Source organism: Dipodomys merriami, unplaced genomic scaffold (genome assembly GCF_024711535.1).
Source record: "Dipodomys merriami isolate MVZ:Mamm:240054 unplaced genomic scaffold, mDipMer1.0.p SCAF_456, whole genome shotgun sequence".
Lineage (NCBI taxonomy): Eukaryota > Metazoa > Chordata > Mammalia > Rodentia > Heteromyidae > Dipodomys > Dipodomys merriami.
In genome coordinates, this window is record NW_027206020.1 from 629,202 (window position 1) to 874,324 (window position 245,123).

At 55.9% G+C, this 245,123-nt stretch overlaps 8 protein-coding genes across 22 annotated transcripts; 3 read left to right on the plus strand and 5 right to left on the minus strand.

Annotated features, from left to right (window-relative positions):
• The first annotated feature begins 28,908 nt into the window (after positions 1 to 28,908).
• LOC138808573 (collagen alpha-2(VI) chain-like) lies at positions 28,909 to 59,192 on the plus strand. 2 transcript variants are annotated; one of them, XM_069994855.1, is made up of 28 exons: positions 28,909 to 29,079; positions 36,089 to 36,234; positions 36,323 to 36,924; positions 37,075 to 37,095; positions 38,387 to 38,452; positions 40,340 to 40,393; positions 41,604 to 41,648; positions 42,031 to 42,057; positions 43,403 to 43,429; positions 43,514 to 43,558; positions 43,870 to 43,923; positions 44,391 to 44,453; positions 45,031 to 45,093; positions 46,820 to 46,909; positions 47,293 to 47,355; positions 47,602 to 47,664; positions 47,861 to 47,923; positions 48,235 to 48,297; positions 50,250 to 50,300; positions 50,671 to 50,706; positions 51,207 to 51,269; positions 52,019 to 52,081; positions 52,187 to 52,222; positions 52,406 to 52,451; positions 53,072 to 53,224; positions 53,331 to 53,783; positions 53,873 to 53,911; positions 56,443 to 56,986. In XM_069994855.1, the coding sequence occupies exons 2-28, from the start codon at positions 36,117 to 36,119 to the stop codon at positions 56,736 to 56,738; spliced, it is 2,763 nt and encodes a 920-aa protein (XP_069850956.1). In that variant the 5' UTR covers positions 28,909 to 29,079; positions 36,089 to 36,116; the 3' UTR covers positions 56,739 to 56,986. The 2 variants fall into 2 exon arrangements, with proteins under 2 accessions (XP_069850956.1, XP_069850955.1); XM_069994854.1 differs by lacking the exon at positions 56,443 to 56,986 and adding an exon at positions 58,267 to 59,192 and having other exon boundaries at positions 28,917 to 29,079.
• Positions 59,193 to 61,849: 2,657 nt separating this feature from the next.
• On the minus strand, positions 61,850 to 81,886 carry LOC138808574 (formimidoyltransferase-cyclodeaminase-like). 3 transcript variants are annotated; one of them, XM_069994858.1, is made up of 14 exons: positions 81,752 to 81,886; positions 77,443 to 77,605; positions 74,150 to 74,278; positions 73,048 to 73,136; positions 72,775 to 72,954; positions 71,670 to 71,807; positions 71,467 to 71,598; positions 69,014 to 69,075; positions 68,354 to 68,480; positions 67,548 to 67,709; positions 65,369 to 65,412; positions 63,965 to 64,103; positions 63,126 to 63,221; positions 61,850 to 62,109 (listed from the first exon to the last, which is right to left on the minus strand). In XM_069994858.1, exons 1-14 carry the CDS (start codon positions 81,803 to 81,805, stop codon positions 62,023 to 62,025), a joined length of 1,602 nt encoding a protein of 533 aa, XP_069850959.1. In that variant the 5' UTR covers positions 81,806 to 81,886; the 3' UTR covers positions 61,850 to 62,022. The 3 variants fall into 3 exon arrangements, with proteins under 3 accessions (XP_069850959.1, XP_069850957.1, XP_069850958.1); XM_069994856.1 differs by having other exon boundaries at positions 77,443 to 77,656; XM_069994857.1 differs by having other exon boundaries at positions 77,443 to 77,626; positions 81,752 to 81,885.
• An 11,049-nt stretch (positions 81,887 to 92,935) lies between these two features.
• On the minus strand, positions 92,936 to 98,017 carry LOC138808576 (speriolin-like protein). Of its 2 annotated transcripts, none has more exons than XM_069994862.1 (4): positions 97,700 to 98,017; positions 95,196 to 95,556; positions 94,334 to 94,485; positions 92,936 to 93,335 (listed from the first exon to the last, which is right to left on the minus strand). In XM_069994862.1, the coding sequence occupies exons 1-4, from the start codon at positions 97,899 to 97,901 to the stop codon at positions 92,941 to 92,943; spliced, it is 1,110 nt and encodes a 369-aa protein (XP_069850963.1). In that variant the 5' UTR covers positions 97,902 to 98,017; the 3' UTR covers positions 92,936 to 92,940. The 2 variants fall into 2 exon arrangements, with proteins under 2 accessions (XP_069850963.1, XP_069850964.1); XM_069994863.1 differs by having other exon boundaries at positions 95,209 to 95,556; positions 97,700 to 98,015.
• A 3,468-nt stretch (positions 98,018 to 101,485) lies between these two features.
• LOC138808575 (lanosterol synthase-like) lies at positions 101,486 to 129,321 on the minus strand. Of its 2 annotated transcripts, none has more exons than XM_069994859.1 (22): positions 129,239 to 129,321; positions 128,967 to 129,135; positions 126,962 to 127,100; positions 125,744 to 125,852; positions 124,566 to 124,687; positions 122,321 to 122,417; positions 121,096 to 121,231; positions 120,436 to 120,544; positions 119,932 to 120,050; positions 119,030 to 119,127; positions 118,452 to 118,479; positions 116,474 to 116,530; positions 115,793 to 115,864; positions 114,689 to 114,739; positions 114,278 to 114,427; positions 113,135 to 113,231; positions 108,481 to 108,586; positions 107,022 to 107,087; positions 106,510 to 106,590; positions 105,098 to 105,268; positions 102,919 to 102,997; positions 101,486 to 102,275 (listed from the first exon to the last, which is right to left on the minus strand). In XM_069994859.1, exons 1-22 carry the CDS (start codon positions 129,250 to 129,252, stop codon positions 102,144 to 102,146), a joined length of 2,202 nt encoding a protein of 733 aa, XP_069850960.1. In that variant the 5' UTR covers positions 129,253 to 129,321; the 3' UTR covers positions 101,486 to 102,143. The 2 variants fall into 2 exon arrangements, with proteins under 2 accessions (XP_069850960.1, XP_069850961.1); XM_069994860.1 differs by having other exon boundaries at positions 128,967 to 129,105; positions 129,239 to 129,284.
• A 7,167-nt stretch (positions 129,322 to 136,488) lies between these two features.
• Positions 136,489 to 186,162, minus strand: LOC138808577 (germinal-center associated nuclear protein-like). Of its 2 annotated transcripts, XM_069994864.1 has the most exons (29): positions 186,062 to 186,162; positions 183,209 to 184,508; positions 182,768 to 182,991; positions 181,260 to 181,338; positions 180,645 to 180,789; positions 178,772 to 178,962; positions 177,748 to 177,887; positions 176,827 to 177,024; positions 176,113 to 176,381; positions 173,883 to 174,045; positions 170,563 to 170,723; positions 168,236 to 168,477; positions 167,735 to 167,937; positions 167,055 to 167,155; positions 163,336 to 163,467; positions 162,954 to 163,067; positions 160,603 to 160,755; positions 157,310 to 157,507; positions 155,231 to 155,299; positions 155,022 to 155,156; positions 151,987 to 152,140; positions 148,735 to 148,993; positions 148,448 to 148,545; positions 146,459 to 146,849; positions 145,187 to 145,444; positions 144,604 to 144,733; positions 141,792 to 141,995; positions 138,652 to 138,802; positions 136,489 to 136,782 (listed from the first exon to the last, which is right to left on the minus strand). In XM_069994864.1, the coding sequence occupies exons 2-29, from the start codon at positions 184,404 to 184,406 to the stop codon at positions 136,624 to 136,626; spliced, it is 5,919 nt and encodes a 1,972-aa protein (XP_069850965.1). In that variant the 5' UTR covers positions 184,407 to 184,508; positions 186,062 to 186,162; the 3' UTR covers positions 136,489 to 136,623. The 2 variants fall into 2 exon arrangements, with proteins under 2 accessions (XP_069850965.1, XP_069850966.1); XM_069994865.1 differs by lacking the exon at positions 141,792 to 141,995.
• A 354-nt stretch (positions 186,163 to 186,516) lies between these two features.
• On the plus strand, positions 186,517 to 201,369 carry LOC138808581 (endoribonuclease YbeY-like). 4 transcript variants are annotated; one of them, XR_011366509.1, is made up of 6 exons: positions 186,517 to 186,792; positions 191,735 to 191,986; positions 193,067 to 193,195; positions 196,285 to 196,381; positions 198,327 to 198,395; positions 200,237 to 200,255. XR_011366509.1 is itself a non-coding variant. In XM_069994874.1 (5 exons), exons 2-4 carry the CDS (start codon positions 191,777 to 191,779, stop codon positions 196,345 to 196,347), a joined length of 402 nt encoding a protein of 133 aa, XP_069850975.1. In that variant the 5' UTR covers positions 186,517 to 186,792; positions 191,735 to 191,776; the 3' UTR covers positions 196,348 to 196,381; positions 198,327 to 200,005. The 4 variants fall into 4 exon arrangements, 3 of the variants coding, with proteins under 3 accessions (XP_069850975.1, XP_069850977.1, XP_069850974.1); XM_069994874.1 differs by lacking the exon at positions 200,237 to 200,255 and having other exon boundaries at positions 198,327 to 200,005; XM_069994873.1 differs by lacking the exon at positions 196,285 to 196,381 and having other exon boundaries at positions 186,519 to 186,792; positions 200,237 to 201,369.
• Positions 201,370 to 202,485: 1,116 nt separating this feature from the next.
• LOC138808579 (uncharacterized protein C21orf58-like) lies at positions 202,486 to 221,074 on the minus strand. Of its 6 annotated transcripts, XM_069994871.1 has the most exons (11): positions 220,575 to 221,074; positions 219,830 to 219,990; positions 218,547 to 219,708; positions 217,951 to 218,284; positions 216,686 to 216,746; positions 214,935 to 215,005; positions 213,484 to 213,633; positions 211,964 to 212,075; positions 205,097 to 205,206; positions 204,822 to 205,009; positions 202,486 to 204,550 (listed from the first exon to the last, which is right to left on the minus strand). In XM_069994871.1, exons 4-11 carry the CDS (start codon positions 218,008 to 218,010, stop codon positions 204,490 to 204,492), a joined length of 813 nt encoding a protein of 270 aa, XP_069850972.1. In that variant the 5' UTR covers positions 218,011 to 218,284; positions 218,547 to 219,708; positions 219,830 to 219,990; positions 220,575 to 221,074; the 3' UTR covers positions 202,486 to 204,489. The 6 variants fall into 6 exon arrangements, with proteins under 6 accessions (XP_069850972.1, XP_069850970.1, XP_069850968.1 ...); XM_069994869.1 differs by lacking the exons at positions 202,486 to 204,550; positions 204,822 to 205,009; positions 205,097 to 205,206 and adding an exon at positions 206,619 to 209,404 and having other exon boundaries at positions 219,058 to 219,708; XM_069994867.1 differs by lacking the exons at positions 202,486 to 204,550; positions 204,822 to 205,009; positions 205,097 to 205,206 and adding an exon at positions 206,619 to 209,404.
• Positions 220,791 to 243,213, plus strand: LOC138808578 (pericentrin-like). Its single transcript, XM_069994866.1, has 10 exons — positions 220,791 to 220,930; positions 222,422 to 222,634; positions 227,864 to 227,962; positions 228,452 to 228,707; positions 231,343 to 231,398; positions 234,961 to 235,135; positions 235,631 to 235,767; positions 240,416 to 240,527; positions 242,487 to 242,692; positions 243,127 to 243,213. Exons 1-10 carry the CDS (start codon positions 220,874 to 220,876, stop codon positions 243,181 to 243,183), a joined length of 1,368 nt encoding a protein of 455 aa, XP_069850967.1. The 5' UTR covers positions 220,791 to 220,873; the 3' UTR covers positions 243,184 to 243,213.
• The last annotated feature ends 1,910 nt before the right edge of the window (positions 243,214 to 245,123 follow it).

Here is a 245,123-nt window from a genome sequence, read left to right on the forward strand (position 1 = left end):
CCTGGGTCCACCAGCCCGGGACCCTCAGGGCCAGCCCTGGGCCCACCAGCCCGGGACCCTCGGGGCCAGCCCTGGACTCACCAGCCCGCGACCCTCAGCTGGCAAGGGCAGCCGAGGCCAACCCGGCTGAGGGAATCGGTGTTCCTCCAGCTGGACCCTTGCGGCTTTAGGAGTAAAATGACCCAGGCAGGGGACATTCTGCTGTGAGAAGAGACAGGAGAGGTGCAGCCCCCTCCTCACGCTGCAGACAAGGCACATGTGCAGAAGGGAGTCAGTGAGGACCTCCGAGAAACAGAAGGACAGGGACAGAGAGGGCTGGCGGCAGCTGCATGCTGGGCAGAGCCTGCGGTGCCCAGCCTGGCTGTCTTCTCGGAGGATGGACGGCCACCATGTGGGGGGGGCATTTCAGGCATTTCAGGGGAGGGAGGGAGGGGGTGCTCGCAGCCTCTTCTCGGGTGACTTGTTAGGGGTCACTAGGGTCCTGCTCCCCGACTTGCCTGTGTGGGGTGGGGCTCTGACTGCCCTGCAGGTGACCACAAGATGGCAGAGCTGGGGGCTGGGGCCACAGAGGTGGGAGGGGCCCTGCTGGCAGATCCAGTCCACCTTGGCTCTGCCCCAGGCCCTCAGCAGGCATGAGCATGGGGCTCCAGTGATGCACCCCAGGCCTGCGGCCGGCCTGGAAGGCCTGCAGCCTCCCCCTCCACCCCGCCCCGGGCCTCAGCTCCCTCACCGCCCCCACTTCCCCACCAGGGCGACTCTGAGGACAGGAGGACCCAAGGAAGCCAGCCAGAGCCCTGGGATCCCCGCGCGAGGCTGTGGGCAGGCTGACATCTTCCCACATGCACAAAAGACCCCTGGAGACAGCCCAGCGCGGCCCAGCCGCCGCTGAGTCACAGGGCCACATCTGCAGCCACTTAGCGCCTGCCGGGCGGCTGGCACGCAGACTTCCGGCAGAGAAGCTGCTGCTGTGGCCTCCACCACCCAAGACAAGGTCCAGTTCTACTGGGCCTGGCTGGGTCCCCTGCCCAGCTGCAGACAGACCTGGGCACCCGGCTGGGCACCAGGACGGGGCACCAGGACGGGGCGCGCACACAGCACCCGGCTGGGCACCCGGCTGGGCACCAGGACGGGGCGTACGCACAGCACCCGGCGGGGCACCAGGACGGGGCGCACACGGCACCCGGCTGGGCACCAGGATGGGGCGCCAGGACGGGGCACACACACGCACCCGGCTGGGCACCAGGACGGGGCACCAGGACGGGGTGCACACACATGGCACCCGGCTGGGCACCCGGCGGGGCACCAGGACAGGGCGCACACACAGCACCCGGCTGGGCACCCGGCGGGGCACCAGGACGGGGCGCACACACGGCACCCGGCTGGGCACCAGGACGGGGCACGCACATGGCACCCGGCTGGGCACCCGGCGGGGCACCAGGACAGGGCGCACACACAGCACCCGGCTGGGCACCAGGACGGGGCGCACACACATGGCACCCAGCCGGGCACCAGGACAGGGCGCACACACGGCACCCGGCCGGGCACCAGGACGGCACATGGCGCCCACTGGGCAGGAGCACAGCCCGACACTGTCTGGGGGCTTCACAAAGGGGCCAGGGTGAGCAAGTGAGGCTCAGAGCACAGGGACCAGGAGCGGAAACAACCCGACCCTGTCCAGGCAGCAGGGACCCTGGTCCTCTGAGCAGGACGGGGAAAGGCGGGTGCCCTGCAATCTCCTCGGGCGGGCAGCGCGGGCACGCACGTGTGCGCTCACACACGCGCCCTGCCCACCTTCCTACTCTCCAGTCTGCATCCTGGGACTCAACCACGACGGAGCTCAGCCACGGGGACCGCCCCTGCCCCACCAGACGCCCACCATCTTGACGTTGCAGGGCTGGGGCCCAACCCCATTTTCTACCATACTGACACCTGATTTGTCCTTTCAGCCCTCTCAAATGTATGGAGTACGGAAGCCCATTGCTCTGAGTGCAGATCCTGCCTTGCAGCAAACCATCTGGAAATGAGCTCTCAGAGACAGGGGCATAGCGAGTGAGGCCTTGAGTTCAAACCCCAGTACCACTGAGAGAGGGGGGAGGGGGAGGGGGAGAGGGGGAGGGAGAGAGAAAAGGAGGGAGGGAGAGGACAGGGAGAGAGAAGGAGAGAGAGGGGAGAGGGAGAGAGAGGGGAGAAAGAGAGGGAGAGGGGGAGGAGAGGGAAGGAAGGAAGGAAGGAAGGAAGGAAGGAAGGAAGGAAGGAAGGAAGGAAGGAAGGAAGGAAGGAAGGAAGGAAGGAAGGAGAAGAGGAGGGAGGGAGAGGGGTGGGTCAGGGAAGAAGTGGCCTCATCGTGATTTGTTGTTAAGTCAGAATGTAAACCACACCTGGTGCTGGTGGCTCACACCTGTGATCCCCGCCACTCAGGAGGCTGAGATCTGAGAATCTGAGATCTCTGGGATCTCTGGGATCTGAACCAGCCTGGGAAGGAAGTCTGAGATGCTCTTATCTCCAGTTACCCATGAAAAAGCTGGAAGTGTAGCTTTAACCCAAGTGGTAGAGCACCGGCCTTGAACAGAATGCTAAGGGACATCATCCAGGCTTTGGGTTCAAGCCCCAGTACCAGAACACACACATGTGTGCGCACACACAACACACACAGAATACCACAGTGTCTGAGACCCCACACCCAAGAGCTTTTCTGTGCAACAACACTCTGTATGAGGCCAGAGTTCACCCACAACATGGGCGCCGGCGGCCCTGAGCCCAGAAGCTCCCGACAGCATGCAGAGCAATGCCATTCTTCTCACGAGTCTTTGGGTTTGGGAAAACACAACTTAAAGTTTTTATTAAAAACATATTCTGCTCATGGGTAATAGGCCTATCATGCTAACTTGGAATCATTAGGTATTTTTAGATTTGCTTTAATTTTGGATTCAATAAGTATTGGCAACTGGAAGTGGCGTGAGCAGAGCTCGGAGCCAGCCGTCCCGCACGCCCTGAGAGCCAGAAGGGGTCCAGCCAGGACAGCGAGGCCCGACCCCAGCTGCCCAGTCCACCCGGGGTCGCCCTGGGGCGCGGCGGCCCAGGGCCCGGCAATAGGATCCTCAGAATGTGGATGCTGGAGAAGCTTCCAGACCCTTGTCATTATTTTCCAAGGAAAATGCCTCTCGCTCCCGCCAGAGAGCCGGGACCACCCAGGCACTCTCCTGGCCTGCTGCCCTGACTCCCCAACCCGCAGCCCCCCTGCCTTGCTCCCCTCCTGCCCCCCGCCCCCTGCAGCCACATGGCCCTTATGGAAAACAGGAATCTACCCCAGACTGCAGGGCTGTGACACCCACCCTCACCCAGCGACCGGGGGCGGGGGGGGACCCGACCATGTCCCCAGACTCAGACTGTGGGGCTGTGACACCCACCCCCACCCAGCGACGGGGGCCGGGGGACCCGACCGTGTCCCCAGACTGCAGGGCTGTGACACCCACACTCGCCCAGTGACCGGGGGCGGGGGGGGGACCCGACCATGTCCCCAGACTGCAGGGCTGTGACACCCACCCCCGCCCAGCGACGGGGGGGGGGCAGGGGACCCGACCGTGTCCCCAGGACTGCAGCTGTGGCCAGCCCCGCCTGACTGTTTCCACAAGGCACTTTTAGAGTGGTCTCACCTGTCAACACTAGAGCTTTAAGACAGAGAGGGGACTGGAGGGAGGACTCCAGTGGTATAGGGCCTGCCTCACTCACCCAAGGCTAAGTTCAAACACCAGCACCACGAGGAGGAGGAGGAGGAGGAGGAGGAGGAGGAGGAGGAGGAGGAGGAGGAGAGGAGGAGGAGGGAGAGGGGAAGGGGGTGGGGGAGGAGGAGGAGGAGGAGGGAGAGGGGAAGGGGGTGGGGGAGGAGATGGAGAAGACAAGGAAGAGGAAGAAGACAGGAAAAGGAAGGAGAGGGAGGAGGAGGAAGAGCATGAGGAGAAGTAGGAAAAAAGGAGGAGGAAGTAGAGGAAGGAGGAGAAGGAAGAGAGAGAGGAGGAGGAGGAGGAAGAGGAAGAAGTAGAAAGAAGGAGGAGGAGAAAGGAAAAGAGGGAGAAAGTAAATATTCTCAGAATGAGGTTTGATGAGTGTACAAATGTACATTGTGTGAACACAGCCCCCAGCCCCTGAGATACAGACCTGTCCCTGCACCTAGAGCTCCAACGCTCAGACCTGCCCCTGCCCCGAGTTCCCCTGCTCAGACCTGCCCCTGCCCCGAGTTCCCCTGCTCAGACCTGCCCCTGCCCCGAGTTCCCCTGCTCAGACCTGCCCCTGCCCCTGAGCTCCAATGTGCATCAGAGTCTGCCGGCCCCAGCCCAGTGCCCTGTGGCAGAGGCCCCCAGACCTGGAGTCTTGCTGAATGCACTCCTCCCTCATTGGAGCTCCCATGGAGCAGGACGCCCGCCCCACCCTCTCACTGTCCACCCATGGAGCAGGACGCCCACCCCACCCTCTCACTGTCCACCCATGGAGCAGGACGCCCGCCCCACCCTCTCACTGTTCACCCATGGAGCAGGACCCCCACCCCACCCTCTCACTGTCCACCCATGGAGCAGGACCCCCACCCCACCCTCTCACTGTCCACCCATGGAGCAGGACCCCCACCCCGCCCTCTCACTGTCCACCCAGCTGGTGCGTGGATTGGGCCTTCTCCGTTTCCTAGTTCTAACAAGGCTATACCGTCTTGGTGTGGACATCTCAGTTGCTCTGGATGGGCTGTGGGGACACTGGGAGGGGCGGTCAGGGCGGAGCAGCTTTACCTTCTCAAGTCCCCAGCTCTGCCCGGCTGCACCGGTGAACGCTCCCTGCCGGCAAGTTGGGGCTCTCAGCTCTCTGCGAGACCACCTGTGGTGATGGAGCCCATCTCATGTCCACACTCCCGCCCTTCTCTGCAAGGCTCGACTCCCCAAGACATCTTAGTGGCCCAGGCACATCACCCAGCCCAGCTTCAGGGCGGCCGTGGTCCCTGCCCAGTGCCCGGAGGCCTGCAGACCCATCCATGCCCCAGGGCACCAGCGGACACACCACCACTGCTTCTAAACACCAAAAACTCTCCCAGGTTTAGGAGCCAGGGATTGCATAAACTGTACAGAAATGGAAACCACAACAAAGAAAGGAAGGAAGGAAGGAAAGAAGGAAGGGAGGGAGGGAGGGAGGGAAGGGAAAGAAAAGAGAAAGTGCTGTTTTAAGCTAAGAGCTCTCTTCACGTGAGCAGACACCAGCTTTGTCCCTCATCCCCTGGGCCCCGGGCATGGGCGGGCGGTGTGCTCACACCTGAGTCGGGAGGGAAGGGCTCTCTGCTCATTGCCAGCCCCAAAAGAAAGCCATTGTCGTTAACTGTCCACAGCTCAAAGAGCTCAAAAGAGTTTTCCTTTTACCAATCGGTATCACTAGCTGGCCTTTGCGGGAGACGGCACTCACCCCACAGGGCGAGAGGGGACGCCATGGACAGTGGAGGGGGGGAGGGTGCCGTGGACAGTGGAGGGGAGGGGGGACGCCATGGACAGTGGAGGGGAGGGGGGACGCCGTGGACAGTGGAGGGGAGGGGGGACGCTGTGGACAGTGGAGGGGAGGTGGGCACTGTGGACAGTGGAGGGGAGGGGGGACGCCGTGGACAGTGGAGGGAGGGGGACGCCGTGGACAGTGGAGGGGAGGGGGACGCCGTGGACAGTGGAGGAGAGGGGGGACGCCATGGACAGTGGAGGGGAGGGGGGATGCTGTGGACAGTGGAGGGGAGGGGGACACTGTGGACAGTGGAGGGGGGGAGGGTGCCATGGACAGTGGAGGGGAGGGGGGACGCCGTGGACAGTGGAGGGGAGGGGGGACGCCGTGGACAGTGGAGGGGAGGGGGGACACTGTGGACAGTGGAGGGGAGGGGGGACACTGTGGACAGTGGAGGGGAGGGGGGACGCTGTGGACAGTGGAGGGGAGGGGGGACGCTGTGGGTAGTGGAGAGGAGGGGGAACGCAGTGGACAGTGGAGGGGAGGGGGGACGCCGTGGACAGTGGAGGGGAGGTGGGCACTGTGGACAGTGGAGGGGAGGGGGGACACTGTGGACAGTGGAGGGGAGGTGGGCACTGTGGACAGTTGAGGGGAGGGGGACACTGTGGACAGTGGAGGGGAGGGGGACACTGTGGACAGTGGAGGGGAGGGGGGACACTGTGGACAGTGGAGGGGAGGGGACACTGTGGACAGTGGAGGGGGGGAGGGTGCCATGGACAGTGGAGGGGAGGGGGGACGCCGTGGACAGTGGAGGGGAGGGGGGACGCCGTGGACAGTGGAGGGGAGGTGGGCACTGTGGACAGTGGAGGGGAGGTGGGCACTGTGGACAGTGGAGGGGAGGGGGACACTGTGGACAGTGGAGGGGAGGTGGGCACTGTGGACAGTGGAGGGGAGGGGGGACACTATGGACAGTGGAGGGGAGGGGGGACACTGTGGACAGTGGAGGGGAGGGGGGACACTGGGGACAGTGGAGGGGAGGGGGACACCGTGGACCGTGATGGGAGGGAGGACATGGTGGACAGTGGAGGGGAGGGGACACTGTGGACAGTGGAGGGCAGGGGGACACTGTGGACAGTGGAGGGGAGGGGGGACACTGTGGACAGTGGAGGGGAGGGGGGATACTGTGGACAGTGGAGGGGAGGGGGGACGCCATGGACAGTGGAGGGGAGGGGGGACACTGTGGACAGTGGAGGGGAGGGGGGACACTGGGGACAGTGGAGGGGAGGGGGACACCGTGGACCGTGATGGGAGGGAGGACATGGTGGACAGTGGAGGGGAGGGGACACTGTGGACAGTGGAGGGGAGGGGACACTGTGGACAGTGGAGGGGAGGGGGGACACTGTGGACAGTGGAGGGGAGGGGGGATACTGTGGACAGTGGAGGGGAGGGGGGACGCCATGGACAGTGGAGGGGAGGGGGGACACTGTGGACAGTGGAGGGGAGGGGGGACACTGGGGACAGTGGAGGGGAGGGGGACACCGTGGACCGTGATGGGAGGGAGGACATGGTGGACAGTGGAGGGGAGGGGACACTGTGGACAGTGGAGGGCAGGGGGGACACTGTGGACAGTGGAGGGGAGGGGGACACTGTGGACAGTGGAGGGGAGGGGGACACCGTGGACCGTGACGGGAGGGAGGACATGGTGGACAGTGGAGGGTCAGGGAGCCCCCTGGGGGCCGCCTGCTGGTCTGTCCTCCTGAGCTTCTGACTGGCTGGGCTGGGCTGCCGTCCTGGGCCTCCAGCCCCCTCTGGCCTCTCCGGCACTTGGCTGTGGCTGCAGCCCCTTCAGCGAGTTTCCATTTACGGTCACATTCTGTCTCCCTGTCAGACCCACAGATGGGAGCACTTCACTTAGACCGCATTGGCGCTTCTCAAGCGGAGCCAAAGTCAGAGCAGGGCCAAGCCGCACCGCTCAGCGGCAGCTGAGAGGGAACCAGAGACATCCCGTGTCCTGTGTCCCTGGGACCCACGCGGGGTCGGAACGGAGCCCAGCCTGAGGGAGGGGAGGAGGGAAGGGAGGGAGAAGAAGCATTATGACTGCTTTCCAGCAGGACTCCCCAACTGTGCGAGAGGGTGAGCAAGGGTTCCCCTTGGGCGGGATTCTGCCATGGCCGTGCCCGGCAGGGTCTCGGAGCGCCCCGGGCTGGTCTCTGCTTCCAGGTTCCTGGGCTGTGGGAGCCCGGATGCAGACTTGCCTTTTATGTGGGTGACCACAGAGGCCACACATCACCCACGTCTCAGATCAAAGCAACATTTTCACAAAGTTAGAGCCTGCCTCTTTCCAACTACAAGAAGGGCATGTGGCAACGTTTCTCTTCCCCCTTCAGGAGGAAGCCAGCACGAGGAGGGGTGGACATGGGCCGTGGGAAAGCGTGCCAGCGGCCGCAGGGCTGAGCGGGAGTCAGCATCACCCGTCCCACAGCAGCAAAGCCCAGGCTCGGCTGGCCGGGTCTGCACAGAGGATGTCCGCAGGCCCGCAGGAAGCCTCTGAGCCCCGAAGTGCCTGTGTGCACAGCCCCCCAGGACCCTTGGGTGAGCCTGGAAACATTCCTGCAGAACCATCTGGACTTTTCTGTCTCATATCCAAGTATGAGGTGACGAAGGTGGGTTGAAGGACACAGCTGTGCGCTCCCCAGAGCCTCGGCGCTCTCTGCGGACGGCAGTGTGTTTGTGCATCTCCCACAGTTGTACAATTTCACCCAGCAGAGTCGCTAACCTTCAACTTTGAAGAACTCACAGAGTGTTTTCTATTCCTAACTAGAGGAAATGTGTAGGGGGGCACCAGCGACTCGGGTCTGTCACGAGGCTGAGATCAGACGGTCATGATTCAAAGCCAGCCTGGGTAGACAAATCCAAGAGACTCAGCTCTAATCAGCCAACAAAAAGACAGAAGTGGAGATGTAGCCCAAGTGGTAGAGCGCCAGCCTTGAGCAAAAATGCTCAGTAACAGGTCCCAGGCCCCGAGCTTAAGCCCCAGGATTAAAAGAAAAAAAAGTACTTGTCAAAAAACTGTGTGCATCACTTTTAAGGACAATTTGCTTTCAAACGACCCCATGATAGGAAAGCTCTGAAGGAGCTGGGGCCGGCCACCACGCTGGTCCTGGACCCAGGTCCTCTACCCTGCCCCCGCCCCGCTGTGGCTCTAGGGTAGGGCAGCTGAGGGAGCAGCGTAGGGAGCCGAGGCGTGGACCGGCCTTCAGCCCGGGCACGCCCATCGGGGCCGCTTCCTCACAGGAGGACCCGTCCTGGGAACTGCTGAGCCAAAACTCACAGCAGAAAGTGGGTCACAGGGTGACCACACTGAGTCATGCCACGGGGAGCGGCCAGCCCTACGGCCCAGTCCTGCGGGAATGTCCTTCCCGTGGAAAGTCGAGTCTGACTCAGAGAGCGGGCAGACAGCCCGGACACAGCCCAGCTACATGGAGTGGCCGTTACCAGCCTTTATGAGTCATCGCTGGGCCCCTCGGGGCAGCTCACAGTGGGGAGCAGGCCGCAGAAAGGCGGACAGGCCCCAGGCTCCAGCAGGACCCGCTCCAGGCCCCACGCTGCGGGTGGGAGGGGCAGGCAGGAATTTCACTTGGGATGGAGCAGGAGAGGGAGCTGAAAGCTGGCCCAAGCAGGCAGAAAACCATCAGCTCAGTGGTGTCTTATCCCCAGGGAGGACTGCTGTGTGATCAGGTAACAGCCCCACACCTGCAGGGAACACCGGATCCACACACAACAGCCCCACACCTGCAGGGAACACCAGATCCACACACAACAGCCCCACACCTGCAGGGAACACCAGATCCTCACACAACAGCCCCACACCTGCAGGGAACACCAGATCCACACACAACAGCCCCACACCTGCAGGGAACACCAGATCCTCACACAACAGCCCCACACCTGCAGGGAACACCAGATCCACACAACAGCCCCACACCTGCAGTGGACACCAGATCCACACAACAGCCCCACACCTGCAGGGAACACCAGATCCTCACACAACAGCCCCACACCTGCAGTGGACACCAGATCCTCACACAACAGCCCCACACCTGCAGGGAACACTGGATCCACACACAACAGCCCCACACCTGCAGGGAACACCGGATCCACACACAACAGCCCCACACCTGCAGGGAACACCAGATCCACACAACAGCCCCACACCTGCAGTGGACACCAGATCCTCACACAACAGCCCCACACCTGCAGGGAACACCAGATCCACACACAACAGCCCCACACCTGCAGGGAACACCAGATCCACACAACAGCCCCACACCTGCAGGGAACACCAGATCCTCACACAACAGCCCCACACCTGCAGGGAACACCAGATCCACACACAACAGCCCCACACCTGCAGGGAACACCAGATCCTCACAACAGCCCCACACCTGCAGGGAACACCAGATCCACACACAACAGCCCCACACCTGCAGGGAACACCAGATCCACACAACAGCCCCACACCTGCAGGGAACACTGGATCCACACACAACAGCCCCACACCTTCAGGGAACACCGGATCCTCACACAACAGCCCCACACCTGCAGGGAACACCAGATCCTCACAATCGCAGACATTACACACACCCTGACCATGTGCACCCCTTGGAACAACCCTGCGTGCACTGCATCCTCGCACACAGTACTGTGGGCCCCTCACACCAGCCCCGCGTGTACTTGCAACACTGGCACTGTGTATCCTCACACCAGCCCCGCATGTGCTGTGTCCGTGCACACACAGTACTGCGGGCCCCTCACACCAGCCCCGCGTGCGCTGCATACGTGCACACACCGGCACTGCACGTGCCCCTCACACCAGCCCCGTGTACGCTGTGTGCTCGCACACAGCTGTACTGTGTGTGCCCCTCACGCTTACTCGAGGGTCACTGCTTCACGTACATCCACATCCACACCTATGCCTGCACGCCTTCCCTGGCCTGGCTTTCAGTTCCCTACCATAGCCCAGGTCTCACCCTCCCCTCTTCCCCCCGCTGTCCAGCCCCTCTCCCAGCCCTGCACAATGCCCTTCCACTGCTAGGAGCCCATCTTACACTTCATCAATGGAAATTCTCTAAGTCCTGGCTATGCAATGCCCTTCACGAGCGTGGGTCTGGCAGTCCAGTGGGTGCTTTATCTGAGCAAAGGGCACAGCCTGGCGGGGAGGGCTGGGACGTGTCCGCGGGGGTGGGGGTGAGGGGAGATGGAGAGTCTGGGCTGATGGCTCCGTGCTGAGTGTCCTATCGTCCGGCCAGAGCGTGTCCAGGGCCAGTGCCTGGATCAGACATGGCAGCCCACCGTCGCATCTGCTTGCTTCCCTCATGATCACGTCCAGCGGCTCTCACAGGCTGGCTGGGACCGCGCTACTCACAGGCCCAACACCCTGGCTGCTGCCCGTGGAGAGGTGGGTGAAGAACATGCCACCCATGAACGCCACTACTCAGCCACAGAAGCGCACAAAGCAGCAGCATGTGCTGCTGCAAAAAAGAACCTGGAAAGCTATGCTCCGTGGAAGATTCCAGACACAGAAAGTGACTGTGGGTCTGACTCATCCGGGCAGACCCAGGAGCACTGAGGCTGAGCAGGGGGCTGGCTTCGGGATCTTCACAGATTCAGGGCTCCCGAGGGGAGACACAGGCCCGGGCACAGGTGAAGGTGGCCGAGTGTAACGCCGCAAGTGCACCAAGTGTGTGGAATTGTGCGGTTTCCCCAGGGCAGCCGTGTGGAGGGACCTGGCCACCGGAGGCATAGCGGCAGAGATGGACAGTTGGGCCCGAGTGTCCTCCAGGCTCCTGTGCCCAGCAGCGGTCCCCGTGGGGCCTGTGGGGCGTGGCTCCCAGGCTGGGGGACATTGGGGTGGGGCCTGGGGCGTGGCTCCCAGGCTGGGGACATTGGGGTGGGGCCTGGGGTGTGGCTCCCAGGCTGGGGACATTGGGGTGGGGCCTGGGGCGTGGCTCCCAGGCTGGGGGGCATTGGGGTGGGGCCTGGGCGTGGCTGCCAGGCTGGGGATGTTGGGGTGGGGCCTGGGGTGTGGCTCCCAGGCTGGGGGGCGTTGGGGTGGGGCCTGGGGCGTGGCTGCCAGGCTGGGGGCGTTGGGGTGGGGCCTGGGGCGTGGCTGCCAGGCTGGGGGGCATTGGGGTGGGGCCTGGGGCGTGGCTGCCAGGCTGGGGGGCATTGGGGTGGGGCCTGGGGCGTGGCTCCCAGGCTGGGGGGCGTTGGGGTGGGGCCTGGGCGTGGCTGCCAGGCTGGGGATGTTGGGGTGGGGCCTGGGCGTGGCTCCCAGGCTGGGGGGCGTTGGGGTGGGGCCTGGGGCGTGGCTCCCAGGCTGGGGGACGTTGGGTGGGGCCTGGGGCGGGGCTGCCAGGCTGGGGGGCGTTGGGGTGGGGCCTGGGGCGTGGCTGCCAGGCTGGGGGGCATTGGGGTGGGGCCTGGGGCGTGGCTCCCAGGCTGGGGGGCGTTGGGGTGGGGCCTGGGCGTGGCTGCCAGGCTGGGGATGTTGGGGTGGGGCCTGGGCGTGGCTCCCAGGCTGGGGGGCGTTGGGGTGGGGCCTGTGGGGCGGGGCTGCCAGGCTGGGGGACGTTGGGGTGGGGCCTGTGGGGCGGGGCTGCCAGGCTGGGGATGTTGGGGTGGGGCCTGGGCGTGGCTCCCAGGCTGGGGGGCATTGGGGTGGGGCCTGGGGCGTGGCTCCCAGGCTGGGGGGCATTGGGGTGGGGCCTGGGCGGGGCTCCCAGGCTGGGGGGCATTGGGGTGGGGCCTGGGGCGTGGCTGCCAGGCTGGGGGGCATTGGGGTGGGGCCTGGGGCGTGGCTCCCAGGCTGGGGACGTTGGGGTGGGGCCTGGGCGGGGCTCCCAGGCTGGGGACATTGGGGTGGGGCCTGCAGGGCGGGGCTGCCAGGCTGGGGGCGTTGGGGTGGGGCCTGGGGCGTGGCTCCCAGGCTGGGGACGTTGGGGTGGGGCCTGGGGCGTGGCTCCCAGGCTGGGGACGTTGGGGTGGGGCCTGGGGCGTGGCTCCCAGGCTGGGGACGTTGGGGTGGGGCCTGGGCGGGGCTCCCAGGCTGGGGATGTTGGGGTGGGGCCTGGGCGGGGCTCCCAGGCTGGGGATGTTGGGTGGGGCCTGGGCGTGGCATCTGCAGGTCTGTGAGTTAGGGGCCTGCCCTGCACTGCTGGTGGCGGGCGCCCCCTCCTCCCGAGGACCCGCCAGCTTCGCTCCTCAGCTCCACGCCTCGCGCTCTGCTCTGCCCTGGCAGAGGTGGCAGCCATGGAGCTGAGGCACCAGCGACTGGAACCAAGACCCAAAACAAGCCCAGTTTAAGTTGATTCTCTCGGGTGTTCTGTCGCAGCAACAGAAAGCTGACTAACAGTGGTCAAGAGCCGCAGCGGTGCCTTCCCCGCGGCCGCGCCAGCCCCTCCCTGCCCTGCCCGCAGAAAGGCCGAGCCGGCCTGGCACCGCGGCGCCTGCTCTGCGCCCGGTCTTTACGCGGCGTGTCCAGCCCCGCTTCCTGGGTTGAACGAGCTAACATCACCCCTCCCTCCTATTCATCACCAAGTGGGGCCGCCCGTGGCTCTCTGCTTTTATTGAATCCATTCCTGATCTGATGCTAACAATCACCCAGTGTGCCCCAGCCCCGCGGGGCCGTTCCGGGGTGGAGCAGCCGACCTCCCGCCCGCCCTGGCGTCTGGGTGTGTGTGTGGGGGCTGGGGGACAGGGCGCCCCGGGGGCGTGGGGGGCTGGGGGACAGGGCGCCCCGGGAGCGTGGGGGCGTGGGGGCTGGGGGACAGGGCGCCCCGGGAGCGTGGGGGCGTGGGGGCTGGGGGACAGGGCGCCCCGGGGGCGTGGGGGCTGGGGGACAGGGCGCCCCGGGGGCGTGGGGGCTGGGGGACAGGGCGCCCCGGGGGCGTGGGGGCTGGGGGACAGGGCGCCCCGGGGGCGGGGGGGGGACAGGGCACCCCGGGGGCGTGGGGGCTGGGGGACAGGGCGCCCCGGGGGCGGGGGGGCTGGGGGACAGGGCGCCCCGGGGGCGGGGGACAGGGCGCCCCGGGGGCGTGGGGGCTGGGGGACAGGGCGCCCCGGGGGCGGGGGGGGCTGGGGAACAGGGCGCCCCGGGGGCGGGGGGGGGGGGACAGGGCGCCCCGGGGGCGGGGGCGTGGGGGCTGGGGGACAGGGCGCCCCGGGGGCGTGGGGGCTGGGGGACAGGGCGCCCCGGGGGCGGGGGCGTGGGGGCTGGGGGACAGGGCGCCCCGGGGGCGGGGGCGTGGGGGCTGGGGGACAGGGCGCCCCGGGGGCGTGGGGGCTGGGGGACAGGGCGCCCCGGGGGCGGGGGGGGGGGGGACAGGGCGCCCCGGGGGCGGGGGGGGGGACAGGGCGCCCCGGGGGCGGGGGGGGGACAGGGCGCCCCGGGGGCGTGGGGGCTGGGGGACAGGGCGCCCCGGGGGCGGGGGGGGGGGGGGACAGGGCGCCCCGGGGGCGGGGGGGCTGGGGGACAGGGCGCCCCGGGGGCGTGGGGGCTGGGGAACAGGGCGCCCCGTCTTGGGGCCGGCTAGGGTTCCTTCTCACTCCCAGGCACACAGACACTTTTGAAGTCCGTTTGGATGTTGGTGGAAACTTCATTTTTTATTTTTCCTTCTTGTTTCTCTGGAAACACCAAAAACAAACACAAACCACCGTGTCACCTGGCTCCCAGCTGTTTTCCCAGCAGGAAATACACGGATGCCAGAAATCCAAGTAGACGCTCCATAGCTCCTTCCCGCCCCGCCCCCAGACCTGAGGCTGGGGGGGAGAAACAGACAGAGGAAAAGCACCTCATGTCTTGTCCCTGGAAATTACAGAATGCTGTTCCTGAGAAACAGTGTGCCTGTCATCCAGCCTGCTTCACACCGAAAGATTAGGAAACACAAGGGAAGAGAAAGCCACACAGTGAATTAGTGGCCAAACCAGGAAGAGAGGCTTTGACCCTGCGTCCCCAACCCCCCACACACTCGAGGTCTCCGGGGTGAAGATACCCAGCCCCAGACACACTCAAGGTCCCCGGGGTGAAGGCACCAGCCTCTTACACACGTGTTGCCCTCTGGAAAGCTGGCCCCATCGCACGCCCCAGGACCGGCCGCTTTACCAATGCTGTTTCTGTCGCTTGTTCTGTTTGTTCTAAACAAAGAATGTCCTGTTCTACCCAGCTTCAGATGGCAAATATGTATCCTCATCACACTGGCCGACCCAGACACCGTGCATGGGTGTTCCAATGGTCCGGCCAGCGCTCCGGTGGGCACGGCCCCGTGTGGCCCTGGGGTCCCGGAGCCGGGAGACGGGGCAGCACGTGCTGTGCCGTGGGCGGGTGGGGTCCTTCGCTCCCCTCCACACCTTTCCCCAGTGAGGACGCGTGCTGTTTGGCCTGCCAGACAGGGTTTTGCGGGCAGGCTCACTCAGGCCCACCACAGGGAGCAAAACATGAAGCTCATGGAGACCTGCGTCCTCCGGGGCCCTGGTCCTGCGGCCAGGGTTCCTGGCGCCCAGTGGGGCCTTGCCAGCTGCTTTGTCCCTGCACTTTGGCCTCTGATGGACAAAGAGAGCAAAACACTAGAATTGTCTTAGTTTTCTACATAATCTTTTCCCAGTGAGTGCTACTGTATATGTAATGAGATCATACAAAATTAACTGGCACTGTTTTGCAGGGTTCAGTAACATTTGGGGAAAGAATTTCAGGAAAATAATCATTTGAAAAGCAGTTTCTAATGCTTCCATCCCAAAACCCTTTCAGAAGTCATCTGGGCTAGAAATTCCCCACCCTCTCTAAAAATGTGCATGGGCCAAGAGCCAGAGAGCTGGGCCCGGCCCTGGAGCCGCACAGCCTTTGTGTGAGCAACAGGCCAAGCGCAGGCAGCCGAGGGCCATCTGGCCCCTCCAGGCTACTGCTTCTGCTCACGGCTGATGGCATCTGGGACACCACAGCCTGGAGATCCCAACACTTCTGGACCGGTGGCCCGCAGAGCCCCCACGCTGCCCTGTGCTGCGCTCAGCCCTGAGGCTGAGCACTTCAGCTCAGGCTGCGTCTTCCTCCTTCACCCAGCTGTGAAGGAGTGTGCACAGGAGCACCCCGAGGTCCACACAGGACCCACTTCAATTCCAGCCCGGCGCAGGCAACAAGCCACTTGGACAGAGATCACCTTCAAAACGCTGCATAAGGAAAATTGCTGCAATGAATTTTCTTAAATGCTACTGCTCCACAAAAACAAATGGGGTGGCCGGGCACCGGTGGCTCATGCCTGTAATCCTAGCTACTCAGGAGGCTGAGATCTGAGGATCTCGGTTCAAAGCCAGCCCGGGCAGGAACATCCATGAGACTCTTATCTTAATGAACCACCAGAAAACCAGAAGTGGTGCTGAGGCTCAATTGGTAGAGTGCTCACCTTGAGCTGAAGCGCTCACAGACAGCACCCAGGCCCAGAGTTCAAGAGACAGGGCATTAAATCCGTCCTCCAGGGACAGAAGCCAAGATGGGATAAGCTGTTCAGGAGATGCTTTGAGAAGTGAGAGAGGGAGGAGTGGACGGAGGGAGAGAGAACAGGGGCTCTGGACCGAGCACGTGTGGGGAAAGGCTTGGACAGACTCACAGCGGTGCCTGGGCCCTGTCACGCCCCACGGGCCCGCACACCAGAGTGGGCCTGGCTCAGTCCTGAAAGGCCTGGCCTGCCAGGGGCTTGCGTGCCATTGCTGGGCTGGGGTCTGCACCAGCTCTGGTCCAGCGCGGGTCCAGGGGACAACCCCTCCATGACCCCGGGGAGCCTGGGGTCCTGCAGGGAACAGTGGGTGGGGCTCTGGGGGTACAGAGTTGACGGGGTTCTGGGAGCACAGTGGACAGGGTTTGGGAACACAGCGGACAGGGTTTGGGACACAGTGGACAGGGTTTGGGGACACAGTGGACAGGGTTTGGGAACACAGTGGACAGAGTTTGGGGCACAGTGGACAGGGTTTGGGGCACAGTGGACAGGGTTTGGGAACACAGCGGACAGGGTTTGGGGCACAGCGGACAGGGTTTGGGGCACAGTGGACAGGGTTTGGGGACACAGTGGACAGGGTTTGGGAACACAGTGGACAGAGTTTGGGGACACAGTTGACAGGGTTCTGGGACACAGTGGACAGGGTTTGGGGACACAGCGGACAGGGTTCTGGGACACAGTGGACAGGGTTTGGGGCACAGTGGACAGGGTTTGGGGCACAGTGGACAGAGTTTGGGGACACAGTTGACAGGGTTCTGGGACACAGTGGACAGGGTTTGGGGCACAGTGGACAGGGTTTGGGGACATAGTGAACAGAGTTTGGGGACACAGTGGACAGGGTTTGGGGACACAGTGGACAGGGTTGGGGACACAGTGGACAGAGTTTGGGTACATAGTGAACAGAGTTTGGGAACACAGTGGACAGGGTTTGGGGCACAGTTGACAGGGTTTGGGGCACAGTGGACAGGGTTTGGGGCACAGTTGACAGGGTTGGGGACACAGTGGACAGGGTTTGGGGACACAGTAATGGACAGGGTTTGGGGCACACTGGACAGGGTTTGAGGACACAGTGGACAGGGTTTGGGGACAGAGTGGACAGGGTTTGGGGACAGAGTGGACAAGATTTGAGAACACAGTGAAAGGGTTTGGGAACACAGTGGACAGGGTTTGGGGCACAGTGGACAGGGTTTGGGGCACAGTGGACAGGGTTTGGGGACACAGTGGACAGGGTTTGGGGACACAGTGGACTAGATTTGAGAACACAGTGAAAGAGTTTGGGAACACAGTGGACAGGGTTTGGGGACACAGTGGACAGAGTTTGGGGACACAGTCGTGGACAGGGTTTGGGAACACAGTAGTGGACAGGGTTTGGGGACACGGTAGTGGACAGAGTTTGGGGACACAGTGGACAGAGTTTGGGAGCACAGTGGACAGGGTTTGGGGACACAGTGGACGGGTTGGGGACACAGTCGTACACAGTGGACAGGGTTGGGGACACAGTCATGGACAGAGTTTTGGAACACAGTAGTGGACAGGGTTTGGGGACACAGTGGACAGAGTTTGGGCACACAGTGGACAGAGTTTGGGGACACTGGTGGACAGGGTTTGGGAACACCGTAGTAGACAGGGTTTGGCGACACAGTGGACAGAGTTTGGGCACACAGTGGACAGAGTTTGGGCACACAGTGGACAGAGTTTGGGGACACTGGTGGACAGGGTTTGGGAACACTGTAGTAGACAGGGTTTGGGGACACAGTGGACAGAGTTTGGGGACACAGTAGTGGACAGAGTTTGGGGACACAGTAGTGGACAGGGTTTGGGAACACAGTAGTGGACAGGGTTGGGGACACAGTCATACACAGTGGACAGGGTTGGGGACACAGTCGTGGACAGGGTTTGGGAGCACAGTAGTGGACAGGGTTTGGGAACACAGTAGTGGACAGGGTTTGGGGACACAGTGGACAGAGTTTGGGGACACTGGTGAACAGGGTTTGGGAACACCGTAGTGGACAGGGTTTGGGGACACAGTGGACAGAGTTTGGGGACACAGTAGTGGACAGGGTTTGGGGACACAGTAGTGGACAGGGTTGGGGACACAGAGGACAGGATTTGGGGACACAGTGGACAGGACTTGGGGCACAGTAGTGGACAGGGTTTGGGGACACAGAGGACAGGACTTGGGGACACAGTGGGCAGGGTTTGGGGACACAGTGGACAGGACTTGGGGCACAGTGGACAGGGTTTGGGGACACAGTGGGCAGGACTTGGGGCACAGTGGACAGGGTTTGGGGACACAGTGGACAGGACTTGGGGCACAGTGGACAGGACTTGGGGCACAGTGGACAGGGTTTGGGGACACAGTGGACAGGACTTGGGGCACAGTGGACAGGGTTTGGGGACACAGTGGACAGGACTTGGGGACACAGTGGACAGGACTTGGGGCACAGTGGACAGGACTTGGGGACACAGTGGACAGGGTTTGGGGACACAGTGGACAGGACTTGGGGCACAGTGGACAGGGTTTGGGGACACAGTGGGCAGGACTTGGGGCACAGTGGACAGGGTTTGGTGACACAGTGGACAGGACTTGGGGCACAGTGGACAGGGTTTGGGGACACAGTGGACAGGACTTGGGGCACAGTGGACAGGGTTTGGGGACACAGTGGGCAGGACTTGGGGACACAGTGGACAGGACTTGGGGACACAGTGGGCAGGGTTTGGGGACACAGTGGACAGGACTTGGGGCACAGTGGACAGGACTTGGGGCACAGTGGACAGGACTTGGGGCACAGTGGACAGGGTTTGGGGACACAGTGGGCAGGACTTGGGGCACAGTGGACAGGACTTGGGGCACAGTAGTGGACAGGGTTTGGGGACACAGTGGACAGGACTTGGGGACACAGTGGACAGGACTTGGGGACACAGTGGACAGGACTTGGGGCACAGTGGACAGGGTTTGGGGACACAGTGGACAGGACTTGGGGCACAGTGGACAGGACTTGGGGCACAGTGGACAGGGTTTGGGGACACAGTGGGCAGGACTTGAGGACACAGTGGACAGGACTTGGGGCACACCCACTCAGGCCTGTCCAATCGTCATCAGTCAGGCTCCTGGCTCCAAGCTGATCCTGGCGCCAAGCCTGTGACTCAGAAGAAGCTGTGTGCTGCCACCCACGCGCTCAGGCACGTCCTGCTCCCTCCTTGGGGCTTCTAAGAAGGGGGGCTAGCTTCCTGTGCACCCTGGCTTGGCCTGGCTTACATGTGTCAGCTGATCTCATCTGCTGGAGTGTTCTAGAAAGCTCTGTTCCCACACACATCAAGGCAAACTCTAGGATGCTCAGCCCAGCTAACAGCACTTGACTACATACTTATAGATACACACATGTAAGTTTCGTGCCTGCACACCATGAAAATACAAACACATGAAGGCAGGCATGTACACAAATGCATTCAACATATGCATGTATGTGCTGTACCCTTATACCATGCACATATAAACACATGCAGGCAGGCACATACATGAATGTGTGCATATACATGCATGTGTGAATGCAAATATATACATGTGCTGCATATGTGTACATGTACACACATGGGTGAGTGACTGCATTCATACATCTATCTATATGTACATTTGCCTGCGTGTAATTGCACACCTGTATGCAGTGTACATGTGGACACCAATATATGCAACTACATGTGTGCATTTGTGTGCAGATGAGTGTTCAATACATTCGTGCATGGGTACACATGCACAGACATCCCGGCCTCTCAGATAAAGTGCTGACCTGGGACAACAGAGACTACAATCCACTTTTACATACCACACACATGCACACTTACAGGGCTATTCCTTATGGCTGCCTAGGATAGCTGTGAACTAGAACACAGGACCCCAGGGCTGTGAGGTAACCCCCAGGACTCCCAACATCCTGTCTGTAGCCTTCCTGCAGTCTACCATGAGGAAGCACAGCAGATAACGACAGTGTGCAGGGTGCTCTCCCCTGCTGGAGCAGTCTCTGGTCAGAGGAGGGCGGGGATGCAGGGAAAACACACGCTGCATTCACCTCCAAGGAGACACACACCTCTCCCAGCTGTCCAGCGGCACTCCCCTCACCCCTTCCCCATGCCCCCTGCTCCAGCTGTCCAGTAGCACGCCCCTCGCCCCTTCCGCATCTCCCCTGACGGATCTTTCAGACACAGCCTCTTCCCAACTGAGGAAACACAGCAGTTTCTTTTGGAACCAGGAAGCCAGCAGTGACTGTCAAGAAAATGTCAGCTGCCAAGTCTCAGGTGAGCATATAAGCTCAGGGCACTAAACCCACAGAGCAGAGGCGGTGAGAAGCCTGTGAGGAGAAACAGCCTCAAGACCTGGAGGAGGCTCTTTGGGGCACGCTGGAGGACCTTTGGGCACACTGAAGGACCTTTGGTCATCCTGGAGGACCTTTGGTCATGCTGGAGGACCTTTGGGCACACTGGAGGACCTTTGGGCACACTGGAAGACCTTTCTGCACACTGGAGGACCTTTGGGGCACACTGGAGACCCTTCGGAACACTGCAGGACCCTTCGGCACACTGGAGGACCCTTCAGCACACTGGAGGACCCTTCGGCACACTGGAGACTCTTACGGCACACTGGAGACCCTTTGGGCACACTGGAGACTCTTACGGCACACTGGTACCCTTGGAGGCAGCCTGGCCCTCTAATTGTAGCAGCAGTAGCTCCAGCTGTCAGCTGGGCCCAGAGCTATGCTGACTGGGGCTGGCCCATGCTCAGAGGCTTCTGTGAGCTCACCTGGCTGATGTCCATGTCAGCCTATTCCACCTGTACATCTGTGTCTTCTGGCCAATCGCGGGCCAGCTCTGTCCACATGGTCTCCTGTCTCAGTAGCAGAAGACCCAAGCCTCCACTTCATTGGGTCCTCCTAATGCTTGATGCTTCCAACTCCTTAGCTAAGGGAACCACATGGGAACCCACATTGTTCATGCCAGGCCTACCCCAGGACTTCCTCCTCTCCAACCTCAATCACATCTGAGCCATGCAAATGGCAAGGAGGGAGTTGGACTTGGTGGTGTTGGATGCCCAGGACAGTCAGGTTCCCTGGAGAGTGAGGCTGGTGAGAACCAGCAGAGACCATGGGGCATCCCGGCCTCTCAGATAAAGTGCTGACCTGGGACAACAGATAGGTCATGTGCCAAGTTCCTTAGTTTCATCGTGGTCCAAAATCTGCACCCCCTGAGTTTGGTCAGAGAAGTCCTGCTGAGCAGAAAATGTGGGTGTCTGACCCCTGCCACAGTCACTCATCAGAAACCCCAACTCCTTCCTGAATCATGTTCTGTGACTCACACACTGGGACTAGCCACCTTGGGACATGCTCTCTGAGTGACAAACAGGACTCACCAGCCCAAGCTCTGGAAATGGAGCTGAGCTGCAGCTTCCCAGAGCAGGGCAAAGGACAGACTGTGAAGCTTCTGCAGCCCTGCAGAGACCTGTCTTCAGTCCAGGGGCAGGGATGGGCACTGAGGAAGGAGGAGGAGGGAAGCCCTGCCCTGCTGTGCCCCTCCCACCCCCTCACTGTGGGGACCTCCTGTGTCTGCAGCTGACTCCTGCCATTCTGCCTGTCTGGGGTTTGCTGGGCTGTGACACTGTTCAGCACCCTAGAACTCAAGGAGGCCCAAAGCAAAAAGCTGCACAAATGCCCTGACACCCAGGCAAAATAGGGCATCAGGTTAGAGACTGGACAGTCTGATAATCCCACATTCAAATGAAGGACTGTGTCTGCACCAATCACAGACCTTCTGCTGTGCCACCAGGGGATGGCTCCCCTTTGACCTGGGTGGAAATGGCTGCAAGGTCATCTCAACATCACCCAGGCTTGTGATGGCAAAAATCCTGGTACAAGCTGTTTGCTGGGATGGTACCATCACAAGCCTGGGTTCTGTGTTGGCAACAAGGAGCTACGGTTGTCCTACAGCTTCAAGGTGTCCGTGAGGCATGGCAGCCCCTGCTACAGACATCAGGACAGTTGGGCTGGCAGCTTGACTGTGGTCCTTTGCACAGGGCACCAGGGAAGAGTCTAAGGACAGTCAATTAGGGAATTCAATCATCCCTACCCCCAATATCTTAGCTTATTTAAAGGAAGAATTAACACTAATGAGATGCTTACAATAGAGGGTTAATATTAAGAGAATTTAACCATGCTCTGAAAATAACTCCTCCAGTTCTCTAGAAAGAAGTGGGTCCCCTAATCTTCTCATCATAATTGGGAGGACATGGCCACTCAGTGCTGGCCTTGTGCTCAGCAGGGTCCACAATGGGCCTGTGCCCACAGCAAAGAGCACTTGTAGGGCCAGAGTGAGGCCTGTCTTCAGGGCCCTCCGAAAGCACAGACAGCAGCAGCCCTGGGGGCCCCTGACCCTAAGGAATAGTGGAGAACATTCTTGGCAGTCCAGTCAAACCACCCCAGAGAATCCCACAGTGTGAGGCCGGCCTTGAAGTCACTCCAGCTCACAAATCCTTTCCAGCCACCACCCACCACAGTGTTCACCCTCTAAATACAGGCCTGGCACAACCGCAGCTCTGCTCATCCATCCTGGGTCTCAAGGCTGGTAGACCTCAGACAAGCTGGTTCTATTTAGGACTCCGTTTGTCAGACCATTTAACATTTTCCTCCTGCCAGGAAACAGTCCCCTCAAAGGGAAATGGCCCTTCCCTGGGGCGGATGCTGCCAGAAGACTTCCAGAATCTCAGCCCACGGGGAAGGGGGGTCTAGAAGGCCATGTGGGTGCCACCAGGTGCTGCACAACTGTGAGAAAGCCCCAGAGAACTGGGGTGACATGACATGACATGCTGCTTTTCCTGATTTTAGGGAGTGTCCTGGGACGGTGGGCAGAGAAGGAGCTTTGGTGCTCATGTGGTTCTGGTGAGATGCCCATCATCCCAGTTGGACCTGGGCTCTCTTCCAGACAGTGTTCCTATGGTCCGGGGAGTATCTGGTCTGCATGACATGCCATCCTAGCCATAGGCCAGACGCAGGACGGCTCCCTTCTCTCCATGCAACATACACAGTGTTGCTCCTAGAGTCACACAGTCATCCAGCACACGTCATACCGGCTACATACATGTGTTGGATGCAAACTATGTTGGCCGCACATGTGTGCACACAGTAGTACTGACACTGAGGCCAATCGAAAGTCAAAGCCTGTCTGAGAGTTCCACCGTTTGCACCCAATGCCTAGGGCAGTGTCACCTGCCTGGGAGCTGTGAACCGCCCCTCTGACCACAGGAACTGCAATATCAACAGGACAGAATAGACGCCATCCTTCTAATAGCAGTCACAATGGTGATGCTCGTGGTGATAAAAACATGGTGTGAGCCAGGCGGCAGTGGCTCACTCCTGTAATCCTAGCTACTCAGCAGGCTGAGACCTGAGGATCACGGTTCAAAGCCAGCCCGGGCAGGAAAGTCCGTAAGACTCTTATCTCCAATAAATCACTAGAAAACCAGAAGTGGTGCTGTGGCTCAAGTGGTAGAGTGCTAGCTTTGAGCTGAAGAGCTGAGGAAAAGTGCCCAGGCCCAGAATTCAAGCAACAACAACAACAAAAAAAGATGTGTGAGGATGAGGAAAACCATGACAGAGTAGAGGTAGTACTAATAGGGTAATTGGGCACAGGGTATGGAGGTGGAGGTGGTGGTTATGGGTGATGGTGCACTGACTGTGGAGGTGGAGGTGGTAGTTATGGGTGATGGTGCACTGACTGTGCAGGTGGAGGTGGTGGTTATGGGTAATAGTGCACTGACTGTGCAGGTGGAGGTGGTGGTTATGGGTAATAGTGCACTGACTGTGCAGGTGGAGGTGGTGGTTATGGGTGATGGTGTACTGACTGTGGAGGTTGATGTCGTGGTTATGGGTGAGGGTGCACTGACTGTGGAGGTGGAGGTGGTGGTTATGGGTGAGGGTGCACTGACTGTGGAGGTGGAGGTGGTTGTTATGGGTGATGGTGCACTGACTGTGGAGGTGGAGGTGGTGGTTATGGGTGAGGGTGCACTGACTGTGCAGGTGGAGGTGGTGGTTATGGGTGATGGTGCACTGACTGTGCAGGTGGAGGTGGTGGTTATGGGTGATGGTGCACTGACTGTGCAGGTGGAGGTGGTTGTTATGGGTGAGGGTGCACTGACTGTGCAGGTGGAGGTGGTGGTTATGGGTAATAGTGCACTGACTGTGCAGGTGGAGGTGGTGGTTATGGGTGATGGTGTACTGACTGTGGAGGTTGATGTCGTGGTTATGGGTGAGGGTGCACTGACTGTGCAGGTGGAGGTGGTGGTTATGGGTAATAGTGCACTGACTGTGCAGGTGGAGGTGGTGGTTATGGGTGATGGTGCACTGACTGTGGAGGTGGAGGTGGTGGTTATGGGTGATGGTGCACTGACTGTGCAGGTGGAGGTGGTGGTTATGGGTGATGGTGCACTGACTGTGCAGGTGGAGGTGGTTGTTATGGGTGATGGTGCACTGACTGTGCAGGTGGAGGTGGTGGTTATGGGTGATGGTGCACTGACTGTGGAGGTGGAGGTGGTGGTTATGGGTGATGGTGCACTGACTGTGGAGGTTGATGTCGTGGTTATGGGTGATGGTGCACTGACTGTGCAGGTGGAGGTGGTGGTTATGGGTAATAGTGCACTGACTGTGCAGGTGGAGGTGGTGGTTATGGGTGATGGTGTACTGACTGTGGAGGTTGATGTCGTGGTTATGGGTGAGGGTGCACTGACTGTGCAGGTGGAGGTGGTGGTTATGGGTAATAGTGCACTGACTGTGCAGGTGGAGGTGGTGGTTATGGGTGATGGTGCACTGACTGTGGAGGTGGAGGTGGTGGTTATGGGTGATGGTGCACTGACTGTGCAGGTGGAGGTGGTGGTTATGGGTGATGGTGCACTGACTGTGCAGGTGGAGGTGGTTGTTATGGGTGATGGTGCACTGACTGTGCAGGTGGAGGTGGTGGTTATGGGTGATGGTGCACTGACTGTGGAGGTTGATGTCGTGGTTATGGGTGATGGTGCACTGACTGTGCAGGTGGAGGTGGTGGTTATGGGTAATAGTGCACTGACTGTGGATGTGGAGGTGATGGTTATGGGTGATGGTGCACTGATTGTGGAGGTGGAGGTGGTGGTTATGGGTGATGGTGCACTGACTGTGCAGGTGGAGGTGGTGGTTATGGGTGATGGTGCACTGACTGTGGAGGTGGAGGTGGTGGTTATGGGTGATGGTGCACTGACTGTGCAGGTGGAGGTGGTGGTTATGGGTGATGGTGCACTGACTGTGCAGGTGGAGGTGGTGGTTATGGGTGATGGTGCACTGACTGTGGATGTGGAGGTGGTGGTTATGGGTGATGGTGCACTGATTGTGGAGGTGGAGGTGGTGGTTATGGGTGATGGTGCACTGACTGTGCAGGTGGAGGTGGTGGTTATGGGTGATGGTGCACTGACTGTGCAGGTGGAGGTGGTGGTTATGGGTGATGGTGCACTGACTGTGGATGTGGAGGTGGTGGTTATGGGTGATGGTGCACTGACTGTGCAGGTGGAGGTGGTGGTTATGGGTGATGGTGCACTGATTGTGGAGGTGGAGGTGGTGGTTATGGGTGAGGGTGCACTGACTGTGGAGGTAGAGGTGTTGGTTATAGGTGATGGTGCACTGACTGTGCAGGTGGAGGTGGTAGTTATGGGTGATGGTGCACTGACTGTGCAGGTGGAGGTGGTGGTTATAGGTGATGGTGCACTGACTGTGGAGGTGGAGGTGGTGGTTATAGGTGATGGTGCACTGACTGTGGAGGTGGAGGTGGTGGTTATGGGTGAGGGTGCACTGACTGTGCAGGTGGAGGTGGTGGTTATGGGTGATGGTGCACTGACTGTGCAGGTGGAGGTGGTGGTTATGGGTGAGGGTGCACTGACTGTGCAGGTGGAGGTGATGGTTATGGGTGATGGTGCACTGACTGTGGAGGTGGAGGTGGTTGTTATGGGTGATGGTGCACTGACTGTGCAGGTGGAGGTGGTGGTTATGGGTGATGGTGCACTGACTGTGCAGGTGGAGGTGGTGGTTATGGGTGATGGTGCACTGACTGTGGAGGTGGAGGTGGTGGTTATGGGTGAGGGTGCACTGACTGTGGAGGTGGAGGTGGTGGTTATGGGTGATGGTGCACTGACTGTGCAGGTGGAGGTGGTGGTTATGGGTAATAGTGCACTGACTGTGCAGGTGGAGGTGGTGGTTATGGGTGATGGTGGTAGCTAAGGGGTGGAGGTGGTAGTTTTGGGGTGGTTGTGTGCTCACTGTGGAGGTGGTAGTTATGGGGTGATGGTGGTGTTATGGGTGATGGTGGTAGTTTTGGGGTGATCCTGCACTCACTGTGGAGATGGAAGTGGGGTAGAGGTGGTAGTTAAGGGATGGAGGTGGTAGTTTGGGGGTGATCGTGTGCTCACTGTGGAGGTGGTAGATATGGGGTGATAGTGGTAGTGAGGGGTGGAGGTGCTAGTTTTGGGGTGACCGTCACTCACTGTAGAGTGACGGAGGGCAGAGGCCAGAGCCCTTTGCTCACGGCCACTTCATGGTGTCAGGCACAGGCAGGCACACCCAAGGGCTCTCTCAATGTCACACGCACCCCGCACGCTCACAGACTCACAGTATGGGGCACGTACGCATACACACATTCACATAAGCAGATGCGCACACATGCACACCCAGAGGGACAAACCACACTCCTGAACATTCACACATGCTCCTATCTGACCTGCAAACCCCTTTGCATGCAGCCCCCTCTGGCTGTAGGCCCCTCACTCAGGGGCAGCAGGGCTGGTGCTGCTCATGGGGGGAGGGATCGGTGACGCCAGGCACCCCTGTCCTGTCATGAGATTCACACCAGAGAAGGTGGCCAGGCCGGGGCAGGAGGAGGTCCTGAAGCTGCTGGCGTCCTTGGGGAGACACTCGAAGGTCAAACAGAGATTGCTGAGCTGCCTGTACATGGGAGCTGGGCCTCCCACCGAGCCACCCTGCCCTCCCCAGCCCTGTCTGTGCCCCCGGGGCCCCACCGCCCGGCAGGAGAGGCCTGCGCCGGCCACCGAGCCACGGCAGCACCCCGGGGCCCCACCGCCCCGCAGGAGAGGCCTGCGCAGGCCACTGAGCCACGGCAGCACCCCGGGGCCCCACCACCCCGCAGGAGAGGCCTGAGCCGGCCACTGAGCCACGGCAGCACCCCGGGGCCCCACCACCCCGCAGGAGAGGCCTGAGCCGGCCACTGAGCCACGGCAGCACCCCGGGGCCCCACCACCCCGCAGGAGAGGCCTGAGCCAGCCACCGAGCCACGGCAGCACCCCGGGGCCCCACCGCCCGACAGGAGAGGCCTGCGCAGGCCACCGAGCCACGGCAGCACCCCGGGGCCCCACCACCCAACAGGAGAGGCCTGAGCCGGCCACCGAGCCACGGCAGCAACCCGGGGCCCCACCACCCCGCAGGAGAGGCCTGCGCAGGCCACCGAGCCACGGCAGCACCCCGGGGCCCCACCGCCCGACAGGAGAGGCCTGCACAGGCCACCGAGCCACGGCAGCACCCCGGGGCCCCACCACCCTGCAGGAGAGGCCTGCGCAGGCCACTGAGCCACGGCAGCACCCCGGGGCCCCACCACCCCGCAGGAGAGGCCTGAGCCAGCCACCAAGCCACAGCAGCACCCCGGGGCCCCACCACCCCGCAGGAGAGGCCTGAGCCAGCCACCGAGCCACGGCAGCACCCCGGGGCCCCACCACCCCGCAGGAGAGGCCTGAGCCAGCCACTGAGCCACGGCAGCACCCTGGGGCCCCACCACCCCACAGGAGAGGCCTGCGCAGGCCACTGAGCCACGGCAGCACCCCGGGGCCCCACCGCCCCGCAGGAGAGGCCTGAGCCAGCCACTGAGCCACAGCAGCACCCCAGGGCCCCACCACCCCGCAGGAGAGGCCTGCGCAGGCCACGGAGCCACGGCAGCACCCCGGGGCCCCACCACCCCGCAGGAGAGGCCTGAGCCAGCCACCGAGCCACGGCAGCACCCCGGGGCCCCACCACCCCGCAGGAGAGGCCTGAGCCAGCCACTGAGCCACGGCAGCACCCCGGGGTCCCACCACCCCGCAGGAGAGGCCTGAGCCAGCCACCGAGCCACGGCAGCACCCCAGGGCCCCACCACCCCGCAGGAGAGGCCTGCGCAGGCCACCGAGCAACGTCAGCACCCCGGGGCCCCACCACCCCGCAGGAGAGGCCTGCGCAGGCCACCGAGCCACGGCAGCACCCCCTGGGAAGGTGATTCATGCGTCCTCCAGCCTCTGCACCGGGCACTCCGACCAGTGATGTGAGACCCCAGCTTCTTCCCAGCTGGTCTTCAGCTCCACTGCCCCTCCCAGCCCTGGGACGGGCAGGGGCCCCAGGACCCCCGCTGCCCCCACCAAGGGGCTCTTGTGCTGAGTCCCATCAAGAGGAAGTGTGGCTGGGGGGGTGGTCACAGAGGGGAGAAGACTGGGAGAAGGGGAGCGGAGGGGAGGGCAGGGTGGGGGGGCAGAAGGGAGTGGAGGAGGGCAGGGCACAGGGGGAGGGGAGCAGAGGGGAGGGGAGGAGGGCAGGATGCCCTGGGGGGGGCAGAGGAGGAGGGCAGGCGCCTTCCCAGGTTGGACCCATCCTCCACACACGTGGACATCTGGTGAAGGGCTTGGCAGAGCTTGGGGAAACTTGGGAGGGACTGAGCAGGGAGAGGGGAGGGGAGGAGGACTGTCTGGAGAGGGGGCCGGCACTCTGGTCTCCCTCCCTCCTGCCCCTCCCTCCCCCACCGCCTGCTGGGTCTGGGCTGCCGCAGGCCAGCAGCGCCTCCCAGTGGCCTGAGCTCCCTGGCGGCCGAGGAACAATGGGCGGTGGCTCCACTCCCTCCCTGTCGCCTCCCAGGTCCCAGGCTCCTGCCCATTAGCGCCCTGGGCCTCGGGCCGTCAAGACTGGGCTCCAGGCTTCTGCCCGTTAGGCGCCCCCGGCCTCGGGCGGTCAGGACCAGGCTCTGGACAGACGGACAGACATCTGCACCAGTGAGTGTAGGCCAGCCGTGCCATGGGGGGGGGGGGGGGGGAGAGGAGGGGGGAGGGGGAAGCTGGACACCATGGGGCAGATCTGGGGTACGGGCTTCCCTGGGGCAGATCTGGGGTGCGGATTCTCCTGGTGAAGATCTGGGGTGCGGGCTTCCCCGGGGCAGATCTGGGGTGCGGGCTCTCCTCTGGGATCAGCTTCTCAGGGGTCAGGGCCCCTCCTAGCCGGCACGTCTCGGCCATGTGCAGTCCTGCAGTTTTCCTTGTCCATCTCTCTGGGAGTCATAGCCACCTCCCCACCTCAGCCTGTGCACAGAGATCCTTGGCGCCTTTTCGGGGTGCTCTTTGAGCAGGGCATCAGGGGAGGGTCCCGGGCCAGGCCAGGTCACAGAGGGCTGCCCCTGTGAGAGGCGGAGAGCCCCGGAAGGAGAGGGGACCCACCGCGCCCTCACCTGCTGCCCCCACCCCTGGGACCCCAGGCCCCTGCCTCCACCAGGAGCAGCACAGAAACAGTCCCTGGTGGGGTGGGAAGGGGGGCTCCTCAGAGGGCCCGGCACCCAGGTTTCCCTGCTCTATTTCCATCACACCAGTGCTGGACTGGAGGCCAGCTCACTGTGGGGTGGGGGTGGGCCTAGGCCTGGGGCCGTGGGCATGGGCGACACAGGGGCGGGGGGGCAGTGTCAGTGGGTCCTCGTGGTGCATGGACCTTGTGGACAGACGGCAGCCTGTGACTCTCAGAGTGCCTGCTGAGGCTCATGGGGGTGAGCCACTGCAGGCCTGGGGAGCAGGAAGGCTGGGGGGGGGGGTGAGCCACTGCAGGCCTGGGGAGCAGGAAGGTTGGGGGGGGTGAGCCACTGCAGGCCTGGGGAGCAGGAAGGCTGGGGGGGGGGGTGAGCCACTGCAGGCCTGGGGAGCAGGAAGGCTCATGGGGGTGAGCCACTGCAGGCCTGGGGAGCAGGAAGGCTGGGGGGGGTGAGCCACTGCAGGCCTGGGGAGCAGGAAGGCTCATGGGGGTGAGCCACTGCAGGCCTGGGGAGCAGGAAGGCTCATGGGGGTGAGCCACTGCAGGCCTGGGGAGCAGGAAGGCTCATGGGGGTGAGCCACTGCAGGCCTGGGGAGCAGGAAGGCTGGGGGGGTGAGCCACTGCAGGCCTGGGGATCAGGAAGGCTCATGGGGGTGAGCCACTGCAGGCCTGGGGAGCAGGAAGGCTGGGGGGGGGGGTGAGCCACTGCAGGCCTGGGGATCAGGAAGGCTCATGGGGGTGAGCCACTGCAGGCCTGGGGAGCAGGAAGGCTGGGAGGGTGAGCCACTGCAGGCCTGGAGAGCAGGAAGGCTGGGGGGGGTGAGCCACTGCAGGCCTGGAGAGCAAGAAGGCTGGGAGGGTGAGCCACTGCAGGCCTGGGGAGCAAGAAGGCTGGGGGGGGGGGGGTGAGCCACTGCAGGCCTGGGGAGCAGGAAGGCTGGGGGGGGGGTGAGCCACTGCAGGCCTGGGGAGCAGGAAGGCTCATGGGGGTGAGCCACTGCAGGCCTGGGGAGCAGGAAGGCTCATGGGGGTGAGCCACTGCAGGCCTGGGGAGCAGGAAGGCTGGGGGGGGGTGAGCCACTGCAGGCCTGGGGAGCAGGAAGGCTCATGGGGGTGAGCCACTGCAGGCCTGGGGAGCAGGAAGCTGCGGCCACTTGGCCAGCTGTCTGACGGAGCACACTGTGTGTCTATGTGCCAGGACAGAGCCACCAGAAAATTCAAGCAGTTCTGATGTGAGGGGCCATGCACATCAGCCTTCCGCCCAGACACTCAGAGCCCAGAACACAACAGGAGCCAGGGTCTCCCCGGGCCGCCAACCACCCTCCGCCCAGGGCCGCCATTTCCTCTCTTAGAAGAAGGGGCAAGACCGAAAGTCTCCATGATCCTGAGGATCACACAGGCTCAGTGCCTATGTGCATCTGAGCCTATAAACTAATACTCAAGAAACGAACTCCAGAAAATGGGAATGAGAGGGGTCTCCCTCGACAGGAACACTGTGCCCTGGGTGTTTGCCCAGCAGGGATGTGGCGTCCACACACTGCATTCAGTGCAGTTTAAAGACTCAGGAACCAGAAAAACAGATGCTTAGTCTTTCCTACACGTTGCCTGCCTTGATGAGTCCTAGACCCTCAAGGGCCTCTTGATTTTAGGCAGAGACAGGCACACCCACAAATTACCAGGGTCTGGGGTTCTGTTCCTCCAATAGACCTGCGCCCTGTCCTCAGTGCACACACCAGACCCCAGCCTGGGCCCTGTCCTCAGTGCACACACCAGACCCCAGCCTGGGCCCTGTCAGTAAACACACCAGACCCCAGCCTGGGCCCTGTCCTCAGTGCACACACCAGACCCCAGCCTGGGCCCTGTCCTCAGTGCACACACCAGACCCCAGCCTGGACCCTGTCAGTGCACACACCAGACCCCAGCCTGGGCCCTGTCAGTGCACACACCAGACCCCAGCCTGGACCCTGTCCTCAGTGCACACACCAGACCCCAGCCTGGGCCCTGTCAGTGCACACACCAGACCCCAGCCTGGACCCTGTCAGTGCACACACCAGACCCCAGCCTGGGCCCTGTCAGTAAACACACCAGACCCCAACCTGGGCCCTGTCAGTGCACACACCAGACCCCAGCCTGGGCCCTGTCCTCAGTGCACACACCAGACCCCAGCCTGGACCCTGTCAGTGCACACACCAGACCCCAGCCTGGGCCCTGTCAGTAAACACACCAGACCCCAGCCTGGGCCCTGTCAATAAACACACCAGACCCCAGCCTGGGCCCTGTCCTCAGTGTACACACCAGACCCCAGCCTGGGCCCTGTCAGTGCACACACCAGACCCCAGCCTGGACCCTGTCAGTACACACACCAGACCCCAGCCTGGGCCCTGTCCTCAGTGCACACACCAGACCCCAGCCTGGGCCCTGTCAGTGCACACACCAGACCCCAGCCTGGGCCCTGTCCTCGGGACGTAATACTGGGCCAGGTTATGAGCAGAATTCTTCGTGGTTCTTCATGACCTACCTTCAGACCCCACTGGGAGATCCAAAGCCCATCCAACCAGCCCTGCACAGCCTCCTAGTGCTTGAAATGGGGGTGGTCCGGTGGGATTCCTGCACTGAGGGACCCCACTTCTAGACACGTCGTGGATCCAAGCGGGAATGATCTGCACTTTTCCTTTTGATTTTCCATAGATGAGGAATACTTGCATGGGTTTGCTCTATGAATCTTAGGCTTTTACGTTATTTGATTACTGATCGCTTGCAGTTTTATTGCAGTTTGCCTGGCTGTGACTTTTTATCGTGAAAAACATGTGCATAGCACTGTTAGGTGTGCGGCTCAGGGTTGATGTTTGTACTGCCCCAGAACTTTGCAGAACTGAATTCCACCAAACAGGGGTCTGTGCTTCTCCACTCATCCCCTCCACTCTGTCTCCTTGATACTTGTAAGTTTGTTTCTGGCTGATTCGCTTTTCATAATGGTGGCAGGCTCATCCAAACAATCTTCTAAGTAATCTAAAAGCAGACCACCTTCCGGCACGGCACACTCCCTGCTTTGTTTTCCATCTGCTCCTGGACACTTGGGTTGCTCCTGAGTTTTAGCCGTTGTGAGCAGGCGTCCAGTCCTGGGGTCTGCGCTGGGCCTCCAGGACGGGTCACACTCCTCGCCTGGCTCCCGTTTGTGATTTTAATCATGTAGGTCGTCTCTTTTTTTCAGTCGATTTAGCTAAGTTTGGGTTTTGTTGGATTTTTTTCAAAGAATCAGCTTGTAGGTTTGTCGGTCTAATCCATTATATTCCATTTTCTATTTGTTTATCCCTACTCTGGTCTGTATTTTCAGCTAGCTTTCAGTTTAATTTGTTCTTCATTTCCTAGTTAGTTCTTGAAGTGGTCAAGTTAGGTTGGTGACTTGAGATTGCTCTTAGATTGTCTTTCCTTTTGTTGGTTTGCTTTTGGGATGTTCCAGGGGCTTGTACTCAGGGCCTGGGCGCTGTCCCTGAGCCTTTGTGCTCAAGGCTAGCGCTCTATCACTTGAGCCACAGTGCCGCCGCTTCCAGCTCTTTCTAAGTGGATAACTGGGCTGACTTTGAGCCTCACGCCTCAGATTTCAGCCTCCTGAGTAGCTAGGCTGACAGGCGTGAGCACCAGCACCTCTCTCTCTTGGGTTTTGTTTTTGGAGTGCCCAGCTGGGACTGGGCTGGACTGCTCTCCGCCTCCCTGATCATGGTTGGCACTCTACCCCTTGGCCACAGCCACAGACCCACTTTTTGCTGATTGATTGCAGACAGAATCTCACGGAATCTCCCACCTAGGCCGGCTTTGGTTTGCACCAGTCTTCCAGGTCTTAAAGCCTCTTGAGCTAGACTACAGGAGTGAGCCACAGGCCTGGCCCTGTGCGGAGCTGCCTTGGCCTTGGCTCCAGGCGATTTGGTGTTCCCTATGCGCTTCCCTGCCCCTCCTCCCTCCCCTGGCCCTCCCCCCTCCCCTGACCCTCCCCCCTCCCCTGGCCCTCCCCCCTCCCCTGACCCTCCCCCCTCCCCTGGCCCTCCCCCCTCCCCTGTCCCTCCCCCCTCCCCTGACCCTCCCCCCTCCCCTGACCCTCCCCCCTCCCCTGACCCTCCTCCCTCCCCTGGCCCTCCTCCCTCCCCTGGCCCTCCTCCCTCCCCTGACCCTCCCCCCTCCCCTGACCCTCCCCCCTCCCCTGTCCCTCCCCCCTCCCCTGACCCTCCCCCCTCCCCTGGCCCTCCCCCCTCCCCTGGCCCTCCCCCCTCCCCTGACCCTCCCCCCTCCCCTGACCCTCCCCCCTCCCCTGCCCCTCCTCCCTCCCCTGGCCCTCCCCCCTCCCCTGACCCTCCCCCCTCCCCTGGCCCTCCCCCCTCCCCTGACCCTCCCCCCTCCCCTGGCCCTCCCCCCTCCCCTGTCCCTCCCCCCTCCCCTGACCCTCCCCCCTCCCCTGACCCTCCCCCCTCCCCTGACCCTCCTCCCTCCCCTGGCCCTCCTCCCTCCCCTGGCCCTCCTCCCTCCCCTGACCCTCCCCCCTCCCCTGTCCCTCCCCCCTCCCCTGACCCTCCCCCCTCCCCTGGCCCTCCCCCCTCCCCTGGCCCTCCCCCCTCCCCTGACCCTCCCCCCTCCCCTGACCCTCCTCCCTCCCCTGACCCTCCCCCCTCCCCTGTCCCTCCCCCCTCCCCTGGCCCCCCTCCCTCCCCTGGCCCCCCTCCCTCCCCTGACCCTCCCCCCTCCCCTGTCCCTCCCTCCTCCCCTGGCCCTCCCCCCTCCCCTGGCTCTCCTCCCTCCCCTGTCCCTCCTCCCTCCCCTGGCCCCCCTCCCTCCCCTGGCCTTCCTCCCTCCCCTGTCCCTCCTCCCTCCCCTGTCCCTCCTCCCTCCCCTGGCCCTCCTCCCTCCCCTGGCCCCCCTCCCTCCCCTGGCCCTCCTCCCTCCTCTGGCCCTCCTCCCTCCCCTGTCCCTCCTCCCTCCCCTGTCCTTCTTCCCTCCCCTGTCCCTCCTCCCTCCCCTATCCCTCTTTCCTCCCCTGTCCCTCCTCCCTCCCCTGTCCCTCCTCCCTCCCCTGTCCCTCCTCCCTCCCCTATCCCTCTTTCCTCCCCTGTCCCTCCTCCCTCCCCTGTCCCTTCTCCCTCCTCTGGCCCTCCTCCCTCCCCTGTCCCTCCTCCCTTCCCTGTCCTTCTTCCCTCCCCTGTCCCTTCTCCCTCCTCTGGCCCTCCTCCCTCCCCTGGCCCTCCTCCCTCCCCTGTCCTTCTTCCCTCCCCTGTCCCTCCTCCCTCCCCTATCCCTCTTTCCTCCCCTGTCCCTCCTCCCTCCCCTGTCCCTCCTCCCTCCCCTGTCCCTCCTCCCTTCCCTGTCCCTCCTCCCTTCCCTGTCCCTCCTCCCTCCCCTGTCCCTCCTCCCTCCCCTGTCCCTCTTTCCTCCCCTGGCCCTCCTCCCTCCCCTGGCCCTCCTCCCTTCCCTGGCCCTCCTCCCTCCCCTGTCCCTCCTCCCTCCCCTGGCCCTCCTCCCTTCTCTGGCCCTCCTCCCTCCCCTGTCCCTCCTCCCTTCCCTGTCCCTCCTCCCTCCCCTGGCCCTCCTCCCTCCCCTGTCCCTCCTCCCTTCCCTGTCCCTCCTCCCTTCCCTGTCCCTCCTCCCTCCCCTGACCCTCCTCCCTTCCCTGGCCCTCCTCCCTCCCCTGGCCCTCCTCCCTCCCCTGGCCTTCCTCCCTCCCCTGGCCCTCCTCCCTCCCCTGGCCTTCCTCCCTTCCCTGGCCCTCCTCCCTCCCCTGGCCCTCCTCCCTTCTCTGGCCCTATCACAGTCCCTCTCTCCTGAGCTGTAGGATGACCCCTTATTTGCTGCCTTACTCCAACAGTCCCTGATTTTCAGTGTAAACGTTGTTCCCTGACTGCTCTCTTTTTTACCTGAAATCATTTAAAAGCCTGAAATGTGAGCGACACTTTTCTTGCTGCAGTGGCTTTCCAGAGATTCAGGCTGGGGTGAATTCTCCAGGGCCACGGCCGGCCCGCTGGACGTGTCCCTCACCGGCCAGCACTGTCTCTTCTCCATGTCGCCCACCTGGGGGGGGCGCCCTCAGCCCCTGGGGCTGAGCTCAGGGACGCCTGGCTGGCTGGCACTGGCCTCGGTCAGCTCTGGCAGTGCCCGTTGGGGGTGGACCAGGGGGAGCATGGAGGGTCCTGGTCACGTTCAGGGGCCAGGGCTGCTCTTAGGGAGGTGAGTGTCTCCGCCACCTCATGCAGACGCTTCCCTTGTTCCCACCCCTCTGGAATGGGTCGGTATGTCTGGGCTACAGGGCTGAAGGTTCCACTCTGATCCAGAACCCCGCTGCCCAGATGACCAGCAGGGGTGGCAGGGACTCAGGCTCCGGCTGTGCCAGAAGGACGGTGGACAGTGGTCCCCTTCTGTGGACGTCCCCTTCCTTCTGCGGACCGGCCGTGTGGCCGGCCGTGCAGGGGACGCAGAGGGAGCCCCCACAGCACCCCTCTTCTCTTGTAGCACGTCAGGGCACGTGACGGCAGCCACGATGTGCTGGGGCCCCCTCTCCCTGCTCCTGCTCTGGGGGCTCCTGGGGACGCTCCACGGCCAGCAGCAGGAGGTCATCTCACCCGACACCACCGTCGAGAGGAACAACAACTGCCCAGGTACTCAGTGGGACCCCAGGGCTCCGGGGGGCACTGGGCAGCCACGGGCCGGCCGGCCGGGCCTTGACAGGCCCCATGTCCCCCCCAGAGAAGGCCGACTGCCCCGTCAATGTGTACTTCGTGCTGGACACATCGGAGAGTGTGACCATGCAGTTGCCCACCGACAGCCTGCTCCACCACATGCAGCAGTTCGTGCCCCAGTTCATCAGCCAGCTGCAGGATGAGTTCTACCTGGACCAGGTGGCCCTGAGCTGGCGCTACGGCGGCCTGCACTTCTCCGACCAGGTGGAGGTGTTCAGCCCCCCGGGCAGCGACCGGGCCTCCTTCACCAAGAGCCTGCAGGGCATCCGCTCCTTCCGCAGGGGCACCTTCACCGACTGCGCGCTGGCCAACATGACGCAGGAGGTCCGGAGGCACGGCGGGGCCCGCGGCGCGGTCAACTTCGCCGTGGTGGTCACCGACGGCCACGTCACCGGCAGCCCCTGCGGGGGCATCAAGCTGCAGGCCGAGCGTGCCCGCGAGGAGGGCATCCGGCTCTTCGCCGTGGCCCCCAACCGGAACCTGAACGAACAGGGCCTGAGAGACATCGCCAGCGCCCCGCACGAGCTCTACCGCAGCAACTACGCCACCATGCGGTCCGACTCCCCCGAAATCGACCAGGACACCATCAACCGCATCATCAAGGTCATGGTGAGCAGCCACGGGGCCACGCCCCTCCCTGGCTGCCGTCGGGCCCGTGCGGGCGGGGACCCCTGTCTGTGACCTCTGGCCCTGGCCCAGGGTGGCGCACGGGTCCCAAGGCTCTTCTAACCGGAGTCTCTGTCTGTTTGTCTTTTACAGAAGCACGAGGCCTATGGGGAGGTGAGCGGCACTTCCACTCCAGAGGGCTCTGCTGCCCTCTGGCCCCCGCACCCACCGACCGCTCAGGGGCTCAGGCCGCAGCCCGGGCCTGAAGGCTGGGGCAGAGCAGAGGGCGAGCCCTCCACCTGCTCCACGTCGCCCCCGAGGCCGGATGGGGTCTCCCGGCCACAGCCCCGCTGACCCGTCCCTAGGGGTCTGCATTAGGTCATGGGGCACAGTGGAAGGGCTGAGGGTCAGTCCCAGGTAGGCGGTCCGCGAGTGACCTGCGCCAGCCAGCTCAGGAAGAAGCAGGTGGCTGTGCGCAGCTCAAGCCATGGTGACACCTGTGTCTGTGTGAGGAAGGGAGCAGGCGGTGACACGCCACACACCGCACACCGCAGCCTCCCTGTACACGGGCGGTGCCACGCCACACGCCACACACCACACACCACAGCCCCCCTGTACACAGGCGGTGCCACGCCACACACCACAGCCCCCCTGTACACGGGCGGTGCCACGCCACACACCACAGCCCCCCTGTACACGGGCGGTGCCACGCCACACACCACAGCCCCCCTGTACACGGGCGGTGCCACGCCACACGCCACACACCACAGCCCCCCTGTACACGGGCGGTGCCACGCCACACGCCACAGGCCACACACCACAGCCCCCCTGTACATGGGCGGTGCCACGCCACACGCCACACACCACACACCACAGCCCCCTGTACATGGGCGGTGCCACGCCACACGCCACACGCCACACACCACAGCCCCCCTGTACATGGGCGGTGCCACGCCACACGCCACACACCACACACCACAGCCCCCTGTACACGGGCGGTGCCACGCCACACGCCACAGGCCACACACCACAGCCCCCTGTACACGGGCGGTGCCACGCCACACACCACAGCCCCCTGTACACGGGCGGTGCCACGCCACACGCCACACACCACAGCCCCCTGTACACGGGCGGTGCCACGCCACACGCCACACACCACACACCACAGCCCCCTGTACATGGGCGGTGCCACGCCACACACCACAGCCCCCTGTACACGGGCGGTGCCACGCCATGCCATGGCTCTTTGATGCTTATTGTGACCTGTCATCGCCCTAGCACTCCCCCTCCACCTCACCCCCTCAAAACTGGACTAAAGGCTGAGCGCGGGTGTCTCTTCCCCTGGCTCTGCTCCTCTGGGTAGGCATTTTAAGGGGCCCCCTGAGGTCCTCCGTGTGGGCTTCCTGGGCCTGCTCCCCTGAGGCCTTGTCCCCAGCTCACCAGCCTTCTCTGCTCTCCCTTCCAGTGCTACAAGGAGAGTTGCTTGGAGATCCCTGGCCCTGCAGGCCCCAAGGGCTACCGTGGGCAGAAGGTAAGCTGCCAGAGGACACGGGCTGCACTTCCCAGAAGCCCCCGCCCGAGCCCCCGCCTTCCCAGAAGCCCCTGCCCGAGCCTCCGCCTTCCCAGAAGCCCCTGCCTGAGCCCCCGCCTTCCCAGAAGCCCCTGCCCGAGCCCCCGCCTTCCCAGAAGCCCCTGCCCGAGCCCCCGCCTTCCCAGAAGCCCCCGCCCGAGCCCCCGCCTTCCCAGAAGCCCCTGCCCGAGCCCGTCTCCGGCTAGCTGTGCGTTGGCTGATCTCAGCGCTTCCAACCCTGGAGAATCCAAAATTCAGACTTTACATACTTCTTCTCAAATGGCATTTTGAGAATAGTAAGGACTTGTTTTAAATTATTAGGCTGGGGCTGGGAAGGTGGCTCAGTGGTAGAGCGCTCGCCTTGAGCTGAAGAGCTGAGGGACAGCGCCCAGGCCCAGAGTTCAGGCCCCACGACCGACAAAAAAAAATTATTAGGCTACACCACTGAAAGAGTGTGGAAAGCAGAGGTGCCCCAGTGTGTCCATAAAACACATTTCTACCAGCAATGCAGGCGCTACATAATGTAAGGCGCCACTTGGGAGCTAACTACATTGGGGTTTTAGAGAATCTGCATCCTCTAAACTTTGCTACCAGACTGTGTGAAGCTGTCAAAAACTACAAAGAAAGGTAGAGAAGGGGGAAGAGACCAGGCTGTAAAGGAACTGACAGGAAGTTACTACAAAGTAGCCTCTTGCTTCTTTTCTCCAAAGAGTGCTCAGTCCGCTCGGTGCTCACACGCGCCATCTCCAGCCACCTGCCTCTCCCCACCGCCGCCCCCGCTTCTCCTAGCTCTGGCTGCAGGCAGGGTCTACCCTACACAGCTGGGAATGAATCTGCCTCTTGGGGCGGCCTTGGCCAGCCACGGTAAAGCAGGTGTTGGAGGGAAGATGCCCAGGGACCCAGAGCAGGGCACAGCCCTGAGACCTGGGGCTCCTCGCTCTGTCCCTCCATTCTCCTCTGACCTCTTCATTCTTTCCCTCTCCTTTGTCCCTCCTTTATTTAGTACAATACTGTATTACACAGGTTGAAACTGTGTTCCCAAGTCTAATCTCTCTGAAGTGTCTTCTGTGGTCCCCTTCTCTCTGAGGAGAGCTGATGTTGCGGTCACTAGCAGGTGGTCTTGGTGGAGCACCGAGGCTGCAGTTCCCCTGTGGACAGCTGCTGGCTCAGGCCCAGCAGGACACCTCTGCCTGGAGCCTGGTGCCCTGGGGCTGGGCGGCGTGTGGAAAACTGCCCACTAGGGCCCAGAGAACCGAGAAGAAGTGAGACCAGGTCTCACTAGAGCTGGGCCTGCCGGGCGGCTCAGCCAGCTCCAGGGTGTCCCCATCCGGGAGGGTCCCCGCGCCCTGCCAGGCTGCCCTGCGCCCTGCCCCACAGCCGTGCCAGGCTGCCCTGCGCCCTGCCCCGCGCCCTGCCAGGCTGCCCTGCGCCCTGCCCCGCGCCCTGCCAGGCTGCCCTGCGCCCTGCCCCACAGCCGTGCCAGGCTGCCCTGCGCCCTGCCCCGCGCCCTGCCAGGCTGCCCTGCGCCCTGCCCCGCGCCCTGCCCCGCGCCCTGCCCCACAGCCATGCCCCGCACCCTGCCCCACAGCCATGCCAGGCTGCCCTGCCCCACAGCCATGCCCCGCGCCCTGCCCCGCGCCCTGCCCCACAGCCATGCCCCGCGCCCTGCCCCACAGCCATGCCCCGCGCCCTGCCCCACAGCCATGCCCCGCGCCCTGCCCCACAGCCATGCCCCGCGCCCTGCCAGGCTGCCCCGCGGCCTCTCTCTCAGAAGAGCTGTCTGGCAGTACCCTAGTCAGCCACCCTTCCACTCTGCCTCAGCCCCTTGTGACTGTCCTCTGCTTTTAGGGTGCCAAGGGCAACATGGGTGAGCCAGGAGAGCCTGGACAGAAGGGGCGACAGGTAAGGCTCCCACCCCAGCCTCACCTCCCCCTCCCATCGCAGCCTCCCCCTGCCCTGCCCACTCCCACCCGGCCTCACTCCCCCCCCACCCCGGCCTCCCCCCGCCCAGCTCCCACCTCGGCCTCCCCCTGCCCCGCCCAGCTCCCACCTCGGCCTCCCCCTGCCCCGCCCAGCTCCCACCTCGGCCTCCCCCTGCCCCGCCCAGCTCCCACCTCGGCCTCCCCCCGCCCAGCTCCCACCTCGGCCTCCCCCTGCCCCGCCCAGCTCCCACCTCGGCCTCCCCCTGCCCCGCCCAGCTCCCACCTCGGCCTCCCCCTGCCCCGCCCAGCTCCCACCTCGGCCTCCCCCCGCCCAGCTCCCACCCCGGCCTCCCCCTGCCCCGCCCAGCTCCCACCCCGGCCTCACCTCCCCCTCCCACCTCGGCCTCCCCCCCCCCCACCGCCCAGCTCCCACCTCAGGCCTCCCCCCGCCCCGCCCAGCTCCCACCCCGGCCTCACCTCCCCCTCCCACCTCGGCCTCCCCCCCCCCCACCGCCCAGCTCCCACCTCAGGCCTCCCCCCGCCCCGCCCAGCTCCCACCCGGGCCTCACCCCCCCTCCCACCTCGGCCTCCCCCCCCCCGCCCCGCCCAGCTCCCACCCCGGCCTCCCCCCCCCCCCCGCCCTGCCCAGTCCCACCTCAGCCTCCCCCCGCCCCGCCCAGCTCCCACCCCGGCCTCCCCCTGCCCCGCCCAGCTCCCACCTCGGCCTCCCCCCGCCCCGCCCAGCTCCCACCCCGGCCTCCCCCTGCCCCGCCCAGCTCCCACCTCGGCCTCCCCCCGCCCAGCTCCCACCTCGGCCTCCCCCTGCCCTGCCCACTCCCACCCGGCCTCACTCCCCCCCACTCCAGCCTCCCCCGCCCCGCCCAGCTCCCACCCCGGCCTCACCTCCCCCTCCCACCTCGGCCTCCCCCCCCCCCACCGCCCAGCTCCCACCTCAGGCCTCCCCCCGCCCCGCCCAGCTCCCACCCCGGCCTCCCCCCCGCCCTGCCCAGTCCCACCTCGGGCCTCCCCCCGCCCCGCCCAGCTCCCACCTCGGCCTCCCCCCCGCCCTGCCCAGTCCCACCTCGGGCCTCCCCCCGCCCCGCCCAGCTCCCACCCCGGCCTCACTCCCCCTGCCCCTCTCTGCCTGCCCCCACACTGGGATGAACTGCAGCTCCTTTCCTCCTCCCTAGGGAGATCCAGGCATCGAAGGCCCCATTGGATTCCCAGGGCCCAAGGCAAGTTCCTGTGGGCTCTGCCCAGGGCTGGGCTGGCGGGGCTGGACTGACGGGCCAGCACGGTCAGGCCAGTCTCCTGCGTCCGCGCGGACATCCGCAGGGAGGCCTACCTGTGCTGCCCGTGATGATAGTGGACACCTCTAGAGTGTGATGTTGCCCAGCGGTGCCCAGACCACCCCCCCCCCGGCCCCCACACAGCCACACCCAGCCTCCAGGAGCCTCCAGGCAAAACGCAGCTCCCTACGGTGCCCGTCCAGCGGCTGCGTCTGACAGCCCTCCTCGGCCGCTTCTCCAGGGCCCAGTGCCACCCAAGCTGCCCCTATGACGCCCTGTCCTCTCTCCCCGGCCCCTATGACGCCCTGTCCTCTCTCCCCCTGCTCAGGGTGTTCCCGGCTTCAAAGGAGAGAAGGTGAGCCCCAGTTCTGAGCAAGACCTTGAGCAGATGCTGTGGACCCATCTGACTGGGCTCACAGGCAGCCTGTCATCCTCCCGGGGACCTGCCTGGGGACACAGCGGGGCCTCCCGGGGACCTGCCTGGGGACACACTGGGGCCTCCTGGGGACCTGCCTGGGGACACAGCGGGGCCTCCCGGGACCTGCCTAGGGACACAGCGGGGCCTCCCGGGGACCTGCCTGGGGACACAGCGGGGCCTCCCCGGGACCTGCCTGGGGACACACCGGGGCCTCCCAGGGACCTGCCTGGGGACACACCGGGGCCTCCCCGGGACCTGCCTGGGGACACAGCGGGGCCTCCCCGGGACCTGCCTGAGGACACACCGGGGCCTCCCGGGGACCTGCCTGGGGACACAGCGGGGCCTCCCGGGGACCTGCCTGGGGACACACTGGGGCCTCCTGGGGACCTGCCTGGGGACACAGCGGGGCCTCCCCGGGACCTGCCTGGGGACACACCGGGGCCTCCCGGGGACCTGCCTGGGGACACACTGGGGCCTCCTGGGGACCTGCCTGGGGACACAGTGGGGCCTCCCGGGGACCTGCCTGGGGACACACTGGGGCCTCCCCGGGACCTGCCTGGGGACACACCGGGGCCTCCCCGGGGACCTGCTTGGGGACACACCGGGGCCTCCCCAGGGACCTGCCTGGGGACACACCGGGGCCTCCCCGGGACCTGCCTGGGGACACAGCGGGGCCTCCCGGGGACCTGCCTGGGGACACAGCGGGGCCTCCCAGGGACCTGCCTGGGGACACAGCGGGGCCTCCCCGGGACCTGCCTGGGGACACACCGGGGTCTCCCCGGGACCTGCCTGGGGACACAGCGGGGCCTCCCCGGGACCTGCCTGGGGACACAGCGGGGCCTCCCCGGGGACCTGCTTGGGGACACACCGGGGCCTCCCGGGGACCTGCCTGGGGACACACTGGGGCCTCCTGGGGACCTGCCTGGGGACACAGCGGGGCCTCCCCAGGGACCTGCCTGGGGACACACCGGGGCCTCTCTGGGACCTGCCTGGGGACACACCGGGGCCTCCCGGGGACCTGCCTGGGGACACACCGGGGCCTCCCTGGGACCTGCCTGGGGACACAGCGGGGCCTCCCCGGGGACCTGCTTGGGGACACACCGGGGCCTCCCCGGGACCTGCCTAGGGACACAGCGGGGCCTTCCGGGGACCTGCGTAGGCCACTGTAGGGGCTGTGGTTCGGGGTTCTCCATTTGGCCCAAGGACTTCCACGTGCATCCAGAGACAACAGTGTCTGTGGTGCTGGGAGACCCCTCTAAAGCCTTGCTTTCCTTCTGCACAGGGGGAATTCGGAGCGGATGGTAGGAAGGTAAGCTGGGTGGGATGGGAGCCCACTTCCCACCACTCAGAGGGGACAGGACCGGGGGTAACGTGTCCCTTCTCCCCTTTCCAGGGGACTCCTGGCCTGGCTGGCAAGAATGGGACCGATGGACAGAAGGTAGAGCGAGCCTCCAGCCATCTCTGCCCCAGCCCGGCACATATCTACATACACACTGTCCTGCACACAGACATGCTTGTGCACATGAGTGCGTGCACACACGTGAGCACACACACACACACCCGTGTACGGTGTCCTCCGCCCTGTGCCCTGACCCAGCCTGGGCCTGCCTCCACCTGTGGACACCCGTCACCCTCAGAGAGTCACCTGAGGTGTGCCTTTACACCTCAGTCCCACCATGGCGGCCTCAGTGCCCCAGAGTGGTTCCCACGCACTCCCGAACCCCCTCTGGCATTTCACTTTCTCTTCAGGGCAAACTGGGCCGCATCGGACCCCCTGGCTGCAAGGGAGACACAGGAACCCGAGTGAGCACTGTCTTCCATCTGTTGCTCTAGGTTGGAGGGTGGGAAGGACTGAAGGACACCGGGCAGGTCGCCGAGACATTGTCTCCCATCTAGCCACTCCCTGCTGAATCTGGACCCCCAAGCCGGGGTTACCTGGGGTCAGGGTCCTGGGTCCGGGAACACGCACCAGAAGTCAAAGTCCTGGGTCTGGGGACACCCATCAGGCGTCAGTGCAGGATCCGGGAATCCCCACCAGGGTCATGGGCTATGGGGAGCTGTGGAGTCACTGGCTGGGCCAGGTGGAACCCACAGCCCGGAAGCAGGAGGTTCTGGGGTTTTGTGCTGGTGAGCGCTCGCTGCTGGCTGAGGTGGGACCTCACAGGGAGAGGACGGTCCTGCTCCCCGGTCCCACAGCTGTGGTCCTGGATGAGGGGGAGGAGCAGAGGCCCCAGGGCAGAGCCCGTCCCCAGCCCTGCTCACCTTCTCAGGGCCCCGACGGGTACCCCGGAGAGGCTGGAAGCCCAGGAGAGCGAGGAGACCAAGGCGCCAAGGTAAGACCTGACAAGGCCTGAGCTCAGGTGGGCTGATTCCACCCTCAGGGACCCGCCTCCTCTCAAGCCCATGGGACACCGCGTCCTCGGTACCCATGGGACACCGCGTCCTCGGTACCCGTGGGACACCGCGTCCTCGGTACCCGTGGGACACCGCGTCCTCGGTACCCGTGGGACACCGCGTCCTCGGTACCCGTGGGACACCGCGTCCTCGGTACCCGTGGGACACTGCCTTCCGGGACTCTGGAGGCCCTCTGCCTCCGGTACCACGACTCCAGCACGAGGCAAGCGCCCTGGGTCTGGGAGCCTGCACCCGATGCGCCTTCCACCCTCTCCCTCTGACCACAGCCCTGCTGTGCAACGGTCATGGGTGGACTCCTGCCCCAGGGTCCGGGCCTGGCCAGGTCCAGGGCCCCTCACACTGGGCTCGGAGTTGGCACTCAGCCCCCACCCCTGGCCCCCAGGTGCCCCACGGATGTGGGGCGGGCACAGAGTGGGGGCCCAAGTCCTCCGTGCTGGGCTACTCTGCTTTTGCCTTCGGAGGAGCAGAGGCTGACCCCACCTCCAACACTTGCAGGGAGACTCCGGCCGCCCCGGGCACAGGGGGCCCCCAGGAGACCCCGGGGACAAAGGGAGCAAGGTGAGTTCCCTGCTGTCCTCAGGAGGGACGGGCGCACCAGCGCTCCCGGTGGCAGGGCCCACCCTGCAGCTGGCACGGGCGTGGAAGGGGACGGGTGCCCTGAGGCCCTCATGCTGGCAAACGCGAGGCTGGGTGACGGCCGGGCTGCCCTCCACGCACCGGCGGCACAGCCAGCAGGCCAGCAGGCCAGGCAAGGCCAGGCAAGGCCAGCAGGCCAGCAGGCCAGGCAAGGCCAGGCAAGGCCAGGCAAGGCCAGCAGGCCAGGCAAGGCCAGGCAAGGCCAGCAGGCCAGGCAAGGCCAGGCAAGGCCAGCAGGCCAGCAGGCCAGGCAAGGCCAGGCAAGGCCAGCAGGCCAGGCAAGGCCAGGCAAGGCCAGCAGGCCAGGCAAGGCCAGGCAGGCCAGGCAAGGCCAGCAGGCCAGGCAAGGCCAGGCAAGGCCAGGCAAGGCCAGGCAAGGCCAGGCAAGGCCAGCAGGCCAGGCAAGGCCAGGCAAGGCCAGGCAAGGCCAGGCAAGGCCAGGCAAGGCCAGCAGGCCAGGCAAGGCCAGGCAAGGCCAGGCAAGGCCAGGCAAGGCCAGCAGGCCAGGCAAGGCCAGGCACGGCCAGGCAAGGCCAGCAGGCCAGGCAAGGCCAGGCAAGGCCAGGCAAGGCCAGCAGGCCAGGCAAGGCCAGGCAAGGCCAGGCAAGGCCAGCAGGCCAGCAGGCCAGGCAAGGCCAGCAGGCCAGGCAAGGCCAGGCAGGCCAGCAGGCCAGGCAAGGCCAGGCAAGGCCAGCAGGCCAGGCAAGGCCAGGCAAGGCCAGGCAAGGCCAGCAGGCCAGGCAAGGCCAGGCAGGCCAGGCAAGGCCAGCAGGCCAGGCAAGGCCAGGCAAGGCCAGGCAAGGCCAGGCAAGGCCAGGCAAGGCCAGCAGGCCAGGCAAGGCCAGGCAAGGCCAGCAGGCCAGGCAAGGCCAGGCAAGGCCAGGCAAGGCCAGGCAAGGCCAGCAGGCCAGGCAAGGCCAGGCAGGCCAGGCAAGGCCAGCAGGCCAGGCAAGGCCAGGCAAGGCCAGGCAAGGCCAGGCAAGGCCAGCAGGCCAGGCAAGGCCAGGCAAGGCCAGCAGGCCAGGCAAGGCCAGGCAAGGCCAGGCAAGGCCAGCAGGCCAGGCAAGGCGAGGCAAGGCCAGGCAAGGCCAGCAGGCCAGCAGGCCAGGCAAGGCCAGCAGGCCAGGCAAGGCCAGGCAGGCCAGCAGGCCAGGCAAGGCCAGCAGGCCAGGCAAGGCCAGGCAAGGCCAGCAGGCCAGGCAAGGCCAGGCAAGGCCAGGCAAGGCCAGGCAAGGCCAGCAGGCCAGGCAAGGCCAGGCAAGGCCAGCAGGCCAGGCAAGGCCAGGCAAGGCCAGCAGGCCAGGCAAGGCCAGGCAAGGCCAGCAGGCCAGGCAAGGCCAGGCAAGGCCAGGCAAGGCCAGGCAAGGCCAGGCAAGGCCAGCAGGCCAGGCAAGGCCAGCAGGCCAGGCAAGGCCAGCAGGCCAGGCAAGGCCAGGCAAGGCCAGGCAAGGCCAGGCAAGGCCAGCAGGCCAGGCAAGGCCAGGCAAGGCCAGGCAAGGCCAGGCAAGGCCAAGCAAGGCCAGGCAAGGCCAGGCAGGCCAGGCAAGGCCAGGCACGGCCAGGCAAGGCCAGGCAGGCCAGCAGGCCAGGCAAGGCCAGGCAAGGCCGCTGCGGCGGCCGTGGTGGAATTGTCCTCTCCATGCCACAGGGCTACCAAGGCAACCACGGAGCCCCGGGAGGCCCCGGCGTGAAGGGGGCCAAGGGCGGGCCTGGGCCCCGCGGACCCAAAGGGGAGCCGGTGAGTTCACGGCCCCAGGCCTGAGCGGTGACCCTCGGGGCTGGGTGGACCTGCGCAGGGCTGGGGAGGGAGCAGCCCAGCCCCCGGCTGGCCACAGAGAGGAGAGTCCATGGGCTAGGCAGGACGCTCGGTCCCAGGCGCCCCCTCCCTCTCCCTCCCTCCCCCCCTCCCTCTTCCCCCCCCCACTCGCTTCCACGGCTGACGATAGGGCCAGAGCCTGTGGGTCCAGATGGAGGCCCGGAGGTCGCCTCAGACCTGGGGACCGCAGAGCTGGGGTCCTGGGCAGCGCAGTGAGGGCCCCGGGGAGCAGCGCGGCCCCGCCAGCTGGAGGCCCGGCCTGTGGCACACTGTGAGCTCCCACACAATGCACCTGCTCTCTGTAGGGGCGCAGGGGAGACCCCGGAACCAAGGGCAGCCCGGGCAGTGACGGGCCCAAGGGCGAGAAGGTGAGTCCCCGACGGGGAGCCTCAGGGCCCTGGCCCTGCCTGCATCTGAACCTGGGACGGGGGCCCCACCCTGCGTGCCCCGTGGGGGTCCGGGCATGGCCCGCTGAAGGCCGGGAGCCTCCTCAGCACTGCCTGAGGCTGGGGCTTCCTCTGGGGCGTGGTCTGGCCCCACTCCCTACGACCCTGGTCTCGCTGCCTCTCGGAAGGCCAATCCACAGCGGGAGTCTGACGCCCTTCTCCTCACAGGGAGACCCAGGCCCCGAGGGGCCCCGGGGTCTGGCCGGAGAAGTGGGCAACAAAGGAGCCAAGGTATGTGAGGCAGGGAACCCCAGAAGCCTAGCCCAGGGAAGGGGTCTGTTCCGGGCCAGACTGGCCCTCCCTGTGCCCAGCAGGCCCTCCTGGTGGGCCCCAGGACCAGCGTGACCTGACCCTCCTCCCTCCCCTGGCACCCGGACGTCCCAGGTCAATGTGGGGTGCCTGACATGCATGCCTCTCTTGTTTGCAGGGAGACAGAGGATTACCTGGGCCCAGAGGCCCCCAGGGGGCTCTGGGGGAGCCTGGGAAGCAGGTCAGTAGCAGGACTCCGGGGCGCTGAGGCCCTTTGACCTCCGTCCCCTTCCACCCTAGGCCTCCATCTGTGGTGGGACAGGCTGCCCGCCGGCTCCCATCCACAGGGCAAGCCAGGCAGCGGGACCAGGGCCTCCTGGTGCCTGGGCCTCCTCCCGCCGGGCAGGTGGGGACGGGACCCACAGGAGGAGGGCCCTGGCCTCGGGCCCTAGAGCGCTCAGGGAGCCGGGGACAGTGTGGCCAGGGAAAGCGTCCTGGTAGAGATCAACCCCGTCCTGCACACGTGCTGACCCTGCTCTCTCCTCTCCTCAGGGCTCTCGGGGAGACCCCGGTGACGCTGGGCCCCGGGGGGACTCAGGACAGCCCGGCCCCAAGGTGCGTGCCCCACGGGGAGCAGCCCTACGCGGGGGGCAGCTCGGGCACCACGGCCCCCACTCCTGGATGAGAGCAGCCGGAGCCGCTGTGCCAGAGCCCAGCCTGAGGCACGGGGAGCTGGGCACCCACCTTCTGCGCACGCTGTGGGGAAGGGCCCTCCTCCCGAGGCCGGCCCCAGGCCAAGGGCCCACTGCACAGCTGTCACCTGCAGGGTGGCTGCAGTCCCTGGAGCTGACCCCACAGCCCCGACTCCCAGCTGACCCCACCTCTCCCTCCCAGCTGACCCCACCTCCCCCTCCCAGCTGACCCCACAGCCCCGCCTCCCCCTCCCAGCTGACCCCACAGCCCCACCTCCCAGCTGACCCCACAGCCCCACCTCCCAGCTGACCCCACAGCCCCACCTCCCAGCTGACCCCACAGCCCCACCTCCCCCTCCCAGCTGACTCCACAGCCCCGCCTCCCCCTCCCAGCTGACCCCACAGCCCCACCTCCCCCTCCCAGCTGACCCCACAGCCCCACCTCCCAGCTGACCCCACAGCCCCACCTCCCAGCTGACCCCACAGCCCCACCTCCCAGCTGACCCCACAGCCCCACCTCCCAGCTGACCCCACAGCCCCACCTCCCAGCTGACCCCACAGCCCCGCCTCCCAGCTGACCCCACAGCCCCACCTCCCCCTCCCAGCTGACTCCACAGCCCCGCCTCCCCCTCCCAGCTGACCCCACAGCCCCACCTCCCCCTCCCAGCTGACCCCACAGCCCCACCTCCCCCTCCCAGCTGACCCCACAGCCCCGCCTCCCCCTCCCAGCTGACCCCACAGCCCCACCTCCCCCTCCCAGCTGACCCCACAGCCCCACCTCCCCCTCCCAGCTGACCCCACAGCCCCGCCTCCCCCTCCCAGCTGACCCCACAGCCCCGCCTCCCCCTCCCAGCTGACCCCACAGCCCCACCTCCCCCTCCCAGCTGACCCCACAGCCCCACCTCCCAGCTGACCCCACAGCCCCACCTCCCCCTCCCAGCTGACCCCACAGCCCCGCCTCCCAGCTGACCCCACAGCCCCACCTCCCCCTCCCAGCTGACCCCACAGCCCCGCCTCCCCCTCCCAGCTGACCCCACAGCCCCGCCTCCCAGCTGACCCCACAGCCCCGCCTCCCCCTCCCAGCTGACCCCACAGCCCCGCCTCCCCCTCCCAGCTGACCCCACAGCCCCGCCTCCCCCTCCCAGCTGACCCCACAGCCCCACCTCCCCCTCCCAGCTGACCCCACAGCCCCACCTCCCCCTCCCAGCTGACCCCACAGCCCCACCTCCCAGCTGACCCCACAGCCCCGCCTCCCCCTCCCAGCTGACCCCACAGCCCCGCCTCCCCCTCCCAGCTGACCCCACAGCCCCACCTCCCCCTCCCAGCTGAACCCACAGCCCCGCCTCCCCCTCCCAGCTGACCCCACAGCCCCACCTCCCAGCTGACCCCACAGCCCCACCTCCCAGCTGACCCCACAGCCCCGCCTCCCCCTCCCAGCTGACCCCACAGCCCCACCTCCCCCTCCCAGCTGACCCCACAGCCCCACCTCCCCCTCCCAGCTGACCCCACAGCCCCACCTCCCAGCTGAACCCACAGCCCCGCCTCCCAGCTGACCCCACAGCCCCACCTCCCAGCTGACCCCACAGCCCCACCTCCCCCTCCCAGCTGACCCCACAGCCCCGCCTTCCAGCTGACCCCACAGCCCCACCTCCCCCTCCCAGCTGACCCCACAGCCCCGCCTCCCAGCTGACCCCACAGCCCCACCTCCCAGCTGACCCCACAGCCCCGCCTCCCAGCTGACCCACAGCCCCATCTCCCAGCTGACCCCACAGCCCTGCCTTGGCCAGCGCCACCTGCCCCTGCCCCAGTCCACATGGGGCATCACCCCCACCTCCAACTTCCTTTCTCCCCAACTGACTCAGCTGTCTCTTCCAGGGAGACCCAGGCAGGCCTGGATTCAGCTACCCAGGACCCCGGGGGACACCTGTGAGTTGAATGGCGGTGTGAGATGGGGTCTTGCTTGGGGGAAGATGGGGCTGGGGGTCCCTGAGCCTTGGCGGTCTCCCAGGCCGCCTTTATGGAGCTTGGAGGGCAATGCAAAGCCAGGTCCAGCTCATGCCAGAAGGCCAGAGGGGCAGCCAGTCACGGGCTCCTCCCTGCCCTGGGGACGGGAGGCGGCTCAGGAGGGGGACACGGGCTCCTCCCTGCCTGGGGACGGGGGGCTCGGGAGGGGGGACACGTGGCCCTGGTCGGCGTTGGCCTGAGCTCCTGCGCAGATCCACTCTGGGATGATCGGAGCTGGGGCAGATGTCACAGTCTGTGGCAGGCAACTCACAGGACTTTGCCCACTTCGCAGGGAGAGAAAGGAGAAGCCGGCCCCCAAGGCCCCGAGGTACGCGGCCCCCCCTTGGGTAGAGGGTCTCCCACGCGGCCCACGGTGGTCAGGACAGCATGTGCCATCTTAGGAGCCACATCCCTGCCCCTGGCCGCCCCACAGGCCCTGCTGGGCACTGAAAGGGGGCTGCAGACACATCTGTGCCCCTGGCCGCCCCACAGGCCCTGCTGGGTGCTGAGAGGGGGCTGCAGACACATCTGTGCCCCTGGCCGCCCCACAGGCCCTGCTGGGCGCTGAGAGGGGGCTGCAGACACATCTGTGCCCCTGGCCGCCCCACAGGCCCTGCTGGGCGCTGAGAGGGGGCTGCAGACACATCTGTGCCCCTTTGTAAACACAAGTGGGGATTCCGGGAAAATCCAAGTTTGTGCTGCTCTTGGCTGCTCCTCAGCAGGACGCATGCCGGATGCTGCTGGACCTCTGGGGGCCGTGCAGGGTGGACTGGGAATGGGCAGACGCCTCTGCATGGCCCAGGGCTAACGGGGTGCCCCGTGTCACAGGGAGGCCGAGGAGACTTTGGCCTGAAAGGAGCACCTGGACGGAAAGGAGAGAAGGGAGAGCCCGTAAGTGTGCTCATCGCCCGGCCACCCAGGGCCACTGGCAGAACAGCCGGGGAGGGCCTGTGGCTGAGGCGGCTGGCTGGCCATCTGAGATCCCGCTGGAGGACATCAGCCCCCCTGTGTGGCCAGGTTCAGGGCTCCTCTCCTCCCTCATCCCTGGGCTATGCCACGCTGTAACCAGCATCCGCCAACAGGCGCTCAGCGGCATGGCTAGGCTCATGTCTGTGTCCTAGCATGGACCAGATGTCTAACAGGTAACTGAGCAAGTGTGAGACAGAGCGCGGAGGGACAGACAGGGCGGATGGGTGGACAGGTAGGGTGAGCACAGACGGAGAATACGGGTGAGCAAGTGGTGGCAATTGGATAGGTGTGGAAATAGAGAAGGGAGGGAGGGGAAAGGGGGGAAGGGGAAGCAGAGAGTGCGAAGCGGATGGATGGGTGTCTGGACAGGTGGCAGGCAGATGGACAGATGGGTGTGGGCGAGGTGTGGGGGGTGGGCGATGGCTATGGACAGCCATGGGTCTGCAGGAGCCATCTCAGCGGCCATCTCTGCGGCCACTGTGGCCGCCGTGGACCTTGCTGTCCAGCAGGCCAGGCTCTGACCGTGCAGCAGCTCAGGACACGCAGACTAGATGTTGGGGGGCTCAGTCAGGCGTCACCCGCCCTCCCTGCCCCCAGGGGAGGCGGGGCCGGGCCCTCGGGGCGGGGCCTTGCCCAGGCCCTCCTCCGAGCCCCGGGCCTGTCCTTCCTAGGCGGACCCCGGGCCCCCTGGTGAGCCGGGACCCCGCGGACCACAGGGCGTGCCAGGACCTGAGGTAGGCCGTCTCCATGCCTTCACCCCTCACTTGGCCCTGCGGTCCCGTGTTCGCGGGTGTGTGCACCGGCCTGCGGCCTCACCGCTCACGTGTCCCCTCCTCTAGGGTGAGCCCGGACCCCCCGGAGACCCCGGCCTCACGGTAGGTACCACGTGGCGCAGGGGCGGTGCCGTCAGAAGCCACCTCTTCCTCCCACACCCACGGCGGTGAAAGGGGGCATCTGGCAGGGGTGAGGCTGAGAGGCCAGGGGGACCGCGGTGCCTCCACCTGCGGCTCCGCTAGACACGGGTGCTGAGCCCTGAGACGCACCTGGCACTGTTGCAGGAGTGTGACGTCATGACCTACGTGCGGGAGACGTGCGGGTGCTGTGGTGAGTCACCCAGCGTCTCTGCGGGAGCCCCGCGGCCCCTGACCCTGCCCCTCCCGCCCAGACTGCAAGACACTGGGGCCCACGGCCTGCCCCAGCGCCCACTGCCCCCTGACCCTGCCCCTCCCGCCCAGACTGCGAGACGCTGGGGCCCACGGCCTGCCCCAGCGCCCACTGCCCCCTGACCCTGCCCCTCCCGCCCAGACTGCGAGAAGCTGGGGCCCACGGCCTGCCCCAGCGCCTGCTGCCCCTGACCCTGCCCCTCCCGCCCCAGACTGCGAGAAGCTGGGGCCCACGGCCTGCCCCAGCGCCCGCTGCCCCCTGACCCTGACCCTCCCGCCCAGACTGCAGGACGCTGGGGCCCACGGCCTGCCCCAGTGCCTGCTGCCCCCTGACTCTGCCCCTCCCGCCCAGACTGCGAGAAGCTGGGGCCCACGGCCTGCCCCAGCGCCCGCTGCCCCCTGACCCTGCCCCTCCCGCCCAGACTGCGAGAAGCTGGGGCCCACGGCCTGCCCCAGCGCCCGCTGCCCCTGCCCCTGCCCCTCCCGCCCAGACTGCGAGAAGCTGGGGCCCACGGCCTGCCCCAGTGCCCGCTGCCCCCTGACTCTGCCCCTCCCTCCCAGACTGCGAGAAGCGCTGTGGAGCCCTGGACGTGGTCTTCGTCATCGACAGCTCGGAGAGCATCGGCTACACCAACTTCACCCTGGAGAAGAACTTTGTCATCAATGTGGTCAACAGGCTGGGCGCCATCGCCAAGGACCCCAAGTCAGAGACAGGTCAGCGGGGGGCGGCCACGGCCCATCCGGAGACGTGGGGGCTTGGGAGGATGGCCGCGGTGGGCGCCGGGCGCCGGGCCGCGCCCTCACGCCGGGCCCACCACAGGGACGCGTGTGGGCGTGGTGCAGTACAGCCACGAGGGCACCTTCGAGGCCATCCAGCTGGACGACGAGCGCATCGACTCCCTGTCCAGCTTCAAGGAGGCCGTGAAGAACCTGGAGTGGATCGCCGGCGGGACCTGGACGCCGTCCGCCCTCAAGTTCGCCTACAACCAGCTCATCAAGGAAAGCCGGCGCAAGAAGACCCGCGTGTTCGCGGTGGTCATCACGGACGGCCGCCACGACCCGCGGGATGATGAGCTCAGCCTGAGGGCCCTGTGCGACCGCGACGTGACGGTGACGGCCATCGGCATCGGGGACATGTTCCACGAGAGGCACGAGAGCGAGAGCTTGCACTCCATCGCCTGCGACAGGCCGCAGCAGGTGCGGAACATGACGCTCTTCTCCGACCTCGTGGCCGAGAAGTTCATTGACGACATGGAGGATGTGCTCTGCCCGGGTGAGTGCCGGGGGCCGGACAGGGCGCCCACCCCCGGCGGGTCTGCCCGGAGGACAGGGAAGAAGCTCACCGTCTTTCCTGTCTTCCAGATCCTCAGATCGTGTGTCCAGAGCTTCCCTGCCAAACAGGTAACGCGGGTGTCCCGGAGGCCCGCCTCGGCCTCGCAGGGCAGCAGCCTCCCTCTCCAGGCTGCAGGCCGGGGCTCAGGCAGTGCGGGGCCGAGGGCATGCCTGGGAGAGGCATCTCCTGAGCGAGACTTGCCGTGGGGCCCAGGAGCGGGCAGGAGCGGGCAGGGCAGAGAGGCTCCGGGGCGCCGGGTAACTGCCGAGCCTGCGCCTAGCCCTGTCGAAGGAGGTGCTTGGCTCTCCGCTGATGACCTCAAAGGCGATTCAGCCCCAAAGGAGCCCTGTCCACAGGCCTCGAGGTCGCCCCCACAGGCCAGGGCACAGACCGCGCCAGGGCCAGACAGCTCCCGCCGTCCCTGCCAGCTCCTGGTCTCTGGGGAGGAAATCCTGCTGGAATGGTTAATGTAAAACGTGTCCCCAAACCCATCAGCTCCCGTCCCTGGCTCCTAGCCTGCCAGCAGCATTTGTGGCCCACAGGCTGGGAGGGTGGCACAGAGCGGCCGGGCCAAGGGAGCTCAGGTCTGCAGCCGTCCGGCAGTGTCGCTGGGGCCTGGCAGGCTGGGGCAGCCGTCCGGCAGTGTCGCTGGGGCCTGGCAGGCTGGGGCAGCCGTCCGGCAGTGTCGCTGGGGCCTGGCAGGCTCGGGCAGCCGTCCTCAGCCCTGCTCCCCGCAGCCCCTCCCACCAGGCCGGCGTCCAGCCCCTCCTCCCACCAGGCCGGCGTCCAGCCCCTCCTCCCACCAGGCCGGCGTCCAGCCCCTCAGCCCCTCCTGCCACGTGGGTACCGGGAATGTGCACAGGCCTGAGCCCCCGAGGGAAGGCCCCAAGTGACCCTGGAGTGCAGATCCTCACATTGTTCAGCCAGAACATTCCAGGGAAGTGTCTGTTGTAGTTGTGCCTGGCCGGGGCTGCCAGCCCTCAACTCCACCAAAGGGGAGGGGACACCACGGCCACCGACGGCCGCCAGCCAGGCCCCAGGGGAGCAGGGCCTTCGGTGGATGAAGGCCTCTGTACAACATACTGTACCCTCCCTCAGAGCCACGGGCCCGCGCTCACACAGGCCGGGCCCACAGGCGTGTCTGGGGCTCACACAGGCCCACGGGCGTGTCTGGGGCTCACACGGGCTGGGCCCACAGGCGTGTCTGGGGCTCACACGGGCCCACAGGCGTGTCTGGGGCTCACACGGGCCCACAGGCGTGTCTGGGGCTGTCTCCACACGGGCCGGGCCCACAGGCGTGTTGGGGCTCACACAGGCCCACAGGCGTGTCTGGGGCTCACACGGGCCCACAGGCGTGTCTGGGGCTGTCTCCACACCGGCCGGGCCCACAGGTGTGTCTGGGGCTCACACGGGCCCACAGGCGTTTTCTCCTGGGGACTGGGAGCTCCGTGGTGGGGTGCTGGGCCTTGGCGCGTACGTCTCCACCTGTTCTGTAGCCGACGTGCGAGTGGTCGAGACGGAGGGTGCAGAGTGGGCTGGCGTCCCGGGCCGGGTGGCAGGGGCTCGCTGAGGAGCTGGCTGTGTTCAGAGGGCTGTTGGTTGCAGCTGCTGAGGTCTGTGTCTGGCTTGTCCCGGGCAGTGCTGCTGTCCAGGTGAAGTGTCCTCCAGGACTGGGCTGGGCAGTCCTACCAGAGCAGGGGGAGGACCCCAGGCTGCCTCTGCTGACCCTGCCCTCCGCCTCCCGCCTCGCCCCTTTCCGCTGAGCCTAGCCACGCGCACCCTCCTCCGTGGCCAAGAGACGTCTCAAGGAAGGTTAGCATGGCAGCCAGGCGCCAGCCGCGACGCGAGGTTAGAAGGTGCCGGTACCGTGTCCTGGGTGGCCATCCTTGTCAACGTTTCCGGTTCAAACGTGGTCCCACGAGCCTTCAAAGGGCTCTAGGTTTGCTAATTACTTCTTCGTGACCAGAGACAATAGAGCAAGTCTGACCAAGACGCTTTTGGAGTCAGGCCTTCCCCAGCCGCCTGGGACCAGACAGAGAAGGGGGCAGAGACGTGGAGATAAAAAAGATGAGATGTAGTGAGAGAAAGGCAAAGACCATGACAAAGAGGAACAGAGACTTGGGAAAAGGGAGAGGACACACGGAAAGGGGGAGAGGGTGTTCCCCGAGTGTTTGCTTCTGGGACACCCTCCGGCCGGCTGGAGAGGCAGCAGATCACATCTCTGAAGGTTGAAAACAATGGTTCTGTGGGCTTCCCCTGGGGGCTTTCATTTGCCGGCTTTTCCTGGGAATGTGGCCCTGAACTGGCAGAGTGTTTGTGTCTGCTCCCTCCTCTGTGGGGCTTGGGTGGAGCCGCTCTGTGCCGGTCCCCTGCAGGTCAGGGCTCTCTCCTCGGTAGCGCTGCTTCCTGAGGCTTTTCCACTTCTGCCCACCTCCTGTCTGGGCCAGGTGCCCCATCTCCTCCGCCCACCTGCCTCCTAGGGGCTACTCACCACCCCTCACCGCCGTCCTAACTCTGCTCCCCGCAGAAAGGCCCGAGGAGGGCTGAGGCCCCTTGCACACCAAGGCCCTCAAAGCCTTCTCTGGGCCCTCCCTTGCAGATGGACCGAGGCCTGGGAGCGAGCCCTGGGTCACCTTCCTCCGAACGGAAGAGGGTCCAGAACGCACCTTCCCCAGGACCATCCCCCTGATCCGGCAGTTGCTCAATGCCACGGAGTTCACGCAGCACCCGGCCACCTACTCCCATCTGGTGGCTGTGATGGTTTACACGGCGGAGCGGGCCAAGTTTGCCACGGGGGTGGCGCGGCAGGACTGGACACAGCTGTTCATTGACACCTTTAAGCTGGTGCACAGAGACATCACGGGTGACCCTGAGGCAGCACCGGCGCTCTGCTGAGCCCCGGCCGTCCGGCAGTCAGCTGACCCCTCCCCTGCAGTCTGCTTCTTAGGCCCAGGACAACAGGCATCCACTCCCCGTCTGGGGCCAGAAGCGTGTTTAGGGCGGTGCTGTCTTCCCTGGGTGCAGGGCTCCTCCGGCTTCTGTCTGGAAGTGCAGCTGTCCTGGGGTGGGGCAGCATTCCACTCCTTCTCATGGCCTCTCTTGTGTCTCACCCTCCCTCTCATTCAAGCAAGCGTTGAGCTTAAGGCCGGGGTGCTCACATCGCAAGCTCCTTCTTTGGCCCCTACCACCGCCTCCGCGGGGGTCTGTGGGGAGGGCATGGCCATCATGAGCTGACCGCGTCCCCCGGCCAGGACGCCCATGTGGGGAAGGACTGCGCGCTCAGTCGGGGAGGCCTCCCCTGCCACTTCAAGGGGAGCCTCAGAGAGGCTGGTGGGCGCTGACCCATGTGCGGGGTCACCAGGCACTGTGGGAAAGTAACAGGCTATGGTAGCCTTCCTGGGACCCAGCGCGCTGACACACACCGCATCTGAGCCTGCGTCATTCCTGTTAGGCCCAGTCACCAACACTGCGGGCCGGTGGCCCCTCACCGGGCATCTGTGAGCCCACTGCCCAGCCTCCCCTTACCCACGAGCACCACAGGGCAGAACTTGGGCTGCCTGAGCCGAGCTGTCAGGACACCCTGGGCCAGGTCCCGGGGCAAAGCTGCTGCCTCCCAGCAAGCTCAGCTGCAGGAGGACGGCTGAGGCCCCGGCGGCCTGCGCCAGGGCAGGTCCATATTCCTAGGAGGCCAAACCCCCACCACCTCAGGGCAGCAGAGCCAGACTTCCTACGGGAGGAAATGCAGGGAGAAGGGCCCCTCCCAAGCAGGGGACACAGAGCCCAGAGTGCCCCGCGCCTCTGCTGCTGCCCTTCCTCTGGTCTTCCACAGCTGCTAGGAAACTCCCCAGGGCCAGCCACCCCCCTGCACGTCCGTCTCGGTGTCTGTGGTGACAGCCATGAGCATGTCTGTCCGTCCAGGGGGGGACGTCCAGCACTGCCTTCAGCAAGCTCTCGGGGGTGTTCTGCACCAAAATAAGCTGTGGTGAGGTAGACTCCATCTGCCCGCAGACCCTCACTGCCTGGTCCGAGGTGTTAAACGCGTGTATGAGAGCTGACATCCACAAGGGGGGCCTGGCCACCGGCGGGTGGGGAGCTGGCCTGGCAAGCGTGCTGGGCACCAGCAGGCAGGCCTGCATCGGGGCCTCTGGTGGTGTGTGTCTGTCTGTGACGGACGCCCCCAGGGCTCCCGTCCATGGGTTTTACAGCACAGAGGTGTGCGCGATGGAGTCAAGGGTTTGTGGGGATCAGCCCATTCCCAGCTCCCTCCCACCGGAGGGGCCTGAGGTGTGGGTAGGTCCTACCCTGCGGTCTCTGACACAGGCCGGTGAGGGTCCCCTGGGAGGCCCGGTGTCCACGGGGGGGTGCGCAAGGACGGCGTCTGCCCCCACCCGCCGGCCCGCACCCACGCACGTCTCCCCCGCAGAGCTGTCGGTGGCCCAGTGTGCGCAGCGGCCGGTGGACGTGGTCTTCCTGCTGGACGGCTCAGAGCGGCTGGGCGAGCGGAACTTCCACAAGGCGCTGGGCTTTGTGGAGGAGGTGGCGCGGCGCCTGCCACTGGCTCAGGGGGACGCGGACCCCCTGCGTGCCCGCCTGGCGCTGCTGCAGTTCGGGGGTCCCCGCGAGCAGCGCGTGGTTTTCCCGCTGAGCTCCGACCCCGCGGCCATCCGCGAGGCGCTGGGCAGCGCCACCTACCTCAACTCCTTCTCGCACGTGGGCGCGGGCGTGGTGGGGGCCATCAACGACGTGGCCGGGCGCGCCCGCGGCGCCCGGCGCCTGGCCGAGCTCAACTTCGTCTTCCTCACCGACGGCGTCACCGGCAACCACAGCCTGGACGAGGCCGTGCACTCCATGCGCAAGCAGAACGTGGTACCCACCGTGGTGGCCGTGGGCGGCGATGTGGACATGGACGTGCTCACCAAGATCGCCCTGGGGGACAGGGCGGCCATCTTCCGGGAGAAGGACTTCGACAGCCTGGTGCAGCCCGGCTTCTTCGACAGGTTCATCCGCTGGATCTGTTAGCGGCCGGCCCCCTCCCTGGTGCTCAGGGGCACACTGGGCCTCCAGGCGGAGGAGGACCCTGCGCCCCAGACCCTGACCCCTGTGGCTTTCTGACGTGCCCCTGCCCTCCATCTTGCCCACACCTGAGCTCGAGCCCGTGAGCTGCAGCGGCCCCCCAGGACCCGCTTTCCCCGTCCCTGTCTCTGCTACCCAGCTCCAGACCCCTCCCTCACCCCGCAGCACCTCCCACGGCCTTCCGCCAGCCCTCCCTGGGCCCTGGTACACCCTGCTCCCACCCTGAGCTCAAAGAGCCCATGTCATACACTGTGCCCAATAAAGGCTCTGAACCCATCCCCTGGTGTCCCTACCCCCCGCCTGCCTCTCACCTCTTGGGCCTCTTGGAGGACGCTCAGGCCACTGACACACCACTGGCCAGGACTGGCTGCCCAGCCTCCTCACGGACGCCTGGCTGGTCAGCCCTGAGCTAAACACACTCTTGTCTTCAGTTCTTCCGCTGTCCCCAGGGCCGGCAGGGCACCCTCCACCTCTCCGGTGGCTTGCATGGACCTCCATCCCGTGGAGGACAGAAGGTGGTGGGTGGACAGGACAGATTGTGACCAGACATTTATTCATTTATTATGCGGTCGGGGGATTTTGTTCTCTTGGGCTGCTGGGCCTTTCTCACCCTCAGGAGGCTCCCCATGGGATTATCGGCTCCTGGGGTAGGTAATCTCCTTGTCGGAGATGCACAGGTCTGTGCATAGCCTAACGTCCTGGGCTGGGCTGCAGTTCACAGCTAGAGGCTTGCCCACGAGGTCCTGCCCGGTGTCCCAACACAACTCCGGAGGCCTGGTGTCCAGGGATGGCCCAGGCATGGGCGGAGCCAGGGCCCTCTGCTGGCAGGGGCCAGCCCGGCCTTAGACCTCACGGCTCCAGGTGTCTGGCCACAGAGCTCTTCGTGGGCTTCATGGTACTCTGTGTTGGTTGGCATCCAAAGTCCTCATTCTATTGTTTTCAAGACAGTGGGTAACTTTCTGTTGAGGTTCTTAGCAGATGACATTAAGTGAAAGTTTTCCTTAACCAGTATTTTCAGCTGTTGTGAACTCTTTAGGCTCCAGGGATTTATAAGGAATCACAAGTCCCACTGGATCAGTAAAGATGTATCCATCCCTTGCAGAGGCTCGGCCCTGAGGCAGGGGCGCCTGTGCCTGGTACAGTGTCAGGCTGTGTAACCACGGTCGCTGATTCTACAACCAAAACTCTGCCATCCCATCTGTACCCGCCAGTCCCGTTAGAAGCGAGATGCGTTTGACGCCTTGACCCCAGCCTCCCTGCCTTTCCTCTCCAGACCAGATCCTCCTCCTCTCCCAGACGCACCGTTTCTTCCAGTCCTCTGATAACTTCACTCCAGGGGACAGCCGGGCTGGGTCACCCTGCAGACTCCGCTCTGCTCTTTTCCTCAACTGCCCGGGCAGGGCCGGGCCCACAGCCCCCCTCTGAGCACAGGTGCCAGCTCCTGAGACCCGGAGGCTCAGGTGCGTCACAAAGGACAGCACACGTCCCCAGGGGCCGAGGGCCTGACCCACAGCCAGCCCTGGCGGTCTCACCAGTGACCCCCCCACGACCGCACGCAGCACCCATGCCCGCACTGTGGGAGGGCCAGCCTGGGAGCCTCATCCCCCCTGACCCCCGCATGAGTGCCAGCTCACCAGAGCACAGGCACACCGACAGAGGCTCGGCTGGTGGCCCTGGAGGAGCATGGCCTTGTCCACCTGGGGCAGCTCCTCCTGCCTCATCCGCTCAGGGCAGGAGCGGAGGCCGGAGCACCAAGGCTAAGAGCTGCCCGCCGCAGCAGCGCCCCGGGAGGCACGCCAGCAGGGCAGCGGCTCGCCCTGGCTAGCAGCTCGCGGAGCCTGTGCCCTCACAGGTACAATGGACACCCTCAGGGCCGGCAGGGCAGGGCTGTCCTGGGCCTCACCGGCCAGCCCCATGCGGCTTCAGCTGCCACGCAGGCCGCTCGCGGGCCGGCTCATGGGGCGCGTTGTCCACGTGGCCGGCGTGGGGCCTTGTGTTCTGATGGACAGCCCACACCCGGCCGGCCACACACCATGGACGTGGTTCTCACCACTGCGCACAAGTGATGCTATCTCTCCAGAAACAAGGGAACTCGATTTTCTGATCAGCAAAATCTGTCCCAGAGATACTTAAGTTTTCTGCTTTGCTCAAGAATGTCGGGTTGAACGTGTGGCTCTGCTGGCAGTGAGGGTAAAGCGTCAGCGACAGATAGCGAGTTCAAGTCCCATCTCATCTCCCTCAGGGGCAAAAAAGAAGAATGCACCCCAAAATCATTTTCCCTTTTTGAGGGGGAGAGCTGGTGGTGGGGCCTGGCCTCAAGGCCACAGCTTCTCACTTGGTTTTTTTGCTCAAAGCTGGTGTTATGCTGCTTGAGTCACATCTCTACCTCTGGCTTTTATTCTCCTGGTTAATTGGAGATGAGAGTTTCAGACTTTGGCTCTGAACAGCTATCCTCAGATCTCAGCCTCCTGAGTTGCTAAGATTATAGATGTGAGCCACCGGCATCTGACTCAAATCACGTTTTTAGTGTCCTGTGTTGTCCCATCACAAATACAACCCTACCTCTGGGGTTTGCCCGCAATGGTGCATCTGCGAGTCACTGCTTGATTATTGGAACCTCTAAGCCAGAGGTGCGTCCAGCAGGGAAGCTGAGGGAATGGAGCTCCAGGAAGGACAAGGGTGGGCTGGAGCTGGGGCCCTGGGTGGCTCCATGCTGCCAGAGCAAGAGCCCTGCGCCCCAAGGTCTTCCACCCGCCGGGGCTCAGCCCTCCGTTGGTCACCCTAGGCCCTGACCAGAGCCTCCTGGGTCCCAAACACGCTGCATGGGGGACCCTGGAGGTCTGGCTGTTACCTCCACGCAAGGCCAGAGGCCTCTGTCCTCGCCCTCCTCCCAGCCCATGTTCTGAGCTCTGCCCAAACGCAAGCACAGTGCACAGGTTTGCCATGGATTTACTGGAGGCCCGGGTAACAGAAGGTGGCCGTGTACCCACAGACTTCAGACTGGCCCCCTCCCCCTCCCTTCCCCCCATTTTGGCCCCAGCCCACACTGTGCTGAGGTCTGGGGCCGTGGGCAGATGGGGGTCACATCTATGGACATCGGCCACTGTCACTCTCCACGTGCCGCCAGGCTGTCCAGCACCGACGCGGCCTGGGCCTGGGCTTCCTGCAGGAGGCTGGAGATGCGCTGGCGGATCTGACAGACACAGAGGGAGTGTCACCTGAGCCTGCCGGCAGATCTGACAGACAGGTATCACCTCTACCCTGCCATGGCCACGCCCCTGCCCGAGACACTGCCCACCCCACAGCCCGCCCTCCCCGAGACACTGCCCACCCCACAGCCCGCCCTCCCCGAGACACTGCCCACCCCACAGCCCGCCCTCCCCGAGACACTGCCCACCCCACAGCTGCCTGTGGGCCCGGCTTCCACAGCCACCTCCCTGCTGCCCGCCCCCAGGTGATGGGGTCATCAAAGCTGCTTCCGGCAGGCTTCTCATGGACGAGAGCTCCGGGGACAGCTGGGTCCGGCGACCTTGCAGACTCCGCTCTGCTCTTACTTCTTTCCTCAACTGGTCAGGGGAGGGCCGTGCCCACCACCCCGCAAGACAGTGACACACAGCCCAGAAGAGACCCACTGCCACCACCCCATTCTAGAATCAGCCACAAAATAGGTCCAGCAGAGAGATGCCACGGAACAGTGTCAGGGCTGGGGCTAGGGCTTCCTTCAGTGGAATGAGAATATTCTGGAACATGTTAGAGGTAGTGGCCACACAAGGCTGTGAGTGTGTTGAATGCCAACCAAACTGTGTGTGAGAGGTAGAAGGGGGAGTGGGGGGGGGACAGAGACCGAGGATTGAACCCAGGGCGTCAGGCCTGCTAGGAAATGCTCTAGCACTGAGCCAAGCCCCACTCAAGGCGCTGTGCTTCGGTCTGGTGGGTGTGTGTTCTAACGGTGCTGTGGAGACCACCGCTGTGGTCCCCGGCCTGACAGGGCCAGGTCCTGAACAGTGCCACAGGCACAGGTTTGGTGCAATCTGTTCGGGGTCTTTCTACCCGCTGCTCCTCAGGCCCAGTGCACAGACTTCCCCGGGGCAGGGGCTGGGCAGCTCCCAGAGAGCACTGACCCAAAGCCTTGTCCACCTCCAGCTGGCCTGCCCACGAGGGGGGACGCAGGCCTCTGAACCCTGCCTGTCCCAGGCCCAGTCTGCCCACCTGGCCCTTAAACGCATCATCTGTCACGTCCTTCAGGTTGATAAGCACGTTGAAGTATGCACCAAAGACACCCATCTCCAAGGCTTTGGCTGCCACCTGGGGAAACACCAGGGAATGGAGCTGACTCCTGGACTCAGGACTGCCCAGCCCAGCCCAGAGACTTCGCCCCTCAGAAACCCACTGAGCAAGCAGCCTCAGCCAGGGCTCCACTAAGGGCCAGGTCAGGCCCCGACGGATGCCTTACCCTCACACCTGGGGGCCCTGCCCCTGCCCCACACAGAGACCCAGCCCGACTTCTGAGCTGCGAGTAGAAACCTCTTAGCAGAGCAGACGTGGGCCCTGGGGCCTGTGCGCTGACAAACTGGAAGCAAGGCCACAGCCCAGAAGCAAAGCTGCACCCTCTGCAGCGTACACCTGTCCCCAAGGACGTCCTCTGGGGACCGAGGGCCACTTCTCTGGGTCTGGGATGCACTACTGAAAGCTGTCGTTCTTCCTGCAAAGACCTGTGGGCATGGGGTCCAGGGTGGCTGCAGAAACAGAGCCGTGGTTCATCCTGGCCTGTCTACACAGGAGACACAGGGTGAATCCAGATGACTGCTGGGACAGGGACAGGAAGAGGGAGGGGCGGCTGCCTGAAGCATTGTGCAGCCAGGGGCTCTGGAGACTCCGGGCCACCGGGCAGCTTGCAACAAGCCTCGGAGCAGCTGGCACCCAGCCCACGGAAGACAGAGGCTCCACACAGCAAGCTGGGCTCAAAACACAAACCAAAGGAGCCAGCCCAGCTGCAGAAGAAGGCCGAGGCCTCTACCAGAGGCCACCCGCGCCCCATGCACGTGTACCTGCAGATCTGACAGACAGGCCAGGTTCCCACACAGGGCCAGCTCCTGAAGCACCGGCCACAGCGAAGACACGGTCTCAGCCAGGGCCAGTGGCACAGATACTGCCTGCCTCAGCCCCTCCTGCAGGGCAGCCACGTGTCTGGAGGGAAAGAGTACTGGTGTGAGCTGGGCTCCGGGAGGTCACGTGTGTGGAGGAGGAGGGTGCTGGTGTGAGCTGGGCTCTGGGAGGCCGCGTGTGTGGAGGAGGAGGGTGCTGGTGTGAGCTGGGCTCTGGGAGGTCACGTGTGTGGAGGAGGAGGGTGCTGGTGTGAGCTGGGCTCTATCAGGCCGTGTGTCTGGAGGAGGAGGGTGCTGGTGTGAGCTGGGCTCTATCAGGCCGTGTGTCTGGAGGAGGAGGGTGCTGGTGTGAGCTGGGCTCTGGGAGGCCGCGTGTCTGGAGGAGGAGGGTGCTGGTGTGAGCTGGGCTCTGGGAGGTCACGTGTGTGGGGGAGGAGGGTGCTGGTGTGAGCTGGGCTCTGGGAGGCCGTGTGTGTGGAGGAGGAGGGTGCTGGTGTGAGCTGGGCTCTGGGAGGCCGTGTGTCTGGAGGAGGGTGCTGGTGTGAGCTGGGCTCTGGGAGGCCGCGTGTCTGGAGGAGGGTGCTGGTGTGAGCTGGGCTCTGGGAGGCCGCGTGTCTGGAGGAGGGTGCTGGTGTGAGCTGGGCTCTGGGAGGTCGCGTGTGTGGAGGAGGAGGGTGCTGGTGTGAGCTGGGCTCTGGGAGGCCGCGTGTCTGGAGGAGGGTGCTGGTGTGAGCTGGGCTCTGGGAGGCCGCGTGTGTGGAGGAGGAGGGTGCTGGTGTGAGCTGGGCTCTGGGAGGCCGCGTGTCTGGAGGAGGGTGCTGGTGTGAGCTGGGCTCTGGGAGGCCGCGTGTCTGGAGGAGGGTGCTGGTGTGAGCTGGGCTCTGGGAGGCCGCGTGTGTGGAGGAGGAGGGTGCTGGTGTGAGCTGGGCTCTGGGAGGCCGCGTGTCTGGAGGAGGGTGCTGGTGTGAGCTGGGCTCTATCAGGCCGTGTGTCTGGAGGAGGAGGGTGCTGGTGTGAGCTGGGCTCTGGGAGGCCGCGTGTGTGGAGGAGGAGGGTGCTGGTGTGAGCTGGGCTCTGGGAGGCCGCGTGTCTGGAGGAGGGTGCTGGTGTGAGCTGGGCTCTATCAGGCCGTGTGTCTGGAGGAGGAGGGTGCTGGTGTGAGCTGGGCTCTGGGAGGCCGCGTGTCTGGAGGAGGGTGCTGGTGTGAGCTGGGTGCAGGGCCCTCTGCCCCTGACTCCTCCCTGCAGGCTGAGCAATCAGAACCTCAGCAGGATCGGGCACAGGTCCCTCAGTGCCTCTGTTGGGGCTGGGCCAGGGCATCAGCTCTCCTCCACCCGGGTCGCTCACCTGCTCCTCTCCTCAGGAGTGCTCCTGGGCAGCTTCATGGCCTCCTGACAGTACAAAGAACAAATAACGCCTCACAGTGATCAGGGCTGTTCCCTGGGACACATGTCAGCAGCAGTGATGGCCACGGGGCAGACCACAGGGTAGGCCACAGGAAAGGCTACAGGGCAGACACATTCTCTGGGGGAAGAGCTTCTGAGATCTGTGCTGTACAGTTCTTGGCATCACCCCTCAGGGGAGGGCCACACTGCGAAGTCAGAGACCCACAGGTGCCTGGGAGGACAGGCACTGGGTCCTGAGAGGAAGACTGAAGTCCAGGAGGTCTTCTCAATTCTGCCCAGGATCCCTCCTACAGATGCCACACCCTCCAGCACCCACAGCCATTTCAAACAACACGTAAGCAGCTGCACGATGCCAAGAAGCCCAATGGCCTTCCCTCTGCCCACCCTGTCCCCTCCTGTCCCCACTGCCCACCCTGTCCCCTCCTGTCCCCATTGCCCTCCCTCCGTCCCCTCCTGTCACCCACTGCCCACCCTCCGTCCCATCCTGTCCCCACTGCCCACCCTCCGTCCCCTCCTGTCACCCACTGCCCACCCTCCGTCCCCTCCTGTCCCCACTGCCCACCCTCCATCCCCTCCTGTCTCCACTACCCACCCTCCGTCCCCTCCTGTCACCCACTGCCCACCCTGTCCCCTCCTGTCCCCACTGCCCACCCTCCGTCCCCTCCTGTCCCCACTACCCACCCTCCATCCCCTCCTGTCACCCACCGCCCACCCTGTCCCCTCCTGTCCCCACTACCCACCCTCCATCCCCTCCTGTCCCCACTGCCCACCCTCCGTCCCCACTGCCCACCCTCCGTCCCCTCCTGTCCCCACTGCCCACCCTCCGTCCCCTCCTGTCCCCACTGCCCACCCTCCATCCCCTCCTGTCTCCACTGCCCACCCTCTGTCCCCTCCTGTCCCCACTGCCCACCCTCCGTCCCCTCCTGTCCCCACTGCCCACCCTCCATCCCCTCCTGTCTCCACTGCCCTCCCTCCGTCCCCTCCTGTCCCCACTGCCCACCCTCCATCCCCTCCTGTCCCCACTGCCCACCCTCCATCCCCACTGCCCACCCTCCGTCCCCTCCTGTCCCCACTGCCCACCCTCCGTCCCCTCCTGTCCCCACTGCCCACCCTCCATCCCCTCCTGTCTCCACTGCCCACCCTCTGTCCCCTCCTGTCCCCACTGCCCACCCTCCGTCCCCTCCTGTCCCCACTGCCCACCCTCCATCCCCTCCTGTCTCCACTGCCCTCCCTCCGTCCCCTCCTGTCCCCACTTCCCACCCTCCGTCCCGTCCTGGTCCATCTGGAAATCTCTCATGTACTTGATAGGGTACTTCTCTCATTGGGAACTCCAGCATGCACAGCAACGTGAACCAATTCCGGGCTCACATGTGGGTGTGGTTTGCGTGGCGGCCCCTCTGGGGCTCTTGCCACACTATTTTGTGCTTTTCAGACACCTTTGGTGTTTATTTTCACCTTCTTCCCTGTCTTTTAATTTTTCATTTATCTACTTACTGTTCCCTCTACCTGTTTCCTAAACATTATGTCTTCAAATTAGTAACTAAGATTGTCCCTCAATTTATAGTTTAGCTCAAGGTGGATACTTTGCTCAGTTCTTTCTGCCCGTCGGTGTCTCCCGTCCTCGGCTGCCCCCAGTGGAGCGGGTGGCCCTTCCCTTGGCCCTCCTGCAGCTCCTCTCCAGCGCACTGTCTCCGCGGGCTGTTCATCTCCAGCTCTCCTTGACTTCCCTTGTGCAGCCAGAGCTCGTTTGGGGTCTCTCCTTCCTCCCTCTCTGGGTGGGGTGGCCTCTGGGTTCGGCACATCTCTGGGGAGGCTGGGGGCCCGGCTCTTCTCCCCCCAGCCCCCTAGCCTGGTCTCAGCCTCCCCGTCCTGGCCTCCCCGTCCCCGGCCTCCCCGCGGGCCTCCCCGTCCCCGGCCTCCCCGTCCCCGGCCTCCCCGTCCCCGGCCTCCCCGCGGGCCTCCCCGTCCCCGGCCTCCCCGCGGGCCTCCCCGTCCCCGGCCTCCCCGTCCCCGGCCTCCCCGTCCCCGGGGACTCCCCGTCCCCGGCCTCCCCGTCCCCGGCCTCCCCGCGGGCCTCCCCGCGGGCTCCCGCCCCAGCTCGCGTGGCCCCGCGCACTCACCAGGCAGCCGGCGAAGGCCCGCGCGTCCTCGTCCACCAGCGCGGCCAGGCGCGCGGAGGCCGCGTGGAAGGCGGGGATCAGGCGCCGCATGGCCGGGTCCAGATGCTCGAACCGGCGCCGCCCGTAGGTCATCTGGGCCACCATGGAGCCCAGCGCCGCGCCCTGCGAGGCCGGGCTGTGGGCCACCTGCCGGGGCCCGCACTCGGACCCCCTCCCCGGACCCCTCCCCGGAACCCCTCCCCGGACCCCTCCCCGGACCCCCTCCCCGGGCCCCCTCCCCGGACCCCTCCCCGGACCCCCTCCCCGGACCCCCTCCCCAGGTTCCCTCCCCGGACCCCTCCCCCGACCCCTCCCCGGACTCCTCCCCAGGTTCCCTCCCCGGACCCCCTCCCCGGACCCCTCCCCGGACCCCTCCCCGGACCCCTCCCCGGACCCCTCCCCAGGTTCCGTCCCCGGACCCCCTCCCCGGACCCCCTCCCCGGACCCCTCCCCGGATCCCCTCCCCGGACCCCCTCCCCGGGCCCCCTCCCCAGGTTCCCTCCCCGGATCCCCTCCCCGGACCCCCTCCCCGGGCCCCCTCCCCGGGCCCCCTCCCCGGGCCCCTCCCCGGACCCCCTCCCCAGGTTCCCTCCCCGGACCCCTCCCCGGACCCCTCCCCGGACCCCCTCCCCAGGTTCCCTCCCCGGACCCCTCCCCGGACCCCTCCCCGGACCCCTCCCCGGACCCCTCCCCGGACCCCTCCCCGGGCCCCCTCCCCAGGTTCCCTCCCCGGGTCCCGCACGCGGGTCCCCCCCTCCCGCACTCACCATGGCCGCCACAGTCGCCGCCACCGAGCCGCCCCCTGGGGCCGCAGAGCGCGCGCCCACCTCGCGGATGAAGGCGCTCAGGGACCCGTCCAGCAGGCTCCGCCCGGCGTCCTCCGGCACCAGGTACCTGCGGGCAGGCGGGGCTCTGGGCGGGGCCGGGCCGGGGCTCTGGGCGGGGCCGGGGCGGGGCTCTGGGCGGGGCCGGGGCGGGGCTCTGGGCGGGGCCGGGCCGGGGCTCTGGGCGGGGCCGGGGCGGGGCTCTGGGCGGGGCCGGGGCCCTGGGCGGGGCCGGGGCGGGGCTCTGGGCGGGGCCGGGGCGGGGCTCTGGGCGGGGCCGGGGTGGGGCTCTGGGCGGGGCTCTGGGCGGGGCCGGGGTGGGGCTCTGGGCGGGGCCGGGGCGGGGCTCTGGGCGGGGCCGGGGCGGGGCTCGGGGCGGGGCCGGGGCAGGGCTCTGGGCGGGGCCGGGGCGGGGCTCTGGGCCTGGGCGGGGCGTGGGCGTGGCTCGGGGCGGGGCGGGGCTCTGGGCCTGGGCGGGGCAGGGGCGTGGCTCTGGGCGGGGCGGGGCGGGGCTCTGGGCCTGGGCGGGGCAGGGGCGTGGCTCTGGGCCGGGCGGGGCTCTGGGCCTGGGAGGGGGGGCGGGAGGGGCGGGAGGGGCCTCACTCGATGATTCTCTCCTTGGGGTTGAAGGGCGCCAGCGAATCCAGGCCCAGCCTGTGGATCACCTGGAGGAGAGGGTCCCCCTCAGCCCTGCCTGTGGCCCAGAGCCGGATTTGCCTCTTGGGAGGCTGCCACACCCCCTCCAGGTGCCCCCAAATGGCTCCTGAAAGACTGCACCCACAGGAAACAGGCCAGAGAGGGGCACGGCTGCCCAGCACAGGGTCTGGGAACCAGGCCCCGGCCGAGCGGCCCGGGCCCCGTCTGGGGACGAGGTTCTGACTGTCAGTGTCTAAGAAGGCTGGGGTGACGGTGAGAAAGGTGAGTGTCACCCACATTCGGGGTGAAATGCTAACACTCGTGTGACGGTGGCGCTGTTCCTTCCGAGACACACCCCAAGAGTGGACACTCTGGGCCAGAGACCACAGAATGACCAGCAAGGGGCCCAGGGCCTCCCAGCACCGAAGAAAAGACCTCAGAGAGTTCCTCAGCCGTTGTCAACGCTGGCTGAGCCGGATAGGCTGTCGGAGGCCACTAATCCTGACTCTGGCTCTGTCCTAAGAGAGTGGCCCTCCTGGCAGTCCTGCGGTGCACCAGACCACAGACACAGGGGTGGCATGGCCATGGACCGTGTGGTGCACCAGACCGCAGACACAGGGGTGGCATGACCATGGACCGTGCAGCGCACCAGACCACAGACACGGGTGGCATGGCCATGGACCGTGTGGCGTGCCGGACCGCAGACACAGGGGTGGCATGGCCATGGACCGTGTGGCGTGCCGGACCGCAGACACAGGGGTGGCATGCTATGGATGAATTACACTGGCCGGAAGAAGGATCTTGGCAACTTCCTTGCCGCTGGGCTTCCTCAACCCCTTGACTGGCACAGCTCCCTACCCAGTGTTTCCAGGGCTGCAAGCACAAGGCTCAGCTTAAAGTACCCTCTGGGAGGGATAGAGCCCCCAAGCACACAGCTGGAGCATAAGTCCCCTTCGGAGGAGAAATAAACCCAGGATGACAAGAACTGCTGCAGATACACTTCCAAAGAGCATGTGCTCAGAAATTGTGAAGCCAGGATTCCGAGTCCCAAGTGATAGGGTGCCAGCTGTGAGCAAAAGAAGCTGTGTTCAAGCCCTGTACCAGCGCATGTACACACACACACACACACACACACACACACAAAGAGAATATTCTTGGAACTAAGGAAGGATAGTATCTACAAATCTACTAATCTAGAAAACACTTAGCTTAGTCAAAACCAAGACACATCTAGCAGGAATAAGAAGACAGGCCCTGGAGTGGAAATGTGTCTGGACTGAGCTGGCTGTGCTGCCCTCTCACCTCCCCAAGAGACCTTTGCTTCTTTTTTGTTCTTTCTTTTTTTGCCAGTCCTGGAGCTGGGCACTGACTTCAGGGCCTGGGCACTGTCCCTGAGCTTCTTTTGTTCAATGCTAGCACTCTACCACTGGAGCCACAGCACCACTGCTAGGTTTTTCTGTCTATGTGGTACTGAGGAATTAAACCCAGGGCTTCATGCATGCTAGGTAAGCACTCTACCACTGAGCCACCTTCCCAGCCCAGACCTTTGCTTCTGGAAGATGGAGAAGATGTGTCTGCATGCCCCCAGAGGAAAACAGGAGATTTGGAATCCAGTGATGCAGCCATTGTACCAGAAGGTATAGAAAGACATCCCCAAACGTCCGAGCTACAGAGCAAAGCCCTGGGGCCCTCCACAGAGGCCTGTGGGCACAAGACACGCTTGGGGCAGACTCAACAGGAAGGCTGTGGGATCACACACAAGCCTGCACAGTGTGACTCTGTTTAGGGATGTGATTAGACGAAGGATAGGTCACATGTTCAAAGAGAGTAGGAAGGTGAGAGTAACAACACTGCTCAACTCTGGAGCAGACTTCTGCTCACGCCAAGGTGTCGAATTCTTCCCAAAAGTCAATGACATTGTCTAGCATTGACAGCAGGTGCTGAAGGTTTTTGTTGTTGTTGTTGTTGTTGTTTTGTCCAGTTGTGGGGCCTGAACTCTGGGCCTGGCACTGTCCCTCAGCAATTCAGCTCAAGGCTAGCGCTCTGCCACTTGAGCCACAACGCCACTTCTGGCTTTTTCTGTTTATGTGGTGCTGAGGAATCGAACCCAGGGCCTCAGGCATGCAAGGCAAACGCTCTACCACTGAGCCATCTTCCCAGCCCTCAAAAATATTTTTTAAAATCAGGAGACAAAGGAAAAAAGAGAAGAGTAAAATCTTCTCGTTTTCATAGCAGGTGATGAAAATGAAAATCGTGATTCCTACACTCAAGCCAGGGAAACGGGAGCTGGAGCTGGGGATGGGGAAGCGGGCCTCTCAGGGTTGAGCCCGGGCCTCTGAGGCCTGCTCCCAGAGCCCACAGCCCCAGAGATGGTGCCCGGAGCCTTCCGGAGCCTGCCCCACCCCCTGGGCCAGACTCACCAGCCTGATGCGCTGCTCCTCCTCCAGCACGAACAGGTTCTCCTTGTGGCAGTAGAAGGCTGCAGTGTCCAGCAAGGCCTTCAGGGGCACCAGGCCCACTAGCTGGGAGCCCACCACCGGCAGGCTCAGCTCCTGCCAAGGCAGGTGTGGTGTCAGCCCGGGGGTGGGGGCGCAGGCTGGGAGTGGGCACCCGCGCTGCCCACCTGAGCCTCTCTGCAGGTCTCCTCATAGACTGTGTGCAGGCCGGTGACCTCGAAGTCCAGGAGGTTTGTGGACACCTGAGCCAAGTTCTTCTCATCCAGGTACCAGCCGATGCCCTGGACCTTTTTCAAGCGTCCTGGCTGCAAAGGAATCACGTTTCCCGGGTTGGAGAGGGAGGCCCGCCCCCGGGCCCTGCCCAAGCCTTCCAGGCGCTGGGTATCGAGCGCCCCTCACCATGCCTGGGCTCCCCAGTGCAGGGCAAGGGGGACAGCCTGACAGCGAGGCCCTTCTCTGGCCGGGGTCCGCTAGGGGACGGCACCGTGAGTGCCCACCCACCTGGGCCCTGGAGGAGCTGCTGGGCCAGCAGGGTGCCAATTCCCCTTCTCCCAAGCCCCTTCCTCTCTGGCCCTCGCTAAGCCATGTGAGGGGCCCTGGACAGAGCCCCTGAGTGGGGAAGGACAAAGACTTGAGGGTCCCCTGCTCTGAGTGGCACACGTGCAGCGTGTGTATCGCCGAGAAGCGGGGCTCCCGGGCTCCGAGGGTTAGGGACCGGAACCTGGGCACCCGCCACCTGGGGCTGGAGACAGCTGCTCTGTCCTCAGGATGAATGCTGCTTTGGGCTGTTTTGGGTTTTGCTGGTACTCGGGCTCGAACCCTGTGCCTCTCATTCTCACTCTGCTTTTCCCTCACGTCTAGCATGCTACTACTTGGGCCACACCCCCGGTTCTAGCTCTGGTTCTTTGGGGACAGGAGTCTCCAAGATTTGTCTGCCCAGGCCGGCTTCAGACCTCAGCCTCCCGAGTGGCTTGGATTGTAGGCATGAACCACTGACCTAGCAGTGCTGCACGTGTTTAGTAGCAGGCTCTGGGCCTGCCTCTGTGGAAATGTCTGCCACAGCAAGTGCTCCTCACACCCTGACCTTGCTGGTGGGAGCCGGTCCTTAGTCAGAGGCCAAGCCGCCTGATGGCCATGCTATGGAGACAGCTGACCCCTCCATACTGATTGGCTCCTCCCCGGTCTCAGCCCTACCCCCCCCCACGAGCTGCTGTGGCTCCCAGAATAGGGGGTGGGGTGGGAATGAGAAAAAAGAAGCCCACGGCCACTTGCCTGGTCCTTCCCTCGGCCCTGCTCCCTCAGGTTGAGGGCGATGCGGTGGGCCTGCTCCTTGGTACTGAGCAGGTTGATGTTGAAGGCGATGAGGAATTTCCGAGCACCCGTGACCGTGGCTCCCCAGCTGGGGACGAAGGAGCTGGGGCCGAAGTCAGGGGCCCATTCTGCCTGCTTGAGCTGTGGGGCATTCCACAGGGTAAGGAGGACCTGGGCACCAGGACTGGGGGGAGGGCAGCCACCCACCCAGGCCCGGCCTTCTGAGCACAGCACCTTCTCAGGCAGACCCTCGTACTCCCCCGCCCGGATGGCTGGCAGGGTTCGACGACCAGCTGTCCGCGCTGCCTGGCCGTACAGGTACACTGCAAGGGAGCCAGCTGGTCAGGTCCCCGGTGAGGGAGAGCTGGTGTCCAGGGCACCGGGCCCCAGGTAGGCAGCTCCTCCAGCCTCAGCCAGGGGCAGACCGCCCACCCTGCCCTCAGGATGATATCAAGATTGCCATGGGCACGGCATGCGGCTCACACCCACCTGGCCGTGGTCAGGAGAACCGAGGTGTGGATGACCCTAACCGCAGCAGCCGGAACAAGACAAATACAGAGAAAACCCCTGCGAGCCCCACTGCAGTGCCTGCAGCATCAGAGGTCACCTTTGCGACGGAAGCATCCAGGCCTGGCTGCCCGCCACCCTTGCTGTCCATACCTGCTTGACAAAGTTTATCTCCCAGAGTGCAACCGACCAATCTCACTGGACAGCTCACTGGACAGCTAACTGCCCTGCCCAGAAGCAGAGCCTGGAGTGGGCATGGCTGTGTCCCGTGGTCAGTGGGCGTGTCTGTGTCCCATGGTCAGTGGGCGTGTCTGTGTCCCGTGGTCAGTGGGCGTGGATGTGTCCCGTGGTCAGTGGGCATGGATGTGTCCCATGGTCGATGGGTGTGGCTGTGTCCTGTGGTGGTTGTGGATGTGTCCTATGGTGAGTGGGTGTGGCAGTGTTCTGTGGTCTGTGGGCGTGGCTGTGTCCTGTGGTGAGTGGGTGGGGCTGTGTTCTGTGCTCAGTGGGCATGGCTGTGTCCTGTGGTCAGTGGGTGGGGCTGTGTCCTGTGGTCAGTGGGTGGGGCTGTGTCCTGTGGTCAGTAGGCGTGGCTGTGTCCTGTGGTCAGTGGGCGTGGCTGTGTCCTGTGGTCAGTGGGTGGGGCTGTGTCCTGTGGTCAGTAGGCCTGGCTGTGTCCTGTGGTCAGTGGGTGGGGCTGTGTCTGAGAGATGGGATTACAGGCACGTCCACCTCACGTGCCAGACCTGAGCTTCTGAGAGATGTCAAGGGCAGAGAACAGGAAGGTGCTTCATGTCCCTGGAACCCCAGGGCTTCTCAGGGCACTCACCGGGCACATGCAGCTCCTCCGCCAGCCTCCGGCCGAAGGCCTGGGCACAGAGCACACACTCGTCCATGCTGACACCCCTCACTGGGATGAAGGGGCAGACATCCAGAGCCCCCATGCGAGGGTGCTCCCCTGTGGATACAGGGGAGGGACATGGAGGGTGCTCCCCTGTGGGCACACGGGAGGGACATGGAGGGTGCTCCCCTGAAGGCACACGGGAGGGACATGGAGGGTGCTCCCCTGCAGAGCACAGGGGAGGGACATGGAGGGTGCTCCCCTGCAGAGCACAGGGGAGGGACATGGAGGGTGCTCCCCTGTGGGCACACAGGAGGGACATGGAGGGTGCTCCCCTGCGGGCACACAGGAGGGACATGGAGGGCGCTCCCCTGGGGGCACACAGGAAGGACATGGAGGGTGCTCCCCTGGGGGCACACAGGAAGGACATGGAGGGTGCTCCCCTGTGGGCACACAGGAGGGACATGGAGGGTGCTCCCCTGTGGGCACATGGGAGGGACATGGAGGGTGCTCCCCTGCAGAGCAGAGGGGAGGGACATGGAGGGTGCTCCCCTGCAGAGCAGAGGGGAGGGACATGGAGGGTGCTCCCCTGCAGACACACAGGAGGGACATGGAGGGTGCTCCCCTGTGGGCACACGGGAGGGACATGGAGGGTGCTCCCCTGAAGGCACACGGGAGGGACATGGAGGGTGCTCCCCTGCAGAGCACAGGGGAGGGACATGGAGGGTGCTCCCCTGGGGGCACACAGGAGGGACATGGAGGGTGCTCCCCTGCAGGCACACGGGAGGGACATAGAGGGTGCTCCCCTGTGGGCACACGGGAGGGACATGGAGGGTGCTCCCCTGTGGGCACACGGGAGGGACATGGAGGGTGCTCCCCTGCAGAGCAGAGGGGAGGGACATGGAGGGTGCTCCCCTCCGGGCACACGGGAGGGACATGGAGGGTGCTCCCCTGCAGGCACACAGGAGGGACATGGAGGGTGCTCCCCTGCAGACACACCGGAGGGACTTGGAGGGTGCTCCCCTGCAGGCACACAGGAGGGACTTGGAGGGTGCTCCCCTGGGGGCACTCGGGAGGGACATGGAGAGTGCTCCCCTGCAGGCACACAGGAGGGACTTGGAGGGTGCTCCCCTGCAGGCACACAGGAGGGACTTGGAGGGTGCTCCCCTGGGGGCACACAGGAGGGACTTGGAGGGTGCTCCCCTGGGGCCACACAGGAGGGACATGGAGGGTGCTCCCCTGGGGGCACACAGGAGGGACATGGAGGGTGCTCCCCTGGGGGCACACGGGAGGGAGATGGAGGGTGCTCCCCTGCAGGCACACAGAAGGGACTTGGAGGGTGCTCCCCTGCAGACACACGGGAGGGACATGGAGAGTGCTCCCCTGGGGGCACACAGGAGGGACATGGAGGGTGCTCCCCCGTGGGGCACACGAGAGGGACATGGAGGGTGCTCCCCTCCGGGCACACGGGAGGGACATGGAGGGTGCTCCCCTGCGGGCACACGGGAGGGACATGGAGGGTGCTCCCCTGTGGGCACACAGGAAGGATATGGAGGGTGCTCCCCTCCGGGCACACGGGAGGGACATGGAGGGTGCTCCCCTGTGGGCACATGGGAGGGACATGGAGGGTGCTCCCCTGTGGGCACACGGGAGGGACATGGAGGGTGCTCCCCTGTGGGCACACGGGAAGGACATGGAGGGTGCTCCCCTGGGGGCACACAGGAGGGACATGGAGGGTGCTCCCCTGTGGGCACACGGGAGGGACATGGAGGGTGCTCCCCTCCGGGCACACAGGAGGGACATGGAGGGTGCTCCCCTGTGGGCACACGGGAAGGACATGGAGGGTGCTCCCCTGGGGGCACACAGGAGGGAGATGGAGGGTGCTCCCCTGTGGGCACACAGGAGGGAGATGGAAGGTGCTCCCCTGCGGGCACACAGAAGGGACTTGGAGGGTGCTCCCCTGTGGGCACACGGGAGGGACATGGAGAGTGCTCCCCTGGGGGCACACAGGAGGGACATGGAGGTGCTCCCCCGTGGGGCACACGAGAGGGACATGGAGGGTGCTCCCCCGTGGGGCACACGAGAGGGACATGGAGGGTGCTCCCCTGCGGGCACACGGGAGGGACATGGAGGGTGCTCCCTTGCGGGCACACGGGAGGGACATGGAGGGTGCTCCCCGTGGGGCACACGGGAGGGACATGGAGGGTGCTCCCCTGTGGGCACACGGGAGGGACATGGAGGGTGCTCCCCTGTGGGCACACGGGAGGGACATGGAGGGTGCTCCCCTGTGGGCACACGGGAGGGACATGGAGGGTGCTCCCCTGTGGGCACATGGAGTGGAAGCTCGTGCATGCCCCCTTTCAGTCCCCAGTCTGTTCTCCATCATCCACACAGCTGGCCGCTCTGAGCACAGGGAAATATCCAGTCACTAGGGGCAGCAGCAACTTTCCCCACAAACCTGCGGGATGCCAGAGATCCCAGGAAACAACCGAGCTGTCCCCATGGCCAGGAAGAGAGGCCCTAAGACCCTGGAGAGGCCACCAGGCCTGAGCAAACTGGTGCCTCCGGGATGAACCTCTCTCTTTCCTCCAAGGACCAGAAACAGCCTGGCCCTCCCTGGCTCCCACCAGTTTTCTCAGCCTTCGCAGTGCGTCCCCGCCAGCCTGTCCGGCTCTGGGTCCCCCAGACTGGCCAGGCTGGAGGGGGATGGGGGTGTCTGCCCTGGGGGAGTCTGTCCCGGGAGGGTTCTGTCCTGGGGGGGGGCGTTCTGCCACAGGGGAGGGCTTCTCTCTGGCAGCAAATCCTTGCCACCACATTGCTCTGCTGTGGTGGAGAAGCCAGTCTCTCGGCCCACAAACCCAGCTCTTCCTCCCCTTGGCAAAACTCTCATCTGCTTTCTGCTTTGACCCCGTGATCCCCCTCCCCGCCCCCCTACCCTCAGGGCACTGTGTCCACTGACCTTTGCCTCTGCCCTCCCCATCCCCAGTGTTTGGTTTGGAGGAGCCAGACAGGCTGGTGTCCTGGGATAAGCAAGCCCCTGCAGGTCAGGACAGTGGGTGCCCGGCCCCTCCCAGGCAGCCAGGCTCACAGACCCAGCAGAGAGCTGCAGGAAGACCAGGCCACACCCAGGGCGGCCCTAACCTGGACCCCAGCCCGACAGCCCCAACCCCAGGGCTGGAGGAGACGCCCCGGGGCAGCCTAGCTGGAGCCATTTCCTCTCAAGACACAGGGACAGGACTCTGAGCCAGGGCAATGCCCGCCTCTCCCCAGGCCGGCCTTACCCTTGTGTCTGCTCATGTCGATGAGCCGCCAGGCTGCGCGGGCTGCGCCGAGCGCCCCCTCCACCACGCACTCGGGCGGCCCCACGAAGGTGTAGACCGTGCGGTTGGTAGAAGGCCCCGCGTCCACGTCCAGGAGCACACAGCCCGGCGTCTGGGCGATGGCCTGGGAGATGGCATCGATCACCTGGACAGGACCAGGCCCGCGCTCAGTCCCCTGGGGAGGGGAAGAGCTCAGGCCTGGCTGCAGGATCCAGGCTGGGGAGGGGTCCCAGGGAGCCGACCCTCACACCATCACCTCCAGAGTCCTTCCCCCACACCATCACCTCCAGAGTCCCTCCCCACATACCATCACCTCCACAGTCCCTACCCCCACACCATCACCTCCAGAGTCCCTCCCCTCACACCAAGCTCCCCTGGGAGCCAGAAGACAGGGCTGCATTGAGGGACCAGAAGGGACAAGTCCTGCTGCACCCCACAAGCTCCTTTGTCCGTATCCTGATACGCCACACTCTCACTTCCTCTACATTCTCACCTCCTCCATGCTCTCACCTCCTCCTCCACGCTCTCACCTCCTCCTCCACGCTCTCACCTCCTCCTCCACACTCTCACCTCCTCCACGCTCTCACCTCCTCCACGCTCTCACCTCCTCCTCCACGCTCTCACCTCCTCCTCCACGCTCTCACCTCCTCCACGCTCTCACCTCCTCCACGCTCTCACCTCCTCCACGCTCTCACCTCCTCCTCCACGATCTCACCTCCTCCACGCTCTCACCTCCTCCTCCACGATCTCACCTCCTCCACGCTCTCACCTCCTCCACGCTCTCACCTCCTCCACGCTCACCTCCTCCTCCACTCTCTCACCTCCTCCTCCACGCTCTCACCTCCTCCTCCACGCTCTCACCTCCTCCTCCACGCTCTCACCTCCTCCTCCACGCTCTCACCTCCTCCTCCACGCTCTCACCTCCTCCTCCACGCTCTCACCTCCTCCACGCTCTCACCTCCTCCACGCTCTCACCTCCTCCTCCACGCTCTCACCTCCTCCTCCACGCTCTCACCTCCTCCTCCACGCTCTCACCTCCTCCTCCACGCTCTCACCTCCTCCTCCACGCTCTCACCTCCTCCTCCACGCTCTCACCTCCTCCTCCACGCTCTCACCTCCTCCTCCACGCTCTCACCTCCTCCTCCACGCTCTCACCTCCTCCTCCACGCTCTCACCTCCTCCACGCTCTCACCTCCTCCTCCACGCTCTCACCTCCTCCTCCACGCTCTCACCTCCTCCACGCTCTCACCTCCTCCTCCATGCTCTCACCTCCTCCACGCTCTCACCTGCTCCTCCACGCTCTCACCTCCTCCTCCACGCTCTCACCTCCTCCTCCACGCTCTCACCTCCTCCACGCTCTCACCTCCTCCACGCTCTCACCTCCTCCTCCACGCTCTCACCTCCTCCTCCACGCTCTCACCTCCTCCACGCTCTCACCTCCTCCTCCACGCTCTCACCTCCTCCTCCACGCTCTCACCTCCTCCACGCTCTCACCTCCTCCTCCACGCTCTCACCTCCTCCTCCACTCTCTCACCTCCTCCACGCTCTCACCTCCTCCCCCACGCTCTCACCTCCTCCTCCACGCTCTCACCTCCTCCTCCACGCTCTCACCTCCTCCACGCTCTCACCTCCTCCTCCACGCTCTCACCTCCTCCTCCACGCTCTCACCTCCTCCACGCTCTCACCTCCTCCTCCACGCTCTCACCTCCTCCTCCACGCTCTCACCTCCTCCACGCTCTCACCTCCTCCTCCACGCTCTCACCTCCTCCACGCTCTCACCTCCTCCTCCACGCTCTCACCTCCTCCACGCTCTCACCTCCTCCTCCACGATCTCATCTCCTCCACGCTCTCACCTCCTCCTCCACGCTCTCACCTCCTCCTCCACGCTCTCACCTCCTCCTCCACGCTCTCACCTCCTCCTCCACGCTCTCACCTCCTCCTCCACGCTCTCACCTCCTCCACGCTCTCACCTCCTCCTCCACGCTCTCACCTCCTCCACGCTCTCACCTCCTCCTCCACGCTCTCACCTCCTCCACGCTCTCACCTCCTCCTCCACTCTCTCACCTCCTCCTCCACGCTCTCACCTCCTCCTCCACGCTCTCACCTCCTCCTCCACGCTCTCACCTCCTCCTCCACGCTCTCACCTCCTCCTCCACGCTCTCACCTCCTCCTCCACGCTCTCACCTCCTCCTCCACGCTCTCACCTCCTCCACGCTCTCACCTCCTCCACGCTCTCACCTCCTCCTCCACGCTCTCACCTCCTCCTCCACGCTCTCACCTCCTCCTCCACGCTCTCACCTCCTCCTCCACGCTCTCACCTCCTCCTCCACGCTCTCACCTCCTCCTCCACGCTCTCACCTCCTCCTCCACGCTCTCACCTCCTCCTCCACGCTCTCACCTCCTCCTCCACGCTCTCACCTCCTCCTCCACGCTCTCACCTCCTCCACGCTCTCACCTCCTCCTCCACGCTCTCACCTCCTCCTCCACGCTCTCACCTCCTCCACGCTCTCACCTCCTCCTCCATGCTCTCACCTCCTCCACGCTCTCACCTGCTCCTCCACGCTCTCACCTCCTCCTCCACGCTCTCACCTCCTCCTCCACGCTCTCACCTCCTCCACGCTCTCACCTCCTCCACGCTCTCACCTCCTCCTCCACGCTCTCACCTCCTCCTCCACGCTCTCACCTCCTCCACGCTCTCACCTCCTCCTCCACGCTCTCACCTCCTCCTCCACGCTCTCACCTCCTCCACGCTCTCACCTCCTCCTCCACGCTCTCACCTCCTCCTCCACTCTCTCACCTCCTCCACGCTCTCACCTCCTCCCCCACGCTCTCACCTCCTCCTCCACGCTCTCACCTCCTCCTCCACGCTCTCACCTCCTCCACGCTCTCACCTCCTCCTCCACGCTCTCACCTCCTCCTCCACGCTCTCACCTCCTCCACGCTCTCACCTCCTCCTCCACGCTCTCACCTCCTCCTCCACGCTCTCACCTCCTCCACGCTCTCACCTCCTCCTCCACGCTCTCATCTCCTCCACGCTCACCTCCTCCCCCACGCTCTCACCTCCTCCACGCTCTCACCTGCTCCGCCACGCTCTCACCTCCTCCACGCTCTCACCTCCTCCATGCTCTCACCTCCTCCTCCACGCTCTCACCTCCTCCACGCTCTCACCTCCTCCTCCATGCTCTCACCTCCTCCACGCTCTCACCTCCTCCTTCACGCTCTCACCTCCTCCTCCACGCTCTCACCTCCTCCTCCACGCTCTCACCTCCTCCTCCACGCTCTCACCTCCTCCACGCTCTCACCTCCTCCTCCACGCTCTCACCTCCTCCTCCACGCTCTCACCTCCTCCACGCTCTCACCTCCTCCTCCATGCTCTCACCTCCTCCATGCTCTCACCTCCTCCACGCTCTCACCTCCTCCTCCACGCTCTCACCTCCTCCACGCTCTCACCTCCTCCTCCATGCTCTCACCTCCTCCACGCTCTCACCTCCTCCACGCTCTCACCTGCTCCTCCACGCTCTCACCTCCTCCTCCACGCTCTCACCTCCTCCTCCACGCTCTCACCTCCTCCTCCACGCTCTCACCTCCTCCTCCACGCTCTCACCTCCTCCACGCTCTCACCTCCTCCTCCACGCTCTCACCTCCTCCACGCTCTCACCTCCTCCACGCTCTCACCTCCTCCTCCATGCTCTCACCTCCTCCTTCACGCTCTCACCTCCTCCACGCTCTCACCTCCTCCTCCACGCTCTCACCTCCTCCTCCACGCTCTCACCTCCTCCACGCTCTCACCTCCTCCTCCATGCTCTCACCACCTCCACGCTCTCACCTGCTCCTCCACGCTCTCACCTGCTCCTCCACTCTCTCACCTCCTCCACGCTCTCACCTCCTCCACGCTCTCACCTCCTCCACGCTCTCACCTGCTCCTCCACGCTCTCACCTCCTCCTCCACGCTCTCACCTCCTCCTCCACGCTCTCACCTCCTCCACTCTCTCACCTCCTCCTCCACGCTCTCACCTCCTCCTCCACGCTCTCACCTCCTCCACGCTCTCACCTCCTCCTCCACGCTCTCACCTCCTCCACTCTCTCACCTCCTCCACGCTCTCACCTCCTCCATGCTCTCACCTCCTCCATGCTCTCACCTCCTCCACGCTCTCACCTCCTCCTCCACGCTCTCACCTCCTCCACGCTCTCACCTCCTCCTCCACGCTCTCACCTCCTCCCCCATGCTCTCACCTCCTCCACGCTCTCACCTCCTCCCCCATTCCCTCACCTCCTGGTTGTTCCCCTCTGAGAAGTTGGGGACACATTCCACCAGCTGGGTCATGGCCAGTGTCTTGCTCTGGACGTCCTCTGGAGGGACTGTGCAGGGATTCTGTGTGATCTCCAGCAGCCAAAGTCCGTGGTGCTGCCCCAGGCTGGGCTTCTTATTAACCAGCCAGTCTGGGAGGAGTGAGCTCGCTGGAGCAGGGCACAGCCCCTTGGCAAGGGCTGAGGTCCCCAGAGGGCCGTTCCAGGCCTGCGTGGCCCATGCCACCCACCCTGGAGGCTGAAGTCCAGAGGGAGGCTCCATGCAGGCTGGCCCGGGCTGCCAGGCGACCCCCTGGGTGACCCCAGCCCTCCGGTGCCCTCCACGTGGGTTTCTCGATCCCTGGGCAACCTTGGGTTTGTATTGCTTCTTCTACAGCTCTGGGCCTCAGGCCTGTGGTGAGGGAGAGGCTACAGCTGAGGTCCAGCATGGAGCCTGAGCTCAGACACACAGCGAGAACCAGAGTACAGGTGTGTGAGCACATGGGTGTCATGTGTGAGGACATGTGCTGTGTGTGAGCATGGGAAGTGTGAGTGTGGTATGGGTGAGGTGTGAGTGTACAAGAGTGGGAGTGCACACAGGGCACGTGGGCTGTTGGTGTGAATGTGCTGTGAGAGTATACAGATGGTGTGTAGATGCTGAGTGTGTGAGGGAGGACGCTGGGAGGGTGAATGCTGGGGTGTGGGAGTGGATCAGTGCTGTGCATCAGGAATTGGTGTGTGGATGAATGTCATTGGGTGCTGATGTGTGGGTGGATGCTAGTGAGGGTGTGGTGGGTGTCGGTCTTGGGGTGTGAGGTGTTAGTGTGGGTGGGTGTGAGCGTTGGTATGAAGATCCATATTGGAGGATAGGTCTGACACATGTGGATGTTGGCATGTGTTGGTGTGGATGTTGGGGTGTATGCTATGTGTGGATGTTGGCATGTTGGTGTGTGGATGTTGGGACATGTGTGTTGATATGCATGGATGTTGGGGTATGTATTGATATGTGTGGATGTTGGGGTGTGTATTGATATGTGTGGGTGTTGGCATATATTGGTGTGGGTGTATGTGGATGTTGGTATGTGTAGGTGCTGGTGTGTGTTGGTGTGTATGTTGGGGGGTGTTAATATGTGTGGACATTGGTATGTTGGTGTGTGGATGCTGGTGTGTGTTGATATGTGTGTGTGTGTTGGTGTGGATGTGGGGGCATGTTTGTTGATATGTGTGGGTGTGTGTGTGTTGATGTGGATATTGGGGCGTGTGTGTTGCTATGTGTGGATGTTGGGGCGTGTGGGTTGATATGTGTGGATGATGGGGCATGTTTGTTGATATGTATGTGTGTGTGTGTGTTGGTGTGGATGTTGGGGGTCTGTTGATATGAATGGGTGTTAGTGTGGGGTGGATGCGGTATAGGGAAGGTGATGCATGCTAGGATGGGTGGATACTGATGTGTGAGAGCTGTGTGGGTACTGGCCGGTGTGAGTGGGTTCGCTGCTGTGGATACAGTCTGCCGTGTGCAGTGTGTTCCCCAAGGCAGGCAGGTAAAGGTACCGCAGCTCTTCCCACTGGAAAGCTCCCCAGCCCCAGGTGAATTGGGAAGTCAGGCCTGGACTCTGAGCTCCTGGGCTCTGGACTCCTGGGCTCCAGGCTCCTGGTTTCCTGGGCTCCTAGGCTCTGAACTCCTGGGCTCCGGGATCCTGTGCTCCTGGGCTCTGGGCTCCAGGATCCTGGGCTCCTAGGCTCTGGGCTCCAGGGCTCCAGGCTCCTGGGCTCTGGGGTCCAGAGCTCCGGGCTCCTGGGCTCTGAGCTCCTGGATTCCAAGCTCCTGGGCTCCAGGGCTCCAGGGCTCCAAGCTTCTGGGCTCTGGGGTCCGGAGCTCCAGGCTCCTGGTTTCCTGGGCTCCTAGGCTCCTGGGCTCCTAGGCTCCGAGCTCCTAGGTTCCAATCTCCTGGGATCCTGGGCTCTGGACTCCTGGGCTCCAAGCTCTGGGGCTCCTGGGTTCCTGGGATCCAGGCTCCTGGGATCTAGGCTCCTGGCTCCTGGGCTCCAAGCTCCTGGGCTCTTGGGTTCTGGGCTTCTGGGCTCTGGGCTCCTGGGCTCTGAGCTCCTGGGCTCTGGGCTCCTGGGCTCCAAGCTCCTGGGCTCTTGGGTTCTGGGCTTCTGGGCTCTGGGCTCCTGGGCTCTGAGCTCCTGGGCTCTGGGCTCCTGGGCTCCAAGCTCCTGGGCTCCTGGGCTCTTGGGTTCTGGGCTCCTGGGCTCTGGGCTCCTGGGCTCTGGCCTCCGGGCTCCTGGGCTCCAAGCTCCTGGGCTCCTGGACACTGGGCTCTGGCCTGCTGAGCTCCTGGCTCTGGGGCTCCAGGCTCCTGGGCTCTGGGCTCCAGGCTTCTGGGCTCTGAGCTCCTGGGCTCCTAGGCTCTGGGCTCCTAGGCTCCTGGCCTACTAGGCTCTGGGCTCCAGGGCTCCGGACTCTGGGGCTCCGAGCTCCTGGGCTCTGGGGCTCCAAGTTTTTGGTCTCTGGACTCCGGGGCTCCTGAGCTCTGAGCTCCTGGTCTCTTGAGTTCCTGGGATCTGGGCTTCGGGGCTCTTGGCTTGTGGGCTCAAGGCTTGTGGGCTCCAAGCTCCTGGGCTCTGGCCTCCGGGCTCCTGGGCTCCAAGCTCCTGGGCTCCTGGGCTCCTGGGCTCTGGGCTCCTGGACACTGGGCTCTGGCCTGTTGAGCTCCTGGCTCTGGGGCTCCAGGCTCCTGGGCTCTGGGCTCCAGGCTTCTGGGCTCTGAGCTCCTGGGCTCCTGGGCTCTGAGCTCCTGGGCTCCTAGGCTCTGGGCTCCTAGGCTCCTGGCCTACTAGGCTCTGGGCTCCAGGGCTCCGGACTCTGGGGCTCCGAGCTCCTGGGCTCTGGGGCTCCAAGTTTTTGGTCTCTGGACTCCAGGGCTCCTGAGCTCTGAGCTCCTGGTCTCTTGAGTTCCTGGGATCTGGGCTTCGGGGCTCTTGGCTTGTGGGCTCAAGGCTTGTGGGCTCCAAGCTCCTGGGCTCCTGGGCTCCAGGCTCTTGGGCTCCGGGATCTGAGCTCCTGGGATACAATCTCCTGGGCTCCGAGCTCCTGGGCTCCAAGCTCTTGGGCTCTGGGCTCCAGTCTCCCAGGCTCTGGGCTCAAAGCTAATGGCTCCAAATCCAGGCTCCAGGAGCCAGGCTCATCTCTTGTCCTCATGTAGGGTTCATCTTGTTTTGTCTTGTGTTGGTCCTGGGGCTGGAATTCAGGGCATGGGCACTGTCTCTTAGCATTTTCCACTCGAGGCTGGCACTCTACCACTTGAGCTACAGCTCCACTGTCTGCTGGGTACCTGGGCATAGTCTCATGGGTTCTCCTGCTGGGCGGCTGAGTGCTCACTGCTCAGATCTCAGCCTTCTGAGTAGCTAGGGTCCGAGGCGTGAGCCACCAGCCTGGCCCTCTTATAATTTTTAGGGATTTTAGTCAGGGGTCAGCAAGGATCCCCAGACCACAGTGTCCCCGCTGCATCTCCACTCCCTCCAGCACCCAGAGTCTGCAGGACAGCAGGGGCTGAGGCCACAGCACCCACAGCAGGGTCGTGGTAGGCGTCAGGCCTGGGTGAGATGCATGTGGGCCTCTCCCTTCCTGTACTACTCAGGGAGACCAGGAGGAGGAGGAGCTATGTGGGAAGACAGAGAGAAACAGACAGGGCTGTGTGTCTGGAAGCTGGGAGGAAGGAGGGGCTCTTGTGGAAGCCTTACCCTCCCAGACTTCAAGATGTGTGCATACTCAGAGATGGACGGGGTCTCTGAAGAAGTGGTCTCATTACAATGAGGTCACTGGGGTGAGTCTGGATCCCCTACAACCACCCTGTGGGGACTCGGGAGATCTAGGAGGAGACCCTTGATCCTGACCTCTAACCTCTAGAGGCCGCGCAGCTCCCTAGCCTGGCCTCTGCCCAGGGAAACCGTGGGCGCCACAGCGTGGATGCATGTTAACTGGCGGCACCTCTGCAACCAGAGGCCAGGCCAGCGAGTGGCTGACCTCGTAACTCGGGGCTGGAGCTCGAGTATCACCCAAGGTTGGCGTTGAGGTCTCCGGGTGGACAGTGCAGAGGTGAGGCCTCCTGAGGACTCTGATCCCGTGAGAAGCATGGGGGGACCTGGTTGGAGGTAGCTGGGGAGAGGTCTGAGGTCTATCCGTCCCAGTCCCTCACACATCCCAGCTGTGCCCACCATGCACTGTCCTCCCCTCACCAGAAACAAAGGGACCAGCACCTCTGAAACCCTAACCCAAGCAAGCCTTTCCTCTTCCTAGTTCACGTTTCCCTCCGGTGTTTTGTCACAGCAATGGAAAATGGCCAATACAGGGATGCCAGGCCAAGGCCAACAGCCTACATTCTCAGAGCTTAGAGCACTGTCTTGTCCATTTAATTTATCATTTCTATTTCCTATTTTTTATGAGAAAAACCTCTTGAAGGTCATACTATCAATAACTTAGGGCTAGGTAGGGAGCTGGGAAACCTGACATCTAAAATCACTGCCTTGGAAGTTGGTGGGAAATCATACATGCTGGACTGCTGCTGACAGATGGGCTATGACACATAACTGCTTAAAAACTGTGCAAGCCGGGCGCCAGTGTCTAGCGCCTGTCATCCCAGCTACTCAGGAGGCTGAGGTCTGAGGATCGCGGTTCAAAGCCAGCCCAGGCAGGAAAGTCCATGAGACTCTTATCTCCAATAAACCACTAGAAAACCAGAAGTGGTGCTGTGGCTCCAGCGGTAGAGAGCTTGCCTTGAGCTGAAGAGCTGAGAGACAGCGCCCAGGCCCAGAGTTCAAGTCCCATGACTGACAAAAAAAAAAAAAAAAAACAAAGGGGGAAAAATCCAAGCAGCAGCAAAATTTGCATAATATTTATAGACCAAATAAACGTGAACAGGTGATTTTTATTTCACACTTCATGACAAATATAGTTCAAAAATAACATAAAATAAGAAATAATATAAGAGCTAAAAAGGTTGTAGAAACAGAAAATGGTTTTTCAGATAAAAAAGAACTTTAGGACTAAATAACATTTGCCCTGAAAACAGAGGATTGTCCTCAAATGAAAACAAGCAGGTAAGGGCTAAACCCAGGCCAGGCACCGGTGGCTCACGCCTGTAATCCTAGCTCATCAGAAGACTGAGATCTGAGGATCAAAAATTAAAACCAGCCTGGTCAGAGACTCTTATCTCCAGCTAACCACTAAAAAGCCAGAAGTACAGCTATGGTTCAAGTGGTAGAGCACCAGCCTTGAGCAAAAAGGCTAAGGGATAATACCCAGGCCCTGGGTTCCAAGCCCTGAGTTCCAGCCCCAGTAGCAACATGAAAAAAAAAAAAAAAGTCCTTTTCAAATCCCAGATTTTTTAAATCCCAGTAAATCTGAGGCACAAGGCAGTGTACCAATGGTCTCCTGTGGCAATGCATGCCCTCCGGGTAGAGTGTATTCTTCCTTCTCTTCATGAACTTTACTGATAAACCTGCCTGCAGCTCTCACTGTATTTTGCATTTTGCTTGAAATCTTCTCTCACAGGAACACAAGAAACACCACAACTAGAACTCGACTCTTCCCAGGGTAATTCCTAGAGATAGTGAGTTGGTGACAGTTGGCACTGAACATGACTTTGATGTGCAGCCAGGCCATCCAGAGCCAGATCTCCACGTCTCCTCGTTGAATTCTCCTCCAGCCCCAATCTTCTCCTTTCTAGCTCAGGTTCACAGACGGCATCCTGACCCTTCTTATTAGCTCAAGTTCATAAAGGACATTCTGACCCTTCTTCCTAGCTCCAGTTGTGTGTGTGCTGTGTGTATACTAGTCCTAGGACTTGACCTCAGGGCCTGGGCACTGTCCTTCAGCTTTTGTGCTCAAGGCTAATGCTCTACCACTTGAGCCACAGCTCTACTTCCAGCTTTTTGGTGAGTAATTGGAGATGATAGTCTCACAGACTTTCCTGCCCAGGCTGGCTTTGAACCGCAGTAACCAGCAGGGCCCTGTGGCCAGGCCCGTTGGAGGGGGTGGGGCATCGAGAGGCTGATGGGGAGCCACCAGAGGTCATACTTTTTGGAGGCCCCAGTGAGATCATCCATCAGGCCTTGGCCCCTGGGAAACCCCTCATAGGTGAGTGTCTCAGTACTCAGGGGTGACAGCCTCCCTCCAGTGTCTGTGTCCCAAGGACCAATGTGGACAGGGATCATTTGGGGCCTTCTTGAGAAGCCATCTGGGACCTCCTCTAGAGGTCATCTGGGACTTCTTCAAGAGGTCACCTGGGGGGGGGGGCTGGAAATATGGCCTAATGGTAGAGTGGTTGCCTAGCATGCATGAAGCTCTGGATTTTATTCTTCAGTACCACATATCCAGAAAAAAAGGCCAGAAATGGCCCTGTGGCTCAAGTGGTAGAGTTCTAGCCCTGAGCACAGAGAGGCTCAGGGACAGAACTCAGGCCCTGAGTTCAAGTGCCAGGACTGGCAAAAACAATAAATAAATAAAAAGGAGGTCACCTGGGACCTCCTTGGGAGGTCATCTGGGAGATGTGGGACATGTGGCTTAAGTGTCTGTGGCTACTAGTCTATATATGTGTTTGCTACTAGTTCTGTGTCCTATATACTCCTTTTTTTCCAGGATGGGAAAACAATGTCCTAAAGTTCTCATAAGTGAAAATGTAATTGAAAAATCTTCTCTCCCAGTGTTATGGGATTCCCTGGAATCCCATATGGGATTCCCACTGCTCCCTCCTATTCTGTGCCATCAGCACCTCTGATGTTAAGTCCCCCCATACCAGAAGTGTTTCCTTGTACCAGCCCGAGATGGTACAAGGTGGTACAGTCCCCTTGTTACCCTTGAGACAGGTGCACGGGGGAGGCAGTGGGCAAGTCCCCTTTCCAGTGCATGTTCCCTTGACAACTAGTCACCTGTATAACTGGAAAGAGCACAAGCCGCCCATTTTTGATACACCCCAGGGGCTCATCTCCTTCTTAGAGACAGTCTTTTTCACACACCAGCCCACATGGAATGATTGTCAGCAACTTTTTTCCGGTCTGGGCTCTTCAACTCAAGGCTAGCGCTCTACCACTTGAGCCACAGTGCCACTTCCCGCTTTTTCTGCTTATGTGGTAATGAGGAATCGAATCCAGGGCCTCATGCATGTGAGGCAAGCACTCTACCACTGAGCCACCTTCCCAGCCCAATTGTCAGCCATTTTTAGTAGGGCAAATAAGGGCACAAGACTATCTTTAGGAACAGAAACCCATGGCAACAGCCAATTGTGTCAGCCATTTTTGCAGGTGATTTTCACCTGAGAGGAAAGGGAGTGAGCCTGGCGCAGTGCCTTGAAGGTGGTCCTTGGACCAGATGCCTTATCCACTGATGACCCAGTCTTTCCCCCTGACTCACCAGGCTGGGACTACGACAGCGATAGAGGCAGGGAGGCACCCACCAATGATCGCCAAACTGTTAGCAGGGAGGTGCTCACCAATGATCGCCAGACTCTGTTAGCAGGGAGGTGCTCACCAATGATCACCAAACTCTGTTGGCAGGGAGGCACTCACCAATGATCGCCAGCTCTGCTAGCAGGGAGGTGCTCACCAATGATCGCCAGACTCTGTTAGCAGGGAGGCGCTCACCAATGATCACCAAACTCTGTTGGCAGGGAGGCGCTCACCAATGATCGCCAGCTCTGCTAGCAGGGAGGTGCTCACCAATGATCGCCAGACTCTGTTGGCAGGGAGGTGCTCACCAATGATCGCCAAACTGTTAGCAGGGAGGCGCTCACCAATGATCGCTAGCTCTGCTAGCAGGGAGGCGCTCACCAATGATCGCCAGACTCTGTTGGCAGGGATATGGGCAGCAGCTAGGAAGCCAACTCACTTATCTAACATGAGTGAGACTCTACAGCTCCCCAGGGAGTCCCCTGCTACTTTTCTAGAATGTCTCTTGGTGGTCTATAGGACCTATACGCCTGTAGATCTGAGGCCCCAGAGAATCAAAGAGCCCTAAATATGGCCTTTGTTACCCGGTCAACCCCAGATATGAGAAGAAAGCTTCAAAAGTTAGAAGGTTTTGGGCTGGGAAGGTGGCTCAGTGGTAGAGCGCTTGCCTTGCATGCCTGAGGCCCTGGGTTCAATTCCTCAGCACCACATAAGCAAAAAGAAAAAAGTCAGAAGTGGCACTATGGCTCAAGTGGTAGAGCGCTAGCCTTGAGCTGAAGAGCTGAGGGACAACGCCCAGGCCCAGAGTATAGGCCCCACGACCGGACCCAAAACAAAACAAAACAAAGTTAGAGGGAAAGGTGCTAGCATTGACCAGAGGGTATCTGCTAACAGAGATACCAAGGAAGAAAAACAGTCAAAGAAGAGGGTTCAACTTTTGGTAGTAGCACCAGGACAGGTTTAAGAAACCCTTGGTGAAGACAATATAATTCATTTGCAAATGGCAGTAGGGAACCTCTAGGACTAGACACTAGTGTGCTTATTGCAAGCAAAACAGACATTGGAAAAAGGAATGACTAAGGAGGAGAAAGATGGAAAATGATGGGTGAAGTAAGCACGTTAGCAACCTGGAAACTGTGTTCATATCTCCTGAGAAACATGGACTCTGAAATCCAACCTTGTTGAACTTAACAAAAAATGTGAAGAAAAAATTCACACACTCTTGTCTGAAAATGCTGGCTTAATAAAGACTCTGAATCTCTAGTACACGCCCATCAAACCCACAGAGAGGTTAAAAGCGCACTGAACAGCACGGTGGAAAAAAAACAAGAAAATTACTGGACATGAAGAAAAGATCTGAAGACATAAATCAGGAACTTGTAAGAGTCAAAGATAAGAATAAAATCCTCAAAACGAACCTGGAAAACACTCAGAATCAAATGGAATCCAAGTACATTAGCCTGGGTGATCATGAGGCATGCTGGGGCCACAGGCCGGAGGCTGAGGGAGGCACAGGACAGCATCGCTGTGGTCCTGGCGGACTATAGGCGAGGCCAGGAGGAGACCCTAATGCTGCACACAGACATCAAGGCCCAGAAGAAGGAGCTGGACATGAAACGCCAATGATCAGCTTTGAAGAGTGGAAATTCAAAGCAACAGAGATAGAACTGAAAGAGCAGCTAGTGGAGCAGGCACAGAAGTGCTATGTCAGAGAAGAAGAGGCCAAGAAAAGTGGGCAGGAAAACATCAGGCTGAAGAAGGAGATCATCACTCGAGAAAGAGTCAAAGGACACACATGCTTGGATGGGGAATGCCCGGGGAACAAAAAGATTCTTAGCCAGAAAAACAGAAGAGCCAAACGGTTGAAAGATCTGTCACAAAATACACTGAAGGGAAAAATGAGAAAGAGAAGCTACTAGAGGAAAAGGCCAAACAACTGCCAAGATCCTCACCATAACTGTAATGCGGAAGCACCCAATGGAACAGGTGCAGGTGAGAAAAAAAAAAAAAAACCCTCTCAATAGCACTGTTGAGAATGTAATGCAGGAGCTGAAGAGCAAGCAAAGGCGCTGTGAGGAGGAGCAGCGGTTGGACAGTTGAAGGAACTCTTCCGGGACCCTGGCAGAACACCTGCAGGTTAAGGAGGACTTTGATGAGGAGATTGGGATCATGAAAGGGAGCTTGAAAGAAAAGGAGGAGAATAAAATGGAAGAAGTCTCCAAGCTCTGGACTGAGGTTCAGAGTACTAAACAGGAGTTAAAGAAACTAGAGTCACTAGGTGCCAGTGGCTCACGCCTGTCATCCTAGCTACTCAGGAGGCTGAGATCTGAGGATCACAGTTCTAAGCCAGCCCGGGCAGGAAAGTCCATGAGACGTTCATCTCTGATGAACCACCCAAAAACCAAAAGTGGCGCTGTGGCTCAAGTGGCAGAGCGCTCACCTTGACCTGAAGAGCTGAGGGATGGCGCCCAGGCCCCACGACCAACAAACAACAACAACAACAAAGAAACTAGAGACCCCAAAGGTTCAAGGAAAAACCTGAGCTGATCAGGTAGCTTGGGAGGCCACCCTCAAACCAGTGGGGCGTCGAGAGCTACTAGTCATTAATTAAAGGAAGAAGCATAAAAAAGTGGTGGTAAGTGTGCAAATGTGGAGAGTGCACTTGTGAAAAATGGTTGCGGGCTCGAGCCTTCTGTCTGTTCAACCTGGTCATCTGTCTCCCGGCCACCGCCCACAGTGGTCTTGGAAACCAGGGGGCCTCAGCCTGACAAGCCTGTGTGGTGCGTGTGGACGGGCGGCAGCGGGACCGCCCGGGGGGCGGGACCGTGCGGAGGGGCGCGGGTGCCGGGAAGGGGCTTCACGCATGGGGATCGGTACCGTGGGCACTGGTGGCGCTCCCTAACAAACACCGAGACGGCTCAGGTAACGCGAATCCCTGGGCCGGCCTGCCCTGGGCGGTGGCGCCCGGGGCCGAGGCGGCGAGACCTGGGAGGCTGGAAGCCGAGGCCGGCGCCACCCGGCCTCCTGAGGGCGCAGAGGCCCAGGCCGGCGCCACCCGGCCTCCTGAGGGCGCAGAGGCCCAGGCCGGCGCCACCCGGCCTCCTGAGGGCGCAGAGGCCCAGGCCGGCGCCACCCGGCCTCCTGAGGGCCCGAGGCCCGGGCCCAGGCCGGCGCCACCCGGCCTCCTGAGGGCCCGAGGCCCAGGCCGGCGCCACCCGGCCTCCTGAGGGCGCAGAGGCCCGGGCCCAGGCCGGCGCCACCCGGCCTCCTGAGGGCCCGAGGCCCAGGCCGGCGCCACCCGGCCTCCTGAGGGCCCGAGGCTCAGGCCGGCGCCACCCGGCCTCCTGAGGGCCCGAGGCCCAGGCCGGCGCCACCCGGCCTCCTGAGGGCCCGAGGCTCAGGCCGGCGCCACCCGGCCTCCTGAGGGCCCGAGGCCCAGGCCGGCGCCACCCGGCCTCCTGAGGGCCCGAGGCCCAGGCCCAGGCCGGCGCCACCCGGCCTCCTGAGGGCCCGAGGCCCGGGCCGGCGCCACCCGGCCTCCTGAGGGCCCGAGGCCCAGGCCGGCGCCACCCGGCCTCCTGAGGGCCCGAGGCCCCGGCCCGGCGCCGCGTGGCGAGGACCCCGCTCCCGGGAAGGCTGCGGGACGCGCCCGCGGCCCTCGGGGAGGCGCCGGCCGAGGGCGAGGGGCTGTGGTCACGGCCCGCAGCAGAGGCACGCGGACGGTCAACGGGCTTTACTGGCGGGGCCCCGCCCCGGCCCGGCCCGCCCCGCGCGCCCGCGCGCCCGCCGCGTCACCAGGCGAAGAGCGGCTTGCTGTCCTCCTTGGAGAGCTCGCACAGGCAGTTGAGCAGCAGCAGCGAGTCGCCCAGGAACTTGGGCGGCACCACGTCGATGACCAGCTTGCGCAGCGCGGCGGGGCTGCTGTGCAGCGGGTGCGCGCGCAGGTCCGGGCGCTGCCGCAGGATGCCGTACGTGTTGATGAGGAACTCGCTGAACACGGGGTGCACCTCGCGGCTGTACCCCAGCTTCTCCAGCCGCGCCGTCAGCGTCAGGTAGCGGTGCGTCAGCTCGCGCAGCTTCTTCTCGTCCACCGACCCGTCCAGGGACTTGATGGAGGTCTGCGGGCGGGCGGGCGGGCGGCGGCCGTCGGGGCGGGGCGGGGCGGGCGTCTGCGCGGGGCGGGGCGGGGCGGGGCGGGCGTCGGCCGTCGGGGCGGGGCGGGGCGGGGCGGGGCGGGGCGGGGTGGGGCGGGCGTCTGCGCAGAGCAGGGCGGGGCGGGGCGGGGCGGGCGTCTGCGCAGAGCAGGGCGGGGCGGGGCGGGGCGGGCGTCTGCGCAGAGCAGGGCGGGGCGGGGCGGGGCGGGCGTCTGCGCAGGGCGGGGCGGGGCAAGGCGGGGCGGTAGTCTGCGTCTGCGCAGGGTGGGGCGGGCGTCTGCGCAGGGCGGGGCGGGGCAAGGCGGGGCGGTAGTCTGCGTCTGCGCAGGGTGGGGCGGGCGTCTGCGCAGGGCGGGGCGGGGCAAGGCGGGGCGGTAGTCTGCGTCTGCGCAGGGTGGGGCGGGCGTCTGCGCAGAGCAGGGCGGGGCGGGGCGGGGCGGGCGTCTGCGCAGGGCGGGGCGGGGCGGGGCGGGGCGGTAGTCTGCGTCTGCGCAGGGTGGGGCGGGCGTCTGCGCAGGGCGGGGCGGGGCGGGGCGGTAGTCTGCGTCTGCGCAGGGCGGGGCGGGGCGGTAGTCTGCGTCTGCGCAGGGCGGGGCGGGGCGGGGCGGTAGTCTGCGTCTGCGCAGGGCGGGGCGGGGCGGGGCGGGGTAAGGCGGGGCGGTAGTCTGCGTCTGCGCGGGGCGGGGCAAGGCGGGGCGGTAGTCTGCGTCTGCGCAGGGCGGGGCGGGGCGGGGCAAGGCGGGGCGGTAGTCTGCGTCTGCGCGGGGCGGGGCAAGGCGGGGCGGTAGTCTGCGTCTGCGCAGGGCGGGGTGGGGCGGGGCAAGGCGGGGCGGTAGTCTGCGTCTGCGCGGGGCGGGGCAAGGCGGGGCGGTAGTCTGCGTCTGCGCAGGGCGGGGCGGGGCGGGGCAAGGCGGGGCGGTAGTCTGCGTCTGCGCGGGGCGGGGCGGGCCCTGCGCGCGCACCTGCTTGATCTTCTCCGGGATGTTGGAGACGGTGAAGCCGTAGAGCCGCGTGACGCCCGGGAACACGTAGGCCAGGATGCGCCGGTCCAGCTGGAAGGCGATCTCGCCCACGATGCGGCCGTCCTTCTCCGCGCCCGCGAAGCAGGGGAGCTCTGCGGGGGAGGGGGACTCAGACCCCGCCTGACCCCGCGACCCCCTGACCCCTGACCCCACCTGATCTCTGACCCCACCCAACCCCGTCTGACCCCTAGACCCCTAACCCCGCCTGACCCCCCTGATCCCACCTGACCCCTGAGCGCACCAGACCCTGCCTGACCCTGCCTGGCCAGAGGTGCAGGTAGTAGAGCCCCTGCCCAGCAAGGCTCTGAGTCCGACTCAGTGAGCCAAACACAACAGCACCCACGTGCCACAAACAGCCCACCACGGCCAGCCCTCGGCCAGCCCTCCCCATCCAGCCGGCATCCAGACCAGGCCCGCCCCGGCCAGCCCTCATCCTTGGCCAGCCCCAGTCCCCAGCCAGCCCCACCCCATCCAGCCCTCGGCCAGCCCTCCCCATCCAGCCGGCATCCAGACCAGGCCCGCCCCGGCCAGCCCTCATCCTTGGCCAGCCCCACCCCAGCCAGCCCCGACCCTATCCAACCCCTGTCTAGCTTGCCCCATCCTGCCTGCACCCCCAACCAGCCCCACCGTGTCCAGCCCCCCGTCCTTGGCCAGGCCGCGCTGGCCAGCCCCCGTCCGGTCCCCGTGCAGCCTACGTCCCCGGCCAGGGCCGCCTCTTCTAGCCCCTGTCACTGGCCAGGCTTGCCCCTCCCAGCCCCCATCCACCAGGTCACCAAACCACCCCTGTCCAGCCCCAGAGCACCTGGGCGGCCCACCGTTAAGGTAGTAGCTCCTCCGGGTCCTGTCCCCCGTGGGCAGGCTACTCTCTGAGAAGCACACCTTCTTAGGCCGGGCCATCTCCCTGGGCTCCAGCAGGGTCTTGTCCACCAGGGGGTCCTGCAGGGAACTCAGAACCGGGGACAGCTTCCTGTCGGAGCCGCGGGCACACAGCTCTGGAGCGTTGAGGAAGGCCTTGAAGGACACCTGGGAGGAGGTCGCGCAGCCCGGAGAGGCCTCGTCCTCACTGGAGAGGGGTGCGTGGGAGCACAGCAGGTCCTCCAGAGAGGACGTCTGCAGCTGGGCAGGCGTGTCCGGGACGCTGGCAAACCTCCCGAAGTCTGGACCTGGGTCAGGGGGGAAAGACAGACACTCAGGCTAGAGGAGCTCAGACTTCCATCAAAGTAAGAGATCGTGATGTACGGGCCGTGCACATGCGCACATGGGGCCCTGCTGGTGTTGCTGTCCAGGCTCTGGTTCACACTCACCAAGCTGATCTTTACGAACCTTTAACAGTGGCTGTGGAGCCGGGTGCCTGAAATCCTAGCTTCCCATGAGGCTGAGATCTGAGGACTGAGGCACAGAGCCATCCAGGGCAGACAAACAGACCTGATTTAGATCCCCCCTTTACCAGCAAAAAGGCAGAAGTGGGATGCGATTCCCAGTGCATACTGATGTGAGAAGAAATAGTGAGAGATTGCACTGGGAGAGCTCTTAAGACCAACTGAAAAATGACATGGTATTCAACCAGGGACAATGGAGGTTCAGCAGCCTACACCTGTGTGGGCAGCTAGGACTCTGGGCTCTGGGTAGGGATTGTGGCTCAGGCCACAGTGTCTTCTGAGACTGGTGTTTGAGGTCTGGGCCTCCTGTGGCTGAGCGCCACAGCCTCTCAGGTAGCACGTGGCCTGTGAGCCTCTTAACAGCAACAGCTGGGATCTGGGGACAAGGCCCCCAGGGCCACCATACGTGGTGTCAGGAGCGCCAGGAGCTGGCCCTCAGGAGCACACGTGGTAACTCAGTGGTGATGCTTTCAGTAAAGTCTTGCAGTCTTTTTGCCACTTGTTAGCAGCACTGCCTGTTCCTTACCCTCCCTCCCTCTGCCTAAGGTCTCTCCTAGGAGTTTTCCATGAAGAACAGCAGGGTAGAGGCCACGAGGGGTCCCCCACACCCTGGGACCCAGAGCTGAAGTTGCAAAACACCCTTCCAGTGCTGGTGGTACTCAGAGGACGGTAGCCAGCTGGAATCCAAAGTGGACCCCAGGAGGCAGTCATACCAAGCGCAGGTCCCTGAGTCCTCCCGTGGTCAGGTGGGCAGCTGACCACCCAGGCATCACACTAGAGTCAGCCGTGGCCTGGCCAGTGCCACAGTGTGCCTAGGAAGCTCAGTCCTCATCGGGATCCTACCAGGAGGGCTGAATGCACACACATGGAGTGCAAGCCCACTGAGCTGAGAGTTTTCAGGCAATGGCGATGGGAGTTTTGCCTCTAGTCTGCCATCCCAAGCAAAGGCCAGTCACACCCATCAAGAACGCTCCAAATCATACTGTTAAAAGGGAAAATTTCATAAAAACTGTACAACAGAAACACCCACTTTTGTAGAAAGTGGTAAAAGAAAAAAAAACCTTTCTTCCTGTAAAAAGTCATAGGTGAACTGGAGTGAAGAGCTGTATTCATTTTCTTTGCTTTTCTTTCTTTCTTTTTTTTTTTTTTTTTTTTTTTTTGTCAGTTATGGGGCCTGAACTCTGGGCCTGGGCGCTGTCCCTCAGCTCTTCAACTCAAAGTGAGCGCTCTACCACTTGAGCCACAGCGCCACTTCTGGCTTTTTCTGCTTATGTGGTGCTGAGGAATGGAACCCAGGACCTCATGCATGCAAGGCAAGCGCTCTACCACTGAGCCACCTTCCCAGTCAAGAGCTGTCTGTATTCATTACCTGACGAGGTAACTGTAACCCCTCAGTACAGCACCCTTATAACAACAATAAAACATACAAATACAGGCATAGGTGGTTTAGGATCACAACCTCACAGTACTCTCCTACCCACTGGCTCCCAAGGGCCATTCTCAGGGCCTCCCTCCGGAGGGGACTCCCGGCTGGGCCATGTAAACTCCATCTATGGCAAGGGACCGGATGGGACACAGCAGAGGAATGGGGCTTCCTGGGGGCCGGGGGCGGGGGACGAGGAGAACATACCTGTGAGATGAGCACGCCATGGCCCTGTCCCAGAGGGACAGAGACTGCCCAGCAGGGGAAACTGTGGGGCTGAGCTGAGACCAGCATTGCTGCTCTAGGCCCTGTGGTGGCACTCGGAGACCTCGCTAACTGCCCACCCCGAATCGGCTGGAATGGGCAGCCCCCGCCACCCCCTCCTGTGTGTGCTCCGCCACGCCCAGGCCAGGCAAGGAGGCCGAGGGCCTGGGAGGTGCCTGGCCCATGTTGGTGGGTGACCCCTGACCCCACGGCCCTCTGCAGGCCCAGCCTGCACCTCACCTCCACTCCCCGGGGAGCAGGCCTCAGGGTAGGTGGGGGCCTTGGGGAAGAGGAGGTCCCGGCCACCACGGCCACAGCTCTCCTGGCAGCTCTCACTGAGCAGCCGCTTCAGCATCTGGTTCTCCTTCAAGAGGCGCACCTGCTTCTTCAGGTCTGCGTTCTCACTCATGAGCCTGTTCATCAGCTCGCTCCCCTCAGCCATGGTGTCCGCTCACATGCGGGCCTGCAGCCCCATGGAGGTGGAAACACAGAGCCCGCAGACCTACAGAAACGGAGTTCCATGCTTCCGCAGCCTTGTGATGTCGCCACACTTAAAGAGGCAGCGCCACGGCTTGGCGTCCTTCCACCCCAGACCGCAGCCTCCCAAGCAAGTCCAGGCCGGGCTGGCTCCCACGAGCTGGCCAGCATGCAGACAAGCGCACCAGACCATGAGAGGGACCCAGGTGCCAAGAACAGAGGACTGTGGGATGTGGGGGTGGGGGCAGACTTACAGGGGGGTCCTGAGCTCCCAAGAGGCAACCCGGGTAGTGGAGACAGCACAGGGATAAGGCCAGACTGCCAGTGCCTTCCAGAAACAGCCAGAATAACGTGGTCAGGGCAGGGATGAGCTTGTCCACCATGTGGAGGTCTGAGAACCAAGTGGCTTGCAGGGCTGCTCTTCTATGGCGTAAGCCCATTCGAGATGGCCCCTGCGCCCCGAGGACCTGTGGCCTCTGACCCCATCACTTTCCGGGACTTATTCCTGGGACCTAGCGGGAAAGGGACAACACAGTGGGAGACCAGCCAGGAGCGGCGCTCATCCCAGAGGCCCTGCCCCCCCCCAGGGCTGAGTGAGTCTATCTGCAAGCTACACCCCCGAGAAAAGACCAAAGCAGCACAACTTGGGCAGCCACCCCACACTGCCTGTGCTGTTACCACCCGTGGCAGGGAGGCCGTGGCCTGCTGGCTTCCGCTGGGAAAAGTCTCAGTCCTCGGCCAACCACCCTGAAACCCAAGTGTCTGCTTCCACTGTGGGGAAGGGTGCAGGCGCAGCTTCTGGCTTCAAGTCTTGCTGCATTGGTAGCCCAAAAGCACTGGTCTCCCCCCATGAGAAGGGACAATCAGAAAACCAGCCCAGGGCTTGTCATGCTCTCCTGCCTGCACCCCAGTGTCAAGCCCAGGCATAAACGGCCCCACATAGAATAGAACCTATTCTCCGGTGATGGCCACGGTAGTGAGATGTTGTTTCGGGGAAGGAGGGAAAGGCCTAAGCCCCAAGGACTCCTTCTGTAGCCAGCAGAGATGGGGGATGGCATCGGGGGTCCCAGGACAGAGGACAAAGGAAGAGAGCAAGCCCCATGTTCAGCTCCTGAGGGCAGCAGGGACCTCGGCCAACCACACCCAAAATGCCATCTCCGCCTCTCAAGTTCTGACAAGCTTCTGATCCCGACTCGCCATCTGTAAATTTACCACTGGACCGGTCTGCTTTTTTGTTAAGTACTTTTCACAAACTCCTCATATTTAATAGTTTTCTGAGGAAGCCTGTACGGCCTTTTTTTAATTGAGTTTTTTTGCTATTATAAAGATTGTACAGCAGGGTTAGTGTCATGATGTCAAGTACTTTTGTTTACAATGGAATTGATCTGTGCTTCCTTTTCTTGTGATGTCTTTTTTTTCATTTTTTCTTTTTTTTGGGGGGCCCGGGCACTGTCCTTGAGCTATTTTGCTCTACTACTTGAGCCACACTTCCACTTCCATTTTTGGTGGTTAGTGGTTTTTCCTGCCCAACAGGGCTTTGCACCTCAATCATCATTTGAACCTCTCTCACCTCGCCTTCCTGAGTATCTTGAATTACAGACATGTGACCATCGGGTTTAAATTTTTACTGAGCTTGGTTTTATACTTGAAATTTTCTGTACACAGTACACAAACTAGCTATGCTTTCTCATCCAGGGTGATACTCTGCAGTTTAGTTGGAGCACTTCGATCTTTAGTTAATAAAATTATTGAAATGGTTAAGTTTAATTATCATTAGCAGTTTGACACATTCCTGTTTCTTTTTTTGTCTGTTGTGGGCCTGGGTGCTGTCCCTCAGCTCTTCAGCTCAAGACAAGCACTCTACCACTTGAGCCACAGCACTTCCGGTTTTCTGGTGGTTTATTGGAGATAAGTCTCATGGATTTTCTTGCCCAGGCTGGCTTTGAACCGCAACCCTCGATCTCAGCCTCCTGAGTAGCTAGGATTATAGGCGTGAGCCACCAGTGCCTGGCTTTTCCTATCTTCTTTTGGAATACTTCACTTCCTTTCTAAGTTTATAAGGTTTATACCTCTTCATTGTTTTAAAAAGCTCACCATAGGGTTTTAGTCTTCTTTTACTTACCACTTTCAAATAATGTACTATCTTGATGTGTGACCCTTCATAAGAACCTAACATGGTAAACTTCCACCGTTGCTCAACGCCCTACTTTTCTGCATCTCTAGATCTTAAAATTACCATTTATACCACTCTCACAGCACACAGGAAGCCGAGACAGAAGACTGTGAGCTCCAGACCAACCTGAATCACATGGTGAGTATCCTCAAAACCAAAGACAGCTATGAAGAGACTCAAGAGCCTTTTCTACTTGCCAGACTGACCCGTGAGGATCTGAGTTTCTAATATACCTCTTCCCTTCAGCAGGGAACCTGAGAGAGTTCTTTCAGTATTGATCTAGAGCAGACATCTGCTTTCCCTTCCCAACATGGAAGTTGTCAGCTGAGCAGCATTTCTTTCAGAGGGAGTTGCCACCTGGCCCTCAGAGGACATGCTTGCAAGCTGGATGGCATTGGTGACTTCCAGAATTCCTTGGGGGACTCCAAGGTCCATACTGAGACCCACAGGCAGCATAGGGTCTGTCTTTGTTTGGTTTCCGTTCTTTACGGCTGTCACCAGTTGGATCATGCTGTGCCCTAAAGCCAATTTACTGGTGTTCATTCTGCTATGCCATGGTTTCTGGATCTGTGAATTTAAACATCGAGTCAAGTTTAGGAACCATGCTTCCCTCTTCTTTCTCTGGGACTCTAATTACACAGGTTAAGCCCCTGTGTTATTTCAAAGTGGTCACTGCTGCTCTAGCTGACTGCAGCAAACACACCTCACAGGAGCCCAGGGGGCCTGATGCTTTTACCCCAGGAAAGGCATCTGGCCCAGACCTCAAGCTTGCTGTGCACTGCGAGGGGAAAAAATAAATAAAAGGAAAAGGAAAAAAAGCGTCTTGAGCAAAAAAGCTCAGGGACAATGCTCAAATTCAGAGCTTAAGCCCCAAATGGGCACAAAACAAGTTCACTGTAATTGTAAAGAACTTTATTCACACATACATGTGGCTTGAACTCAGGACCTGTGCACTGTCCCTGAGCTCTTCAGTTCAAGGCTAGCCCTCTATTGAGCCCCAGTACCACTTCTGGTTTTCTGGTGGTTCACTGGAGATCAGAACCTCACAGATGTTCCTGTCTGGGCTGGCTTTGAGCCACATCCTCAGATCTCAGTCTCCTGAGTAGCTAGGATGACAGGTGTGAGCCACCGGTGCCCGGCTCAAACTCCATTCTTGACAAATAAAACTACAATTACTCAACTCTGAGGATTTTATGCTGCTGTAGGACGATGCACTGGTTGTGGTCCTGCAGAGGCATGGGCCCCCTCCAGTGCTGGAGGCCTCCTGCTCCTTGGAGACCAGGAATGCTGCATGTTCCACAACATGACTGCTCCCCGGGACAAAACACAGTGACTGTGACACACGCCACCTATGTGTCTGTTCAAGGGAACTGGTCTTGTGAGTGACTTTAAAGTTTATTATTTATTTAATTACACTTTTAATATAAAATGGATCTGCATTTCCTTTTTCACAAACCTATTTCATTACAGTGATCTGGTCGTGGCTGGGAGTTTCCAGGGAGAGTGGCTGCGGGGGGGGGGGAGGGGGGGTGAGGCACGCGCACCATGAGCCAGGGCCACGCTCCTCAGGGGTTGCTCACTAGCCAGCCATTCCATCATCATGGGATTCCTGTAACCCCCACACCCTGCCAGTAGAAGATGCAGAACAGCTGGCCTGGAGGAAGCCTGGCCCCGGCCTTCTCCACAATAGCTCCAGGCAGAAAGTGCTACTGCTGCCCCCCAAAGGACTCAATTATTGGTCAAGAAAACCCTCCAGTCTCACCCCTTTGGGAAAGACTTGTGCCTAGGCACTTCACAATATCTGTACCTCCTCTTCAGATGTCATGGTTCATCTTGTCCCCTTCCTCACCCAAGTTATTCTCAAAACCCAACCTATGCTAACAAGTGCCTAAAGCCCTGACTGTCCTTGCCTTGGACCTCAAGGCCAAGGGGACCTGAAGGGCTGGAGTCCAAGGGAGAGTCCAAGGGGGACCTAGCCGGTCAAGACCCCCCAGTCTGTCCACCAGCTGCCAGCCACCATCACAGGCAGACAGCTCAGAGGAGGCCAGCCAGGTCTCTGTCAGGGTACAGGTTAGAGAAGCGCCCCAGGGTCCAGATGGGGAAGACATTCCTGTAGCTTGTGTAGCTGATGGCGCAGGACTTGTTGAAGACCCCAGAGATGTTCTCCTGGAATGACACCGAGAAAAGAGCATAACAGCCACAAGGCAGCCGAGACGCTTGTCTCCAGGGATAGTCTGCGCAGGCAAAGTGAACAAAACTAAAGCCCAGTCGGCCTGGGCCCCACCTCAAGAGTCCTGGCTACAGCAGCCCTTCTCCCTAGGTCGCAGCCCTTGCAGCCCTGCCAGTGGCTGCCACAGGCCGGGGGCAGCTCACACCCCCCTGCAGTGACGGGCAGAGACGGCCATGTCACTTCTCACCAGCGTGGCGGGGGGTGGGGGAGGGCACAAACCATGTTCTAAACCGAATGGGAAGTGCAGGGTGGGCAGCATGTAGACCCATGTGTGTGCACGTGTGTGTGTGTGTGTGTGTGTGAGTGTGAGCACATACACCTGCCAGAGTTCAGGGGCAAGTAACATGGCAAAGCCAAGAGTCTGTCTTGCAGGGGCTTCTTGTCCAGCCTTGCCTTCATGAATAACAGCAAGATGTGTTCAGGACTGTAAGATCTGGCAACCCATCCCAGACCAGCCAGCAGCCCAAGCCCCTGACTACAGAATGTCCATATCTCAGACCCCCACAGCACCCGAGGAGGGAGATGAAGAAGAGGTAAAGGTCAGCATGCCAGCCTGAGGTCAGCACTGCCCAGACGCACCTGAGGCCAGTCACCGTTAGGGAGCTGCTTCTCAAGCAAACACCGGACTCCTCTCTCCTGAGCCACAACGTCGGGATGCCTGGGGAAGAGGAGACTGGAGTAACAGGCCCACGAGCACACACACACACACACACACACACACACACACACACACACACACACACACACACACACACACACACACACACACACACACACACACACACACACACACACACACACACACACACACACACACACACACACACACACACCCTCACCTCGCACAGCCACGCTCAAGCACACACCCTGTACCTCTGATGACAAGAGGTGTAACAGGCCCAAGCACTCACAGGCACACACACACACACACACACACACACACACACCCTCTCACCTCGCACAGCCACGCTCAAGCACACACCCTGTACCTCTGATGACAAGAGGTGTAACAGGCCCATGCACTCACAGGCGCACACACACACACACACCCTCACCTCGCACAGCCACGCTCAAGCACACACCCTGTACCTCTGATGACAAGAGGTGTAACAGGCCCGTGTGCTCACAGGCGCACACACACACACACACACACACACACACCCTCTCTCCACCTCGCACAGCCATGCTCAAGCACACACGCTGTACCTCTGATGACAAAGGTGACTGCACAGCCAGCACACTACAGGCTGTTTCTATACCTCTTCCTCCTAGGAACTCTGAGCACAACACAGAAGTAAGCATGGCTTACTTGTCCCTACAAGAGGTGGTTGACCACTGCAGCCTGGCGCAAGGTACTGACTGGCTCCCCGGGAGAAGACTAGTGTCTTCTCACTGAGGGCCACAGAAACCATGCGCACTGATGTGTCTGCTGACAAGGGTGAGACAAAGCTCTGAGGGGTCCACCCACAGAGCCAGCACCAACCGTGGGGGCTGCCCAGCAGGTTTGCACACTGACTGGGGGAGGAGGAAGACTTCCCAAGTGGTTCTACAGCAAATGGGAAGTACAGGGTGCGCAGAGTGTGCACTGGTGTGCATATACCTGTGTGCTTATACACATACACTTGTCTGGGTGAGCATGCATGTACAAAGACTTGTAAATGCATAACACTTAAGTGTGCTTCTGTGCACATATACCTGTAGGTACATATGCCTGGGCGTATATGTATACGCGTATGTGCACTGGTGCAGATACCTTGGTTTGTAGGTGTATGTATGTATATATAATTGCAAGTGCACAGGCCTGGGATATAGTATGTGTATGTACATGCAAATGCACACTACTGAGTTTGTGGTATGTGTACATGCTTTCTACCTAGCACATATATGAGTGCATATATATGCCTATAAACCTGAAAGTGCTTATATTATATATGTGTCCATATATCTACAAGGCAAGTGACTGCGAGTGTACATGTGATACACACCTGCCAATGCATGAGCCGGTGTATATGAGTGTATATAACCTCCCAGTGGATATACCCGTGTGCACACACCTGCCAGTGCATGAGCCTGCGTGTGTGTGTGTAACCTCCTCCCAGTGGATATACCCATGTGTACACACCTGCCAGTGCATGAGCCTGGGTGTATGTGAGTGTATATAACCTCCCAGTGGATATACCCGTGTGTACACACCTGCCAGTGCATGAGCCTGTGTGTATGTGAGTGTATATAACCTCCCAGTGGATATACCCGTGTGCACACACCTGACAGTGCATGAGCCTGCGTGTGTGTGTGTATAACCTCCCAGTGGATATACCCGTGTGCACACACCTGCCAGTGCACGAGCCTGGGTGAGCGTGGCACACACCAGTGATGGGATGGACACAAGAGGGCAAGGGCAGCTAAAGCAGCCTCTGGGCACCTCTGACCATGGAGGCAGCAGCATCTTGACACACTGGGAAGCGGCATCCCCACCCCTGGCCCCTGCTTCTTCTTTCTGCACCTGCCATTGCTGACCACCTACACAGGCACGACAGAGTGGTCCACATCTTAAGAGATGAGACGTTCTACAAGGCTCTGCTCAGCTGCACAGGTTGCCACCTAGCTTGGGAACAGGGCACATGGCTCCTAGAGTTGAATCCATTCCACAGAGGAACAGCAGTGAAGCTGTGGTCCCATCATCTCTTCCTTAACTGCACTCAACTTCGGCCACCTGCTCCCAGTCAAGTGTCCCTGATCACCTGGCCACTGCCCCTACCTGACAGCCATCAGGCCCATCAGGGCCCAGCATGTGTTATGGATCTGGGACTGGGTGCTCTGCACGTAATGCTGCTGCGTACACGATTCAAAGTCCTCTCCCCAGCCTCCATCGGCCATCTGTCGGGACAGGAGGAAGTTGCAGGCCCGGGAGACTTCTGCACGGACAACCCTGTAAAGACCAAATTTGAGACACCACACCAGGGGAAAGTGGGCTGCCTTGCGGCCTGCAGCAGCAGCCAACTTTGGGTGCAGCAAGCCAAGGCTGCTCCCGGTTAACAGTGTACCCTAACCCTGTCACCAATGGGTCCAAAAGTTTGCCCCAGTTAACAGTGCATTCTAACCTTCAGTCCCCACTGGGTCCAAGAGCTCTGGGTGACACACCTAAAATCAGGGCTTTGACAGAAGGCCTGCTCCCCAGAGTGTCCCAGACCCCAGCCCTCTCCACTTGGGATGGGGTCAGGAGCCAGAGCTGTGGAGAGCCATGAGGTTCAGGAGACAAGGAAGTCCAATCCAACAAAGGACTCTCATGTTCTGGAACACCAATCTTATACTATTGTCTGAAAGGTTTTTTTTGTTTGTTTTTTTTTGGTCCGGTCGTGGGGCTTGAACTCTGGGCCTGGGGCTGTCCCTCAGCTCTTCAGCTCAAGGCGAGCGCTCTACCACTAGAGCCACAGCGCCACTTCCAACATTTTTCTTTTTGCTTATGTGGTGCTGAGGAATCGAACCCAGGGCCTCAGGCATGCAAGGCAAGCGCTCTACCACTGAGCCACCTTCCCAGCCCTGAAAGTTTTTTAAATAAGAAATTAAACTTAAAAACATTCAATAAGCCTGGCACCAGTGACTCCCCTGTAATCCTAGCTACTCAGGAGGCTGAGATCTGAGGATCGTGGTTCAAAGCCAGCCCGGGCAAAAAAGTCCTTGAGACACTTATCTCCAATAAACCACCAGAAAAACCAGAAGTGGTGCTGTGGCTCAAGCAGTAGAGCGCTAGCCTTGAATTGAAAAGCTCAAGGATAGCACCCAGGCCCAGAATTCAAGACCCATGAATGACAAAAATAAATAAAAATAAAGGTGCTGGGGGCTCACACCTGTCATCCTAGCTACTCAGGAGGCTGAGATCTGAGGATTGCAGTTCAAAGCCAGCCCTGGCAGGAAAGAAAAGTCCCTGAGTCTCTATCTCTAATCAACAACCAGAAAACAGGAAGTGGAGCAATGGCTCAAAGTGGTAGAGTGCTGGCCTTGCGCAAAAGAGCTTAGGGACAGCGCCCAGGCCCTGAGTTTAAGCCCCACAACTGAAAAAAAATTAAAAAAAAACAAAATCAAACATCAGAGTAAAGATCAACATCAGAGTAAAGATCACCATGGCAGAACGTCATACCCTCGCCCACCTGCAGCAAGCCACGCACTCACCCGTCGCGGTAGGTATGCCCCATGCAGGCGAAAGCTTCCAGACCAAACCAGGTGCCATAGGTGAAGCAAACTCCCCAGGAGCTGAAGGGAAACAAAGGAGAGCCTTGGCCTTGGTCCTCCCAGTGTGATCACAGCACTCCACCCACCCTGAGACACCTCTGTGCAGCAGAGAAAGGTTATGACAGCATTCTCACTCCCTCAGTTCCCTGCCACTTGCCCTGTGAACGTAGAGAGCACTTAAGACAGTATCATCGGCCCTGCCCAGCCACGATGTAGGGACTGATGAATATGGTGGGAGGAGGGACAAAACACTTCCCACACACAGCCCAAACACTAGGTGTAAGGAAAGGCCTGGACTGGCTAAGGAGCAAGGACCTCAGGAAGCCCCAGGAACTTCAGTGCAGCAAACATCCAGCCTCTCAGGAAGGCCACAGCAAGACTAAACCCAGCCTTGTGCATGACTCCTGTCCTCTCCTCTCCTCCTCCTGTGAGTGGACTGGGAAATCACTCACCCCTCCCAGGAGCCGTCAGCCCTCTGCTTCTGCCGGCAGAACTCCAGGCCTTGCCTGAGGGTATCACTGAAATACAAGCATGGTGGGCCCAATGAACATGTCAGCAAAGCTACAATGCCCAACCCCAACCCCACCGTAGTTCAGCCTCAGGAAGGCAGGCATGGTCTCCCTTAAAAACAGGTCAAAGAGAATATTCAGCCAGGCACCAGTGGCTCATGCCAGAATTCCTAGCTGCTCAAGAGGATGAAATCTGAGGATCATGATTGGGGTAGATCATCAGATCTCAGTCTCTTGAATAGTTAGGTTATAGGTGTGAGCCCCTGGCACCTGGCTTCATCATTATCTTAATAGAAGAACATGACAAGATCAGTCAAAGAAAAGAAAATTACAAACCAACCTTCCGTAATCATAGCTGTAAAACCATAACAAAATATTCTTTACTGAACTCAACAAGTTAACATTGAAAGATAAAATAACATAATCATACAGATATAGAAGAATCTACAAAACTTTAACCTAGACAACATTAATGCAACTCCTAGGTCATTTCCACAAGAACTGAGTGTCAAAATGCCTTTGAAGACAAGCACAAGGATGTTCACAGTGTAAAATTTCATAAAAGAAGGTATTTTTTTGTTGTTTTTGTCGATTGTGGGACTTCAACTATGGGCCTGTGCACTGTCCCTCAGCTCTTCAGCTCAAGGCAAGCACTCTACCACTTAAGCCACAGTGCCACTTTTCGGTTTTCTGGTGGTGTATTGGAGATAAGAGTCTCATGGACTTTCCTGCCTGGGCTGGCTTTGAATTGTGATCCTCAGATATCAACCTCCTGAGTAGCTAGGATTACAAGTTCAATTTTATAGTGAGCACTGGTAACCAACAATTGAGGAGACAGGAAAGCAGCCCCTCTTCATAAGCCCTGGGCTGTGCAGGGGCTTGGATAGCAATTATGTTCCACTGAGAGTCCCAAAGGATTCTCTGAGCACTCTGCCTGCCTCTCAGTATCTAGAATGCGTAGCTATCATTTATTCGGAACTGATGATGGAGTTAGGTATGTTTGTCCCGTTTTTTAACATAATTAAGAAAATTTTATTGGATGCTACTGGCTCACTCCTGTAATCCCAGCTACTCAGCAGGCTGAGATCTGAGGACTGCAGTTTGAAGCCAGTCTGGGCAGGAAAGCCCATAGGACTCTTATCTTCAATTAACCACCAAAAAGCAGAAAGTGGAGTGTGGCTCAAAGTGGTAAAGTGCTAGTCTTGAGCAAAAACTTTCAGGGACGCACCCAGGCCCTGAGTTCAAGCCCCAGCACCCACACACACTCAGTTACCCAGGGGTAAGATCTGGGGTCATCTGAAACCACTTCCACGTTTACTGTTAGCAAATGAGGCAGCCGTGCTGTGGCTTGGTCTGATGGCAATGTCTGCATGGCAGAGCAAGCTGAGCCTGTCTTCCTTACCCAATCTCCACTGCCCTGTGCTCTGGGTAGTACTCCTGAAAATGCTTCAGTGCCTGCATGACTGCCGAGGTGCACTCCACATAGGTGTAGTCGATCATGATGTCCCCTGCAACAGGAGGGAGGGGCGAGGCCAATGAGCCACCCACAGAGCAGGGGCGAGGCCAATGAGCCACCCACAGAGCAGGGGCGAGGCCTGTGAATCTACCACAGAGCAGGGGTAAGGCCTGTGAGCCCCACCACAGAGCAGGGGTAAGGCCTGTGAATCCACCACAGAGCAGGGGTGAGGCCTGTGAATCCACCACAGAGCAGGGGCGAGGCCTGTGAATCTACCACAGAGCAGGGGCGAGGCCAATGAGCCACCCACAGAGCAGGGGTGAGGCCTGTGAATCCACCACAGAGCAGGGGTGAGGCCTGTGAGCCGCCCACAGAGCAGGGGTGAGGCCCGTGAGCCACCCACAGAGCAGGGGTGAGGCCTGTGAGCCCCACCACAGAGCAGGGGTGAGACCTGTGAGCCACCACAGAGCAGGGGTAAGGCCTGTGAGCCGCCCACAGAGCAGGGGTAAGGCCTGTGAGCCCCACCACAGAGCAGGGGTAAGGCCTGTGAGCCCCACCACAGAGCAGGGGTGAGGCCCGTGAGCCACCCACAGAGCAGGGGTGAGGCCTGTGAGCCCCACCACAGAGCAGGGGTGAGGCCTGTGAAGCCACCACAGAGCAGGGGTGAGGCCTGTGAGCCCCACCACAGAGCAGGGGTGAGACCTGTGAATCCACCACAGAGCAGGGGTGAGACCTGTGAATCCACCACAGAGCAGGGGTAAGGCCTGTGAATCCACCACAGAGCAGGGGTGAGACCTGTGAATCCACCACAGAGCAGGGGTAAGGCCTGTGAATCCACCACAGAGCAGGGGTGAGACCTGTGAGCCCCACCACAGAGCAGGGGTAAGGCCTGTGAATCCACCACAGAGCAGGGGCGAGGCCTGTGAGCCACCCACAGAGCAGGGGTGAGGCCTGTGAGCCCCACCACAGAGCAGGGGCGAGGCCTGTGAGCCACCCACAGAGCAGGGGTGAGGCCTGTGAATCCACCACAGAGCAGGGGAGAGACCTGTGAATCCACCACAGAGCAGGGGCGAGGCCTGTGAGCCACCCACAGAGCAGGGGCGAGGCCTGTGAATCCACCACAGAGCAGGGGTGAGGCCTGTGAGCCACCCACAGAGCAGGGGTGAGGCCTGTGAATCCACCACAGAGCAGGGGTGAGACCTGTGAAGCCACCACAGAGCAGGGGTAAGGCCTGTGAATCCACCACAGAGCAGGGGTGAGACCTGTGAATCCACCACAGAGCAGGGGTGAGACCTGTGAATCCACCACAGAGCAGGGGTGAGGCCTGTGAATCCACCACAGAGCAGGGGCGAGGCCTGTGAGCCACCCACAGAGCAGGGGCGAGGCCTGTGAATCCACCACAGAGCAGGGGCGAGGCCTGTGAATCTACCACAGAGCAGGGGTGAGGCCTGTGAATCCACCACAGAGCAGGGGTGAGGCCTGTGAGCCCACCACAGAGCAGGGGTGAGACCTGTGAGCCACCCACAGAGCAGGGGTGAGACCTGTGAATCCACCACAGAGCAGGGGTGAGACCTGTGAATCCACCACAGAGCAGGGGTGAGGCCTGTGAATCCACCACAGAGCAGGGGCGAGGCCTGTGAATCCACCACAGAGCAGGGGTAAGGCCTGTGAATCCACCACAGAGCAGGGGCGAGGCCTGTGAATCCACCACAGAGCAGGGGTGAGACCTGTGAATCCACCACAGAGCAGGGGTAAGGCCTGTGAGCCACCCACAGAGCAGGGGTAAGGCCTGTGAATCCACCACAGAGCAGGGGTGAGACCTGTGAATCCACCACAGAGCAGGGGTGAGGCCTGTGAGCCCCACCACAGAGCAGGGGTGAGGCCTGTGAATCCACCACAGAGCAGGGGTGAGGCCTGTGAGCCACCCACAGAGCAGGGGTGAGACCTATGAATCCACCACAGAGCAGGGGTGAGACCTGTGAAGCCACCACAGAGCAGGGGTAAGGCCTGTGAATCCACCACAGAGCAGGGGTGAGACCTGTGAATCCACCACAGAGCAGGGGTGAGACCTGTGAATCCACCACAGAGCAGGGGTGAGGCCTGTGAATCCACCACAGAGCAGGGGTAAGGCCTGTGAGCCCACCACAGAGCAGGGGTGAGGCCTGTGAATCCACCACAGAGCAGGGGTGAGACCTGTGAGCCACCACAGAGCAGGGGCGAGGCCTGTGAGCCCACCCCAGACCAGGGCCAGCAAGAGTCCAGCAGTGTGCGCTGCCTGCAAGTAGTTATCACCCCACAATCGCCCAGTGTACACAAAAGAGATAGACCTGCACATGTGCTGGCTATAAAGGAAGGGAGACAGGACACAGGACACAGTATACAGCTGCACCACATCCTAGACAACTGGCTTGTTTGAGATTGTTTCAAGGGAGAGTGGAATAGGAGGAGAGAGTTATAGAGGAGCAGAGACCACTAGGCATACATTGAATACATGTGTGGGAATGCCACAATGAACCCCCCCTTGCACAACTAATATATGCTAAAAAAAAAAAAAAAAGACACCATTGGCTCACGCCTATAATCCTCACTACTCAGAAGGCTGAGATCTGAGGATCATGGGTCAAAGCCAGTCTGGACAGGAAAGTCATGACTCTTTTTTTTTTTTTTTTTGGTTGTCCTGGGGCTTGAACTCTGGGCCTCAACGCTGTCCCTCAACTCTTTTTTTTTTTTTTTGGTCCAGTCGTGGGGCCTGAACTCTGGGCCTGGGCACTGTCCCTCAGCTCTTCAGCTCAAGGCTAGCGCTCTACCACTTGAGCCACAGCGCCACTTCCGGCTTTTTTCTTTTTGCTTATGTGGTGCTGAGGAATCGAACCCAGGGCCTCAGGCATGCAAGGCAAGCCCTCTACCACTGAGCCACCTTCCCAGCCCCTGTCCCTCAACTCTTCAGCTAAAGGCTAGTGCTCTACCACTTGAGCTACAGTTTTCTGGTGGTTTATTGGACATAAGAGTTTCACAGGTAGCGCTGGGAAGGTAGCTCAGTGGTAGAGCACTTGCCTTGCATGCCTGAGGCCCTGGGTTCGATTCCTCAGCATCACATAGCAAAAAGAAAAAAGCTGGAAGTGGCGCTGTGGCTCAAGTGGCAGAGCGCTAGCCTTGAGCTCTAGAGCTGAGGGACAGCGCCCAGGCCCAGAGTTCAGGCTCCACGACCGGACCAAAAAAAGGAAAAAGAGTTTCATGGACTTTCCTGCCCGGGCTGGCTTTGAACCACGATCCTCAGATCTCAGCCTCCTGAGTAGCTAGGATTACAGGCAAGAGACACCTGTGCCCGGCATGTCATGACTCTTATATCCAATTAACCACCAAAAAAAAAAAAAAAAAAAAAAAGGCTGGAAATGGAAAACCCCAAAAAACAAAACAAAAAAACTTGAAAGGTCAAGAAGCAAGAAAACTAGAGACCAGAAAGGAAGAGGGCTTACATAAAGATCAGTCAGGAAAAAAACAGCCTTCCCTGCCAGACCAAAACCTCAGCGACAGCATGCAAACACACCTCAGCAGACTGTAGCACAGGCTCCCAAGGGACCCCCACAGTTCCCCTGTGGCCCCATTCAATCTATCATCTGATGTGACATTGCCTCCAGAAACTCCTACAACTTCACAAGCGGTTTTGCAGCTCACGCATAGTAAATATAGAGACTTAAAATTTCCAGATATGTCCAACAGAAAAAATCAATGAATTAAACTAAGTTAGAAAGAGTTATCCCAGTAGTTCAGAGAGTTCTAAAAAAAAGGGACCTCTGATTATAAAAGAAAAAGAAAGATTCTCCCAACAGTTATGATTAAGTTTAGTCCAACTTACGTTATAGGGAATAGATGGTGGTTTCACACAAAATATATAAAGTTAGTAACATCATATTTCCTGAACCAACCGAAGAACCATTTCCTTATACAGGAGCTTATAAAGATGAAAATAGTTGGATAAAAATAAAAATAAAAAGAGTACAATATAAGTACAGCCCTGTCTTAGGTTTGTTAATTATTAAACATAAAAAGGCTGAATAGATGACGCATTCTATTAAACAATATGCTAGACTTGTTTCACACCACTTCGCTTAAACAGTTGGTGGGATGGTCATCAATTTTCATGTAATTTATCAATGCTTTGCCTTTAAAAAAAAATTGATTACATGCTTAAATAAACAAGGAATCTATGTCACAATCACACACTGTATAAGAATGTTAATTCTCCTCAGATGCAACTCTGTTGAGTCTGTGTCTGTTTGTCACTTCGCCGACTCCTTGCCCGCCTTTCCCGAGATCCCTGCCCCGTGGGTCCCAGTGCTCCGGACGCGCTGGTCCACAGCACAAGAGAACACTGGGGTGCACGACAGCCTCCACACAGCACAAGACGCGATGCACAAGCAAGAGCTGGCACAGGCTGGGGCCCACGAGTTGTGTGTAAATCCACCCAGATCCTCCATGGCCTCCAAGACAGAGCCACAGCCTCTCAGCCACAATCCAGTATCCCCACTAACTTGGGACTCCACTTAGCATAGACCTGCCAGCATGTTGGCTCTGGCATTCTGGTGGCCAACTCACTTACCAAAGACTTCTGAGGGGTTCAGTAGCTCCAGCAAGTATCCCCCACGTTTGGTTTCATATGTGGCAAACCCTCCATCGCTGTTCCTCATGCTCAGCAACTAAAATCAGAGGATAGGGCTGGGAAGGTGGCTCAGTGGTAGAGTGCTTGCCTTGCATACCTGAGGCCCTGGGTTCGGTTCCTCAGCACCACATAAGCAAAAAGAAAAATGTCAGAAGTGGCGCTGTGGCTCAAGTGGTAGAACTCTAGCCTTGAGCTGAGGGACAGCGCCCAGAGTTCAGGCCCCACAACCAGACCCAAAAAAAACAAAAACAAAAAACTAAAATCAGAGGATAACTTAAGAACTGAGTGTGCTTGCAGCCACAAATCACAACCGAGCTTTCTAAAAGCAGCTCAGAGCTGACCATCCACAGAGCAGGAACAGGAGATAGAAGTCAATCTTTGTGTGGAGCAAACCCTCAAGTGCCCAATGCAGCTGCTGTAGCCATAGCAATCAGGGCCTCTGTAGCCACCCAGAAAAACACCTGATGTGTTCATCTGCTTATGAGCCATGGTCAATGCCAGGGCAGTACAAAACTCCATGGTCAAACGTGTAGGAGAACCAGAGGTGCTGAAAAGATTGCAGAAATAAACAGAACTGAGCCAAATGCTTGTGTCTCATGCACACAATCCCAGCTACACGATATGCTGTGATTCTAAGGCTGAGATCTGAGGATCAAGGTTCAAACCAGAAAAATCTTCAAGACTCTTATCTCCAATTAACCAGTAAAAAGCAAGACCTAGCGGCATAGCTCTAGTGACAGACCATCAACTATGAGCAAAAAAGCTTGACCAAGGTCAAGCCCCAGTACTTACACACACACACACACACACACACACACACACACACACGAGATAGACAAAGGGAGAACAGAATTTCTCAGCTTTCCTTTGGACACCCAACAGACCACCTCACAGCCTCCCATGAGTCGCTATGGCCAGGACAGGCACCAGCCCCTAGGCACAGGACCCTGTGCACATGGCCAACGTGCACCTTGAAGGTTTAGCTCAGAGTTCAGATCCCACACGAACCCCCACAGCCTATCCTGGTTTACTGAGATAAAGCTTGGGAGCAGTGGTGAGACCACCACTGTGTGTGATGCTCACCACAGCCACAGCATCACAGAGCCGTTCTCGGGGGATGTGCTCGGTAATAGAGGGACATTTCTCCTGCAAGAGCAGCACAGACTTCAAGGCCTCGGCAGTGCAGTCAGCAACAATCCAGCCACAGTCCAGCGTACTGAAGGGAAAGCCGCCCTGGACAACACAAGTGTGACCACTGAGACTTCACCAGCAGAGCAAAGGCCCATCCGGGACCAGGGAACCCAAGGTGGGATACTCATCAGATGGACCAGTGTGTGCCAAAATGAATGAGCTACCCTGAGGCATGGCCACACGTATTCAAACTACCCAGGGGATGAGAGCGGCCCACAAAAGACAGCCTTGCACAGGAAGCAGGAAGTCCAAAGGAAAGGGCTAGCTGAGCTTTGGGACTTAGGGGAGTTGGCCCATACGTACCTTGTTCATCTGGCGGTAGTATTTCTGATAGCTGGGAGGGTTGTTTGGGACCTAGGCAGCACCAAGAGGACATGGTCACAATGGCGTGCAGAGCCTCGTGCTGCGGTCTGGGGGCTGGAGCTACTGCTAGCCACAGCTACCATTACTGCAGTATGGCACCCACAGCCGTACCACTGCTGAGAAGCAGGACCAGCAGAGAGGGCTGGACAACCTGCTCTCCCATTGCAGCCCCAAAGAACTTAAGGCAGCTCCTAAGCTGCCTTGCTCAGCTCAGCTAATGACAGAGCAAACAGGCCTGGGTGGGCAGCAGGGCCCAGGCTGCTTTGCAAGTGCACACGCTGGCCCTGCAATGAGGGAAGAGCAATGTTGACTTGACCCCCACCAGCCCTAGAGAGCCTCAGCCACATGGAGGCCCCCAAGAAGCTCACCCTAGTAAGTTCAAAGGTGAGAAAGCGCGGGGCACTGGTGGCTCACGCCAGTCATCCTAGCTACTCAGGAGGTTGAGATCTGAGGATCACAGTTCAAAACCAGCCCAGGCAGGAAAGCCTTCCAGACTCTTATCTCCAATGAACCACCAGAAAACGGGAAGCGGTGCTGTGGCTTGAGTGGTAGAGTGCTAGCCTTGAGCTGAAGAGCTGAGGGACGACAGCGTGCAGGCCCAGAGTTCAAGACCCATGACCAGAAAAAAAGGGGGTGGGGTGGGGCGAGAAAGCCAGAGACAGGTGGGTAGGTGCTCTAGGCAGGGGCAATGCCAGCTGGAACAAGGCGGAGGAGAGTGCTTTGACTGGGGCAGGGGTAGGGGCTGGCAGAGAAAAACAGAACACACGACAGAGACTACAGATGGGGTGGTAGGCAGGGGTGAGATGCTGAAAATGTTCAGATGGGCTCGGGAAGGTATGCCAACCTGGTGGGCAGCTTCTGAGGAGGCCAGCTCAGACCTTCTGAACAGAGCGGCTCCAGCACAGAGACCAGGAGCTACCAGCTGGCCACAGCCACTGCAGGCTACGGCAAGAGCTGCCCTTAGGTGACTGAGGCAGCCTAGCTGGTTAGGGCAAAGTGGAGGCAATCTGGGAAAGGAAAAGGTGAGGAAGTTTCAGACCTCACCTGTGAAAGCCGCAGGAATCTGTGTGCATTCTGCAGGCAGGACAGAAACTCGGGCCTGTGGTGTGCACCTGCCTGTAAGACAGAGGACAGTATGGCTTAGCCAATCCCTGACCATCTTGGCATCATCCTCTCCCCACCACAGCCAAGAACCAGACGGACACATATCTCTGGAGAGGTATCTGTAGGGAGTTCTAGGGTTTGTTGCTGCACAGATAAAAGTGAGCCATAAATGAAGATTGAAGTCCTCTAACACCCAAAGTGAAGAGCCTCAGCCTCACCTTAGGGAGCCCCATCTGGCTTAGGCCTTGTTTCAGAAACACCCTCAGGATTCCACCAGCACATGAATACCCTCATTCCTCTCTAGCACATGCACAAAAATGGGCACACAGTAGCTCAAGCTCTAAAAGCCCTGTGCCCTTACAGCCTTGGCAGTTAGTTCCTTGGGAGCTACCAGGCCTGCTCCCTCTGAACAGCTCCCCACAGGCTGGACTCCCAAAGACCAGACTAGTCCAGCATCCAGGCTGCCACGGAGGGCAGCACCTGAACAGGTTTCTTGGTGTTAGGCTAGTGGGAGCTTCATGGGACAGCATGTGTGTTCAGCAGTGTCACATCTCGGAGTGGACGTGTGCCCCTGGCGCAGGCAGGTAAGGTGGAGGCTACAGGGAAGCCAGAAGCACGTACCTCCAGCATAGCTTGGATGGCAAACGAGGTATCCCAGACCTGTGAGCCGTTGGTGCCCTGCATGTAAAGGATACGCAGTTACCTTAACCTATAATGTCTTCTTGTCCAAGCTCAAGAGCCCTGAGCATCCTTTCAGCCAGCCAAGCCTGGGAATGCTGTTTCCCTTAGTCCAAAGTGAATAATGAGGCCCTCCCACCCCTACCCATCTTGGCAGCAGGACACCGGCTGTCAGGACGTATCTAGGATTAATCCTGTACAGATCTCCACTCCCACTGCGCACAGAGCACCCCAGGCATGGAGCGAGCAGAAGCACTTCCCACTGAGAGAAGTGTGCCTGAGGTGGCAGGACCTACCTGAGACACTAGAGGGCACGGATGGGCTAAAGAAGGCCCAACCTCAAATTTCACCCTGGAAGCTTGGCTCCGGGACAGTCCCAGTTCACAAGTTGGGTAGTTGGGTGGCCAAATGGCACTGAGTCTTGTCCAGAGACTATTGAAGTATCTGACAGAAGCCTTCCCCCATGGCTCCTCAGGGGTCACAGACTCCAGTCAGAAACCTCTGCCCAGCCAGGCACCAGTGGCTCAGGCTCAGATCTGAGGATCATGTTCTAAGCCAGCCTGGACAGGAAAGTCTGTGAGACTCTCATCTCCAATTAACTACCAGAAAACCAAAGTGGTGCTGTGGCTCGGTGGTAGAGTGCTAGCCTTGAGCAAAAAAAGCTCAGTGACATTGCCCTGAGTTCAAGTTCTATGACCGACCAAAAAAATTTTTTTAAAAGAAAGAAACCTCTGACCAGAGCATTTGCTGGCCAGAACCCAAGAAGTATCTGGAAAGATGCTGATCACACATGATGTGCCATCTCTAGCTAAGTATTTCCTTCTATTTATAGTCGTCCACATGTGCCCTCTTCCTATGCCAGAGAGGAAGTCCTTGTGCTGCACTCAGACCTAGCTATACTCTACAGACTAGATAGACTTCTTGTACCCACATTATAAGAGAAGGACAGCCAAGGTGACCCCAGGAACCAGGAGCTGAGGGTACAGAGCTCCTAGTGACCTTCCAGAGGAACCTCCAGAAGATGGTGCAGAGGGCAGGCCACACTACCCAGAGGTCACCTTGTACCACAGCAGTAGGGGAGCGCGTATGCAGGGTCTGTTGCGGTTCAGTCCACCTGACAGTCGCTGTGGAAGCCCACAGGAGAGTGGGCAGCACCCGAGACAGAAGCACCTGGGAAGGCCTCATGGCTCCTGGAGACACCAGGCCCAGATGGCAGCCTAGTCTCGCAAGCACTGCTGGATGGGCACTGTGTTCCTTCCTCCTTTCTTTTTTTTTTTTTTAATGTATATATTTATTTATTTCTGGTTTTCTGGTGGGTTTTTTTTTTATTTTTTTTATTTTTTATTGTAACCTTCCTCCTTTCTTTAAGACAGTCTCTCTATGTTGCCCAAGCTGGCCTCAAACATGTGCTCTTCCTGCCTCCACTTCCCAAGTACTAGGATTACAGGCATGCAACATCATGGCCAGCTTTAACTTCTGAATCTTGAAGAATCCAAAAGGAGCGCTGGGAAGGTGGCTCTGTGGTAGAGTGCTTGCCTTGTAAGCCTGAGGCCCTGGGTTCAATTCCTCAGCACCACATATGCAGAAAAAGCCAGAAATGGTGCTGTGGCTCAAGTGGTAGAGCGTTGGCCTTGAGCTGAAGAGCTGAGGGACAGCACCCAGGCCCAGAGTTCAGGCCCCACCGCCAACAAAAAAATAAAAATAAAAATAAAAAAATCCAAAGGACTGCCAAATACAGGATAAGCCTGGCATGGTAAAGTATGCTTGTAAACCTACCATTGGGAAGGCAGAAGCAGAGACACATAAATTTAGGGATAGCCTGCGCTACACTGTGAGACCTGTCTAAAATGAATATAAAACATAAACAAAGGGCAGAGATGGCTGCAAAGAAGGCCAGCAGCCTGGGTCTCGCAGCCCTTACCTGCATTTTCATGCCATCAAGGCCCAGCCTGTGAGAACAAGAAAAGCCACGTAAAAGATACGGAGAAAGCCAGATGTCCAACCAGCTGCCCAGAGCCACAGCATGGGGGAGAGGGGGAGGACGTGGGGCACACGGCTTGTGCCCTATGAGCGTCCATCACCCTGAGGCCTAGTGCTGGCCTTGGTACTGCCCAGCTAGGCTCATGGGCATACAGCAAACGCGATGGCAGACCTCAGACCAGGGCTTGCCTGGCAGGGACAAGCAGAGGGTTCTGCTGTCCTCGTCCATTGCCAGGCTTCCTGAGGGAAGAGGCCTCCACAGCACAGGGGCTCCTGCCAGGGTTCTTGAGACTAGCCCCGCCTCAGGGGCAGTCCACAGGCCTTCCTCACTCTCACCTGAACCTACCTCCACCCACCCACCGTTGTCCTGGTCTGTTCATGGAGCCATCCAATGTTCCTGCCAAGGGGCAGGTATCCCATCCAAAAACAACCTCACAGGCACCACGCACCTGGCATCCCACTGTATACTCAGGTGTAGGGACCCAGCACCATGTCTGCAACTCTGCATGCCATACTCACCAGAGGTAATCTGGGATCCTGGAGACATGCTCCTGGAAGGCAGAAGAGCCCGGCCCATCCACAGCCCAGCGCACAAGCATATTGATGGTTTTAGAGATCTGTGGGAGAAGCAGACATCAGGGCTTAAGCAGCTTTGCTCCAGGATCAGCTCAGGGCACTTTCTATTCTAGTAGGAGCTTCCTAAAAGCCCCTGAAGCACAGCAGGGCCCCTACGAAATGACTCAGACAGAGACTATCAGTCAAGGTCACTGGAAGGGCCACCGAGATACTGAGCCCCCCAGCAGTGCCTGCTGGGTTCATCTAGAGGAACCATGGACTGGCTCACCACAGGGTGGTCACCACTGCCACAGCACACCCATCACCCCAGTCACCCCCTGCGCGGCCAGCCTCGCTCTGGCCATGGCCAGTGGGCACCGGGCCCCAGGCTTGTTCCTTGAATATACCTGCATATATTCTGGCTTCCCTCAGAATCGTAGCCCCGGAGGCCAAGCAGGACCAGAAGCCCTAGCACCCTCCAGCACAGGGAAAGCAGGAATGGTGCATAAGGGCCCCGATATCCCCATGGCCCCTCCCCGGGCACCTCTCAATTCTAAGAGAAAGGCAAATGCTAGATTACTGGGGTGGCACCAGGAAAGTCAGAGGAGCTGGGCAAAACTCAGGAGGTGGCTCCTAGAAGCAGGTATGCAGACACTAGTCAAGAGCAAGTGACAGGATGAGTGGCTTCTCTGCACGGAACCCAGGGCACAGGGGATACAGACAGGAGTCTTATCACCACCGTCTGGAGGTCCGGGGCTCCAGGGAGGTTCCCTCACGCCCAGCTCCACAGAGACTGGCCCCTGGGGTATCTGACAGGTACCCACTGCGTCCAGGGGTGGCACAGGCACCAGGGGTGGGGAACTGACCGGGCCGATGCTGATACTCTTGGTGAAGCGGTCATCGGCGGCAATGTGCTCGTACAGCATCCGAACAGCCTGGTGCCGCAAGGTGGTACTGTGGAAGCGCTCATACAGGTTGAGGAGCCCTGCAGGGCAGCAGAGGGGCAGCAGGGGGCCTGGGTCCAGTGTGGCCTTGGCCAACAGCGCAGCATCTAGCCCTCTTTATCTGGGTTCATTTCCCATTTATCCCACCTTCCCTGCCCCTCCTCCTTCTTAACCAGGAAGTTTTATCCTGCCCTGGTAGTGTTTATGGGCCTTTCAAGACGGAACATCAAACTTGGCTTGCCCTAGATACAGATCAGCAGACCAGGGCTACGTCTCCCACCCCAGAGCCTGGCACAGACGAGGTCGCCCACTGCCACAGACAGGATAAGAAGAGGAATAACACAGGCCAAATGAGCAACACCCCCGCTGCCTGCTGCTCAGGCCTTTCCAGGCACAGGGCGAGAGGTTCTCTAGGGAGATACCTACCATACACAACACGAAGCAGCCAGCTATGGGGCCTGTACAGGTCACCTGGGGACACATTATTCCTCTGTGCCGGCCAGTTGATGCTGGAATAGTCTTCCACATAGAGCTCCTGGAGGGTGGGGGACACCTGAGCTGCAGCTGGTAGGGAAAGCAGACATGCTTCCTGGACACAGAGGAGAGGCGGACTCCACCAGAAGTGGCCTTGAACTGCCAGTCCTCAGGACTCAGTCCTGCGCTGCCGGGGGCTGAATAACTGAATGAATGACCAGTGCATGGTGTCAGGCCTGGCCATCTCAGTTCAATCAGGGCCATGCAGAGGAGCTGCTTCAGCTCTGAGCCCCAAAGCTACTCCTTCCTCCTTCACAAGGGCACTGCACAAAATACACCCTATACTCAAACTCCACCTCAGGGTTGCTGACCAAGGACATCAATCCACACGTGGGTCTGGACTGCTCAGGGACTGAGCACACATGCAGGGTCCCCTCGGGACACAGGGCCATGGCAGCTGCCTGTCCCAAGGCACAAATCCCTCTGAGCAGAATGTTTATTATCTATTTACAAGAAAAATGGTAGAGGCTGGCAGGGTCCCTCAACGGGGACCATGCTGCTAGATCCCAGTGTGGACATGCCTTCCCCACATCCCTGGGGTCAGAGGCTCACCTGGCGGAGGCTCTGAACCAGTGGGTCCTCGGAGGCACTCAGTCTGGTGGCATAGCAGTAGCTCATGGGCAGGTAGACCTGTCGGCAGTGGCACCAGAGAGTGGAGGGGTGTGCAGGCATCCAGCTGGGAAACAGCCTGGAAAGCAACACATCTCAGTGGGTCAACAGGTCATAAGCCTGCCTGTGTGTGTCAGCCCTGGGACCTGGGCCTTCTAATCTGGGCTACCAGGTGGCTGCTGGTCACTCCCTCTGCCAGCATGAGCACCACTCCCTTTGGCTGAAGTCAGGCTGTCTAGTGCCTGGGAGGCATCTCTGGTTTGGGCATTGCCTGCCCTCCAAGGACTCTACACACCCCTCCCTATGTGGTGATATTAGTGGGCTTGTATGTCTATGATGCCTTCTGGGGAAAGTTCACAACTCTCACTACATAGTTAAAAAGCAAGCAAGCAAACAAACAAACAAACACCAGAACATGGGATTCAGATAGTAAGGAATTAACACAAGCACTACTAGGCAAATACTATCCATTCTTCCATTCTATTAAAATACACTTAAAAGACACATGCAGGGGCTGGGAAGGTGGCTCAATGGTATAGCGCTTGCCTTGCATGCATGAGGCCCTGGGTTCGATTCCTCAGTACCACATAAGCAAAAAGAAAAAAGCTGGAAGTGGAGCTGTGGCTCAAGTGATAGAGTGCTAGCCTTGAGTGAAGAGCAGAGGGACAGTGCCCAGGCCCAGATTTCAGGCCCCATGACGGGACCCCAACCCCCCAAAAAAAGACACATGCAGACGTGTTGGTGGCTTAAGTGACATCTGAGCCTAAGTAAACATACTAGATAAGGGGAAGGAGACAGAGTAACCACCTGAGAACTGAGGCTAGGGGGGACCTCCATCCTCTACTCCTATACATAATTGGGACTTTCAGAACCAGTAGATCTATACCACAACCCTACATAACCAAGTGTCTGTGCCACTCCCAAACCCCCACTACCTAGCAGATCTCTGGCCTGATTCAGTGCATTTCTCTCTCCTGCCCAGTGACTTAGGGCGTGAAGAGGCTCTAGAGGCCCCACACAACCTCATCCACCAGGAAAGGCAGCCACGCAACCCGTTGCTCCACCAGGGAAGGCAGCCACGCAGCCCCATCACTCTACCAGGGAAGGCACCCATGCAGCCCTGACGCTCTACCAGGGAAGACAGTGCAACAGCATAGGACAGGCTTACCACATCTCAGGGAACAGGGTGTTCAGGCCTTCCCAGCTGTAAACATTCAGGATAGCAAGCCAGAACTTCCCCCAAGAGGGGATACCGACTGCACCACCTGCAAAGAGAACAAGCCTGTCCGTGAAGATCAGTCACAGCTGTCACCTGAGCCCCTTCCTGCATGAACCAAGGGCAGCCTTGGAGGCTCTGCAACCCCTACACAGGAAGCAGGCTCTAGAGCTATTGGGGACACTGGATGGAACCAACACTGTTCTCGAGAACAAGTATGTCAGATTCCAGGAGAGCAGTTGGAAGCCTCTAAATCCAGGAAGGAGCCCATGAAGGCACCTACTCAAGCTGTAGGGATACTTCATGCTCAGATAGCAAGAGGCCCACTTGTGCTTACATGTCAGGAGAGGGGAGGGGAGGCTTTTCCCACTCAGATCACACCTATGCTGCCTGCTTGGCAAATAGCCCAGTGCAGGAAGAATGATGGACCAGCCTCCAGACACCAGCAACAGCTGGCCTCAAGCACAGGACATGACAGCACTGAATCTGACATGCTTTATGAGAAGGCTTGGCCAAACCCAAGTGTATGAATATCAAAAAGACCAAGGAAGCTACTGGGCAAAGCACGGCCCAAACACAATGCTCCTCAAGGCAGGCATCAGGAGAGCTTCAGAACTTACAGTACCCATGAACTCAGCATCAATGACCTTAAAGGCTGATGATTAATTACAACAATGAAAAGAATATAAGATCTCATAACAATACGTATTTAAGCCAGGCACTGGCGGCTCATGCCTGTAATCCTAGCTACTCAGGAGGCTGAGATCTAAGGATTGCAGTTCAAAGCCAGACTGGGCAGGAAAGTCCATGAAACTCTTATCTCCATTAAACCACCAGAAAACCAGAAATGGCACTGTAGCTCAAGTGGTAGCGCGCTTGCCTTGAGCTGAACAGCTGAGGGATGGTGCTCAGGCCCAGAGTTCAAGTTCCACGATCAACAAAAAAAAAATGTATTTAAGCCAGGTGCCAGTGGTTCATACCTATAATCCTAGCTACTCAGGAGGCTGAGATCTGAAGATTGTGGTTCAAAGTCAACCCAGGCAGGAAAAGTCCATGAAACTTATTTCTCTTAGGCTTAGGGACAGCAACTAAGCCTAGTTCAAGCCCTAAGACTGGTTAAAAAAAAAAAAAGATGTAAGTAAAAAATAGGAGTTTCTAAGATGGCTAAAAAAATAGGATGGGGGAGCTGGGAAGGTGGCTCAGCGGTAGAGTGCTCGCCTTGCATGCCTGAGGCCCTGGGTTCGATTCCTCAGCACCACATAAGCAAAAAGAAAAAAGCCGAAAGTGGCGCTGTGGCTCAAGTGGTAGAGCACTAGCCTTGAGCTGAAGAGCTGAGGGATAGTGCCCAGGCCCAGATTTCAGGCCCCATGACCGGACCAAAAAAAAAAAAAAAATAGGATGGGAGGATGCAGTGTATGGGAGCCCAGAAAGGGCCTTGGGGAGCGGATAGGAGGCCCTAGTGCATGGAGAAGAGAACAGGGTGGGTATGGTGGGGTATAGGTCTTTGAGAAGCAAGGTAGAGGGCATGCCAGACCCTAGCACATGCTGTGCTTCACTTCTGAAACAGCAGGAACTATAAATGCTGCCAGAGGTCAGATTTCAAAGCCCAGAGACAAGTAGAAGCAGAAAGCTGGTGCATAGAATGGCAAGTGTGGAGGACATGAGCAGAACCCAGCTCCACAGGACTGCTCACTAGGTCTGGACTGCCTCCAGAGGGCAGACTATACACTGATCCAGTAACAGTGAATAACATGTTGGTTTTAGATATCATTTTTTTTTTTTTTGGGTCCGGTTGTGGGGCTAGAACTCTGGGCCTGGGGCTGTCCCTCAGCTCTTCAGCTCAAGGCTAGCGCTCTACCACTTGAGCCAAAGCGCCACTTCCGGCTTTTTTCTTTTTGCTTATGTGGTGCTGAGGAATCGAACCCAGGGCCTCAGGCATGCAAGGCAAGTGCTCTACCACTGAGCCACCTTCCCAGCCCTGGTTTTAGATTTCTAATTCATGAAACAAAGAGAATTAGCAGGTGTTTTTAATGTGTGTTAAAAAAAATTTAGATGTGTTTCTCCCTATTCTGAATTCCCTGTCCATTTATTTTGCCATGTGTCAGCTGGAAATGTTCCTGATGTTCATTTGTAAGTGCTCACTGCTCCTGTCAACACGACACAAGTCCTTCGACTATCACATGTATGCAGGATGTACCTTTCTTATGAAGGGTGTTCCGAGCCCGTACCAGGTCAGGATCGTCGGGCCCAATACCCAGGATTCTGAGAGCCACATAGTTGAGTGCCGTTCCAAACACCGTGGACTGGTCCTCGATGTGCCTGTTGCAAGTAGAAAACTAGTGGGGAAGTGACCTGCCACTATTTCTAAAACAGAAAGCAACACTGGTAGTGAAGTTTGTCTAGAAAAGAATGCTAAAGCCAGGCGCCGGTGGCTCACACCTGTAATCCTAGCTACTCAGGAGGCTGAGATCTGAGAATCGCGGTTCAAAGCCAGCCCGGGCAGGAAAGACCGTGAGACTCTTATCTCCAATAAACCACTAGAAAACCGGAAGTGGCGCTGTGGCTCAAGTGGTAGAGCGCTCGCCTTGAGCTGAAGAGCTGAGGGACAGTGCCCAGGCCCAGAGTTCAAGCCCCATGACCGACAAAAAAAAAAAAAAAAAAAAAAAAAAAAAAAAAAGAATGCTAAAATACCTTCCACCAATATGACATGAAAACACAGGAGGCACTGTGTGTGTAGCCACTCCCAGAGAGAGTTCACTCATATCCCTTGACATCTGAGTAGCTTTACACTGAGGGGCAGGGCTGCTCCCAGAGGGTGTGCTGCACAGAAAGCAAGGCTCCATCTGCTGCCACTCGGAGGCAGAGACAGTGTTCTACCTTAGTGATTTTTTGTCAGTCATGGGGCTTGAACTCTGGGCCTGGGCGCTGTCCCTCAGCTCTTCAGCTCAAGGAGAGCACTCTACAACTTGAGCCCCAGTGCCACTCTGGTTTTCTGGTGGTTAGTTGGGGATAAGAGTCTCATGGGCTTTCCTGCCAAGGCTGGCTTTGAACCATGATCCTCAGATCTCAGCCTAGGATTACAGGTGTGAGCCATCAGAGCTCAGCTTTCTTACTGATATCTTAAAAAACAAAACAAAACAAAAACTGATGGCTTTATCTTGGTCTGTAGGTCTCAAGAGATAGATAAACCATGAAACCATTCACAACAGGCATGAAGTTAAAGCACATACCCCCCCCTCCTCTTGCCAGGCCCTCTCCCCTCTACCCCAAGCCCATGCCCACAGCTGCAATTACCCTGCCTCAACAGCTACCTGAAAACCTGAGCCCAGCCTACACAACACACACATGCACGCACACATATGTGGGCAGACTCACAAGCCCCAGCCGCCATCCGGGAGCTGCACAGATCGCAGGTACCGCACCATCTCCTCTCTGCACCCAGCTGGCAGGGGGATGTGTGCCACATGGCACGTGATCAGGAGCCCTGCGTTTCAGGAAAGATGTTCCTCACTGAGTGAAAGTCCTCCACACTGCTAAGCCCAGTACCCTTGTGTACTGAGGACCCCACCCTAGCAAGGAATTGGGTCTCCTTCCTGTGAATTCCTGCAGGGTCAATCAAAGAACGTGGGACCAGGGCTCAGGAGGGCCATGGGCAGCACTGGTGGCGCTCACAGCCCAGGACCGGCCGAGCCACACAGCCACATCTGGCCCCTGTGTTGTGTCATAGAGACTCCAAGCTCTGAACAGTGCCTTGAGGAGGTTCCCAGCCTGGTGCACTGGTCCTCTGGTGCACAGGGCTCCCGGGTTATCACTCACCACTCCCCTCACAGCAGCCTCACTAGAACCAGGTGCCCATGTTGGACAGAGTTACTACTGAAACAAGCCCATAGGGGCTTAGTAGTAGTGTTTGTAGAGAATGTATGAAGCCCTGGGTTCGATTCCTTAATACCACATAAAGTGGAAAAGGCTGTGGCTCATGTGGTAGAGCACTAGCCTTGAGCAAAAGCTCAGGGATACTGCTCAGGCCCTGAGTTCAAAGCCCATAACTGACCAAAAAAAAAAAACAAAAAACGAATTCAGGTCACTGAGATAATAGGATCACAAGTGTCTGGGGGAGAAGAGTCTTAATTGCAGGGAGGAAATCTCCCACATTATAAGGCTGAATATTTCTGTAGATAAACAATCTTGTCTAGCCAACTCAGTTTAGGGTTCAGGCATCCAACTGCAATCCTCTTAACACTCACTAGCCCGAACCTGAGGTTTCCCTGCCAGGGTCCCTCAACCACCCTTTCAGGATGAGTTCACAACAGACATGAGTGCTCATGTAGACGTCAGCTCTTCACCTGCCACCTGTTCCTGCGGAACCTTGGCACAGGGTGAGACCTTCACCTCACCTGTACCCTTCCCACCTCATACTGTGACTCAAAAGCCTCCGCTCACTCTTTGTCAGAGCACTGATCATTCTTGACAGCTCTGTGTCCATTCCCCAGCACCAGATGCAGAAGGACTGGACCCTGAATTTCCACCTGCGTCACCAATTGCCCTGGCCCTGCCTGAGTAACTTTGCCCTTGAGCTGAGGTGGCATGCTATACCTGGCAGAAGGAAGAGTGGGCCACCGTAATCACCTGCCCAGTGCCCATCTTCAGCCTGCAGCTCCACATAAAATGTTACTCCATTCAGAGCCCCCTCACGGGCTGTTTGAGCTTTGGGCAAGTCCTTAAAATATTTTCCCTGCAAATGGAGAGAAGAAGAATAAGAAAAAAAAAAAAAAAAAACCAGAAAGCTGAGATGCCTGCTGACCAGCCAGCTAAGTCCTTCTCCTCCACAGCCTGAATCAAAATTATTTTAAGCTATCAAAAACTTTGATGTCCTGGATGATAGTATCACACCTCACTGAAAAGGACCAGTCCATGTTCTTATAATTATGCTCTCAAGTGACATCTGCATATTTCTTCAAAAGTTCAAAATATCATAAATAAATTTAGGCCTTTCCAAGTATGGACTGGCACTGAAGACCTCTGGGATATGGGGCAGCTCCCTAGGGCAGGGCTAGGCTGGGGCCCAGGCCAGGGCCGAGGGCCGGTTTATACACTACCGTGTGTGGCTGAACTTCCTACAGGGACGCACACAGCCAGACACTGGGTCAGAGAACTTCCTGTTAATAAAACAAAACCAAAGAGCATGATGAAGGTGGCTCACACCTGTAACCCTAGTTACTCGGAAGGCCAGTTCCACGAGAATCTCATCTCCAGTTAACTGGCAAGGAGGGCAAACCCAGAGCAATTTAAAGCCAAGGGCCTGGGCCCAACCCTAGCACCACACCACGGAGCACTAAGGTGCGCTGCTCTGGCTCACTCTCCTACAGATCTAAAACTAGACCCATTTCTTAGGCAGGAGCAGAAGTGAGAGACAGGCCGCCATCCACACGGCCCTCCCAGCGCCCCCACCGCACCGGCCCGCATGACCGGCCAGGCAGCCGGGGGGCCAGCGGCAAGGGGCCAGCCAGGCACCATCCAGGGGCCAGTCAGGGCCCAGCCGGAGGCCAGCCGGGGGCCAGCCAGCCGGGGGCCAGCCAGCCAGGGGCCAGCCAGCCGGGGGCCAGCCGAGGGCCAGCCGGGGGCCAGCCAGCCGGGGGCCAGCCAGCCGGGGGCCAGCCAGCCAGGGGCCAGCCAGCCGGGGGCCAGCCGAGGGCCAGCTGGGGGCCAGCCAGGGGCCAGCCAGCCTGGGGCCAGCCGAGGGCCAGCCAGCCGGGGGCCAGCCGGGGGCCAGCCAGCCAGGGGCCAGCCGTGGGCCAGCCAGCCGGGGGCCAGCCAGCCGGGGGCCAGCCGGGGGCCAGCCAGCCAGGGGCCAGCCGGGGGCCAGCCGGGGGCCAGCCAGCCGGGGGCCAGCCAGCCGGGGGCCAGCCAGCCAGGGGCCAGCCGTGGGCCAGCCGTGGCCAGCCAGCCGGGGGCCAGCCGTGGGCCAGCCAGCCGGGGGCCAGCCGGGGCCAGCCGTGGGCCAGCCAGCCGGGGCCAGCCGTGGGCCAGCCGGGGCCAGCCGTGGGCCAGCCAGCCGGAGGCCAGCCAGCCGGGGGCCAGCCAGCCAGGGGCCAGCCAGCCGGGGACCAGCCAGCCGGGGGCCAGCCGTGGGCCAGCCAGCCGGGGGCCAGCCAGCCGGGGCCAGCCGGGGGCCAGCCAGCCGGGGACCAGCCAGCCGGGGGCCAGCCGGGGGCCAGCCGGGGGCCAGCCAGCCGGGGGCCAGCCAGCCGGGGACCAGCCAGCCGGGGGCCAGCCGTGGGCCAGCCAGCCGGGGGCCAGCCAGCCGGGGCCAGCCGTGGGCCAGCCAGCCGGGGGCCAGCCGTGGGCCAGCCAGCCGGGGGCCAGCCGGGGCCAGCCGTGGGCCAGCCAGCCGGGGGCCAGCCGGGGCCAGCCGTGGGCCAGCCGGGGGCCAGCCAGCCGGGGCCAGCCGAGGGCCAGCCGGGGCCAGCCGTGGGCCAGCCAGCCGAGGGCCAGCCGGGGCCAGCCGTGGGCCAGCCAGCCGGGGGCCAGCCGGGGCCAGCCGTGGGCCAGCCGAGGGCCAGCCGGGGCGCGCACGCGGGTCGCGGGCCGGGCCACTTACCGTGTCCAGGCCCAGGGAGTGGGCCTCCAGCGCGGTCTGCTCCCGGCCCGCGGCCTCCTCCCCCGGCAGGTACGTCCACGTCTGTCGGCCCAGCTCGTTGCGGAGCCGCCAGCGGCCCAGGTCCGTGGCGGGCTCGGTCCTGTAGGGTCCCCCGCGACGACGCAGACAGCTGAGGGGGGCAGGCGGGCTGAGGCGCGGCGCAGGCCGGCGGCCCCCACCCCGCAGGGCGCCCCGCAGCCCCACCCCGCCGGGCCCCGCAGCCCCGGACTCACGTGCCCTCCGTCATGTCGCCGCCTAGCTCCGCGCTCGGCCCGCCGAGGCCGCACTTCACTGAGCGGCACCCCGCCGGCCCCGCCCACCGCGCGGCGCGCGCTCCTCGGCTGACGCCGCAGCCGCATGGGCCCATGCCCTCCCAACCAATCAGAGCGCGGCGAGACGAGCACCCGCCCGTCCCAATCGCTGAAGTGGCGGAGGAAGAACCGCCCCACGCGGCGAGGGGCGGGAACAAGCCGGCGAGAGGCGTGGCTGATGGGCAAGGCCACGAAGAAAGGCTGTCTGGATGGCTGGGCGCGTATGCAAGGGGGCGTGGTCTGAGAGGCGAGTCCTGGCGCCCGGGGCGTGGCCACCCGGAGAGGCGTGTACACCAGGACGGCCGATTGCCTCGTGGAGGGGCGTGGCCCGCGGGCGCGGCCTTGTGCATGGGTGGGGTCTCCGCAGCCTCCGGTCCTGCGGGCCCAGGTGGAGGGGGGGACAAATCGAGCTCGCGAGCGGGCCCTGGGAGGGCGGGGCCGCCGTTGCCAGGGAAACCCGAAGGCGCGTGAGCCAGCCCCAAGCTGGGGTCACCAGACACTCCACGGGAGACCCAGGGCCGGGAGGCGGGGCCTGGAGGGGCGGGGCGGGGCGGACTTGGAGGAGCGGGCGAGGCGGGAGGGGCAGGGCCTGTCCTCTCCGCGGGACACGGCGCCCTCCCCCCTCCTGTCCACGGGACACGGCGCCCTCCCCCTCCCCCGCCCTCCCCTCCTCCTCTCCACGGGACACGGCGCCCTCCCCCCTCCTCCTCTCCACGGGACACGGCGCCCTCCCCCCTCCTCCTCTCCACGGGACACGGCGCCCTCCCCCCTCCTCCGCCCTCTCCCTCCTCCGCCCTCCCCCGCCCTCCCCCTCCTCCGCCCTCTCCTCCTCCTCTGCCCTCCCCTCCTCCTCTCCACGGGACACGGCGCCCTCCCCCCTCCTCCGCCCTCCCCTCCTCTCCACGGAACATGGCGCCCTCCCCCTCCTCCGCCCTCCCCCTCCTCCTGTCCACGGGACACGGCGCCCTCCCCCCACCTCCGCCCTCCCCCCACCTCCCCCTCCCCCTCCCCCACCCTCCCCCCTCCTCCGCCCTCCCCCTCCTCCGCCCTCCCCCTCCCCCTCTCCGCGGGACACGGCGCCCTCCCCCCACCTCCGCCCTCCCCTCCTCCTCTCCACGGGACACCGCGCCCTCCCCCCTCCCCCGCCCTCCCCCCTCCCCCGCCCTCCCCCCTCCTCCGCCCTCCCCTCCTCCTCTCCACGGAACATGGCGCCCTCCCCCTCCTCCGCCCTCCCCTCCTCCTCTCCACGGAACATGGCGCCCTCCCCCTCCTCCGCCCTCCCCCTCCTGTCCACGGGACACGGCGCCCTCCCCCCACCTCCGCCCTCCCCCTCCCCCACCCTCCCCTCTCCCCCACCCTCCCCCTCCGCCCTCCTCCTCCTCCGCCCTCCCCTCCTCTCCACGGAACACGGCGCCCTCCCCCCACCTCCGCCCTCCCCCTCCTCCGCCCTCCCCTCCTCTCCACGGAACACGGCGCGCTCCCCCTCCTCCGCCCTCCCCCTCCCTCCCCCCTCCTCCGCCCTCCCCCTCCCTCCCCCCTCCTCCGCCCTCTCCCTCCTCCGCCCTCCCCCTCCCTCCCCCCTCCTCCGCCCTCCCCTCCTCTCCACGGAACATGACGCCCTCCCCCTCCTCCTGTCCACGGGACACGGCGCCCTCCCCCCACCTCCGCCCTCCCCCACCCTCCCCCCTCCCCCTCCGCCCTCCCCCTCCCCCGCCCTCCCCTCCTCCTCTCCACGGGACACCGCGCCCTCCCCCTCCCCCGCCCTCCCCCTCCTCCTCTCCACGGGACACGGCGCCCTCCCCCTCCAAAATGAAGTAGGTAGATTTTAAGTGGCTGGTGGAAGATGTTCTTTTTTTCTTTTTGTCGGTCGTGGGGCCTCAACTCCGGGCCTGGGCGCTGTCCCTCAGCTCTTCAGCTCAAGGCGAGCGCTCTACCACTGAGCCACCTTCCCAGCCCAGGAAAATGTTCTTCTTGTCCTTGATAGAAACAGGTGAATACAGCAATAAATGGGGAAGACCAACGTGTCAGCTTTGCCGCAGGTAAAACGTTGGCTGAGGCAGGCGCTGGCACTCACACCTGTCACCTCAGCTCCGCAGGAGGCTGAGATCTGAGGACCGAAGTTCAAAGCCAGCCTGAGCAGGAAAGTCTGTGAGATTCTCATCTCCACTTAACCACCTGAAAACCTGAAGTGGCGCTGTGGCTCAAGTAGTAGAGCTGAAGAGCTCAGGGACAGCGCCTAGGTGGAGAGTTCAAGGCAAAAAAAAAAAAATTATAGGTGTAAAATAGCTAAGGTTTGTTGAAAATTTCAACTTAGACTGGGTACATGGTTATGACATGGATATTTATGTGGCTATGTTGAGTGGACTGGCCTTTAGGAGAGGGTAATCAGCAGAAAGAAATTTGGGGGTCATCTGTTTTCAAGTGGTATTTAAAACTGAAAGATTTAAAAAAAAAAAAGCAGAAATTCCAGGATCCCTGAGGACTGGGGTCCAAGAGCACAGTAAGACCTGATCTACACAGTGGCTCTGGAGGGATTGTAAAACAGGGGCTGAGAACTGATAATTAGATGTAGCAAAACAATTTATTGGTGACTGAGGAACTATCCCAGCAGAGACATGCAGAGAAAAGACTAATGGCAGAAGGCAACAATTCTTGATAAGAAATGTATTCATTACAATGCTCATGTAATTGTAACTCCTCTGTACCATATTTTCACAATAAAAAAACTCATTACTAAAAAAAAAAAAAAAAGCCGGGCACCAGTAACTTACGCCTGTAATCCTAGCTACTCAGGAGGCTGAGATTTGAGGATTGCGGTTCAAAGCCAGCCCAGGCGTGAAAGTCTGTGAAACTTTTACCTCTAATAAACCACTAGAAAACCGGAAGTGGCGCTGTGGCTCAAGTAGTAGAGCACTAGCCTTGAGCTGAAGAGTGCAGGGACAGCGCCTAGACCGAGAGTTCAAGGCTCACGACCGACAAAAAAACAAAAAACAACAAAAAAATATGTGTATAAATACTTAAATAATTAAATGTACTAGGGCTGGGAAGGTTGCTCAGTGGTAGAGCGCTTGCCTTGCATGCATGAGGTCCTGGATTCGATTCTTCAGCACCACATAAGAACAAAGAAAAAAGCTGGAAGTGGCGCTGTGGCTCAAGTGGTAGAGCGCTAGCCTTGAGCTGAAGAGCTGAGGGACAGCGCCCAGGCCCAGAGTTCAGACCCCACAACCGGACCGTAGATAGATAGGTAGATAGATAGATAGATAGATAGATAGATAGATAGATAGATAGATAGATAGATAATTGTACTAATTGAAAAAAAAAGACTAATGGCAGAAAACATAAGTTTCTAGTTAAACATGCCATACTGAACATAGGCATTGACCTCCAATTCCCTCACAGATCTTACAAGACAGACATAAAAATCCATAAGGCATGCAGAGAGAAATACTAGTAAGCAAGAGTATAAACAAAGTAATAAAGACTGGATAGAGGAATGAATAATAACTAAGCAAGCTTTTCTCTTGCTAAGTCATGGGTGAAGTCAACAAGAAAAAGATTATTCTTGCCAGTCAACTCTGGGTATAGAAATTGCAAGCCTTGTGTAAGAAACAGTATGGCCATAAATCCTTGCTTCTACTTGGCTGGAGGCCTCCAGTTGTTGAGTCACAACGGATAAGAGCTTGGGCCTCAGGCACGGCTGAGTGCCACTGTGGGTGGAGGGACTGAGTCAGTGTACACTGTGTGGAGGCTCCGTCCTGCTTCTCCCTCTTAGTCAGATGGCTTGAGAATCCCTCTGGAACAACTGGCCTGCAAAAAGCCAGCCGTGACACATAACTAATCCCAGAACCTGGGAAACTGAGCGGGCAAAGTGTGCAAGGGTGAATTCAGCTCAGGTTACATAGACCCTGGAAAGAAGGGAGACAGAGAGAGAGAAGAAAAAGGAAAGAAGAGAAGGTAAAAAGGAAAGCAGCTGAATGCCTAGCTCAGGAGGCCAACACATTAAATATGTTGAGATATTTGAGAACACCGGGGATAGACATTATCTTGAAAGTTTCAAGAAACAGCTGGGTGCAGTAATCCTAGCTACTCAGAAGGCAGAGTTCTGACCGTTTGAAACTATCCTGTGCAGGAAAGTCTATGAAACTCATCTCCAGTTAACCATCAGAAAAACCTGAAGTGCTGGGCGCCAGGCGCTCACGCCTGTAATCCTAACTACTAAGGAGGCTGAGGATCCTGGTTCGTAGCCAGCCTGGGCAGGAAAGGCCATGAGACTCTTAGCTCCCATAAACCAGCAGAAAACCAGAAGTGGCACTGTGGCTCAAGTGGTAGAGCACTAGCCTTGAGCTGAAGAGCTGAGGGACAGCGCCCAGGCCAGAGTTGAAGCCCCATGACCAAAAAAACAAAAAACAAAAAACAAAACAAAACAAAAAACCCAGAATTGTAGACCTAGCTGAAATGACAGAGTGCTGGCCTAAGAATAGTACCCAGGCCCTGAGTTCAAGTCCCAGGCCTAGTACACACCTATGTGTACAAACACACACACATAAAGTTTCAAGAAACAAAACAAGCATAAATACAAGGTAATAATTTCCCACCTAAAATTATACTTCTATTGAAATTATGAATAAAATATAAGGGTAAAAAAAGATATTTTAGGGCTGGGAAGGTGGCTCAGTGGTAGAACGCTTGCCTTGCATGCATGAGGCCCTGTGTTCGATTCCTCAGCACCACATAAGCAAAAAGAAAAAAGCCGAAGTGGTGCTGTGGCCCAAGTGGTAGAGTGCTAGCATACTGAAGAACTAGCTAACTAGCTAGCTAGCTGAAGCGCTGAGAGACAGTGCCCAGGCCGAGTTCAGGCCCCACCACCAGAACCCCCCTCACCCCCCCAAAAAATAAAAGATATTTTAGATAAGGTGCAAAGCAAACCAAAAAAAAGTTTTATTATTCAGACTCCAGGGAATTTCCAAGTGTGGCAGGACAGGGTGATCCCCCAGAATGGTCCTGACAGGGAAATGGAGTTAGCCTTTACCTGGCAGGCCCGTGCTGGGAGGGGCTTTACACTAGCTGGGAAAGTGGCTGAGTGGTGGAGCACTTACTTGCCTAGCATGCTCAGGGTTTGATTCCTCAGTAACACATAAACAGAAAAAGGCAAAGGTGGTGCTGTGGAGCTCATAGAGGCTCAGGGACAGAGGCCAGGCCCTGAGTTCATGCCCCAGAACAGCCCCCCCCCCAAAAAAAAAAAGAGTACTTTATACTCTGGAGTAGTGACAGAAACAAAAAACTAAACTAATGAAGAGAAAAAGAAAAAAAAGACAGTAACTGTAGGAAAATTCAAAATTGCACCTAAAGGAAATGTTAATCAAATTGACACAGGGTTTCACAACCAGCGGTAAACTTTCATCATTCTGAATTCAGAGTACAGATTTTAGCCAACATACTGAAATGTTTAGGGAGACTTAATAAAAGAAAATTTAACTATGTATGTGAGGATGACATACCTAATAGGGAAGGTAATATGAAAACTAACTCATGTTGTAAGAAGCCAATAGTCTCTAAAATAAGACTTTTAAAATACCACAGGTGGGGCACTGTGGTGCATACTTACAATCCCAGCACTTGGTGTGTGTATTGGGGGGATTAAAGGGGTGTTTAGGGCAGAAAGAATGCCAAACTGGGTTACATAGAGAAGTCCTATCTTTCAGGAATTAAAAAGCGAGGTCTCTGCCTACTAGCCCCTTCTTAGCCCATCCTAGCTTCAGTAGGTTATAAAGGTCACCTCAGACAATAGTGGGTACTTCTCAGTCCTCTCTTGTGGGAAGAGTCATGCCAATCCTTTTGCTGGCAATAAACCTTTTCTTTGTTCTTTGTACCAGGATGTCTGTATGGTTTTCTGGCAAAGTCTAATATACTCCGACATTCTTATCTTAACCACTGGAAAGCAGGAAGTGCCACTGTGGCTCAAGTGATAGAGCATTAGCCTTGAGCAAAAAAGCTCAGGGGCAGTGCCCAGGCCAAGTTCAAGCCCTAGGATTGCCCCCCCCCCCAAAAAAAAAAAAAAAAGCCAAGGATTTCCTCTTGCAATCATTGCTCCTTTCAAAACAATTCTATTTTCAAGTCTACACCTGAACTTTGTTAGTTATTATGTAATCGGTATTAAAGGTGAAATCTGAGGGGGTCAAATTGGATCCTCAACTACGGAGAACACAGTACTGTGATTATACTAGACATTACAGATAAATTCAATGTAAGAATATGCCTCTGAGGGCTGGGATGTAGCTCAGTGGCAAAGCGATTGCCTAGCAAGTGCAACGTCCTGGGTTCAATCCCCAGTACCAAAAAAGAAAAAAAAAAACGACAAAAAGACAAAGAATATGACCCTGAAACTGAGCACTGATTTTTAGTAGCAACAAACAATGATACTTAAGTTCTTTTATTTTTTTAGTGCCAGTACTGGAGGGCTTGAACTCAGGACCTAGGCATTGTCCCTTAGCATATTTGCTCAAAGATGGCATACTACCACTTGAGCTCCACTACTTTAAGTTCTCAAAAATGTAATGGAATATCATTTCCTTGAAATCCTTTTTTTTTTTTTTTGTGCCAGTCCTAGGGCTTGCAATCAGGGAAGGCCCAGAAATTCTTTTGCTTAAGGCTAGCACTCTACCACTTAAGTCACAGCACCACTTCTGGCTTTTCATGTAGTACTGAGGAACCGAACCTAGGGCTTCATGCATGATAGGCAAGCACTCTACCATTGAGCCACATTCTTAATCAAGAGGTACTCAGTGAAGAAGGAGGGGGCCTGGGAGGTGCTTCCTGCCGATGTAAGATTGTCCCCAGGTCTCTATCATGTCTTCTCAGGTACAATGTCCCATGTTTGCTTCTTACCCAGAAACACATCTATGTCCACATCACTTACACACACACATGCACACACCTACCTGTTGGTGTTGAGTTGAGCTGGGCAGGCCTGGCAAGCAGAGACCTTATATACCTTATGTATCCCAGCACTTCTGATGTCTGGAACAGTAGACTCAACTTTGCTGAGAGAATTACCTGAGAGAAATGTAAGCGACAAAACCCCTCAGAGCATGTGCTAGTGGGAGACAGTCTGAGAAAAGATAATGAAACGGATAAGAGTGTTGAAGTCATACAAGGGAAGTCTGGGCAGGATCTCATTAGAGATTCAAACAGTTTATTTGCATGATTAGTAATCCTATTTCCAGAAGTGCATCAAGCATCTGGGAATAACATAATTTTAAGTAAAAACAAACTATTCTGGAAAGACGACCACCTCTTTGGCCAGGCTCTCAGATGTCCACCATGTCCAGCAGTGCAGACAGATGGAGCTCGGAGGCAGCTTCCTCTTCCCTTGAGCTCTCGATCAGCCTTTCTAGGTGCTTCAGCCGTTCAGTCAGAGAGCTGCTCGTTGCCTCTGAAAGCTGCAGCTGCTCCCCTGTTCTTGTGGTCTATTTGAATAAAAAAGAAACCAGTAGGTGAACTGTCCAAAAAGAAACATTCTCTTTACCTGAGTTGTGTAACTGCAAACCCCTTTGTACATGACTTTCATAACAATCAATTTAAAAAAAAAATCACTATGAGTAGTTTGGGGATGCAAATAAACTAAGGCCTCTTCTCTGGAAAGGACTAGATCTCGTTTCGAGTCTCATCTGGGCCTCTTCTGATACTTACACAGCCCACCAGGTCCCTGTAAAATGGCTTTGCCAGATTCTCATCTTTGGACATTTAGTTTGCTTGGCTTGCACTTTTATGCAATGCTACAGCAAACATTTTTTTTTTTTTTTTGGTCCAGTTATGGGGTGTAGAGAGCTGCGAGAGGCCGCACCTGGAAGATGGCGCCGGCTTCCTTATATGGCTAAGGCAAAGAATCTGGCTTGCTTCCGCGCACCTGAACCTATTGGTGGTTCCCACGTGGCGTATCAGGGTTGGCTACCCAGCGGGTACTTAAGGCTGTGGGGAATTCTCCCCGGGGTTGGGGTCAGAAGATTACTCAAAGGTCCTGAATAAACTGCAGAGAGAAGAGTTCGGTGTCGCGTCTTCCTTGCTGGTCGAGGCGGTAGCGACAATGGGGCCTGAACTCTGGGCCTGGGCGCTGTCCCTTAGCTCCTCAGCTCAAGGCTAGCACTCTACCACTTGAGCCACAGTGCCACTTCTGGCTTTTTTCTTTTTGCTTATGTGGTGCTAAGGAATTGAACCCAGGGCCTCAGGCATGCAAGGCAAGCGCTCTACCACTGAGCCACCTTCCCAGCCCCTGCAAACATTTTTTGTAAATTAAATGTGAACATTTGACAATTCCTTTAAGATAGGATTAGTAAGCCAATAAATAGGAACATTTTTAAGTATTTGTCAACCTGAGAAACAGTATGTTATCTTAGTTATACCTTATTATTTATTTATGTCTATCTTAGCTTTCCTCTTCTATTGAAGGGCTTAAGTTGCTATAGAAACATGCTTTTTCTTTCTCTGGCAGCACCTATCTGTGATTAAAATGCTTCTAACTCTTTAGCCACACAGGAAAGGACAGCAATGGCTTTGAAAACAACATTGGGCCAAGTGGTAGTATAACTCCAGCACTGGGAGGCTGAGGCAGCCTAGGGTACATCATTAGATTCTACCTCCAAAAACAAGGGGCTGACAGTATTCCTCAGTTGTAGAGTGCAGTACTTGCTAAGCAGCACCATGAAAAAAAAAGAAAAAGCCAGGCGCCAGTGGCTCAGGACTGTAGTCCTAGACACTCAGGAGGCTGAGATCTGAGGATCCCGGTTCAAAGCCAGCCTGAGCAGAAAAGTTCCCGTGAGACCCTTACCTCCAATGAACCACTCAAAAACTGGAAGTGGAGCTGTGGCTCAAAGTGGTACAGTGCTAGCCTTGAGCTTAATTGCTGAGGGAGAGCGCCCAGGCCCAGAGTTCAAGCCCCATGACCGACCAAAAAATAAATAAATAAATAAAAGAATAAAGAGAAAAAAAAGAAATCTCTGGCCTTGACAAGACGGAAGACCTAGAGCAGGCTTCGGCTCCTTTAAGTTTGCCCTGGTCAATCCTGTCATTCACTACTATTCCTAGAAGCAAACCTGGGTGATACAGTATGTATGTGTTCCAAAAACAAAATCTGCCGTTACCAGCTGTCACACTCTCAATGTCCTTCCAACTCGCTGGTGAAGGGCTACAGTTTAATCAGTTCTTGTTTCAGTTCCATTCTTCATTTATTTTACAAGCACAAACTGAGAACTGGTTGGGGTCACCACAAGACTGAATTAATAAAAGACCGATTTTTGTTAGTTCTGTCTTTGCTAATGACAAATTTGCTCTGTTCTCACCTGTGGACCAGTTACTGTTGATGCTTTCATGATGGACTCCATAGTACGAGGAAGAGATACTAGTGTCTGAGGAAGGTAGAGGGGAAGGGACGTGGAATCTCTACATGTTCCTGAGTCTTCAGACAACCACTGCTGAAGTTGATCTTCAAACCTGAAACAATGTGATCAAGAATTCAGAAACATCTGGGCACTGAGAAGCAACACGACCGATCGACTATTCGCTCTCCTGCTATATGCACCTGATTTACGCCTTACTAAGGACACATACAACTAGGTTATGGCATCAATGAGCAGCAGAAATGTACTTTAAAAATTTACTATCTATTTAACATATTTAATGAAAAATGTAGCACTAACCCCCAAATCTCGGCATCTGTGTGTTAACAGTACTTATAACCCCTCATCTGGCTTTGACTTACTTTTTGTTTTGTACTGGTTCTGGGGCTTGGGCTCTGGGCCCCACAGTCATCATCGCATGTGTTTGCTCGGCTGGCACACTCCACCACTATATGTGCTATAGCCAGGCAATCTGCTGGTTAATGGAGTCTTGAGTACTTTTCTGCCCAGGCGAATTATAAATCTCAATCTTTGAGGTCTCAGCCTCCTGAGTAGCTAGGATCATGGGCATAAGCCACAACTGAGTTTGTAGCTCATGATATCTCTTCATGGATTATACAAATATGTGGATTACTGCTTCTAGTTTATAATCAAATTAAAAACAGTATTAAAGAAAAGCTTCACTACCACTTAGCACTCCAGAGCTGTCTATCTCCACACACTGATCTCTGTAATAAATGGCATCTTAAGTAGGCATGATGGCACATCTGCAGTTACCAGGGAGGCTGATAGGGTGGCTTGAGGCCAGCCTGGTAACACAAAAATCCCATCTCAAAAGAAAACACACGCTCAGCTAGAGTGGGATATCTCAGAGGACGAGAATTCTTCCCTCATCAAAAGCCACTTAAGGGGCCGGGTGCCAGTGCCTCACACCTATAATCCTAGTTACTCAGGAGGCTGAGATCTGAGTATCATGGTTCAAGGCCAGACTGGGGATAGAAAAGCTCATTTTTTTTGGGGGGGGGGGGGTTGAATTAACCACCAAAAAGCCAGAAGTGGAGCTGCGGTTCAATTGGTAAAGTGCTAGCTTTGAGCAAAAAAAGCTCTGGGACAGTACTCAGGCTCTGAGTACTCAAGCACTAGAAAGTAGGAAAACAAAACAAAGAACACCCCTTAACCAGGTTTGGGAGCACAGGCTACTTGGAGGCAGTGTGATGTCAACCTAGACAAAAAGTTAGCACTACCCGACTATAACTAAGTAAGCTGGGCCTGCAGCATGTGCTTACAATCCAAGGAACATGGAGGTACATGTAAGAGGACTGCAGTCTGAGGTCAACCACAGGCAAAACCATATCTAAAAAATAACTAAAGCATGGGGCTGGGAAGGTGGCTCACTGGTAGAGCACTTGCCTTGCATGCATGAGGCCCTGGGTTCGATTCCTCAGCACCACATAAGCAGAGAAAAAGAGGCCGGAAGTGGTGCTGTGGCTCAAGTGGTAGAGTGCTAGCCTTGAGCTAAAGAGCTGAGGGACAGCGCCCAGGCCCAGAGTTCAGGCCCACAACCAGACCCCCCAAAAAATAAATAAATAGCTAAAGCAAAAGAAGGCTGGGAATGTGCCCAAGTAGCCAGCTCAAGGCCAAGTTCAAAACCCTAGCGTTGCCAATAAGTAAACACGCAAACAACAAACAATACTTAAATTATACAACATAAGCAAACCCACCTTTGAAAATGAGTAATTCATTAACTCTTACAAATGTATTTATCAAGCAGCCACTAAATGAGGCACCACTATAAAAACAGGAATATGGCACAGAAACTAAACAGACAAGGCCCCACCCAAAGCCACTTATACTTTAATGAGATAAGACAAACAAGGAATGTGTGACAATGCCAACAGTCTGAAGATAAAACAACAAAAGGAGAAGCAGAGGTGAGGGCCAACAAGGAGAGCTGAACCCAGAGGCAGATGTTTGAGCAGAATGTCCATAAACTCAGCTGTTGGGGGTCACAAGTTTCAGCAAGAAAAACAGCAAACTCATCAGCCAGAAGAGAAACCAGGGCAAATCACACAGTGCATGGGCTATCTCAAGCATTTGCTTTTCATTTGGGGCGAAGAAGGGAGCCTCCAAAAAGCTTACAGTGTAAGCATAGGAGTAATGTGACTTCTGTCTTAACAGCAAAGACTGGACTATGGCCTACAACAGTAACCCACAAGCAAACAAAAGCAGCTTGGGTCAGCTTCATAATCAGTTCAATCCAAGTCTATTTTCAGTTAAAGCCAATAGGATTTAGGGGTGAGGGCATGATTTCCAAACATTTGGCCGAGGTGGCTAACGGGATGGAATTGCTACCAACAGAGAAGACTAATAAAGGAGAGTCTGGTTGGGAGCACAGCAGAAAGGTATGCTTGAGAGGAAAGGAAGGGAGTGGGTGGAAAGGAGGGTCAGCACCAGTGCCTGCTGTCCAGTAGGGGGCAGTCCACCAAAGCCTCCAGCCAGTCAAGGGCAGAAATCCAGGGCCAGCCTGAGTCCAGCACTTGCCATCTCGTGAATAGGCTTAGTTGCACGTATTTTTCATTACACAACTTAACACAGATGCTCAATGATAAATAACCCACAGTCAATTTCAAGAATAAACTAAAGCAAGGCCTTTCTTCCTCTAAGAGCCTATATTTTACTAGTATTTAACTTTGGCCTTTGAAAAAGTTTTGCCACTATAACCCTTGCACGCACACTGCCCTTCCCCACCTTTGCTGTCTCCTCAGCAGCCGGTCTCTGTCTTCACAGAAGTGGAGTGAATGCACACACAGGGAGGAAAGGATTTTACCTCTTTTTTTTTTTTTTTTTGTTGGTCATGGGGCTTGAACTCTGGGCCTGGGCACTGTCCCTCAGCTCTTCAGCTCAAGGCAAGTGCTCTACCACTTGAGCTACAGCGCCACTTCCAGTTTTCTAGTGGTTTATTGGAGATAGGAGTCTCACGGTCTTTCCTACCCGGGCTGGCTTTGAACTGTGATTCTCAGATCTCAGCCTCCTGAGTAGCTAGGATTACAGGCGTGAGCCACCGGCACCCGGCAGGATTTTACCTCTTGCTCTCCTCTTTCTCCAGCAGCAGACGGCTGGACAGACACTGTATCAGGAGCTCCTCGGCAGAGGCTCCCTGCATCAGATCCTCTGTGCTGGCACTCCCCTCTTGGCCATGTTCTGCACTTCTCTTCCCTTTTTGGTGCAGTTGGAGCAATGGTGTAGGAAAATTGCTTGCAGAAGGGTGAAAAGACTTTATCCCTAAACTGTAAGAACATGTATTGAAGTGCAAATGATCAGGTCAGGAAAGAGAGAATCTCTACAGACACACACACACATACACAACTCACAGATCTGCTTATCCTCCTGGGAGAATCTGTAGTCTTCCGGAGTACTGGGACACAGCTACACATGTGTTGAACCACCCTAGGAACACCTACCTCTCATGCCTGTCTATTTTCCTAGATGATTCATGACTGACCTTAACCTGCATGTGGGCTTTGCTCTAGAGTAAAGGAAAACAATCCTCACTGTGGTGACATTCCTAGTCTTAGTCTTTTTTTGTCGGTCGTGGGACTTGAACTCTGGGCTTGGGCACTGTCCCTCAGCTCTCCAGCTCAAGGCTAGCAACTCTACCACTTGAGCCACAGTGCCACTTCTGGCTTACTGGTGGTTAATGGAGATAAGAATCTCATGGACTTTCCTGCCCAGGCCGGCTTTGAATCACGATCCTCAGATCACAGCCTCCTGAGTAGCTAAGATTATAGGTGTGAGCCACTGGCACCCGGGCTCATACTATGTAATTGTTACACTATGAAAATATGTTTTATGCTGGTCCTAGAGCTTGCACTGTCCCTTAGCTTTTTTGCTCAAGGCAAGTGCTTTACCACTTAAGTCTCCACCTCCACTTCTGGCTTTTGGTGGTTAAATGGAAATAAGAGTCTCATGGACTGGCTTCAAACTGGGATCCTCAGATCTCAGCCTCTGGAGTATACTGTGAAAAAGTTTTACAGGTTGTAAATTCACTATCTGATTACCTTGCTGAATTCTAGATAGTCCTAAGGGTTTGGCTGTTCAGTGCTACGAACTGACAGTCATGCGATCTGCAAATGACAATTGTCCTTTCAGTATTTATACTGATCTATCCCATGCACTTGACACCTGGACAAGACTTCCAGGATAATAGACTTTAGTATCTATCCTGTTTCACCAATAAGCATATTTAGTTTTCTTTTCTTTTTTTGGTAGTTTTTTTTTTTTTTTTTTTTTTTTTTGGGTCTGGTCGTGGGGCCTGAACTCGGACTGGGCGCTGTCCCTCAGCTTTTCAGCTCAAGGCTAGTGCTCTACCACTTGAGCCACAGCACCACTTCCGGCTTTTTTCTTTTTGCTTATGTGGTGCTGAGGAATTGAACCCAGGGCCTCAGGCATGCAAGGCAAGCACTCTACCACTGAGCCAACTTCCCAGCCCTTTTTGTTAGTTTTTGACAGATAGCCTTACCAAGTTAAAAAAGTTCATTCTTACCCAAACTTGACAATAAACTTTATCAGGAATAAGTGTTAAGAAATGCACCTTATGCCAACTGAAATGATCATTTATATTGCTGCTCTGGAGATAAATTATATTAGTAAATTATCTACTGTTGGTATTGTTTTGTTTTTTTTCCCTTGGTTTTTGTCAGTCACATGGCTTGAACTCAGGGCCTAGGCACTGTCCCTGAGCCTTCTCACTCAAGGCTAGCGCTCCACCACATTCAGCGAGAGCACCACTTCTTTTTTTTTTTTTTTTTTGGTCAGTCAGGGGCTTGAACTCTGGCTTGGGCTCTGTCCCTCAGCTCTTTAGCTCAAGGCGAGCACTTTATCACTTGAGCCACAGCGCCACTTCTGGTTTCCTAGTGGTTTATTGGAGGTAAGTGTCTCATGGACTTTGCTGCCCGGGCTGGCTTTGAACCACGATCCTCGGATCTCAGCCTCCTGAGTAGCTAGGATTACAGGCGTGAGCCAACGACGCCTGGCTCCCACTTCTGGTTTTGTGGTGGTTAATTGGGAGATTAAAAAAAAAAAACAAAAACACATAGACTTTCCGGCCCAGACTGGCTTCAAACCAGGATCCTCAGATCTCAGCCTCCTGAGTAGCTAGGATGACAGGCTTGTCACTGGAGGTTTCTTTTGGTGCTACCAGGAACTGAATGTAAGGCCTTGTACTTTCTAGACTGGTGCCTCTCCCACTTGAGCCATAACTACAATCAGCTGATACTGTTCATTTTGGGAGAAAGAAAATATTTAGGTCTTGCAGTATGTGCTATCACTGAACTGCAAATGCCAATTCTACTAAGCCAGGCTTCTAAGTTAGATGAGATGCCAGCTTTTTTCTGCCTTCTTCAGTCAATGTCATCTGACAAAAGAGATATGCTTATTATCTTTGTACTAAAACAGTTTTTTTTGTGTGTGGGTGTGGTTTTTCATTTTTAGTTGTTGTTGTTGTTGGTCATTGGGCTTGAACTCAAGGCCTGGGTGCTATCCCTGAATTCTTTCTTTTACTTAAGGCTACCACTCTACCATTTTGAGCCACAGCTCCACTTCCAGTTTTTGAGTGGTTCATGGAGGTAAGGGTCTCATGGAGACTTTTCTGATCAGATTGGCTTTGAACCGGGATCCTCAAGATCTCAGCCTCCTGAGTAGCTAGGATTATAGGCGTGAGCCACCAGCACCAGATAGAACAGTTTCTATGATATAGGAATGATTTGGCCTTGAAAGTTTGTCAGAACTGGCCTAGAACTGGACTCAGTTTGCCAGATGTTAACTTCCAGTCTTTACTTTCAGATGAGAACATAGTTTAGGACAGCAACAGAAACAAACACTACACGTGGTGCTCACCGCCGCGGACTCAGCTGCAGCTCCTTCTGTGTCTGTGCCCTGGCTTGTTCCCATAACAAAGGAACATCAAATTTTTTCAAATGGTTTTTAAAAAAATATACACATATCTGACCGTCTTCACTCAGTGCCTCTGAAAAAACAATATAAAAACATTTTAAGAACTCAAAAAGGCCACAGGTGACCACCTGATATTTTTCACACCTTTAAGAACAAGTCTTCTAAATAATGGGACTCCCAATTCTTCGGCTAGATGTATGCTCTTGAGTGCCCATAGTCACTTAAGGTGCAAGCAGGCTTACACCCAGACTTTGGGGGTCCAGAAATGACTCTCAGAGCCACAGAGTTCTACTTAAGAGGTAGCACAGGGGACCTGCTTCAGATCAGAGAGTCCAGGTTCTCCCGGAACCTTATTGGCAATTGCCACTGTGTATAAGTACCTCAAAATCACTGGCCTTAGAGGGCCTAAGAAAAGGGAGAGTGGGAACCCAAAGGAAAATAAACACCTCCTCAATGCCTTTCTGTGCTCAAACTGGATCAGGAAGTCTTATGAACAGCTGGACTCATAATGCCAAGCTCCACCTACCTGTCACGACGGGGAGCCGAGGGGGCGTCCAGTCCCTCAGCTTGTGATTAATGCACAAGGCAATGACATCGTCCCAGGGGACGTCAGCCACTGAGGGCCCTGCCTCTGGGCTCAGGGAGGGGCTCTTGCTCTTCCACCGGCGGTAGGTCTTGCAGAGCAGGTTCTCCACCTGCGACTGGAGGACCGGCCGTGTCTGCCGTGAGCTGGGGATCTGGGAGGCATACTGAATGACCATGGAACACATGGGGAGCCAGGGAGCTGCAGAGGGAAAAGGCCTCACAGTTCTAGAACTTACGGAAACACTGGCAAAAACTATGCATCTCATCTTCCTTGGTCTGAGGCAGGGTCTTTCTGGCCTCAAACTTCCAATCCCCTTCCCTCTGCCTCTCTGGCGAGCCCTCAGCCACTTGAGCCAAAGTGCCACTTCTGGTTTTCTAGTAGTTTATTGGAGATAAGTCTCACAGACTTTCCTGCCCGGGCTGGCTTTGAACCGCGATTCTCAGATCTCAGCCTCCTGAGTAGCAGAGGGTGAGTGTGTGGCTGAGAAGTCTGCTCTCAGACATGCACGTGGTGGAGCTACAGCTGCTGAGGGGAGGGCAGCTCACTCCCGGGCCCAGGTGAGGGTGCACAGACAGCCCAGAGTCTGGCCTGTCCCAGCTCGACAGGAGCCCCGTCTGGTTGAGGGCGCAGAAAGACCATGCTCAACAGTGCACTCCCGCTAAGGTTCCCTCAGGACGAGTTGCCTGGTGGAGACCAAACACCACAGCTTCTCGGAGTACCTGAAGCCCAGAGGGTGCGCACAGACGGAGGACAAGCGTGGCCAGGCAAGTAGCAAGTGAGCCGGTTCCTCTCAACAGTGCTCACGTGGGAAGCAGCAGCCCCAGACGCACTAAGCTCCAGCTCACAGCTGGGGGTCTGCAACCTAATAGTGCTGTCCAGGCACAGTGGACAAACCAGAACCAAGAGCCATGACTCCAGGGTGAAGCCGCCAGAACTCATTCTTCTTGCACTCTGTCCATCTGCTCTGGCAGCCGGGGCTTGTGGAGCAGGCAGAACAGACCTGGGGTGATGCTGGAGAAAGGACAATAGTCCCCTGCACCACAAAACTCCTGGCTTCTTCTGCCCGTGAACCCAAAGCAGGCGTAGGGAGGTGCACACCTAAGGTGGACTGCGGGCCTCACACTGGAGCTGCAGCCTGCTACGCTCTCACTACAGAAAACTATAGACACTTGGCTATGGCTAAGCTCTCTTCCACTCAGCAACATCACACACCTCCTGGGGGTGGAAGGTCCATCTGAGGAAGCTGGAAGCCCAGCACGGCCTGCTTCAGCCACGCGAGGTGCTCCGGGGAGTTCCAGTGCAGGTGAGGGAGCAGCTGGCTGCCCCCCACCTCAGCAAACTCAGTGACAGGCCAGGACAGGTTACACAGCTGCTCCGAGGACACCACAGAGGCCAGGAACTGCAGGACACTGTTGAAGAGCTCAACAATGGCGCCAGGCTCCTGCGAAGCCAGGCCGCCCAGACGCCTCTCTTTTCTATCATGGAAAAAACGGTCACTAAACTCACGGCCAAGTCCATCCTCGACATACTGAATGAGGGTCTGACAGCAAAGGTCAAGGGCACGGGGGCAGCGGGAGACCAGCCACTGCACTGCTCGAGTAACCTGAGGACAAAGACAGTCGAGAGGGAGATGGCAAACCATCACAGGGATTTTCAAAAGTACCCTTTTCTGTTGCTACTTTTGTTTTTGTTTCAGAACTCAGCACCTGGGGCTTGTTAAGCAGGCAGTCTACCATTTGAGCCTTGTCCTTTCTCTTTCAGTAATTTTTTTTGAATTAGTGTTGCATATGTGCACAGGCCAGCCTGGACTCTTATCCTCCTGTTTACACTTCCCCAGTAGCTGGATGACAAGCACATGACAGAAACTATACTCAGCTCGCTCCAAAAAGCTTTCTAAAAGAGGTTGCCATTCTTTTTTTGTTTTTTGTTTTTTTTTGTCGGTCGTGGGGCTTGAGCTCTGGGCCTGGGCGCTGTCCCTCAGCTCTTCAGTTCAAGACGAGCACTCTACCACTTGAGCCACAGTGCCATTTCCAGTTTTCTGGTAGTTCATTAGAGATAAGAGTCTCACGGACTTTCCTGCCCGGGCTGGCTTTGAACCACGATCCTCAGATCTCAGCCTCCTGAGAAGCTAGGATGACAGGCGTGAGCCATGGGTTCCTGGCAGTAAGCTGCCATTCTTTCTAAGGCTTCCTGTATGAGCTACCACCAATGCACTAGGCTGTCAGTCAAAATAGGAAAGTGCACAAAGCTCCCTCTGTGGTTGAGTTTTTGGCTTTGTTGAGCTCTGGAGACATTTGGCAGGGTCCCAAGATAGGGACCACCTGAGGGGAGCAGAATCCCTCGGGAGAGACCTGGGAAGCTGGTCAAGTACCTTCTCACTCCCACAAAAGCACAGACTCGTCCTCCTAGCCCGAGCACTGTGACTGTAGTCATATTTTAAATTTATAAAAATAAAATGAACCAGGCACTGATGGCTCACATTTCTAATCCTAGTTTTTCAGGAGGCTGAGAACTGAGTATCACGGATCAAAGCCAGCCGGGACAGGAAAGTCCATGAGGCTCTTACCTCTAATTAACCAGCAAGAAGCTAGAAGTTTGAAGGCATGGTTCAAATGGCAGAGCATTAACCTTGAACAAAAAGGTTCGGGAGGAGGGGGAGAATGGAGAGGGGGTGCTGGGAAGGTGGCTCAGTGGTAGAGCAGTTGCCTTGCATGCATGAGGCCCTGGGTTTGATTCCTCAGCACCACATCATAAGCAGAAAAAGCCAGAAGTGGCGCTGTGGCTCAAGTGGCAGAGTGCTAGCCTTGAGCTGAAGAGCTGAGCGACAGTGCCCAGGCCCAGAATTCAGGCCCCACAACCACCACCTCCCCCCCCCCCAAAAAAAAGGTTCAAGGACAGTGCCCTGAGTTCAAGACCCAGAACCAGCAAGCATGCATGTGTGCACGTGCATGCACGCACACACACATACACACACAAATACAAAAATTTAAAAACTAAAAACTTTGCACAAATGGTTTAATTTGTTGCTGACAGAACTATGGCAATTTTTACCTATTATTTTGGTCTGCTTCTAACTTTAGAAAAGTATCTGTATAAAATGTAAAATAAAAATTGAGAGCACTAAATAGACAAAATTCAGTATAGATCAGAAGAGAAAAACCAAATTATTTTGATGGTTCTTTAACAACATCGATTCCTTACCTTCACTGTGCCTTGTAAATCATTAACAGAATCAGGGATCTCAACAACAATATAATCTGAAATCAGTTTAGCTGAAACCAAATCCTGTAGCATCAAACCTGTAAGAAACAGGGTATTCCCCAGTGATGACGGTGCCCAGGCACCTAGCCCCAGTGCCCTGCCCTGCCCCGCCCCGCCCCGCCCAACTCAGCTGCAAGCCAGCACAGAGGGGAGCCAGCCCCACAGCTCCCACGCCCTTTCTCAGACCCAGTCACCCACTGAATAAACAATACCGCCTCTTCACCCACCATCTTCCACGTCTTTCCCCAGAGCATGCTGTCTAGAGCTGGGAACAAGAACCACTAGTGGGAGGGCAGGCTGGAAGGGCTTGGCCTGCAGGAGCTGCTTCAGCTGCAGCAAGGCCGACAGCCTGGACACATCCTCTTCCACCGGGTCTTCATTCTTCACTTTGGGGGGAAGCAGCAGCATGAGCCCACTGGCCCCCAAGAGGTCTTTCTGGTTCTCCACGGCATCCAGGGCGCCATCACTGAGAGTCCCGTGGGTCACCTGTGAGTGACAGCACCGGACCATCAGCACAGACAAGAGGGTGAGCATGAAATGAGTGGTCTGCGCAGCACAAAGGCGGCCAGAGTACTTCATCCGAGGCTACCATTTGAGCCATACCTCTACATCCAGCTTTTTGCTAGACAGTCTTGTGGACTTTCCAGCCCTGGTTGAGATGGTGGGCACCAGTGGCTCACACCTGTGATGCTAGCTACTCAAGAGGCTGGCCAGCCAGGGCAGATGAATCCTTGAGATTCTTTTTTTTTTTGTCGGTCGTGGGGCTTGAACTCTGGGCCTGGGCGCTGTCCCTCAGCTCTTCAGCTCAAGGCGAGCGCTCTACCACTTGAGCTACAGCGCCACTTCTGGTTTTCTGGTGGTTTATTGGAGATAGGAGTCTCACGGTCTCTCCTGCCCGGGCTGGCTTTGAACTGTGATCCTCAGATCTCAGCCTCCTGAGTAGCTAGGATTACAGGTGTGAGCCACCAGCGCCCGGCCTCCTTGAGATTCTTATCTCCAGTGAACCATCAAAAACTAAAAGTAGAGGTGTGGCTTAAGTGGTAGAGCACTAGCTGTGAGTGAAAACAAAAGCCAAGTAAGGGTACAAAGCCAGAATCCAAGGCCAATACTGGCATACATGTGCATGTGCCATAAGTGGAGCCAGAAGTGGAGCTGTAGGGCTGAAGTGGTAGAGTACCTAACCTTGAGCAAAAAGAGCTCAGGGACGGCACCCAGGCTTGAGTTCAAGCCCCAGGACCACCACTACCACCAACAAAAATCACAAGTATATCAACTGTCACAACACTTGACACTTACCCTTTTTTTTTTCCTGGTGCTAGGGATTAAGCCCAGGCCTTCAATTATATTAAGTAAGTGCTTCTGAGCTACATTCCCTAACCCCGCCTTTCACAGGGAAATTGGACTAATTCTAATTAAATAGCAATAATGTGCCTTAAATAAGTAACATTGTTGCTGAAAAAAATGTTAAAATCTACAACAGTGCAGGAACAATGCAAGTGCAGTTTAATCCACCAAAGCAACGATGAATTCTTAGTGCTGGGAGTTATCAAACTTCAGTCCTGAAGTAGTACCCACCATGAACTGAATGACACCTGTGACCTAATGCTATTTCAATAAATTTCCAAGCACATATGGTGAAACCTAAAGTCTACTTAAAAATAGGTTCGCAGGCTGGGCGCTGTTGGCTCACTCCTGTAATCCTAACTACTCAGGAAGCTGAGATTTGAGGATCGTGGTTCAAAGCCTGCCAGTTAACCCCCAGAAAACCAGAAGTGGCACTGTGGCTCAAGTGGTAGAGAGTTAGCCTTGAGCTGAAGAGCTGAGGGACAGCACCCAGGCCCAGAGTTCAAGCCCTACAACTGACAAAAAAAAAAAAAAAATTAAACTCAACTGTTCAGGAAACCAATTATGCTATATAAACACCTACAAAGAAGAAAATATTGAGTCTGTAATTTTTTTTTTTTTTAATTATAATTTTTGGTCCGGTTGTGGGGCCTGAACTCTGGGCCTGAGCACTGTCCCTCAGCTCTTCAGCTCAAGGCTAGTGCTCTACCACTTGAGCCACAGCGCCACTTCCGGCTTTTTTCTTTTTGCTTATGTGGTGCTGAGGAATCGAACCCAGGGCCTCAGGCATGCAAGGCAAGCGCTCTACCTCTGAGCCAACTTCCCAGCCCCTGAGTCTGTAATTTTAAAAAAACAGGCCAATTTGAATGTAAAATAAAAACTACACTGAATGACCTATACAGAGCATTATTTACTAGCTAGCATCTGATACAGTGATATATGCATAAGATTAAATGTTAAAATCTGCTGGGTGCTGGTGGCTCATGCCTGTAATCCTAGCTATTCAGGAGGCTGTGATCTGAGGATCACGGTTCAAAGCCAGACCAGGCAGGAAAGGCCATGAGACTCTTATCTCCAATAAACCACTAGAAAACCAGAAGTGGCGCTGTGGCTCAAGTGGTAGAGTGCTCGCCTTAGCTGAAGAGCTGAGGGATAGCGCCCAAGCCCAGAGTTCAAGCCCTATGACCGACAAAAAAAAAAAAAAAATTAAAATCTTTTGTTAGCACCTAATGTGTCAGGAAGCTAATTTTAGTCTTTTAATCGTTTCAGTGTTGTGAACACTGTTTCTCATCTCCCAAGTTTGAGTTACAGTAACCCATGGAGTAGTTCAGGGCTTCAGAATTATATGTACAACATCACACATGAGCTCAGGACACAGTTCAATGGAATGGTATTGGCCTAGTACACCAGCCTTGGGTTCCCGCATTTTTCAGGATGGTTCTGAGCTGACAAGAAGTCTGTGGCAGCCACAGCCCATTGCTTGCTATGGTCTGGTTCCTGAGTGTCACACAAAGGCCCATGTGTTAAAGACCTGATCCCTAGCCTGACACTATCAGGAGGTGTGAAACACAGAAGGTGTAGAGGCTAGCAGAGGCATTAGGCCATTAGAAATACACTTTTCAAAGGGACTGCAGGACCCCAGACCCTTCCCAGCCTCTGCTCTGCTCCTCAGCCACAACACGAGCAGTTTTTCTCAGCCATGTGGTCCCAGCCACAGCAGGCTGCTTCATAGAGAGGCTCAAAGTGACAGGGCCAACCACAGACTGAAACCGCCCAACTGTGCATGAAAAGTAACCTTTTCTCTTCCTAAGCTGATCTCAGGTATTTGTTACATTAATGGAACGTGGACTAATACTTTTTTGTTCTGAAATCTGGACTCTTGCCTCCTGAGTGGCTGGCTATGGGTACAAGCGTGAGCCACCAGCACTTGGGCAGCCTCAACCCATACTAGATAGGTGTATAGAATATTACTGAGATGTGAGAAGGACAGATAAATACTAGCTTTCTCAGCCTGTCCTACAGTTTTCTGAAACAATGTTAGAAAAAAATAGCACTCACAGAATCCCAATGATGTCTGAGGGTGAATGACAATAATGAAGTCAGGGAGCTAAGTAAATGAAGTGATTGCCACTCACCTTTATACACACATTTACAGAAACGGTCTGATCCCCTTTGCTGCTGAGTGCGTTAACGATGGTGAGAGTCTGCATCTCACCAGCATTCCGGCACGTATCACTCGCCAAGCCATCATCACCCATGAACTTGACCTTTAGCCAATTCGTTAGAATTCTATAGGTAAAAGAAAATAACAGGGCTGGGAATGTGGCTTAATGGTAGGGTGCTTGCCGAACATGCATGAAGCCCTGGGTTCGATTCCTCAATACCACATAAACAGAAAAAACTTGAAGTAGTGTTGTGGCTCAAATGGTAAAGTGCTAGCCTTACACAAAAGAAGCTCAGAGACAGTCCACAGGCCCTGAGTTCAAGCTCCAGGAGTGTCAGAAAAAAAAAAGAAGAAAAAAAGAAAAAGGAAAAGAAAAGGAAAAGAAAAAAGAACATTTTAAGAAAAATCAAATTCTAAATTTAACCTATAAAGGTTTTCAGAAAAAGAAAAAAGAGAACGCAGAGATGCAAGCCTACAGACAACAAATCTTATGTGAAGCTGACATGGATAAACCAAGGGTGCCATTTTTTCTTTTAACCAGTCCTGGCCAATTAGACTGGCCACCATCAAGAATTCAAACAGCAATAAATAAATGTTTGAGATGGAGAAAAAGGAAACCTAGTGTACTGTTGGTGGGACTGTAAACTAGTACAACCACTCTGGAAGGTGGTCTGGAGGTTCCTCAAAACATAGACCTACCCTATGGCCCAGTCATACCACTCTTGGGTAATCTACCTAGAATGTTACAAGCCAGGATACCATAAAGATGCTTTCATGCTGGGCTCCAGTGGCTCATGCCTATAATCCTAGCTACTCAGGAGCCTGAGATCTGAGGATCAAGGTTCAAAGCCAGCCTGGACAGGAAAGACCATGAGACTCCTATCTCCAATAAACCACTAGAAAACAGAGTGGTGCTGTAGCTCACATGATAGAGCACTCGCCTTGAGCTGAAGAGCTGAGGGATCAGCCCAGAGTTCAAGCCCCATGACCGACAAAAAAAAAGATACTTTCACATCCATGGTCATTGTTCACTTACTCACAATGGCCAAATCACAGCAATAATCCAGATGCGCTAGAATAGACCAGTGGGTCCAAAAGATGTGATACATATACACAATGCAATTTTATTCATCCATTAGGAAGAATAACATTATGTTATTTCTATGGAAATGGAAGGACCTAGAACAAATCACGTTGTGAGGTAAACCAGGACATGTTTTCTCTCAAATATGGAAGCTAGACCTAAAACATAACTGGACATGGTACCTATACAGGACTCCAAGCATTCACACACAAATAGACCAAGGGAGGACACCAGCGGGGCAGGGACCCAAAGGTGTAACTCTCCTGATCATGTAAAATACTACTTATCAAAAGGAATTCAAGACAGGGAAACATGGGTTATTTATGTTGTTGTTGGTGGTGGTGGTGTTTGTGTGTGCTATTTTTTTTTCCCCTTTGCTGCTTTTTATAGGGGCAAAGTGAGGAGGAAGGGTGAACAAATGCAATCATGGTATTTGGTATACACATGAGCCACAGGTGCCAGCCTCATTTACTTTTCTTTAAATGCCAAAACTCTCTTCATGAATCTCATGACTTCTTCATTCTTCCTTAGCCTGAATATGTTCACATTAACAACTCTTTAAAAGTAATATGTTCAGGGCTGGGATGCAGCTCAGTTGCAAAGCACTTGCCTAGCAAGTGTAACAACCTGGGTTTGATACCCAGTAACACACACACACACACACACACACACACACACACACACACACACACACACACACACACTGATCCCCAGTAACACACACACACACACACAATGATCCCCAGTAACACACACATACACACACACACACACACACACACACACGTACGTACGTACGTACGTAATGTCCAGGCCAGGCACCAGTGTCTCACACCTGTCATCCAAGCTACTCAGGAGGCTGAGATCTGAGGATGCTGGTTCAAAGCCAGTCTAGGCAGGAATGTCCATGAGACTCTCATCTCCAATTAACCACCAGAAAACTGAAGGGGTGCTGTGGCTCAAAGTGGCAGAATGCTCACCACCTTGAGCACGGACAGCACCGAGAAAATTTTTGTTAGCCCTAAAAGTTTTTTCTAAAGTAAAATGGAACTATACAGAATAAAAACTATAAACTACCTAAGAGTAAAAAATGAAGTAGAGGAGTTGGCTTGGTTGGTAGAGTGCTAGGAAATCAGCAAAAGTGTCAGGTACTAAGTTCAAGTTCTGGTCTCCAACCAAAAAAAAAGAAGTAGATTCTAATCAGAATGCCTTAGCGAGCCGGGCGCTGGTGGCTCACGCCTGTAATCCTAGCTACTCAGGAGGCTGAGATCTGAGGATCGCGGTTCAAAGCCAGCCCGGGCAGGAAAGACCGTGAGACTCCTATCTCCAATAAACCACCAGAAAACCAGAAGTGGCGCTGTAGCTCAAGTGGTAGAGCGCTCGCCTTGAGCTGAAGAGCTGAGGGACAGTGCCCAGGCCCAGAGTTCAAGCCCCACGACCGACAAAAAAAAAAAAAAAAAAGAATGCCTTAGCATAGCTTAAGTAACAACTTACATGCTCCAAACCAGGATTACTGCTGAATGTATGGAATAACAGTGAAAGTGGATTGAAGTGTCAACCTCAGGGCTGGGAGTGATTCAGTGGTAGTGCCCTTGCCCAGAATGCCCAAGGCTATCAGTTCAATACCTAGCACTGCAAGAAAACAAAAGGCCCTTTCTAAAGAGCCAACCTCGGAAGTGGCGCTGTAGCTCAAGTGGTAGAGCGCTCGCCTTGAGCTGAAGAGCTGAGGGACAGCGCCCAGGCCCAGAGTTCAAGCCCCACGACCGACAAAAAAAAAAAAAAAAGAGCCAACCTCACAGCATGCACAAAACAGACCGCACGTTTAAGAACAAGTGGAATACCCACACCAAGGCCCAGCTATGGCTCAGCCTGCCCCAGACCCTTGAAGAAGTGTTTACACTCAGAGAGAAGCCCTCCTTTACCTGCCAGGACTCCCTGGAGACTGCTCTTCTCCATCAGGTAACACTAGCACTAGTTTCCAGAACACTTGCTCCTGGGTCACAGGGAGGTGCTCAGCCAGGAAGGACGGCAGGTCCAGAGGCGCCCAGGCTGCATTACTGGAAAGAAGATGCAGGGTAAGCCAGTGTGCACACGCCCAGGCAGAAGCAGCACATGGGCAGGGTTAACAGACCTACACAGCTGCTGGTGGAAGTGCTGAACCTTCATCTGGTGAGCTGTCTCATTTCTGAGCCGTCTCAACCTACAAAGAAAGGGGAAGACATCAAGTCCACAGGCAGAGCTGAAAGGTACCTATTGATGTTTCTGAGGGAAAGGTACTTGGCTAGTACCTCTGACGGAGAAAAGGAGAAAACATCTTCTGATAAAGAAACAAGATTGATGGCTAACCCAGACAGACAAATCTGGGAGACGTATCTCCAATTAATCAGAAGAAAGCTAGAAGTAGAGGGGAGGTGGCTCTAGTGGTAGAGTGTTAAGAGTGTCAGCCTCAAGTGAAAAGGACAAGTAAGAGCATGAGGCCCTGAATTCAAGCCCCAGTTCCAGCACAAAAATAAGTAGACTGAAGAACACCTTTGTTCCACAAATGTCTATGAACACAAAATATCTATCACTCCTACTGAGTGCTGCCACAGGAGACCCAACAATACAGATTAACGTCCTACCCTTCTCAAATATACTCTCATAGAAAGTCTCCATTCTGACAGACCTGGCTTGCAGGACTTATTAGTGCTGAGGGAACCTACAGCAGGGAAGGCAGGAGTCACAGGTTCTCATTATACTGGTCACGTAGTGCTCTCCGCCAGCCCTGGCATGTTTGGGAAGAGCCATGGGTTGAGTTGGGTACATGGCATGAAGACCTAGGGAGTAACATGGGGACCTTAACAGCCGAGGCACCCATGGGAGTAACATGGGGACATTAACAGCCAAAGCACCCATGGGTGTCAGAAGACCTCTGCTGTGGGCAGATACTGGACAAACACTGGCAAGATCTGGTCATGCCTTTCCCGCCAGGCACAGCCTGAGGCTGTAGCTACAGGTCTGATAGGAGGCAAACCCAGTTTAGGATGTGACAGGTATCTTTCCAGCAAGGAAGGGAACACCAAGGATTAGGTGCAGAGGCTGTGCTCCAAATGGATAGAGTCTCAAAGTCTCAAACACTGGGAAAAGTCTAGCTGCTGGTGAACCAGAGGACCTAACTGGAAGACAGAAAGTGAGGTCGCCAGGGATGGGAAGAAGAAAGAACAGGAGGTAGAGGGTGGGCTGAGGAAGCTGGGGGTAGGGGACGTGAATGGCAGAAGAAACTGAAGCCGGGCGCTGGTGGCTCACGCCTGTAATCCTAGCTACTCAGGAGGCTGAGATCTGAGGATCGCGGTTCAAAGCCAGCCCGGGCAGGAGAGACCGTGAGACTCCTATCTCCAATAAACCACCAGAAAACCGGAAGTGGCGCTGTAGCTCAAGTGGTAGAGCGCTCGCCTTGAGCTGAAGAGCTGAGGGACAGCGCCCAGGCCCAGAGTTCAAGCCCCACGGCCGACAAAAAAAAAACAAAAACAGAAGAAACTGAGCAGGAGGGGGAGGAGCGCAGAGAAAGCACGCCAATCATGGGGCTCACAGAAGGCCCTCCAAGAGCTACAGGAACAGCCAAGAGTCAGAGGAAACCTGTACTCAGGGAGATGATGCTCAGAGAGAACATTCTATGTTGGCCCTAGCATGGCGTGCCTGGCGTGGACCTTTATGCTGCCTGCCCACGGAGGGACAAGATGGCAGAGGGAAGGACCCCGACACCGGGCCTGATGAGAAAGGCCAAGCTCCCTAGTCACCACTAGACGGCCGGACATGCTCGGGGAGAATCACAGGAGCATAGAGGACCTCATGGATGGAAACACTGGTGGATGGACTACCAGCACATGAGACAGGGCAGGAGTGAAGCGTTACAGAAGCAGACTGTCTGGAAGCAGAGAGTCAGAATGGACTTCCAGCCTCCCCCACGAGGATAGCGCAGTGTATACTTAACCTGGGAAGACTGGGAGGAGAACAGGTAAATCTGAGTCAGTCTGCCACTAGACTTTCAAAATGGAAGTGGTGTGAAATCAGATCCCCTTTTCCCAGAGGTGAGGCAAGTCATATCCCTGCCACTGTAGGAATGAATGACAGCGTGTCCTCACGTCCTGATTCCATCATCCCCACCCACAGCGACACGCCTCAGCCCAGCCCCTGAAGCTGAGGCTCTGAGGAGGCATGGCTGAGCACCGACCTGGTACAGGAGATGCCCACTCTCCCTGCATGACCCAGATCCAGCAGGCCCTTGGCCAGGTTCTGTCCCGCAATAGGGCGCTCTGCACTGGGCGCCAGAGCCTGCAAGGGGTCGTTCACATCCACACAGCAGGGTGCCGCAGGAAAGGCCCGCATCTGGCGCCTGAGTTTCTTCCGTGCTGCAACGGCTTCCCTCCACCTAGAAGACACAACAAATTGTCACTGGGCATATTTAAGGCTAAAAATAATACAAACTTGGTCAGGTGTCTCTGGCCTAGTTACTCAGGAGGCTGAGATCTGAGGTTTGAAGTCTGAAGCCAGCCTGGGCAAGGAAGTCCAGAAGACTCCTTATTTCCAATTAACCACCAGAAAGCTAGCAGTAGAGCTGTGGCTCAAATGTGGCTTGAGGACAGCAACCAGTCCGAGTTCAAGGTTTAGCACCCGTGTGCATGCACACATGTGCACACACAATACAAACACAACTCAATACATAACCTGAGAAGATATATTTTTTGACAATCTGTTTAGCTCTTTTCCAGTACTGAGAAACAAATCAAAATTCAATGTAAGCATGATAGCAAACAAGAATGAAAGTACTACTGAATTTAAGAGCTAACGCTGAGTGACCTCTGAATGCTGACTTGGCAACAGATCCAGGAATGGCGTGACCCACACACATCAGCGGGGAGCCCTCCATCCCAATGGCATTTCCTTGTCTAAAACTTGGGCATGAGAGGGTCACCGCAGCACTGCCTAGTGAGGGCACCACATGTCGTCTACGGTGTGCATTCACAATGGAGAGCCTGATGTGCTACAGTGCTCAGGCCTAACTACACCTCCCACCAGGGGGAGTAAGGAATGGCTTAAACACACAGGGCAGATCCTTTGCTGACAATCTCACAAACAGAGAACAAGAAGTTTCTGGAAGGGTTTAAAAACAGATGTTTCTGAGGAATAGACAAGGCCTGATCCGAAAGGGAGACTCACCTCCTTCCTTGTATGCCCTTTGATAATACTGCTACTGTCAAGGACGATATCACTTATGTAAACTTTTTCTATGAAATGAACCCCCCACAAAACAGACATAAAAAATAAATCAGAATAATTCAATAATAAGCAATCATTTACTTTCACCCTTCTGAGATATGATTTTAACTCTTGCTCTCTTGCTCCTAAGGTCACTCCTATGCTCTTTATGTTTATTATCTTCCTTCTTTCCTTTAAAGTTATATTACTATATGTAAATCTGAGACAGCTGGGTGCCCGTGGCTCACACCTGTAATCCTAGCTACTCAGGAGGCTGAAATCTGGAGATCTTGGTTCAAAGCCAGCCTGGGCAGAAAGGCCATGAAATTCTTATCTCCAATAAAACACCAGAAAACCAGAAGTGGCGCTGTGGCTCAAGTGGTAGAGCACTCGCCTTAAGCTGAAGAGCTGAGGGACATTGCTCAGGCCCAGAGTTCAAGCCCCATAACCAACAACAACAACAAAATATGACAAAACTATTTAGTTTGAATATACATTTTATACACACACACACACACACACACACACACACACACACACACACACACACACACACACACACACACAATGTAATTTATATATAATTATAAATTGCATTTTTTCCCATTATGGAAAGACCTCAGACATGATAGTTCAACTTAAACAGCTTTTCAGTTTCATGATAGTGTCAAAGTGATACAAATCCACTAAGAATGGAACTTCAAATTTTGACTTCATTGAGTAGGGATATATTGTACAATAATCTTTTAAGCTTCAAAAAGATTGCTAGGTGTCAGTGGCTCATGCCTGTGATCCTAGCTTTTACTTAGAAGGCTGAGATCTGAGGATTGCAGTTTGAAGCCAGCCTGGACAAGAAGCCTGTGAGACTCTTATCTTCAACTAACCATCAGTAAACCAGAAGTAAAGCTGTGGTCCAAAATGGTACAGTACTAGTTTTGAGCACAAAAGCTCAGAGACAGTGCCCAGGTCCTGAATTCAAGCCCCATGATCAAAAAAAAAAAAAAAATTATATATATATATATACTAAGAGATTATTAAACAGCAATCTGCAATTCCTAGTCAGCATGAAATCACAATAGTAAACAAAAAATCCTCTACAGTACTCTATGTTGGGTAGGTTAGATGAATTTAATAGATTTTCAACTTAAAATATCTGTAAGTTACAACAAGTTTATTAAAAAGCAGCCCCCATTCTAAGTCAAAGAACACCTCTATTTATATTGTTGAAATTCATCTATGTTGATGCATGAAGCCATGTGTTTTATTTTGTGCTGGTACTAGGGCTTGAACTCTCGCTCAGCTTTTTCACTCATGTCAGGTGATCTACCATGAGCCATGCCTACACTTCCATCTTTTATACTCATTAACTGGAAATAAAGAGTTTTACTAGCTGGGCACTGGTGGCTCACACCTGTAATCCTAACTACTCAGGAGGCTGAGATCTGAGGATTGCAGTTCAAAGCCAGTACAGGGAGGAAAGTCCATGACTTTTTGGTTTTTTTTTTTTGTCGGTTGTGGGGCTTGAACTCTAGGCCTGGGCACTGTCTGTGAGCTCTACCACCTGAGCTACAGTGCCACTTCTGGTTTTCTGAATGGTTTATTGGAGATAGGAGTCTCACAGACTTTCCTGCCGGGGCTGGCTTTAAACCACGATCCTCGGATCTCAGCCTCCTGAATAGCTAGGATTATAGGTGTGAGCCATCAGCGCCCAGCTTTCCATGACATTCTTCTATTCAATTAATCACCTGAAAACCAGAAGTGGTGTTGTGGCTCAAATCGTAGAGCGCTCGCCTTGACTGAAGAGCTGAGGGACAGCATTCAGGCCCAGAGTTCAAGTCCCACGACTGACAAAAAAAAAAAAAGTTTTACTGATTTATCTGCCCAGTCTGGCTCCAAACTGCAATTCCCAATTCTCAGGATCCTGAACAGTCAGTCACTAGCATACCAGAGGCCGGCTGCCTCACTGACAAACATCTTCCTGTCTAGTGCATCTGATAACAGCACTATAAATATTCATTAAAATGCAGAAGAGCCAGTCCTTCTCAATCAAGTTCCTTGCTTATTCCCTGCATGTGACTGCTGAGGAACACATGATATATGTGCTCTGAAAAGAGAAATACAATTAGCATGGAATCCACTAAAGGTATCTGCTGCTATAAAACGTTGGGGTGTCCTTTTATCATTGACTAAAGGAACTGATGGCTGATGCATATTAAACTTGGTGAAAGACTTCCCTATCTGTAGGAACTACAGATAGGCAAGACTCACCTCTGTAGATACTTGCAGAAGCACTGAAGTTCCTGGAGTGTCTCCTTAGCAATCTGGAAAATTACTTCAGCAAGAAACAAGTCCACCAGGTGGGCACAGACATCTTCACAGCACCGCGCCATTCGGACTCTCTTATCTGTCTCCATTGCAACCCTGGGAAAACGGGCAAGCAGTATGAGAGACGCTGCTCCAGCAACCCGACATAAAGGGCCTGCTCTCAAAGTGCCTGAGTTTTGGATTAAGGGTGAAGGTTGGTGGAAGAGTGCCTGAACAGTATGTGCAATGCAGTGAATTTGATCCCTAGGGGAAAAAAAAAGTCTATGTCCTTCATATGGAAATATATTACATTTCCACTGCAAGAGAAACTTTAATATGATTTTTAACTTAAAAGTAAAGACAGGGAAGTGGCACAATTGCTCAAGTGGTAGAGCGCTAGCCTTGAGCTGAAGAGCTGAGGGACAGCGCCCCACAACAACAGCAACAGTAAAGACACCTAGAAAGAAATGGAGAAAAAGGACAAAAGTGGTATAGAATATCAGTTAACAGTCATCAGAAATAAGTATTTCACCTGACCACACTCCGAGGAGCAAGCTTACAGCCCCAGAGCTCAGGAGACTATGGCAAGAGGATCACTTGAACCCAGGAATTAGAGGTCAGATCAGGCAACAGGGTATGACTCCCTTCCAAAGAAAGGAGAGAGGAGATGATGCTGGGAAGGTGGCTCAGTGGTAGAGTGCTTGCCTTGCATGCATGAGGCCCTGGGTTCGATTCCTCAGCACCACATACGCAAAAAGAAAAAAGCAGGAAGTGGCGCTGTGGCTCAAGTGGTAGAGCGCTAGCCTTGAGCTGAAGAGCTGAGGGGACAGACAGCACCCAGGCACAGAGTTCAGGCACCATGACCGGACCCAAAAAAAAAGAAAAAAAAGGAGAGAGGAGAGAAACCTTTATCCTAATACATAGTTGGAATCTTAAGCTTTTAAATGAATATTGAGACAACTGAAAAAGTTCATTAGCATTATCTGGCATTTACAATTAGAATGGATCAAATAAAGATGGATGCCTGTGACTAAGGATATCAACAAGAAAACACAAAGAACACGACCAAATTTTTAATCAGAAAATCTAAGTAGCTTAAATGGATGAGATAAATGTCTATCCACTATAATGCTTCCTCAGGTGCTAGAGACAAGTACTGAGCCATGCTTCAGTCTTTCCTTGATGGAGCAGGATAATCTGGTATCTCCAATTAAACACCAGAAAACCGGAAATGGGGCTGTGGCTCAAGTGGTAGAGCCTGGAGCAAAAAGAGCTCAGTTCCCAGGAACTGAGTTCAAGCCTCAGGACACACACACACACACACCACCACCCCCCACATACACCCCCCCCACACCCACACCCACACCCACACACCCCCTGCAGATACACTGCTGTGGACATCTGGGCCTAGGCACTGTCTCTCAGCTCTTCAGCTCAAGGCTAGCGCTCTACCACTTGAGCTACAGCACCACTTCCGTTTGTTTTTTTTTTTCTTTTTGCCTCATGCTTGCAAGGCAAGCGCTCTACCACTGAGCCACCTTCCCACCCCATTATTAAGGTTCTTAAGTAAGCCTGTAATCCTAGCTACTCAGGAGGCTGAGATCTGAGGACCATGGTTTAAAGCCAGACCGGGCAGGAAAGTCTGTGAGACTCTTATCTCCAATAAACCACTAGAAAACCAGAAGTGGCACTGTGGCTCAAGAGGTAGAGCGCTAGCCTTGAGCTGAAGAGCACAGGAACAGTGCCCAAGGCCACAGAGTTCAAGCCCCACAACCGACACACACACACAAAAAAAGCCTGAAAAAAAGCAAGCACCTGTGTCACTTACAATCCTAGCTAGTCAAGAGGCTAAAACATGAGGAACTCAGTTTGAAGCCATTCGTAGGCAGACTCATTTCTAACCAATAAAAAACTGGAACTGGAGGGATGGCTCAAGTGGTCAAGTGGTAGTGTTAGCAGGGAGGGAAAAGGCTAAGCAAGAGGCTCTGGGTTCCAGTCCCAGTACCAGAGCCAAAAAAACCAAAGGACTAAAACTAAAACTCAACAAACCTTGAGGAATCCCTCTAACATATGAAACAAGTCTGACAACACTGAGGACACAGGGCCTGTGGAGATAGAACAGATCTGCTCTGGGTTCACCACAGAAGCCACCTTCTGGAGCACAGGAACAGCAGGCTATCACTTGGCTACTCCAAAGGCATGCTCCTTGCCAAACTTAAGTGCAGAAGGCCACAGTGCCTTCTACCACCCCCCCCCCCCCCCGCCTCCCAGGCTTTCCCCCCTGACCCCCCATGAGATACCAGCTCTTGACTCACTTCAACTCCTCGGCACAGACTTCCCACACATACTCTGTCACCATGAGCTCTGTCAGTTCTGCAGCCAGGCCCTGGCTTAGCTGAGTTAACACCAGCTCTCTTTCCTGTTTCAACCTATGGGTATAAAATCCACAAATGTAATGCCTTAATATAAACTTAGCTGTGCAGATGGAGATGAAGGGTACTGAGTCAGCAGGCCACCATGACCCTAACCCTGACCCTCCCGTGCCGGTGCTACTGGGCTGAGGGGCCCACACTCCACTCCACATGGGTGCTGAGCAAGCTTGCAGGGATCTCACAGCGGTGCAGGAGACATGGTAGGGTGCTGGGCCAGGACTGTTTCTCTCCTCTCTGTGTCCCGCTGAATGGAGGACACAGTCACCTTTCCTCTTCAGCCCGCCGGTTCTCCTCCTCTCTTCGCTGCCTCTCCTGAGCCACTTCTTCAGCTGCAACATGCCTCAAAATGCCCACAGTTGTAGCTGTTAACAAATCCTCCATGGCTGCATTAGAAACACTAGAAAGACAAAGAAGGAAGAAAGCCATCATACACTATTACCAAGTGAGATTTGTTCCTGGAATGCAAGGAGAGTTTAACGTTTGAAACCAACAAATGTAATACAACCACATTAACAGAGTAAAATTAAAACACGTGCATATAATCATCTCAACTGATTGAGAATGAATGGCTAGCAAAACTCACCCACATTTCAATATAAAAACAATCAATAAAAGGCCATGTATGAAATGCTCATGTTCACACTGAAAGCTTTTTTCAATCAGGAACAAGACAACGATATCCACTTTTCTCAATTGTGTTGAACACTAGAAGTTACAGCCACAACAACTGAGTGAGAAGAAGACCCATCCAAACTACAAAAGAGGAAAGAACTCTTTAGTCTCGGCGGCAGAGGCGAGATGATGAAGGGAACCTCATCCTTTGGGAAGCATTACAGTAAGACAGACGCACAAGATGTGCTGCTGCTGCGGTCCTAAGGCCTACCACCTTCAGAAGTCGATGTGTGGCAATGTGGCTAACCCTGCCAAATGCAAGAGAAAGTACAACTGCAGTGCCAAGGCTAAGAGACAAAATACTACCAGGACAGGTCAGATGAGGCAGATTCAGGCATGGATTCCATGAAGGAACAACACCTAAACCCAAGAGCATCCAGTTCATCTTGAAAATTTAAAAGATTAGCCATACAACAAATGTTCTGGGGATTTTTTTTTTTTTTTTTAAAAAGACGAAATAGCCAGGCATTGGTAGCTCATGCCTGTAATCTTAGCTACTCAGGAAGCTGAGCTCTGGGGCTGGGAAGGTGGCTCAATGGTAGAGTGCCTGCCTCAAATGCATGAGGCCCTGGGTTCGATTCCTCAGCACCACATAAGCAGAAAAAGCCAGAAGTGGCTGGGAAGGTGACTCAGTGGTAGAGTGCTTGCCTTGCATGCCTGAGGCCCTGGGTTCGATTACTCAGCACCACATAAGCAAAAAGAAAAAAAGCGGAAGTGGCACTGTGGCTCAAGTGGTAGAGCGCTAGCCTTGAGCTGAAGAGCTGAAGGACAGCGCCCAGGCCCAGAGTTCAGGCCCCACGACCAGACCCAAAAAAAAAAGAAAAGAAAAAGCCAGAAGTGGCGCTGTGGCACAAGTGGTAGAGTGCTAGCCTTGGCCTGAAGAGCAGAGGGACAGTGCCCAGGCCCAGAAGTTCACAGAGCCACTTCTGGTTTTCTGGTGGTTAACTGGAGATAAGAGTCTCATGGACTTTCCTGCCTGGGCTAGCTTTGAACTGCAATCCTCAGATCTCAGCCTCCTGAGTAGCTAGGATTACAGGAATAAGCCACCAGCACCCAGCATAATTTGCTCTTTTACTTCAATTGTAACTATTATCTGTACTGTTTGTGACAAACCAGCCATAATAGAAATATGAATCTTGTGTCAATGAAGTTAAAGAATAAACTGTAACTACAAGATGTGCTGCTTGTAACAGCCGGTCATGTCAGGGTATGAATCTTGTCAACAGTTAGACCCCCTGGAGCAGGAACTTTCCATTGACTTCACCACCCTCTTCTAGCTGTAAATGTTCGAACCCATCCCCAGCGCTTTCCCGGCCAGCTACGAGGAAAAAAATGCAAACCTTTGAGAAGAATTATAGACTAGCCCCCTCCCTAACGTCTTTGTATTTCCCAAACTGCATTTAGAATGACAGCCTGACTCCTTGACGAGGATGAGGGGCAATTTGAGTTGGGATAGAGACCCAGCCGACGGCCCTGCCTGGTGTGCCTGCCTAGTTCTGGGAAGGGTACTGGCACTGTACCTTTTTGCACAAAAGTAAATATCCATGCCACACGCCAATGACTCACACCTGTAATCCTAGCTGCTCAGGAGGCTGAGATCTGAGGATCACAGACTGAAGCCTGCCCAGGCAGGAAAGTTTATGAGACTCTGGCCCTGGGCTCTTTCACTCAGGCTAGTGCTCTACCACTTTGAGCCACTGCACCTCTTCCAGTTTTCTGGTGGATTAATTGGAGAACCCCAGATCTCAGCATCCTGGGTAGCTAGGGTTACAGGTGTTAGCCACCAGTGCCCGGCATGTGAGGCTCTTTATCTCCAATAACTACCAAAAAAGCCAGAAGTGGAGCTGTGGCTAAATTGGTAAAGCAGTAGCCTTGAGTAAAAGAAGCTCAAGATGTGAATTATATCTCAATACAACTTTTTTTTAAGTGGGGGGAAGAGGGGGAAAAGTTCAGGGAGAGAGGCCAGGCCTTGAGTCCTGAGTTCAAGCCCCAGTATCGGCACCCACGCACACCACACACACACAGACACACACAGACACATACAGACACACACACAGACACACACACAGAGCAAAATGCCTTCGAGAAAATCTCCTGGAATACCATTCCTCACAAGAGAACTCAGACAGGAAGATTTGGAGTTCAAAGCCAGCCTGTGCCACATAGTGACATCCTGACTCAAACCAAACAAAATGAAACAGAATAAAAATTATAAATGTTCAAGGCTGTTATCTTAGCTACATGGAGGCTTAATTCAGGAGGATTGAGATTCTAGACCAATCCAAGCAGAGAAGTTTGCAAGACCCCGCCCCCTCCCCAACCCATAGGTGGATGCACTGATGCACACTTTTCCAAGTTACACGGAGAGCTGAGGTTAGGAAGATCAAAATTCCAAGCCAGGCCTAGCAGAAAAGGCCAGGAGACTGTACGGAGGGAAGCTCAACGCTGTGGTCTACACCTCTGAACCCAGCAACAACACACAGTCTCAAGTAGGCAGACACATTCACAACCTGGTAACAAGTGCGACCCTATCACAGATAACATGAAGGAACACAACACTGAGGAATGATTAAAGTGGTAGAGCACTAAACTAGCAAACACGACACTGAGTTCAAACCCCAGTACTATAAGAAAATTAAAAAGTGCTTGGCACCAATGGCTCACATCTGTAACCCTCCCTGCTCAGGAAGTTAATCTCTAGAGCATTGTCATTCAATGCCAGTCAAAGCAGAAAAGCCTATGAGAGTCCATCCCCAAAATAACCAGCAAAAAGCTGGGCTGGAGGCATGATCTAGTAGTAGAACACAGCAATCATGAGGCCAAGTTCTAGCTCTGGTATTGACCAAAAAAAAAAAGGATTTGTAATTTATAAATCTTATTAAAATGAATGCTGCTTTTTAATTATTTTTTTAATTTTGGTGCTGGTCGTATTGCTTAAATTTAAGGCTTAGGTACCATCTCTAAGCTTTTTTTGCTCAAGGCTTCTACTCTATCACTTGAGCTACAGCTCCTGCTTTCCGGTGGTTAAAGAGTTCCACAGACCTTCCTTGTCTGGAGGCTTTGAACTGCAATCCTCAGATCTCAGCCTCCTGAGCAACTAGGATAACAGTCATGAGCCAGCAATGCCCAGCATGAATGGAAATGTTTACAAATGAAAATTACATGCTAATAAGAAATACAGGGTTAGAAATACAATAAACATGCCCACACAGGAATAGAGCTGGTAGTTAGCTCACGAGGAGGTGCACACACTGTGGGTCTAGGGACAGAGGAATCGCCAGAGGCGAGGCCGGTGCCTCCACCGAGACCTACCCCAGAGCTGCAGTTGCGTAGGCCGCCCCCGCGGCGCCGACTTCCTCGCAGTCATTCTGAAGAGCCTCCTGGATGAGCTCATCCACTACCTCTGCCAGGTCCTACAGAAAGACCAGCAAAGAGAGCAGTTGCATCAGTGCTCTGCCCAGGACCCAGGTCTTAGAAGGGACCTCTTATGCACAAGCGAGCAAGTCCTCCTGACGAGGCGTGTGGTCCTGCACAACATGCAGGCCCTGCCACCCTGCTCCAAGAAAGTCTCCTCTGAGCAGTGGCAAGGGCCTTCTCCTTGCTGGATGGACAGCCTGCAGGACAGCCTCAACACCACCTATCCATTTTCTCCATTCTGTGGCCACTCTATATGCTCTTCCACACAACTCCCCAATCCCAGGAAGGTCAGTGCTCAGAGCCGGCCGGAGGGCAGAGTGACACCGCTGCGTTCTCCACCTGATCTGGGCCCCCACAGGTCCGGCCGTCCACTCTTGAAGGAGCAGGAGCTCACATCAGTCACAACAGACAAGCCAGGGCCCGCAAAGTTCCACAGAAGCACTCATCCCCATACCTACATTCTGCCTGGCTCCTTTCCTGAGACCAAGCAACACAGTGGCCGCACAATGAGCAATGGTAACCATGGACACACACACAATGGACTTCTCAGAACTCTGATCTAGAAGATTCCTTACCGCATCAGAATACATGGGTGTGGGCTTTGGAGGCATTAGCTCGGGCTGTGTGGAGGGCTGGAAGAGGCTGGCTGCCAGGGCTGCAGTCGGTGGTGGGGCGTGAGGCAGAGAGGCAAGGCAATGAGCGGGGCCGGGAGGAGGCTGTGTGAGGAGCCCAGGGAGCGGCACGCTCAGCTCTGCCTCACAGTCCTCTCCTCTGCCACCTGAAAAGACAGGAGCAGACGTCACTGCAGATGCCGGCAGGGCAATGGGCTCTGCCACCTCCACACAGGCTTGGCAGCCCTCAGGGCTGGCTCACCGTCTGAGATCACCAGGGAACCCTCAGAGAACGACCTGGGACACCCTGTGCTTTACACGGTCATGTCAGCAAGCCCAGAACCTTCTCCCTTAGAAGTCTCAAGTCCAAAGTGAGAAACACCAACTACCAAGTCAACAGTCGTGTCTCTAGTTCCCAAAGGAAGACAGATGTCCTTCAGAAAATTTCAGTACAGCTTCACTCACCTACGACATCCACACAGGCTCTCTGAGGACTGACAGGCAGCTCCGCGGCCAGGCTCTCTCCAATGTACTTGTTCTGGGAGTTGAAGCTGCACACAGGGATGTGACGAGGGACTGGGGGCAGCGGCCCTCCGTTCACCACTTCCCCAACAGACACCATCAGCTTCTTGGCAATAAATACTGACTTCCGGGCCTTGAATAATCCCTCTGGCTCCAGGAATGCAGACCGATTCAGCTCGACACAGCTACCCAGACCACAAAGAGCCCACAGAGAGGTATCAGCTGGGGAGCCCAACCACAGCCCAATCAAAACGCCAGAACCCTTGGTTAAAGTACAAACCAGATAGGAGGGAAGGCAAGGCCTTGGTACCCACTGCTGCCAGTGTTCTGAAACCACCGAAGGCCAATATCTGAAGCCCAAGACACTGAACAGCCACACATGGAATGACTGACACCACTGCTGCCCTGTGTCCCCCTGAGACTGCAGAAGAGGGCAGAGGAGGAAAAGAGGAGAGGAATCTCCACACAAGATACTGAGCATAATATTTCTACCTGCTGGAAGAAGGGTTATGAATTTCATCATGTTCTACAAAGCAGAGGACACCCTGGGCAGGCCTGCTGGCGACTCTTCTACCACCAGAGGTGGGCAGTGACTGCACACTGACCAGCAAAAACCATCTTCAAGGGATAGGCAGGAAAATCCTAACCTTTATTTTACATTCTCTGGTAATTTAAGAAAAGCATTAATTTTGGAAGCAGAAGAACTTGTTCTGGGGAAGTTCAGCAGTGTCTCCTGCCTGCAATCCTAGGTACCTGAGAAGCTGAGAACAAGAAGACTGTGCTTAGTAAAGGCCAGCCCAGGCAGTAAGGTTTGTGAGACCCTATGTCAACCAATCACTGAGTACAATGGCATACGCATGTTATCTCTGTTACATGCTGAGATCAAGAAGACCATGGTTGCAGGTTAGCCTAGGCAGAAAAGTCTGTGAAACTACATCTCAATGAAAGTCTGGGTGCAACAGGGCACTAGTAGCTCACACCTGTAATCTTAGCTTCTTAGAAGGCTGAGATCTAAGGATCATAGTTCCAAGTCAGCCCGAGCAGGAAAGTCTGAGATTTTTATCTCCAATTTACCACCAAAAAGAGCCACTCAACTGGTAAAGTGCTAACCTTGAGTAAAAAGGAAAGAGACAGCCAAGGCCCTGAATTCAAACCCCAGTAACAGCACAAAGGAAGGGGGGTGGAGAGGGAGGAAAGACAATGGAAGACAAGAAAAGCTGGATACAGTGACATGCGTTTGTCATCTCAGTGGGTGAGAAATGAAAAATAAGAGGCTCATGGCTCAGCCATGCAGTTGGGTGGGAAGTGAGAGCCTATCTCAAAAATAACCAGCAAGGGCTAGGAAGGTGGCTCAGTGGTAGAGTGCTCGCCGCCTTGCATGCATTAGGCTCTAGGTTCGATTCCTCAGCACCACATAAGCAGACAAAGCCGGAAGTGGCACCGTGGCTCAAGTGGTAAGTTTCAAGCCCCACGACCAACAAAAAAAAAAAAAAAAAAGAATAATAATAATAATAAAAATAACCAGCAGGGAGGCCGGGCACTGGTGGCTCACGCCTGTCATCTTAGCTACTCAGGAGGCTGAGATCTGAGGATCCCGGTTCAAAGCCAGACCAGGCAGGAAAGCCTTTAGACTCTTATCTCCAATTAACCACCAGAATACCAGAAGTGGTGCTGTGCTTAGTCAGTAGAGCACTCACCTTGAGCTGAAGAGTGCAGAGACAGCACCCAGGCCCAGAGTTCAAGCCCCACAATCAAGGAAAAAAAAAAAAAAAGAAAAACAGCAGGGCTGGGAAGGTGGCTTTAGTAGTAGAGTTGCCTGCCTAATATGCATGAAGCCCTAGGTTTGATTCCTCAGTCCCATGTACACAGAAAAATCTGTAAGTGGCACTGTGACTCTAATGCTAGAGAACTAGTCTTGAGCAAAAGAAGCTCAGGGACAGTGTCCACGTACTAAGTGCAAGCCCTAGGACTGGCAAAAAAAAAAAAAAAAAACAGCGAAGGCTAGGTGCCAGTGAGTCATGCCTATAATTCTAGCTTCTCGAGACAGAGGCACAACTCAGTGGTAAGTCACCAGAGTTCAAACCCCAGTACCAAATCCACACAAGAATCTGATCTGGTCAACAGCATGTGTGGCCCAGGGAATATCCCAGCTGCTCTGTAACCAGAAGAGGACTGAGGACCTGGCAACCAGCCAGCAATCCCATAACCCTTCATCAGAATCTTAGAAGGGAGAGGGAGAAGGGGACGGCAGGTGCTGTCTTAGCTCTTACCCATCGGAAACAGTGAGTCCGTGGAAGCTAAGGAAGTCCGTCGCCTCTTGGCAATCTCTGAACAGGAGCATGCGCACCACACTGTCGAGGGGGAAGACGGTAGATCGCTGTGTGCTCACGGTATATGCGACATTAAGTGCCCGAAGAGCATCCCTGCGGATCTGGAAGAAACCATAGTGCTGCAGTCCCAACAGAGGGACAGCAGCTAGACAAACATGCTCAGGAGGCTGAAATCTGAGGATCACAGTTCAAAGCCAGCCCAGGCAGACAAATTATCTCCACTTAACCAGCAAAAAAGCGTAAGTGCAGGTGTGCCTCAAATGCACAGTGCGAGCCTTGAACCAGGGAGAGAGCATAAGCTGTATTACCGGCACCCATGAGTGCGCGCACACACATAAACACACACACACACACACACACACACACACACACAGTAATTACTATTATTTAAAAGACAAAAAACTAGGAGCTGGGAAGGTGGCTATGTGCTTGCCTCACATGCATGAGGCCCTGAGTTTGATTTCTGAACACCACATAAGCAGAAAAAAGCTAGAAGTGGCGCTGTGCCAAGTGGTAGAGTGCCAGCCTTGAGCTGAAGAGCTGAGGCACAGCTCCCAGGCCCAGAGCTCAGGCCCCACGACCAGACAAAAAAAAAAAAAAAAGACAAGAAACTAGTGTTTAGACAAAAATGTTTCATAGCACTCTATGAAATACCTTAAAAACAAGACAAGAAAAAAATTGAAATGCTACAAAAACAGTTCAGGCATTGATATTCTTGGTGCCAATTTTGCTTGTTCTAGCTCAGTGTTCATTAGCTTAAGCAACCAATACTTCTCCAGTTTTTGCCAAGTGTTTTGAACTGTTTTAAATAATCAAAATACAATAGGGGCCGAGCACCAGTGGCTCACACCTATAATCCTAGTTACTCAGGAGGTTGAGATGTGAGGATCTTGGCTTGAAGGCAGTCCAGGCAGAAAAGTCCCTGTGAGACTCTTATCTCTAATCAACCACTCAAAACCCAGAAGTGGCATTGTGGCTTAAAGTGGTAGAGCGCTAGTTGAGCACAGAGGCTCAGGGACTGCATCAGGCAGAGTTCAAGCCACAGGAACAACAAAAATAAATAAAATAGGGAAGCCAGCCCAGGCACTGGCAGTGGCTCATGTCTGTTGTCCTAGTTAAAAGGTTCAAAGCTGAGAGGATTGCGGTCTGAAGCCAGCCCAGGCAAGAAAATCCAGGAGGCTCTTATCTCTAACTGCCAAAAAAGTAGGAAGTATAGCTATGTGTCAAGTGGTAGAGCACTAGCCTTGAGCATAAATGCTCAGGGATGCTGGTTGCCAGTGGCTCATACCTATAATCCTAGCTACTAAAGGGACTAAGATCTGCGGACTGCAATTCAAAGTCAGGCCAGGCAGAAAAGTTCCTGAGATTCTTAGCTCCAATAAACTACCAAAAAGCTGAATGTGGTGCTGTGGCTCAAGTGGTATAAAGCCAGTCTTGAGAAATAAAAGCTCAGGGACAGCTCCCAGGCCCTGAGTTCAAGACCCAGGACTGGCACAAAAAAAATAAACAGGGCTGGGAATGTGGATTAGTGGTAGAGTGCTTGCCTAGCATGCAGGAAGCCCTGGGTTCAATATCTTGGTACCACATTAAAAAAATGGGGACAGCGCCCAGGCCCAGAGTTCAAGCCCCACGACCGACCAAAAAAAAAAAAAAATTTTTTTTAAAGGAATCAATTTTTTTTAATGAAAGAACAAAATTAACATGCTTGGTAGCAACCAATACTTTTGACAATGAATATGTAAAATGCATTTAATGGCAATTAATGGTAATTCAGTATGATGTGTTAGAAAAGGTCACAGAATGCTGACAGGAAGAGTGGCCAGTTGGCATTGTGGATATGGTGGTTAATGGGGAAACAAAGGCCATGGTAGTTACGGGAAGAACCTGAAGGGAAAGGGCTGTGGACAGAGCAGAGCAAGGAGATAAGGTGTGAAACCATGGTCACTGCTGGTGAAACATGGCTTTGCTCTTATGTTTCTCTTTTCTTTCTTTTTTTTTTTTGGTTCGGTCGTGGGGCCTGAACTCTGGGCCTGGGCACTGTCCCTCAGCTCTTCAGCTCAAGGCTAGCGCTCTACCACTTGAGCCACAGCGCCACTTCCGGCTTTTTTCTTTTTGCTTATATGGTGCTGAAGAATCGAACCCAGGGCCTCAGGCATGCAAGGCAAGTGCTCGACCACTGAGCCACCTTCCCAGCCCAGTTTCTCTTTTCTTTAATGCTATTCATAGTGGACAATGTTCTACAAACATGAAATCACCATTTTAAGAGATTATATGTTTCATATGAAAACTGTACAGAATTCTCCCGTGACAGGTTAATTAGAATCTTTTCATTCGTTCTAGAACTTCGGTTCTGTAGCAGATGGTTAAACTGACAGCAGCAAAGAAACGTGCCTAAGATTCTCTACACAAAACACACCTATAGGGGCTGGGAAGGTGGCTCAGTGGTAGAGCGCTTGCCTTGCATGCCTGAGGCCCTGGGTTCGATTCCTCAGCACCACATAAGCAAAAAGAAAAAAGCCGGAAGTGGCGCTGTAGCTCAAGTGGTAGAGCGCTAGCCTTGAGCTGAAGAGCTGAGGGACAGCGCCCAGGCCCAGAGTTCAGGCCCCACGACCGGACCCCCCCCCCCCCCAAAAAAAAACACAACTATAGGTTTCTTCCATTTCTAAGAGGGCTTAGTGTGTGAACAAAGACTCAAGCCAGAACTGCTGGTCCTGAGATCTTCAGACAGCATCCTCCCATCAGCAGACGTGGGCAGTAGCCGACTCAAGGTGGCGGCGTGCTGCAGGAGCAGGCAGCGGCCCTACGTCACCGTGGGGCTCTAGAGGCTGTTCTCATGGCATCCTCAGGTTCCTCCACAGGGCTGCAGTAAATGAAATAACTCAAAATATCCAAGAGTTTACATAAAACCCTAGGCAAGAGAGCAGCCTTTGGGCCGCCTTTGTAACCCAAGAGCACAGCACACGGTTTGAGGACTGAAACAAATTTAGCATCATCAGCCTCCCAAATGTAAATGAACCACCCTAAGGATTTCAGTTACATAATCTGTCCACATGACACAAGACTGCTGCTTTTTTATTTGTGCTCATGAGGAGGGCAGATGACTGCGCTTGACTCACAGAACAGCATTTCCATGGCCTGCCCTCTGCTGGTGGAGCTGCACAGTGCTGAGCCATGTCAAGAGGGAAAGCCAGAACAGAAGCATATCCACACCACATTTACAACTTCTTCCCTCCCACTCTGCCAGCAGCTATTCTGCTTACCTGATTAAAGTAACAGTGTAACAGGCAGGCATTCAGATAAGAAGCTGACTGGACCAGCTTGAAAAATCTCACAAAATTATTACTGTTCAATGCAGCAAAAACCTGGACAGCAAAGTCCACCTCAGAAGAGTTTCTGACATCAGCATGGAGCTGCTGCACTTCTCTGTGATGGAGACAAGATGGTTAGTGATGCCTTTCATCAGACAAGGATGGATCAGATAAATGATTTCACAGAGCCTGAACAGTGACACACGCAAGCTGAAGCCCCACCACGAACCCCCCCCCCCAAAAAAAAGCCAGCCACCGGTGGCTCATGCCTGTAATCCTAGCTAGCTACTCAGGGGGCTGAGACATGAGGATCTCAGTTCAAAGTCAAAGCCAGCTCGGGCAGGAACTTCCATGAAACTCTTATCTCCAATAAACCACTAAAAACCAGACATGGCGCTGTGGCTCAAGCAGTAGAGCGCTCGCCTTGAGCTGAAGAGCACAGGGACAGTGCCCATGGAGTTCAAGCCCCATGACCGACAAAAAAATAATAAAATAAAAATTGAACCCAGCATCAGTGGCCCATGTCTGTGATTCTAGCTCCTCAGGAGGCTGAGATCTGAGGACCACAGTTCAAAGCCAGCAGGGAAGTCCATGAGACTTATCTCCAGTTGAACACCTGAAAACCAGAAGCGGCATTATGGTTCAATGTGGTAGAGCACTAGCCTTGAGCAGAATACAGGGACAGCACTCAGGCCCTGTCCCAGGATTGACTGGAAAAAAAAACAAAATTACTATCAAAAAGTTATTTTAAGGGGCTGGGAAGGTGGCTCAATGGTAGAGAGCTTGCCTTGCATACATGAGCCCCTAGGTTCGATTCCTCAGCACCACATAAGCAAAAAGAAAAAAAGCCGCAAGTGGCGCTGTGGCTCAAGTGGTAGAGCGCTAGCCTTGAGCTGAAGAGCTGAGGGACAGCGCCAGGCCCAGAGTTCAGGCCCCACAACCGGACCAAAAAAAAAAAAAAAGTTATTTTAAGCCAGGCACCAGTGGCTCACGTCTGTCATCCTAGCCACTCAGGAGACTGAGATCTGAGAATTGAGGTTCAAAGCCAGCCTAGGCAGGAAATTCCATGGGACTCATCTCCAATAAAGCACCAGAAAACCTGAAGTGGTGCTGTGGCTTGAGTGGTAGAGCGCTCACTTTGAGCTGAAGAGCTGAGGGACAGTGCCCAGGCCCAGAATTCAAGCCCCACATCCAACAACAATAAAAAGTTATTTTAAACTTATGCCAAATGACTACCAAATATTTTTAGCAACAAAGAAAGTTTGAAAATAAATTTTAGTATTAGCCACTCAGGAGGCTGAGATTTGAAGGATCTCAGTTTGAGAAAGACCAGGCAGAAAAGTCCACTAGATTCAATCTTCAATTAACTAGCAAAAATCCAGGTTTCTAGAGGCATGGCTCAAGTAGTAGAGCACCAACCAAGTAAGCCACACAAGAAACAGCCTCAGTTCAAACTCTAGTACCAACAAGAAAGGAAAGGAAAGGGGAATGGGGGGGAGTAAAGGGGAGCTAAAAAGAGTGGCCATATGGGCTGGGAAGGTGGCTCAGTGGTAGAGTGCTTGCCTTGCATGCCTGAGGCCCTGGGTTCAATTCCTCAGCACCACATAAGCAAAAAGAAAAAAGCCGAAAGAAAAAAGCCGGAAGTGGCACTGTGGCTCAAGTGGTAGAGTGCTAGCCTTGAGCTGAAGAACTGAGGGACAGTGCCCAGGCCCAGAGTTCAGGCCCCACAACCAGACAAAAAAAAAAAAAAAAAAAAGGAGTGGCCATAATCCAGTTCCATTTTCTTCAACACAACATGGGTCCAGAGAGCTCTATATTTCTCATTCTGCAAAGATGTATTACCAAACCAAGTTTAAAATTGTTCCACTGTAATATTTCATCCTTACCAATTCCATTCCAAATAACTTTTTTTCTTACTTAAACCTTTGACAAAATAACCCAGACACAGTAAGTTGCTAGCAACTCCAGTGGGTGACGCTGGCTTCCCGGCCCTGGCCCAGTCTTATCAGAAGGATACCTCTCTCATAGTCTTCCCAGGAGGAGAAGCCATTCTTGCCCAGCTCAGAGGAGCTGATGTACCCGAGTAGCAACACTCCTCACTCAATCCTCGCCAGGGTCTCCCTAACCTTAAAAGCTCTTTTTCTGTTTACATGGCCTTTCCCTGTATCACAGGCAAACTCACCTCAGGATGTCTCCCTTGTTGAGATTGAGCAGAACATTGTAGCCCTGGAACTCAGCCTCGCTGGTGCAGGAGACCCCCTTGCTCCTCAGGTCCTGATACATCTCCTTCAGGCTCTGCAGACACTTGGTCATGTTCTCATTGTTGATCTTGGCATCAAAGGAAGACATGGGTTCCTCACACATGAAGTGGGCACAATGAATATGAAACCGGGTACATTTCTCGATCAGGGAAACCGTCAGAGGGTCGCAGAGGTGTTGCTGTGTGATGTCCTAGGTACAAGCAAGGGGGAGGATTACAAACATGCATGCACTAGTGAGTACATGTTCTTCCTACCTACACACTTAGGAGAAAAATCATGCCTAACATTTAACTTGATCCCAAACCCATAAAGCACATTTTAACTTTTTTTTTTTTAGTCTGGTCGTGGGGCCTGAACTCTGGGCTGGGCACTGTCCCTCAGCTCTTCAGCTCAAGGCTAGCGCTCTACCACTTGAGCCACAGCGCCACTTCCTGCTTTTTTCTTTTTGCTTATGTGGTGCTGAGGAATCGAACCCAGGGCCTCATGCATGCAAGGCAAGCGCTCTACCACTGAGCCACCTTCCCAGCCCCACATTTTAACATTTTTGTAATGGTTTTTGTTTCAGATGAGTTAAAACCAAGCTATGAGCATAGCTGTTACACACATCCTCATCTCCAACGAGAGGCAGCTGATACCTTCCGTATGCCACGTGTGCGGTTCCACACGAAGTCATACCAGTCCCGCAGGCTGACATCCCTCTGATCCATGATCTGGGTCACGAGGTAGTCCATGGTCCGACTGAGCACAGCTGAGGGCCGGAGCTCATGTGGCAGGGGCTCCTCCTGGTCAGCAGAGGAGCGGCTGTACTCCTTCACAGCTGCTGCGTGGTCCACCTGGGGGGATGTAGAACAAGGACAAGCTGCTCAGTTGACTGTCGCTGGGCCGTCAGGGAGGCAGAGGACACAGACACATACAACATTGGAGCTTGAAAACGCTTTTTAAATGGAAAATTTCTGTTAAAGATACAATCAAAATTTAAAGACTTGATTTAAACTAAGAAGCTTGGTTTTGGCAAACAGTAGGAGGGTGTTATAAGAAGTAATTTAAGTTCCAAAGCACAAAGAAGAGACAAGTAAAGGACTTACAAGAAATGTCAAAGGCCTCAACCATGCTCAAACACCAAGTTAGGTCTGCTTAGACCTAACTTGAAATGAAGGTGGACAGTGAGGACAAATAGGGGCATAGAAGGAGGCCCGGTGGGACAAAGGCCACCTCCCTACAAAAGTCTAGGGCTGTCCTTTCCACTGTAGGAGGCTGCAGGCTCGTGGACATGGAGGAAAGTAGAGGCCCTCACAGACCAGGGCCTGCGTAAACTCAGGCCTCCACAGCGACGACAGCTTCTAGCTGGGAAGCACAATCAGGTCAAACGCCAAACCCAGTCAGGGTGAAAAGCCCACAGGCAAAACTGAAGAGCAAACAGATTTCTGAGCAAACCACTTGTGACATCAGAGGTCAGGTCCTCTGATACAGTACTCAAACACTCAGGAGCTAGCCAAAGAAAATAATTAAATAGGAATGAGGGGCCTATCTCAGTGGGAGACACTCAAGAGTCTTACCTGATCGGTCCCTGGGACCGCTTCAAACACACTCAGCTGGCTCCGAGTCTCCCGCATGTAACGCTCCTTCTCAGGACACATGTCAGGGCATGTCCCAACGAAAGTTCTTGCTTTGTCCAGATCAGTCCTCTTCACCCGAGCTGAATGATGTCAAGCAAAAGATAAGGATGTATGTGTCACACAAATATGGAGAACTCACAAAAGTATATTGCCATGATAGAAGGAAAAATAATTCTGAAAGTCATAAATTACAAAGAAAAAAAAAATTTAACTCTGAGTCTCAAAAGACTGGCCGTGGCCAACCCACCGCACAGTGGGCATCAAGTCTTACTAAAATCCCTCATCACGGCAGCTGCTTCCAGTGACCGAATTCCACTGCACACTAACAACAGGGCACACCCACTTATTGACAGGCACACTTGCCAGAGTTCTGTAATCCTTATCATGATCTCAGTGATGAGGTGCAGAATGTTGACTAGGAGGATAAACTTGTTAGGTATAAATATTCAATACATTCCAGTATTCCAGAATTCTCAGCACTGAGAATCACCTAACAAATTAAGTGATGTGTCTTAAATAAGTCGACCCTTTCCACTAATGCACAGACTTATTATTGTTTGAACAGGGTCTCAAGTTAGACAGCAATCTTCATCTCCACCTCCTGAGTCACCATGGCTACAAGAATAAGTCTATAATATATTCCTGGAAACAGCATGCCTCTGGAAGGCAATGTAGTCAAGTTTACAATTTTAACCATCCAAAGCCTTAACCATGTCTAAAATAACCTCCATTCACCTCCACCTTTCAGATGCCTGCTCAATCTCCTGGCAGTCAGAGTATACAGTTCTTCCACACCCTCCCACCACTACTTTATACACATAAGCAGGCACATTTACACTTCCAAGTAAACATACAACACTCATCACCAAGAGGAACAGCAGAGAACAATAACCCCACAGCAGTGGAACCTCATGAAAAGGGACACTACTTCACGGTGGCCTTGTCAGGGACTCTGGGGCCATACCTTGCCGCATGACTCTGTCCCTCTGGTCGAGCAGGCGGTACTTGTCCTCTGATGTCTCAGCCAGGGTGCCTATCAGGGTGCTGAGAGACGACACACATGGCCCAAGGCCCTCAGTGCCCTCAGACCCAGAGTCAAAAGGGTCTCCCACGAACTGAGGGGCCTTCACAAGACTTGGCTTCTTCACTGGAGAGCTACAGGGAAAACAACACAGTAAGTATCTCCTATCATGGTCACTTCTGAACCTTTCAAGATTTTCTAGTTCTAAAGCTAAGAAAGTATACCTAGGGATAAGAGGAACAAAAAATACCTTTTTTTTCCCCATGAAAAAGGAGCTATAATCCCAGCTACACTGAAGGATGAGGAAAAAGTATAGCTTGAGTCCAGAACTCAAAAGCTAAGACCCCCAAAAAAGGGAAAAGAAAAATTAAAGCAGGTAATAAGCAACACATTGTTAAGTGGCTACCCTCTCAGCTTCTCCATTTTCTAGCTAGTTTCCAAGTTTCCGAACTTGAAACATCAAAGCGTATCTGAGACCGAAGGATGGGAAAGATAAAGGTAAGCAAGCCAGGGATTAAACTGCCAATCACAAAACAGAGCAAGGGAAAAAAATACAGAGACCTGTCAGCGCAGGTTCAGTGTGAAAAGAGGAAGTCAGAGGAGGGACCTGTGGGAAAGGGGGTCATGTGACACAGAAGCAACCACACTCATACCACAATGCACCTCATCAGGACCATCTCAGCAGCTGCTTTGCAGCAGTACGATGGACATACAAAATGTCACACTGGAAACTCTCAAAAGTATTACCAAGAATGGATAATTACAGCCACCCAAGACAGTTTACTGCATTTACATGTCAAGTGAACTACAAGTAACGTTAGACAAGGCAAGTAAATGCACCACCGACCACATAGGCGGCACATACAATGTGCACCAGCCAAACCTCTGCCATGCCAAGTGAGTGGCCTCGTGTAGGAACTGAGACATAGGAACTACAGCTGCAGCTAAAAACAATAGATAGGTCAGCTACAGGAGCTCTGTCATTCAGTTCTCTCAAACTAACAAAAAAAATCTCAGGTGAGAAGAAAAACTACCCTCACAGACCTTCTCAGCAATCTAATCCTGTGGTATGTGAAAATGAGAACCACCCCCATAACTACCAAGTGTCAGATGAAGAAAAACTCATTCCACAAGCCCTCAGCTGGGACCATCAGCCTGAAGCAGGCCTGCTTTCCCAAAGCAAAACAGCGCCTGCCAGCCGGTTAAAGAATGGGGAGGAGGAAGGAACATTTTATTTATTTATTTACTTATTTGTTTGTTTATTTATTTTATATTTGCCAGTCCTGGGGCTTGTACTCGGGACCTGGGCACTGTCCCTGAGCTGCTTTCGGTCAATGTTAACACTCTATCACTTGAGCCACAAGGCCACTTCTGGCTTTTTCTGTGTATGTGGTACTGAGGAATCAAATCCAGGGCTTCATGCATGCTAGGCAACCACTCTACCACTAAGCCACATTCCCAGGCCCATTTTAAAAGTATCCTTGCTGGGCACCGGTGGCTCACGCCTGTAATCTTAGCTACTCAAGAGGCTGAGATCTGAGGATCACAGTTCAGGGCCAGCGTGGGCAGGAAAGGCTAAGAGACTTAACTACCAGAAAACTAGAAGTGGCACTGTGGCTCAAGTGGTAAAGTGCTTTGCCTTGAGCTGAAGAGCTGAGGGACAGAGACCAGGCCCAGAGTTCAACCCCAAATGACAAAAAAAAAAAGCCTCCCTCCTTATCCTTCACTCCCAGAAACTGTTAACTATAAGTTCTTGCTCCCCAGCCCCTCAAGTACCACATTGCAGCCCATCCCAGGCAGGAAAGGCCTGTCCCACCTCTTATTCAGGAGGCTGCCGGTTGCAGCCCTCACTATAGGCTTGCCCAGCGACGAGTGCTGAAAGGATGCATCCTCCATGCCCTGGCTAGCTTCACTGTCACCAAGTTTCTTCTCCTTCAGGGAAACGGGCTTCTTGTTGGGACCTGGGGACACAGTAGTCAAAACAGTTTATGGGTTGGGAAGGTGGCTCAGTGGTAGAGTGCTTGCCTCACATGCATGAGGTCCTAGGTTAGATTCCTCAGCACCACATACACAGAAAAAGCTTGAAGTGGCGCTGTGGCTCAAGTGGTAGAGCGCTTGCTTTGAGCTGAAGAGCTGAGGGACAGCGCCCAGGCCCAGAGTTCAAGCCCCACAACCAGCAAAAAAAAAAAAAAAGAAAAAAAGAAAAAGAAAACCAAAAACCCAGAGTTTATACCATCACAAGTCTCCTGATACTGGACTTTTCAGTTTTCAGAAAGTAAAATTCTTACAGCTGTTACAGGGGGTTATGGAAATATCCCAGAAACAAACTATGAGACACAAGCTCCACTGGCCTTGGGTGAAGGACTCAGACTGGGAAGTCAATAGGCCTTGCATACAGAACATCAGACTACGGAAAGAACTGAAAACTCACTGATTTTCTTCTTGTGCCAAAAAATAGCCACGTCCTTATGCAAACTTTTTCCTTTCTTTCGAGCCAGAGCTGCAGATTCCTGAAAAACAGCCAAGCATGAGGACACCAAGAGACCAAGGAGCAAAGTGAAACCAAAATGACAGATGCAGCAAACAGAACAGACCTCTCTGAGAGAGAGGTCTCAAGAGAGAGCCACTGTCCTTCAAGCAACAGGGCGGCCCCTCCCCCACGTGCTCCACCCCCTCAGCTAGGGCACCACAGCCTGAGCTGCACACACTGTCTGCCTTTGGTGATGGCAGTCACAGACCTCATTGCCCACAGCAGCCCTTACCTGTCTGACAAGTATGAATTTGTTCTTCTCATTTTTGAAGTTGTCAACTTTACTATGATAAAAACCCAGAAACTTGACCCTTAGTATTTGGCAAGATGAATCTTACCAACTAATCACATACACAGAAAAACTTACAAACCAAAGGCAGCTATGAAATGATACACGTGAAATACCATTACCACAAGACTCATCACGAGTAATGTTTACTCACATTAATATGTACAGATACTTATAAAGTGCCTAGAAAATTATGTACCACACTCAGTAACTGGGGCTGTTCCTGGGGAACAGAAAGAACAGGGAAATCAGCTGCATCAAATTGTTCACAATGCAACGTATCTCCATACAGATACGTGATAAAAATCCTAAGGTTCAACTGAAAGAATAAACACATTCACAGCAAACACCACTTTTAAAAATGAGAATATTAGGGGCACTGGTGGCTCATGCCTGTAATCCTGGCTACACAGGACGCTGAGATCTGAGGACTGCAGTTCAAAGCCAGCCCAGGAAGGAAAGTCTGTGAGACTCTTATCTCCAATAAACCACCAGAAAACCGGAAGTGGAGCTGTGGCTCAAATGGTAGAGTGCTAGCCTTGAGCTGAAGAGCTGACTGAGGGACAGCACCCAGGCCCAGAGTTCAAGCCCCACAACTGACAATAATCCTAGCTACTCAGAGCCACATGACAGACAAAAAAAAAGTTCCAGAAATAGATACTGGTGTGGCCACTGGGCATAGTAACCTCCAAGACTTTTAACCCAACACCTGGGAGGCTGAGGCAGCAAGATCTCAGTTTCACCAGTGTAGACTACACAGAGAGACCCTGTCTAAAAAACCAATGGCTGGGCATGTATTTCAGTCGAGAGCCCATGCTTAATAAACATGAGGCCCTGAGTTTAAAAATCTGGTACTAGGGCTGGGAAGGTGGCTCAGTGGTAGAGTGCTTGCCTTGCATGCATGAGGCCCTGGGTTCGATTCCTCAGCACCACGTAAGCAAAAAGCCAGAAGTGGTGCTGTGGCTCAAGTGGTAGAGTGCTAGCCTTGAGCTGAAAAGCTGAGGGACAGCTCTTCAGGCCCAGAGTTCAGGCCCCACGACTGGACCCAAAAAAAATAAAAATATGGTACTAAAATTAAGTTCACCTCTAGGATAGCAAGTAGCAAGTTGGGAATACTTACATGATCAAAAAAGTGCACCACTGCCAGCTTCCTGCTGCGCCTGGTGAAGATGCGCTGCACTTTAGCAACTTTACTGAAGTAGCTCTCCAGGACGGCCCTGTCGTTGAGACTATCAGGGATGTTCTTGCACTGGATAGCTGTGGCTTCTAAGGGAGAAAAGCCTCCAAGACTGTCTGTGCTCTCGCTTCTTTTACTCTGGTGCACTGGAGTTCCCCTCAGAGAATCTAGGAGTTCAGAAAACAGACATATAAACCTATTAGATGTTAATTCTCAGACAAAAGGAGGCACCAACTTTGTAAAAGCAAATGAAAATCTCCAAGGCCCTATGTTAGGATTCCTACTATTCAGGGGACTTACCAGAACAATCAAGCTACTTACCGTAAGGATCTCACTGAGAATCTACCAGCTGCCTATACTCTGCCGAACACCTTTACAACTCACCTTCTTTTTTATCCCTGCTTTCAGTTTCTTCCTCTTTGGTCACTCCTGGAAGCCGGGAAGGTGCCAGGACAGCCTGACTCCCTCGAGATGGTTCACTTTCCCCAGACTCGACAAAACAGCTTTCCTTTTTAGGCTCCTTGTTGCCCAGACGACCTACGTCTTTATTGCTTTTGAAGACATCCTTTATTGTGCGGCCAAACAAAGTGCCTCCCCGGGGTCGAGTCAAGCGGACAGGTCGTTTATCTGGAGGATGGTCACCTCTGGACAGAGGGTCAGAATCTTCTGTTGCCTCGTGGCCATGCCTCCTTGGGGAGCGGTCCTGGTCCTCTTTCCTCTTCAGTCCCTTCATGAGGTTGGGAAGTGGCTCCACTTGAGAAACAGCTTCTTCACATCCTTGCCGGGCACTTGTTTTGCTAGCAGAAAAGGGTTCTCCTAAAGACCCTGATGCTATGGCGAAGCTGCTGAAGCTACTACTAGAACCTCCAAACACTGGTCTAGGTCCTCTCTTCTCGTCTTCTACATTTTGGTTTAACAAAGCAGGAGCAAAAGCAGATTGGCTATTAGTATTAGCTGGTTTTGAAAAGATAAAATTTGAGTTAGCTGAATTACTTGTCACCTGAGGAAAAGAAAAAGGGGTCAGGCTACCAGATCCACTACTGACTGGGTGGGAAAACGTAAAAAATCCAGAAGTAACCTGGCTCTGTGTTTTTTCTGGCTCAGACTCAGCCCCCAGGATTGGTTTGAACACTGCATTTTCCAGAGTTTTAAAGCTGAATTCTGTTTTCCCAAAGCCAGAGCTCACTATTTCTCCAGTTTCTGGTCCAAAAGTAGAAGTGCTTGGGAAAACTCCAATGCTGGTAGATGATTTGAGATTAAATCCCGAGTTTCCTGCCACAGGTGAACTTGAAGGCCCAGAAGTAGCTACAAAAGGAGTGCGTTCAAGTCCAGAAAAGAGTGCAGCACTTGAGGTTTGGGTGAGACCAAACGCTTGTTCTGAAGAAGAATGACTTAGTCCAGGTGTTACAAAGCTAGGCACCTGTGAAAAGGCCGGGTTCTTCCCAGATGTGTTACTTTGCCCAAAAACAGAGGGTTGACCAAATCGAAATGGCGGCTTAGCCTGAAATGTACCTCCAGTACTACTAGAAGATGCTGCAAAAGCACTAGGCTGTTGCCCACCAAAAGGGTTCCCTGGATTCATCTTCAACACAGTTTTTAGAAGCCAATAAACACTACGTTCACAAAGTCCTCTTCCTTAAAGAGTCCGTTGTATTAGGGGGCTCCCCTTCATCTTCAGGGTGAACTGAAAGGTAAGAATTCATGTCATCACAGTACATCGTGTTAGAAGGCTGTTAAAGAGTCTCGAATCGCAAATCATTCTATAAGGATAATTCTTTAACCCGTCATCCACATTAAGGAGGGAGCACCCTAACTTTGTGAGAGCCAACAGGTTCTTCTGTTGGCGGACATGATACAAATTACTTTATCACATAGTCCTGGCCGGGCTGGCTTTGAACCGTGCTCCTCAGACCTCAGCCTCCTGAGGAGCTAGGATCTCAGGTGGGAAACCCTGAAGCCCAGGCCTTTAAGATTAGAACAAAATCCAGTGGGGATGGGGGAAGGAGCGGCCCGTTGGGATGGGGGGGAGGGGACGCTAGAGGGGGCCGCCCGGTGGGAGGGGGGGGAGGGGGGAGGCGGGGGGAAGGCGGGGGGGGGGGGGTGGGAGGGGGCGGCCTGGTGGGATGCGGGGGGGGGGCAGGGGGGAGGGGGGAAGGCTGGGGGAGGGCCGGTGGGGAGGCAGGGGGGGAGGCCGCGTGGGAAGCAGGGGCCGGCCCGGTGGGAGGCGGGGGGGGGGGGCCCGGTGGGAGGCGGGGGGGGGCCGGTGGGAGGCGGGGAGGGGCCGGCCCGGTGGGAGGCGGGGGGGGCGGCCCGGTGGGAGGCGGGGGGGGGGCGGCCCGGTGGGAGGCGGGGGGGGGGCCGGTGGGAGGCCGGGAGGGGCCGGCCCGGTGGGAGGCGGGGGGGGGGGCGGCCCGGTGGGAGGCGGCCCGGTGGGAGGCGGGGGGGGGCGGCCCGGTGGGAAGCGGGGGGGGGGGCCCGGTGGGAGGCGGGGGGGGGGGGGGGGCCGGTGGGAGGCGGGCGGGGCCCGGTGGGAAGCGGGGAGGCCCGGTGGGAGGCGGGGGGGGGGCGGCCCGGTGGGAGGCGGGGGGGGGCGGCCCGGTGGGAGGCGGGGGGGGGCGGCCCGGTGGGAGGCGGGGGGGGCGGCCGGTGGGAGGCGGGGGGGGCGGCCGGTGGGAGGCGGGGGGGGGCGGCCCGGTGGGAGGCGGGGGAGGCCGGTGGGAGGCGGGGGGGGCGGCCCGGTGGGAAGCGGGGGCGGCCCGGTGGGAGGCGGGGGGGGCCGGTGGGAGGCGGGGGGGGGCGGCGGAAGCGGGGGCGGCCCGGGTGGGAGGCGGGGGGGGCGGCCGGTGGGAAGCGGGGGCGGCCCGGTGGGAGGCGGGGGGGGGGGGGGGGGGGGGGCCGGTGGAGGCGGGGGGGGGGCGGCCCGGTGGGAGGCGGGGGGGGGGCGGCCCGGTGGGAGGCGGGGGGGGGCGGGCCCGGTGGGAGGCGGGGGGGGGGGGGGGCGGCCCGGTGTGGGAGGCGGGGGGGGGGCGGCCCGGTGGGAGGCGGGCGGGGGGGCGGGCCCGGTGGGAGGCGGGGGGGGGGGGCCGGTGGGGAGGCGGGGGGGGGGGGGCGGCCCGGTGGGAGACGGCCCGTCAGCTGCACGGTCCCGGGTCCTTCCCGCACCACCAATAGGAAAAGACGAAGCCGCAGGCCGGCCCGGGCGCGTCGGGACCGGCGGGGAAGATGTGCGTTACTTACAGCGGTCAGCACAGCGGGCGGCGCGGGCTCCCGCCTCCGAGACCTGGGGACGTGCGGGGTCAGGGCGTCTCCCGCCGCCGCTCCCCGGGCCGCGCGGCGGCGGTAACCGGCCCTCCAGACGCGGGGACGCGGGACGCCGGGCCGAGCCCTTCCCGGGGCGGTCCGGACGGCGGCCGCCGCAGGGGCGTCGCGCTGGCGGGTGGCGGCGCCAGGAGGAGGAGCAGAGACTCGGGAGAACCTGAGGGCGGGGCCCGGGGGCACCCGGGGCACCGGGCGCGGAGGACCGGCCCTCACAGCCCGCCTGCCGGAAGCCCGGGCCCTGCAACGCCCCCCACCGGAAGTCCTGCCCCCGACGTTCACCGCCCGCCCGCCGGAAGCCCGGGCCCTGCAACGCCCCCCACCGGAAGTCCTGGCCGCGACGCTCACCGCCCGCCCGCCGGAAGCCCGGGCCCTGCAACGCCCCTCACCGGAAGTCCTGGCCGCGACGCTCACCGCCCGCCCGCCGGAAGCCCGGGCCCCGCAGCGCCCGCCCGCGGTTAGCTGGGGTCCGACGCCCTGCCTGCACTGCCCAGTGGCCGCACGGAGCCCTCGGCGCGCGAAGCCGCGGACACCGGCCAGAGGGAGCGATTCGCTCGCTGCGCGCGGCGGGCAGGACCCCCCGCCAGGGACCGCTTCCGGTGCCCGGTTCCGCTTCCCCCGCGCTCCCGGCCTTTCCGGTCCGCTTCCGCCCGGTAGGTGCGCCGCGGTTCCCCCTCTGCGGGGTGCTCGACCCCGGCGTCCGCCTCCGGCCTTCCTCACCGCTCGTTCTCGGCCTTCGGCGCTGCCACCCCGCGGTGTGCGCACCCTCCACCCCCCCTGCGGTGTGCGCATCCTCCACCCCCCCCCGCGGTGTGCGCACCCTCCACCCCCCGCGGTGTGCGCACCCTCCACCCCCCCGTGGTGTGCGCACCCTCCACCCCCCGCGGTGTGCGCACCCTCCACCCCCGCGGTGTGCGCACCCTCCACCCCCCGCGGTGTGCGCACCCTCCACCCCCCGCGGTGCGCACCCTCCACCCCCCCCCCCGCGGTGTGCGCACCCTCCACCCCCCCCTGCGGTGTGCGCACCCTCCACCCCCCCCTGCGGTGTGCGCACCCTCCACCCCCCGCGGTGTGCGCACCCTCCACCCCCCGCGGTGCGCACCCTCCACCCCCCCGCGGTGCGCACCCTCCACCCCCCCCGCGGTGTGCGCACCCTCCACCCCCCCCGCGGTGTGCGCCCTCCACCCCCCCCTGCGGTGTGCGCACCCTCCACCCCCCCTGCGGTGTGCGCACCCTCCACCCCCCCCCTGCGGTGTGCGCACCCTCCACCCCCCCCTGCGGTGTGCGCACCCTCCACCCCCCGCGGTGTGCGCACCCTCCACCCCCCCCGTGGTGTGCACCCTCCACCCCCCCCTGCGGTGTGCGCACCCTCCACCCCCCCTGCGGTGTGCGCACCCTCCACCCCCCCGCGGTGTGTGCACCCTCCACCCCCCCGCGGTGTGTGCACCCTCCACCCCCCCCCGCGGTGTGCGCACCCTCCACCCCCCCCGCGGTGCGCACCCTCCACCCCCCCCGCGGTGTCCTCACCCTCCACCCCCCCGCGGTGTGCGCCCTCCACCCCCCCGCGGTGTCCTCACCCTCCACCCCCCGTGGTGTGCGCCCTCCACCCCCCCGCGGTGTGCGCCCTCCACCCCCCCCCCGCGGTGTGCGCACCCTCCACCCCCCCCGCGGTGCGCGCCCTCCACCCCCCCCCCGCGGTGTGCGCACCCTCCACCCCCCCGCGGTGCGCACCCTCCACCCACCCCCGCCGTGTGCACCCTCCACCCCCCCACGGTGCGCACCCTCCACCCCCCGCGGTGTGTGCACCCTTCACCCCCCACCCCCGCGGTGTGCGCACCCTTCACCCCCCCCCACGATGTGCACACCTCCTCCCTCTGTGGTGTGTTCAACCTCCACAATTCTTGTCTGCCCTCCTTCCCAGGGTCCTCCATCTGCGCCTCCATTGCCACATGCAGCTCTGCCGTCACAACACCTCCATCACCCCATGCACCCCCATCACCACACACCTCCATCGCCCGTGGCCGCGTGCACCCCCCCCACCACACACCTCCATCTCCGTGTGCATCTCCCTCACACACCTCCATTGCCATGTGCACCTCCACCACATGCACACTGACATACTCAGACATCTCCCCACGCCTTCACACACACACATCCTCGCCTCTCCCCACACTTCAAGCACACTCACACACCCAGTCTCCTCCCCCTGCGCTTTCTGTAAGAAATGAGAGGCTTTCTGTAAGAAATGGGCTCAAGGCTATATTGGGGGACAGCTGGGCTGGGGTGCTCCAAGTAGACATGTGTTGTACAGTGAGGAAAAAGGTGAGGTCTAATTGGGAATCTTTATTAAAAGGCCAGCCATAGCATAGTGGGCTCCTGTCTCAAATACCAGCAGCCAGCAAATGCAATTAACCCTGTTAGGAAACAGCCATGAAGGCCAGAGAGGAAAGAAGGAACAAAAACACCATCAACAAACGAATTCCGCTCCAATGGAGAGCTGAAGTGGAACACGATGGTGACCAGAGAAGAGCCAGGAGACAGGACAAGAGCATGGAGACAGGTGGCATGGTGTAATGGTGCCTGAGCTGGTCTGGACCCAAATAGAGTGAGGTCAGGGGGCAGAGTCACAGGAAACTCCCAGTCCCAAGCACCGGACTGACAGGCTTAGTAACCTATCAGCCAAGTGCCCGTCCCTACCTCCAGGATTCAGGCATGCCTGAAAGCACCCACCACATACAGAAAAAGCAGTTTATTGCCACCCTCACCACTGGAGAAGAAGAAGTGGTGACAGACTTTTGTTCAGGGTCAAATGTATAGTCAGGGCCAGGGGAGGGAAGTAAGGAAAGTCCTCTGCATGGGTGTGCAGCTGAATGCTGAAGCCAGCACATAGCTGGGCAGGGTTTTCTGATTGTAACAGTTAGGAAGCCTTCCCTAATGCAGCTTGGGGCCAGGGGTAAAACTCTGGGAAGTGAAGTGGGAGGAATGGCCCAGCTTGAAGGCCAGTTGCAGTTAGGCCTGGCCAGATCAACTGGTTTTGATGGAGGGCCTGAGGACCTGAGCTGGAGGGAATCCTACCAACGCCCATCTCCTTCTCCAATGAGAGAACTGGCCTTGTTAGTCCCTGCTGACAATAAAACTCCTTTGCTATACATGCCTGTGCCTGTGCCCTGTCTCTGCATGGTCTCCTGGGATGATTGTTTTCATCCATGATCATACAGTGGTTTCACACCCTTCCCTTTTCCCTCGCCTCTTTAAAGCCAGAGAGATGAGAGGGAAATGAAGTATGGTCAGCTTATGGCAAATACAGGAGATATTCCTTTATCTACTTCCCTTAAGATTCAGGGACCAAAGTCATTTAGAGGAAAATGAAATAGGATAACTTAAACTGAGGCCTGGTGAAGGCCACTCAGAAATACGGTATTTAGAAACATAGAAGTGGGGCTAGGAATGTGGCTTAGTTGTAGAGTGCTTGCCTAGCATGCATGAAGCCTTGGGTTCAATTCCTGAGTACCACATAAGCAGAAAAGCCAGAAGTAATGCTGTGACTCAAGTGGTAGAGCACTAGCCTTGAACATTCAACGAGGCTCAGGGACAGTGCCCAGGCCATGAGTTAGGGCCCCAGGACTGGCAAAAAGAAAAAAGAAACATAGGGCCATCTTTGCTTCAAAGAGAGAGGACAGGATGCATTCCTTCGTGAAGGATGTATGCCTTCCTTAGAAAAATGTTTCCCCCCACGGCCAGGTGCTGTTGGCTCAAGCCTGTCATCCTAGCTACTCAGGAGGCTGAGATCTGAGGATCGCAGTTCAAAGCCAGCCCAGGCAGCAAAGACCATGAGACTCCTATCTCCAGTAACCACTAGAAAACTGGAAGTGGCACTGTAGTTCAAGTGGTAGAGTGCTCGCCTTGAGCTGAAGAGCTGAGGGACAGCGCCCAGGCCCAGAGTTCAAGCCCCACGACCGACTAAGGTTCTGTTTTATGGCAGGATGTATTCTTACCTGGAAGAAATGTTGGGGGGCGGGGGAGGATGGGAAGGGGAAACAAAGGAGGAGGCTACAATGCTTGATAGGAAATGTACTCATTATCTTGCCCATGTAATTGTAACCCCTCTGTACAGTATTTTCACAATTAAAAAAAAAAATGGGGCTGGGAAGGTGGCTCAGTGGTAGAGCGCTTGCCTTGCATGACAGAGGCCCTGGGTTTGATTCCTCAGCACCACATAAGCAAAAAGAAAAAAAGCCGGAAGTGGCGCTGTGGCTCAAGTGGTAGAGCACTAGCCTTGAGCTGAAGAGCTGAGGGACAGCGCCCAGGCCCAGAGTTCAGGCCCCACGACTGGACCCCCCCCCCAAAAAAAATGTTCCCAAACATCCAGAAGCTCAGAAAGTAACACCAGGAGTGATTAGAGCCAAGATAAAACATCCAGCTTTGCATAACTTTGAAGCCAGACCCCTTGCCTTTACCATATAAATGCCCTAACAGCCAAGGAGCTGTGTGTCTGTCTCCCAGTGAGAGCACCCACAGTTAGAGTCCCCCTGCCCATCTGTTTGTGTACTTAATGAAGCTACTAAGTTTTCTTACCATCCTGACTTGTCCAGAAATTCTTTTTTTGGGGGGGGGGGGTTGGGGGGGGGATTCGGTCATGGGCCTGAACTCTGGGCCTGGGCACTGTCCCTCAGCTCTTCAGCTCAAGGCTAGCGCTCTACCACTTGAGCCACAGTGCCACTTCCAGCTTTTTTTTTTTGCTTATGTGGTGCTGAGGAATCGAACTCAGGGCCTCATGCATGCAAAGCAAGCGCTCTACCACTGAGCCACCTTCCCACTGAGCCACCTTCCCATCCCCTGTCCAGAAATTCTTACTCTGTGATCAAAGTCAAGGACCCTAAGTGAAGAGTTCTACATTTAAAGGGAAACTTTACTAAGCCTCACCTGTCTCTGGTGACATCCCTACACTTCCATCCCCCCACACACTCTGGTTCCACACCCTTCCTTGTCCCTCACACACAGCCATATCTCTCACTATTAAGGCTCCTTTCCTTCCTACTATAGTCTTAAACCTCATGGCCATCGTCAGTCCTGGTTTGCTTGGGCCTCCATTTCTTCCTTTTCTATCCTTCAGTTTCATATCTTCCTATATTAAATTTGAATTCCTCAAAGATTTGAACAGATTACATCAAATAAAGTGATTGGTTGTAAATGCACGTGTGTCTTTTGTCGGTGTCAGGGCTGGATCTCTGGGCCTAGGCTTGAGCTCTTCAGCGCAAGGTGACCACTCTACCGCTTGAGCCACAGCGCCACTTCCAGTTTTCTGGTGGTTTATTGGAGATAAGAGTCTCACAGGGGCTGGGGGTTTAGCCCAGCAGAAGGGCGCCTGCCTGGCGCACCCAAGGCCCTGGGTTCAGTTCTCAGCCCTGGTTTAAAAAAAAAAAAAAAGTCTCACAGACTTTCCTGCCCAGCCTGGCTTCTGAACCGTGATCCTCAGATCTCAGCTTCCCGAGTAACTAGGATTACAGGCGGGAGCCATTGGCACCCGGCTGCACGTGTGTCTTTACAGAATTTATCACTTTGTAGAACTGATGAGTCTCTTGATTTTAACCATAGGTTCCTTGCAAACATTTGGAAGTGCTGGGTGTTCTTCCTGAAATGACTTTGGTGATTAGAAACCTACAGCGAGTGATCCCCATTCGGAGAACGCCACTTCGAAGGAAGATGGAAATTGTAAGGAGTATTTTAGGAGTGCGGAAGTTTGACCTGGGGCTCATCTGTGTTGACAATAAGAGTATTCAGCATATTAATAGGATCTACAGAAAGAAAGATATCCCAACTGATGTGCTTTCTTTTCCATTTCATGAGGTAAAAAAAATAAATTCCTTCTGATCAAGCTTTCTTGTGTGGTTAAGCAATTTTAGGATAGATATGGTTAGTTTTTGACATTTTTCAAAATTACGTAAAAGTGTAGAATGTGGGACTTCAATAATGAATATTTTTAGATTGGGATAATGGAGTAACACTGGAAAGAAACCAGGGTAAACATTTTAAACAAATATGTTATAGATATCTATATTGAATAGTATAAAGCTTTGCTCATTGCTAGTAGCCAAAACTTTGGAGCAACCCTTTTGGAAAGTATTTTGGCAATATACAGCTCTTTGAGAGCCTTTAAAACTTACATATGGGCTAGGCACTGGTAGCTTTTTTTTTTTTTTTGCCAGGCCTCGGGCTTGAATTCAGGGCCTGGGTACTGTCCCTGAGCCTCTTTTGCTCAAGGCTAGCACTCTGCTTGAGTCACAGCGCCACTTCCAGCTCTTTCTGTTTATGTGGTACTAAGGAATCGAACCCAGGGCTTCAAGCATGCTAGGCAAGCACTCTACCATTCAGCCACATCTCAGCCCGTTAAGTTTGTTTATTTTATAATTTTATTATTTTTTTTCTTTATGTGGAATTGAACCAGGGCCTCATGCGTGCTAGGCCAAGCATACTACCACTAAGCCACATTCCTAGCCTTGGCACTGGTAGCCTAGCTACTCAGGAGGCTAAAATCTGTACAAACACAGTTCAAAGCCAGCCCAGGCCAAAAAGTCCTTGAGACTCCATGGGGGTGGGGAGAGAACAAACCTGGATGGAGATGTGGCTCAAATGGTAGAGCACTAGCCAAGCAGTCAAGCCAGTCAAGTGAGGCTGGGTTCAGAACTCAATGTGTGCTGTAATCTGATAGTTTCACATCTGAGAAATCCAGTCTAATGAAGGAAAAGCGCGTAGCAGTTGTGTCCACTCCACCCTAGCCCTGGCCAACACCCAGTCTCCGGCACGCAGTGTGGTCTGAGCATAACTGTGGTCCGAGAACCAGGTGTCCTCTGGGGTAGCAAGCCCAGCCCTGTGGTTGGATTTCTGTTGCTGAGATGGTGTCCTCCAAGTCTGTTTCCTCATTTATAGAATCTGAAAGCAGGTGAATTTCCCCAGCCAGATTTTCGAGACGATTATAATTTGGGAGACATTTTCCTAGGAGTGGAATATATCTTCCAGCAGTGCAAAGAAAATGAGGACTACTATGACATCCTGATTGTAAGTGGTATACTGAAATCACACATCCTGACTAACATGACACAGACACAGAGAGGCTGAGAAGAGACTGTGTGCACATTACTATCCATAGTGTTCCAGTAGGAAAACTTCTAAGCATAGCACAACAGTGAGAAAATAGGAGCCCAACCCCCTCCTCTGATAAATCCTGATATCAGCAGAGACCTGGAGGATCAGCTGCTTTTTCTTTTTCTCTTTATTTCTTGCTTGCTTGCTTGCTTGCATGCTTGCTCTCTTCTGGTGTGGGTATGTCTGCACGCGTGTATATGCACCTGTGCAGGTGCATGCTGGTACTAGGGCTTGAACTAAAGGCCTGTACTCTTGCTTGGCTTTTTAGCTCATAGCTGGCACCCTACCACTTAAGCTATGCCTCCAATTCCTGGATCACGTGCTTATTAAGCTACCAAAGTGGGAGGGACACCAGCCTCTGGGACACTCCAGATTTGTCTTTCCTCAGCTTGATGTATGAGGAAAGTGTTCTGATGAGTGAAGAGTGTCAACAAGTTTGCCAGTTAGTTCGATCTTTTCTTTGGCTTCTGAGTGACCTAAGACAGGGCTTCCCAGGAGACCCCATGTGAAGGCATTACCTCTGCCGTGACTGTATCTCTGGGGCCAAGCTGAGGCTTGCTGTGCAGTACAGAGAATGAAGATGCAAACTTCCTTCCTGAGAGTAACAGGATGTGGCATAGCAGATGCTTAAGCCCTGGAATCCATGTGTCCAAGAGCTTGCACCCTGTAATATAAAACACTAGCTCTGCTTCCCCTCATCCCTGGGCTTGAATGCAGGGCCTGAGCACTGCCCCTGAGCCTCTTTGTGCTCAAGGCTAGCACTCTACCACTTGAGCCATAGCACCACTTCTGGCTCTGAGTAGTTTATTGAAGATAAGAATTTCATGGACTTTTCTGCCCAGGTTGGCTTTGAACCACGATCCTCAGATCCCAGCCTCCTGAGTAGCTAGGATTACAGGTGTGGGCCACCAATACTTAAAAATTCTGTTTTTAAGGGTGTAAGAAAATGTCTTATTCTGAGCCAAATAGAAATGACCCATGGCCCGGGAACATGGATTCAAGTTACTCTGAAATGTTCCATAATGGAAGAGGATGAAAGAGGTTACATGAACTTTGGGAGTTTGAGGGGTGGTTTTTTTTGTTTTGTTTTGTTTTGTTTTTATTTTTGGTTATTGTGGGGGGGGTTTTGGAGGATTCTAGGTTTTTTGGTGTAGTTTGGGGTTTGTGTGTGTGTGTGTGTTTGTTTTGCTTTGTTTTTGGCTGTGGGGCTTGAACTCTGGGCCTGGACACTGTCTCTCAGCTCTTCAGCTCAAAGCTAGCACTCTGTCACTTGAGCCACAGTGCCACTTCCAGTTTTCTGGTGGTTTATTGGAGATTAAAGCCTCATGGACTTTCCTGCCCAGGCTGGCTTTGGACTGTAGACCTCAGATCTCAGCCTCCTGAGTAGCTAGGATTACAGGCATGAGCCACCACTGCCTGGCGGGTTTTGGGGTTTGAACTCAGGGCCTAGTGTTTGCTAGGCAGGTACTCTACCACCTAACCCATGTCCAGCTCTTTTGCTTTAGTTACTGTTCAGGTGGGTCTCATGCTTTTTCCCTGGGCTATCCTGGACTGTGCTTCCTGCAGCTGAGATTCCAGATGTGAACTATTCTGAGATGGAGTCTCACTAGCTTTGTACAGGCTGGCCTCAAGCACTTAATCCTCCAAATCTTCACTCAAGGTCAATGATGTGACATGGCAAAAGATGACAACCTTTAGGTTGTAGAGGCTAGAGGTATGTCAAGCTGAAATGCCAGATTGCATCTAATAATCTCAGGGAAGTTATAGCACAGGGAATATAAAGCTTGCTAGAAAATGGGCCTAGCCAAATGAGGGAGATTGATGGAAGGAAGAGGTGATATTGATCAAAACCCATTGACTCTGGGCACCAGGGGCTCACACCTATAATTCTAACTACTTAGGAAGCTGAGATCTCAGGATTGTGGTTTGAGGCCAGACCAGGCAGGAAAGTCTTGGTTAACCACCAAGAAGCCTGAAATGGAGCAGTAGCTCAATGGTAAAGCCCTAACCTTGAGCAAAAAAGCTCAGGGATAGCCCCCAGACCCTGAGTTCAAGCCCCAGGACTGGGAAGAAAGAAAGAAAAGGTGGGGGGAGGGGGAAGGAAGGAAGGAAGGAAGGAAGGAAGGAAGGAAGGAAGGAAGGAAGGAAGGAAGGAAGAAAAGAAAGCAAGGCATTGGGGCTAGGATGTAGCTCAGTGGCAAAGTGCTTGCCTAGCAAGTGCAATGTCCTGGGTTCGATCCCCAGTACTAAAAAAGAAAAGACAAAAAAAAGTTTTTAAAAAAAAAAAGAAAGGCATTGTACTCATAACCTGACTTCACAAATTGAAATGAATAAGCCTAGCCAGGTGCCAGTAGCTCACACCGGTAATCCTAGCTCTCCACACAGAAAGCTGAGAGACAGAGGGTGAAGATTTGAAGTGATAGTGGTATAGTGCTTGCCTAGCATGAATGAGGGCCTGGGCTCAATTCCTCAGTACCACATACATAGAAAAAGGAAGGGTTGCTGTGACTCGAGATAGAACACTAGCCTGAGCAAAAAGCAGCTCAGAACAGTGCCCAGGTCCCAAGTTTAGTCCCCAGGACTGGCAAAAAAAAAAAAAAAAGATTTGAAGTGAGCATAGGCAGAAAAGTCAGTAAGACTCCATCTCCAATTAACCAGCAAAAACCAGCCTAAACATGGCTCAAATGGTAGAGTGCCAGCTCTTAGTGAGCAAGCAAATTCAGTGAGCTTGAGGACCTAAGTTCAAGCCCCAGAGCCACAGAAATAAAAAGCGGGGGGAGGGGGGTGGACTAAAGATAGCCAAAGATAACTTTGACTTTGTCTGCTATGTTTTAGTCTAAGGTCAGACAAGCCTGTAGGCTATTTAGTGTAGTTATGTCTTCTTGAGAACCTCCCATTCCTACACACACAAACACACGCTCACGCATGCACACACATACCTCAGGGGACCTCTGGTTCCACCAGCTCCAGAAAATTCTGTTCCCTGTCATTTCCTCCTCCAGGTACTCCCAAGTGGAAAGCCAACCCACTCTTCTACATCCTGGATCAACAGCAGACAGTGCTAGGGCTTGGGCCCCAGCTGATGTCCCTCCTGTCGTGGTATGGTAGATGGCCTCCTGCCACCCCACTGCAGCAGCTCCCCCCCATACACGTGGGCCTTGCCAGGCTTCAGCCAGCAGGCTCCCAACCTCCTACCCACAGCTCTGCACTTTTCTATCCCCCTCTTCTGGGGTGCAGCCCAACCCTGAGTCGATGGAGACAGACCAAAAGTCTCACTCTGCTCTGCCCACTTTGTTGAGCTTTTGTACAGAACTGTCAGTAATCAGGTGTGCTCCATACCCTGCGATCCCTATTCTCATGTTCCCATAGCTTTCCCTCTCAGTCGGACCTAGGGTAGAGGCTATGCCTCTCAGCTTCTTACCTCAGAGTGGCTAGTGCCAACCATCCCCCTTCCCCTCTTCCATTTGCTCCCTGCTCTTTGCTGTATAACATTCTTTGAGTGAGAGTGGTAGCGTCTCCCTGTGATGCCCAAGCTGGTTCTAAACACTTAGCTCTATCTCTAAGAGAAGAAAGGGGTATCTCTAACCAGGCCACCTGAGGATCCTTTACTCTGCCACAGAAAAGAACTTAAGAATAAGACAGATGGGAAATTTAAGCAGACTTATTAGCTACAATAATGGTGCATATTACTGGGTCCCAGTAGCTCAAGCCTGTAATCCTAGCTGCTCAGGAGGCTGAGATCTGAGAAATCCTAAACACTCTATGTTCAAATAACCAGCAAAATGCAGGATGTGGAGGCATAACACAAGTGGTAGAACAGCAGCTGTGATCTAAAAAGCTGAGCTAGACAGGATCAGAGGGAAACGGGAAAATATACAACAGAGGGGCCCATCAGCTGCACTGGACATTTGATAAAAAACGAACTAAGCAACTCAATGGCAGCAATGGGAGGGAGGGAAGGACAGGGAAAGAGGGAACAGCTGACACTAAGCAAAAGGAAAGGAATGTACATATCACCCCATGTGGAAGAAATAGTTGTATTGTCAAAGCTTATAGAATTCACAAACATGATAGACCATGATAATGACAATTTGCCTTGTGAAGGTTAAAATGTGTTTGTGACTTTAACTAAGTATCACTATCCCACAATACTATGAAATTTATGTAATCACTTAATCTCACTAATTATTAAAAAAAAGAAGAAGAAGCTGAGCTAGAGCCAGAAGTCTCAAGTTCAAGCCCCAAGCCAAAAAAAAAAGCACTCAGAGTTGAGTGTAGGCATAATAAACACATGCTGCTCTTTAGTGAGACGTGTATATGCTTTGGGTCACTTCTGGTTTTCTGTTTGCTTTGTTTTGCTTTTTGATGATCTTCCTCCTTAGCCCACTCCTAATGTGTGATCCTCCTGCCTCAGCCTCCCAGATGCGTGGGTCTGTGGGTTTAAGACTCGAGTGTAGGAGTGCAGTTTACATTCTCTTGGAATCTTTGTGAGGTAGAATTCCATGTGAAGGAATGAACATAAAAGAAAAAGTCTTCAACATTTTGTTTTCCTACTTTCCCTTCTTTCTCCTCTTTCTTTCCCTCCAACCTATGCAGTCCTCTCCCTCAGCCTCCCTAAGTGCTAGAACTACACTGGTTGATCAGCTGCTCAACTCTTTAATTGGCCCCACAAATTCTTTTTTTTTTTTTAATTTTAATTTTATTCTCAAGGTGATGTGTAGAGGGGTTACAGTTACATAAGGTAGTGAGTACATTTCTTGTCTAACTTGTTACCCCCTCCCTTATTTTTCTTCCTCTATCCCTCCCACCATCTCCCCTCACACACCCCCACCTCCACCCCTGCAAAGGGCCCACATCTTACGCAGGAGGGTAGTGAAGCTGGGTACTTCATTCCTGCCCTGGACTGCTATCAAGGGTCCTGTCCTACTAGCATCCTGGTTTGGAACCAGCCCAGTCTAGATAAAGGCAGCCCATGAACCTAGGGTGATGCTGAAGGGACAACTCTTAGATTATCCCTGAGCTGGCTTTTTAATTGTTCCAACAGGTGACAGCTACCCATGGACTTTGTCATCTGCTGGGCTTCACACATCATTCAGAGGCAGAGTGGCAGAAGGTATGAACATGCCCTAAGGAAGCGGGCGTGTGTTCCACCCAAGGCACCCAGGCTGATTGCCCAGCCCCGCCTCACTCCATGGCCAGAGACAGGAACCCAGGCAGCTGACCTTCCCTTTATGAAAAGGCTCACAGATGTTTGTTTCAAGTATTAGTATCCCAAATACATTTCATTGTATTAGAACTTGCTGTGGGAAGACAGGATCATAGCTCATCAGAAGCTAAAAGAATCATGGTTAGGAGATTCCATCTCCCAAAGAACCAGCAGAAAGCCAAGCTGAAGGCACAACTCAAGTGATTACAGAGCCAACCAAACAAAGCTCTTAGTCCAGAATCCTGCAGGGTACCAGAAAAAAAAGGCAGACCCGGGCAACATTTCTTTTTTTTCCTTTTTTTTTTTGCCAGTCCTGCAGCTTGAACTCAGGGCCTGGTACTGTCCCTGAGCTGCTTTTGCACAAGACTAGCACTCTACCACTTGAGCCACAGAGCTACTTCCAGCTATTTCTGCTTATGTGATACTGAGGAGTTGAACCCAGGGCTTCATGCATGCAAGGCAAGCGCTCTACCACCAAGCCACCTTCCCAGCCCCAGAGTTCATTTCTTTTTGAACAGTGTCACCCCTTCCCTCACTCTTTTCATCTCCACCCACAAGTTGTATAGTTCATTTTCAACATAGTGTCCAGTGAGTACTATTGCTACATTTGTTTACCCTTTGTTCCTACATTTCTATGCCCCTACTTACCCTCCCAAAGGCAGATAAATGAACAACCAAGACAAAAAAAAGAATGAGCCTGGTGCTGGTGGCTCACACCTGAGGCCCTGGGTTCAACTCTTCAGCACCACATACACAGAAAAAATCTAGAAGTGGCGCTGTGGCTCAAGTGGTAGGGCACTAGACTTGAACTGAAAGAGCTGAGGGACAGCACCCAGGCCCAGAGTTCAGCCCCCATGACTGACAGAAAGTAAGAAAGAAAATTATTAGAGTCGGGCGCTCAGCCCCCATGACTGAAAGTAAGAAAGAAAATTATTAGAGTCGGGCGCTGGTGGCTCACACCTGTAATCCTAGCTACTCAGGAGGTTGAAATCTGAGGACCGAGGTTCAAAGCCAGCCAGGCAGGAAAGTCTGTAAGATTCTTATCTCTAATAAAAACCACTAGAAAACCGGAAGTGGCGCTGTGGCTCAAGCAGTAGAGCATTCGCCTTAAGCTGAAGAGCACAAGGACAGCGCCCAAGCCCAGAGTTCAAGCCCCATGACCGACAAAAAAAAAGAAAAAGAAAATATTAGACATTACATACCATTATGCTACATGTTTTAAACCTGAAAAGGTCCCAAAATTTCATTTTTTTGAGAAGGTCGTGGGGCCTGAACTCTGGGCCTGGGCGCTGTCCCTCAGCTCTTCAGCTCAAGGCTAGTGCTCTACCACTTGAGCCACAGCACCACTTCCGGCTTTTTTCTTTTTGCTTATGTGGTGCTGAGTAATCAAACCCAGGGCCTCATGCATGCAAGGCAAGCACTCTACCACTGAGTCACCTTACCAGCCCTCCCAAAATTTCTTAAGAGATGATTTTCTTGTTTCAATAAATAATAAAGAAGGCCCTCCTGGTATCTCAGTCCGCCCCAGGCCCTCCTGCGTTCCTTCTTCCCCCAGTCCTCGGTACCCATCCCAGTGCCAACCCGCTGCCTGCCTGTGACGCAGGTGCTGGAAAAGGTGCCCAGCCTCTGGTACCTCCCTTAGGCCTGAACCCGACCAGCCCCCCTTCTGGAGGTGGCTTTGGGGAAGGCCTTCCAGAGTGCAGAGAGCAACTGGAGGCCTGACCAGTGAGTGTTCTCCTGTGTTCCAGATGTACCTCCAAGAAAAACAGGTGCTGGAGGAGCTAAGCCGACACACGGGGGCCAGGCTCCAGCCCCTGAGCAGGCGCCTCTACTGATGCCATGGAACTCCAGGACAGACAAGGGCCAATGGGGCCCTCCACAAGGGAGCTCTGCTAGTGGTGGTAGTGTCCACAGACTACAGAGGCGCCAGCCAGCCCACGCTGCATTCAGAAAACTGTCATCATGCTTGTAAACAAAAGCATTCTAAGCCCTTAGAAGTGAGAGGGCTCATAAAAACCACTGTGCTGCTTGAATGCCTAGCCACCTAACCCCCAGGAGCTCTGTGACTTGAACCCTACAAGAGGAGTGTCCAGGCTGGCAGCACTCCTGCTTGAACTGTGTGGTCATTATGGAAGTTGCAGAGCCACTCTTCCCTCAGCTCCCCTGTGGTACCCTGTGGACAGGACCCTAGGGCAGTGAGGGCCGAGGAGCTCCACCACCAGTCCACAAAGCACCTGTTCCCTAAGGTGCTGAGCAACTTGCCAGAAAATCTCACTAAACAAAAAAGAAAAACTCACTAGGTCTGTGTTTCCTGTTTTCTGAAAGTGGAAATAAGCCCAAAGCTTACATCCAGACTTGGTGGGCGGGTAAGGCGGGAACTGGGTCCCCATTTCCTCCGAGGTCCCCATCACGCAAAGCAGGACAAGGGAGAAAAAAAAACAACAAACTTGTCCCCCTACTTTTAGATAGCAAGTTAAACAAAAATAGACATATAGGGGCTGTCTCCATTTGCCCTCCCCTTTGAGATGTTAAGAAACTTCAAGGCTCCTTAAAAAAGTAGAAATGATACTGAATGGTATGAGCTGCTATCAGATCTAGAGCCAACCATGAGTGAAGGGCAGTTAACAGGCAATCAATAAGAGACTCAACAGGGCTGGGAAGGTGGCTCAGTGGTAGAGTGTTTGCCTCGCATGCGTAAGGCCCTGATTCCTCAGCACCACATAAGCAGAAAAAGCTGAAAGTGGTGCTGTGGCTCAAGTGGTAGAGCACTAGCCTTGAGCTGAAGAGCTGAGGGACAGCGCCCAGGCCCAGCGTTCAGGCCCCACGACCAGCAAAAAAAAAAGAGAGAGAGACTCAAGGATCTAGCCACATCCATGGCATTGTCTAGGGGATTGTGTGTGCGCATGCCTGCCTGCGTGCACATGCTGATCCTGGAGCTTAGCCTGAACTCAGGACTTGATTGCTGTCGCTGAGTTTTTTGCTATCACTCTACCAGTTGAGCCACAACTCTGCTTCCAGCTTTTTAGTGGTTAATTGGAGATGAGAATCTCAGGGACATTCCTGCCTGGGCTGGCTTCAAATTTCAATCCTCAGATCTCAGCCTCCTGAGTAGCTAGGAGTACAGGTGTGAGCTTCCAGTGCCTGACCTGTCCAGGAGGCTTTCTGTAGTTCACCTGGGTGAGCTTCAAGGACCCTCAAACACAGTCCTTGGATTGGTGGGTCTCCTTGCCATAAAAGTAAGAGCAGGAGCAGGAAAAGGGCCTGGCTAGGCAACCAGGGCAAAGGTATCCTCCCACAGAGTCTGTATCCCTCACTACAGCCTTGAGGGCTCCCCACAGGCAAACCACTAGACATAACTTCATCATGACCTGGGACAGTTAACCTGTGACCCCAGACATGTCATGTCCCGTTGCCCATGAAGAACTTACTTGGGGTTGAACTGGATGCTAGAGCTGTGCACCAGACGGCTCACGGGCTGAAGGAAGGGCTGTGCACCAGATGGGTGGCCTCTCAGGCTAAAGGGGCAGGTTGCACGCAGTCTCTGATTGGTTCTGGGGACTGACGGGGCCCACAGGCTGTCCAATGATCTTGAGAAGGGTATTGTTATCTCCTATAGAGACCCTATTAATACCCTTGGAGGCGTGTCTGTCCATGTGAACATTTTAGCCCGCTCCTTGGTCTCTAGGCTCACCTGTACACTAGGTCCTTTAGTGAGGAAGGCACATGGCGAATGTGGCAATTCTGACTTGTTGGGCTCTGACCTGCAAGCTTCCAAGGGTATAAAGACCAGGACCACCCTGAAGAGGAAGTTAGTAAATGAAAAACTTACCCTTTAAGGCACTTAGTGAAAATTTACTCATAATTCTTGAAATTAATATCTTTAAAAGCTGTGCATGGTAGCCCATGCCTGTAATTCTGGCACTTTGGAAGTTGAGGCAGGAGATCTCAAATTCAAAGCCAACTAGGGCTACATAATGAGATCTAAAACAAAATGGGGGGCAGGGGGTAGTTGTGGAGGTGGGAGGGAAGGGATGGAAGGGGGAAAACAAAGGAGAAGGCAACAATGCTCAATAGGAAATGTACTATTACCTTGCTCAGGTAACTGTAACTCCTCTATATAGCATTTTTATAATAAAAAACATACAAAAAATTCCTTTCTTTTTTTTTTTTACTTTTCCAAATCCAACAAAAAACAAAAACAGTTTTTTTGTTTTTGTCAGTCATGGGGCTTGAACTCTGCGCCTGGGCACTGTCTCTCTGCTCTTCAACTTAAGGCTAGCACTCTGCCACTTGAGCCACAGCACCACTTCTGGCTTTTTCTGCTTATATGGTACTGAGAAATTGAACCCAGGGCCTCATGCATGCGAGGCAAGCACTCTACTACTGAGCCACCTTCCCAGCCCCAAACAAAACAATTTTATAAGAAAAAAAGTAACAAAAATTAAAAGTAAGCACATCTATAGATCCTAGCTATTTAGGAGACTGAGACCTGAGGATCATAGTTCATAGCCAGCCCAGGCAGGAAAGTTCCTGAGACTCTTATCTCCAATTAACCACCAGAAAACTGGAAGTGGTTGGGCTGGGAAGGTGGCTCAGTGGTAGAGCGCTTGCCTTGCATGCATGAGGGCCTGGGTTCGATTCCTCAGCACCACATAAGCAAAAAGAAAAAAAAAAGCCAGAAAACTGGAAGTAGTGCTATGGCTCAAAGTGGTAGAGCACTAACCTTGGGCTAAAATGCTCAAGGACAGTGCTCAGGCCCTGAGTTCAAGCCCCATTACAGACCAAAAAATAAAAAAGCATGAACATAGTGTAAGAGTCTTGAGTCTGACAGGACCAGGAGAGATGGATGGATGGAAGAAACAGCACCTTGCATGGCTTTTTTTTTTTGGGGGGGGAGGGGTGTCATGGTGCCTGAACTCTGTTCCTCAGCTGTTCCTCAGCTGTTCAGCTGTAGACTAGCACTCTACCACTTGAGCCTCAGCCCCACTTCCGGCTTTTTCTGCTTATGTGGTACTGAGGAATCGAACCAAGGGCCTCATGCATACAAGGCAAGCACTCTACCACTGAGCCACCTTCCCAGTCCCTGCATGGCTTTTAAGAACCAGAGTGCAGCCTGTGTTTGATTCCTTGGAAAAAGCTGTGCAAACAAGATCCATCATATATAGAGTCTGTTTGGGGCCCTTGTGTGTGTGGGGGAGGTATATGTATTTTGTGTGTGTGATATGCCAGTATTGGGACTCTACTGCCTGAAGCACACTTCCAGTCTGGCTTTTTGTTGTTTAATTAGAGAAGTTCTCCATTTTTCAGCCCAGGCTGGCTCCAGACCACCACTCTTAAGTCTCAGCCTCCTAAATAGCTAGGATTATAGGTATGAGCCACCAGTGCCCAGCTGTGTGTGTGTGTGTTTTAACTCAAATCTTGTCATCCATGTGCTGTAAATTGCTTTTTCCCCCCTCTCACACATGTGGCAAACAGGTCTCAATTACTGCGTTTGACTTTTCTATGTGTGCGCAGCATGATGTGTCACTGATGAACCCGGGCCTCACATGTGCTAGGCAAGCACTCTACCAATGAGCTACGTCTCCAACCCAAATGGATAGGGGGTTTTTGTTTTGTTTGGTGGCGGGGCTTGAACTCTGGGCCTGGGCGCTCTTCAGCTCAAGGCTGGCGCTCACGGGCTTGAGCCACAGCGCCACTTCCGGTTTTCTGGTGGTTCATTGGAGATCAGTCTCACGGCCTTTCCTGCCCGGGCTGGCTTTGAACCGCGATCCTCCGGTCTCAGCCTCCCGAGTAGCTGGGATGCAGCTGATGTTTTTCTCTCTGCCCCCACCTAGAGGAGTGCTGCTTTCCGGGGGTGGGCGGGGACCCCAGCCCGCGCTCCTGCCGCTCAGGTCTGCGGTGTCTGGGCTGGGGAGGTGTGCCCGGCACCGCTCCAGGTGGGCCTGGCCCGCCGCGCCCGTCCTCCCGTGGCTGCGCGGGCTGTCCTCCAGGCTCCGCCCGCTCACCGGTAGCTCCGGCTCCTCATCAAGACGGCGTCACCGCTCAGGGATCCGGCCGGCCGGCTGGAAGGCGGGCAGCGCGTCTCGGGAGCCGCCCCTCGTCCAAGGCCAGCGCGGCTAGCTATCCTCGCGAGAGGGGCACTGCCCGCACGCCTCCGGCCACCGCCCGTCCCGGCTCCTCCACAGGCAGCGAGCACAGCGGGGGCCGCGGTTCTGGGCCCGGCCCCCCGGCAGGCCCGGCCCCCCGGCAGGCCCGGCCCCGCCCCCGTGACCCCGGCCCCATGACTCCGCCCCGTGACCCCGGCCCCGCCCCCAAGGCCCTCCTCAGACTTACCCGCCCAGGACCGCGGGCCCGTGGTTCACTGCGGGCAGGAGCGCGGCGGCGTCCGGGAGTCCTGGGGTCCACGTCGGGTACCCGGCGGGGGCCCGCGGCGGGGCGACGGGCGCGTAGTGGTGGTGGTGGTGCACCGGGGCCGGCGGCCTCTCGGCCCGCGGGACCACCGGGCTCGCCCACCGCGGGTCCTGGCCGGAGCACAGGGCGCGTCAAGCCGAGCGCGGGCTGGGGTAGGGTGGGCTGGGCTGGGCGGTGTCCCGGAGCCCGAGTCCCACCTGCGGCGCGGGGCGCGGCCCCGGGGCCGGCGGCAGCGCCTTGAGCATCAAGTTCTGCATGAGGATCTGGTGCATCTGCGCGTTCTGCATCAGCATCATCTCCACCATATCTGAAGGGAGAGCCCGAGTCACGGCCGAGCCGCCCCCGGCCCGCGGCCCACCCCGCCCAACCCCTCGCAGCCAACCCCGCCCGCGGCCCCGCCCACCGCGCCCCGCCCAACCCCTCGCAGCCAACCCCGCCCGCGGCCCCGCCCACCCCGCCCCGCCTAACCCCTCGCAGCCAACCCCGCCCGCGGCCCCGCCCACCCCGCCCCGCCCAACCTCTCGCAGCCAACCCCGCCCGCGGCCCCGCCCACCGCGCCCCGCCCAACCCCTCACAGCCAACCCCTCGCAGCCAACCCCGCCCGCGGCCCCGCCCACCCCGCCCCGCCCAACCCCTCGCAGCCAACCCCGCCCGCGGCCCCGCCCACCCCGCCCCGCCTAACCCCTCGCAGCCAACCCCGCCCGCGGCCCCGCCCACCCCGCCCCGCCCAACCCCTCGCAGCCAACCCCGCCCGCGGCCCCGCCCACCCCGCCCCGCCCAACCCCTCGCAGCCAACCCCGCCCGCGGCCCCGCCCACCCCGCCCCGCCCAACCCCTCGCAGCCAACCCCGCCCGCGGCCCCGCCCACCCCGCCCCGCCCAACCCCTCGCAGCCAACCCCGCCCGCGGCCCCGCCCACCCCGCCCCGCCTAACCCCTCGCAGCCAACCCCGCCCGCGGCCCCGCCCACCCCGCCCCGCCCAACCCCTCGCAGCCAACCCCGCCCGCGGCCCCGCCCACCCCGCCCCGCCCAACCCCTCGCAGCCAACTCCGCCCGCGGCCCCGCCCACGCGGCCCCGCCCAACCCCTCGCAGCCAACCCCGCCCGAGGCCCCGCCCACCCCGGCCCGGCCCACCCCTCGCAGCCAACCCCTCACAGCCAACCCCGCCCGCGGCCCCGCCCACCGCGCCCCGCCCAACCCCTCACAGCCAACCCCTCGCAGCCAACCCCGCCCGCGGCCCCGCCCACCCCGCCCCGCCCAACCCCTCACAGCCAACCCCTCGCAGCCAACCCCGGCCCGGCCCACCCCGGCCCGGCCCACCCCGCCCCGCCCAACCCCTCGCAGCCAACTCCGCCCGCGGCCCCGCCCACCCCGGCCCGGCCCACCCCGCCCCGCCCAACCCCTCGCAGCCAACCCCGCCCGCGGCCCCGCCCACCCCGGCCCGGCCCATCCCGCCCCGCCCAACCCCTCGCAGCCAACCCCGCCCGCGGCCCCGCCCACCCCGCCCCGCCCAACCCCTCGCAGCCAACCCCGCCCGCCCACCCGGCCCAGAGCTGCCGAGCCCAGGGCCCAGGGTCTTCTGAAGTGCTGCCCTGTGGCCAGAGGCGGCGCATGTGAGGCTGGTCTGAGGCGGTCCAAGGAGGTCATGAGTGTTAGGTTTTTAAAAAGAGGTAGCAGAGTAAGAACTGCACCACACAGTGGTATTCAGGTAAGGGGTAGGTTTATTCAGTAGACCTGCTGGGACCAGGCAAGGTTGGCACTCCACGCGGCTGGCAAAAGGCTTGGGAATGAGAGAGAGCTGGGAAAGAGAGGAAAGAGCTAGAAAAGAGCAGAGAGAGCAGAGAGAGGGCGTCTTGGCCTGGGCTGGGCCCTATCTAGGGTGTGGGCGGAGAAAGGTGTGGCCACATCAAATTCAGATGTGACCTCAGTGGATGCAGATGTGACCTCTTCCAGGTGTCCCAGTTGCTTAGGTAACACAGGTACTGGGTGGAGACTTTGCTGCGAGGAGCGTGGAGTCTGCTCGCCATCCAGGAGCGACCTTACAATGAGGAGGTCTGAGGAGGTCATGAGGAGGTCATGGGGAGGTCATGAGGAGGTCATGGGGAGGTCATGAGGAGGTCATGGGGAGGTCATGAGGAGGTCTGAGGAGGTCATGAGGAGGTCTGAGGAGGTCATGAGGAGGTCATGGGGAGGTCATGGGGAGGTCATGAGGAGGTCATGAGGTGGTCATGAGGAGGTCATGAGGAGGTCATGAGGAGGTCTGAGGAAGAGGTCATGAGCTGGTCATGAGGAGGTCATGAGGTAGTCATGAGGAGGTCTGAGGAGGTCATGAGGTGGTCATGAGGAGGTCATGAGGTCCAAGGTGGTCATGAGGAGGTCATGAGGTGGTCATGAGGAGGTCATGAGGAGGTCGAGGTGGTCATGAGGAGGTCGAGGTGGTCATGAGGATGTCCGAGGTGGTCATGAGGAGGTCATGGGGAGGTCATGAGGAGGTCATGGGGAGGTCATGAGGAGGTCATGAGGAGGTCATGAGGTCTGAGGAGGTCATGAGGAGGTCATGAGGTGGTCATGAGGAGGTCATGAGGAGGTCATGGGGAGGTCATGAGGAGGTCATGAGGAGGTCATGGGGAGGTCATGAGGAGGTCTGAGGAGGTCATGAGGTCTGAGGAGGTCATGAGGAGGTCTGAGGAGGTCATGAGGAGGTCATGGGGAGGTCATGAGGAGGTCATGGGGAGGTCATGAGGTGGTCATGAGGAGGTCTGAGGAGGAGGTCATGAGCTGGTCATGAGGAGGTCTGAGGAGGTCATGAGGAGGTCATGAGGTAGTCATGAGGAGGTCATGAGGTCCAAGGTGGTCATGAGGAGGTCATGAGGTGGTCATGAGGAGGTCATGAGGAGGTCCGAGGTGGTCATGAGGAGGTCATGAGGAGGTCGAGGTGGTCATGAGGAGGTCCGAGGTGGTCATGAGGAGGTCGAGGTGGTCATGAGGAGGTCGAGGTGGTCATGAGGAGGTCCGAGGTGGTCATGAGGAGGTCGAGGTGGTCATGAGGAGGTCGAGGAGGTCATGAGGAGGTCGAGGTGGTCATGAGGTGGTCATGAGGAGATTTGAGGAGGTCATGAGGAGGTCAAGGTGGTCATGAGGAGGTCGAGGTGGTCATGAGGAGGTCGAGGTGGTCATGAGGAGGTCGAGGTGGTCATGAGGAGGTCCGAGGTGGTCATGAGGAGGTCATGAGGAGGTCGAGGTGGTCATGAGGAGGTCTGAGGAGGTCATGAGGAGGTCGAGGTGGTCATGAGGAGGTGGAGGTGGTCATGAGGAGGTCCGAGGTGGTCATGAGGTGGTCATGAGGAGGTCTGAGGTGGTCATGAGGAGGTCATGAGGTGGTCATGAGGAGGTCATGAGGAGGTCGAGGTGGTCATGAGGAGGTCCGAGGTGGTCATGAGGAGGTCGAGGTGGTCATGAGGAGGTCGAGGTGGTCATGAGGAGGTCCGAGGTGGTCATGAGGAGGTCGAGGTGGTCATGAGGAGGTCGAGGTGGTCATGAGGTGGTCATGAGGAGATTTGAGGAGGTCATGAGGAGGTCAAGGTGGTCATGAGGAGGTCGAGGTGGTCATGAGGAGGTCGAGGTGGTCATGAGGAGGTCGAGGTGGTCATGAGGAGGTCCGAGGTGGTCATGAGGAGGTCATGAGGAGGTCGAGGTGGTCATGAGGAGGTCTGAGGAGGTCATGAGGAGGTCGAGGTGGTCATGAGGAGGTGGAGGTGGTCATGAGGAGGTCCGAGGTGGTCATGAGGTGGTCATGAGGAGGTCTGAGGTGGTCATGAGGAGGTCATGAGGTGGTCATGAGGAGGTCATGAGGTGGTCATGAGGTCATGAAGAGGTCGAGGTGGTCATGAGGAGGTCATGAAGAGGTCAAGGTGGTCATGAGGAGGTCTGAGGAGGTTATGAGGTGGTCATGAGGAGGTCTGAGGTGGTCATGAGAAGGTCATGAAGAGGTCGAGGTGGTCATGAGGAGGTCTGAGGTGGTCATGAGGAAGTCTGAGGAGGTCATGAGGAGGTCAAGAAGGTCCAAGGAGGTTATAAGGAGGTCCGAAGAACATCCGAGGAGGTCAAGAAGGTCCGAGGAGATCTGAGGAGGTCCGAGGAGGTCATGAGGAGGTCATGAGGAGGTCGTGAGGAGGTCCGAGGAGGTCATGAGGATCATCCGAGGTTGGTATGAGGAGGTTGAGGTCATGAGGAGGTCTGAGGAGGTCAGAGGTCATGAGGAGCATCCAAGGAGGTCGTGAGGAAGTCAAGGTCATGAGGAGGTCATGAGGAGGTCTGAGGAGGTCAGGAGGAGGTCCAAGGAGCATCAGAGGAGGTCTGAGGAGGTCCAAGGAGGTCTGAGGAGCTCCATGGAGCATCCAAGGAGGTCCAAGAAGGTCCGAAGATGTCATGAGGAGGTTGTAGGAGGGTCTGAGGAGGGTCTTAGGCAGGACCTGGGGGCAGCCAGCATCTGCCGGGTGCCCGCTGTCTGAAGGAGGAACAGTGGCCCGGCCTGGGCTGCAGCGGCAGCGCTAGCCCTGGAGGGCGGTCAGGTCCAATGCCAGGGTGCTCACTGCAGCCCGGCTGTGGCCTGACCTCCCAGGACTGGGCCTACAGCACGCATCAGCAGGCCAGCCAGACAGTGCACAGGAGGGCTGTGCAGAGGGAGTAGAGGGTGTGCACGGAAGGACTATGGATAGATACCCTGGCCTCAAGCTGACTGGCTGAATTGAAATCTGTTTGTATAACCACTTAAAGATAATAATTTAAAAAATCAATTCAGGTCTGGGAAGGTGGCTCAGTGGTAGAGCACTTGCCTTGCATGCATGAGGCCCTGGGTTCAATTCCTCAGCACCACATAATCAGAAAAAAAAAAAAAGCCGGAAGTGGCGCTGTGGCTCAAATGGTAGAGTGCTAGCCTTGAGCTGAAGAGCTGAGGGACAGTGCCCAGGCCCAGAGTTCAGGCCCACGACCGGACCCCAAAAAAAAAAAAAAAAAAAAAAGATGGCCAATTTCATGTTACATGTTTTTATTCAAAATGGTAAATGCTAAAAAAATGAGTGTCATGTTATCAGAGTGGTACCAAGGCCATCACAAGGGTCCTTAGCATATGTTGAGAGAACACAACTATCAATCTAGACTTTAATACCCAGCATAACGTGGGCTGGGAAGGTGGCTCAGTGATAGAGTGCTTGCCTACCATGCATAAAGCCCTGGGTTCGATCCCTCACTACTACATACACAGAAAAAATGGAAGTTGTGCTATGGCTCAAGTAGTAGAGTGCTAGCCTTGAGCAAAGAAGCTCAGGGACAGTGCCCAGGCCCTGAGTTCAAGCCCCAGGACTGGTAAAACAAAAACAAAAATATCCAGCAAGATGTGTATAAGAATGAGGAAAATAAGAACTTTCTCAGGAAATGAAGCATGGAGAGATCTCTATAGGTGTTTCTAAAGGTATATAGAAAGATTACATAAGGAAGGTCTTGACATTACTGGAGTGAATAAAATTGCCAGATAAATTCATATCTCTTTTCTATGAAATTAATGGTACTAGGGTCTACTGTTGTGAGGTATTTTTTTTTTTTTTGTCGGCCGTGGGGCTTGAACTCTGGGCCTGGGTGCTGTCCCTCAGCTCTTCAGCTCAAGGCCAGCGCTCTACCACTTGAGCTACAGTGCCACTTCCGGTTTTCTGGTGGTTTATTGGAGATAGGAGTCTCACGGTCTCTCCTGCCCGGGCTGGCTTTGAACCGCGATCCTCAGATCTCAGCCTCCTGAGTAGCTAGGATTACAGGCGTGAGCCACCAGCACCTGGCTGTTGTGAGGTATTTTTGTGTGTGTGCTAGTGAAATTAGGGATTGGATCAGGGCCTATAGCTTGCTAGAGAAGCCGTCTGCCCCTTCAACTATGCTCTCGATGCTTTCTTTATTGTTTTTTCTTTTTTTGAGGTAGGGTTTCACTTTGTCCTGGCTAGCCTCAAATTATCTCCTGCTGTCTTTTCCTCCCTAGCTGGGATTACAGACATGTACTACCATGCAGAGCTATTTTATTTATTTTTAATTTTAAAAAAATTTTTTATTTTTAAAAAAAAATTTTTTTTGGGAGGGTCCGGTCGTGGGGCCTGAACTCTAGGCCTGGGCGCTGTCCCTCAGCTCTTCAGCTCAAGGCTAGCGCTCTACCACTTGAGCCACAGCGCCACTTCCGGCTTTTTTTTTTCTGCTTATGTGGTGCTGAGGAATCGAACCCAGGGCCCCGGGCATGCAAGGCAAGTGCTCTACCACTGAGCCACCTTCCCAGCCCTGCAGAGCTGTTTTAACAAGTAGAACTGAAATTATACTATTACTCCAAGTGATTTTGCCTTTTTGCATTCAAATATTTGATCCTGTTGAGATCTGTTTTGGAATAAGGAATGGAGTATTTAAACTTTGCTTCACTAAATAGCTATCTACTTAAATATTTATTTTTTGCTATGGGCTTTGCCATTTTTTTCGACAAGGCATACAAGTATACGCACCCCCAAGCATAAGAACATGCATGCACATACAGTTTTTGTTTGCTTTAGAGACTGACATACTACCACCACAGTTTGATTAACCTAGTGTGAACAGCACCCCACAGTGGCCTTAAGGCAGCCTTTCTCAGAGCATAGACTGACCTACAGTAGTCAACCAAGCCAGTTTCAAGGTAGGGATAGACAGATTGCTGGGCTAGAAATGCAAACATCTATTGAATAATACCGCCTTTCAAAACATGTAGATCGCCAGGTGCCAGTGGCTCACGCCTGTAAGCCTAGCTACTCAGGAGGCTGAATAAACCACCAGAAAACCAGAAGTAGTGCTGTGGCTTAAATGGTAGAGTCCCAACCTTGAGCTGAAGAGCTGAGGGACAGCGCCCAGACCCAGAGTTCAAGCCCCACAATCAACAAAATATATATATATATTTTCATGTAGAGTTGCCAAAAGGCAATTCTAATGACTATCCTGCTTATAAAAATATTATATTCCCTGTCAGAACACATTTTCATAAACTCATGATATTATATGAATCACTTACCTTCCTTAATATTTCCTGATCTTTGAGCGGCAAAGACCTGAGGAGGAGGAATCTGTGCAATGAATGGCTGCTGAGGCAGCTGCTGAATGATGGTGGCAGGAGGCTGGGGTACCTGAGAAAAGCCAGGGGATCAGCTGCCCGCAGTGTCCCTCCTCAACCCATCTGCTACTCATTCACCCACCCACTGCCTACTGATTATCCATCCACACATCCCTCCACCCATCATCCAAGAGCTTCAAATGACTAACTCTACAGTTTAAGTGGAAAACAGACTGGAAAGGTGTTTGCATCTGGGTGTACACAGGATGCAGTATTTGTTCATTTGTTTATTTATTTTATGCCTTGTACTGCCCTGGCCATGGCCCAGGCTCTTAGCTTTTTTTTTTTTTTTTTGCCAGTCTTAGGGCTTGAACTTGGGGCCTAGGTGCTGTCCCTGAACTTCCACTTCCAGCTTTTTTGATAATTTATTGGAGATAAGAGTCTCATGGACTTTCCTGCCCAGGCTGGCTTCAAACCACAATCTTCAGATCTCAGCCTCTTCAGTAACTAGGCTTAAATATGAGCTACCTGGAGCCTTCCTGGGGCTTAAACTCAAGGCCTGGGCACTGTCTTTGAGCTTCTTTTACTCAAGGCTAGCAGTCTACCACTTGAGCCATAGTTTCACTTCCCACTCCTTTTTTTCTTTCTTTTTCTTTTTTTGGTAGTTTAATGAGAATAAGAGTCTTATAGACTTTCCTGCCCAGGCTGGTTTTGAACTGTGATCCTCAATCTCAGCTTCCTAAGGAGCTAGGATTGTATGTGTGAGCCACTAGCACCTGGCTAGGATATGATATTTTTAATGTTTATTACATTTCCTGTTTTCAGCAGAGTAAGGTATTTCCTGGTCTCATCAATTCTGATTTAAAAGCTGGGTGCCTTGGTGGCTCATGTCTGTAATCTTAGCTATTCAGGAGGCTGAAATCTGAGTATTGAGGTTTATAGTCAGCCCAGACAGAAAATCTGTGAGACTCTTATCTCCAATAAAGCACCAGAAAACTGGAAATGGTGCTGTGGCTCATGTGGTAGAGCACTTGCCTTGAACTAAAGAGCTGAGGGACAGCGCCCAGGCCCAGAGTTCAAGCCCCACAACCGACAAAAAATAAATAAATAAATAAATAAGAAAACCTGCTTTAAAGCACCTAGATATAGTCAGTTAACAGAGCTGTACTGGTAGCTCAGTGTCATTTTCATTTCCCAAATTAAGAGGCAGATCTATGTATTCAATGACTGAATCAGCTGACAGATGTTCTAAATTCTGCCAACTTGGCTGTCCTATAATAGAGGACATGCATGGGAGTCCCCAGGGGCCCTGGCTAGCAGATGCACTGACTGGGAGAGAAGCGGAGGGCCTGGGCCTCCATCTCCTTGACAGTACACAACCTTTCCTTGGTGACTTATTTAGTCCCCTTCCACACTGCTGGGAGGCCTGTGTTCTGACCCCCCTCCCCTGCCTGGAGCTGTGTTTTCCTGAGCCCTCTTACCGGGTGCTGGATGACCCTCACTGGTTCTGGGGAGGTGGCAGAGTGCATTCCCACAGGGGGTGCCTCCCTGTGCAGGACTGGCCTGGGGGTTCCTTCATGTGTCTCCCTCCAGGGGAGGGTTCCCGTGTGCTCGTCCAGCAGCTGCTGTTCCTGTAAGGTCAACAGAGCCTGCTGGCCTTTGAGCTGGCAGCAGAAGGGCCTGGGAGAAGGGGCTGTCACCCTCAGGGCTTTCCCATGCCACCTCTCCTGCCCCAGGGCACATGACCCTTGTGTGCTTGGGCCCTCAGGCCTGTAACTGAGTAGAGAACCTCAGAACAAGAGCCAGCCTCCAAAAGCAAAGCTGGAGGCTTTAAAGTGGGACTGCTTATTTTAAAATGCAGCAAATATGCCAAAAGTGGCACTGTGGCCCAAATGGTAGAGGCCTAACCTTGAGCACAGAAAGGCTCAGGGACAGTACCTAGGCCCTGAGTTTACTCCAGAACTGGCTAAAAAAAAAAAAAAAAAGCAAATAATTTCAAACAAGGTTCTGGTAGTTTGTTTTTTTCTTCCAAGACAAAAAATCTGATTGCTTTTCCAGCATATTTCAGCATCTGCTTCCCACCAGGCAAGGCCCTGGCCTCTGTTCTGGGGTGTGTGTCGCGAGGCTCATGCCATCTTGCTGCTCTCAAGTGTAGTTTACACAAGTGCCCTGGTTTCAGTGCCTAGAGCCTAGAACCCTGTGGGAACTGAGCCTTACCTATCACCTCTTTTGATGCACGACCAGGCAGTTCTTACCTCACTACCCAGAGCATTCAGCCTACACGTTCCACTTTCTTATTTATTTTATTTTTTGCCAGTCCTGGGGCTTGAACATGTCCTAGGCTCTGTCCCTGAGTCCCTCTGTGCCCAAGGCTAGTGCTCTACCACTTGAGCCACAGTGCCACTTCCAGTCTTTTCTGAGTACTTTATTGGAGATACAGTCTCATGGAAGCTGGGTGCTGGTGGCTCACACCTGTACTTCTAGCTACTCAGGAGGCTGAGATCTGAGGATTGCGGTTCAAAGCCAGACTCTTATCTCCAATAAACCACAGGAAACTGGAAGTAGAACTGTGGCTCAAATGCTAGAGCGCTATCCTTGAGCTGAAGAGCTCAGGAACAGTGCCAAGGCCCAGAGTTCAAGCCCCACAACTGACCAAAACAAAAAAGTCTCACAGTCATCCCGGGCTGGCTTTGAACCATGATCTTCATTCAGATCTCAGCCTCCTGAGTGGCTAGGATTACAGGTGTGAGCCACCAGCACCCAGCTTTACACCTACTTTCTAAAGGAAGTGGGTAAGATGTCTCTTAGCTGCTCACAATTTAGTTTCTATACACAATCCACAGTCTGTCCCAGGAGTCCAAAAGGCCACCCCTGGGCGAGGTCTGAGTGTGGTGGTGAGGGCTTCAGCATTTTTGGAAGGTGTGTGGCCTACCCAGAGTCTCTGCAGCAGGTCCTTCCTTCTCCTATGAGCACTCTGCAGGGCAGCATCCAGCCTGTCTTGTCCTGGAAGGAGGGAGGGACAGACTCACTCTCCATTTTGTTGCTGGTGACCTAGGTGGTCAGGGATGTCATGCATCCATCAGGGTGGGGGGGTGTCCTGGCTCAGGTCTCAGGGTTCTGGGGTATCCTGGCTCAGGTCTCAGGGTGCTGGGGTGTCCTGGGTTCAGGTTGCTGGGGTGTCCTGGCTCAGATCTCAGGGTGCTGGGGTGTCCTGGGTTCAGGCTGCTGGGGTGTCCTGGCTCAGATCTCAGGGTGCTGGGGTGTCCTGGGTTCAGGCTGCTGGGGTGTCCTGGCTCAGGTCTCAGGGTGCTGGGGTGTCCTGGGCTCAGGGTACAGGGGTGTCCTGGGCTCAGGGTGCTGGGGTGTCCTAGCTCAGGTCTCAGGGTACTGGGTTGTGCTGGCTCAGGTCTCAGGGTTCTGGGGTGTCCTGGCTCAGGTCTCAGGGTGCTGGGGTGTCCTGGCTCAGGTCTCAGGGTGCTGGGGTGTCCTGGCTCAGGTCTCAGGGTGCTGGGGTGTCCTGGCTCAGGTCTCAGGGTGCTGGGGTGTCCTGGCTCAGGTCTCAGGGTGCTGGGGTATCCTGGCTCAGGTCTCAGGGTGCTGGGGTGTCCTGGCTCAGGTCTCAGGGTGCTGGGGTATCCGGGGTTCAGGTTGCTGGGGTGTCCTGGCTCAGATCTCAGGGTGCTGGGGTGTCCTGGCTCAGGTCTCAGTGTTCTGGGGTGTCCTGGCTCAGGTCTCAGGGTGCTGGGGTGTCCTGGCTCAGGGTGCTGGGGTGTGCTGGCTCAGTCTCAGTGTTCTGGGGTGTCCTGGCTCAGGTCTCAGGATGCTGGGGTGTCCTGGCTCAGGTCTCAGGGTGCTGGGGTGTCCTGGGCCCCTGGGCTCAGGTTTCATTAAACACTCATCTGAAAGGAGGACTGAGGCTGGTGACTCTGAGGGAAAGGGCCATGCTGAGGTGCAACGTGGGGAGTTCAACTGGGGAGTCCGTGGCAGGCCCCTGTGCAATCCACACTGAAGCAGCACTCCTGTAGCCTCCTGGCTCAGAGAGGCAGGAGGCCTCCATAGTGCTCTGGCTTCCCTGCAAGTTCTAGCCCCAGTCTGTCTGGAGAGGGCAGGCCTGCCTTCCATGTGTGAGTGAGAGGAAGCTCTGGAAGGAAGCTCTACAACCCCCCCCCCTCTTCCCCCTCCCAATACATTTACAGCCACAGAGTTGGGCTCTTCCAGGCTCCTTGGGCCCACCTAGAATTGGGGCGCTAAGTTCTGCCTGCTGTCCCTGGAGCTTCTGGAGCACCATAGCTGAGTTGCTTTTAATTCCAAAGACCAAGACTCACTCCTACCCCTTTCCCAGGCCCTTACGTAGGTGAGAGACATAGGCCTGGATGTGTACTCTGTCACCAGCTGCTGAGGAGGGAAGACTGAACCCCACCTTCCACAGGACAAGATTCGGACTCTGGAGTTAAAGGATGTGGGTCTGTCTGGCTCCGTGACTTCATTTTTTAACCTGCAAAATGCTAGCAAGAGTGTGTATCCTCTAAGTTGTATAGGTAATGGTGGTATGCGGGTGTGTATTGTTTTACAAAAGCCTTTCCATCGAATGTGTTGAGAGCACAGGCAGCTCCCAGGGCTACTGCTCTGCACCTGTTACACAGGCCTGCCTCCCTGTGGATCCATGAAGTTCAAGGCTCTTACCGGACACAAAGTGGGCACCCTCAGAGCCCTCTTCCATGTTCTCTCGTTCTCGTTCCAGCTTCTGTGAGAAACATCATGAGCATGGTATTAACTCAGGTTGGTGAGTGGCATCTACCCTGCCCACCTGTTGTATCCAGTAGTGATGCCATAAGCTCTAGGAGTGCCAGTAGCCAGACCTGAGTGTGAGGATCCCAGCCCGGGCAGGAAAGGCTGTGAGATTTTTTTTTGGGGGGTCCAGTCGTGGGGCCTGAACTCTGGGCCTGGGCACTGTCCCTCAGCTCTTCAGCTCAAGGCTAGCGCTCTACCACTTGAGCCACAGCGCCACTTCCGGCTTTTTTCTTTTTGCTTATGTGGTGCTGAGGAATCGAACCCAGGGCCTCAGGCATGCAAGGCAAGCGCTCTACCACTGAGCCACCTTCCCAGCCCGGCTGTGAGATTCTTATCTCCAACTAGCCACAAGAAAACTGGAAGTGGTGCTGTGGCTGAAAGTAGTAGTGTATTAACCTTGAATGAAAAAGCTCAGGGACAGCGCCCAGGCCTTGAGTTCAAGTCCCATGACTGACAAAAACAAAACAAAACAACAAAAACCCCAACTGTGCTGGGTACACATTCAACATGAGGCACTAGCTCCTTTTTGAACACAAAGGGTTATCTGATGGACAGCAAGGGATCATTCTAGTGGGTTCTTCTAGAAAGATTCCTGAAGTGCAAGCCTTAAACAGACTTTTCAGGATGAGACCTGGCTAGTGGCACCTTTGACTGTTGCCAGCATGGCCTCGGGTGCAGGCCTGTGAGAGGCAGGCAGTGGGAATGGAGCAGTGCAGATGGAACACTGGCCACTCAGGGCACTGAGGTCCTGGACCCTAAGCCCAGAGCCCTTCCAGGACCAGGTGTTCCAGTGCGCCCTTAGAGAGCTGAACAGGGGACTGGACCTGGCCAGCCTCTGTCACAGATGTAAGTACCAAGCCGTCTCCAAAGCAGGGGAGGTTTCTTTAAAAGCTGGAAGAGTGACACATGCTTCATGGAGCTCTGCTGGAGGTACAGCCTGCCTCCTGATTGCAGAATCTACTAGAATCTACTTGGTTCTACCCAAGTGCAAAGGAGAAACAAACAAAACAATCACATTTCTCCTTCATGAGGCTAGAACTAGGTAAGTTCTGTGATCTGCACAGCCAATAGGGGTGGGAAGCAGATTAAGTGTTGTTCTGTAGTTCCAAAGCCAGTCTCCTTGGAGGAGTTAGAGGCAGTAGTTTGGGCTGTCTCACCTGTTCTAGGAGCCTTAGTGTCAGTCGGGTCATGGAGTCTGCTCCTGAGGAGTCCAGCATCCTGGGGACTGTTTGAGATGGCAGCAGGAGGGGAGGGGCTAAGGCCAGCTCTTGGCCCTGGTCCTCAGTTGTCTGCAGCAGGCACCTCAGTGCTATGGCTAGGATGGGGTTTTGGAGACTAGACTCGGGAGTGAGAAGGGTGAGCAGGAGGACACCATCTCCTCACTGGACTGAAGTGCTGGGGCCAGCTCTGGGATTGTGTATGGCCGTTGCCAGGCAGGGAGGGAGGTACTGGGGTTGCCAGGTTTCCACTGAGAGTCTCCATGCAAGTTACCTGTCAACACAGAACCACAGGCACAGCCAGGTAAAGGGGCAACTGTAGGGCCAGAGCTAAGACTCTCCCCAAGTACCTCCTCCTTCTCAGGACAGAGGGACAGACCTCCGACTCTCCTGGGGAACCTCCTCCCTCTCAGGACAGAGCCTGGAAGAATGGGTGGAGGCCACTCCCACCACCCTGTCACTCAGGACTGCCCTTAACCCTCCTAGGGAGCCCTTCAAGCAAGACAGGAGTGCAGATGGACACCTGGAAGACCTACCTGAGGGCTCAGGAAGTTCTCTGGGGCAGAGGGGTAGGGTGACCAGGACCTGGAGCTGCGTGTATGGTGGGACCCACACACACCAGAGGCCAGTGCCTCACACAGGACATGGGCCAATAATAGCCACTCCTGTGGGTAAGGTCAGCTTTGATGTGACCTGGCACAGAGTGCAGCTAAGAGTGCCTACACCCAGGGGACCCCAGGTCAAGTGGGATGCTGGGGACAAAAGTAAGTTGATTTGCATGAGGCAGACAAAGACATGGGAATGAGGTCATGCAAGGCGGTTCTAAGCTCCAGGTTTGCAAGTGAGCCAATTCCTCCTGAGTAGGAGGATGAATCGCATTCATGAAATTGGGCATTGACAGCAGGTGGGCCAGGCCTCTGGACTCAAGGGGATCCTGGGCAGGGCTAGCAGTTCCACAAAGCCCTGAAAATCCCATCAGACTCTGAATATTGTCTCCTGAGTTGTTCTGTTGCCCTCATACTTCAGCTTTTGGGGTTTTAAAGGTACCGTGGATCCATGATGACCCACATGGGTTCTGGGAGCCTCTCTGGATGTGGGAGGGGCTAGGGCAGAGGAGACTGTCCATCGATCCATGGAATCAAGGGCCAGCCTTGCCGGTGACATCAGTGTTCCACCTAATGTTGCTGCAGAAAGGTTGGTGTTGCCCGTTGCAGTTTGGTCCTCCATCTGGAGGATGGTGCCTTGAGCTCTTTAACCGCACTACTAGCTCCAGTGGACCCATCCCCAAATCCAGACACTGGTGTGTGTCCATGTCTTTCTGATGGGAGTTCCAGGAGACTGACAGGTAGGTCTGAGTGTGGATTGGCCAGTTAACTTAGTTCAACAACTCAGGGAAACGAGGAGGTAACCATCAGGTACATGCCTTCTAGTGGGCATGACTTTCTTAGCTTTATTTTTGAGAAAAGGTCTCACTATATAGCCCAGACTAGTTTTGAACTCCTCAGCTAAAGCCTTCTGAATGCTGGGACTGCAGGTATGCACTAACAAACAACCACAGAATTTTTTTTTAAAATAGGTTATGGTAGAACCAGTTTGTTTATCCTTAAGTAGTTGTACGAAGGACTTCCATTTCAACATGTCAGGCTGTGAGTATAATGCATCTGGATCAGTGTCACTCCTTTAGAACCAGTTTTAGATCTGCAGAAAAGTTGAAAAAGATGTTGGTTTCCACACAACGCATTATGGCTTTACTTACAGGCAAGACATATTCGCTATAATTAATGAAGGACTGTTGGGACATTGTTAAATAAAATCCAACCTTTTTTGGTCTTATTATTTTGCCAAATGCCCTCAATGTGGGAATCTCAGGACCCGTCCCGAGGCTCCTTGTGGCTCCAGCAGCGACAGTTTCTTTGAGGTCCCTGTTTTTGGTGACTGAGTTTTGAGTACTGTCAAGTGGCTGAAGTGGTGGCGTGCTAGCTGAACAAGAAGAAAAAGAAAAGGAAGAGTGGCTGCAGTGTGACTAGTGGTCGAGCATCTGTTTCACAAGTATGAGCCCGAGTTCAAACCCTAGGGCCCCAAAAATGAAGCACCGGCTTGAGGCGCTGGGCAGACAGCAGGCGGCCGGGTTGGACCAGCGTGGGAATTGGGTGGATGGTGCGGCCTCACCACACCCTACCCTGGCCAGCCTCTCCACCACCCACCACTGCGATGTCGCTCTGATCTCCGTGTTTTCCCTCCTTTGTTGTCTGGGAGGACGCGCTCTGCACAGCACCCTTAAAGCAGGGAGCCGCGTCCTCGGCCGCCAGACCGCGCGACGTGTGTCGAGGGCCCCGGCCGCCCGCGGCCCGTCGGGTTCCCGCGTCGCAGACGGCTCGCAAGTGGTTCTGAGCAGCGCGCGGCCTAGGGCGAAGGGGCCCGGGCCCTGCCTCCGGGCAGCCCCCCGGCCTCACCAAGCACCAGGGAGGCGCGGGCCCCGCGGGCCGGAGCTCCCGCGGCCAGCTGAGGGCGCTCGGGTGCCCGTACCACGGCCGGGGACAGCGGGTCCTCGGCTGGTCACTTACTTCCTCAGTCCCCTTCAGCTGCCTTCAGCTCATTGGTCGGCCCGTAGGAGGCGGGCGGGCCAGTAAGCCAATCGGAGGCCTGAGCTCCTCCCTCGTTGCGTCACCAGAGCGCGCAGATGCGCGCGAGCAGTTGGCCCCTGATTGGGGCGCAGAGGGGCGGGGACACGGCGCTGACAGTTGTCAGAGGAGGGCGGGCGGGCGAGCGGGCGAGCGGGCGAGGGGCGGGAGTGTAAATAGAGCGGGGAAGCGCCGCGTCTCCTCGCCACCTGCGGGTGTCCGTAGAGGAGCTCCGGGGGACCATGGAGGAAGACGAGCAGGAGCGGCGGCGCAGGAAGGTCGAGGCCGGAAGAGCGAAGGTAAGTGGTTAGCGCCCTCCTCGCGTGGCCGCGGCAAGAAGTTCTCAGGCAGGCTCCGGTGCTCGCCACCACTGCTGGCCTGGAGTGGACGCGACCGGACGCGGGCCGCCGCCCAGGCCGTGCCTTTCCCGCCTGCGCCGGGAAAGCCTCTGCCTGCTGGCCGCCATCTTGAATCCGCCGCCCTCTGCCGGGACCCGCCCCCGCCGTGGCCGCAGCCAATCAGCGGTCGCGGCTCGCGGCGCCGGGCTGGCTGGTTGGGCGCCTGGCGCACCGGGGTCCGGGCGCGCCGGGGCCGGGGCTGCGCTGCGCCTGCGCGGTCGGCTCCGAGGCGGGGCGGCCCTGCTCGCGTCCGGCGCGCCTCAGCGCCCGGAGTCGCCCCAAAGCGCCTCCGTGGGACCGGCTGTGGTCCGCGGGGCTGCGCAGCCTCCCGCCTTCGCCCCCCGCCCCGGCGCCGCGGGTCGCGCTGGGCCCCTCGCTCCGCCAGTGTACAGCCAGTCCATGAGCGCCATAAGCGGGCAGCACTGCCTCGGGGTGACTGGCGGGAAGGTGGGGTCTGGCCATGGCCCCGACCGGACGGAGGGCAGCGGCTCGTGGGCTCCGGCGCCCTCCCGCCCTGGCCGCGCGCGGCCGCGGACTCGCGCTCCGCCGCTGGCCGGTGTCTGGGCCGGGTCACCCCGGGCCGCTGCGCCGCGCGCGGGACGTGCGAGTGTCCGCTGGCGGTGCGACGGGCGGGACGGTGCGCTCGGCCCCGCGGGGCGCGGGAGGCCGCCCGCCCGCCCTTCCCTGGCGTGGCCTCTGCCCGGCGCGCACTCAGCGCGGCGCACACCGAGGAGCCGAGCCCGGGGCCCCGAGGCCGGGGACGACGGCGGGGCGAAGCCCTGTCCCGTACGGCCGCCGGGTCTGTGTAGGAAACACGCCCTGCTCTCTCGAGTGAGGCTCCCGGGGAGACGGCGGTCCGGGCGGCCGGCGAGCGAGCGAGGCGGCGCCTCTGCCAGTCCCCGGGGCACGGAGCTAGTCGTGAAAAATAGAGCAGCGGGTTCCGGAAAGGAAAACGTTAGCTTGACCTGGCTTCGTTAATTCTCTGCTATTTCTGTATCTTGTTTCAGAACCCGCAAGTTTTGGCTGGACTGGGGGAAGGGGGCGAGAGGAACAATAGCAGCTTCTGTATAGTTTTAAGGCATTACGCATGGCGGATTTAGTGCTCAATGTATTTTAAATTGTTTAATTTTCTGTAAACTGCCGAGGGTTAGAAAAGCGAATCTGTCTGTATCTGGGCACAATTAATAGCTCTTCACTTATAGACTCCGGATATCATTCTGAACTGAAATGCTTGTGTCACTGATGTCAGTGAGGACAGTGTTAGTGGGAAAGTGGCCTGCTGCCTAGGTGTGGCCTGAGCCTCATGCTCCCCACAGGACTGTTGACTTTGTGGTTCTGTTACTTTTTTCTCACTTATCTCTGCCTTTACTACTTCTCTACGTTTTTGCGCAGCTTGCTCACTTCCGGCGGAGGAAAACAAAAGGTGACAGTGCGGATTCGAAGAAAAAGACGGCGGAGAGGAAGGGCCCGGCTTTCGTTGCGCCTATCCAGGAGGAGAGTCCGATAGCCTCCCGGGATGGTGGGCTTCTGGGAGCGGGGGTTGTTTGCAAGAGTGCGGCACACAGCGACACCCCAGATGGGGCCAGAGGGTCATTTTCAGCTCAGGTAGATTTATTCAGTGTTGTGGTTCAACATTTTGCTTCTCTGTTTTTTTACTTGGCTTTTTGAGAAATGGTCTTGATGTTTAACCCTGGTTGAACTTGAATTCATGATCCTCCTCCTTCAGGCTCCTGAGTGCTGCGATTGCAGCCATCTGCTAGCACATGTAGGTTCTAGTTATTGCTAGAGTAACTTAGTAAAAGTGATCTTTGATCTAACTTTTAAGTGGGGAAAGATGGCTTTGTTTTAGTTTATTAAAGTTAGGCAAACTTATATGGTTTTACTCTAAGTGAATAATTTACTGATTTTGAGAAATTTTGGATTGATTGCTTAAAGGTAAGTGTTATTTTGCTGCTTTGGTAATGGCAATTTTACAACTGTAATTTGTCTGTGGTATGGTTCTGTGTGGTTGTATCAGCCTCTTTGACAGATGTTAGACACAGTATGATACCCTGTCTTCTTTGAAATGCACTTGATTGTTGTCTTTGCCTTTTCCTCCTTTTTGAAGGTAGGATAGGAGGAAGGTTAGGGATAGGATAGGAGGAAGGTTAGGGAGGTATGGCAGAGGTAGTGTGTGGCTGAAAAAGCTGACTCTGGTGCTGCAGGCCTGTGAATGGCATGGAGCTCTTCTTTGGGCATTGACAGTGAGAAGGGGCTGCGCTCCTGGGCCTTCAGACTGCTTTTAGGTGGGCTTTTCTTTTTCACTTTTATAAAGTGAGTCATTAAAGCGTGACCTGCTCTGCCATGTACACCTTAGGGTACAGTCAGATGATGTTTGCTAGGATGTTTGCTGGTAGATTCAGTTTTCCAGAAATTGGAAAATAATGTGGAGAGCAGAATTTTGTTCAAAGCTGTGATACATACATCTGGCTAGCCTTATTGATAAATGTAATTGTGCCTGTATCTAAAATGTGTGATAGTCTACCTATAAATCTGCAGTTTGCTTCTTTAGAAAGGCGTGAGACCTTGGCTTGGTGCTTGTGTGAGATCTGGAGCACTGGACCGACCTGGTGTGCTCTGGAGCACTGGACTGCCTGGTGGTCACGCGGTTGCCTGATTAGGTTCATGTCACCCTCCCTGCAGTTTTGTCCTGTGGGCCACCTGTCACTTATCATTGTAACTCTCAGGTTAGTGAAGCTGTCTTAGTGGCTGAGGGGAGACGCCTATGTTGAGAAGGCCTTTACTTGCTCCAAGTGATTCTGCACTGCAGGACTCTTGTCAGGCTCTCTGAGGAGAACATAGTGGATAATTAACCCCTCCCTCCCTCCCTCCTTCCTTGAACTGGGGCTTGAACTCAGGGCTTTGTGTTCTTAGTTTTTTCATTCACAGCTTATGTTCTACTACTTGAGCCATGCCTCTTGTTCAGTGTTTTTGCTGGTTAGAGATATGAAGCTAATGGAGTTTTCTGTTTGTGCTGGCTTTGAACCACAATCTTGAGATCTCAGCCTCCTGATCTAGTCATTTTTTTTTTCTCTTCATACTTTTTCTTCAGAATTTTGACGAATCTCTTTATGTCACCAGATTCTTATTGTGAAAAATGGCAGATACACAGTTTGTCATCTTGCCCTGTCTCCTCCAGGAAATCTTTCTTCTAGGTGTGTGTGGGTAGGGGGTGGGAGTGGGGGAAATGTATGGGTGTGTGAGTGTATGTGATTATGAAAAATGATTGGTCAGCCAGGCACCAGTGCTCACACCTGTAATCCTAGCTACTCAAAAGGCTGAGATGTAAGGATTGTGATCTGAAGCCAGCCCAAGCAGGAAAGAGCTGGCTTAAGTGGTAGAAGACTAGCTTTGAGTAATAAAGCTCAAGGACAGTATTCAGGCCCTGATTAAGCCCCAGGATGGGCACCAACATTTAAAAATTTTTTTTTAATTAAAAAAATTTTTTTTGTCAGTCATGGGGTCTGGACTCTGGGCCTGGGTGCTGTCCTTCAGTTCTTCAGCTCAAGGCTAGCACTCACTTGAGCCACAGCACCACTTGTGGCTTTTTTCTGCTTATGTGGTGCTGAAGAATCGAACCCAGGGTCTCATGCAAGCGGGGCAAGCGCTCTACCACTGAGCCAACTTCCCAGCCATTTTTTTTTTTTTTTTTGCCAGTCATGGGGTCTGAACTCTGGGCCTGGGTGCTGTCCTTCAGATCTTCAGCTTAAGGCTAGTACTCTTATCACTTGAGCTACAGTGCCACTTGTGGCTTTTTCTGCTTATGTGGTGCTGAGGAATAGAACCCAGGGCCTCATGCATACAAGGCAAGCACTCTCCCACTGAGCCACCTTCCTAGCCTGAGTGTTTTTTAAGTTCTCTGTATGTTCTGGATATTAGAGGCCTTAGTTTACATTTTGAAGAAGAGATAGACTTGATCTGTACTTTTGAAACTGGCTAAACTCTCCTGACTCCCTCATTCCTGCTGGTCCCATGATCAGAGATGTGTTCATTCACTCCATCCTGGCACGGGCCTCTTGGGAGTGTGGCATACTCAGAGGCTCCATTTCTAAGTGCTCTGGACTTGTGTGAAATCCTAGATGTCTGTGTCCAAGTGGCTCCTCCTGGTATCCAGGGCCTTTGAGCTTCAGGTCCCATCAAGTATGTGAGGAATCCCTCAGGAGCATTTCAGGTCATTTCCATTCATTTCTGTAGCAGTTTTGAAGATTGTGCTTTCATTTCTAAGATGGCATCTGACTTTTCCTGAGAGAAAGCTCCACTTGAAATGGATTTCACAATGGTACCTGACTCTCTTCCTCCTAATATGAAAAATTTTGTTTCTAACTCATTGCCTTCATGGACAGGTAAGCATTGTGTGTATAGTTTTAGAGTCATGCTGACACCTGACCTGGTGCCTACTGGGTTAGTGCTGAGCTTTGAGTCGCTGGCTGGTATCTGGTTCCTGTCAAGAGTGGCTGCAATGAAGAGCAATATGGGCTCTGCTGGGCTGGTTGTGATCACCAGGGCCAGAAAGGCTCTCAGTGGAATCAAAGAGAGCAAAGAGAGGAGGTGGGTAGAGAGCCATGGGAACCACAATGACTTGTAGGATGGACAGACACCAGGACTAGTGATTGACATGATGGTGGGAACAGGACTGGGACCGAGACCAAGAACGTGATCAGATCAGAACTCTCCAGATCAGTTCCCTGCCCTATTGGTTCCACAGTGAGTTTTCTCTAGAGGTCTATGGCCATTTCAAGGCACACTGCCCCAGCACAGTTCCCTAGTTACTGCAGGAAGGGGAGTTAGCTTCGTTTTGAGTCTGATGTGCTGGTAGGGCAATGTATTACCTGAGGGAAGCCCTAAGAGACTGGCTTCAAGGTCAGAGAGGGACAGCAGGAGCCTGGTGGGAGCTCTGTGAGACACAGGCCTGTATCTGCTCCTTTTCCTTTAGATCGCTTGCTAAAGCGTTCCTGTGGTGGGAATATTAAGACAGAGGTATTCTGTGTTTTGGTGTCAAGGTAGCTTTTTTTTTTTTTTTTTTTTTTTTTTGGTACTAGGGATTGAATCCAGGGCCTAGAGCATGCTAGGTGAGTGCTCTATCACTTGAATACCCCCAATCCTTTTGTTTATATTTTTACTTGTGAGATAAGGTCTGGCTAATTTGCCTTGGCTGGCTTTGAATTTATGATCCTTTTTCCTCTGTGTCCTGAGTAACTGGGATCACAGGTGTGTACTATCATACCTGGCTTTGAATGTTTTTTTTTTTGGTTGGTCATGGGGCTTGAACTTTGGGCTTGGGCGCTGTCCCTGCACTCTTCAGCTCAAGGCGAGTGCTCTACCACTTGATCCACAGCACCACTTTGGTTTTCTGGTGGTTCATCGGAGATAAGAGTCTCACGGACTTTCCTGCCCAGGCTGGCTTTGAACCCTGATCCTCAGATCTCAGCCTCCTGGGTAGCTAGGATTACAGGTGTGAGCCACTGGCGCCCGGCTGGAATGGTTCTTTTTTTTCTTTTCTTTTCTTTTCTTTTTTTTTTTTTGGGTCCAGTCGTGGGGCCTGAACTCTGGGCCTGGGCGCTGTCCCTCAGCTCTTCAGCTCAAGGCTAGCACTCTACCACTTGAGCCACAGCGCCACTTCTGGCTTTTTTCTTTTTCGCTTATGTGGTGCTGAGGAATCGAACCCAGGGCCTCATGCATGCAAGGCAAGCGCTCTACCACTGAGCCACCTTCCCAGCCCTGGAATGGTTCTTAAGAAAGAAAAATGTTGAACTTATTTTTGGCTTTAATTCAGGACCTTGGCACTATCCCTTACTTAGCTTTTTCTCAATGGCATTGAGAATCAATAGTATTTGCAACAACTTTTGCTGATTTAGTGGGTGTAAAATTTTCTTTGAAAGTTATATCTTCAGCCAGGCACTGGTGGTTCATGCCTGTAATTTTAGCTAGTCAGGAGGCTGAGATCTGAGGATCGCAATTCGAAGAGAGCCTGGGCAGGAAAGTCCTTGAGACTCTTATCTTCAATGACTATGGCTATGGCTCAAGTGGTGAAGCACTAGCCTTGAGCAAAAGAAGCTCAGGGACAGCACCCAGACCCTGAGTTGAAACCCAAGACTAGCAAAATAAATAAATAAATAAATAAATAAATAAATAAATAAATAAATAAATAAATAAATAAATAAAATTGCATCTCATGTTGGTTCAGCATTTGTTGCCTTTCCCAGTCAATTTATGCATGCTTTTTATCTTGTTGGTATCACTTCTCACTTCTTATGGCTAAAGAGGCTTGGATGTTAATGTGCTGGCTGGTGTCAGGACTGTAGAATATGTTGGATGTTTTTCCATAATTTTTAATGTAAATATAGTTTACATACCTTAAAATTAACTTGTATTCAATAAATATTATTTTATAAGATAAGAAGCACATAGACATTGCACTTTTTTGTTCCTCCCCTAAGAATATCCTCTTTTGATCTCACTGTATGTGAATGCCTAGAGTCCTGTATAGTTTATCATATCCTTGAGTATTTTAGATCTAGCATGAGAGAATACATGCACCATTTGTCTCTGAGCTTGGCTTACCTCACTTGATTTGTTCTAGGTCCATTCACTTCCCTGTAATGACAGATTCACCACTTTAATACATGCTAGTAGATTTTAGGACAGGATAGTGTTGCACATCACCTGTCTATCTACTTCCAGATGTTTTCATGACCCTAGTAGGAAACCTCATAGTCATTGGCAGTTGCCCCCTCTTCCAGTGATAGTTTGCTCCTGTGAATTCTCTGGGCCACATCCTTTGCTTTCTTTTCCTAGGAGCAAGAACAAGATAATGAACTGGTGAGAGGACCTAAGGATGTGGCTGGCCAGCAGCAGCAGCAGCAGCAGCAGCAGCAGCAGCAGCAGTCACTTCAGGTGATCCACATGGCCTGGCCTGGGCTCTCAGCCCTCACAAGTTTGAAAAGTATACTCTATTATTCACACCATGATTCATCAGGTCTTGGGAACTAGGGAGGGTTGCAGATGGGGAGATGCATCTGAGAATATACAATGGTGCTGTGCCTTTGCTGCCTTCTCTTCTATTTTGTTTCCATTCTGTTTGAGGCCCTTCCCAGGGCAGATAGAAGGGCAAGGAGTCTGGCACATGCCAGACTGTGTGAAAGATGCACTGACCACACTTGCTACAAATTGCAATCTAATGAGAGAAGTTTTAGGGAGGGGTGGGTGCTGGCGGAGGCTGCATGATTAACCACTAGTGTGGGGACACATGGTACTGTAGAGAGTGGGCATCACCCTCCTGTGTCACATTTCTCCCCTGCCCCTTGGTTAGTTTCTGGCTTATGCTCCCTGGTATTGCCCTGTTCCAAGCCTGGCCTTCATCAGGCCTGGCTTTTCTGCCCGCAGACAGTGCCTACCCTTGAGTTGGAAGCACTGCGCTTGAGCCTGAACAACATGCACACAGCACAGCTGGAGCTGACACAGGCCAACTTGCAGAAGGAGAAGGAGACAGCTCTGTCAGAACTGCGGGAGATGCTCAACGGCCGGCGGGCACAGGAGCTGGCGCTGCTGCAGAACCGGCAGCAGTGTGAACTGGAGCTGGTGAGGGAGCAGCATGCGCGGGAGAAGGAGGCAGTGCTTCTCCGCTGTGGGCAGGAGACAGGTACTGAGCCAGCTCTGGACAAGGACCTTTACTAGCTACAGCTCGAAAGCACAGTGACTTCCTTAAGAAGCTGCCAGCTTATTTTCTAAATATTTTCCCCTTCAAAGTAAATATTCCTGCCTTGCTTCTTTCTTTCTTGGTCTGAGATGAGGACTCAACTTAGTATCTGACACTTTCACTCATTAGCTAGTGCTCTACCAACCGAGCCATGATTCTAACCCCACTTTCCTGTTTCTGTCCTTGTGGAATCAGACAGTCCCATCCATAGCAGTGTCTAGGCTCTCTAGAAGCACAAGGAAGCTTGGCCAGGTACACCCTGCTGCTAGGCTGTGCTGTGCTGGGCGGTGTTCAGGCTTGTATGTCTGTTCATTCTGGACACGATTTAGTGGTGCCCTGACTGTGAAGCTCTGTATGCTAGGTCAGCTGTGGTTTTTTTTCTGTGCCTCTTTATCCAGAATCCAGCCTCCATTGGACTGGCTTCATTTGCCTGGAAGTTTATCCAACAACATCTTCAGTAGACTACTTGTCTATTGGCTTTGTCAGCCCAACCCAGATGCCCCTGGACACTGACCCTGTCTTGTGCCCAGTGGACTGTCATTCTTCTGGTCAACAGTGTTGCCCACTGGCTGACCTGCACTTTTTTTGTGCTAGTCCTAGGGCTTGAACTTAAGACCAGGGTGGTATCCCTTAGCTTTGTCTGCCCAAGGCTGGCACTCTGCCACCTGCGCCACCGCTCCACTTCCGGCTTTTTGGTGGTTAATTGGACATAAGCGTCTCATGGGCTTTCCTGTGTAGACTGGCTTGGAACCATGATTTTTCCAACTCAGCCTCCTGAGTAAATAGGATTATAGGTGTTTAGCCACCCGTCCTGGCTCCTACTCTCCTTTTAGATTTGGTAATTCTTGGCATACACTGAGTTCTTTATGACTAATACATGCTTTGTTGTTGTTGTTTTATTTTTCTGAGGGCAAAGTCTCCTAGTGAAGCCCACTCAGGCTGGCTTCAAACTTGTGATCCACCTGCTTTCCAAGTGCTGGTATTACAGACATGTATTACTAGGGCAGCCTAATGCATGCTATTTATTTATTTATTTATTTATTTATTTGCCAGTCGTGGGGCCTGAACTCTGGGCCTGGGCACTGTCCCTCAGTTCTTCAGCTCAAGGCTAGTGGCCTACCACTTGAGCCACAGCGTCACTTCTGGCCTTTTCTGTTTATGTGGTGCTGAGGAATCGAACCCAGGACCTCATGCATGCGAGGCAAGCACTCTACCACTGAGCCACCTTCCCAGCCCTGTTTTGAAAAATGGGGCTGGGAACGTGGCTCAGTGGTAGAGTGCTTGCCTCGCATGCATAAGGCCCTGAGTTCCATTCCTCAGCACCACATAAGCAGAAAAAGCTGGACGTGGGGCTGAGGCTCAAGTGGTAGAGCGCTAGTCTACAGCTGAAGAGCTGAGGGACAGCGCCCAGGCCCAGAGTTCAGGCCCCACGACCAGCAAAAACAAAAAAAGAAAATTCTTTTGTGTGCATTCTATATTAAGTTTCAACTTTATTGAGAATATGGCATATCACCTGCCTGTTTAAAAGAATAGTTTCATGACTTTTGGTGTGTTTGCCAGTTATGTAGGCATCCCCGCAGTGCAGTCCAAGGTTAGCCAAGGGCAAACTTGCTCTTGAATAGGGCTTAATTTAGGCTGGTTGAACCTATTGTTTGCCTGTCAAGTTTCCACATGACAAATGGATACAGTGTGTTGTTAGCTATAGCAGTTCCTGTAAAGCCCCTCCCCTGCCTGGTACAGCAGGAACCTGAGCTGAAGAGCCCTGCAGTGCTAGTGAGAAGTGTCATGCAGGTTTGGAGGTATCTCTGTGTGTGTGTGTGTGTGTGTGTGTGTGTGTGTGTGTGTGTGTGTGTGTGTGTGTGTGTGTGTGTGTGTGTGTGTGTGTGTGTGTGTGTGTGTGTGTGTGTGTGTGTGTGTGTGTGTGTGTGTGTGTGTGTGTGTGTGTGTGTGTGTGTGTGTGTGTGTGCGCGCGCCAGTCCTTGGCTTGAACTCAGGGCCTGGGTGCTATAAAGGGTTTCCTGGGCCAGGTACTGGTGGCTCATGCCTATCATCCTTGCTACTCAGGAGGCTGAGCTCTGAGGATCATGCTCAAAGCCTGCCCAGGCAGGAAAGTCCATGAGACTCTTTATCTCCAGTAAACCACTGGAAAAGTGGAAGTGGTGCTGTGACTCAAGTGGTAGAGTGCTAGCCTTGAGCTGAAGAGCTGAGAGACAGCGCCCAGGCCCAGAGTTCAAGCCCCATGACTGACCAAAAACAAAAACAAAAAACCCCCAGAGGCTTGTGGAATTTTCTGCTTGGGCTGGCTTTGAACTGTGATCCTCAGATCTCAGCCTACTGAGTAACTAGGATTATAGGCTGAGTCACTGGTACCCAGCTCTTTACCTGGTCTTTTAGGAGGTCCTGCTTAGCTGGAAATCTCAGTCTTTTGTTTAGGTGTAAGTTGTTTACTTAAGCCAGATATCTTCTTAAAGTCCTGCCTGCTGTGAGCATTCCAATTGTCCATGGTTATTGCGGGGAGAGCAGGTTACAGGGTAGGTAGAGACTCTGGTCTGAACTACTTGTTATGTTTGTTTTGCAGCTGAGCTGAAGGAGAAGTTACGGTCAGAAATGGAGAAAAATGTCCAGATGATGGAGGTGTGTGGCTGATCAGTAATGCAGTTCTGTGTGTACACTGTTTTCCTTTCTTATTATACCCCACTGAAATACCCCTTATTTTGATGCAAAATCCATTACAGGGTTATTGGAACTATTGTTACTGACAGAAAGCAAATTGATACATTGTTAGGTGTAGTGATTTGGACCTTTTTTTTTGTCTTCTAGTCGTGGGCCTTGAACTCAGGGCTTGGGTGCTGTCCCCAAGCTCTTTTTGCTCAAGGTTAGTGTTCTACCACTTTGAGCCATAGTGCCATTTCCAGATATAGTGGTTTGTGCCTATATTCCCAGCTACTTGGGAGGTGGATTTGAAAGACCCCCGACTTCGGGTGTCCCCCATATCAGGACCTCCCTGCCCCAAGCACCAGTCAGACGACACCAGATGCAAAAGGCAAGAGGGTTTTATTTGGGCATGCCCAGGTTCCCAGGTGCACATGACCTCGAGATCCGCAAGGTTCGGGTCAGTGGCTGGGAACCCCGAGCAGTCCCGGGGATGGTCCTTTTATGGGACCCCTCTGTCCGTTACAGGAGTGCCCGCGCTTTTTCAGCCAGTAAATTTAAAGTGTTACAACCTGGTCTGCACGCAGGCAGCCAATCCTTTTAAAACAAATCATGTGTTTTGGCCAATCACTGTTCGAGGGGGTCCCTCGGTGTACGTGCCGAGTTGTGTGTCTCCGGCCCTTGGTATGAGGAAGTGACCTTTGTCCGAGTCGATGCCTAATCGTTCGCTCACACCAGGGGGCTGACTGCGGGGTGGGGTTAGTTAGTAGTGTGTGGGCTTATTGATTAACTGGTGAGGTTAGTTATCAAAAGGGGGAATATGGGGGTAATATAATTTTCTTAGCAAAGCATGTTACAGAAGCCAGAAATAGCGTGGTTAGATACAAAACTCTGTTCCCCTAAAAAAAAGGAGGCTCAGGGCCTGGTTGGTTAGGGAGGGGGTCTTTCAGATTCTGGGAGGATTGCATTTTGAGACCAACCCAGGCAAAAATTGGGCAAGATCCCATTTCACCCAGTAAGCCAGAGGTGGTGCTTTACATTTGTGATCCCAAGTTGCCTATCTCAGCAGGCATTGGTAGAAGGGCTGTGCCTGGACAAAAAAGACCCTAGCTAAAAGTAAAATAAAAGCAAATAAAAAAGTGCTGGGGGCAAGGTAAGGCCTTGAGTTCAAATTCTAGTACTGCAAAAAGAAGATAGTAACATGTATAGTGCTCTCCTTTATTTGTATCGGGTAACTACATCTGTTAGCAGACTTGTTTTGAGGTTTTACGTTAGTTTCTTTTTTTTTTTTTTTTTTTTTGGCCAGTCGTGGGGCCTGAACTCTGGGCCTGGGTGCCGTCCCTCAGCTCTTCAGCTCAAAGCAAGCGCTCTACCACTTGAGCCACAGTGCCAGTTCCGGCTTTTTCTGCTTATGTGGTGCTGAGGAATTGAACCCAGGGCCTCATGCATGCAAGGCAAGCACTCTACCACTGAGCCACCTGCCCAGCCCTTTTTTTTTTTTTTTTTCTTTTTGCTTATGTGGTGCTGAGGAATCAAACCCAGGGCCTCATGCATGCAAGGCAAGCGCTCTACCACTGAGCCACCTTCCCAGCCCCCCTGCCCAGCCCTTTACGTTAGTTTTACTAGCATAACATATAACTAACAGTCATCTCCATGTGATGTCCTGGAACACGCACCTGTTCTATATACTTGTTTCTAGTGGAGGGAAGTGAACATGGCCAGAGGTATGAGGTGGATTGGATGTGCCTGGATGTCAGGAGGGGTGGTATCTACAGGACCATGGTAAGGCCCTCAGACTCACTGTGTTATGAGGGTCCTGATAAGTCTACATCCTGGTTGAGTTCAGGCATTGGCCAAGGGAAGAGGTCAGTTTGGGACTGAGGATCACCCTCCTGTCTTTTGGCACATGCGTGCGTGCGTGCGTGCGTGCGTGCGTGCGTGTGTGTGTGCGTGTGTGTGTATCTGCCCTGAGGCTTGAATTTAGGGCCTTAGTACTGTTCTTTAGTCTTTTCTCTCAAGGTTTGTTGCTGTACCACATGAGCCACAGCTCTACTTGTAGTGTTTTGGAGATAAGAGTTGCACGGACTTTCTTGCCAAGGCTGGCTTTGAACCATGATTCTCAGATGGCAGTAGGACCTAAGTACCTACGATTATAGGTGTGAGCCACTGACACTTAGCATGTCCCTTAATTGTGATGGTGGGAATTCATTTCATGGTTATATGAAGTAAGTGTTACATATATGTATTTTTCATAATTTATTGTCTATGATTAGGGCAGAGGTCAGCCACTGAGATGAGGTCTGTGGGAGCACCATGGGTACCTGGGAGTGGCTCTGTGGGCTTTTGAGACACACTTTACCATATGCTTTGGTTCAGAGACCGGTTGTACTTGCCTCTGGGTGTTTGCCTTATGGTCCTTCGAGTCTGTTCTTCAAACAACTGGGGGAGCAGCCATCAAGAGCCATTTTTCTCAGTTACAGTTTAGGCTGGGTGTGACTATCCACTTTAGGTTTCTGACTGTGCAATTAAAATTTCTTTTTTTTTTTTTTTTTTTTTTGCTGGTCATGAGGCCTGCACTCTGGGTCTGGGCACTGTCTCAGCTCTTCAGCTCAAGGCTAGTGCTCTACCACTGGAGCCACAGCGCCACTTCCAGGTTTTTCTGTTTATGTGGTGCTGAGGAATCGAACCCAGGGCCTCATGCATGCAAGGCATGCACTCTACCGCTGAGCTACCTTCCCAGCCCGCAATTAAAATTTCTTTACCACAGATATGAATTATTGATCATATTGATCAGTCATTTTCTAAATTGGTTGTGTGGTTTTTTTTTTTTTGTCAGTTGTGGGACTTGAACTCTGGGCCTGGGAACTGTCCCTCAGCTCTTCAGCTCAAGGCAAGCACTTTACCGCTTGTGCTACAGCACCACTTTCAGCTTTTTCTGTTTATCTGATGCTGAGGAATCAAACCCAGGGCCTCATGCATTCGAGGCAAGCGCTGTACCATTGATCCACCTTCCCAGCCCATGGTTGTTGTTTTTCAGATAGGGTCTCATACTTTTTTCCTGGGCTTATCTTGAACAGCAATTCTTGTACATATGCTTCTCCAGAAGCTGGGATTATAAGCATGAGCTATCATACGTGTGTGTGTGTGTGTGTGTGTGTGTGTGTGTGTGTGTGTGTGTGTGTGTGTGTGTGTGTGTGTGTGTGTGTGTGTGTGTGTGTGTAGTGTGTGTGTGTGTGTAGTGTGTGTGTGTGTAGTGTGTTGGTAGTGGGGCTTGAACTCAGAGCCTTGAACTTGAACCTGCTGGTCCTCTATCAGTTGAGCTATACCCCCAACCCATCTTGTGCTTTTTAACTGAAGATAAGTCTCACAGACTTTTCTGTGCTGGCTAGCTTTGAACATTGACCCTCCAGGTCTCTCAGCTTCCTGAGTAGCTAGAATTACACAAGTGCCAGGCTCTGGCTGGCTCTTTTTGCCTGGGCTGGTCTCCAGTTTTCTCCTTTTTCTTTACCTCCCAAGTATAGACTTTTTTTTTTTTTTTAAATAGAGCCTGAAGCAAGACTGGGAATCTGAAAGACAGTTATGCTTAGAAAATCTACGCAAAGAGTTATCAGCAAAGCACCGGTCAGAAATGGAGGATTTGCAAAATCAATTTCAGAAAGAATTGGCGGAACAGAGAGCTGAGATGGAAAAGATTTTTCAAGCCAAAAATCAAGCTGAAGGTGAGCATTGGGTTGCAACAAGCAGATCTGGAGAAAACACAGAGTTGTGCTGCACTTCAGATTGTCTCTCTGGTGTGGGTTACTGAGAGAGGGAGAACCGAGTAGGACAGGGCTCCTCATGAGGTCCCCCAATCTTTCTGACCTTTGTTTCAAAGGTAGTTTTTGCACAGTAGTATTGTACTTGTTCTGTTTGGATGCCTTGGGACCCTGTGCTCCATAGTGAGCCCTGTTGGTCAGGGGCTATGTATATGTGTGTTTTCTCTTTCTCTCCAGGAGAGCAGAGTGGTGACTGAGATGGCATTTGGATAGAGCCTGCTAACTGTGACTCAGTTGTGCCCTTATTTTGGCACCCTGTCCTAGCATGTTCCAGTCATGAGGATGATACCCAAGGGAGTCTGTGGCAGGGACAGTGTGCTCTGTGTTGAGCTGACTGGTACTGCCGCCAAGGAAGAATATGTGTCTTGTTAACTAGGTGGTATCTGTGGTGCTTTCTAGTTTCTCTGAAGAACCTAGAGGCTCAGCATCAGGCAGCCATCAAGAAGTTACAGGAAAACTTGCAGCTGGAACACTGCCAGTATTTGCAAGACTTGGAGGTGAAATTCAGAGAAAAGGAAAAAGAAAAACAGTTGGAGGTAGGTGTGAACTTACTGATTTTTAATTATTTAGTATATTAGGGAAGTTTTTAAACATTTTAGAACTGAGCCATTTTGTATTCTTTAACTGCTGAAATTGAAGTACTATTTTCTATTTTATTTTTTTTGTGCCAGTCCTGGGTCTTGAACTCAGGATCTGGGTGCCATACCCTTAGCTTTTTTTGCTCGTCTATGATCTACCACCTGAGTCACAGTTCTGCTTCCAGCTTGGTGGTTAAGTGGAATTACAAGTCTCAGGCAGTAGACTTTCCTTCCCGTGCTGGCTTCTAATTGCAGTTCTCTGATCTCAGCTTCCTGAGTAGGATTATAAGTGTGAGCTACAGTGCCTGGCTGAAATACTAAATTTGACAAGACTCTAGTACAGATCCATATAAGGATATATAATGTGAGGTTCATATACTAATATATTAAGTCTTAAACTAAGAATGCTTATTCTTGGGACTGAGATGTGGCTCAAGTGATAGAGCAATTACCTAGCAAGTACAAGGTGCCCTAACTTCAAACCATAATGCTTTCAGGAAAAAAAAGCCTTTTTTTTTTTCTTTTTTCCCCTGTGCTGGTACTGGGGTTTGCAATTGGACCTTGCACTCTTACCTGGCTTTTTTTTTTTTTTTTTTTTTTTTTTTGGGGTCCGGTTGTGGGGCTTGAACTCTGGGTCTGGGCCCTGTCCCTGAGTTCTGCAGCTCAAGGCTAGCACTCTACCACTTGAACCACAGCACCACTTTCAGTTTTCTGGTGGTTAATTGGAGATAAGAGTCTCACAGACTTCCTGCGCAGGCTGGCTTTGACCCATGATCCTCAGCTCTCAGCTCCTGAGTAACCAGGATTATAGACATGAGCCACTGGTGCCTGGCTCTGATATGTATTCTTTATAAGCACTCCCAAGACATTTACAAAAATTCCAAATACTAGGAGTGTAAGAGCACTTTCTGTGATCACAATTTAATGAATAAGAATTCCAAAAATAAAAAATAATTTAAAAATATTTATGCTGCTTGTGCATTCAAGATTGTTTTCTAGTAAAGTACTACACATACCAAACAAGTTCTACTCAGGTCTCAAGTGCTTTTATTACTAAACCAAGAATCAAACTATCAGCTTAAGAAATTTGAAAGAAGGGGCTGGGAAGGTGGCTTAGTGGTAGAACGCTTGCCTTGCATGCATGAGGCCCTGGGTTCGATTCCTCAGCACCACATAAGCAAAAAGAAAAAAGCCGGAAGTGACACTGTGGCTCAAGTGGTAGAGCACTAGCCTTGAGCTGAAGAGCTGAGGGACAGCGCCCATGCCCCCCCAAAAAAAGAAATTTGAAAGAAGAAAACAGAATAAGACAGAAGTTGGAATTACATGCCTGAGGCCTGAGAAGCCCAAGTGTCCAGTCCTGGGGCCTGGGAGACCTGCTGGGTACCCTGGGGCACTGGGGTCTGTGGCCTCTTGTGCAGAGGCCAAGCTGTGGTATTTCACATCCTCTGTGACCTTAGACCCTTCCATCATGCTCTTACCGACGGAGCTGAGAACAACTCTGTGCCAGCTCCTGAAAGTAGGTTGGGCCAGATCCCAGAGAGGCTGTGATGCTTCATATCTTCCAGTTACCATGAGGCTGTGAGAAGAGAGACAGTGAAGCATGTGTGTCTGTTGGCCCTTCCCTCCTGGCCAGGCTCTGACCCTGCACTGAAACCTCCCCACTGACAGTCACAAGGACAAGTCCTTGCTTGATGAGGAGCACTGAGCCGAGCAGGGATTTGTGGGAAGAAGGAGGACTAACCCCTCTATGGATAACACCCGTGCAGTGGTTTGTTTCTTCCCCTTTCCATAACATGTTGAAAAGTTTGCAGAGGCAGAGCCTGCTGGAAAGTGCCTGCCCAGGGTCCTGCTTGGGCAGCCACTCGCTGGTCCTGGAGGGCCCAGGCGGTGCACAGATGTTATAGGAGGTGTCATAGGAGGGTGTTATTAGTCTGACCCAAGCTCCACCTCCGCCTTGGTCCTGGTGACATCATTGTGTGGTCTTCAGTGTCTAAAATTTGAGAGTCCCATGACAGGGCCCAGCTTATCGAGGTGTTCTCTTGTAGACTTTTTTTTCCAAGAGGCACAGTTTTGGAGTTTGAACACAGGGCCTTGTGTTTATCAGGCAAGCACTCTACCATTTGAGCCAGCCACATCCTAGACCTTTTTTTGTCAGGGACCTTTTTTGTTTTAGTTATTTTTTGGATGGGATCTGGAGTTTTTGCCTAGGGCCAGTCTTGAACTATAGTTCTCTTCCCTGTGGCTTCCATCTATCTGGAATCATAGCCCAGCATAGCCCAGCTTACTTGTTGAGATAGAGTCTCACTAACATTTTGACTGGATTGGCCTCAAACTGGTCTTCCTGGTTGTTGCCCCCCAAGTAGCTGGGATTACCGCAAAGCTACTATGCCTAGCCTGCTTTAGTTTTTGTTTGTTTGTTTTAGGTAAGGTCTCATGCTTTTGCTCTAAAGCCAGCTTTAGACCAACATCCTCCTATTTCTGCCTTTTGTTGTTGTTGTTGGTTGTGGGGCTTAGGCACCTGTGCTATCTATCCCTGAGCCTCTTTGTGCTCAAGGTAGAACTCTACCACTTGAGCTACAGTGTCACGTCTGGTTTTGGAGTGGTTAATTGGAGATAAGAGTCCCATGGGGTCTTTTCTACTCAGGCTGGCTTTGAACCGTGATCCTCAGATCTCAGCCTCCCGAGTAGCTAGGATTACAGGCATGAGCCACTGATGCCCAGTATATTTCTGCTTTTTGGGTAACTGGAATACACATGCTACCTTACCAAGGTTTTTTTTTTGGGGGTCCGGTTGTGGGGCCTGAACTCTGGGCCTGGGCACTGTCCCTCAGCTCTTCAACTCAAGGCTAGCGCTCTACCTCTTGAGCCACAGCGCCACTTCTGGCTTTTTTTCTTTTTGCTTATGTGGTGCTGAGGAATAGAACCCAAGACCTCATGCATGTAAGGCAAGCGCTCTACCACTGAGCCACCTTCCCAGCCCCCAAGGTTTTTTTTTTGAGGGAGTGAGGGAGGGCATTGATAACTCTTCGTCCCCCAAGGCTGGCCTTGAATTGAGATTTTTATTTTGTCTGGAGTAGCTGAGATCATAGATGTGAACCTCCAAGACTGGCCCTAGATGTTGACTCTAGATGACAGGATGTAGTAGTGTGTAGTATAAAGTATAAGAGAACCTGCTGCCTCTGTGTGTGTGTGAGCGTGCGTGCATGCATGCATGTGCATGCACATGTATGTATACATGTGCACCAGGTTGGAGGCTTGGGACAAAGGGCCTGGCACTCTCTTTTTCATTTATGACTGGTGCTCTACTACTTGAGCCATGCCTCTAGAATTCTAGCATTTTTCTGGTTGAGTGGAGATAAGAGTCTTGTTGATTTGTCTGTAAACCTCAATCCTCAGATCTCAGCCTCTGGGTAGCTAGGATTATAGGCGAGAGCTTCTACACTCAGAACATGCTTTTTATCAAACGTAAGAACATATAAAAGAGGAGCCCCCTTACTGTGAGAGTTATAAGTTCTGTGGACCCCTGCTGCTTTGAGGCAGCTCAACATTAATGTCAAGTAGAATCCAGTTCACTAAGCTTGCTGTGGATCCATTAGCGATTTGTTACTGTGACCACGCTCTGCTCTGTGTGGGCCCACTCAGATGTCACTGCCCATAGCATAGCTTGATTCAGGAGAATGGCACAGCTGTAACTGACACCAGCAAGCAGTCAACCAGGCTGTTCCGTGGTCATGTTCTAGCTCAAGTTGCATTGTGAACAAACCCAAAAGTTACTATTACCTTTTTCTTTTTGTGTGTGCTGGTTCTAGGGCCTGGACTCAGGCCAGGGCACTCTCCTCTAGCTTTATTGCTCAAGGGTACTGGTGCTTTACCACTTGAATCAAAGCCCCACTGCTATCTTTTTGGTGGATAATTGGAAATAAGAGTCTCAAAGACTTTCCTGCCCGGCCTGGATTCAAAGTGTGATCCTCAGATCTTAGTTTCCTGAGTAGCTAGGATTATAGGTGTGAACCACTGGTGCCCAGCTTACTTTTTTCTTTTCTTTTTTTTTTTTTTTTGGTTGTGGGGATTGAACTCTGGGCCTGGGTCTGTCCCTCAGCTCTTCAGCTCAAGGTTAGAGTTCTACCACTTGAGCCATAGCACCACTTCTGGTTTTTTCTGTTTATGTGGTGCTAAAGAATCGAACCCAGGGCCTCATGCATGCAAGGCAAGCACTCTACCACTGAGCTACCTTCCAAGCCCTACTATTTGAGATGGGGGTCATAACTATGTCACCTAGGCAGTCCCCAAATTCCTAGGCTGGAATGATCTCCTATCTCAGCCTCCTAAGTGCTTGAGAAGGCTTGTGTATGCCATTGAGCTCACTGGCTCTGATCTTGGCCTCTTAAGCGTCAAGCTGTTTATGTTCCTTCCTTCTGATGGTTGTTTCTTTTTTCTGAGCCTCAGGCTTGATATCTGATCTCTTAACCTACATATGCTCTATTCCTGCTTGTCAGATGCAAGGCCCTGAGGTGTTCCAGAGAAATAGAAGCAGTAGCATAGAGCCATGAAAGCACTGCCCTGCCTTCATCTTGGACTCTCATGTAGACACTTTGTTCTTCCACAGTTAGAGAATCTTCAGGCATCCTACGAAAACCTGAAGGCCCAATCACAAGAAGAAATTAGGCATCTGTGGTCCCAGCTCGAGTCTGTGAGAATCAACAGAGAGGAACTGAATGGTGAGGAATATTGTGTGGGAAATTCAGATCCTTGTGTTTATTAGGCGAGCACTCTACCACTTGAGCCACATCTTAATTTTTTTTTTTATCATGCTAATGTGAAATCCAGGTCCTAGCTCATGCTAGGAAGCCCTCTGCCTCTGAGCAACACCCATAGCTGTAGTCATCTTGTTTCTAATTTTTTAAGCCCCAAACTATAATATAATAGTTACACCATTCACAAAAAAGTCTACTTTGTTTTGTATCTTGAAGATTGATGTGTATTGTTTTAGGATGGAGATGATGTATTGAAAGCACCTTGGTTTAGTCTGTGAGTGTACTGACTCACCATCAGTTGTATGACTATATTCTAACCCTAACTTGTCGGGCCTGGTTTTTCAGTCACGTATCGGGTGACGTACCAAGGGTGCTCAGTGTCTACTTGCAGACACAGTGAGTGCCACCCAAGTGTTCTCAGTAGGCATTCCTGCTGGTGTTTACTGCCAGGCAGATTCTGGGAGCTGCTTTGGGACAGGTGCTATCTGACTCTTGAAGGGTGGTGGATGCCCAAGTTGCCAGGGCCTAGCAGCTGTGGCCACTTCTGCTGATGCAATTCCATTTAGCCCTCTGCTCCTTAAGTCTGAGCTCCTTATTCTGCAAGCCTCAGGTATACCACTTTTTTTTTTTTTTTTTTGGTCTGGTCATGGGGCTTGAACTCTGGGCCTGGGCGCTGTCCCTCAGCTCTTCAGCTCAAGGCGAGCGCTCTACAACTTGAGCTACAGCGCCACTTCCGGTTTTCTAGTGGTTTATTGGAGATAGGAGTTTCACCGTCTTTCCTGCCCGGGCTGGCTTTGAACCTCGATTCTCAGATCTCAGCCTCCTGAGTAGCTAGGATTACAGGTGTGAGCCACCTGCGCCCGGCTCAGGTCCCACTTTTATGTCAGTAAAATCTCTGTTTCTGGATGACATGGCCCCTCCAAGTCGGGCAGAGAACAAGCCTAGTTTATGCCACCAATAGCCAAGGTCACAGGAGCTTGGCACTGAACTGTGAGACCTTTTTCTGGTGATCATTTGTAAGCAGCCTTTTAAGTCTGTTGCTGGTTTGTTCCTGAGGTTAAATGTGGTTTATATCAAGGAGCAGTTAATAGAAAGGACTAGAAACCACCTGTTGGCAGTTGCCCTTTGTCATGTGATAGGACACGAGGCCTGATCTCTTATTTGTGGACCTGAGCTCTGTTTTTGACCAGGTGGGGTTAGCTTGTTTTTCCTCAGGGGTCTGTATGTCACTGATGGCTGGAGAAGAGATAAGCTGAGGGAGCCAGAGGCAGAGCTGCTTCTATATGTGGTCTAGACATGGATCGTCATTGGATTCCACCCCTTATCTGAGGACCCAGACAAAGAACTTTGACCTAAAACCTCTGTGGTTGACAGAGCAGCTCTGTCCCCGTTACTAGTGGTTCCATAGTCTAGCTGGCAGCATCATTTGGGCCATGTGTGGTCTATGTTGATTTTTTTTGTTACTGGAAGCAAGTTACCAAGTAACTTGGTGATCTCAGAACACATGGTTATAAGCTCACAAAAAGTTTGAGATGGGTTATCCAGGTTTTCAGCACCTCCCACAGCTGAGATGCAGATGTTAGCAGCCATGTGTTATCCCAAATCCACTTCCGGATTCTTTGGACTTGTAGCACGATCCAGTTCCTTGTGATTGATTACGGAATGAAGGCTTGTAGTCTCCCTACTGTCCTATACGCCCACTTCCCTGTCACATTGAATTTCGTTGGCTCCTACTTTCTCTGGCTCTTGAACCACTTGCCAGTGAATGCCTTGTACTTGCAGTGGGCTCCTGAGGTGTTGACTGAGCTCTGGAGGGTCCTTCCAAGATTGAGCCCTTTTTCAGTGTCTACTTAGGGGTTTACCTCCCTGTTTCCTGTTTTCCGGTTTCACTCTGTGGTGATTTCATGCTTTGTACTGTCGAAGAGTCAAGGGAGCCACTCCATGCACGAGCATCTCATGTGGAGGAGCTGGAACATCTGCGATGGGATTTTGCTCAGCAGCAGCAGCAGGACAGAGCCCAGCACGAGTGTGAACTGGAGCAGTTGAGAGTCTATTTTGAGAAGAAATTGAGGGATGCTGAGAAGACTTACCAAGAAGACTTGACCCTGTTTCAGCAGCGGCTGCAGGAGGCAAGGGAGGATTCTCCCCCAGGGTCCGCAGAGGTCAGGTAGAGTAGGCAGCTTCTGTCTTCTGAGTGGGTGTCTAAAACGTGGGGACCTTGAACTGGGTTTGCATCTCTTTTGCTTATGACCTTGTGTCAGTGGAGATCAGTAGATGTATGTTTCAGGAACGTACTCTATGGTCTGTACAGAGCGCTGGCTCCAGAGCTGGTGTGTCCTGTACTTGGCTGCTAAGTCACTGGCCCCTGGCCCCTGTAGTGACTGAAAAGCACTCTGTAATCTAGGCTTACTTGCCAGTACTGTAATTCCAGGAGTGATATGCATACTGGTATCACACACCTTTTCATGGATACCTTAGGTTGGTGCACTTGACTCAAATTCAGAGTGGGCATGGTGGGAAGAAAGGAGAGTGCTAACGGCTTTAAACATGTTTTTTCTCCTAGTTCATCCTGTATATTTTTAGAAGAGACATCTGGAAGAGAAAGAAAAGAGCACCTTGACCAACTTGATTATCGTCTTGAACAGCAGCAGGTGACAAGCTAATTATTAGTTATTTAATTACTTTTTGGTGTTGGTCCTGGGGCTTGAATTCAGGGCCTGGTGCACTGTTCTGGAGCTTTTTTACTCAAGGCTAGCAACTCTACTACAACTCCATTTCTAGCTCTTTGGTGGTTAATTGGAGATGAGAGTCTCATAGATTTTCCTTCCCTGGCTGGCTTTTGAACTTCGGTGGTCCTCAGATCTTGGTCTGTTCCCCCTTCATTTTTTAATTGGTCGTGGGGCTTGAACACTGGGCCTGGGCACTGTCCCTTAGCTCTTCAGCTCAAGGCTAGTGCTCTGCTACTTGTGCCACAGCACCACTTCCAGTTTTCTGAGTGGTTTATTGGAGATAAGAGTCTCATGGACTTTCCTGCCTGGACTGGCTTTGAACCTCCACCGGCATCTGGCTAGATCTCAGTCTCTTGAGTAGCTAGGATTACAGATGAGTGCCACCAGTGCTTGGCCTCTGATTTATTTTTGATTACTGAGAAAAGGTGGGTATCATTAGTCCTTAATTTAGTCATCACCCTTCCTGTCATAAAATGTCTGTTTTTCTTTCTTCCTCATTGACCTGTCACACATCACTCAGGTACTGTACCCTTCCCTCCCCGTCTCACTTGTCCTGTCTCCTGTCCTGATGTCAGTGCAGCTTCTCTTGTCTTGCCTTCCCAGTGCTGTGTACTTGTCTCATCTATGACTTCGACAATCTACAGGGTAGGTGTGAAGCTGTTTTGCTTTGAGTTACAGGTGAGACATCTTTTCATGAGCCCATATGTTTCTTCTTCTTTGTATTGCTTCTCTGCTGTTAATTTTAGTTGTTAACCTCTGTGGTGCAGCGCTGATCAAACAGTTTTTTGGGATGATGTGTATAGACAGTGTCTTGGCTACCAGCACACATGACTGTTTGACTGAGGTCACTTGATAGCAGTTCTTGGAAATGCCATTAGCCCTAGACCCTGCTGTCCTAGACAGGACAGTCTTTAGTGTGGCCCATGGCCTGAGTGTAAGTGTGCTTTGCCTTGTCTCAGACGGCCACTATTCTTGGTTATGTGGTGATGGTTGTCCTGAGGATGCAGTAACGGAGTATATAGGTTATGTTCATTCAGGGGTTCATAATTAACAGATATAGTTGTCTCAGTTCTGGAGGCTGGAAATCCAAAGTTAAGGAGTTTCAGGGTAGGTCACTCTGTGGCCTCTCTTACTGATTTAGCTTCTAGAACAAAACTTGGTGTTCTTACATTTTTCTCATCTTGCAGTTACTTTGGTTCTGTTTTCTGAATGGCAGATTTTCTTTACTCTCTCTCTCTCTCTCTCTCTGTGTGTGTGTGTGTGTGTGTGTGTGTGTGTACCAGATTTTCTTTACTCTCTCCGTGTGTGTGTGTGTGTGTGTGTGTGTGTGTACGTACCAGATTTTCTTTACTCTCTCCGTGTGTGTGTGTGTGTGTGTGTACCAGATTTTCTTTACTCTCTCCGTGTGTGTGTGTGTGTGTGTGTGTGTGTGTGTGTGTGTGTGTGTGTGTGTGTGTGTGTGTGTGTGTGTGTGTGTGTGTGTGTGTGTGTGTGTGTGTGTGTGTGTTTTAGTACCAGGCTTGCACTCATGGTCTCCCACTCGTGGCTTTTTTGTTCAAGGCTGGTTCTCTACCACTGGAACCATACCTTCAGTCCAGGTTTTTGCCAATTAATTGGAGATCGAGTCTCAAGAACTATTCTGTTGGGCTAGCTTTGTACTGCAATCCTCAGATCTTAGTTTCCTGAGTAGCTGGGATTACGGATGTGAGTCACCATTGCCTATCTCTTCTAGTTTTCTAGTACACTTATTTTCCTTTTTTTAATTTTTAATTTCTAGCCTTGCTTGTGTGTGTGTGTGTGTGTTATCTCTCCGTTCCAGTGTTTATTTAAA

Coding starts and splice junctions, on each gene's coding strand:
- LOC138808574 (XM_069994856.1), bottom strand. CDS start 81,805: ATGACCCAGCTGGTGGAATGTGTCCCCAACTTCTCAGAGGGGAACAAC. Junction 77,657..81,751: donor CAGAGGGGAACAACCAGGAG/GTGAGGGAATGG, acceptor TCCCCTCCCCAG/GGGACTGAGCGCGGGCCTGG. Junction 64,104..65,368: donor ACTCCTGAGGAGAGGAGCAG/GTGAGCGACCCG, acceptor CTTTCCCTCCAG/ACACGTGGCTGCCCTGCAGG.
- LOC138808576 (XM_069994862.1), bottom strand. CDS start 97,901: ATGGCTGAGGGGAGCGAGCTGATGAACAGGCTCATGAGTGAGAACGCA. Junction 95,557..97,699: donor CTGCTCCCCGGGGAGTGGAG/GTGAGGTGCAGG, acceptor CCCCTGACCCAG/GTCCAGACTTCGGGAGGTTT. Junction 93,336..94,333: donor TCCCGGAGAAGATCAAGCAG/GTGCGCGCGCAG, acceptor GCCCGCCCGCAG/ACCTCCATCAAGTCCCTGGA.
- LOC138808575 (XM_069994859.1), bottom strand. Junction 116,531..118,451: donor TTGATGGCATGAAAATGCAG/GTAAGGGCTGCG, acceptor CTTTACATGCAG/GGCACCAACGGCTCACAGGT. Junction 106,591..107,021: donor GCTGACGGCTCCTGGGAGGG/GTGAGTGATTTC, acceptor GTTTCCCTTCAG/CTCCTGGGGAGTTTGCTTCA.
- LOC138808578 (XM_069994866.1), top strand. CDS start 220,874: ATGGAGGAAGACGAGCAGGAGCGGCGGCGCAGGAAGGTCGAGGCCGGA. Junction 231,399..234,960: donor AAAATGTCCAGATGATGGAG/GTGTGTGGCTGA, acceptor TTTTTTAAATAG/AGCCTGAAGCAAGACTGGGA. Junction 240,528..242,486: donor CAACAGAGAGGAACTGAATG/GTGAGGAATATT, acceptor GTACTGTCGAAG/AGTCAAGGGAGCCACTCCAT.
- LOC138808579 (XM_069994869.1), bottom strand. CDS start 218,010: ATGCTGGACTCCTCAGGAGCAGACTCCATGACCCGACTGACACTAAGG. Junction 213,634..214,934: donor ACCTGCTGCAGAGACTCTGG/GTAGGCCACACA, acceptor TTGACCTTACAG/GAACAGCAGCTGCTGGACGA. Junction 209,405..211,963: donor ATCAGGAAATATTAAGGAAG/GTAAGTGATTCA, acceptor TTCCTCCTTCAG/ACAGCGGGCACCCGGCAGAT.
- LOC138808577 (XM_069994864.1), bottom strand. CDS start 184,406: ATGAATCCAGGGAACCCTTTTGGTGGGCAACAGCCTAGTGCTTTTGCA. Junction 181,339..182,767: donor TGGTGCACTTTTTTGATCAT/GTAAGTATTCCC, acceptor GCTGTTTTTCAG/GAATCTGCAGCTCTGGCTCG. Junction 167,938..168,235: donor AGCCTGTGTGGATGTCGTAG/GTGAGTGAAGCT, acceptor CTGTCTTTTCAG/GTGGCAGAGGAGAGGACTGT.
- LOC138808573 (XM_069994854.1), top strand. CDS start 36,117: ATGTGCTGGGGCCCCCTCTCCCTGCTCCTGCTCTGGGGGCTCCTGGGG. Junction 43,430..43,513: donor TCGGAGCGGATGGTAGGAAG/GTAAGCTGGGTG, acceptor TCCCCTTTCCAG/GGGACTCCTGGCCTGGCTGG. Junction 53,225..53,330: donor GGACCCCAAGTCAGAGACAG/GTCAGCGGGGGG, acceptor GGCCCACCACAG/GGACGCGTGTGGGCGTGGTG.
- LOC138808581 (XM_069994873.1), top strand. CDS start 191,777: ATGACTTTGGTGATTAGAAACCTACAGCGAGTGATCCCCATTCGGAGA. Junction 191,987..193,066: donor TTTCTTTTCCATTTCATGAG/GTAAAAAAAATA, acceptor CCTCATTTATAG/AATCTGAAAGCAGGTGAATT. Junction 193,196..198,326: donor ACTACTATGACATCCTGATT/GTAAGTGGTATA, acceptor TTGTTCCAACAG/GTGACAGCTACCCATGGACT.